General features: G+C 53.1%; 1 protein-coding gene and 1 long non-coding RNA gene across 9 annotated transcripts in view; both read left to right on the top strand.

The window, feature by feature from the left end:
- The first annotated feature begins 51,653 nt into the window (after window positions 1–51,653).
- On the top strand, window positions 51,654–211,580 carry ARHGEF10L (Rho guanine nucleotide exchange factor 10 like). 8 transcript variants are annotated; one of them, XM_055260735.2, is made up of 29 exons: window positions 51,654–51,861; window positions 93,257–93,336; window positions 100,202–100,387; window positions 101,186–101,219; window positions 114,427–114,518; window positions 115,810–115,893; window positions 120,137–120,306; window positions 125,390–125,506; window positions 128,426–128,534; window positions 131,666–131,772; window positions 134,632–134,709; window positions 135,773–135,952; window positions 137,179–137,295; window positions 138,742–138,834; window positions 140,136–140,309; window positions 144,959–145,104; window positions 147,187–147,201; window positions 147,458–147,639; window positions 150,529–150,644; window positions 151,204–151,331; window positions 152,836–152,936; window positions 161,336–161,457; window positions 167,395–167,481; window positions 168,621–168,844; window positions 171,351–171,505; window positions 179,234–179,382; window positions 201,412–201,586; window positions 208,851–208,973; window positions 210,551–211,580. In XM_055260735.2, exons 2-29 carry the CDS (start codon window positions 93,300–93,302, stop codon window positions 211,081–211,083), a joined length of 3,834 nt encoding a protein of 1,277 aa, XP_055116710.1. In that variant the 5' UTR covers window positions 51,654–51,861; window positions 93,257–93,299; the 3' UTR covers window positions 211,084–211,580. The 8 variants fall into 8 exon arrangements, with proteins under 8 accessions (XP_055116710.1, XP_055116709.1, XP_055116711.1 ...); XM_055260734.2 differs by having other exon boundaries at window positions 120,134–120,306; XM_055260736.2 differs by lacking the exon at window positions 147,187–147,201 and having other exon boundaries at window positions 120,134–120,306.
- A 20,513-nt stretch (window positions 211,581–232,093) lies between these two features.
- LOC129472599 (uncharacterized) overlaps window positions 232,094–234,806 on the top strand; it is a 3,631-nt gene continuing 918 nt past the window's right edge. Inside the window, exons 1-2 of the long non-coding RNA XR_008653990.2 lie at window positions 232,094–232,459; window positions 232,569–232,627. This is a non-coding gene — a long non-coding RNA (uncharacterized lncRNA). The remainder of the gene's footprint in view (window positions 232,460–232,568; window positions 232,628–234,806) is intronic.

The following is a 234,806-nucleotide window of genomic DNA, read 5'->3' as shown; positions in this document are numbered from 1 at the left end:
CAGTTTAATGGTTGCTTAAGATGAGAGGGCTTGTGGGGTACCAGTTACAGCATGGCTGTAAGTGAAGGTCACCCTCCTCACTAAGATGATGTTTCTTTTTTTTTTCTTTTTTGACAGAGTCTTGCTCTTGTTGCCCAAGCTGTAGTGCAGTGGTGTGATCTCGGCTCACTGCAACCTCCAGCTCATGGGTTCAAGCGATTCTCCTGTCTCAGCCTCCTGAGTATCTGAGATTACAGGCACACACCACCATGCCTGGCTAATTTTTTGGATTATTGTAGAGACGAAGTTTCACCATGTTGTCCAGGTTGGTCTCAAATTCCTGACCTCAGGTGATCCGCCCGCCGTGGCCTCCCAAAGTGCTGGGATTATAGGTGTGAGCCACCGTGCCTGGCAAATGATATTTCTTGAAAGTCTGTTGTAAACTTTTTTTTTTTTGAGACTCCCTCAGGCTGGAGTGCAGTGGCACAATCTCGGCTCACTGCAACCTCCGCTTCCCCTTTCCCCGTTCAAGCAATTCTCCTGCCTCAGCATCCTGAGTAGCTGGGACCAGAGGTGGACTCCACCACGCCTGGATAATTTTTGTAGTTTTAGTAGTGATGGGGTTTCACCATGTTGGCCAGGCTGGTCTCAAACTCCTGACCTCAAATCATCTGCCCGCTTCAGCCACCCAAAGTGCTGGGATTGCAGGTGTGAGATATCACGCCCTGCTGTCTCTTGTAAATATTAAAATAATACAGAGGATCACTGAAGGGAAAGTAGAAAAATACAGAAAAGGTTGGCTGGGCACGGTGGCTCACACCTGTAATCCCAGCACTTTGGGAGGCTGAGGCAGGTGGATCATGAGGTCAAGATATTGAGACCATCCTGGCCAACATGGTGAAACCCGGTCGCTACTAAAAAATGCAAAAACTAGCTGGGTGTGGTGGCGCGTGCCTGTAGTCCCAGCTACTCGGGAGGCTGAGGCAGGAGAATCGCTTGAATTCAGGAGGTGAAGGTTGTAGTGAGCCCAGATCGCCCTACTGCACTCCAGCCTGGGTGACAGAGCGAGACTCTGTCTCAAAAAAAAAAAAAAAAAAAAAAAAAAAAATTACAGGAAAGGAGGTTGAGGGAGAAGAAAGTTTGTCCATTGACACTTCACTTTGTAAATTATTTTTTCCATTTATAGCAGCACTTTCTAGGAGCCTTCAAACCTAAGTGTTGTATTTCACCACAAGGGGCTCTAGTGAGCTGAAGCTGATAAAAGATCCTGAAGTTGGAATGGCCAGGACCTCAGCAGATACTAATGGAAGAAGTTTTCCTGATCAATGAGCAGTAGGACCAACTGTGTTCAGACCTGTGGACCCATTCGTTCCTCTCCTGGGCACTGTTTTTCCAGGCCTCATTCGCAGAGTGCAACTGACTCCCTTTTCAGCCTTGAAACCTTCTGACTCTGCCCTCAGGAACCGCAGTTGTGTTTCTCTGCTGCTCTGCATTTCCTTGCAGGGCCTGAGCATGGACTCAGCGTGGGCATGTTTTGCTTTGGTGGCCTTAATTTTTCTTGTTTTTTTTAGGACAGGGTCTTGCTCTGTCGCCCAGGCTGGAATGCAGTGGTGTGATCTTGGCTCACTGCAACCTCCATGTCCTGGGTTCAAGTGATTCTCCTGCTTCTGTCTCCCGAGTAGCTGGGATAACAGGTGCACACCAACACACCGGGCTAATTTTTGTATTTTTTAGTAGAGACAGGGTTTCTTTTTCTTTCTTTTTTCTTTTCTTTTCTTTTTTTTTTTTTTTTTTTTGAGACAGAGTTTTGCTCCTGTTGCCCAGGCTGGAGTGCAGTGGCGTGATCTTAGCTCACTCCAACTTTCACCTCCTGGGTTCAAGCGATTCGATTCTCCTGCCTCAGCCTCCTGAGTAGCTGGGATTACAGGCATGCACCACCATGCCCAGCTAATCTTTGTATTTTTAGTAGAGACAGGGTTTCACCATGTTGGCCAGGTTGGTCTCAAACTCCTGACCTCATGTGATCAACCCGCCTTGGCCTCCCAAAGTGCTGGGATTACAGGCATGAGCCACTGTGCCTGGCCTTGTGCTTTTTCTTTTTCTTTCTTTTTTTTGCGGGGGAGGGGATGGAGTTTTGCTCTTGTTGCCCAGGCTTGAGTGCAGTGGCGGGATTTCAGCTCACTGCAACCTCCGCCTCCTGGGTTCAAGCAGTTTTCCTGCCTCAGCTCCCAAGTAGCTGGGACTATAGGCACGTGCCACCATGCCCGGCTAATTTCTGTATTTTTTAGTAGCGATGCGGTTTCACCATATTGGCCAGGCTGGTCTTGAACTCCTGACCTCGTGATCCGCCTGCCTCGGCCTCCCAAAATGCTGGGATTACAGGTGTGAGCCACTGCACCCGGCCAAAAACCCACTTTAACTACTGTGAATCAGACTGTGTATTCAGAGCAGCCTGAAATCTATGCTCCTGGGTGGCCATCCTGAAGCTCTGAGTTGGAATAAACTCTGTACTTAATCATAATTTCTGAATTTTGTTATATACGGTTGACAGCACTCTTTTCTTTTCTTTTTTGAGATGGAAGCCCAGGTTAGAGTGCAATGAGACTATCTTGGCTCACTGCAACCTCCGCCTCCCGGGTTTAGGCAGGTGGACACTTGAGGCCAGGAATTCGAGACCAGCCTGGCCAATATGGCAAAACCCTGTCTCTACTAAAAATACAGAAATTAGCCGGGCATGGTGGCAGGCACCTGTAATTCCAGCTACTTGGGAGGCAGAGGCAGGAGAATCGCTTGAACCCAGGAGGCAGAGGTTGCAGTGAGCCGAGATTGTGCCTCTGCGCTCCAGCCTGGGCAACAGAGCAAGACTCCATCTCAAAAACAAAAACCATAGCTGGGCGTGGTGGCACATGCCTGTAGTCCCAGCTACTAGGGAAGCTGAGGCAGGAGAATCGCTTGAACCTGGGAGGCAGAGGTTGCAGTGAGGCGAGATAGCGCCACTGCACCCCAGCCTGGGTGATAGAGCAAGACTCCATCTCAAAAAAAAAAAAAAAGAAACAAAAAACAAAACAAAACAAAAAACAACCATGATGACATGTGCTAGTAAAGGGAAAAAGTTGCATTGGAAACTTGTTAAAAATGGCAAGCAAGACTTTATTCAAGTTTATTACAGTGGTGGAGAGAGATTGAACTCAACTATGAATATAGCACAGACAGCTGGGGATTTATAGCCATAGGGGTGAAAATTTTTTTCTAACTAGCCATCGTAGGTTCTATGGCTGGGGTCTTGTAAATGGGGCTGACAAAAGACAGATTAACAGAGAAAAACAAACACATGGTTTTGTTAACATGTGCATTACACATACACATGGGAACACCCAGAGATAAGTAACTCAGGAGGGCGATTAGAACTGGGAGGCCAGGCGTGATGGCTCATACCTGTAATTCCAAAGCTTTGGGAGGCCAGAGAGCGTGGATCACTTCACCCCAGGAGTTTGAGATGAGCCTGGGGAACATGGTGAAATCCTGTCTCTACAAAAAATACAAAAATTAGCCAGGCATGGTGGCACCACTATGCCTGTAGTCCCAGCTACTCAGGGTGAGGTGGGAGGATCACTTGAGCCCAGGAGGTGAAGGTTGCAGTAAGCCAAGATCATGCTACTGCATCCAGCCTCGGTGACAGAGTGAGTCCCTGTCTGAGAAAAGAAAGAAAAAGAAAGAGAGAAAGAAAAAAGAACTGGGGCTTATATAGCAGCTTAACAAGAGAGTAATACTTTTTGTTTGTTTGTTTGTTTGAGACGGAGTTTCACTCTTATTGCCCAGGTTGGAGTGCAATGGTGCGGTCTCAGCTCACTGCAACCTCTGCCTCCCGGGCTCAAGTGATTCTCCTGCCTCAGCTTCCCCAGCAGTTGGGATTACAGGCAGCTGCCACCGTGTCCAGCTGATTTTTGTATTTTTAGTAAACATGGGTTTCACCATGTTGGCCAGGCTGGTCTTGAACTCTTGACCTTAGGGGATCTGCCCACCTCAACTTTCCAAAGTGCTGGGATTACAGGCATGAGCCACCACTCCTGGTCAAGAGTAATACATTTTTATTTTATTTATTTATTTTTTTGAGACGGAGTCTTGCTCTGTCACCCAGGCTGGAGTGCAGTGGCGCAATCTCGGCTCACTGCAACCTCTGCCTCCCAGGTTCAAGCGAGTCTTCTGCCTCAGCCTCCTGAGTGGCTGGGACTACAGGAGCGTGCCACCACGCCCGGCTAATCTTTGTACTTTTAGTAGAGATGGGGTTTCACCATATTGGCCAGGCTGGTCTTGAACTCCTGACCTTGTGATCTGCCTGCCTCAGCCTCCCAAAGTGCTGGGATTACAGGCATGAGCCACCGTGCCCGGCGAGTAATACATTTTTAAAGAAGTATTTTTAGACAAGATGAAGGGAAAGAACTTTGAGTTTCTAGTGCAGCAAATCATGAGAGGGTCATATATGGGGGAATGAATGGAAGGTGAGGGCTAGTTGGTCAAGTTGTTTATGTAGACTCCTCCAGTGCCATTCCAGGCAGATAAGAATCTACAGCTGTCTCTGGGATTAACTTCAGTCCTTTCTAGTGGTCTTGAGGTGGGTACCTTAGTAAATTTATTTATCTACTTATTTATTTCGAGATGGAGTCTTGCTCTGTCACCTAGCCTGGAATGCAGTGGTGCGATCTCAGCTCACTGCAACCTCTGTCCCTCAGGTTCAAGCGATTCTCCTGCTGCAGCCTTCTGAGTAGCTGGGACTATCGGCGCCCGCCACCATGCCTGGCAATTTTTTTTAGTTTTAGTAGAGATGGGGTTTCACCATGTTGGTCAGGCTGGTCTCGAACTCCTGACCTTAGGTGATCCACCCGGCTTGGCCTCCCAAAGTGCTAGGATTACGGGCGTGAGCCACCATGCCTGGCCACCTTTGTAAATTTACATCTTGCTTTTTTTTCAACTAGGGGAAGGGCAGAGAGCTTTTCTTGTATCTGCTTCTTCTTAATTGGCTTCAGCTCAACATGATCCTTATGCCAAAATTACATGTTTTGGCGTGACATATTTTGCCACTCTACCTAGCCAAGGGGCAGAGTGAGGGAGGTGAATAATTTTATTTTAACAGTGCCCCTTTCAGGAGGGGAAGCAAGGGCTCACCTGATTTATTCATGATGTTTATTCGCCCCCAGAGCCCAGATCTGGGAGATAGATCTGGCACTTTTTTTTTTTTTTTTGAGACAGAGTTTCGCTTTTGTTGTCCAGGCTGGGGTACAATGGCTGGATCTTGGCTCACCACAACCTCCGTCTCCTGGGTTCAAGTGATTCTCCTGCCTCAGCCTCCTGAGTAGCTGGGATTACAAGCATGGGCCACCGTGCCCGGCTAATTTTTTTGTATTTTTAGTAGAGATGGGGTTTCTCCATGTTGGTCAGGCTGGTCTCGAACTCCCGACCTCAGGTGATCTGCCCGCCTCGGCCTCCCAAAATGCTGGGATTACAGGCATGAGCCACCGGGCCCGGCCAGACCTGGCACATTTTTTTTCAAATTGGGGAAGGGGTGGTGATATGGTTTGGCTGTGTCCCCACTCAAATCTCATCTTGAATTGTAGTTCCCGTAATCCCTACATGTTGTGGGAGGGACCAGGTGGAGGTAATTGAATCATGGGGGTGATTTCCCCCATGCTGTTCTCGTGATAACGAGTGAGTCTCAGGAGGTCTGATGGTTTTATAAGTGTCTAGCATTTCTCCTGCTGGCATTCCTTCTCTCTCCTGCTGCCTCGTGTTTTTTTGAGACAGAGTCTAGGTCTGTCGCCCAGGCTGGAGTGCAATGGCATGATCTCCGCTCACTGCAACCTCCGCCTCCCGGGTTCAGGCAATTATCCTGCCTCAGCCTCCGGAGTAGCTGAAAGTACAGGCGCCCGCCACGACGCCCAGCTAATTTTTGTATTTTTAGTAGAGACGTGGTTTCACCATGTTGACCCCAGGCTGGTCTCTTGGCCAGGCTTGTCTGGAACTCCTGACTTCATGATCCGCCCGCCTCAGTCTCCCAAAGTGCTAGGATTACAGGTATGAGCCACTGCGCCCAGCCTTTTGTTTTGAGAGGGAGTCTTGCTCTGTCACTCAGGCTGGAGTGCAGTGGCTTGGTCTCAGCTCACTGCAACCTCTACCTCCCGAGTTCAAGCGATTCTCCTGCCTCAGCTCCCAAGTAGCTGGAATTACAGGCGCTCACCACCACTCCTGACTAATTTTTGTATTTTTTAGTAGAGACAGGGTTTCACCATATTGACCAGGCTGGTCTTGAACCCCTGACCTTGGGATCCGCCTGCCTCAGCCTCCCAAAATGCTGGGAGATCTGTATTTTTTTTTTGAGATGGAATTTCGCTCTTATTGCTCAGGTTGGAGTGCAAATAGCACGATCTCGGCTCACCTCAACTTCCGCCTCCCAGGTTCAAGCCATTCTCCTGCCTCAGCGTCCCGAGTAGCTGGGATTAGAGGCATGAGCCACCACACCTGGCTGATTTTGTATTTTTAGTAGAGACAGGGTTTCACTATGTTGCCCAGGCTGGTCTCAAACTCCTGAGCTCAGGCAATCTGCCCGTCTCAGCTTCCCAGAGTGCTAGGATTACAGGCATGAGCCGCTGCACCTGGCTTTTTTTTTTTTTTTTTTTTTGAGGTGGAGTCTCTCTCTGTTGCCCAGGTTGGAGTGCCGTGGCATGATCTCGGCTCACTGTAACCTCTGCCTCCCGAGTTCAAGTGATTCTCGCACCTCAGCCTCCCGAGTAGCTGGGATTAGAGGCGCCCGCCACCATGCCCAGCTAATTTTTTTAATTTTTATTTATTTATTTATTTATTTTTATTTATTTATTTTTTTGAGACGGAGTCTTGCTCTGTCCCCCAGGCTGGAGTGCAGTGGCGCGATCTCGGCTCACTGCAAGCTCTGCCTCCCAGGTTCACGCCATTCTCCTGCCTCAGCCTCCCGAGTAGCTGGGACTACAGGTGCCCACCAACACGCCCGGCTAATTTTTTGTATTTTTAGTAGAGACGGGGTTTCACCGTGTTAGCCAGGATGGTCTCGATCTCCTGGCCTCGTGATCCGCCCGCCTCGGCCTCCCAAAATGCTGGGATTACAGGCTTGAGCCACCACGCCTGGCTTATTTATTTTTTTGAGAAGAAGTCTCGCTCTTTCACCCAGGCTGGAGTGTAGTGGCGTGATCTCGGCTCACTGCAGGCTCCGCCCCCCGGGGTTCACGCCATTCTCCTGCCTCAGCCTCCGGCGTACCTGGGACTACAGGCACCCGCCACCTCGCCCAGCTAATTTTTTGTATTTTTAATAGAGACGGTGTTTCACCGTGTTAGCCTGGATGGTCTCGATCTCCTAACCTCGTGATCCGCCCGCCTCGGCCTCCCAAAGTGCTGGGATTACAGGCGTGAGCCACCACGCCCGGCTTATTTTTAAATTTTTTTTTATTTTTACTAGAGACAGGGTTTCACCATGTTGGCCAGGCTGATCTAGAACTCCTGAGCTCAAGCGATCCATCTGCCTCAGCCTCCCAAAGTGCTGGGATTACAGGCATGAGCTATCACACCTGGCCTTTTTTTTTTTTTTTTTTAATGAGACAGAGTTTCGCTGTCGTTGCTCCCAGGCTGGAGCGCAATGGTGCGACCTTGGCTAATGGCAACCTCCACCTCCCAGGTTCAAGCAATTCTCTTGCCTCAGCCTCCTGAGTAGCTGAGATTACAGGCATGCACCACGTCCGGCTAATTTTGTATTTTTCTTTAGTAGAGATGGGGTTTCTCCATGGTGGTCAGGCTGGTCTTGAACTCCTGATGTCAGCTGATCCACCCACCTCAGCCTCCCAAAGTGTTGGGATTACAGGCATGGGCCACGGTGCCCGGCCTCTTTTTTTTTTTTTTTTTGGGACGGAGTTTTGCTCTTGTTGCCCAGGCTGGAGTGCAATGGTGCAATCTCCGCTCGTTGCAACCTCCGCCTCCTGGGTTCAAGTGATTCTCCTGCCTCAGCCTCCCGAGTAGCTGGGACTACAGGCATCCATCATCATACTTGGCTAATTTTGTATTTCTAGTAGAGACGAAGTTTCACCATGTTGGCCAGGCTGGTGTCCAACTCCTGATCTCAGGTGATCCACCTGCCTCCACTTCCCAGTGTTGGGATTACAGGTGTGAGTCACTGTGCCCAGCCCATGCGAATATTCTTAATTCATGGCAATTGTTTTACTTGCTTGCTTTCCAGCTAGGTAAGGCCTGGGGACATGTGGAATTGGCAATGCCCTAGCTATGCTGAAAACAGTCAAATCTTATCAGAACATAACTTACCAGGTTTTACATTACAGTTAAAATTGCCAAAGAGTCACCATTATAACATGCAATCAAGACTACTGGAAATATGGCTGGGCATGGTGGCTCACGCCTCTAATCCCAGCACTTTGGGAGGCTGAGGCAGGTGGATCACCTGAGGTCAGGAGTTCGAAACCAGCCTGGCCAACATGGTGAAACCCCATCTCTGCTAAAAATACAAGGATTAGCTGGGCGTGTTGGTGCACCCCTATAATCCCAGCTACTGGGGAGGCTGAGGCAGGAGAACTGCTTGAACCCGGGAGGCGGAGGTTTCTGTGAGCTGATATCACACCACTGCACTCCAGCCTGGGTGACAGAGCGAGACTACTGGAAATAGATTTACACGTAAGGTGTATAAGAACAATAAAATGTGTGTTGTTTTTTTTTTGTAAAAGGTTATTTATTTTTTTTTGAGACAGAGTCTCGCTCTGTCGCCCAGGCTGGAGTGCAGTGGCGTGATCTCGGCTCACTGCAAGTTCCGCCTGCCGGGTTCACGCCATTCTCCTGCCTCAGTCTCCTGAGTAGCTGGGACTACAGGCGCCCGCCACCACGCCCGGCTGATTTTTTGTATTTTTAGTAGAGACGGGGTTTCACCATGTTAGCCAGGATGGTCTCGATCTCCTGACCTCGTGATCCGCCCATCTTAGCCTCCCAAAGTGCTGGGATTACAGGCGTGAGCCACCGCGCCCGGCCTGTAAAAGGTTATAAGAAGGCATGGAAATGTAAACTTTTGCCTAGGATTAAATGATCGTTTTGAGTTAGATAGAAAAAGCTGAAGGTTCAAAGAAGTGGTGGAAGAATTGTCGAAATTAATTTGCAGAAGAGGTTCTCTGTGTGAACATATTGACTAAATTCAAAAGGGTTATACACAGTTTTTGCTTCTTTAAAATTTCTGAGTCATCATTTTGGCAAAATAAAGAATTTATGGTAATCTGGAATTCCAAAATCAAACTTCAGTTTCAAAATTGTCTTTCCTAACACCTGGCTTTTTGGATGGATCAGAGGGCCCCTGAAAACATCCAGAAAGGAGGTAAACAGGATTATTCAACATGTTTAGTAGGTACATGAGATTGCCAAAATGATGCTCAATCTTCTTTTTTTTTAATCTTCCCCAATTTAAATCTTTTAATTTAAAAGTAAACTTTGCTGTCGAAAATGCAAACTTGGGGAGGGCAGAAAGATCGCACACAAGGCTGCCACTTCACACCTGGAGGGTTGCACGGCGACCAAGCAGAGGTGCTCCTCACTTCCCAGACAGTGCAGCGGCCAGGCAGTCAATCTTCTTTAGGTTATATTTTTGTGAATAGTACTAATATATGTTCCAAAATGGTATGGGATTTCTAAAATTGCAATGTCTAAGTATATCCTATCAATTATAATTATGGCTATTATGCTAAGTTATTGTAAACCATACAAGTAACCAAATTTGCCAGGCGCTGTGGCTCACGCCTATAATCCCAGCACTTTGGGAGGCTGAGGTGGGTGGATCAAGAGGTCAGGAGTTTGAGACCAGCCTGGCCAGCATAGTGAAACCCCATCTCTACTAAAAATACAAAAAATTAGCTGGGCATGGTGGTGCGTGCCTGTAATCCCAGTTACTTGGGAGGCTGAGGCAGGAGAATCACTTGAACCCGAGAGGCAGAGGTTGCAGTGAGCTGAGATTGCGCCATTGCACTCCAGCCTGGGCAATACAGCGAGACTGTCTCAAAAAAAAAAAAAAAACAAAAAAAACAATGAAAGGTAGATTGGGTGAATTAGGCAGCACACCCATACATAAAGCCATAATTTTTTTCTATTAGCTCCCTTCCCTAACTCTTTTCCTTCTCCTCTGCTCACTCTGTTCCAGCTGCACCTGTCCCCTTGCCGTTCCTTGGGCTGTCTCACCTTCTGTGTTCAGAGACTTTGCCCTCTCTGTTCTTTTTGCCTGGAAGGCACTTCCCCCTGAAATTCCTTGGCTCATCAGAGCCCTCATTTGCATTTCATTTCTGTGAGTTTTCTTTTTTGAGATGGGGTTTTGCTCTGTCACCCAGGCTGGTGTGCAGTGGCACCATCACAGCTCACTGCATCCTTGACATCCGGGGCTCAAGGGATTCTCCCACCTCAGCTTTTCAAGTAGCTGGCTAATTTTTTGTAGAGAGGGGGTCTTGCTATGTTGCTCAGTCTGGTTTCAAACTCCTTGGCTCAAGCGATCCTCCCTCCTTGGCCTCCCAAAGAGTTGGGATTACAGACATGAGCCACCATGTCTGGCTCTTGGGTTTTCTTGATATCATGGTCAGGGTGGCCTCTGACAAGTACCCTGGCCAATGAAGCCTAAATTGTTTTGGTCCCAGAGACTTGAACTGAATCAGGCTACCTTTCATTCAATGCAGATCACCTCCTCCAGGAAGCCCTCTTAGACTGCCCAGGCTAGGTCAGGTGTTTCTCCCCAGCCCTCTTCAGATAACCCTTTCAAAATGGTTCATTTCCTCTGAGGGGATAAGAGAGCGATGATGACTCATCCATTTCAGCATCCCCAGTGCCAGGCAAGGCCCAGAGGAGGGCTCAGGAACTTGCTCTAGACCAGAAGCAAAGGGAGGAAAGGAAGACTCCTCTTGCTAGTCTTTTCCCTGCTGCCAGCAGAGGGCGCCTCCGTACCACGATTCTGCCCAGGGGTGTCCAGCCTCCAGTGGGGCCGCAGCCAACCTCCTTGTCCTCAGGAGGCTTCAGGACAGAGGGGAGACCTCCTTCGTTCTTTGAGAACCAGGTCTCGAGTGGTTAAGTGCCCAGGCCTTGAGTGCAGACACTGCTAGATGTGTGATCTTGGAGTTTGTGACTTTCCCATCTGACCTTTGATTTCTCATGTATAAATTGGCTGTATTACCTTGGGGAGTTTGTGAGCTAATAAAATCATCAGTGCAGTGCTGAGCTTAGAGGCACCACTTGCTAGCTGGGTAACCATGGACTAGTGATTTTGCCTCTCTGTGCCTCAGTTTCCTTGCCTGCAAAATGGGGATAATTGTAACCACCTCATAGGGCTGTTGGGACAATTAAATGAGTTATTCTATAAAACATGAAGCAGAGCGTCAGGCACATGGCCAGGGCTGTGTTATCATTTCCCTTTATTATCATTGCTGGTTGATGAGAGAATGGTCCAGCTCCGACTTTCACCTGCCATGTTGCACCCATGATGACTCCAGGGTAGAGGCTGTGCCACCTTTTTTTTTTTTTTTCTTTAACAGAGTCTTGCTCTGTCGCCCAGGCTGGAGTACAGTGGTGCGATCTTGGCTCACTGCAACCTTTGCCTCCTGGATTTAAGCAATTCTCTTTTTTTTTTTTTTGAGACGGAGTCTCGCTCTGTCGCACAGGCTGGAGTGCAGTGGCGCAATCTCGGCTCACTGCAAGCTCCGCCTCCCGGGTTCACGCCATTCTCCTGCCTCAGCCTCTCCGAATAGCTGGGATTACAGGCGCCTGCCACCACGCCCGACTAATTTTTGTATTTTTAGTAGAGATGGGGTGTCACCATGTTGGTCAAGCTGGTTTTGAACTCCTGACCTCATGATCCGCCTGCCTCAGCCTCCCAAAGTACTGGGATTACAGGCGTGAGCCACCGTGCCTGGACTTTTTTTTTTTTTTTTTTTCATCCGAGATGGAGTCTCGCTGTCACCCAGGCTGGAGTGCAGTGGTGAGATCTCGGCTCACTGCAACCTCCAACTCCTGGGTTCAAGCGATTCTCCTGCTTCAGCCTCCCGAGTACTTGGGATTATAGGTGCCCGCCACCACACCTGGCTAATTTTTGTATTTTTAGTAGAGACAGGGTTTCACCATGCTGGACCAGGCTAGTCTTGAACTCCTTAGGTGATCCGCTCGCCTTGGCCTCCCAAAGTGCTGGGGTTACAGGCGTGAGCCACCGCGCCTAACCTTTTTTTTTTTTTAGATGGAGTCTCGCTCTGTTGCCTGGGATAGAGAGTACAGTGGTGCAATCTTGGCTCACTGCAACCTCTGCCTCCCAGGTTCAAGCAATTCTCCTGCCTCAGCCTCCTGAGTAGCTGGGTTACAGGCGCCTGCCACTACACCTGGCTAATTTTTGTATTTTTAGTAGAGATGGGGTTTTGCCATGTTGGCCAGGCTGGTTTCAAACTCCTGACCTCAGGTGATCCGCCTGCCTCAGCCTCCCAAAGTTCTGGGATTGCAGGTGTGAGTCACTGTGCCTGGCCTGATTTTTAAAATTTTTTGTAGAGACAGAGTCTTGCCATGTTGCCCAGGCTGGTCTCGGACTCCTGAACTCAAGCCATCCTCCTCCCTCAGCCTCCTAAAGCATTGGGATGACAGGCATGAGCCACTGCATCCACCCAGTCTTTTTTTTTTTTTTTTTTTTTCAGACAGAGTTTCGCTCTTGTTGCCCAGACTGGAGTGCAATGGTGCGATCTCGGCTCACCGCAACCTCCGCCTACTGGGTTCAATCAATTCTCCAGCCTCAGCCTCCTGAGTAGCTGGGATTACAGGCATGTGCCACCACGCTCGGCTAATTTTTGTATTTTGAGTAGAGACAGGATTTCTCCATGTTGGTCAGGCTGGTCTTGAACTCCTGACCTCAGGTAATCCACCTGCCTTGGCCTCCCAAAGTGCTGGGATTACAGGCATGAGCCACTGCACCCGGCCCATGGCATCTTAACATTGGAGAAAACACCAGAAGCGGGTGGGCAGTCTCTCACCTTTGCCTCTCCCTTCTTCCCTGATCAGACCATAAAGCTTTCACTGGGGAGGTGCCCTCTCTATTCCCAAAGGAAAGGCGCCAAAGACACAGAGATGCCAAGAAGAATCCGAACAATCGGGACTTGCTAAGTCCCATTTCCACCGTCCTGCCACCCCTCCCCGCCCCCATCTATCATCATTAGATCACACTCTTCTTCTCCAATTATAATCCTTCACAACTGCCTACTCTTCATCAGACCAAAGCAGAAAAGTACACAAATTTACCTGTTTCTTTCTTTCTTTTTTTTTTTTTTTTTCTGGAGACCGTGCCTCACTGTCACCCAGGCTGGAGTGCAGTGGTGCAATCTTGGCTCACTGCCACCTCCGCCTCCTGGGTTCAAGCAATTCTCATGTCTCAGCCTCGGGAGTTGCTGGGACTACAAGCGCGTGCCACCACACCTGCCTAATTTTTTATATTTTAGTAGAGCAGGGTTTCGCCATGTTGCCCAGATTGGTCTTGAACTCCTGGGCTCAAGCAATCCACCCGCCTCGGGCTCCCAAAGTGCTGGGTTTACAGTTGTGAGCCCCCGTGCCTGGCTACCTGTTTCTTTTCTTTTTTTTTTTTGAAACGGAGTGTTGCTCTGTCGCCCAGGCTGGAGTGCAGTGGCGCTATCTTGGCTCACTGCAATCTCTGTCTCCTGGGTTCAAGCAATTCTCCTGCCTCAGTCTCCCGAGTAGCTGGTACTACAGCTGCATGCCACCACGCCGGGCTAATTTTTTGTATTTTAGTAGAGACAGGGTTTCACCATGTTGCCCAAGCTGGTCTCGAACTCCTGAGCTCACGCAATCCATCCACCTCGGCCTCCTGAAGTGTTAGGATTACAGGTGTGAGCCGCCGCGCCCAGCTGTATTTCTTCTTTTTAAAAATCTTTTCTTGATAGCTTTTGGGGTACAAGTGTGTTTTGGTGACATGGATGAATTGTACAGTGATGAAGTCTGAGATTTTAGCACACCTGTCACCCAAGTAGTGTACATTGTACCCAATATGTACAATGAGACCCTCTTTTTTTTATCCCCTCTCATCCTCCCTCTTCTGAGTCTCCAAAGTCCATTATACCACTCTGTATGCCTTTACATACCCACAGCTTACCTCCCACTTATAAGTGAGTACATACAGTATTTGGTTTTCCATTCCTGAGTTACTTTGCTTAAAATAATGACCTTCAAATAATGGCCTCCAGCTCCATCCAAGTTGCTACAAAAGACATTGTTTCATTCTTTTTTATGCCCAAGTAATATTCCATGGTGTATACATACCACATTTTCTTTATCCACCTATTGGTCAATGGGCGCTGAAGTTGGTTCCATATCTTTGCAATTGTGAAGTGTGCTGCAATAAATATATGCATGTAGGTATCTTTTTTTTTTTTTTTTTGAGATAGAGTCTTGCTCCGTGTAGAGTGAAGTGGCACAATCTTGGCTCACTGCAACTTCTGCCACCTGGGCTCGAGCAATTCTGTCTCAACCTCCTGAGTAACTGGGATTACAGGCTTTTTTGTATTTGTAGTAGAGACAGGGTTTCACCACGTTGGCCAGGCTGGTCTTGAACTCCTGACCTTAGGTGATCCGCATGCCTTGGCTTCCCAAAATACTGGGATTACAGGTGTGAGCCACAGCACCCAGCCTAATGACTACTTTCCCTTTGGATAGATACCCAGTAGTGGGATTGCTGGATTGAATGGTAGATCTACTTTTAGTTGTGGGGGATAGGTCAGAGTGGTGGGAAAAACTATAGGGAAAGGACGCAAATCTTCTGAAAGGTCAGAAGGTTCTGCAGAGCCCCGGGGGAGAAAAGCTGAAGGCAACTGTTCTATAACCCTGAGGCAGACGGCAAGGAGTAGGTACAAGGGAGTGTAGAGGAATTTATCTTAAACAGGCTTGTTTACTTGTGTTGACCGGGAACTGAACTTTGATCATCCTCAAGCACGTGTGAGTCTGTTGAAAGGGGAACAATTAATGTTAATTACTTACTGGTTGTGTTGGCTCCAGGTTTTTGGCATCGTGCCTGCACTGAATAAAAGCAAGCAGCTCCAGCTTCTTGGGACTGCTCTCTGGCCACGAGAGCCAGGCAGCCACCTTGTTGCTCTTAACACTGCATACCTGTGTCTGAGTACTCATTTCATCCATCAGCCAGGGTCTGCAGGACAGACCCAGCGTTTAGTTCTTTTTTTTAATTATTATTATACTTTAGGTTTTAGGGTACATGTGCACAATGTGCAGGTTTGTTACATATGTATCCATGTGCCATGTTGATTTCCTGCACCCATTAACTCGTCATTTAGCATTAGGTATATCTTCTAATGCTGGCGTTTAGTTCTTTAAGAAATCTCCGCCGGGCGCAGTGGCTCACGCTTGTAATCCCAGCACTTTGGGAGGCCGAGGCGGGCGGATCACGAGGTCGGGAGATCGAGACCACGGTGAAACCCCGTCTCTACTAAAAATACAAAAAAATTAGCCGGGCGTGGTGGCGGGCGCCTGTAGTCCCAGCTACTCGGAGAGGCTGAGGCAGGAGAATGGTGTGAACCCAGGAGGCGGAGCTTGCAGTGAGCCGAGATCGCGCCACTGCACTCCATCCTGGGCAACACAGCGAGACTCCGTCTCAAAAAAAAAAAAAAGAAATCTCCATACGCTTTTCCACAGAGGTTGTACATTCTGTGGAATCTGTATAATCTGTACGACAGATTATACACTGTTGGTGAGAATCTACATCCTCACCAGCAGTGTATAAGTGTTCCCTTTTTACCATATCCATGCCAATATCTATTGTGTTTTGACTTTTTAGTAATGACCATTCTTGCAGGGGTGAGGTAGTATCTCACTGTGGTTTTAATTTGCATTTCCCTGATGATTAGTGATGTTGAGCATTTTTTCATTTGTTTCTTGGCCATTTGTATATTTTCTTTTGAGGAATATCTATTCATGTCCTTTGCCCATTTTTTGATGAGATTGTTTGTTTTTTTCTTGCTGATTTATTTGAGTTCCTTATAGATTCTGGATATTAGTCCTTTGTCGGGTGCATAGTTTGTAAATATTTTCTGCCATTCTGTGGGTTGTCTGTTTGATGATTATTTCTTTCACTGTACAGAAGCTTTTTAGTTTAATTAGGTCCCATTTTTAATATCTTTGTTTTTGTTGTATTTGCTTTTGGGTACTTAGTCATAAATTCTTTGCCTAAGCCAATGTCAAGAAGAGTTGTTCCAATGTTGTCTTCTAGAATTGTTATTGTTTCAGGCCTTAGATTTAAGTCTTTGATCCATCTTGAGTTGATTTTTGTATGAGGTGAGAGATAGATAGGAATCCAGTTTCATTCTTCTTCTTCTTTTTTTTTTTTTTGAGGTGAAGTCTTGCTTTGTCGCCCAGGCTGGAGTGCAGTGGTGCAATCTTGGCTCACTGCAACCTCCACCTCCTGGATTCAAGCAATTCTGCTGCCTCAGCCTCCCCAGTAGCTGGGATTACAGCGCCTGCCACCATGCCCGTCTAATTTTTGTATTTTTAGTAGAGACGAGGTTTCACCATATTGGCCAGGCTAATTTCAAACTCCTGACCTCAGGTGGTCCACTCACTTCGGCCTCCCAAAGTGCTAGGATTACAGGCATGAGCCACTGCACCTGGTCCAATTTCATTCTTCTACATGTGGCCAGTTTTCCTAGCACCATTTATTAAATAGGGTGTCCTTTCCCCAATTTATGTTTTTGTATACTTTGTTGAAGATCAGTTGATTATAAGTATTTGGCTTTATTTCTGGGTTCTCTATTCTGTTCTATTGGCCTATGTGTCTGCTTTTATACCAGTACCATGATGTTTTGATAACTATAGCCTTGTATAATTCAAAGTCAGGTAATGTGATGCCTCCAGATTTGCTTTTTGCTTAGGATTACTTTGGCTATTTGGAGTCTTTTTTGGTTCAATATGAATTTTAGGATTTTTTTTTTTTTTTTTGAGATGGAGTCTCGCTCTGTTGCCAGGCTGGAGTGCAGTGGCGTGATCTGAGCTCACTTCAACCTCTGCCTCCTGGGTTCAAGTGATTCTCCTGCCTCAGCCTCCTGAGTAGCTGGGACTACAGGCATGAGCCACTATGCCCAGCTAATTTTTGTGTTTTTTTTTTTTGTTTTTTTTTTGAGACAGAGTCTCATTCTGTCACCCAGGCTGGAGTGCAGTGGCGCGATCACCCCTCACTGCAAGCTCCGCCTCCCGGGTTCGTGCCATTCTCTTGCCTCAGCCTCCCGAGTAGCTGGGACTACAGGCGCCCGCCACCACGCCCGGCTAATTTTTTGTATTTTTAGTAGAGATGGGGTTTCACCATGTTGGCCAGGATGGTCTTGATCTCTTGACCTCGTGATCCACCCACCTCGGCCACCCAAAGTCTTAGGATTACAGGCGTGAGCCACCACACCCAGCCCCTTGTTTTTTCTAATTGTGTGAAAAATGATGTTGGTATTTTGATAGGAATTGCATTGAATCGGTGGATGACTTTGGGAAGTATGGTCATTTCCATGATATTGATTCTTCTAATCCATGAGCATGGGATGTGTTTTCATTTGTTTGTGTCATCTATGATTTATTTCAGCAGTGTTCTGTAGTTCTCCTTAGATCTTTCTTTCTTTCTTTTTTTTTTTTTTTTGAGACAGAGTCTTGCTGTGTTACCCAGGCTGTAGTGCAGTGGTGGCACGATCTCGGCTCACTGTAACCTCCACCTCTTGGGTTCAAATGATTCTTGTGCCTCAGCCTCCCGAGTAGCTGGGACTACAGGCATGTGCCACCACGCCTGGCTAATTTTTCAATTTTTTTAGCAGAGTCTTGCCATTTTGGCCAGGCTGGTCTTAAACTCCTGACCTCAAGTGATCCACTTGCCTTGGCCTCCCAAAGTGCTGGAATTACAGGTGTGAGCCACCATGCCCAGCCAGAAAGAGTTTTCACATCCTTGGTTAAGAATAATCCTAAGAGGCCGGGCATGGTGGCTCATGCCTGTAATCCCAGCACTTTCGGAGGCTGAGATGGGAGGATCACTTGAGGCCAGGAGTTCGAGACCAGCCTGGTCAACATAGTGAGACCCCCCCCCCCATCTTTATTTAAAAAAAAAAAAAAAGAATATTTTGTTAGGTATTTTACTTTATCTTTACAGCTATTGTAGAAGGGATAGAATTCTTGAGTTGATTCTCAGCTTGGTCGTTGTTGGTATGTAGTAGTGCTACTGATTTGTGTACATTGATTTTGTAACCTGAGACTTCACTGAATTCATTTACAAATCTAGAAGTCTTTTGGAGGAATCTTTAGGGTTTTCTAGGTGTGTGATTATATCATCGGCAAACAGAGCTAGACTTCTTCTTTTCCAATTTGGATGCTCTTTCTTTCTTTCTCTTGCCTGATTGCTCTGGCTGGGAAGTTTCCCTGTTTCTTTTGGTTTTCATTTTTGAAGCCTCCCGTGGCATGTAGGACTTATATTAAACACATCACTATGCTTTTCTCTTAATTTGTTTTTTGTTACAGGTGGCTCAGCCAAGAACCTAGTGACGAGTGAGGAAAAGAAATCTTTTCTCAGCTGGGCGCAGTGGCTCATGCCTGTAATCCCAGCACTTTGGGAGGCCGAGGCAGGTGGATCGAGGCTGAGGCAGGAGAATTGCTTGGACCTGAGAGGTGGAGGTTGCAGTGAGCTGAGATCGCACCACTGCACTCCAGCCTGGGTAGCCTGGGTGACAGAGGGACTCTGTCGCAAAAAAAAAAAGAAAAGAAAACAAAGAAATCTTTTATCTCCTGCAGGGTTTCTATGTGATTTTTACTTGAGCAATATTCAAGAGTATATTGTCCAGGTGAGCACCCTGAGACTAATGGCGAGGGCTGACCCTGAGTTCCACATTGGTCAGCATTCATATTTCTGTTTCTTTCTTCCTTTTTTTTTTTTTTTTGAGACACAGTCTTGCTCTGTTGCCCAGGCTGGAGTGCAGTGGCATGATCTCGGCTCACTGTAACCTCCACCTCCTGGGTTCAAGCGATTCTCCCACCTCGCCCTCTCAAGTAGCTGGGATTACAGGCTCCCACCACCATGCCCGGCTAATTTTTGTATTTTTAGTAGAGACAGAGTTTCACCATGTTGGTCAGGCTGGTCTCGAACTCCTGACCTCGTGATCCTCCTGCCTCAGCCTCCGAAAGTGCTGGGATTACAGGCGTGAGCCACCGCACCCGGCTATGTTTCTGTTTCTCAGTGGGGAGATGGAGCTACTGACCTCTGGATGGAGGAAAAGATACTCTGTGGTCACCACCAGGCACTAACCTTTTATTTCATTGATTCCTCAGATCCAGGATGAGAGGTGGCATCATAATCCTGATTAGTGGACAAGAAAACTGAGGCTCCAGAACACTGAGTGACTGGTTCAAGGTCCACACCTGCAAGCCCAGAGGCTGCCTCTGGGGCGGGGGAAGGGGCACAGGGTCATGCCCTTCATACAGTCCCTGCAGTCCTGGAGGTGCTGCTCAGTGCACGACGCCAGGGGGCGCCATGCGCATCGAAGAACCCTCTGTGGTTTCCCAGCCCTTGGGGCTGCAGCTGCTACCTCCTTCGACCTATTTCTGCGAACATGGTTTTGTGAAGACAGCATTATAAATGGGAATGACCCATGATACTCATGACTGGGCCCTTGGGGACTGGGCCCCTGCCAAGCCATGTGCTCTAAGGCCTGCTCCGATTTGCTTTCCTTTCTGTGATGTTTTGCTTGTGCCCCAGCTGCCTGTGCTGTGAATTTAATTCCTGCAATAGGAATCTCATAAATGCATCGGTGGCCAGGTAAATAGGTATAAATAAGTAAATAATTTGTGCCTCTGAAGCTGTCTGTGGGGTAACTCATCCTCAGAAGAATGTTTATGGGCCTGAGCTGGAAAGGGAAGAAGTGCAAGTTCCATCCTCAACAAGGTGCCTGTTGGCAATTTGAGCTGGAACTAGGGTCTGGATGACATGATAGTGAAATGACGGGTCTGTGTTCCAATCCTGACCCAACGACTGTGTGCACGTCAAAAATGGCCACCATGCTTCATTTCTCCCATCGTCGAGGCACATTTTTCCACTTCTTTTGGACCAATACAAAGTGATGGAAGTGAGGACTTGTGGCTTCCAAGCCAGGCCCTCAAGAGGTCTTGCCCACTTCCACATTCTCTCTCTCGGACCTTGGTGTGATATGAGCCTGGGTTAGAGTGCAGGGGGATGAGAGACTATGAGGGGGAGAGTGTCCCAAGCAAGGCCATCCTAGACCAGCCTGTCCCCAGCTGGCCTGCCAGCTGACAGCATATTCATGAGCAAGCCAAGTCCAGTTGAGATCAACCTAGCTCAACCCTGGCCAGCAAAACCACATGGCGAACCTGTAGATCCTGAACTGTAATAGAGGCTTATCACTCTATAACTCATTCCATTCAGATTAGTTTATTATGCAGCAACAATTAACTGATATGGCCAATTATAGTGAAATGGTCATGGTCCATTTGCATACTCCTGTGAGCCTCAATTTCTTTTCTTTTTTTTTTTTTTTTTGAGACAGAGTCTCACTTTGTCTCTCAGGCTGGAGTGCAGTGGCGCGATCTCTGCTCATTGCAAGCTCTGCCTCCCAGGTTCACGCCATTCTCCTGCCTCAGCCTCCCTAGTAGCTGGGACTACAGGTGCCTGCCACCACGCCTGGCTAATTTTTTTGCATTTTTAGTAGAGATGGGGTTTCACTGTGTTAGCCAGGATAGTCTTGATCTCCTGACCTCGTGATCCGCCCGCCTCGGCCTCCCAAAGTGCTGGGATTACAGGCGTGAGCCACCGCGCCCGGCCACCTCAATTTCTTTATCTGTGAAACAGGTAATGCTATATGATAGTAGTCTCTGTCCCAGAGAAGCAATATGAGGAATAAATTAAATGTTGATAAGATTCTTAGCACAGTGTCTGACATGGAGAATATCAGCTGGAATGGGCCTGGTGGTGCTGCCATAATTAGCAACCCCAGGCTGTGCGCAATGGCTCACGCCTGTAATCCCAGCACTTTGGGAGGCTGACGCAGGTGGATCACCTGAGGTCGGGAGTTTGAGACCAGCCTGGCCAACATGGTGAAACCCCGTCTGTACTAAAAATACAAAAATTAGCCGTGAGTAGTGATGCGTGCCTGTAGTCCCAGCTACCCAGGGAGCTGAGGCAGGAGAATCGCTGAAACTCAGGAGGCGGTGGCTTCAGTGAGCCAAGATCATGCCACTGCACTCCAGCCTGTGTGACAGAGCAAGACTCCATCTCAAAAAAAAAAAAAAAAAAAACAATTAGCAATCCCAAATCTTAGTGACTTTAAAGAGCAAAGGTTGGCCGGGTCCGGTGGCTCACACCTGTAATCCCAGCACTTTGGGAGGTGGAGGCAGGCAAATCACGAGGTCAGGAGTTCGAGACCAGCCTGGCCAATATGGTAAAACCCCATCTCTAATAAAAATACAAAAATTAGCTGGGCGCAGTGGCTCACGCCTATAATCCCAGCATTTTGGGAGGCAGAGGTGGGCAGATCACGAGGTCAGCAGTTTGAGGCCAGCCTGGCCAACATGGTTAAACTCCGTCTCTACTAAAAATACAAAAATGAGCCAGGTATGGTGGCAGGCGCCTGTAATCCCAGCTGCTCGGGAGGCTGAGGCAGGAGAATTGCTTGAACCTGGGAGGCAGAGGTTGCAGTGAGCCGAGATCACACCACTGCACTCAAGCCTGGGTGACAGAGCAAGACTCCATCTCGGAAGAAAATAAAATAAAAATACAAAAATTATCTGGGCGTGGTGGCACACGCCTGTAATCCTAGCTACGCGGGAGGCTGAGGCAGGAGAATCGCTTGAACCCAGGAGGCGAAGGTTGCAGTGAGCCGAGATCATGCCACTGCACTCCAGCCTGGGCGACAGAGCAAGACTCCGTTTCAAAAAAAAAAGTGCGGGTGGGGTGGCTCACACCTGTAATCTCAGCATTTGAGGCCAAGGTGGGCAGATCACAAGGTCAGGAGATCAAGACCATCCTGGCTAACACGGTGAAACCCCAACTCTACTAAAAATACACACATGCACAAAAAAATTAGCCAGGCATGTTGGCAGGCGCCTGTAGTTCCAGCTACTCGGGAGGTTGAGGCAGGAGAATTCCTTGAATCCAGGAGGCAGAGGTTGCAGTGAGCCGAGTTTGTGCCACTGCATTCCAGCTTGGGCAACAGAGTGAGACTCCATCTCAAACAACAACAACAACAAAAAAACAGCAAAGGTCTATTTCTTGCCCTTGTTACATGTCCACAGTAGGTGGACCAGGAGCTGTGAGCATTATGGTCATGTAGAGTCCTGAGCTGGTGATGTTCTTCATCTCGGCACTTTGCTGGCCACTGCACCAGAGAGAAAAGAGAAGCTCAGGAGGGAGTTCAGAACTCATTGGCCCCACCCACCCAAAGGGCCCATCCTCCTTTCTAGAAGGGGAGAGAGGGAAGTATTTGGTGAACAGCATTTACAACTTCACATGAGCAGTGGATGAGTGTTAGGTATTGCTTTCTGCTTGAGTCCTCAAATTGGGAGAGTAGTAAAGTGAAAATAAAAAGAAGCAATATTGTTTTGTTTTGTTTTTTTGAGACAGGGTCTCACTTTGTCACCCAGCCTGGAGTGCAGTGGTGTGATCTCGGCTCACTGAAGCCTCCGCCTCCCGGGTTCCAATAATTCTCCTGCCTCAGCCTCCCGGGTAGCTGGGATTACAGGTGCCCTCCACCATGCCCAGCTAATTTTTGTGTTTTTGGTAGAGACGGGTTTCACCGTGTTGCCCAGGGTGATCTGGAACTCCTGAGCTCCAGCAAAACACCCACCTCGGCCTCCTAAAGTGCTGGGATTTCAGGCATGAGCCACTGCACCTGGCTGAAAGCAATGGTAATAGAACTCACAATAGTGTAATAGTGGCTCCACGTCTTGAATACCTACTGTATGCCAGCACAAGGACAGGCCTTTTATCTGTGTCATTGAATCCTTACAAGAACCCTGTTAGATCAATCTTATTATCCACCTTTTGAAGCAGGATGAGGCTCAGAGGGTGTAAGGGACCTGCCTGGCATTGCCAGGTTTGTGGCAGAGCCAGGATTTGGATCCAGGATTCTATTTTTTTGAGACAGAGTTTTGCTCTTGTTGCCCAGGCTGGAGTGCAATGGCGTGATCTCATCTTACCACACCTTCCGCCTCCCGGATTCAAGCGATTCTCCTGCCTAAGCCTCCCGAGTAGCTGGGATTACAGGCATGTGCTTGGCTAATTTTGTATTTTTAGAGATGGGGTTTCTCCATGTTGGTCAGGCTGGTCTTGAACTCCCAACCTCAGGTGATTTGCCTGCCTCGGCCTCCCAAAGTGCTGGGATCACAGGCGTGAACCACCGCACCCGGCCATGATCCCTTTTTAATGCTCCCCAAAGGCTGACCAAGGTGTCCCAGAGATTAGGCAAGGAGCCAGACCAGGCTGTCCATCAACTGGACCTGATCATAACTCCTGTCAGTTATGATCAGGAATCAGCAAAGAATAGGTCAAGTATAGTGGCTCATGCCGGTAATCCCAGCACTTTGGGAGGCTAAGGCGGGAGAATCCCCTGAGGCCAGGAGTTCAAGACCAGCTTGGGCAAAATAGTGAGACCCCCATCTCTGAAAATGAAAGAAATCAGCCAAGAACTGTCTGGTTTTGCACCTTCACTCCCCTGCTCCTTCCAATTTTGTGCTATAAATTCCTTTGAGGAATTCCAGTGTAGGCTGAGGTAGCCGAGAGGCACAGGGCCTCCTTAGCCCCATCAGACTGATGGTGGCTCCTCACCTCGCACAGCCGTTCAACAATAGCCTGTGTTGACTGCACCAGCACCGTCTACCCACGCTGTGCTAAGGGCTTTGTGAGCATTTTCTTATTGAAAGCTCCCCAAACCCTCTGTTATTATCCCCATTTTATACAAGTGGGAACACATGCACAGAGAGGTACATGTCCTGTCCAAGGTCCTACAGCTGGTAAGGAACCAGAAATGGAACTCAGGCAGCCCCACCCTACGTCTTCACCTCTAACCTTAAGCTAGAGATGAAGCTCATCTGATCTCCCCTAGGCACCTTCCACCACATGCACACACACGCACTCACATAAGAGATGACCAAAGCAGTTATTATGACTCCAACTCTACAAACATGGTATCCAAGGCTCTGGGACATGTTCAAGGTCACAGACTGGTCACCTGGTTCAAATCTAGTGTCCTGGCTGGGTGCCGTGGCTCACACCTGTAATCTCAGAACTTTGGGAGGCCGAGGCAGCGGATCACTTGAGGTCAGGAGTTTGAGACCAGCCTGGCCAACATGTTGAAACTCTGTCTCTACTAAAAATGCAAAAATTAGCCGGGTGTGGTGGTGGGCACCTGTAGTCACTACCACCTGCTCTTTCTGGGCTGAAGCCATCTTCTCCTGTCAATCTCCCCATTAGCTGGGACTACAGGCACACACCACCATGCCAGGCTAATTTTTGAATTTTTAGTAGAGACAGTGTTTCACCATGTTGGCCAGGCTAGTCTGGAACTCCTGACCTCAAGTGATCCTCTTGCCTCGGCCTCCTAAAGGGCTGGGATTACAGGTGTGAGCCACTGTGCCCAGCCAGATCACATCTTTTTGACTCTGGCAAGGCACTGTCCCACTGTGGGCCTCAGCATCCTCATCTGGAAAATGGGTGTGCCAATGGCACCCACCTCAGGAGCTTCTTGGGAGGTAGAGAGGCTTATGAAAGCACCTGGCACTTGGTAGGTGGTTAACGACAGCTTCTTGCCTTCCTGCTTTGCTGCGGGTGCCCCCTGAACCCAGGGCAGTAAGTTTATGAGCCACTGGTCCTCATGGATCTGCTGGGAGGTTGGGGAGAGAGCGTGGATGGTTGCCTTGTCCATCACAGCTCCTGGGTGCAGTTCCAGGAGCAGCCTCCAGTGGTTACATAGGCAAGTGGAGACAGGTCTCTGGAGATGCTTCCATCTGTACAGAATGGACTGATCTCAGGGCCTCTGCCCTGGGCCTCCTGCTGTCCTGTGGGACGCCATGCTGGGTTGCAGGTGGGCGTCATGGCCTGGCGCACAGGAGACACTGCCCTCTGGGAAAAAGGAAGGTGACTGGTGACATGCCACAGGAACAACAGCAGCAGCCCCTTCTAGGCACAGGCAGCTACTGGGCACCAAGCACTCCATCCTCTGCTCCTTGTGGCCTTTGTTCACGGTGACCCTTTCCCACCTATTTTGGGATGCAGAGGTTGAGGCTGCACAGCCTTTCTAGATGACTTGCTGCTCCTCCCTGCCCTCCTCCACGTGAGTTCTGAGACACAGCTCATCTTAACATGGGCCCCTGAGCACCTGTCCTGACCTCGGTTTTTTTTTTTTTTTTTTGAGATGGAGTCTTGCTCTGTCACCCAGGCTGGAGTGCAGTGGTGTGATCTCGGCTCACTGCAACCTCCACCTCCTGGGTTCAAACAATTCTCCTGTCTCAGCCTCCTGAGTAGCTGAGACCACAGGTGCGCGCCACCATGCCTGGCTAGTTTTTGTATTTTTAGTAGAGACAGGGTTTCACCATATTGGCCAGGCTGGTCTTGAACTCCTGACCTCAAGTGATCTGCCTGCCTCAGCCTCCAAAAGTGCTGGGATTATAGGTGTGAGCCACTGTGCCCAGGCCTGTCCTGCCCTCTTTCCTGCCCCTTTGCCTCCCAGCGCCAAGCCCCATGGCTGCCCATCCACCCCAGCTCTCACCCCATCCTTCTCCTCTCCCATGCCTTCCTCCCCCTACCTCTGCATGCCCTCCTCCCCCTAGTCATGGGTGGTGCCAGCCCCAATGAGCAATGACTTCCACAGTTGTCCTTGGTTGGCTGACACTTGTCTGGAAAGTGGGGGTGGGGTCTCATCAGGGGCCCCACTGAGGAGCTTTATTGGCAATAGAGATCACTTAATTTTTTTTCATCATTATTATTATTTTTTGAGACAGAGTCGCTCTGTCACCCAGGCTGGAGTGCAGTGGCACAATCTCAGCTTACTGCAACCTCCGCCTCTCGGGTTCAAGCAATTCTCCTTTCTCAGCCTCCTGAGTAGCTGGGATTACAAGTGCCTGGCATCATGCCCAGCTAATTTTTGTATTTTTAGTAGAGACAAGGTTTCGGCATGTTGGCCAGGCTGGTCTCAAACTCCTGACCTCAGATGATCCATCTGCCTCGGTCTCCCAAAGTGCTGGGATTACAGGTGTGAGCCACTGTGCCCGGCCAGAAATCACTTAACTTTAAAAAGTTCCTTCCTCCCTGGTTTCATCGGTGATCCTGAGGCCTAATGACTTCCAAACAGGAAGTCTTTGAGGAAGCTGCATTCAATGTTGAAAGCCCGGGAACTCACTGGCTTCAGAGGGGCAAGGGAGGGGGAAAGTGAAGCCTCTCCTGAGGCTTGTGGGGACTCTGGAAGGGAGCGATTTTCAGTGAATCAGCCTTTACATTTCTCAGGACTCGGAGCAGCCTTGCCTTTGGTGCAGTCCAGGTGCCTGATGTCAGCGTGGAGCACTGCATGACTCGGGGGCGCCGTCCCCAGGCTGTGAAGGCACCTCTCGAGTTGTACGATGTGGTAGGACTAAGGCTCTGTCACCTCCAACTGCCAGTGCTGGCCTGGCCTGTGTGGGCTTTGCCTACCAACAAGGAGGAGAAAGGGCCCTCCATGGCCTACCTTGCCCTACCTGTGCCATGCACCCGACTGCCTGCCTTGGTTTCCCTGGGCTGGGCCCTATACTCTGCCCATCTCTTGCAGTAGGAGGGGCCTCCCTGGTCAAGGCAGCTGGAGGGATTGCTCCACATTGCGGTGGCATCAGCCCCTGACACTGAGGAACGCGGCTGCCTGGATGCTGCTCGCAGGACTCCAACTTGGGACAGCCGCTGACGGGCTGACATTTGCCCAAACTGGGCCCAAATTAGAAGAAGAAGGAAAAAGAAGCTCCACATCCCAACTCTGCCTCTTTCTCTCTTTGTGATGACTGGACAAGACTCTTAAATCTCTTTGAATCTCAATGTTCTCATCTACTAAATGGGGATAATGGCCAGGCACGGTGGTTCACACCAGTAATCCTAGCTCTTTGCTAGGCAGAGGCAGGAGAATCACTTGAGCCCAGGATTTCGAGACCAGCCTGGGCAACACAGTGAGACCCCACCTCTAAAAAAATGGGAATAATAATAAACCTATTACAAATAGGTGGGGTGAATCTTGGCAGAACCAGGTAAAGGTGGCTCAGTGGTGGGGATGTAGCAGGCACCCAGAAAATGCCAGCTGTCAAGTTCTTTTTTTTTTTTTTTTTTGAGACATAGTCTCGCTCTGTTGCCCAGGCTGGAATGCAGTGGCACGATCTCGGTTCACTGCATCGTCCAGCTCCTGGGTTCAAGTGATTCTCCTGCCTCAGCCTCGCCAAGTAGCTGGGATGACAGGTGTGAGCCGCCGTGCCTGTCCTTAGCTGCCAAATTCTCTTCCCCTCAGAGCCCTAGCCGTTTAGGTAAGGCTTTCCCACTTCTGTTCCACCTAGACCTTACCTACTCCTGCCCTTCAACTCAGGACAGTCCAGCATCAATGGGGCAGCTGAGATCCTGAGCACCAAGGCGAGAGTTTAATCTCTCCTCTGCATTTTTGATGAATTGATTTGGTGCAGTGGAGGTTTTCAGTAGATCTGTTTAAATGACAATTAAGAAGCATTTGCTGTTATCCTGGCCATTGTGAGTGTACATGGGGCTTCCATGGTGTTCACTTTTGCTTTCTTAAATTTATTCATTTCTTCAATACATGCTTATCAGCCCCCTACTATGCGCTCAGCACTGGGTTAGGCAGTAGGTACTCCGGTGAATCAGGCTGGCAGACTCTGATTTCCATGGACTTTATGACCCAGTTGAGGGCATAGATAAAATCTAAGCCAACAGATATATCACCTCATTGTTATTAGTGATTGCAATAAATGCTTTGGAAGAAACAAACTAATTTGCTTATTAAAACTTAAATGATACAAAGGTAAGTTTCAGCCCCATGAAGTCTGAAGGCATTTTTAGGATAATAGAATAAAAAATGATAATAAGCGCCCCTGTGGTCCCTGCATAATGAACGGCCTGCTAAGCCTACAGTCTAAGTGCTTTGTACAAATGAGCTCGTTTACTCCTTACACCAGCCTTTATAGTTGAGTGTCTTTATCCCCATTTTACAGATGGGCATACGTAAGTCAAGGGGTCAAGTGGCTTGCCCAAAGTCACAGGGCTTGCTAATGAAGCTGGATTCAAACTTTGGTTTGTTTGATCCCTCCCTGTCGCAATTACAGGCCTACAGTATTTGTTGCTGTGTCTCCATCTCAGCTGGGACCTTTTGAGGCTGTGTGGCTGGAGGCTTGGGAGACAGCAACTCAGGAAGGGGCAAGTAGGTCACATCCCCTCACCTGGGGTGAGGCCCTCCCATCTGAGCTAGAAGTTGCTAAAGTCAAGGCCCAACCCAGCAATTTGTCCCACAGCGAAAGGGAGCAAATGGCATCTGTCTCCAAGAGGTTGACTCTGAAAATGGCCCTCTGGCCTCAACCTTGTTTGCAAAAGTGGGATGAGGATGAGGGGTGGGGATAAGAGTTCCCGTTCTGCATTCATGCAGCATGCGAGGCCCACTTTGTCACATGGCCTTGACTTCTTACACTGTCAAGGCTGCGGGCAGGTGGCTTAGGAGATTGGGAGCCAATTAGAGAAACTTGAGCCCAGAATCTGGCAGTTTCTGGTACCATCTGCCATTTGCTGCCTCAATCAATTTCTCCCCTTGGTTAAGAGCCTGGGCCCGGGAAATTAAAGAACCTAGATTTAAATACCAGTACTCCCACTTAATAGCTGTATGACTTACTAAATTATTTAACCTCTGTTAGCCTCAGTTTCCTCGTCTTTTTCATTTTTAAATTAAAATTTTTTTTTTTTTTTTTTTTTTTTTTTTGAGACGGAGTCTTGCTGTTACCCAGGCTGGAGTGCAGTGCTGTGATTTTGGCTCATTGCAACCTCTGCCTCCCGGGTTCAAGTGATTATCCTGCATCAGCCTCCTGAGTAGCTAGGATTACAGGTGCCTGCCACCATGCCTGGCTAATTTTTAAATATTTTTAGTAGAGACAGGGTTACACCATGTTGGCTAGGATGGTCTCAAACTCCTGACTTCAAGTGATACACCTGCTTCGGCCTCCCAAAGTGCTGATATTACAGGCCTGAGCCATCGTGCCCAGACTACATTTAATTTTTTTGAGACAAGGTCTTGCTGTCTTGCTCATGCTGGAGTTCAGTGGCATGATCTCAGCTTACTGCAGCCTCGACCTCCTGGGCTCAAGTGATCCCCCCGCCTCAGCCTCCCGAGTAGCTGGGACTACAGGCATACACTATGATGCCTGGCTAATTTTTTTATTTTCGTAGAGATGGGGTCCTGGCTATGTCACCCTGGTTGGTCTTGAACTCCAGGCTTCAAGGAATCCTTCCACCTTGGCCTCCCAAAGTCCTGGGATTACAGGTGTGAGCCACAGTGCCCAGCCCCTCATTTTTCAAATGGGCATAATAAGATCTGCAGGCCAGGCTCAGTGGCTCATGCCTGTAATCCCAGTACTTTGGGAGGCCAAGGCAGGCGGATCACTTGAGGCCAGGAGTTGGAGACCAGCCTGGCCAACATGGCAAAATCCTGTCTCTACTAAAAATATGAAAATTAGCTGGGTATGGTGGCGGGTGCCTGTAATCCCAGCTGCTTGGGAGGCTGAGGCAGGAGAATTGTTTGAACCCGGGAGGTGGAGGTTGCAGTAAGCTGAGATCGTGCCACTGTACTCCAGCCTGGGTGACAGAGCAAGACTCTGTCTCCAGAAAGAAATAATTAATTAATTAAAAAAATAAAAAAGATCTGCCGCTCAGGCTATTTGGGAGTAAACCAGATGGCTTATGTAAATGACTTTGCCCGGTCTCTGGATGATCATACTGCCTAGGTCGAGTCAAATCCGATTCTTCCAGGAACGTGGGGTATTGGCAGCATTTCCCCAGCTGCCATGGAAAAAGAGGGTGTGACCCATAAACATTTTTTCTGTGATTTTGTTCTAACCACAGGAGTACTTATCCATGTAAGAGACTATTGTCCCTTTATTGCAGTTACAGTTAGAAGGCTCTGCTTCCTCCAGCGACACACCTGAACCCTGACACTCCTGGGAACTTTGCTCTTGGAAATGTCTTCAGAGCACACGAGAAGGGCAGAGCAAGTGTGTGTGGTTAAATGACTTGTTCCTGATGTCTAGATACTTGTGCTCTTAATGATCCCAGAGGATGTTGGCTAAGATCTGGGGGTAATCAAAACTGACAATAAGAACTCAGTGAGGCCGGGTGCAGTGGCTCAAGCCTGTAATCCCAGCACTTTGGGAGGTTGAGGCGGGCAGATCACCTGAGGTCAGGAGTTTGAGACCAGCCTAGCCAACATGGTGAAACCCCGTCTCTATTAAAAATGCAAAAATTAGCTGGGCATGGTGGTGCACACCTGTAGTACCAGTTACTTGGGAGGCTGAGGCAGGAGAATCACTTGAACCTGGGAGGCGGAGGTTGCGGTGAGCCAAGATTGTGCCACTGCATTCCAGCCTGGGTAATAGAGTGAGATTCCGTCTCAAAATAAAAAAAAAAAAAAAGAAAAAAGAAAGGAAAAAGAAGAAGAACTCAGTGTGCTGGTCCCTCTGCCCTTAAGCAGCATCAGCGCCAGGTGCAGTGGCTCACACTGGTAATCCCAGCACTTCGGGAGGCCGAGGCGGGTGGATCACCTGAGGCGAGGAGTTCGAGACCAGCCTGACCAACATGGAGAAACCTTATCTCTACTAAAAATGCAAAATTAGCTGGGTGGGGTGGCACATGCCTGTAATCTCAGCTACTCGGGAGGCTGAGGCAGGAGAATCGCTTGAACCCGGGAGGCAGAGGTTGCAGTGAGCTGAGATCGCACCATTGCACTCCAGCCTGGGCAACAAGAGTGAAACTCCATCTTGAAAAAAAAGGCATCAGCATAATCAGAGCCACCATTAGTGCCAATTCTCTCGGCACCAGGAGCCCTTTCCCTACACAGTCTCATTTAATTCTCACAAAAACCCCGTCAGGTAGGGACTATTATAATCACCCCAGGTTAAGAAGGAGGAAACTGAATGGGCACAGTGGCTCACAGCTATAATCCCAGCACTTTGGGAGGCCTAGGCAGGAGGATCACTTGAGCCTAGGAGTTCGAGGCCAGCCTGGGCAATATCGTGAAACCCTGTCTTTACAAAAAATACAAAAATTAACCAGGAGTGGTGGCGTGCACCTGTGGTCCCAGCTACTTGGGAGGCTGAGGTGGGAGGATCACCTGAGCCTGGGAGTTTGAGGCTGTAGTGAGCCGTGATCTGATCGTCCCGCCACTGTGTGACAGAGAGAGCCCTTGCCTCAAAAAAAGAAAATGCAAAAAAGGAGGAAACTCCAGCATGGCCAACCTGTGAAACCCCGTCTCTACTAAAAATACAAAAATTAGCTGGGCATGGTGGTGGGCGCCTGTAATCCCAGCTACTTGGGAGTCTGAGGCAGGAGAATCACTTGAACCTGGGAGGCGGAGGTTGCAGCGATGCAGTGAGCCAAGATCGCGCCATTTTACTCCAGCCTGGGCGATAACCAGAGACTCCGTCTCAAAAAAAAAAAGGAGGAAACTGAGGCTCAGAGAGACAAGGTCGGTCGCATGATGTCACACGGCTGGAGAGGGCAGGGATTGGCACTTGGATCTTTCTGACTTCAAAGCATATTCCTTTCCACCTTCTCTGGCTAAAAGGGGTACAGCCCACGGGTGACCCTCCAACCCTGCCCTGTACTGGGGCCCTGTGTGCCTTCCCAGGCCAGCGGGCAGTGGTCACTGAGCTCAGCCCTACTGCTTGGCACCCCCCTCTGGAGGCCCCATCTTGGTTCTCGCCCCTCCCTTCCTCACCCAGGCCAGCTTCCTGGTCCTCCCAGGCTGGTTGTTGGATGGCTCAGCCCCGGCTGGCTTGACTCTGTCTAGCTTTTCCTCGTGGACTGCCAGGGCTGCCTCCTGTCCTCCTGCTCACCGCCCTTGCCCGCCCAGCAGGTCGGGCAAGTGAGTGACTCACACACCTGGGCCCTGTGTGGGCCCAGCCCGGGGAGCCAGCGTACTCACCCTCTGGGCTCCTGCCTGCTACTTCAACCAACAGACGGACCCTTCCCAGTAGAAGGGGGCTGCCCCTGTCACTTGCGCTCCCTTCCCGGAGGACTGCGATTGGACTGCACAGGATTGAGGTCAGTTTCCTTTCTGTTTTCAACCATCTCTGCCCCTCGCTGAGTTGGAGGAGAATCTTTTGGAGGTCGTGGGGGAGGGGTCCCGCTGTTATTGACACCCTTGTGCGTCAGGCCCAGGGACACCCGGCTCCCTCCCAGCAGGGGCTGGAGCTTGGGGACACCTTGGGATGGACTCTGTGAGGAGAACCATGCTGGGTGCCTCTATGGGTATGACCCTGATCCTGCAGCCACCTAGCAGGGCAGGTCACGGCAACCTGGAGTGAGAACGGCAGAGGTGGACTGCAAGGGCATGTGTAGGGGGGACTTTCCTCACTTCCTTCTTAGGGTCACAGAGTGAGGGACGCAGCTTGAGATGGCTTCAGTTCAATGGCATCATTTTACAGCTGGGAGAACTGAGGCTTGGAGGAGAGGGAGTAACTGAGATGGATTGATGCATTGGTGGTAGAACTGGGGCTGGAAGCCGGACTGGCCGACTCCCCACCCAGGGCTCCTTCCTTGGTCCTCCGTGCCTGTTCCTGGCAGTTTCCCCCTGCTTTTCCACCCTGTTAGCTCTCTCCCATGCCATCCGGGCATCAGCAGGGAGGAGGAATGCAGCTGGTGGGAGCCATTTCACAGGGGGATTTTATGGGCTCACATTTGGAAGGCATTTTGAAGGTCATCCAGGCCATGAACCTCCGACAGGTGGCTGTTTAGCCACAGCTTGACTATCTCCGGGAATGGAGAGCTCACTGTTTTGTTTTTTTTTTTTTTTTTTTTTTTCTGAGACGGAGTTTCACTCTTGTTGCCCAGGCTAGAGTGTAATGGCACGATCTCAGCTTACCATAACCTTCACCTCCCAGGTTCAAGCAATTCTCCTGCTTCAGCCTCCCAAGTAGCTGGGATTACAGGCATGTGCCACCACACCTGGCTAATTTTGTATTTTTAGTAGAGACGGGATTTCTCCATGTTGGTCAGGCTGGTCTCAAGCTCCCGACCTCAGTTGATCTGCCCGCCTCAGCCTCCAGAGTGCTGGGATTGCAGGCGTAGAGCTCAGTGTTTTTGGAGGCAGCCTCTTTCATTTGCATGACCAGTGTCTGGCAAATTACTGGGCACTTACTTTATGGTGAGTACCTTGCTAACAAAGCACAGTAGGTATGTAAATGCCTTTCATTCCCGACACCCCAATGAGGTAAGTGTTATTGTTATCACTCTTATCTTATAGCAGAGGAAACAGGCACAGAGAGGTTAAGTAACTTACTCAAGATTTCACAGCTTGAGAAGGAGGAGCCGAGCTTTGAACCTAGGGAGTGTGGTTCTAGTGCTCAGCCAAGCTCTTCGCTGCTGTACTTGGCTGCTACCATAGGAGAACAGGGCTTCCTAGGGAGGGGGTCCTGCCCGTCATGGTGAAGCTGAGGTTGGAAGGGGGACTGTGTGACGCTCTGGCTGGTTGGCCTCCTGGGGCTGAAATGTCACTATCCAAGCTCTTCTCCTGTCACCTGCTTTGCCTCCTTGGCAAATTACCCTATCCTCATGTAGCCCCCAGCTACCAGAGTCCAGGACCAATGGCTGATGACTCCCAGGACGGTTGTGTGCAACAACAGAGGGAGGGTTGAAAGCAGTGGCTCAGGATCTCTGATACCACTGTCAGTGTTTCCTTGGAGTGTCCCGGGCAAAGGAGGCAGGAGGTGAGAGTGGGCGTGGCAGAGGGGCGGGAGGGGCCTGGGCCCTGCGTCTGTTTCCTTATTAACATTTTGGCCTCCTGGAGTGGCACCTCACGTGCTGCCTGTCCACCCCACCTTGCCCGTCTATTTAGGAGAGCTTGGTGGTTAATGAGGGCAGCGCCTCATCCTAAGGTGCTGGACAGTTTACAAAGCCAGCCAACGCCGTCATGAAAGGTGCTCACAACAGCCTGGGGAGCTGGGAAGGGCAGGAATTGTGATGACGCTCATGGTTGAGGGATGGAGGCTCAGAGACGTCAGGTGAGCTGCCTGGGGCCACACAGCTAAGGGATGGAACAGAGTCAGACCCTGCCTCCCCAACCCGCCGACCCCTGGCTTCTAACAGAGCATGCTCCACACCAAGGCTGGCTCCTCCTCTACATGGTTTTTCCTCCAGAGAAATCCTCGTCGGGGGCAGAAGTGTCAGGGCTGCTGAGGCAGGGCTGCCTCCCTGGCTTTTGGCCCCTAAATTAGAGTCTCCTGAGGTGGCTGGGGGCTACCCCTCTCTTCTGTCCCCGCAAAGGCTTGCTCTGAGTGTAATGCTAGCAGTCCTTCTGGCTGGATCTCTTCAGTTAATGAGACTCTGGGACTTTCACGGGGGTGACTGGCCTGGCTCCATTCACATCCCTACCCCCTGGAAGGTGGAAGAAGGGTCCCCGATATCTTCTTCCAGGACTTCCTCTCCAGGGCAGTCATGGGAACAAGAGATTCTTCAGTTGATCCCATCCTGTCTTCTCCCTCTCCTAATGATAATACTAATCACAGCAATATTGACTACTAATACTAGTCATGTTCCTGATGGAACACATCCGTGGTCCCAGCTACTCGGGAAGCTGAGATGGAAGGATCTCCTGAGCCCAGCAGTTTGAAGCTGCAGTGAACTGTGATTGCCATTGTTACATTTTCTTTTTCTTTTGTTTTCCTTTTTTTGTTGTTTTTTTTTTTGAGATGGAGTCTAGCTCTGTTGCCCAGACTGGAGTGTAGTGGTGTGATCTCGGCTCACTGCAATGTCTGCCTCCTGAGTTCAAGTGATTCTCCTGCCTCAGCCTCCCAAGTAGCTGGGACTACAGGCGCCCACCACCACCACGCCCAGCTAATTTTTATATTCTCAGTAGAGATGGGGTTTCACCATGTTGGCCAGGCTGATCTCAAGTAATCAGCCCGCCTTGGCCTCCTAAAGTGCTGGGATTACAGGCGTGAGCCACCGCGCCCGGCCCACTATTGCTACATTTTCATTTATTGGGCACCCACTTTATACCAAGCTCTGTGCCAGGCATCCTGCAGGCCATGGCTCACTGAGCCCTCCTGGCAACCCCATTTCACAGATGAGAAAGCTGAGGTCCAGAATGATGAAGTCATTTGCCCTGGGTCACATAGCTGGTCAATGACACTGAGATCATCAGTCAAAAAGTTGAAAGCGCACTTCACCCAAAGTCACCACCCAAGGTCACGCACTGTTCATGGCACAGCCAAGACTAGGGCCTGGATTGGCTGAATCCTGATTTCCTGCTCTTCCCACTCAGTGCCTCTGGGTTGGGCTACAGTGGGGCTTTTGAGCCATGGGTTCTAGAGTTGTTTCTGCCTTTACAGGACATAAAACAAGCCACTCAATCTCTTGTGGCCTGGGTCATACCATCTGAGTGCAGGGGCTGGTGATTTATTCCCTGTGAATAATAGTCATGGCTGGGAATGCCTTTCAAACATTGGCACATGCACACAGAGAATTAGTATGAAGGGAGATCATTACCCAAGCCATGTCTCCAGTCTCTTCTGTGATCGTGAAAGCTTTGAAATTTGATCCTTAGAATGAACTTGGACCTCCAGATATGGTGGCTTATGCCTATCATCCCAGCACTTTGGGAGGCTGAGACAGGTGGATCACATGAGGTCAGGAGTTCGAGACCAGCCTGGTGAACATGGCAAAACCTCATCTCTACTAAAATACAAAAATTAGGTGGTCATGGTGTTGTGCACCTGTAGTCCCAGCTACTCAAGAGGCTGAGGCAGGACAATTGCTTGACCTGGGAGGCGGAGGTTGCAGTGAGCTGAGATTGTAGTGAGCTGAGATGGTGTCACTGCACTCCGGCTTGGGTGACAGAGCGAGACTCTGTCTCAAGAAAAAAAAAAAAAAAGAATGACCTTGGACCAGCCTGGGCAACATAGTAAAACCCCATCTCACCAAAAAAAAAAAAAAAAAAAAAATTAGCCCGGTGTGGTGGCTTGCCTGTAGTCCCAGCTACTCAGGAGGCTGAGGTAGGAGGATCACTTGAGCCCAGGAGGTCGAGGCTGCAGTAAGCCAAGATGGCACCACTGCACTCCACCCTGGGCAGCAGAGTGAGACCCTGTCTCAAAGAAAATTTTATATATATGTATGTATAAAATGACCTTGGGATGCAGGAACACAACCATGTTCTATTGTGGGGAAGCTGAGACTCAGGGACATGTACTCACTCACTCAAGGTCAGAGGACCAGGAGATGGGGAACCAAGGATTTGAACTTGGTCTGGTCTTCATGTCTCCAGAAGTCAGCACCTGCCATCATGTTGAGAGGCAGCTCCCCGGGCAATGGGAGTCTCCCAGGATACTCAGGCGAGAAGCAGTGAACAAGTTTGGAGCATGGACTCCTTGGATTCCAGGCAGCCAGTCTTATAGGAGCAAGGTTTAGGAGCTTAGCAGGTAAGTCTGAGGCCGGTGGCCTGGAGCTGCCACCAAGTAAGTCTTCTTCTCCCCTGCTCAGGCCTGCTCCCATTTTTTCCTTCAGCAGAATGACAGAGACCCCCTTCCCCCATCCTTCCTTGTCTCAGAAACAGAGGCAGCCTTTGTTTCAAGGGGAACCAAGAAAACAGGGAGCTCTCCGGACCACACTGTGACCTGCTCTGCAGGTAACCCTGGTCCTTCCTCCTGGTTCAGCCAAGCCCAGCTCAGCTACTGTAGAGACATCTGATACCCCAGCATGGGGAGGGAGGAGAGGGAGGGAGCCAGTGGGGTTAAGCAGTGCCCCTGCCCACCTTCTCCCTCCCCATCTTAGTTTACCCTGTCTCTCCCGCTGAGCAATGTTATAATTAAATCTGATAAGCATCCATTCTATCTGATAAAAAGGGTCCCAATGTCATGATTGGTTTGAGCCAGCTGGGGTGGGGGATGGGACCCTAGGCTGGGAGCCAGAAGGCTGCCTCTGCTCCCCATGCCATTCTTCACACCCTGCATGACCTTGAGCAAACGCTTGCCCTCTTGGGGCCTCAGTTTCTCTCTCTAGGAAAGGAGGATGTTGGCTCGAGCATGGGTTCTAGTCGTGTTCCTGGTGGCACACGCCTGTGGTCCCAGCTACTCGGGAGGCTGAGATGGAAGGATCGCCTGAGCCCAGAAGTTCGAGGCTGCAGTGAGCTGTGATGACACCACTGCACTCCAGCCTGGGCAACAGAGCGAGACTCCTTTCCAAATAAATAAATAAATAAAATCATTCTCTTAATAATTTTTTTTTTTTAAAGTAAAGAGGCTGGGTGTTGTGGCTCATGCCTGTAATCCCAGCACTTTGGGAGGCCGAGATGAGCAGATCACTTGAGATTGGGAGTCTGAAACCAGCCTGGCCAACATGGTGAAACCTCATCTCTGCTAAAAATACAAAAATTAGCCAGGTGTGGTGGCGTACGCCTGTGTCCCAGCCACTTGGGAAGCCGAGGCAGGAGAATCGCTTGAACCCTGGAGGTGGAGGTTGCAGTGAGCTGAGATCCCGCCACTGCACTCTAGCCTGGGTGATAAAGTAAGACTCTGTCTCAAAAAAAAGAAAAAAAAAAAAAAGTAAAGAAAACCAAGAGGAAAATAACTAGAGGGCAATAACTCCCCCACACCCCATCTCCCACCCCCTATTCCTCAGGGCCCTTCCAGCTGTGAAAGTCTCTGAATTGCTTGAATGGCTTGATGGCTCCCCAGTGCCCTCTCTGGGTTCCCTGCCAGTGCTCCCTCTCCTTCCTCCCTGTGTGGCTGCAAAGCCCAGGGAGCACAGGAATGCTGGGGAGGTTCTTATTGCTTCCAATATTCGGGGGACTGGCCAAGACTGGAGGGATCTCTGTAAAAACCTGCCCCTAGTCTGTGTGGACAATTTTTGGAATAAACATGGGATGCCAACGTTTGCGGGAGAAGAGGCCTCCTAAGTCCTTCCACCTTATTAGTGGAAAAATTTGGACTTTTTGGTCAGACTTGGGTTCAGATCTCAGCTCTGTCCCTTCCGATGGTGTGAACTTGGATGAGTCACTTGGTCTCACTGAGGTGTTGAGAGGGTTATGAGTTATCCCAGGCAGATCACTAAACCTGGTGCCCAGCAAATGCTCAATGAAAGGAAGGCCATGTCTTGGCACCAGGGTTGCCCCAACTCCCTGTTTCTGACAAATAGACGAGGCTGGCTGGGCACAGTCACTCACACCTGTAATCCCAGCACTTGGGGAGGCTGAGGTGGATGGATTGCTTGAGCCAAGGAGTTTGAGACCAGCCTGGGCAACATGGCGAAACCCCGTCTCTACTGAAAATATGAAAATTAGTCAGACATGGTGGTGTATGCCTGTAGTCTCAGCTACTTAGAGGCTAAAGCATGAGAATCGCTTGAGCCTGTGAGGCAGAGTTTGCAGTGAGCCAAGATCACACCACTGCACCCCAGCCTGGACAGGAGAGTGAGACCCTGTCTCCAAAAGAAAAAAAAAAAAGACAAGGGTCAGGGATGGCAGGATGCCTCGTTGTGCTGTCTTGGATGGCAATGACTTGCTCCATTCAGGCGGGCAGATGTCTCTAAGTGGGGCAGGGATCCCACTCTGCTTTCTAGCCTTTTTCTCTTCTTCATTTTCTTGAAAAGTTGTTCTGGAAACTATGAAACCGGCCCACGGGCCTCCATGACTGCTCTTCTGGGACTACTGGGTTGTTTCATCTCTGAGTCTTGTTTCTCCTAAAGGAAACTGGAAACCTTGGGCTCTGATCAGGGAATGCAGGGGTGGGGGAGGGGGGCAACTGCTTCACATTGATCTCACCCCAGAACCGGGTGGCTGGCTGACGCCGCTGATCAGAACTCATGTGGTCAGAGGATTTGTGGGTCAGCATGAGATCTTTTAATACACCAGAGAATAATCTCCCTAAAGCTCTAGGCTCCTGGCAGGTGCTCCACACACAATTCTGAGACAGCACCCAGGGAATGGGTTGGGATTGACTCCGACCAGAACTTGAGAGGCTGGCACGGCTCTGTTCCCAGGCCCCACCCTGGAGCCACAGGGCAGGGAGCTCACTACATTGGAGACATTTTATGGCACCACCCGTACCCCCCACCTGGAGCCGATCCAGAGACCTGTAGTTTGGGATTGAGAAGGTTAAATTCCCTGGTGGCTTCTGGGAAAATGCTTGATCAGACTCTGTGCTCTGCTGTCTTTACTGAGCACTCTCAAAGTTCATCACCCCCAGGACACTCCTTTTTTTTTTTCCTACCCCTAAAACATCAACATACTCCTCTCTGCTTTGCCTGGAATCCTTGCCAGGGGATTTTCCAGTTAGCAGAAAAACTGCATCCAGTTTCCGACCTATTCACTGAGGGAGTGGGTGACTGGGAGGGGAGGGTTATTGCCCTCTAGTACTTTTCTTGCTTTTCTTGCTTTTTTTCTTTTTTTCTTTCTTTTTGAGATAGAGTCTCACTCCGTCACCCAGGCTGGAATGCAGTGGCACGATCTCGGCTCACTGCAACCTCTGCCTCCTGGGGTCAAGCAATTCTCCTGCATCAGTCTCCTGAGTGGCTGGGACCACAGGCATGAGCCACCATACCTGGCTAATTTTTGTATTTTTAGTAGAGATGGGGCTTTGCCATGTTGGTGTCAAACTCCTGGACTCAAGTGATCCACCTGCCTTGGTCTCCCAAAGTGCTAGGATTGTAGGTGTGAGCCACTGTGCCCGTCCCTTTTCCTGTTGGTTTTCTTTACTTTAAAAAAATTCATTAAGATAATTATTTTCTTTCTTTACTTGCTTATTTATTTATTTGAAATAGAGTCTTGCTCTGTCGCCCAGGCTGGAGTACAGTGGCATAATCACAACTCATTGAACTCCTGGGCTCAATGATCCTCCCACCATAGCCTCTCAAGTAGCTGGGACCACAGGCGTACACCACCATGCCTGTATAATTTATTTTTACTTTTTGTAGAGACAGGGTCTCACTATGTTGCCCAGGCTGGTCTTGAACTCCTGGGCCCAAGTGATCCTCCCACCTCGACCTCTTAAAATGTTATAGGTATGAACCACTGTGCTTGGCCTCCTTTTGGTTTTCAATTGTATTCATCCATCCATCCATCCATCCATCCGTCCATCCATCCAGCCATCCATCCTCCATCCATCCATTTGTCTACCACCCATAATTTTCATCTGTCCATCCATCCTCCATCCATTCATTCATCCAAAGACTGTTTATTGAATTCCTCTTCTGTGCCAGACACTGCATTCTGGAGACACAACTCTGTGCACTGGATACATGATCCTGCCCTCAGGGGGATTATAGTATAGCAGGGGTAACAGACAATTTAACAAGCACTATAGTACTTGGTGCTAGGCTTAACATCTCTGCTTATCAGTGTGCTCATCTGTTTCATGGGATGGTTCCATGCGTGGGATGGGATTATTTTGTTTCCATGGGATAATTCAGTAAAGGGGTGGCTCAGGTCTTGTGGTGTAGCAAGTGCTCAGTAAATGTTAGCTATGTTGATCGTGATGGTTGTGATGATGGTGATATAGATGATGATGATTAAGATCATTTTGTTTTGTTTTGTGAGACGGAGTCTCGCTCTGTTGCCCAGGCTGGAGTACAGTGGTGTGATCTTGGCTCACTGCAACCTCTATCTCTTGGGTTCAAGCGATCTCCTGCCTCAGCCTCCCAAGTAGCTAGGACTGCAGGCATGCACCACTACACCTAGCTAACTTTTTGTATTTTTAGTAGAAACAGGGTTTCACCATGTTGGCCAGGCTAGTCTTGAACTCCTGACCTCAAGTGATCCACCTTCCTCGGCCTCCCAATATACTGGGTTTACAGGCATGAGCCACCACACCTGGCCAATTAAGATCATTTAACACAGTGTCTGGCATTGACTAGTTAACCAGATGTATCCATGAGTTGTTCTGGGCAGTTGGCTTGTCCTTGGTAGCCACAGACAGTAAAGGGGATGGTGATATAGGGCAGACCCCAAGCCAGTTTCTCAGGGTGGGGAAGCCCATGAGCAAATTACCTCCACAAAGGTGCTGTGGATGCTAGCTGTGCCTTCTGGGCTGGGTCTAAGGGGTTCTTCAGGGAAGCCTGGACCACCACAGCTGCCTATCTGGTTTGCCCAGTTAGGAGCTGGTTGAGAAGCATCTGAGGGCAAAATGACCCATGAGATGACGAGCTGTGGACTGCCTTCGCAGGGGCTGGGGCAGGCTATCTGGGAAGTTCCTGGGAGCTCAGAGGAGGTGGGTGGCACTGGAGGATGACAGGAGGCAGCTATAGGTGGAGCTCTAAGCAGAGCAGCCAGGAACGATCAGGGGGTCCCTGGTAACCTCCCGTGGGGCTTAGGGGGCCATGGGGCCAGGAACACATCAGACTTTTTTTTTTGAGACGCAATCTTGCTCTTGTTGCCTAGGCCAGAGTGCAGTGGGACGATCTCGGCTCACTGTGACCTCCGCCTCCCAGGTTCAAGCAATTCTCCTGCCTCAGGCTCCCGAGTAGCTGGGATTACAGGCACCTGCCACCATGCCCGGCCAATTTTTGTATTTTTAGTAGAGATGGGGTTTCACCATGTTGGCCAGACTGGTCTTGAACTCCTGACCTCAGGTGATCCACTCGCCTCAGCCTTCCAAAGTGCTGGGATTACAGACATGAGCCACCGCACCTGGCCATACAGCAGTCTTGTTTCTTTTACTGGCAGCTCCTGGAATGGTGCTGGGCACACCCTAGGCACCTGGGATGTTTGTTGAATGCATGCCGAGTCTCTGTTGGGATGGTTTGGTCTAACTATCATGCTGGCTTACCTGGAAGGAACAGTGGTTCTGGAACCAGAGAGAAGAGGGTTCAAACCCTGGCACCCCCACTTATCAGCTCTGCAGGACAATGGGTAAGACATTTCCCCTTTCAGGGCCTCAGTTTCCTCATCTGCAGAATAGGAATTGCAATATCAACACTGAGGGTTGTTGTGTAGATAGGAGATGGTGCAAGGGGTGAGGTTAGCACTCAGAAGGTACCCACGAAGGAGCAGCTGTTATTGTCATTATCCATGCATCTGTGGTGACACCCAGGGTTGTGAGCCAGTACTGTGGGATTGAGAAGGTGGGGATAGAGTGTCTGCTGGACATTGTGAAATTTTGGGGCAGTGTGGTGGGGGAGAGTCACATAGACCTGGGATCTATTGTTTACTTGCTGTGTGACCTCAAGGAGGCTACTTACCTTTCTGGACCTCAGTTTCTTGTATGATAAAGGGGATCTTGAAAGCAGCCATTCTGGTTGGGCGTGGTGGCTCACGCCTGTAATCCCAGCAATTGGGAAGGCTGAGGTGGGTGGATCACTTGAGGTTAGGAGTTCGAAACCAGCCTGGCCAACATGGTGAAAACCCCGAATATAAAAATTAGCCGGGCATGGTGGCGGGCTCCTATAATCCCAGCTACTTGGGAGGCTGAGGCAAGAGAATTGCTTGAACCCAGGAGGCAGAGGTTGCAATGAGCCGAGATCGTGCCACTGCACTCCAGCCTGGGTGACAGAGCAAGACTCCATCTCAAAAAAAAAAAAAAAAAAAAAAAAAAGAAAAGAAAAAAAGAAGGCAGCCATTCTACAGAGTTCTTGCAAGAGTCAGTGGGATCATGCAAGAAGACTGCAGAGCCTGGTGTATGGTAAATGTAGACAGATGCACAGTAACAGTGGGGCATCATCAGCACAGGTGGCCTTCAGAGGAGGAGTGGGGTGAAAGGTCTTTGGAGGGGTGAATGTGGGATACAGAGGGCACTCAGCGTTTCGGCAGAGGGAAGGGGCTCAGGGCCTCTTTCATGTCATGTCCCTGACGTGCTGAGTCTCCCTTCCAAACTGACCCACCCCTGTGCCTCTGCTGACCCACTAGGTGGGTCAACATGACCATCCTGGTGAAGGCTTTGGAATCTCAGAAGATGTCATATCTGGGAGCTTAACCTCTTGAGTTCTTGGGGGAAGACTTGGGCAATCTTATCCGAAGGTCACATGGTCTGGGGGAAGGAGCATGGACTCTGGATTTAAATCCCAGCTCTTTCACTCTCCCACTGTGTGACCTTGGACAAGTCACTTAACCTCTCTGGGCCTATTTATTCATAAAGCAGGATAGAGCCACCTTCCTTGCAGGGCTGCCTGGAGGCTTAGCACACCGTGGGCCTCTGTAAACGGGAGAGATGGGTGTGATTCCATGCGGCCTCCACACAGCCTCCGCAGAGGGCAAGGGAGTAGATGTTGATGAGCTCTGGGGCTGGTCCAAAAAGCCAGTCTATAAAATCCCTGCCTGCAGCTTCTGGTGTGTTGCTCATGCGAGTTTATGTGAAGGACACAGCCGGATAAGAGCCCATTGTTCTGAGTGGGGATGGTTTTATGACTCTTAGAAAGCGTCTTTCATCTGGGAGACCGGGGAGCTTATGGAACCTCCCCGCCCTGGGCAGTGAAACTGTGGGATGATGAAGGTTTCTGGGGCTGGTGCCAGGCTGCAGCCATGGCCAGGCCCTCCTGCCACAGCCCAGGCCAGCCAGTGGGAGCTGAGCACACCCCCTACCACCCACCAGCCAAGTGTCACTGAAGTCTGTCTCTAGGCCCAGGCCCAGGCCCTGCCCTCCTGAGGACCTCTTGCCCAGGCCCGCAGTCTCCAGCCAGGTCTGCCTGGCAAGGCTGGAGGCTCGCTGTGTCCCCGGGCTCTCTCCCTGCTCCCTCTCCTCAGCAGCCAGCGACACATCCCCTCTATCTTTGTGGTAACTTCTAGAACAGGCCCTCAGCCCTGTCTGCCGTCAGCTGACCAGCAACTCTTGTGCCTGGGAGCCTGGCCTGGTGCTCTGAGCCCTGGGTTGGAGCAGTAATCTGATGCCAGGAAGCAAAGACCTTGTCTCCTTGTCCTTTCTGGCTCCTTGGCCAGGCCCCAAGCTGAGAAATCCAACCTCCCCTTGGCTCAGCAGTCAGCCCCAAGTGCTCTGCCTGTTATCCCTAGAGAAGGCTGCAGATACCCCCGAGGAGTAGGTGGCCCCTGGGGCCTGTGGGATTTGGCCTGCTGGGTAGAGGAGCTATATGTGTTTGCAGCTGCCTCTGATACCCCAGCCCACATTTACCCTGTGCTAAGGCTTTGTCCTTTGTCCCTTCCCCCTTGACCTTTTCTTTTTTTTTTCCTTTTCTTTCTTTTTTTTTTTTTTTTTTGAGATGGAGTCTCGCTCTGTTGCCCAGGCTGGAGTGAAGTGGCATGATCTCGGCTCACTGCAACCGCCGTCCGCCAGGTTCTAGCTATTCTCCTGCCTCAGCCTCCCGAGTAGCTGGGACTACAGGCGCAGACCACCACGCCCGGCTAATTTTTGTGTTTCTAGTAGAGACGGGGTTTCCCTATATTGGCCAGGCTGGTCTCGAACTCCTGACCTCAGGTGATCCGTCTGCCTCGGCCTCCCAAAGTGTTAGGATTACAAGTGTGAGCCACTGCACCCGCCACCCCCGCTTGACCTTTTCTGTTTTAGGAGATACAGGAAGGCTAAAGCACGGTGCTGGGGATACCTTATGCCTTAATTGGTCCCTCTCCTTGCGAAGGACTCAGGAATGCCCCCTTCATCCTGCACCAAGACAGTAGCCAGGGACAGACAGTACCACCTGAATATTCATCTCTCCTCTCATCACAGGCTTCTTTGCTTTCAAGGAATAAAAATCATCCACTCAAGTGGCTCAAGTGAAGGGGGTGCTGAGTAAGAACAGGTCATCTTGACGAACATTCAAGGCTAGGACAGAGTGTCTTTGTGACTCAGTTTCCCCATCGGTAAAATGGGGATACAAGTATCCACTTTATAGGGTTACTGTGAGGATTAAATGAGCTAATACATGTGAAGTGTTTAAACAGAACCTGGTATATAGAGAATGTTATTAAGCGTTTGCTATTATTATCTTATCATTATTTTTGTAGAGATGGGGTCTTGCTATGTTGCCCAGGCTGGTCTTGAACTCTTGGCCTCAAGCAATCCTCCCACCTTGGCCTCCCAAAATGCTGAGATTATAAGCGTGAGCCACTGTGCTGGCTTGCCGTGGTTATTTTGACACTACATCCCCAGGAGAATGGGCTATTCAGACTAGTCTCTCCTGACACTAAGTCCCATAATGGAGCAGCTCAGGGAAGTGAGGCGTCCTTCAACCTGATCCCCCGGGATACCTGTGGCTGTCTTTGACCTTAGCTTGCTTTCCCCCAAATGCAGGTCTTGGGTTATGAAGAACCTAGAAGGCTTGAGGGGTTGCTCCGTGCATCCCAGCCCCCCTCAAAATGCCTGTCCTATTGAACAGGGGCAGGAATGTTATGGAAAGAGGGTTTCATCTTGATGAGACCGACTCTATCATCCTTATTTGTAGGCAAAACGTGACCCAGTCTCTCTTTGATACTAGCCTGTTCATGATTGGCTTGATGATGTAGTACATAACAAAGACTGGCTGCTGGCTGGGCACTCTCCATTCATACTGCCTGGGCGAGGCGGGTATCCAGACTTGGGAAGTCCACATTCCCATCCGCCCACTTTCTTCTTTTTTTTTTTTTCTTGAGATGGAGTCTTGCTCTGTCTCTCAGGCTGGAGTGCAGTGGTGTGATCTCGGCTCACTGCAACCTCCGCCTCCTGGGTTTAAGAGACTCTCCTGCCTCAGCTTCCTGAGTAGCTGGGATTACAAGCAGCTTCCACCACACCTCGCTAATTTTTTTTTTTTTTTTTTTGAGACAGAGTCTCGTTCTGTCACACAGGCTGGAGTGCAGTGGCTTGATTTCGGCTCACTGCAAGCTCTGCCTCCTGGGTTCACGCCATTCTCCTGCCTCGGCCTCCTGAGTAGCTCGGACTACAGGTGCCCGCCACCACGCCTGGCTACTTTTTTGTATTTTTAGTAGAGACGGGGTTTCACCATGTTAGCCAGGATGGTCTCAATCTCCTGACCTCGTGATCTGCCCTGCCTGGGCCTCCCAAAGTGCTGGGATTACAGGTGTGAACCACTGCGCTCGGCCGCTAATTTTTGTATTTTTAGTAGAGACGGGGTTTTGGCATGTTGGCCAGGCTGGTCTCGAACTCCTGACCTCAAGTGATCCACCCACCTCGGACTCCCAAAGTGCTGGGATTACAGGCATGAGTCATCGTGCCTGGCCAGCCACCATGCCTGGCCCACCCATTTTCTGTTTTTTTTTTTTTTTTTTTTTTTTTTTGAGAAGGAGTCTTGCTCTGTCACTCAGGCTGGAGTGCAGTGGCACAGTCTCGGCTCACTGCAACCTCTGCCTCCTGGGTTCAAGTGATTCTCCTGCCTCAGCCTCCCTAGTAGCTGGGATTGCAGGCATGTGCCACCACGCCTGGCTAATTTTGTATTGTTAGTGGAGACAGGGTTTCGCCATGTTGGTCAGGCTGGTCTCAAACTCCTGACCTCGGGTGATCCATCTGCCTTGGCATCCCAAAGTGCTGAGATTACAGGTGTGAGCCACCATGCCCGGCCACTTTCTGTTTGATCTACTATGGCAGAGGCCCTCAAACTTTTTGGCATCAGGAACTGGTTTCATGGATGTGAAAGACAATTTTTCCATGGATGGGTTGGGGGGATGGTTTTGGGATGATTCAAACGCATTACATTTATTGTGCACTTTATTTCTATTATTACATTGTAATATATAATGAAATAATTATACAACTCACCATAATGTAGAATCAGCGGAAGCCCTGAGCTTGTTTTCCTGTAACCAGATGGTCCCATCTGGGGGTGATGGGAGACAGTGACAGATCATCAGGCATTAGATTCTCATAATGAGCACGCAGTCTAGATCCCTCACATGCACAGTTCACCACAGGGCTTGTGGTCCTCTGAGAATCTAATGCCACCATTGCTGATCTGATAGGAAGCAGAGCTCAGGTGGTAATGTGAGTGATGGGCGTGGCTATAAATACAGATGAAGCTTGCTTGCCTGCCACTCACCTCCTGCTGTGTGGCCTGGTTCCTAACAGGCCACACACTGGTTCTGATCCATGGCCTGGGGGTTGGGGACCCCTGCACTATGGAGCTGACTGGTGGGAGTGGGGCCAGACTGGGAGGCAGCGGCGGGGACCCTGGGTCCCCATCTTGGCTTTGCCACCAGATTGCTAAGCAACCTTGGACAAGTCACCTAACCTCTCTGACCGGGGAAATACCACCCCTGTACGCCCTCATCCTCTCTTTCCCAGGTCAGCAGTGGAGACAAGGAGGACAGACTCTTGAGTCCCATCCAGATGTAATGTATCATTGATGATTTTGCTTACACAATAAATCCTGCCCTCACCAGAGTGCTCAGTGAGTGGGTAATTCTGGTTAATTGAATGTTCTGGGACATGGAAATGTTCCCAGAAATCCTTTTTGTTCCTTTTGTGGCTATTGAAACCCATCCACTCATCTATTCAGCACATATTTGTCTCGTGTCTATGCTGCACCAGGGTCTGGAGCAGGTGCTGGGGATACCACCCGGAATGAGACAACAGAGTCCAGCCTCCGTGGACTCACAGTCCGGGGGGGGAGACATGGGGCAAACATGCCACCACGTATGGTAGGTTGGGCACACTGACCAGGGAATGCAGGCTGTAGGTAGGGTCCTGGGACCCAGTGTGGGAGTCCTTGGACAGAGCTCCCTGAGAAGGTGCTATTTATGTTGACAGCACTAACAAGCAGTTAACCATAGTGTCCGGGGGATGGAGTAGTCAGGGGCATTCCAGCCGAGGGCAAAGGCTCAGAGAAACACCTGTGCATTCATTTGTGCTGTGGAGCTTAGAATGTGCAGCTGGGGCAGGGCACAATGGCTCACACCTGTAATAATCCCGGCACTTTGGGAGGCCAGAGCAGGAGAATCACTTGAGCCCAGGAGTTCAAGTCCAGCCTAGGCAACATGGTGAAACCCCATCTCTACAAAAAAATACAAAAATTAGCAGGGTATGATGGTGCGCACCTGTAGTCTCAGTTAGGAGGCTGTGGTAGGGGGGTCACTTAAGCCTGGGAGGCAGAGGTTGCAGTGGGCCGAGATCACATCATTGCACTCTGGCCTCAGTGACAGAGCAAGACTCTATCTCCAAAAAAGAAAAAAAAGAATGTGCTTCTGGGGAAGTGAGAGTGAAGAGGCGGGTGCATGACAAGAGGGCAAGATTACGTGAGGATGTGGCCTGCTGAGGGCTGGCCTGGACTGTGAGGGCTGCAGGTTTGTTTTCCAGTATATGTTTTGTGATGTGACTCTTTCTCACCAAAGTGGAGAGTAGAGGGAAAATGAAATCAAAACACTAAATCACAGAGCAGGGGCCTTAAATCAGAAGAGTGACAGAGGGCTGGGAGTGACATTGACAAGTGGAGAGCACAGTTGTGTCTAAAGGGCCACAACTCCTGTGGCCCTGCAGAGTGTGGCCCTGGGGGAATGTGGACCTGGCATTATCAGATCTTCAGATTTGTTAAGAGGAGCTAGAAATCTGGCTTTTAACTTTTTTTTTTTTTTTCAGAGACAGGGTCATGCTGTTGCCTAGGCTGGGGTGCAGTGGTGGGATCATGGCTCACTGCAGCCTCAGACTCCTGGGCTCAAGTGATCCTCCCACCTCAGCCACCTGAGTAGCTGGGACTACAGGCATGCACTACCGCATCTGGCTAGATTTTTATTTTATTTTATTTTATTTTATTTTATTTTATTTTATTTTATTTTTGTAGAGACAGGGGTCTCCCTATGTTGCCCAGGCTGGTCTAAAATGCCTGGCCTCAAGCGATCCTCTTGCCTTTGCCTCCTAAAGCGCTGGGATTACAGGCATGAGCCACTGCTCCTGGCTGCAATCTGACTTTTTATGGGAAATCTCCCAATGATTAAATGATGGCAACTAACAACAACAAAACCACTGTGGGCAAAACAAAATGCTTTGCAGACTCAATTTGTTTTATGAGCAGGTGGTTTGGAACCCTAGACCCAGAGGGTTCTATTGATAAGGGTTCTAGGGTGTCCTTTAGAATCCATTAAGATCCTCCTAAAGAGTGTGCCCCTAACCTGTGCTGGGCTCTGGGAGCACAACGGGGGTCTGGGGCATGGCCCCTGCCCTCAAAGCTGTATTATAGCTGCCCTCAAGCTAGATGGGTCAAATCAGTTATGCACCCAGAGCCAACTTATAACAAAAGGACTAAGTGCTATAGAGCTCAGAGGAGGGGGAGGTCAGGGAATGGAGGAGGCCACGTGAAAAGGCCTCCTGGAGATTCTGGGCCTTGTGTTGGTTCTCGGAGGGGAGGGTAAGACTTAGTACAACCAAAGAAGGTAGGGGCATCCTGAGCTGGAGGAGTCAGACATTTCGGGATCAGATGGGAAGTAAGATAATAAAGGAGGCCGGGCACGGTGACTCATACCGGTAATCCCAGCACTTTGGGAGGCCAAGATGGGATGATCTCTTGAGCCCAGGAGTTCAAGACCAGCCTGGACAACATAGTAAGACCACCATCTCTACCAAAAAAAAAAAAAAAAAAAAAAAAGAAAAGAAAAGAAAAAAAAATTAGCCAGGCATGGGTACCTGGCAATATAGGCACTACAGGCACCACCATGCCCGCACCTGTAGTGCCAGCTACTCACAGACTGAGGCAGGAGGATTGCTTGAACCCAGGAGTTTGAGGTTACAGTGAGCTGATTGTGCCAGCCTGAGCCACAGGGCAAGACCCAGTCTCTTAAAAAAAAAAAAAAAAAAAAGAAAAAAAACAGCCAAGGAAGGGGTTGGAGTACATTGTGAAAGACTGCCATGCCAGTCTGGGACATGTACTTGGCTCTGGCTATGACAGCAGGACCCAAAAGTCCATGTTCTGGTCCAAAGCTTAATGCCATGAGCCTGAGGTCACTCAATGGACATCTATCTGAAGTCTTCTTCCTGCTTTGCTAGCATCCCCAAACCTCTCCTGTCTGCTGTCCTGCCATCATTTATTCACATCAGGGCAGGGGCCACGCCTGTTGTGTTCACTGATGTCTCCTGCATGCCTAGAACGATGTCTGGAACAGAGCAAAAATGCTCAAAGAATATCTACTGCCTACTTAAACTATGAGCCAGTGTCGCCCTAGCCTGGGGCTCAGGACAACTCTGTGGTGCTTATGTTCTTGTGTCGAGAGGGACAATAAACAAACCAACGAGTCGGTGAATAAGATGATTTCAGAGCGTGGCCTGTGTGGCTTGTCTCACTGCACTGTAGCCGTCTGTTTATCTGTGTCTTCTCCTAAGCCTATGAGCTCCAAGGGGGCGGGGCTGGGGTCTGTCTGGTTCCTTGTCTCACTGGTAGCCCCTGAGGCTGGTGCCTGACAAATAGGGAGTAGTAAAAACAAACAAACAAAAAAATGTTTTTGCCGGCTGTAGGCTGTAAGGAACACAAGCTGAAAATGATTTCAACCTACGTGCACCTGTACCCTTTGGAGGCTGCAGAACTTATCATTATCAACCCGGGAGTAATTGCTGATAAGCCCGCGTGTGAATTTCCTTGCAAATAGAGAGGTAGCGGGGGAGTGTTTAACAACAACGCGGATAATCTTAATTAATGACCTGATAACTGTAATTAATTGCATCATATCCAGAGGCCCTCTTTGGAATTTCAGGAGGGAGTACCTAGTGTTTGGCAGCTTTGTAGCTGCAAAGGCAGGGGAGTGCTAGGATCTCAGTCTCAGCACTTTGCTGCTCAGTGAGCTTTGCCAAGTTACTCTCAGTTCTGAGCCTCAGTTTTCTCCTGGGGAAAATGGGGCTACATCACTGGGGTGTTGCTGGTCTCAAAGCCGCCAATGCCTAAACCCGCCAGGGTCGTTCTTGGAGGTTAGGGTGCATAGCTGCAAGGTTCCCCATGTTGCCATGGCGGGGGTGATGGGCAGTAGGGGGCCGCCGAGACTGGTTGAGGGGCAGGTCATAAGTCTAGGGTTTCCCCTGGGGCCGGCCCAGGAATCTCTCACCCCTTTGGGGGAACCTCAGGGCAAAATATTGAAGCGGGGGAGGAGAAGCCGGCATCCTGCGCGCCTGCGGGATCTCCCCGCGGGAGAACCGGGGAAGGAGAACCGGGAGGCGGGAAGCGGGGACCCTGGGGTGGGTGAAGGGGCGAGGAAGTCGCCATGTGGCCGGGGCCCGGCCCCATCCCCGCGGGCCTCAGTTTCCCCCTGTACTGTGGGGGGCCGGTGGGCTGCCGGGACCGCTGGGGGGGTCGCAGCGGGTGGGGGGAGGCCCCGTCTCCCTCGCGGCGCGCTCGGAGCAGGGAGGGGGCGCGGCGGCCGCGGCCCCGGCCACCAGGGGTTAAGCGGTGACCTCAGCCGCGGCGCCCCGGGACCGGGCGGGCGGGGGCGGCGCCGCGTCGCGCACGGCGGCGGCGGCGGCGGCGGCGGGACCAGGCCTCGGAGCGCGGCGGGCGCGGGCGCAGTTCCGGCGGGCCCGGACCTGGCCGGCGGGCGGGCGGCGCGGCCATTGGCTCGGGCGGCGGCGGCGGCGGCGGCGGCGGCGGCGGCGGCGGCGGGGGCGCCGTCCCGGCCATGGGCGCCTGCGACGGCCTGCGGAGCTGGAGGCGCGGCGCCGGCCGCCGGGCGCCTTTGTGAGCGGCGCGGACGACAAAGGCGCGGGCCCGGGCAGCCGAGGCGGGTGAGTGAGCGCGGGGGCCCTGCCTCCGCGGGATCCTCGCGTGTCCCCGAGTCTGCGAGTGCGCGGGAGGCGCTCCAGGCGCCAGGGTCCTCTGGGTGTCCCGGGCGTGTCGCCGTGGGCCGGCGGGGGCCGTGTCCGCCGCTGTGTCCCTGTGTCTGGGTGTGAGAGCCCCGAGCCCGCGTCTTCCCTCTCTGTGGGTCTCTCCTTGTGTCACTGGAGTTCTGGTGTTACTAGGGCGAGTGGCCTTTGTGCTTCAGCTTGTGTGTGTGTGTGCGTGTGTGTGGCCTCCAGCCGGTTGGGGTCAGGACAGTTTGGGAACCCCCACCCCCACACTGTGCCTCACTTTCCCCTGTGGTCCACCTCCTCCTGCGCTGACCTTGGGGGTCCCTGGGATCGGGTGAAGTCAGGGAGTGCCCCTGTCGCCTCTGTGGTGAGTCAGCCTCTCCCACCCTGGACCCCCGCCCAGAGGCGGAACGGGACGGCCTCCTGCAGGAGGAGAATGTGGGAGGAGAGGATGTCGGGTCAGCCGGAGGCCGTGGCTGCGGAGCTGCCAGTCCTGGATCCTCCCTGGGACAGGGATATGTGTCAGGGAGGGCCTTAGATGAAGACCAGCCTCCCTGGAGTCCCTGCGATGGCCTCTGAGAGGGAGCGCAGGCCTGACTGTAGGGGGCATGGGGACAATTCTTCCTCTCTTTCCCAAAGCGGGGCCCTGGGGCGGGGGTCTCGAATCTTCCTTTGGCCCTGAAAGCCAGGAGGCCCTGCGTTGCATCAGTGCCAAGCAGAGAGGTGGTGGCTGGTGGGCTGCACTTTCCCACTGGCTTTGGAGCTCAGTAGCTGCCCCAGACTCCTTGGCCTCCCTTACGGATGCTACTGGGAAGCCACGTCCCACCTGCCGGGAGTCCCATCTGCTCCTCCTCGGATTCTGGGGAGAGAGGGCAGGTTGTGCGGGCTCATTAAAATGCATAGCTCTTCCCAGCATCCGCCGAACACTGTGCCCCCCACGGTGTTCAGGCCCTGGACACACAGACTAGAAAGCGGGTCAGCCTCCGGAAATCTCCAAGCTCCCTGTGACTGTGGGCTGGGGACTGCCGTTCCCCTTCCTCGGGCCCTCAGGCTGAAGCTCAGAACCCTCCTGTAAGGAAGGCTTCCTGGGGTGCCCGAATCTGATGCTCGCTCTGTCCCCAGGCGCTTGCCTTCCTGAGGCCCCCTGTCCCTTCCCCTTCCGCCAAAGAGCCTCTGTGGGCTATTCTCTCTATCCAGGAAGTGGGTCCCAACCTTCACCTCTTTGATTTCTCACTCGGGAGCTACTTCCTTTCCAGCGAGCCAGGCTAGCCCCAGTGCTCTGAGGGTTCCTGCCCCAGTCGTGGGGGTGAGGGGCTTTTTTACGGACTTCCAGTGGAGCAGGGACCATGTCTGTCCTTGATCACAGCTCAGAACAGTGCCTGGTGCATAGTGGGTGCATACACATAGTTGCTGAATAAATGAATGTCCACTAACTAATGGTTCCCAAATTCTGTTTCAAGTTTTAACTCTGGAGGAGTCTGGGGAGGAGGGAAAGCTGGTGGACTGCTCTGGGGCCCAGGTACCAGGTTAGTATAAGAGGAGGTTGGGTGTGGTGGCTCACCCTTGTAATCCCAGCACTTTGGGAGGCCAAATTGGGGGGATCACTTGAGGTCAAGGGTTCAAGATCAGCCTGGCCAACATGGTGAAACCCTGTCTTTACTAAAAATGCAAAAATTATGGCCAGGCTCAGTAGCTCATGCCTGTAATCCCAGCACTTTGGGAGGCTGAGGTGGGCGGATTACCTGAGGTCAGGAGTTCAAGACTAGCCTGGCCAACATGGTGAAACCCCATCTCTACTAAAAATATAAAATTAGCTGGGCATCGTGGCGCATGCCTGTAGTCCCAGCTACTCGGGAGGCTGAGGCAGGAGAATTGCTTGAACCCGGGAAATGCAGGTTGCAGTGTGTGGAGATCACACCATTACACTCCAGCTTGGGTGACAAGAGCGAAACTCCATTTCAAAACAAAAACAAAAACAGAAATTAGCCGGGTGTGGTGGTGCACGTCTGTAATCCCAGCTATTTGGGAGGCTGAGGTGGGAGGGTCTCTTGAACTCCAGAGGCGGAGGTTACAGTGAACCAAGATTATGCCACTGCACTCCAGCCTGGGTAACAGAATGAGACTATCTCAAAAGAAAAAAAAAAAAAAAAAAGAAGATTGAGCATGGTGGCTCACGCTTGTAATCCCAGCACTTTGGGAGCCTCAGGTGGGAGGATCACTTGAGCCCAGGTGTTTGGGACCAGCCTGGGCAACACAGGAGACCATGTCTCTCCAAAAAATTTTAAAAATTAGTTGGATGTGCTGGTGCACGCCTGTAGTCCCAGCTACTCAGGAGGCTGAGATGGGAGGATCACTTGAGGCTGCAGTGAGCTATGATTGTGCCACCGTACTACAGCTTAAGTGACAGAGGGAGACCCTGTCTTAAAATATATATATATGAGGAAAGTGTACTGTTACTTGGGGAAATACTATATTAATTAACAGACATTTATAATATATGCTGAGTGCCAGGTGCTGGGCTAGATGCTTTAAGCATATACCTCTTATACACTGAGAAGGAACAGAGTGGAAAGAATACATGTAATCTTCTTAGATTAATTTTGAAAAGATAAAGTAAGTGATATATATGCCATGATAAGATAACAACGTGTATTTATATTGCACTTTCATATCTGCTATCTCTTTGTTTTGACAACACCCTAGTAATTAGGCAGGGAGATGGGTTCATACCCATTTTACATATGAGGAAGATGAGCATACAGCATTTAAGTGACTGCCAAAGGTCACTGCTGAAGCAAATCAGCGAAGGAGCCAGCACTCAGCCTGGGACTCCCTGGCCACTCAGTCCTTGCTTTCTCTGCACAACTGTCTCTAGTGCCTTTTGTATTCTTGTCAACCGGCTGGACAATGGTGAATGAGCCACTGTTCTTGCCCTCAAGGGGTCTAAAGTCCAGGAGAGAATCAGGCTCTTTAACAACTGAGTGTGCCAAAGTTGTTCCACCCCACGGTGCCACCTTGGGCCCAGCTCAGCCCCTTCCTTGCAGTGTCCCAGAGAGTTCTTCTTCTCTCTACCTCAGTGGAGGGCATCAGAGCCATTTTCTTTCAGGACCCTGGTCTGATGACATTCCTTACAGAGCCTCTGCTGGGTCCTGGGCAGTGGTGAGTTGGGAGCCAGCTCATACCTACACATAAGAGCTGATTGCTAAATTTTAGGAATTTTATGACCCGGTTGCTAAACAGCCATTATAAAAAATTTTGAGGCCAGGCGCGGTGGCTCATGCCTGTAATCCCAGCACTTTGGGAGGCCGAGGCAGGCAGATCACCTGAGGTCGGGAGTTCGAGACCAGCCTGGCCAACATGGTGAAACCCCATCTCTACTAAAAATACAAAAATTAGCTGGGTGTGGTGGCTCATGCCTGTAATCCCAGCTACTCGGGAGTCTGAGGCAGGAGAATTGCTAGAACCCAGGAGGCGGAGGTTGCGGTGAGCCAAGGTTGTGCCATTGTACTTCAGCCTGGGGGACAAGAGTAAAACTCTGTCTCAAAAAAAAATTTTTTTTTTGAGTATATACATTCATCATTAAGTAAATTATATATATATACAGACATACATATGTGTGTGTGTGTGTGTGTGTGTATATATATATATATTTTTTTTTGAGACAGAGTCTCGCTCTTTTGCCCAGGCTGGAGTGAAGTGGTACAATCTCAGCTCACTGCAACCCCTGCCCCCCGGTTTCAAGTGATTCTCCTGCCTCAGTCTCCTGAGTAGCTGGAATTACAGGTGCCCGCCACCACGCCCAGCTAATTTTTGTATTTTTAGTAGAGACGGGGTTTTACCATGTTGGCCAGGCTGGTCTCAAACTCCTGACCTCAGGTGATCCACCCGCCTCAGCCTCCCAAAGTGCTGGGATTACAGGCATGAGCCACCGTGCCTGGCTATTATTATATATTTTTGAGATGGAGTTTCACTCTTGTTGCTCAGGCTGGAATGCAATGGCATGATCTTTGCTCACTGCAGCCTCCACCTCCTGGGTTCAAGTGATTCTCCTGCCTCAGCCTCTGGGATTACAGTAGCTGGGATTACAGGCACCCACCACCACAGCTGGCTAATTTTTTGTATTTTAGTAGAGATGGGGTTTCACTATGTTGGCCAGGTTGGTCTTGAACTCCTGACCTCAGGTGGTCCACCTACCTTGGCCTCTCAAAGTGCTGGAATTACAGTCATGAGCCATTGTGCCTGGCCATAAATTTTATACATATATATATATAATAATAACAATAATTTTTTTTTGAGATGGAATTTTGGCTCTTGTTGCTCAGGCTGGAGTGCAATGGCATGATCTCGGCTCACTGCAACCTCTGCCTCCCACATTCAAGCGATTCTCATGCCTCAGCCTCCTGAGCAGCTGGGATTACAGGAGCCCACCACCATGCCCGGCTAATTTTTGTGTTTTTAGTAGAGACTGGGTTTCACCATGTTGCCCAGGCTGGTCTCAAACTCCTGACCTCAGGTGATCTGCCCACCTCAGCCTCCCAAAGTGCTGGGATTACAGGTGTGAGCCACCGTGCCCAGCCTGTAAATTATGTTTTATAAAGTAATAAATACTCAAATTTTTTTCCTAATTATTTTATCCTATTATTACCTGTGCTTTTGTGGTTATTTGCTGCTGCTGTGTGTGTGTGTGTGTGTGTGTGTGTGTGTGTGTTGGGGGGTGTATTAGTTCTTTTTCATAATGCTAATTTCATACTGCTGTGAAGAAATGCCCGAGACTAGGTAATTTGTAAAGAAAAAGAGGTTTAATAAACTCACAGTTCCACATGGCTGGGGAGGCCTCACAATCATGGTAGAAGGTGAAGGAGGAGCAAAGACACGTCTTACATGGTGGCAGGCAAGAGAGCCTGTGCAGGGGAACTGTCCTTTAGAAAACCATCAGGTCTTGGGAGACTTATTCACTATCATGAGAACAGCATGGGGAAAACCTGCTCCAGTGATTCAATTACCTCCCACCATGTCCCTCCTACGACACGTGGGGATTATGGGAGCTACAATTCAAGATGAGATTTTGGTGGAGACACAGCCAAACCACATCAGGGGTGTGAGTGTGGGTGTGGGTGTGTGTGTAATGTACGTAGTGGTGTGCTACTGCATATCTCAACTCCATTCAGTGATGTCATGTTGGCAGCTTGAAATTGGCCACAGTGAGAGTATTTATATCACAGAAATTGGCAAACACTGCAAATCAGAATCTTTTCCCCTGAAGAGCCTGTTTACCAGCACACCACGGGGAATCCAGCAATGAGCAACTCAGTCCCTCCCTTTGAACTTACATTCTAGTGTGATGCTGCTCCAGGACTGATCTTAGTGTCCTCATGGCTGAGGCGCAGCTGCTGGGCAGGGCCTGCTGTGGTGACAGAGGTTGTAAATTGCCCTCAAATCACAGGAGCTCTCCACTCCAGCACGTGAGTTGTTACCATGCATCAGGAAGAGGGGAAATAGGACGAGGAGGAGATTCAGTTAATTGAGAGCCAACTTTGCCATTGAGTAACCCTATTTAGGATGACTCAGGCATCTGGGAGGAAAAGCAGCAGTTGGCATCTGAGGACAGACGGTGGACAAGTTAAGTAGCTTGGGGCTTGTGGAGTTGTGACGTCCAGGACATGGGTGGCTAGAGCTGGCATAGGCAACAGTGGGCATGACCTGTCCATATGGATTCAGGGCCTGCATGAGAGAGTAGAGGCAGATGGTTGCTCTTGTACAGCCTGTGATCTCTGGTTGGGAGATGGACATGTGCACAGTTACATACAGTGGAGGGATGTGCAGAGTGTAGTAGGGTAATAGGGTAGGGAGAGGGAAACGGTTCACGCCTCTGAGCCTTTGCACATGCTGCTCCTTCTACCCAGGGGAGTTAATGTGTGTTTTTTCTACCCAGAAGGAACGGCATGTGCAAAAGCTCAGAGGCATGAATTATTGAGAGTTCAGTCTGGCTCTAGTGTCAGGTGAATCAAAAGTCTGCAGGGCTTGAAACAGAGCAGGGGAAGCATTGAACCTTCCTCAAGTCAGAAGGCACAGCATCATCTGGGAGCCAGCAAAGGAAATCTGCCAAACCTCACCTGTCAGGGGCCTTGTGCTGTGTGGATCACCCTGCTTCCCTGAAAATCTTTAAGGTTTCTTGGTAGTTTCCTGCTGTCCCTAAAGCTTGCTGCTCTTCCAGCCCCTGCATCTGTGGCTGGTGGATTCTCAAAAAAAAAAAAAAATCTATGTTAATATCAAGCACAAAACTTAATTGGGAAGAGGGGTCTCATATTCTCCCCCCATTGCTAATTGATACCAGAAAAGCTCACGCTTGTAATCCCAGCACTTTGGGAGGCCAAGGTGGGCGGATCCCGAGGTCAGGAGATCGAGACCATGGTGAAACCCCGTCTCTACTAAAAATACAAAAAATTAGCCAGGCGTGGTGGTGGGCGCCTGTAGTCCCAGCTACTCGGAGAGGCTGAGGCAGGAGAATGGCGTGAACCCGGGAGGCAGAGCTTGCAGTGAGCCGAGATTGTGCCACTGCACTCCAGTCTGGGCGACAGAGTGAGACTCCGTCTCAAAAAAAAAAAAAAAAAAGAAAAGCTGCCTCTGTCCTTCATTTAGGCAGATAATTGAGAACTTGTTTGCTTAAAGGCAACTTTTTGACTTTGTGCCTATATTGCCAGATATTTTTCATGCATCAATTCGTTTAATTTCCATGCCGATCCTCCAAGTAGGTCCTATTTTCCCATCTTATCGATGAGGAAATTGAGTCTCAGAGACTTATCCAAGGGCATTGTGTTTGTAAGTGGCAGGATTCGAACCTGGCAGGCCTTGAGATCTTTCTGCAGTCCCATGCTCCCCTCCTTTATGCGGTTTTCCTTTTCCCTTTGAGGAGAGGAGGGAGAGATTCATCACATGCCTGGAATCTCAGCACACTTTGCCTTTCTTAATTTGGAGTTAATGTGTGTTTTTTTAATTCAGTGTTGGCAAGGCCCAGTCTGGTCATAGCTGGGTTTGTTACCCTGTGGCTCAGGGGCAAGGATGAGAATAGAATCCTGGTACCCACATGGGCCCCCTAGGCCTGGTGTCAGAAAAGAGCTAACACTAATGGCTCATAATTGCAGAGTGGCAGGCACCTTGGTAGTGCATGGCTCATGGGAGCTTGCTCAATTCTCAGCTGCTCCGAGAGGTGGGGTGCATCATTATCTCTGTTTTGCCTCCGTTGAACTTGCCCAGGGTCGTGCAACCAAGAGGTAGAAGCACCACATTCTGCTCGCCCCAGAGTCCTGCCTCTCCACTCTGTGTCTTTCCTTGAGCAGCGCCAACCCTCCCAGGGCCTGGCCCGGCTGTGCCTTTGACAGCCCCTAGCAGCAGTGCCCATATGCTATGGAAAATGGGAAAGGATAGTTGACCACTTGGCCACAGGCCCAGGGTCTGCCCACCTCTTTGTTAGAGCCAGCACTGAGCTCCCTGCCATGGGGTTCATCTTCCCACCGGCCTGTTGGTTGAGAGGGTGGTCTCAGACCAGGCCCCAACACCACCTTCTTGCAGCTACATCCCCAGTCCAGGGCAGTGCAGGTGGTTTGTGATGGTGCCAGCCCATGTTGGCATGTTGGGCCCAAGATGAGGTGGCATTTCTGGGTTTTGGAACCCCTCTTTCTTCTTGAGAGCCTGGCCGCAGAGTGCCCTCCTCTCCTCAAAAGTCCTGGTTCTAGTCGCTGGCTGCTTGGTATGCATCCCAGAATCCCAGCCATTAGCATACAAGGCGGGAGCCAGCTCTCATTACTCCCCTCTCTTCATTGTTTGAAGTGGGCAGACTTGGAGTGAGCTTTGGAAATGTGGGCTTTTTATTCAATTTCCCTAGAAAAACAATGGTTAAATTAAGTAGGAAAATAACAGTCTCCCGAAATTGAAGAAAAATATTCCTGAACCTAGACATTACCCACAACCTTTGAATTTCTTTTGAAATAGGCATTTGTTTTACTTTAAGTTATACATGCATCGCATGACCACTGAAGAAAACACAGAGAAAATACAGAGAGAAGAAAATGGAAATCATTTTGCCACCTAAAGACAGCCTCTCTCAATATTGTGGTGCATATCATTCATGTATTCAGTGATTCATTTGCTCATTTGGCAAGTATCTATTTAGGGCCCACAAAGGGAGAGGCTGTGTTGGGTTCTGGGAGTAGACGCTGAGAGTAGAGGGGTACCCTGCTCCCTGCTGGAGCTCTTTCTATGTTGGACCTTGGGCAGCTCACTTGACCCTTCTCTTATCTGTTTTCTCATCTGTAGATGGGATAACACCAGTAGTTGTGTCATAAGGCATGGGGATTTAACAAGAAAGTGCAAGTAGGATGCTCATGGTAGTGCATGGCCCAGGTCAAAGCTTAGTAATGTTGGCTTTTGTCATGTAGGGGAGGAATATCTTTTCTTCTACCCTGTTAGGTTCTGTGATAGAGCCTATGAATTAAACTGACAAAAGACAGGTTAATAGGAGAAAAGGCATATAGATTTTATTTAATGTTACTATATATATGTATTTTTTACTGTAAGGGGTCTCCATAGAAAAGAAATGAAAATCCAAAAAGGCAGTTAGACCTGGGAGCTTACATAACATTTTAACAAAGGGCGATAAATTGTGGAGAAGCAAGGAGACAAAAGAAAAAGATTGGACTCTTAGGGGGGCAGTAAATTTCAGGAAAGTGACTAGGAAATGTATGGTAGATAAGGGTGGTTTAGTAAGGTTTGTTATGCAGATAAAGTAAGGTAGAGGGGTACACCTTTGCAAATGGAAATTTATGTCACCTTTACAAAGGGAAACGTGTGCCCTGCTTTTAGGCAGAAAAGGGGAGGCAAAGAGCTCTTCCTGCATCTGCTGCTGCTCAAGTACCTTGAGCTCAAAATAATTTTTTTTTTTTTTTTTGAGACAGCGTCTTGCTCTGTTGCCCAGGCTGGAGTGCAATGGTCTAGGCTCACTGCATCTTCTGCCTCCTGGGTTCAAGCGATTCTCAAGCCTCAGCCTCCTGAGTAGATGGGATTACAGGTGCGCACCACCACACTCAGCTAATTTTTGTATTTTTAGTAGAGACAGGGTTTCACCATGTTGGCCAGGCTGGTCTCAAACTCCTGACCTCAAATGATTCTCCTGCCTCAGCCTCCCAAAGTGCTGGGACTACAGGTGTGAACCATCACTTCTGGCCCTGGGATAGCATATTCTGATCCTTTTCAGTTACAACAGTGAGCAAGCTGACATTAACCTTGCCCTGGTGGGTTTTTTTTGTTTGTTTGTTTGTTTTGAGATGGAGTGTTGCTCTGTCACCCAGGCTGGAGTGTAATGGCATGATCTTGGCTCACTGCATCCTCTGCATCCTGGGTTCAAGTGATTCTCCAGCCTCAGCCTCATGAGTAGGTGGGATTACAGGTACCTGCCACCACACCCGGCTAAGTTTTGTATTTTTAGTAGAGATGGGGTTTCACTATGTTGGCCAGGCTGGTCTCGAACTCCTGACCTCAAGTGATTCTCTCACCTCAGCCTCCCAAGGTGCTGGGATTACAGGTGTGAGCCATGGTGCCCAGCCTCGTGAGTCTTATATGGTGGTGGAGGAGACAAAAACCAAACACATCAAATTTATAAGGTAACCACATGTTATGCATTAAGTCCTGTGAAGGAAACAGACTGGTGTGATGGTGATAACTGGGGATGAGGGGTAGAGAGGGTGTATGTGGCGGTGGGGGTACAGGATTTGTTAGCTGCAGATGGTCAGAGAGGCCTCTCTGAAGAGAGACGTTTAAGCCAGACCTGAATAAGAAGCAGGAGCGTCCCCTGCAAGGATCTGAGGGAAAAGTATTTGGGGTAGGGGCTACAGCAAATGCAAAAGCCCTGAGGCCAGATGAACTTGGCCTGTTTGAGCCAGAACGGCCTGGGCCTGCATGGCAGGGAGAGGAGGATGTAGAAGAGGCCGTGTTAGTTAGGATTGTTACTCTAGGTGCAAAAGGAAACCATCGGAGGTTTGTTTTCTACTTCCCATAAATACCTTTACTAATGAAATATAGTTCCAAGATTCCAGCTAGTAATAACTCTGTTAAGAAATTCACCTTTTCCCAATAATTTATTCAAAAATAATTTACCGAGTGCCTATGATGTGGAAGCACTTGACTCAGTGCTGTGGGGTGATGGATGGATATAAAGATAAGGTGAGGTTTGACACTCCAATAACCCACGGTCCAGCAAACAAGACTACAAACATTCGCAGTGTCAAGGGCAGGGAGTGACTGATTTACCTTTGCAAAAGATCCCATGTTTGCTGGGAGGAGAATTGGCTGTAGAGAGCCAGGGTGGAGGGGTGGAGCTGGGAACCAGAGGAAAGGCAAGGAAAGGTTCCCATTTGGCAGTAGAATAGGAGAAAAGTGTTGGGTTTGGGTTATATATCAGCTGGAATCAACTGGCATTTCTGGTGGATTGTACACAGGGGTGAGGGAAAGAGAAGAATGGAACATGACTTCTAGATTCTTCTTTTGAGTATCTGAGTGAGTGGTGGTGTCATGAAAGGAGATGGTTAAGAGGGAGTGAGGAGCATGGCTTTTGGAGAAACCAAGGGTTAGGTTTGGGGCAGGTTCACATTGAGAGGCTGGTTAGAAGTCCAAGAGGGTAGGCCGGGCACAGTGGCTCACGCCTGTAATCCCAGCACTTTGGGAGGCCAAGGCGGGAGGATCACTTGAGGTCGGGAGTTCGAGACCAGCCTGGCCAACATGGTGAAACCCCATCTCTACTAACAATACAAAAATTAGCCAGGTGTGATCGTGGGTGCCTATAATCCCAGCTACTCAGGAGGCTGAGGCAGGAGAATTGCTCGAACCCAGGAGGGTGGACGTTGCAGTGAGCTGAGACTGTGCCATTGCAGTCTAGGGTGGGCAACGAGAGCGAAACTCCATTTCAAAAAAGAAAAAAAAAAAACGCAAAAGACCCCAAAGAAGTCCAAGGGGGCAGTGAGGGCTTCTGGGCTGGAGATGCAAACTTGGGCATCCTTGACATATAAATGGGACAGGTGTGACCACCCAGAGGGACAATTCGGAGGAGAGATCCCTCCACAGGGAGGTGAGCTCTGGGACCTCTTATATTTATAGTCTGGTGGAGGAGGAGGAGCGGCGGGGGCAGGGAGCAGCCTGGGAGCTAGGGGAAGATGGGTGCAAGGAACTTACCTTTAGTGCCGGGCGCTGAACTAAGCACTTGGGGAGGATTGAACCCTGGTCCTCACAATAAGTCTGTGAGGTGCAGGTGCTGTTATGCTTCTCACCTTATGGAAGCGGAAAGAGGCCCAGAGGTGACCCAGTGTACCTGCCAGCAGGTGCACGACTGCGTGGGGAGTGAGGATTCACACCAAAGGGGGCAGTCCAGCTCCTTCGCCCACGGCATTCCCGTGTTGCAGAGGAGGATACCAAAGCTTGTGGTTTCGTTAATTTGTTTTCATTTGTCTGTCCTTGCATTCCTTTCCTTCCAACACATATTTACTAAACACCTACTGAATGCTGTGCACTGGGCAAGGAACTGGAGATTCCAAGATGAGTAAGGTGTGTCACCCCTTAATCTGGTGAGGGAGGCGGCTGGGCAACAGCTGAAGGGTGGGCGGTGCCTGATGCAGGTGGAGGGGCTCCGAGGAGGCTTCCCAGGGGAGTGTCCAAGCCAAGCAGTGGAAAAGGCAGAGTTAGGTCAGGAAGCAGGAGGCATCCAGGCATGTGCCGAGGCTCGGAGGAGGGGATAGCAGGACCATGTCAGGGAGGGTACAGTGGGTGCTGCTTAGGAGCTCTGTCCATTGCACTAGGGGCTTGTACTTTATCTTGTGGGCCCTGCGAGCCGGTCAACTGTTTCAAGCCAGGGGATAATGGGATTAGAACCTTTTGTTCCGGGTAGAGATTGGGCTGTAAGTGACAGGAGAGTTACCAGGGAGAGCTTTCAAGGCTGTTAAAAGCTCTCTGATTCCTAGGTCATTCTCTGAACCCTGCTGCTTCCTTACTCCTTCCCAAATTCTGCTCATTTTTCTTTTCCAAAAAGATTCCCGAGTCAGAGAGGTTAAGCAACTTGCCTGAGGTCGCACAGCATGCCAGGGCATCCAGGCTAGGACTGGTCTCCTAACTAAAACAACCACAGTCCCGGGGTGGAAGCGGATGGTGAGTAACCCCAGGGAGGGGCTCACTGGAGGCTTGAGTTGAAGGTCACCGTCCACAGGTCCCCGTGTGGCCTTAAACATTGCCTTTTTGCAGTCTCAGAGAACAGTTGTTGCTTCTGGGCAGGAGGAGCTGGGCTGCTGCTGGGAGCCAGGGCTGGGGCTTTCCCAGAGCTGCATGGGTTATTTAAGCAGTTTGCTGGGCATCTGCTTCCTCCCCAGTGAGTGATGGGAAAACTCGACGGGGCTGGTGCAGGATTCGATTAACAGGTCACATGAGGCCAGTGAGGGAGGCAGTCCCCGCTGGGGAGGGCAGATGCCAGGCAGAGGGCGGGGGGAGGGGGAGACGGGGAGCACTTCACAGAGCCCTGCGCTATGAGCTCTGTCACTTTGGGCAGGTGTCTCACCTCTCTGGAGTCTTGGTTCCCTCGCCTATAAAGTAAAGATAATGTGAAACGTGACCAATAGGATTGAAATAATAACCAGTGTCCACTGTAGGCCTGAAGTGTGCCAGGTACCACACATGATCTTGTTTCAATCTATCTCTTTTTTTCTTTTGAGATAGAATCTCACTCTGTCACCCAGGCTGCAGTGCAGTGGCATGATTTTAGTTCACTGCAACCTCTGCTTCCCGGGTTCAAGTGATTCTCCTGCCTCAGCCTCCCAAGTAGCTGGGACTACAGGTGCGTGCCACCACACCTGGCTAATTTTTTTTTTTTTTAGTAGATACAGGGTTTCACCATATCAGCCAGGCTGGTCTCAAACTCCTGACCTCCAGTGATCTGCTCCCCTCAGCCTCCCAAAGTGCTGGGGTTACAGGCGTGAGCCACCGTGTCCAGCCTCTTGTTTCAATCCCTTGTCATCTTGTGAGGTATGGATGGTCATTATCTTCATTTTATAGATGACACAGCTAAGGAACAGAAAGGGTAGGTTTTTTGTCCCAAGTCACAAAGCTAGTAAATGGCAGAATTTGAACCTCACCCTCTGACTCTGGAGCCCTCCCCTGAAATCCCTGTGGTCCCCGTCAAACTTTATTCAGCTGAGCATGAGCCCCTTTCTTGGCAAATCACTTGATAGGATCCTGTGGGGCACTAGCATTCTGCCCACTTGACTTTGGGACACCCCAATCCCTACAACCCCTTAAGTTTTATCACGAAGCCTTGGAGCTCTAGTGGGCCTCAGCCCCTGGCTCATCATCTTTCAGCCAATTTGGGCAGACCCTGGACCAGAACCCCAGCATCCCAGACTCCTGGCCTTCTGCTCTTTTCACTCCTCCAGGGCCTCAGAGGGGGACTGGACTGGAAGCCAGTTGCCTGGGTTATAATCCCACTTCTTCCTTGGACCAGCCAGAAGAGCTTGGGCAACATTTCACTTTGCCCCCTGCCTTTACCCTAAGCCTCAGTTTCCTCTTCTGTGAGATGGGTAGATTGAGAATCTAGAGTCTCTACCAATTCTAATAATTCATAAGTGTAAGATTTCAGGTTTCTGGGAATCTGTAACAGTCAAACATTTGCCACCTTTTTCTACTTCCTGTCCTCTATTGCCTGTGGGACTTGGGGAGATTGAGATGAGAAAACAGTTCAGTGAACCCTCTATAGTTTGATACACTGTAGTTTGAGGGTGGTGGCTCATGCCTGTAATCCCAGCACTTTGAGAGGCTGAGGTGGGAGCATCGCTTGAGCCCTGGAGTTCAAGACCAGCCTGGGCAACATAATGAGACCCCATCTTTACAAAAAAACAAAACAAAACAAAAAATTAGCCAGGTGTGGTGGTGTGCACCCGTAGTCCCAGCTACTCAGGAGGCTGAGGCGGAAAGATGGCTTGAGCCCAGGAGGTTGAGGCTGCAGTGAGCTATGATGGCACCACTGCACTTCAGCCTGGGCAGCAGAGCAAGACCCTGTCTCTAAAAAATAAAAAATACATAGCTTAATAGCAGCGTATGATGACAACTATCACTTGAGTACCACTGGGTGCCAGGCACTGTGCTGGCTGCATTGTGTATTATTTTATTGCCTACTCAACAGGGAGGCGAGTATGATTAGCTCCATGTTAGATGTGAGAACTGAGACACAAAACGTTTAGCTAACTTTCCCAAGGGTCAAGTGATGGCATTCCCTGTATATGAAAGCTGGACTTCAAAGACCAGAGGAAGTGCAGAGGATACATTTGCTAGGTGCTTCCTTGTGGGGGTGGGTATGGCCTCTCTACCTCATGTCCCATCACTTGGAGCTCTCTGCAAAACCTGTTCTCCTGGGCCCCAGATGCAAAAATCCACCCAGTTCATCCGCCCTTGAGAAATGATGTTGAGTCAGATCTGGAAACACTAAGTGGGTGAGTCACAGTGAGGATGGTGAGGGGCTGGGCAGGGAGGAACAGTGCTTAGCCCACCATTGGCCAGAGCTCAGCCTTGCCAAGGAGCCCAGCCCAGGGGGCAGGCCTCAGCTATTTACAGAGAAGGGGACTTGGGAGCAGGGAGAGGATGCGGCTGGCAAGGAGGGAGACAGAGAAGCTGAGGGTCAGACAGCAGAGCTAGAAGAGTTTTCAGGGATCATCCAGTCCACATATAGGACATCTCAGTCCCAGAGAGGGGTTGGGACTTACCCTAGGTCACACAGCCCATGGTGCCGGACCCAGCAATAGAAGGGAATTTTGGGAGGCTGAATCCTCAGCCTCTCTCCCTTCCTCCCTTCCTTCCTTCCTTTTTTTTTTTTTTTTTTTTTTTTGACAAGGTCTTGCTCTGTCACCCAGGCTGGAACATAGTGGCATGATCACAGCTCACTGCAGCCTGGATTTCCTGGGCTCAGGTGATCCTCCCACCTCAGCCTACCGAGTAGCTGGGGCTACAGGCACATGCCAGCATGCTAGGCTAGTGTTTGCATTTTTTTGTAGAGATGGGGTTTCGCCACGTTGCCCAGGCTGGTCTCAAACTCCTGCGCTCAAGCGATCTTCCTGCCTTTGCCTCCCAAAGTGCTGGGATTAGAGGCGTGAGCCACTGTGCCCGACCCTGGCCACTTTCATGGGCGTGACTTTCTGACCAGGCACTATGCTGTTTGCTTTCTCTTTCTCCAATCAGGAGAACAAGAACAAACAGCAACAATAATAAAGGAATCATCTTGCTAAATCCTAAGCATGTTGGTTGCCAATATGGGTAGACTGTACCTAAGTCCCACCTCCTCCTCTTCCTAGGTGGATGACTCTGGGCAAGGCATGTAACTCCTCTTAGCCTCCAAGTTCCTTTAGCTGTGTCATGGTTTAAGCACATTCTGAAATTGCAGCACTTCTCAGTGACTTTAGCACATGGAGTATTGTTATTCTCCAGCAGGGAGACTTCTGCTGTGGTTTTCCATTGTTCTTTGAGTATTGAATGCTTTTTTTTTCTCCCAATGAGCACCTATTGACATATTTCAGGACACAAATGTTTCCCCAAATATACAGATTGACAACACTGGTGTCAGTGGTTTCTCAGGACTGTTTAAACTACTTTTTTTTTTTTTTTTTTTTTTTGAGATAGTCTTGCTCTGTCTCCTAGGTTGGAGTGTAATGGCATGATCTCAGCTCATTGCAACCTCTGCCTCCCGGGTTAAGTGCTTTCTTAGTCTCTCAAGCTGCTGGGATTACAGGCACATGCCACCATGCCCAGATAATTTTGTATTTTTAGTAGAGACGGGGTTTCTCCATGTTGGTCAGGCTGGTCTTGAACTCCTGACCTCAGGTGATCTACCCGCCTCAGCCTCCCAAAGTGCTGGGATTACAGGTGTGAGCCACCACGCCTGGCCTGTTTAGACTTTTAAACTCAGACACTGTGGACTGATTATGGAGTTTTGGGGGATACATCTACTGAGCTGTGACAGTCAACCCCCCTCTGGGGTCAGCAGCACCATAACCACGCCCCATCCCCATCTGTTTTTGCTTCTTTCTCTCGTGTCCTTTGTACCCTGGAGCACCCATTGCTTTATCAGCAGGAGCCTTCCTGGGAGGAAGGTCAGGCTCCTGTAATTGGAGCCACCCTGCCTATGTGGGGCAGGAAGACTGGCTGAGATGTCTTGGGCAGCAGCAGCTGCCCTACAAAGGCTCTTCCCAGGGACCCTGGCTCACCTGGGAGCATATTTGGAGGCAAGGAGGATGGTGAGGGAGGAGCAGAGACTCCCAATTAGGTCAGGGCAGCCTGGGAGCATGGGGGTGAGCCTGGGAGCACAGAGGTGGGCCTGGGAGCATGGGGGGGGGGGCTGGGAGCATATGGGGAGCCTGGGAGCACGGAGAGGGGCCCGGGAGCATAGGGGGAGGCTGGGAGTGTGGGGGTGAGCCTGGGAGCACGGGGGTGAGCCTGGGAGCACGGGGGGCCCTGGGAGCATGGGGGGAGCCTGGGAGCACAGGGGGGGCCCGGGGGCACGGGGGTGGGCCTGGGAGCACGGGGGGGCCTGGGAGCACGGGGGGAGCCTGGGAGCACGGGGGTGGGCCTGGGAGCACGGGAGGAGCCTGGGAGCACAGGGCGGGCCTGGGAACATGGGGGGTGCCTGGGAGCATGGGGGTGGGCCTGGGAGCATAGGGGTAAGCTTGGCTCTGTCATTCACCCTTTTATGACCTTGGGCAAGGCACAGTCCTCTCTGGGCCTCAGTTTCCTCATCTGTGAAATGAAGGCCTGGGCTTAGTGATTTGTTGGTTTCCTTCAGGGCTGACATTCTGTGAACTGTGTAATGGAGGAGTAGATACATTTTGTACCTTTTGGCCATACCCTTGTTTGCTGGGTTTCTTGGGGTCCACCAAGGCTTCCCCCATCAGGAACTTTTCTCTCTCAGAAGACGCAGTGTGTGTGAAGATGTTGGAGACTGGCAGGTGGCCTAAGCACCCTGGGAACTGAGAGCCAGTAATTCTCATATGTTACTGTGAGCCAGGGTCACCCAGACAAGCCTGCTAAGAAGGCAAATTCTTGGGCCTCATCCCAGGAGACTGTAGTATTATAGGTTGGTATCAGGAGCATCTGCATTTAAAAGAAGCCTCCCCTTCACTCAGGTGCCTCTGAAGTCAGTAGTTCAAGGACCACTTTTTGAAAAAGGCCATTAGACTCTGAGCCTTAGGAAAGGCTGGGCACAGCGGCACTTGCCTGTAGTCCCAGCTAATCAGGAGGCTGATGCAGGAGGATCACTTGAGTCCAGCAGTAAGAGGTGCAATATGCTGTGATTGTGCCTGTGAATAGCTACTGCCCTCCAGTTGGGACAACATAGCAAGACCCCATCTCTTAAAAAAAAAAAAAAAAAAGAAAGAAAAGAAAATGTGGCCGAGTGCAGTGGCTCAGGCCTGTAATCCCAGCACTTTGGGAGGCTGAGGTGGATGGATCACTTGAGATCAGGAGTTTGAGACCAGCCTGGGCAACATGGTGAAACCTTGCCTCTACTAAAAATACGAAAATTAGCTGGGTGTGGTGGCATGCACCTGTAATCCCAGCTACTCAGGAGGCTGAGGCAGGAGAATTGCTTGAACCCAGGAAGGGGAGGTTGCAGTGAGCCAAGATTGTGCCATTGCACTCCAGCCTGGGTGACACAGCCAGACTCCATCTCAAAAAAAAAAAAAGGAAAATGCGTAGGAACATGTTAACCTTTTGGGGTTGGTGACGGGCTCTGTGTGGGATGCCCTCACCTGCAGCATCAGCCTTCGAGAGCTGGTGACTCCTCTTCCCACACACTGGTGTGTCCCAAACCTGGCTGACTGTCAGAATTGCCAGGAAGCTTTTGAACAAAATAGGAATTCCTGAGCCTCATCCTTAGAGATTCTGAAGCAGCAGATCTTGGCTGGGACCGCGGAATCCCCATGTTTGAAAAGCTCCTCGGGTCTTTTGTTAATTTGTTTATCATTGGTTCGACAAGTATGTCTCGAGGCCTGTGATGGAATGGCCTAGGCCCAGGGGAAGATGGCCTAGGCCCAAGGGAAGATGGTCTAGGCCCAGGGGAAGATGGTCTAGGCCCAGGGGAAGATGGTCTAGGCCCAGGGGAACGACTCATGTAATTGTAAGGCCAGACACAGTCTCGGACATTATGTCACCTGCTCTATGGCTTAGTGAAGGAGACAGACGGTGATTACATAGGGATGCTTGGCCAGGCTGGGGAAACATGTAGCAAGAAAATGGTTGGGTCAGACTAAATATCTGGGGCAAAGCTAGGATTCCTGGGTTGCTGAGCTCCAGTAAATTCCACATTGAAATAGAGCCCTGGACACAGTGTCCTCTGGCCACTACTTACATTCTCCTGTCATCCATCCACTCTCCCTCCCCCCACATCCACCCACTCGCCCATTCATTCATCTCTCCATTCATTTACCCACCCATCCATGCATCCATCCATCCATCTATCCGTCTGTCTACCCGTTTGTCCATCCATCCATCCATCCATCCATCCATTCATCCATCCATCCATCCGCCCATCTGCCTGCCCATCCATTCATCCATTTATCTACCCATCCACCTACTCATTCATTCATCTATCGATCCACCCACGCACCCATTTATTCACCCACTCATCCACCCATCATCTCTTGAATCTCTTTGGCATGCTAAGGACTGCCCTGGGTATTGGAGAGACAGAAATGAAAGGCATTATTCTTGCCTTCAAGGAACTCACAGTCTAGTGGGCTGTCAGAAAACTAAGCAAATGATTCCAGTCCAGAGTGTTCGGTGCCCAGAGGGACAAGTGGCCAGCCGTCTGTCCCAGTGGTCATCATGGGAGACTGCTCTGATGCCCGCTGCATATGCTAAGCAACGTGTATTTGGGAGTGGCCCAGGCAGATGAGGTGGGGAATGGCTTTCAGGCCCAGGAAGGGTCTTGCCTTTGGGAAGGCAGGTCGTCATGGCTGGGGCAGGTGGGGACCTTTTCCTCTCTTGACACTCAGGTTCTCTTTGTTTTGCAAGTGGCCCCATGAGGTCTGGGCCTCAGTAGATGCTTAGCCAACATGAGTTGTCAGTGAATGGGGAGATGAGTCAGAAAGGATGCCCTGTGAACCTCACTGAGGAGCTGTGGCTCTGTGGGGCCACAGATAGGGTCCAGGCAGGGGACAACGCTGTGCCACAGGCTCCCTGGGCTGGGCAGGGAGAATGGTGGGGAGGGCTGAGGGGCCCTTCCCCAGCTTCCTCAGCTTTCAGCTCTTTTCTTGTGCAGATTGGAGCCTTTGCATTCATGAAAGCTGATGACACCTTTCCACCAGGGAATTTCTTGCAACCCACAGGACCAGGCCTCAGTTGGGGTGTGCGGGGAGCAGAATGATGTGGGGAGAGTGGTAGATGCAGTGGCAGCTAAGAGCCTTGGCCTCTGGAATCAGACTGCCTGATGTGGAGTCTCACTCTGCCACTTGCCAGCTGTGTGTCCTGGGGCAAGTGTCTCAACCTTTCTGTTTCAGTTCAGTTATTCAGTTGGGGATAATATCAGCCCCTATCTCATACGGTTGTTGGGACGATTAGGAGTTATTTCTGGTAAAGCACTTAGCGCAATCCTGGTACGTGGTAAGCATCGACACAAGGCAGCTTCGGTGTGGAGCTTTGGAGGCAGCCCTGTCACAGGGCGGGACACTAGAAGGGGCTGGGTATTTATTAGCCGTGGAGCCAGAAGACCTGCTTGGAATCCCACCCCTACCTCTGACTGATTGTAGAGACCTTGGCAGGCTGATTCAATGCTCTGAGCTCAGATTTGTCATCTGTGAAAAGGGGACCGACACCCCCCAGGGCTGCTGGAAGGAGTCACTGGGTCTGATGGCTCATTCTCTGCATTGGGCTTATCATTGAGGTAGGAAAACTCTAAACAGGAGGAGTGAAATCTTCATTTGCTAGGGTGGCCTGGATGGCCATGCCTGGGGGTCAGTCTGTGGGGTCTGTAGGGCCACCTCTCTTGGCCCTGGCCTTCTCCTTCAATTGCCCTCACTGTTGCAGGTTCCTAAGGAAAGGGATCATCATGTGACTGGGGCTCAGGTTCTTCAGAACAAGGTGCTACAGGGGCAGAGGGTCAGGCTGGTGCCATTTCATTTGCAGGAGTGCTGGGGAAGGTGACTGTCCTCCTCCAGCCACACTGGGTCTGGGTCCCTGGGAGAGACTGGGGTTTCTGGTGCCTGCCCTGGGTTCAGCACTCCTGTCCCTCCACACCTCATGTTCCTGCTTGATTTGAATTCTCAGGGTTGGGTGACTCAGGCATGCCTGATGCCCTGCAAGATTTGGTTCACAAGCAGGTAAATATTAACCCACACGCAAAGCTCCAAATGCAAACCTGTTTGGGCTGGCTGCTTGGAGGACGGCTAGGTTCCGAGTGTCCCCCTCTCCCCTCAGCTGATGGCCAAGGTAAGCAGGTGCCCTCCAGGGGAATGAGGTCACCTGCTTTGTGCCAGGCGATTGTACTGAATTTGCACCACTGTCCGGGGGCAGGGGCTGCTGTATCTATTTTACAGCAGAGGAGGAAACCAAGGCATCAGGAGGAGGCCAGCTCGGTTTACACAGTTAATGAGAAATGGGCCTATGGCTAGAACCCAGGAGTGCCTCCCTGCAAAGTCCACACTTTCCCCACCTGGATCTCCAGCTGTCTCCTTGCTGTTAGGGTCACACGGCAATGCTGTGTGTATCAGAGGCACCTGAGGTTTGTTTTCTGGCTCCACTTTGCTTGGGCCTCAAATGCCCCTTTTGTGAAGTGGGGCCAGGCTGGTTTGGGGTCCCTGACAGGCAGGAACCAGCCCAGGACACTTGAGTACAGCAATGGGGCCTGGGCTGGGATTTGGGAGTAACCACCTGGCCAGCCAAACAAGCATCTTTTTCTTTTTCTTTTTTTTTTTTTTTTGAGACGGAGTTTCACTCTTGTTGCCCAGGCTGGAGTACAATGGTGCGATCTCGGCTCACCACAACCTCCGCCTCCTGGGTTCAATAGATTTTCCTGCCTCAGCCTCCTGAATAGCTGGGATTACAGGCATGCGCCACCACACCCGGCTAATTTTGTATTTTTAGTAGAGGTGGGGTTTCTCCATGTTGGTCAGGCTGGTCTCGAACTCCCGATCTCAGGTGATCTGCCCACCTCGGCCTCCCAAAGTGCTGGGATTACAGGCGTGAGCCGCTGCGCCCGGCCCTCAAGCATCTCTTGAAGACCTCCCAGGAGGCACTGTGGGGACACCCAGGGAGGAGCCACAGTTTCTGTCCTCTGGGAGCTGGCACGTGAGCAAGAGTGAGAACACAGGTTTAGGGGCTTCAGGACTGGGTTTGAATCCTGGGTCTTAGTAGCTGTGTGGTCTTGGGCAGGTGCCTTTGCCTTGCTCAGCCTTTGGGGCTCCCTCCAAAGATGGGAATAACAAGCCTTACTTCAGAGTGCATTGTGAAGCTAAAGTGAGATGGTGTCTGCAAAGCTCCCAGCACATAGTAGGCACTCAGTAAGGTGGTTTCCCCTGCCCAGAACCTCAGATGACTGTCTTCTAAGTCTGAGAGCAACCAGTGGGCCTCAAAGGCGATTGAGGGCTGCTTACCCTGCCCTGTGCCCACCCCCATCATGCTGGCAGCCCAGGAGCAGTCTCTGACGGTTCTGTGGGCAGCTGGAGATGGGGCAGAAGCGGGCATCAGCTCCACAGTGGGGGCACTGGGAGGTGGGGCCAGGCTTGACTGAGAGGAGAGGGAGATGCTGGCTTTTCCTTGGTTCTGGCCCTGCAGGCTTGCAGTCAGAGGCAGCCCTGATGAGCCCTCCACAGTTCTGAGTGCCTTCCTCTCCTGTCTCACAGAGGCGGAAACTCACAACCCGTGACAGCAGAAGTGACTTGCCCAGCGTCGATGGGTGCTGGTGGCCGAGCCAGGCTGACCCCCAGCCTGAGGCCCACTCGATCCCGATGCTGCGCTCCTAGCTCCTTGGCGTAGGTCCCTGGGGCTGTCAGGTGCCCTGGCCTCCCTGGCCTGCCCTGGAGCCAGCTATGAAGGAATATTCTGGGGCACATGACTCACAAGGCTGGCCCTTCCACTTTTTGTTTTCCTTTCTTTTACTTTTCCCTAATACGGTCTCCTGTGGCCCTTGCTTCTCCTTTCTTGGGGCTCTGAGATGGCAGTGCCTTTTGCCCTGGAAAGCCTGTCCTGGCAGAGCTCCTGTTAGCTGTCGACCACAGCTGCTCAATCGGGAAGGTTCCAAGGGAGGCCGAGCAAAGGCATCAGAGCTGCACAGACCTGGGCCATAGCTCGGCTGACCCACTCCCTAGCTGTGTGACTTTGGACAAGTCGCTTTGACTCTCTCAGCCTCAGTTTTCAGATTCACTTCAATCCAAGCAACATTTATTGAAGACTTGTTAGTGCCCGGTGTGATATTAGCCATTGAAGGTGGAGAAGCTCCCCTAGGAGCCTCAAGATTGAGTCAGGGTTGGGCGCAGTGGCTCACACCTGTAATCCCAGCACTTTGGGAGGCTGAAGTGGGTGGATCACCTGAGCCTAGGAGTTGGAGACCAGCCTGGGCAGCATGATGAGACCCCATCTCTAGAAAAAATTAGCTGGGCATGGTGGTGTACACCTGTAGTCCTAGCTACTCAGGAAGCTGAAGTGGGAGGATCATTTGAGCCTGGGTAGTAGAGGCTGCAGTGATCCATAATAGTGCCACTGCACTCCAGCCTGTGCAGCAGAGTGAGACCTTGTCTCAAACAAACAAACAAAAAGAGAGTGGGGAGTCAAGTGGGGCCCTGGATATCCACCTCCCAGTGTTGTGAGGATCACATGAAATAACACATAAAGCACTGCATATGGTTCCTGGTTTTAGTAGAGTCTCAGAAATGACAATGAGCTTTCATTTATTCCCGGCTAGTGAGAGCAGTGCTGAGATTTCAGGTGAATCATTGTCACTTTGATTTCATACTTGTTAGCAGGAAAGTGCGGCGGCTGCTTCTGCTGGTACTGTGTTGATTTTTTGTATACATTGGCGAGGTAAGCTAGTCCCTGGTTGTGAGCTGAGGCTGCCATGTTCCCCCATGTGTGCCCAGACCCTTGAAGGAGGAAGCGCAGCCCATGTGGTGCCCTGTCCTAGGGCAGTCCACTCCTGGCCCATGCTGGGCACCCAAGAGGTGTTTGTTGAACTAATAGGAGAGGCAGTGGCAAGCTGGGGCACATCCTGGCAGTGTGATTGACGTGGGAGCCGGGGGTCTGGGAGCCAGAGCAGGTGGCCATGGGACCATCTGACCAGGGCAAGAGGGGTCCTGGGATAGGAGGGGAAGTTGAGAACTGGCCTGTGCAGGAGGAGAGGCCTCATTCTGAGAAACTCGAGGATGAGGGGAGGGCTGGATGAGGGGAGGAGGCAGATTTAGACTCTTCTCCTGGGGGGCAATGAATCTTCTGCCAAAGGAAGAATTTCAATATGGGGGTATGATGTGGGTCAGTGATTCGGGCTTAGGGTGGGGGGCATTTATGGAATACCCACACTGTGCCAGGCACAGGGCTAGGATCAGTAAGCTTTGTCAGAGAGCCTTTTTCTTTTCTTTTCTTTTCGAGACAGGGTCTCGTTCCATTGCCCAGGGTAGAGCGCAGTGGTGCCATCTTGGCTCACTGCACCCTCGACCTCCCAGGCTCAAGTGATCCTCCCACTTTAGCCTCCTGAGTAGCTGGGACTACAGGCGTGTACCACCATGCCCGGCTAATTTTTGTATTTTTTGTAGACATGGGGTTTCCCCATGTTGCCTGGGATGGTCTTGAACTCCTGAGCTCAAGCAATCTGCTTGTCTCGGCCTCCCAAAGTGCTGGAATTACAGGCATGAGCCACCGTGCCCAGCCCCTTTTTCTTTTCTGTTTGTTCACTGATGTGTCCCAAGTACCCAGAACAGGACTTGGCTCATGGAGATGCTTAATAAATGTGGGTTGAATGAATGAATGATTGGATGAATGAATGAATATTACCTAATTGGGTCTCAGGAGTGTCATGACACCCAGTTTGCAGATGAATAAACTGAGGCTTAGGGAGGTTGAGTTGCACATTTGCTAGGTTGTGGAGCCGGGCTTTGGAGTCCCCACTGTCTGACTCCAGAGCCGGTGCACAGACCCACCCATCTATTAGGATCCTCAAGGAGGAATTCTTTCTGTGGCTGACAGGTTGGATTTAAGGCTCTCAAAGACCCCTCTGTCATCTGAGAGTGTCTGATTGTGGGAAGAAACAAAATGATTGACCCAGACAACAGCTGGGTCAGTGCTGCGAGTGACAGCAGATAGCTCCTGCCACTAACTCCTGTTCTGATCAGTGGGTGCCCTTTCAAGGAGCCAGGTTGGGAGAGAGATGGATGCTGCCAGCCCCAAGGAGGCCCTTCCAGGCTTGGTCTGACATCATCGTTATCCTCAGCCACAGAGCGGGAGGGCGCTGGCTGTGGCACAGCTGGCACATAGTGCTTGCTCTGGCCTGCACAGTGGGGCCCGTGTCTCAGGTTACCCCTGCCTGGGTGCATCTCCAGGGTGGTGGCTGGATGGCCTGGGTGAATCCCAGGTGTTCACGGGGACATGTGCCTGCCCTCAGCCCCCAGGTGTTTCTGGACCAGAATGCCCAGGAGCCTAGGGCTGGGACCCAGAGAGACTTGGAGGGGGGCTGCTTTGAGAGGCTCTGTTAGGGGCAGTGCTGCTGCAACACTTCAGGGGGGCCACTGGTCTGGGGCACTTGGTCTGTGAGTCCCCCAAGTTCTCCTCCTGATGTGCTGTCCCACTGGGGCCCTGTCCTACTTGCTCCCATGGGTGGAGGCTTCATGGTCCCACCTGAGTATACCCTGGCAGCACAGGAGCCCAGCTGGCTCATGGCTGAAGTTTTAACATGCAAATACTGTAGGGTTTCAAGGCACAGGCTCTGCAGCCATGTGGCCTGGGTCCAAAGCCCAGCTGTCTCATTTATTGACTGTGTGACCTCAAGCAATTTTCTGAACCTCTCTATGCCTCTATTTCCTAATCTGTAAAATGGGGATGAGAGTGGCCCCTGTCTTAGAGGGTTTTTAGGAGGAAATTATAGCAGCTGTAGGAGTAAAGGGCTTGGATTAGCACTGGGCCCTTAGCACGCAGTTAACATGTGTTCGGTGTCTGATGTTGATTTTGGCACTGACATTGGGCAACCCAAGGAGCCACTGCATTTCTCCTGTGCCCTGTGGCTGGGCTCTTGTGCCCTGTGGCTGGGATCTTGTGCCCTGTGGCTGGGACCTGGATTCCACTTCCTCAGTAATGCTTGTCATGAATGGATGAGTCCCTGGGCCAGGTCAGCGGGGACAAGAGGAGCAAAGGCAGCAACCCGGCACTTCACTCCCACCCAAGGCCCCATTCGGGCAGCTATAGTGAAATGCCATGACTGTTACCAGCAACAGGCAGTTATTTCTCAAAGTTCTGAAGGTTGGAAGCCCATGATCAAGGCAACAGCAGATTCGGTGTCTGGTGAGGGCCTATTCCTTATAGATGGCACCTTCTCACTGTTTCCCTGTGTGGTGAGAGGGCCTAGCTGGGGCCTTGTTTACAAGGACCCTAATCCCATTCACTAGGGCTCCACCCTCATGACCTGATTACCTCCCACAAAGCCCTGCTGCCTAATCCATCACCTTGGGGGTGAGGTTTCCGCATAGGAATTTTAGGGGGATACGAACATGCAAATACTGTGGGGCTCAAGGCACAGGTCCTGGAAGCCCTCATTTCTACCTTCTTCCCTTCTCCCTCCTGCATAGCATTTGCTCCTTGCTGCTGTGTCCCAGGCATTGCAGACGAACTGTCCATGCTTTTGGTCACCCTTTCAAGGAGCACTAACTGATGGACGGCCCCCCTCCAACTCCTCATTGCCTGAATCTAGGCTGAAGTCTGCTTTCAGGAGTTCCTGTAGCCCCCAGGTCTCCCGAAGGGAAGCCCAGTTGCTATTGTCAACACTGTTCAGTTCTCCTTCCCCTTCTGGACCGCCAGCGGCTGTGTCTTTCTCACCACAGCAGGGGATACTTGATGAATATGCATAGAGGGTTGAGCCATGCTCTAGGCTCGGGGACCCAGGGCAGGAGGGTGCAGCTCCTGGCCTCGGAGAGCTCGCAGTCTGGTTGTTTATCTACTAACTTGGGTGCCAGGACCGTGGCTGGGCACTGAGGACGTGGAGAGGCAAAAGATGCAGTCCCACCTTAAAGAGGCGGCCGTACATATTCCCCCTCCCTCCCTGGCTGCCTCGTCTCCCCACCTCCTGTATTCCGGATGCTGGGCCAGGTGCTGCAGACGCAGACACAAGTAGGTCGTGGTCTCTGCCCCCACAGTCTAGCGGGGAGAGGCACAAAAACAAGTACTGTAGCAGAATGCAGTTTCTTTAGACACTTGTAGCCTGGTGTTTGTCTGCCGTGGAAACCAGTGGCAATGGCTTTGGTCTTTGTATTCCTGTGACTAGTAACAGTGACACAACCCTGCATTGACAGGCTAGCGTCTGCTATGTTAACAGGACTTCACCAATGCCCTCTGATCCGGGTTTCCCAACCTCCATCCATTGACATTTGGGCTGGATCATTCTTTGCGTTGGTGCTGTCCTGTGCCCTAAAGGATGTTTAGCAGCTTCCCTGGCCTCCACTCACCAGATGCCAGTAGTGTCCCCCCTCTCCACCTAGTGTGGCAACAAAAGTGTCTCCTGCCATTGCCAAATGTCCCTTGGGGGACACAATAGCCCTTGGTTGAGAACCATAGCCTCCCATAGATCTGTAAAGCTGTAACTATAAATCAAAGTGGGATAGAAATTTTGAAATCCAATACTGTCTCCCTCCCCAACATCCCATGTACCTTGGGAGCATCAGTGATCTGGTTTGGCATAAAATGCAAACATCTTCTGGGATGTGGAGGGGCCCTTGGAGGCCAGAGCAGCTGTGCACCTTGCCCAGGCCACAGAGAAGCAGGGCCCCTGGTGGAATGAACTGGATCATTGCCAGGTCTTTTTGCACCCTGTTCTGTGTGGATGCAGTGTTGGGCCGGTCATCACATGGCCAGGATCAGACCTGGGAGAGTTGAGTCCAGATGTTCAACTGTCTCTTGAATCTCAGTTCAGCCCCGGTATTCTCCCTCACCTCACAGCACCTATGACCAGGGAACCAAGTGCTCATCAGCAAATCCCAGAACCTCGAGTGCTTCCCGGGGCACAATAAGGATTTGCTGAGTGAGCAAGGGGGGATTGTTGGATGGCAGAGGGATCCCAAGGGATGAAGAATGGCTTTTCTGTCACCTTCTTGAATGCCATTGAACTTAAAAGTCCCCAGAGTGAGGGAGCGGGGTCTAGAGACCTTGGCTCTGACAGAGCACGTGTGGAAGATGTGACCTCCATCACTCTCTTCCTGCTTTGCACCCTGTTCTGGAAGCAGATGGTGTCCCCGTGTCCGCATCCTCTGACAAAGAACCAGGCCACAGGATGACCTTGGATAGACCTGGCAAAGGCTCAGTGTTGGCAGGCAGTGTTCAGGTGGCCATCCGTGCATCTGCCCCTCCAGCTAGCATTTTTGGGCATCTGTTATGCTTGCTGGCAGTCTGCAAGAAGCGAGCCCTTGATCCCACCTTCCCAGGCCACTGGCCTCTTTCTGCTGGTTACTTGGGATGCTCCTGTGTCAAGTGACACTGGGGACATGCTGGTGGATCATTGAAGGTTTGCTGCCTGGAGGGGTTTGCTGTCCCTAAATTAAGCAGAATTTTTTTTTTTTTCTTTTTTGAGATGTAGTCTCACTCTGTCGCCCAGGCTGCAGTGCAATAGCGCAATCTCGGCTCACTGCAATCTTCGCCTCCTAGGTTCAAGCGATTCTCCTGCCTCAGCCTCTTGAGTAGCTGGGATTACAGGCATGTGCCACCATGCCCAGCTCCTTTTTTGTATTTTTAGTAGAGACAGAGTTTTACCATGTTGGTCAGACTGGTCTCAAACTCCTGATCTCAAGTGATCCACCTGTCTTGGCCTCCCAAAGTGCTGGGATTACAGGCGTGAACCGCTGTGACCAGTCTAGCAGAATATTTTTTGAGGTCCAGTCAGGAAGTGGAACCTGAGTTCCTGGGGCTGATTCTCTAGCTGGAGTGCTTTGCTTGAAGGGGCTATGTCTGCAGACGGCTCCAAGCTGGCCCTGTGCTGACCGTGCAGATGCAGGGAATTGGAATGTCTCTTTGGCACCATGCACAGAGCTTGGTCATTGCTGCATTTCGCACCAACTAAGGCAACTCTGGCCTTGCTGTCTCATTTTTGGATCCTCCCCCTTCCTGACCTTGACCCTCTTCCCTGGAATCTTGACTTTAAAAGAGGAAGGGGCTGGGTGCAGGCTTTTGGGTGCTCAGCGTTGGGCCAAGCTGATGGCTTCCTATAGCACTTCAGTGGCCACCCCTTCCCCAGTGAGGGCAGGTACTGCATGGTCAGATGCTGCTAGAGGGGCTGCCCCCTAAGCCTTGCCTTCACCATCCAGGCAGGCAGTGCCTTCCTGGAGGGCAGTGACGGGGAGCTCTAGGACCCTTCAGCTCTAGCCTGGGACACCACCCCTTCTTGTAGGCCGGTGCTGCTGTTCATTTAGCAGGAGGCAGTCATTTATTCATTCAACAAACATTTATTGAACACTTACTGTGTTCCAGGCTCTCAGTGAAGCACTTTCTGAGAATTATTATCTCATTTAATCATTAGAACAGCCCTGTGCATGGTGATTCTTATAGTTGTCATTGTATGGAAGAGGAAACCAGGGATTGGAGCAGTGGATGGCATCTGTGTCACAGCTGGCCTCAGCTGGGATTGAGCACAGAGCTCAATCTCCTAAAAATCCATACCCAGGGCATGATGGTGACATGGCAAAAAGGGGAACCTGGGGGGCACACTGGCAGGACCAGAGATTGCTTCAGAGCAGAAATGACCTGGAGTAGAGTGGTCTCGTTTTTCACTGGGCAAGCAGTGGTTTCTCTGTCCGCAGGATGTCGGGGGGTGCTTGAAGCTCATTACACCCAGTGTGGCTTCCATGCCAAGGCAGAAGGAATATTAGGGGGAGTTTAGGACCAGGCTGTGGGCAGCATCCGCGATGGCTGGTTCCTTGTAAGTCATACCACAGGGTTGGTCAGTAGCAGTTCAGCTCTTGTTAAAGCTGATAGGGAAAGAGGATGGGTGTTTGGGAACAGTTCTCTTGGGGGATCTTGGTCCCGGATTTGACCAACTCAGGACAACAGGACTCAGGGCAAATCCTTTTCATGATTGAAGCCATCCCTCCCTGCTCTCCCTCCCCCAACACCTCCAGCCCTGTCTCCCCTGTCCCCTTCCTACAGCCCCAGGCCTCATCTTCTCAGATTGTGAAGTTAATTGCAAGGGAGTGGGATGGACCCATTGGCCTGATCCCGATGGATCTTTCCAGTCACAGCTGAAAGACCTTGGGTGTAATCATGGATCCACCTTTGATCAGATTCTTGGCTTTGGACAAATCTATCTCTCTGAGCCTCAGTTTCCTCCTCTGTAAAACGAGGTCAGGTGCCTGCCATTCGTGGATTGGCCCTGCCCCTGGAGGAACTGGTGGGAGGATTAGGGGAGGCACCAGATATATCCCCTGGCCTGGAGCAGTGCTCAGAGCCAACTCCCTCCAGAGGTGCCCCAGAACAGCTGGAACTGCACCCACACCCTTCTCTGGGGAGGACAGCACATCACTGAGGGGCGTGGTTTGAATCATAAGTGCTGGCTGCTCTGAATTCAGCCAGAGCTATCCTGGGCTGTGTGGCTGAGGGCCCCCCGGGGGTCCTGGGGCTCCGTGCTGGGCTTGCATTTCGGGAGAACTCAGATGCTGCTGGCCTGCTTGCCCTGCCCTTGGTGGGTGGGTTGAGCTGTTTTTAGCTCTGAGCTTTGCAAAGGCTATTTCTTTCCTGCCCAGAGCTCCCTTGTGGGACAGAGTGAACAGCTCCCTCCCTGCCAGGCAGAGTTTGGGCCTGAAGAAAGAGCTTGGAGCCAGATGGGACCCTGTGAGCTTTGAAAGGGAGGTCTGGTTTGCTGTCTGTGGCCTGCCAACCTGGGACACCGGTGCCCAGCTGTGCTCCTTCCCTGGAAAGCTGAATAGATGCCAGGGTCTCACACCTGCCCCGTGGGAAAGGCTGGGGTATGTGCCTGCCTGGATCCTGTCCTGTCCTGGATCCTGGCTCACAGATCCTGTCCCCTTTGCCTGGCCACATGCTTCTGACTCACCAGAGGAAGAATGTGGTCTTTTTGGGAAAGAGTTTTTAAAAATAGTCCAAGTCCTTCTCCGGCCATGTCCCACTCCTCCTCCCCTTCTGATCATTTCCTGGCATCAGCCCCAGACCTCTTTCCAGTCTGGTTTTGGGGAACTGCCTCTTTGCAACTTGGCCGTGAATCTGTTTGTGAAGCTTACTGGAGGGGAGCTGTCCTGGGTGCAGGCTGGTTTCAGAAGGGAGGGGCCCAGCTGTGGCCGCCTCCTCTCCAGGGGCCCGACTTGGGACCAGGGATTTCTGCATTCCTTCGGCAACTGTGCCTTGCGTCGCCTGTGTGTCAGGCCTGTGCCATGGGTGCAGATAAGAGCAGTGAACAGTGGTCACAGTCCTGCCTTCATGGAGTCCACATTCTCATAGGAGGAAACTGATAAATAACTAAAATTTGTAGTTGCCAGAGGTGTTAAATCCTGTGAGGATGGGGACACTGGGTCAGGGGATGTGCGTGGGCTGTCAGGAGAAGGTCCCTGATACAGTGACCTTGGAGCAGAGCCCTGAAGGTGAGGGCAGCAGTGCGTGGGTATCTGGGGGAACAGCATTTCAGGCAGAGGGAACAGCAAGTGCAAAGGCCCTGAGGCAGAAACATGCTTGGGGCATTCAGGGAGCTGAAAGGTGGTAGTGACTAGAGTGAGCTGTGTGGAGAGAGGTAGGACATGAAGTCAGGGAGGTTGTGGGGGCTGTGACACGTGGGGCCTCGGAGACCAAGATGAGGACTTGGGTCTTCCTTAAATGAGATAGGAAAGCATTCCAGGGCTCTGAGTGGAGGATGAACTTGGCTGCTGTGTTGAGAACAACATATCAGGGCAGGGGTAGAGGTGAGAGCAGAGGTACTGCTCAGGAGGCATTTTGAATAGCCCAGGTGAGAGACGATGGTGGTTTGGGCCACGGTGGTACTGTGGAGGGGGTGAGATGCGCTCGGATTCTGGGCGTATGTTGAAGGTAGAGCCAGCAGGTTTGCTGAAGTGTGGGCCCTGGGTGTGAGACAGAAGTGTCAAGGATGACTCCAAGGTTTTGGGCTTAGCAGCTGGTGGGATGGAGCTAGCAAGCAGGATGGGAAGACTGGGAGGAGCAGGGTTCTTTGTTCGTGGCAGCGTGGTGATCAGGAGGTGGGTATGGGTACGTTAAGGCTGAGATGCCCGATTGATCACTGAGTGAAGACACAGAGCAGGCAGAGGGGCGGAGCCTGGAGTTCAAGAGCAGGACAGGCTGGAGGCATCACTGTGGCCACGGCTTAGGACCCACGAAGTGAGCCAGGTGGCCCAGGGTGGCCTGGGGAGGAGCTGAGGTGAAGCCTGAACCTGGGAGCTGCCAACCTGGAGGGAGGAAGGAGGAGCGGAGGAACGGGAGCCGGAGCGAGAGGTGAAAGAAAGGAGCAGCTGGCAGGTCAGGCAGAATGGGGACTGAGATGTGTCCATCAGAATCGGTGTAGTGGAGGCCGCAGGTGACCTTGTGAGCTGGCTGGCAAAGCTGTGGGCACACACTTGGTTGGGGATACGTAGCTCAGCACAGAATGGGAGATAGGGACAGGAGACGGAGCATGGGCACTCCTCCGGGAAGTCTTGTAAAGGGGAGCAGAGAAATGGGGTAGTGAGGGGAAATGGTATGGGATCAGATGAGCAGTAATGCAGCGTATTTATTCATTTATTTATTATGATTTTTTTGAGATGGAGTCTTGTTCTGTCGTCCCAAGTGGAGTGCAGTGGTGCGATCTTGGCTTACTGCAACCTCTGCCTCCTGGGTTCAAGTGATTCTGCTGCCTCAGCCTACTGAGTAACTGGGATTACAGGTGCACACCACCACGCCCGGCTAATTTTTGTATTTTTAGTAGAGATAGGGTTTCACCACCTTGGCCAGGCTGGTCTTGGACCCCTGAGCTCAAGTGATCCACCAGCCTTGGCCTCCCAAAGTGCTGGGATTACAGGCATGAACCACTGTGTCTGGCCACGTATTTCTATTTGCTGGGAATGATCCAGCAGAGAGGAGTTGTGTCTCTTGGTGGCCTCGGCTTCTACCCCAGAAAGACGTCCTTGTACCATGCAAAACACTCCTCCCTGCCCTCCTTACCCCATCTCATTTCTGGCATCAGCTCAGAGGCCAGTTTGGGGGGCTCCTCCAGTTGCCCATCTGCAGACCTGTGGACCAGTGATGGGATGGGCAGGGGACCCCTGCAAGTAATTCTGCTCAGAAAGGCAGGGGCCACGGATGGGCAGCAATTCTGAGATCCAGCTGTGCGTAACCATCTCCCAGACCCAGCCCGAATTCTTTGCTTGCAGGGGTCAATCCACCCGATGCAGGAGGGTGCGGCCTGGGAGAGACCACCAGGGCACCGGCAGAGGATAATGCCTTGTGCTGGGTCCATTTTGGGAGCCTGGGATGCCCTCCTCAGCCCCCTGCTCCATGGGGCCTTGTGGGAATATCAGGGTAGAAAACTCTGCAGGAGTGGAGAGTTGAGCTGTGGGTTAGCTCCCACCTGTGACCGATGGAGAGCGCGGTGTGGGCCCCTTCCTGCTGTCCCTGTGTTGTGCTTTGGGTGAGTTCCTGCCCAGGGCTGGGCCAAGTTCATTACCTTACTTGTTCCTCATCTGAATCAGAGAGAGCCTCACCTCCTTGCACACTCCCCCCTTTTACTTACACAGCTCAGTGAGTCTAAGAAGCCTAAGCCAGTGGTAGAGCCAGGATTGGAACACACTTGATCCCCGAGCCCCTGCCCTGGCTCTGATCTGGAAGTGGGGCACTGTGCCCGCCCCTGCCTTGGGTATGTACCCGTTGGCCTCCTGTGGCTGCTGCCTGAGGACAGGAACCCGGAACTCTCTTTTGTTTCTTTGTTCCCAGTGCCAAGCTGGGGCCTGGCAGGCAGTAGGTGCGCAGTGAGAAGTTGGCTGAGTGGGGAAGGGAGTGATGGGATGAGCAGCTTACTCTGGGAAAGCTGGAGGAGGTGAGCCTGACCCCTAGAGGTGAGGAGGGTGAACTGGGGTCACAGATTCCCCAAAGGTTGCACTTCAGCTTGGCCCCCTGGAGGCTTTAGTTCAGCTCTGAGGTGTAGCAGGAGCAACCCTGCCCCTCCCTTTGGCTCCACCCTGATGCCTGGGGAGCGGTAGACACCCCTGTGTGTGCCCCCAAATCCTACTGTCTCCCTTGGCAGTGCCCCTCCCTGAGCTCCAGCTCTTTCCTGCCATTCTTCTGTCTGTGTACACCTGCTGGGTTGCAGGGACGCACACAGACCTCCCTTTCCCGGCCTGCCTCATCCTCCTGGGGGGCTTTGAGTAGGTCCGTTCCCCATCTGAGCCTCAGCTTCCCTGTGTTTAAAAAGGAGGTGAGGAAACCCGCCTCTCAGGCTGCCTGCAGCCTAAACACACTCTCATGCTGAGTGGCGAGGGCCCAGCAGCAAGGACGCCCAGCAGCTGGGAGGTGGGCATCCCTGTTGTAGATGAGGAAGCTGAGGCTCGGATGGGTGAGGTGATGGCACACAGTCTGTGTCATGCCAGCTGCTGTCCCCTCTCTGGCTTCCAGGTGGGAGCCACGGTGCCCCATCTCAGGGACACCCCTGATGTGAGGCCGAGGGTCTGGGGTTCTCCGGAGAAGAGGGGGGTCAGTTCAGCTGATGGCAGGCGGCTTCCTCCAGCACTTCAGCTTCTTCACTCCTTCTGCTGGGCTGGATCACCGGGGACAAAGGGGTTAATGTGTCTGGGGGCTGGGAGGGAAGGAGGAAGAGCAGGAGGAGGAGGTGGAGGAGGGGGCTGGAGACAGAGTCTGGGGCCGCCCCCCTCCCACGCTGTCCAGCCGCTTCTCCAGGCTGGCTCTGGTTTCCTAGGCAACAGCCCCCAGGGGTCCCCTCTGGCCTGGCCTCAGGGTTGGCTCCTTCCCACAGAGACCTACTCCCAGGGCCCCCTCCCCGGTGCTCCCCACTCTTCCTGCCTGCGGATCCTCACCAGGGGCTCCCTAGGAGGTCAGTGCGGGAGGGTGGGTGCCACCAACTCTGGGCTCAGGACACAATCTCCATTGTCTGAGGCTCCAGCCATTGACCAAACTTGGCCCCTGCCCCAGTGAGGCAGGCCCCCCCTTCTCAGAGCCCCCCTCCCCTCCCTGGTGAAGAGGAAAGGAAGTTGGAGTCGCCCCCACCTCGGGAAGCCCTTTGAGTGTCCATCAGGTGGGTGAGGGAGGAGCTGGGGTGTGTGGTCCCTTGCCAGATTCTGCAGCTCTGGCACCTGCAGGGTTGAGGAGGGTCTGGGAGGACGCTCCCTGACCCACCCACTCCCCTACTCCCCCTTCCACCCTGGGCCTGGGACCAGGCTGAGGGTCCTGCCCTCTTGCTCCCAGGGGCTCAGTAGCTGTGTGGCCTTGGGGATGCCCCTCAGTCTCTGTCAGCCTCGTTTTCCTCATCTGCTATGGGAATCAAATGAGATACAAACTAAAATGTTCAGTATGGGGCCCGGTGCACACAGTGCTCGGAGGTGTCAGCTATTGTCGTTTCAAATTTGGTGATCTCAGGCCTGGTGTTCTGGTGGAATACATTTGTCTTGGACTTAGTTTAGCAGTCTGTAAAATGAGAAAATGCTGTTGGTCCTCAAGGGACCGGCAGGAATCCTGGGAAGGAAACTGACATTCATTACAAACCTACCAGCGTTGTGCAATGTCATCTTATTTACACCTGCACCTGACAGGTAAGCACAGGAGGCGCAGAGGGCTGCCTGCTCTGGAGTGGGGCTGCTGGAGAGCAGAGGATGAGCGTTGTCTGCGCTGGCTTCATACTGAGGCCGGGTATCTGTCCATGCACCTCATCCCTCTCTTCTGCCCGCGCCCCTCCTGCTATAGCTCTGCCTGTGTTTTCTTGAAGGCAGCTCCTCTCTCCCCATCCTGGACTCTCCACCAGGTGGCCCTTTGTGCTGAGAAGAGCTGTGGGCATCTTGCTGCCCTGCGTGGGGGAGCCCTGGGCCCTCTTCTTGGTCAGGAGACCCCGCCCCACTTCCTGTTCCAGCTCCATTGTGCAGTTTGCATCCACTTCTCTTCCTTCCGGGCCTTGGGCTTTCAGGACAGGCAGAGGACACCAGGAGGGCTTGTACCTCACCTTCCATCTGTTCTCCCCTCCTCTGGGCCGAAGCCCCACACAAGCAGCTCCCCAGGTCCAGGGATGTCCCAGCCTCATGGGTTCCTGGTCTGTGCCCTTTGGTTCCATGCTGGGTGGGTCCCAAGCAGGGGAAGTTCACAGCTGTTATCTAGTGTGTACCCCGGGCCAGACCCAGTGCTATCCATGCTGAGATGGAAAGAAGCCCAGTGCCCCCAGAGAGGTCACAGGCTCTTGGGGAGGGCAACAGTTATAATGGGGCTGTGTCCGCAGGCATGTACGTGTCCCAGCACCACCCATGCTCTTTGAAAATAGCCTGTTGGCCCCCTATCAGCTGCACCTCTGAGCCACTGAATCAGAATCTCCGGGTGTGGGCCTGGGACATAAGTATTTTTAAAAAGCTTCGGTCGGGCGCGGTGGCTCACGCTTATAATCCCAGCACTTTGGGAGGCCGAGGCGGGCGGATCACGAGGTCAGGAGATCGAGACCATCCTGGTTAACACGGTGAAACCCCGTCTCTACTAAAAATACAAAAAATTAGCCGGGCGCAGTGGCGGGCGCCTGTAGTCCCAGCTCCTCGGGGGGCTGAGGCAGGAGAATGGCGTGAACCCGGGAGGCGGAGCTTGCAGTGAGCCGAGATTGCGCCACTGCACTCCGGGCTGGGTGACAGAGCGAGACCCCGTCTCAAAAAAAAAAAAAAAAAAAAAGGCTTCACAACTGGAAATGACTGTGTGAAATGGGTCTAAGGAAGCTTTGTAGGGGAGAAACGGGGTCTGGGTTTTGACGACTGAACAGGAATTTGCTTGCTGGTTGGGAGAGAGAATTCCATGTGGAGGGAACAGACAGCTTAAGCAAAGGCCTGGAGATGTGAAACAGGTCGGGTGGCACGGTCATGGGGCTGAAAGCCATTCGTGAGACCCAGAGCAGAGTTCCAGGCCAGGCCTGGAGCTGCTGAGATCCGGGAGGTCGGTGGAGGGGGCGAATCTTGGAGGGCCTTGCTTAGGACCCAGGCTCCATTCCGACAGTGATGGGGAAGAGTTTGAAGCAACAAGGTGATGTGGCAGGTGTGTTTGTGGAGTGTCTCTGTGGCAGCGGAGGTGGCAGGCGGGTTGACCTAGCGCTTGTCTAATGAGAGCTGAAAGCCAGAGAGACCTCTCAGAGAACACAGGTACGTGGAGGAGCTCTGGTCCTGACCAGCCCAAGCACCTGGTCTTTTCCCCCATTCCCCACCTTCTTTCTGTTTCAGGAGGTGGACCCTGCAGAGGGCCTCTGTGGCCAGAGCTTGACAAGGGTGCTTGGGCCAGAACCGATATCCTTGTTTCTCTCTGGGCAGGGCTGGGTGGCCGCTGCCCAGCTCAGCCCAGCTCAGCCCAGCAGCCCAGCTGCTGCTTCCCCCACTTCTGCCTGGACCTTTTTGGAGAAAGAGGACAGCCTTCCCTGTCCTCAAAGCATGACTTGCACAGCCTTCCAGACTATCAGGGCCCCGAGGTGTTTTTTTCCTCCAGGCCTCATTCAGGTGGAAGAGGGATGGGGCAGCTTGATGTGTGAGGGGTGGGAGATGGTCTTGGGGGGCCCGGCGTGGGACAGGGGCAGGCAGGAGGAGGGTTTCCTAGGAGGGCCTCTGGGCAGATGAACTTTGAACCCTAGCGGGAGGGGAACTAATAAGCACTTTGACTAAATTAGCCAAGCCAGGAAGACACCTGCTGTGATGAACTGGGCGGCTGAGGGCAGAGGGAGGTGCCAATGCCGGGCAGCTCTGGGTGGTCCCGTCACTGAGCCTAACCTGCTCCGGGCCTCTGGTGGGCACACCCCATAGCCGGGAGCTGGGGCCTCCCTTCTTCCTCCCTTGTCTGAACGCTGCCTCCTCCTCAGCCATTCCACACAGTAGCAGGAAGGGGAACTGTTCAGTGTCCGCCTGTCCCTTGGGTTTGGCGGTCATTGTTAAAAAGGTGACCTCCAAGAGAAGACAATCTCCTATAATCCCACCACCCAAGCATAGCCTGGATATGGTCCCCATGGTAACAGAGGCCCCTGTCTACCCAGAGCTTACTCCGTGCAGGGCACGGAGTGTAGAATTTGTCACACCCACCGCTGGGTCCTCATTTCATCAGCACAGGACGCTCAGGAGGCAGGTGCGGGTCTTACTCCCACTGCCCCAGTGATAAAGGAATTAACTGCAGCTGCAGCAAGTGGCAGAGCTGGGATTTGAACCTGAATCATCCTGGCACCAAATCCTATCCTCTAACCACGGCTTTTGCTGTCACCGCCTGGAGAGTCACAGTGCTGTGGGCAGTGCCCTCCTCCTTTGGACTCAGTTTCCACATCTGTAAAGCAAGAGCAACACTGCCATCTTGGAGCTACTTTCTGGTTCTGACACGCCATGCTTTTGTATTAGTTCTTTTTTTAAAGATGAGAATGGTTATTGTTTATTTATTTATTTTTTTGAGACAGTCTTGCTCTGTCACCCAGGCTGGAGTGGCAGTGGTGTGATCTCGGCTCACTGCAACCTCCACCTCCCAGGTTCAAGTGATTCTCCTGCTTCAGCTTCTCAAGTAGCTCGGACTACAGGCATGCGCCACCACACCCGGCTAATTTTTTGTATTTTTAGTAGAGATGGGGTTTCACCATGTTGGCCAGGCTGGTTTCGAACTCCTGACCTCAAGTGATCTGCCTGCCCCGGCCTCCCAAAGTGCTGGGATTACAGGCATGAGCCACCATGACTGGCCTGAAGTGGGTACTTTTTAATCCCTATTTTGCAGGTGAGTAAACTGAGGCCCAGAGATAGGATTAACTCATCCAAGGTCTCATAGCTGCTGAGTGGAACCCAGGTGGTATCGGGGAACCTGAACTCTTATCTAACCCCATGAGGATCTGTAGTGGTGGCAGGGGGCTGCTGTGAGCCATCCCCACTCCCTTGTCCACATCCTTCTGAGACTAGCGGCCTGTGTGTGCAAAATGGTGGCCGTAGGCCTATGGGTATGGCAGGGCTTGCTGGCCTGTGTCCTCGTCCCGACACTTAAGAGCCCCACATTAGCCTGTAGGGAACACCTTCCAGATTCCAGCCCCAAAGGCTAGGGAGGCAGCGTGATCAGAGGACTGAGATTAGGCTTTAGGGTCAGTGCTCACTGGCTGGAATCCTAGTGTGGTCACCTTGTCCTCTTGCTTCTGTGACCTGGGGCAAATATTTGCTTCTCTGAGCCTCTGTTTCCTCATCCGTAAGCTGGGGTGTTATGAGAATTAGATGGAATAATGCTAATAAAGCGTCAGGCTCCATACATGTTGGTGTCTCTCTTCCTTTCTAGGGAAAGCCTTGGGCTTTGGAGGGGAGGGCAGGAATCAGCTCTGAAGGGTGAAGAAAAGGGAGGACATTGAACTTTCTGCCCTGGGAGGGAAAGATCCTGGGTTTTGGCCCCAGGGCAAAGTAACAGCCTCTTTCTGTATCATCATCAAATTGTATTTAAGGAGCAATTTGGACAGGAGGCTGGGCAAAGTGCCTCCCTTTTTCCTTCTGTAAAATGGGTATAGGTCTCTGCCGCTTCCCTCCTGGAACTCTTGGGGCACCAGAGCCCTCAGAGAAAGGCTGAGCAGACCTCAGGGGTTTTGAATGAGCCCACTGGGAGGGGGCCCTGTAGCAGGACTGCTGTGCAGCTGCAGGTTTGTTTTCCAAAACCCTTTGCTGAAGTAACACTTCAGTCCTGAGAGTTTTCAGTGTGGGTCTAAAAGGCACAGTCACTTGCTTAGCAGAGAGTAACTGGTATCATCAGTCACAGTGAGAAATGCAGGCAGGCGTCAGGGTTCACATCTGTGATCCCAGCACTTGGTGAGGTCAATGAGGGAGGATGACTTGAGCCCAGGAGTTTGGGACCAGCCTGGGCAACAGAGTAGGACCCTATCTCTAGAAAAAATTTTAAAAAATTAGCCAGGCATGGTGGTGTGCGCCTGTAGTCCCAGCTACTGGGGAGGCTGAGGCGAGAGGATCACTTGACCCAGGAGTTCCAGGCTGCAGTGAGCCATGATTGTGCCACTGCATTCCAACCTGGGAAACTGAGACCAAAGCAGCCTCAGTAGCTATCGATGGGGGTTATATAAATTATACCCCCACCCCACAAAAAACACCTACATCAAAACCAAACCAAACCTACTCTGCAGCTGTTAAAAAAACGGGGTTGATTTCTATGTATTAGTACTATTCTGAAATCATCACTGAGATTTAGGTTGAAAAGGCAGTTGCAGCACAGTGAGTGCTGTGTGCTCCTTCTGTATGAAACAAGGCATATCTGCAGATATGCAAGTTGGCCCATGCATGGGAGAGTTCTGGAAGGATTCTCGAGAAGTCAGTAACAGTCATCTCTTCTGGGGGACTGGGGGATTAGGACAACCAGGGTGGGAGGTTGACTAACTTTTTTTTTTTTTTAATTTTTTGAGACAGAGTCTTGCTCTGTCTCCCGGGCTGGAGTGTGGTGGCACGGTCTTGGCTCACTGCAACCTCCGCCTCCCACATTCAAGCAATTCTCCTGCCTCAGTCTACTGAATAGCTGGGATTGAAGGCGTGTGCCACCATGCCCAGCTAATTTTTGTATTTTTAGTAGAGATGGAGTTTCACCATGTTGGCCAGGCTGGTCTCGAACTCCTGACCTGAAGTGATCCGCCCACCTCGGCCTCCCAAAGTGCTGAGATACAGGCGTGAGACACCGTGCCCGGCTCGGAGACTAACTTTTCATTGTCTACCTGTTGTATCGTTTGAGTCTTGAAAGGTGCTAGAGTGTAGTGGCTGCTTCTGAGCACAGACTCCAGAGCGCCATGGCCTGGGTTCGAACCCTGGCTCTTCCTAGCTGTGTGATCTTGGGCAAGTTACTTAACCATTCTTGGTCTCATTTTCTCATTTATAATTTGGACTAATAGATGTTAATATTTGTAAAATGCTTAAAATTATGTCTGAGATATCGTTGGCAATGCAAGAATGTCTACTGTTACTAATATTGCCATTAACCTGCATTTCATTTTTGTTTAGTAAGCCCGTTTAATAAAAATAAAGCCCTTAGGAATGGAAAGGAAAACAGGAACACAGCCAGTGTGTGGCCTGGGCAGATTAGACCAGAGGGCTGGGTGCTTTCCGTGCGGGGCGCGTTCTCTCCTCCACAGCATGTCTAGGAGGACAGCCCCCAGCACACAATTGAAGGTGACAGTAGGGAGCAGAGGCAGAGTTGGCTCCAGGGCCCAGGAGGCCCACCGGAGGCGTCAGCCTCTTGCTTATGTGAGCTCCCACTGTGAGGGGAGGGGAGGGCGGTGCCACCTTGGGCCAGGAGGAACTGTGCCCCCACGCTGAGCATTTGGGATTCTGTCCGTCTTGTGCCATTGGCCTCTGGAGCCATTGCTTTCCTCACACCCGTGTGCCAAGGCCAGGTTACCTCCTGCCTGCTGGTCAACCCATGGGGCGGGACAGGAAGGGGCAGAGTGAGAGTGGCCTTCAGCAGGGCCACCGGAAGGGACTGGCAGCAGTGGGCAGACCTAAGGGAGCCCATGCTTCCTGGGCAGCCGGGAGGAGGAAGTATCCAGCCCCATTTATGACAGTCAGGTGTGATCCGATTCCTGGAAGGTGGGGGACTGAGCATGACCCTGGACTCTGGGGCCAGAGCTTCACCTGTAAGCCAGAGGGGATGAGGAGGGACACCCAGCAGGTCCCTGCAGGTCCCTTGGCACTGGCAACAGGAAGGTCTGTGGCTGCAGGGTTTTCTGGGAAGAGGGATTTGGGCTGCACAGCTGTGGGTGTTTCTATGGGTTAATGATTTATGAAGGCTGGAAGCTGGGGCCTTTCTGGGGCTGCCCTGCGCTCTGAGAGCCACTGGGCTGATGCACAGGTTGTGAGCCAGTGACTCGTCTCAGTGGCTGAAACTGCAGCCCTGACTCCAGCTAATGCGATTTCTGGTCTTCTTTCCACAGGTGTGTAGCTGGGACGGTGCTGGTCTGAGCTGGACCTTGTCTGATGGCTTCCTCCAACCCTCCTCCACAGCCTGCCATAGGTACCGTACCCAGGGCTTCCTGTCCCTGTCATCCCTTCTTAGAAGGGGGCCGCGGGGGGCCGGCGGAGGGCCTTGCTCTGGAGCAGCATGGCGCTGGGTGGGAGGTCTGCTTTGCTGGCTGCTGGCCCTGCCTGGGCCTCATCCTCTGTCTCACGTTCCTTGTCTACAAAATAGAAGTAACTTTCTGCTCACGGAGGAGGCTCTGGGCAAGGGTCAATCCTTTTCCTGTCTCCTTGAGATCCCCCGGAGAGGTGAACACATGGGGGTCTCAGGCTGAAGCTTATCAATCAGGGGTGAGGAACTGAGGTTGGGGGAGAGGGTTGCGCCATAGGGTCAGGCCATTGAACAGTGGTAGCATTGCCGCATTTAGTGAAAAAAAGAGAAAGTAAAAGAAAGATACAGCTAGGCATGGTGTCTCATGCCTGTAATCCCAGCACTTTGGGAGGCCGAGGTGGGCAGATCACTTGAGGTCACAAGTTTGGGACCAGCCTGGCCAACATGGTGAAATCCCATCTCTACAAAAATACAAAAATTAGCCGGGTATGGTGTGGCACTTGTAATCTCAGCTACTCGAGAGGCTGAGGCGGGAGAATTGCTTGAACCTGGGAGATGGAAGTTGCAGTGAGCCGAGATCATACCACTGCACTCCAGCCTGGGTGACAGAGCAAGACTGTCTCAAAAAAAAAAAAAAAAAAAAAAAGGAAAAGAAAAAAAGAAAAATACATACTTATACTAAGAAAATTATTTGTCGTTTATCTGAAATTCAAGTCTGTGTCCTGTATTTTATTTGGCAATCATGGCACTGGGGCCTCAGATGCTGCAGGTGGAATCCAGGCCCCACCTGGGAGGAACTGGGCCCAGGGCTGTTTCACCCACGGCGGCAGCTTCCTGTCCTCTTGTACCACTATGAGAGAGGCAGAATTGCAGATGGTAATGAGTGAGGGCTTTGTCATCAGCCCCATCTGAGTTTGAATCCCGACCCTGCCACTTAGACTGTGGGGTTGGTTAAGTGACATGTTGTCTCTGTGGCTTAGTTTCATCGTCAGTAAACATGGGGACAATGACACCCCCTCCCGGGCTGTTGCAAGGTTTAAATATATGTCAGGCATGGGCATGGGGTAATCAATTGCTCACTGACGGGAGTGCTTATCATCGTGGGTGTCAGCAGGACAGACAGCGTGTGCCATGCCCTGCACCCCTGGCAGAGCCAAATGATGCATCTCTTCCTCCCTGAGCCTTGGGGTTCTTCTGGGGTGGGGAGCAGCACAGCAGACCTGTCTTCTCTGTGGCGATGGGTGGCTTCCCAGGGTCTCCCGCCTCCTGGACTCGCTTCTATTGGTTCTCACAAGGACTGAGTGTGTCCAGGAACATCAGAGGCATGAGTGACCAGCTCTGGCTGTGCCACCTGTGCAGGCGGTTAGGAATGGCTTCCTTCAGCTCTCAGTTGTGCTGGGATGGGCCTCCTGAGTTTTCCTTCTGATAAGGAGCAATGCCTGATTGCCCGGGGGCAGGATAGAAGGCTGCCTTGGGGACAAGCACATCTCACCTCCCAATTCATGACTGGGATTTGGGTCCCAGCATGCATGGCCTTGCCCCATCCCGCCCCTGCTGCCATGGGCACCTGTTCCCTTTCCTCTCTCCACCAAGAGGCCTGAACCTGAACATGGGGAGTGAGAAAAAAAAATTTATGACTAAGTCAATTCTGTTCTGTTCAGCAAACATTTGACAAATATTTGTTGTTCCAGCTCTTTCTAATATTGCTGGCTAGCATCATCTGGGTGAACCCAGCTCTTTGCCATTTTCTCATTCTCTGAGAGCTTCCCATTACCTTCCCAAATTAAATTCAAATTCCTGAGTAGGGGATTCCCCATGAACCTTGTCAACCGTCTAATGACCTTCTTCATCCTTGCGTGTGTCTTCAGCACCCCTGGGGCACTTGGTGTTTGTTCTCTGTCTTTGCTGTGGCCTCTGCCTGGAATCCACACTTCAGTTGGAGCCTGTCAGGCCTTTTCTCATCCTTGAAGGCTCAGTGCAAGGGCAGCCTCATCTTCGAAGCCCTTCCTGAAGCCCCAGAGAGCCCCAGCCCCTTCCTCTTGGCACCGTCTCAGTCTCTGAGGTTTTAGGTTTTCTCCTGCTGGCTCTGCCCTGTCAGCCTCACAGTGAGCTCTGGAGGGGAGCTCACAGTTCCCCACCCTGAGCCCCAGGACTGTGTCTTACCTCTCCTTCCCCCTCCCTGCCCACTGGATGCTGGGAGCTGCTCACTGCGTGCATAGGTAACTGAAGCTATTTGTACTCTTAAAGGGAGGAGGTGTAGGCCAGGCACAGTGGCTCACGCCTGTAATCCTAGCACTTTGAGAAGGCTTGCTTGAGCTCAGGAGTTTGAGATCAGTCTGGACAACACAGTGGAACCCCGTCTCTACAAAAAATGCAAAAAAAAAAAAAATTAGCTGGGTGTGGTGGCGCATACCTGTAGTCCCAGCTACTTGGGAGGCTGAGATGGGAGGAGCACTTGAGCCCAGGAGGTCGAGGCTGCAGTGAGCCGTGATTGCACCACTGTCCTCCAGCCTGGGTGACAGAGTGAGCTTCATTTCAAAAAAAAAAAAAAAAAAAAAAAAGAAGGTGTAGAAGTGACCTGAGTCCCTGGACATGGCTGTGGGCAGGGCTGCCCGAGGCTGGATCTTGCCTGTGAGTTGGAGGGGACTGCCCTTCTCACCCAGCAGCAGCAGCAGCAGCAGCAGCAGGGACTGGGCTATGACAAGGCTATAATCATAATAATAACAGTGATAATGGTGGTAATAATATGACAGTGATGATGTAACGATGGTGATAATAATAAGCAGAATCATCATCGTAAGAAGAGCTAACATTTGGTGAGCACACACCCTGCACCAGGTGCTTTATTTATGTTCATTCATTCCATCCTCCCAACAACCCTGTGAGGTAGTTGCTGTTACTGTCCTCATTGTACAGATCTGGAAACTGGGAGGGGGTCAAATAACCTGACACTCATCCAGCTGGTACCTGGGTGAGCTGGAGTCTGAGCTGAACCCAGGTGGTCTGACTCTAAAACCTTAGTCACTGTAGTGACACCATCCATGTCTAAAGGGAGACCCCCACCCCCACTCCCTGCCCAGCAGATTCACTTGGGCAAGGACCAGTGGGCACTGAGAGGCTAAGAAAACCCTGTATAAGTCAGGATGGGCCTGTATCTGGTACCCCCAAAATAGCAGGTAGGGACTTTGTGGTCATTTATTCCAGTATTTTAATAAATTTTTTTTTGAGACAGGATTTTGCCCTGTTACCCAGGCTGGAGTACAATGATGTGATCATGGCTCACTGTAGCCTCAAACTCCTGGGCTCAAGCCATTCTCCAGCTTCAGCCTCCTGAGTAGCTGAGACTGCAGGCACATACCACCACACCCAGCTGATTTTAAAATTATCCAAAAATTTTTACTTTTGTTTTTTTTTTTTGAGACAGAGTCTCGCTTTGTCACCCAGGCTGGGGTGCAGTGGCACAATCATGGCTCAGTGTAGCCTTGAACTCCTGGGTTCAAGTGATCCCTCCACCTCAGCCTCCCAAGTAGCTGAGACTACAGGTGTATGCTACCACACCCGGCTAATTTTCTCATTTTTAGTAGAGACAAGGTCCCACCATGTTACCTGGGCTGGTCACAAGCTTTTGAGCTGAAGCCATCCTCCCGCCCCAGGCTCCCAAAGTGCTAGGATTACAGGTGTGAGCCACAGCACCCAACCTATGTTTTAAACTTTGAAAATTGCCACCCGTAGACATGACAGCAGGGGTACGTGTGTGTGTGTGTTTCACAAATGCTTATCATGTGCCTACTATATGCTGGACATTGCACTAGATGCTGAGGATGCAACAGCAACCAAAACAGACAAAAATACCTGCCCTCGTGAAGCTTATATTCGAGTAGAGGAGACAGACAGCAACACAAATAGCATATGGCAGCCATAGAGAAAGGTAAAGTAGGCAGGGCAAACTGGGAGTCTCAGCAGGTCTGTGTGGCAGTGTGCAGTAGAGATGCCACAGCATGCAGAGAGATGATGTGCAGTAAACACCTGAAAGAGGGGAGAGCAGGAGAAGATACTCGCGGGAAGAATGTGCTAGGCCCTGAGGCTGCAAGTGCAAAGGTCCTGAGGCAGGAGCATGCCTGGCACATTTGTGGTACAGGAAGGAGATCAATGTGGCTGGAGTGGAGGGAGCAAGGGATGAGCAGAAGATTCTACGCACATGTGCACGTGTGCGTGCACACACACACCCCCCTACCCAATGTGTATATGTAACTGAAACAGAAGTGTCAAAACCAATATCGAAATTATACCAAGGTGAATTCATTAGTATCACAATACATTATTTTTTAAACATCGGAAATAATTCAATACCAAATGTATTTTATTTGGTATTATAATATCAAAAAGAATACCCCATATGATTTTATTAATATTAGAATACAATGTTTAGAAACATCTGAAACAAAACAAGCTACCAATCCAAACACCGAATGAAATGCTGATTGGGAATCCCCTAATTGAACTTATGAGCTACCAGGGGTTGGGAACTGCATCTGAAAACCACAGATCCAGCTCCCACCCGAGCCCTTTATGTCAGCGCAGGGCAGAATGTCTGAGGGCTTAGTAGAAGAGTGTGGAGGGTGAATGGAGCTGGGTTCCAGTCCATCCCCATCCTCTTAGCTGCTGACTGTGGGCACATTGCTTTGCTTCTGTCTCTGGGGTCTTGGGTAAATGTAGGTGATCCCGAGGCTGGATCAGGAAGCTGCCCAGGGCACAGCTCAGGCTCTCTCAGGACTTGTTTCTTGACACCTGGGGAAGGAGTTTGCTCTACAGGCCACATCGCTGCCCAGAGTCCACCCCTGCTGACCTGGCCTGTGGGATCCCCAAAGCCCAGGAGGAGCGGCTGTGTCTCCTCCTCTGCGACCTCAGAGGAAGTTGGGTACTTCTCATTCTGGGGAGGGAGGGCGTGCTCTGGGCGTCCATTGCAGTCAAGCAGCTGAAGAAGGGGTTTCCTACATCTGCTCCCAAAATATTATGCTCTGGGAACCTCCAGGTCATTGTAGGGGAGTGATTGGATTTTTCTAGTCCAAGAGACTGTTGGAATCAGATATGTCCATCTGTCCATCTGTTCATCTGCTGGCCCATCTGTCCATCTCTCTGTGCCAGCCACCTCCTCACCCATCACTCATCCATCCGTCTAATGTTTATTGAACATTTGGTAGAGCTGGGTCCGCAGACCCATGGGCTAGAAAATCCTGTTTGTCCTCAAGGATCTGAGGCTGTTGTTGTCATAATCCTTACATATACAGGCACTGTGCCGAGGGCTACTCCTACCCACTGGTTCTCTGATAGTGGTGATTTTACCCTCCAGGGGGACATATGGCAATGTGTGGAGACATTTTTGGTTGTCACAGCTGGAGAGTCCCCTGGGCCTGTAGGGTGTAGAAGCCAGGGATGCTGCTAATCGTCCTACAGTGCACAGGACAGCCCCCCTCTCCACCCACAAAAAGAATCATCCAGTCCCAAGCACCAGTTTTACCAAGGTCGAGAAACCCTGAGCTGCAGCTCAGCTGATGGTCATGTCAGCCTTGTGGGGAATGTGCTGTTTTTATTCTCCAGTTTGCAGAGAAAAACAAGATTCAGAGAGGCAAAGTGACTTGCTCAGAACCACACAGCTAGCAGGGAGCTCAGACAGGGCCATGTGAGCACAGAGCTCATGCCTAAGCTGTGTGGCATGTGCCCACGAGAGGGCTGCTTAGGGTGGTCAGCTTGGCAGATGTTTAAAAACAGAACCAAACTGCCTGTTGGTTTTGCAGTGGGTTTGCATAAGGTAGGGGATGGAGTTATTGAACTCCTGAAGTTCCGTTCAGCCCAGAGTTTAGGAAGAAAGTCTTCTAGGAAGAGGACTGGGGAACCTCCATGTGGTGAAATGGCTGGAAATGGCTTCTCGTGCTGTCTACGATAGAGAATTCCTCCCTTCACTCATTTAACAAAAGTGGCTGAGCTCCTAGTCTGGGCCAGTCCAGGACCCGACAGTAGAGGGGACAGACAGGTGAGATGTCTGCTCCCAGGGATCCGAGCTTGGTGGGGGGTACAAACAAGGGGCAAGGGCAGAGAAGGAGAGGCCACGCCTCCTGTAGTAGGGTAGGCGGGGAGGGTCTCTCTGTTTGAGTTGAGCTTTAATGGGCGAGGAGGACAGGAGTTCATAGTCATGAAGGGGGACCCCCAGGAGGGGAACAGCAGGGAATGAGGCCTAGCAAGCTGACCTCCATGCTGGGAGCTTGGTGCCTTTCCCTGCCCCAGCCAGTCTGTGCCCTAGTACCTGCAAGCTGGCTGTCTCCAGGCCCAGGCATTCCCAGGCAGCTGTGTTTCACGCTGTTGCACATACCAAATAAAGTGCAGCTGGAAGGATGTGCCTGTTTGTGCTCATTTGCACACACAAAGCACACAGACACATGAACACAGAAACATATAATAAGCTTGTGCTCACGCATATACAAACATTTAAAAAGAACCCTTGCTCACAAAACAGGGAAACAGGAAATAAGAAGAGGAAAGATACACATTGAAGTACTGAGGTGCACAGGCTCACCCCGGGAGCACACTCCCTTCCCTCCCTCAACTGCCACTTGCTTAGAGACCTAACCCAACCCTCTCCCCCCGGCCTTACCAGCACTGTAGGGCCATGTGGCTTGAGTTTGATGGCTCTCATCCCCTGGCTCAGACCCGAGGTGCTCACCCAGTTCCAGCCCATGCCCACCTACCCCAGCCATCTCTCCATTGACCAAACCTCGGAGATCCTGCAGCCTGGCCAACTCCTCGTCTCTTCCAGGAGATCGGCTGGTTCCAGGAGCCCCAGGTCCCTCCTCCGAGGCAGAGGACGACCCAGGAGAGGCCTTTGAGTTTGACGACAGTGATGATGAAGAGGACACCAGCACAGCCCTGGGCGTCCCCAGCCTTGCTTCTGAGAGGGACACAGACTCCCCACTGATCCACTTGGACTCCATCCCTGTCACTGGTAAGATGTTTCTGGGAACTTCCGGTCCTGGGGCTAGAGGGAGCATAGAGAACTGGGCGGAAGCTCCAGGCTCTCAGGGATGCCTGGTGGCCCCTCCGCTGTCCCCAGAAAGCAGGAAGGGAAAAGCCAGTGGGAAGAAGCTGCAGTCTATGGCTTCCCTTGGGAACTGGAAATTCCTAGCATTCCTGCAACATCTGGCGCACTTTGGCACATTGTAAATGGAAGTGGTTGGCCTGAGTTTTGCTTTGGAGACAGTTGCTGCCCAGAGCTTGTGTCTCTGAAGTCCTCCCTGCAGCTTCTCCTAAAGAATCCACACCAGCCAGAAGAGCAGCCTCCCAGAGGTCCCCTCTCCTGTCGGCCTTGGGGAGCTGGCAACCCTGGGGGGCAGGAGGGCCCTGATAAGCTGGTGTTAAATGGCAGCTTCTGGGCTCTTAGAGTCTGTTATCTGAGAGAGAATCTGGGGACTGGACCAGCTGGAACTTCCTGCAGGCTTGGGGACAGCGGGCTCCTGGAGCAGCTGGGGGTGGAGGGCAGGCCCAGAGCAGGCGGGGTGGCTGCCGAGGGTTCTGGCTGGAGTTTGGAAGTGGGCCACGGGGTGGGTGGGGGTGGTGCAGGCCAGGTAGGGGAGCTGATGACTGAGCCAGGGCTGGGGGAGGGAGGCGGGGCTCAGCAGGCACCCAGACTGGCCAGGCCCTGTCTGCGGCGCCCCTGGGGAGGCTGGGAAAGGGGCGGGGAAGGCCCGAGTGCTTGGGGCCAGCCTCTGGCCTCACAGGCTCTCTGTCTGCTCTTCTTTTGCAGACCTAGACCCAGCAGCTGCCCCACCCGGCACAGAGTAAGTGAACCTTGCTCTTTTGCTTTGGCGGTTGGAAACGGGGAGACACCGGGCAGTGGGTGGGGATGGGGTGGAGCTGAGGCCCAGAGGACCCGACTGGTCTTTGGCTAAGGAGGAAAGCATTTCATTGAGGCCCTGTGCCCTGGGGGAAGAGGTCAGTTCCAGAAACTCATGGTACTTTTATTTTGCCCACAAACCTCTGAAACCGCAGGAGGCAGGCCTGGCTCCAAACCCTACCTCTGTCCCTTCCTAGCTGTGTAGCCTTGGAGGAGTCACAGAAACTCTCCAAGTGTCAGTCTGTTCAAGGCTGAAAGGGAAACAATGAGAGCACCCCCTCTGTTGGGTTTGTCTTGGAGAAGCGAATGGCTGGAGGGTCCCCAGTGTGTGTGTGTGTGTGTGTGTGTGTGTGTGTGTGTGTCTGTGTGTAGTGGGGGAGGTTGGGAGGGTTTGAGGGTTGGGGGGTGCAGCCCATTGTAATTATTTTTGCAGTTGCCATTTGTCTTGCTAATATCATTCCCATTCCTGTGACAGTTGCTGTTAGGGACCCTGCCCTCTGTGCCTGGGAGCCTGTCAGAGGCAGTGTAGCCTAGTGGTTAGGAGCCTGGATGTTGGGGTGAGGGCCTGCGTCTTGGCTGTGGCCCCCACACTGGCCACAGGTCCTCATGTCGGTCAAGTCCCCCTTTGGTTTTCTCATCTGTAAAATGGGCCATCGGGTAAGATGCCCAGCCTCGTGGTAGGTGCCTAATCGAGGCATTTGCTTTTTATCACAGTTCTTCTTTGTCTTCGGCAAGTTAGGCCTGGGTTGGAGGGTAATTGGGCGACTGGAGGTGGTGGGAGCTGCAGCCTTTCAGGACCAGGTGCTTACAGCCTCCTTGCCTAAGCCGTGGAGGGGTCTAGGCTCCGAATGAGTGGCCCAAGCATCTGGAACCCCGAGTTTAAATCCTCACTACCCTGGTGAGGGGAGGCATGTTTGAGCCCTGCTTTGTCTTCCTGGGGTGCCCCAAACTGAGCAAGAGGGGCTAATTCTCAGGGTGGTGTCACCCAACGGGAGGTTTCAGAGATGCAGGAGGTTGCAGGCCCAGGCCCCCGGAGGAGAAGTCCTTCATGTGCTCATTTGCTGTCCAGAGTGGGTGGACTTGGGGAGGGTTTCTGCTGAGCTTGCTACTATGTAATTAAGGTCAGAATTAGGGGCCAGCCTCTCCTCCCTGATGAGGGACCTGAAATGAATCAGCAGCCATTCGTCCTGCACCTGGGCTGGGAAGGGCCGTGATGGCTGCAATCTTCCAAGGGTTTATATCTCCAGGGTGGGCCAGGGGTGAAGCTGTGGAGAAACTCAGTCTGGTGGGAGATGCAGATGTGTCAGAGTGGGACAGAGACGGACGCCCAGGGAGCTGGGACACTGACTGGAGGGGAGCAAGGATGGGGCCATCAGGGAAGACTTCTGGGCCAGGTCCTGGCTCAGCAAGTGAGTGGAAATTCTCCATTCAGGATGGCAGAGGGGCAGGGGGAGTGCCCGCTGAGGAAGCCCTGAGCAGAGGTACAAGGCTGGCACACAGGGTGGTCAGCACACTCACTTCCTTCAAGCTACCCTCCTGGGGACCCCAGGAGTTAGGTGATGTGCTCAGGGTTCCATGTAGATAAGTAGATGCTCATTCAGAACAGAGACCAAGGCCCCTCTGACACAGAGGCCAGGCACTTGGCCACTGTGCTTCCCTGCCTCCAGGAGCTCATGCCCTGGTCCCTGATGAGACAGTGTGGCTGGCTTCATAGGAATGATCCGATTGTGTGTACATTTTTTGAGGAAAGACTTTTGCCCACTCAGAGATGATCTCTGAGCTCTTGGGAGAGTGGCGTCTAAGCAGTCGGTGGAATGTTCCATAGGTCCCTCCTGGGGAGCCTTGTGCGGCAGTGCCCAGTGCGTGATTCCTGGTGAGGTCCCTTCCCTTGACATGAGAGCAGAGCAAAAAGAGCCAGCTCTTTGCTCCCCCAACACGGAGATCCTGTGAGGGCGGAAGGGTGTGCAGGTGTGTCTCTCCACCAGCAGTTGCCTCTATGGGGACAGGGACTTTTTGATTTTTTGGAGGGGGATGTTTTGTTTGCTGCCAAACCTCATGGCTCAGCACAGTGGCAGGCACAGGGTGAGTGCCAAAGACGTCTTTGTTGAACGAATGATGGACAGAAGGACAAGGAGGGTCTGTGTCTCCATGGAAGCAAGGAGAAAACAAACAGCATGTCAGACCGGGTGAAGTGGCTCATGCCTGTAATCCCAGCACTTTGGGAGGTCAAGGTGGGTGGATCACTGAGGTCAGGAGTTCAAGAACCAGCCTGGCCAACATGAAACCCTGTCTCTACTAAAAATACAAAAATTAGCCGGGCCTGGTGGCCGGTGCCTGTAATTCCAGCTACTGGGGAGGCTGAGGCAGGAGAATCGCTTGAACCTGGGAGGTGGAGGTTGCAGTGAGGCGAGATTGTGCCATTTCACTCCAGCCTGTGTGACAGAGCGAGACTCTGTCTCAAAAACAAACAAACAAAACCAACCAAAGAATACTACCCCACCACCTTACCCCCAAACAAATGGCATATCAATAGGGTTTCTACTGGATTCTGACTCTGGCAGCTGTAGAGGCCAAGACAGAAGCCAGGGAAGGGAAGCGCAGAGTGGTTGTGTCGCCCAAGGCCACATGGCTAGAGTCACCTGACCTCACTGGTGCTGATGGTGCTGTGCTGAGCCATAGGCTGTGCTAAGTGCTCTGTGTACATTATCTCTTTTTGTTGTTGTTTGAGACAGGGTCTCACTCTGTTACCCAGGCTGGAGTGCAGTGGTGTGATCATGGCTCACTGCATCCTCGACCTTCCAGGCTTGAGCGATTCTCCTGCCTTAGCCTCCTGAGTAGCTGGGACTACAGGCATGTGCCACCACGCCTGGCTATTTTTTTTTTTTTTTCTGAGACAGTTTTGCTCTTGTTGCCCAGGCTGGAGTGCAGTGGCACCACCTCAGCTCACTGCAACCTTTGCCTCCTGGGTTCAAGTGATTCTCCTGCCCAGCCTCCTGAGTAGCTGGGATTACAGGCGTGTGCCATCACGCTGAGCTAATTTTTTGTGTTTTTAGTAGAGACGGGGTTTCATCATGTTGGCCAGGCTGGTCTTGAGCTCCTGACCTCAGGTGATCCACCCACCTCGGCCTCCCAAAGTGCAGGGATTATAGGTGTGAGCCACCGCGCCCGGCCTAACTTTATATTTTTTGTAGAGAGGGAGGTCTCACTCTGTTGCCCAGGCTGGTCTTGAACTCCTGGGCTCAAGCAATCCTCCTGCCTTGGTGTCCCAAAGTGCTGGGATTACAGGCATGAACCACTGCATCTGGCCCATATTATCTTATTACTTGTACCCCTAGGAGCCCTAGAAGACAGGGACTATTGAATATGCCCATTTTGCAGATGAGCAGCTGAGGCTTGGAGAACTGAAGTAATTTACCCAAATCTCATGGAGCTAGTAAATGGCAGGGCTGGGACTAGGCCTGTCTGCCCTCAAAGCTGTCACTGGGGCCCACAGGGTTTGCTTCTCCTGGTGGACTCTGAAGCACGTGCACTCATGTCCACCCTGAGCTCTCGCTGCGGGGGTCGTGGTTGAAAGAGCAGCCCTGGGTACCCAGCAGTGTCTGGGAAACCTGAGTGCCGCAGATCACTGGTTTCCTGTTTTTCCTGGACTCAGGCCTGCACCCCTCACCTCTGAGTGCAATAGCCCCATGGACTCCGGCCCCCTCTGGAGTTGTTTGCTTTTCCTGTTTAGTTTTGCCTTTATGCCCCTGTGGCCTCAGCACTTTTCTGTGGGTCAGGGTTTTGGTTCCTGGCCCGGGTCGCAGGGATTCTCATGGGCTCCCTGAAGGTACCTGGCCTACCCCTTCCTGGGCTTTTCTGGATAAGATGGTTGTACTGCCTGTTGGCTAGTGTCTCTCATTGGGGCCTGGAGCCAGGGGAAGGGATGGGGCAGTCAGATTCTGGGAGAGGACAAGGACACTCATCCTCCCTGGATGTATCAGGGACTGAGAGGATCAGGCCAAGAGGAGACCAGGCTCAGCGAAGCAGTATTGGCACAGGATGGAAACAGGGCGCTGGTGGCCTGTGGCTTCTGAGACTGCTGGGTGTGGGGGACATAGGGGTTCGTGAGAAGGGCAGGTCAGCAAGGCCGGAGTGGGTCCGCAGTGTCCGGAGGAAATCTTCAAGATTTTCCAGATTGCCGCAGACCTAGTCTGGAGTTGTTTGGAATCCGGGGCTTCTTATATGTGCTATTTCCCAAATCCAGAGCATTTGAGCCTCCTGTGTCTTGTCTCGCAGGGTCCATGCGGGACGTGAGGCCTGGTAGATACCGGCTCTCCGCCCGTGGAGTCCCTCATGGGAGGGTTATGGGGACCAGATCCTCCTTTCCATTAAAAATCTTTCTCTAAAGTTCCCTTGCCAAATCCCTAAATTGGAAAAGCTGGTTTTTGTGTTTTCTTTCCTTCTTTTCCTCCTCCAAGGGTAGAAACAAGGGCTCCCAGTTTCCATTCAGAGCCAGGACCTTTGGATCCCAGGCCCTTTGAGGACCCATACAGCCTCTTCATTGAAAAAGGCGCATCCAGGGTACCTGGTTGGCGCATCTCTTTATGGTATAAATATGCCTTCGAGGAATCCTGTGATGCTCCTCCCTGTATCCCTGCAGCGGCAGGACTCTGCCTCACTTGTTTTTTATCCCAGTGCCTGGCACAGAGATGGTGCAACAATACTAACAGCCTACACGTGCATGGACTTTACAGTTTACACCTCATTTTGATTCTCACAACTGTGGGAGGCAGAATCATGGCCCTTCCACCCCTTGGAGATTTCTGCATCCTCATCCCCAGCACCTGTGAATCTGTGATGTTGCGTGGCAAAGGGACTCGGCAGATGTGATTAAATGAGGGGTTTTGAGATGGGGAGATGACCCTGGGTTATCCGTGGGCCCAGTGGCACCACAAGGGTTGTGACAAGAGGGAGACAGGAGGGCCAGAGTCAGAGAGAGGTGGGAAGATGCCACGCTCCTGGCCTTAGAAATGGAGGACGGGATTGTGACCAAGGAATGCAGGTGGCTTCTCGAGGCTGGAAAAGGTGGGGTTTGGCTTCTCCCCTGGAGCTGCCCCTGCTGAAACCTTGCTTTTAGCGAGAGCACAGCCCTGCTGAAACCTCGCTTTTAGCCCTGCGAACCCCTTGATGGCCTTCTGACCTCCACACCTGTGAGGATAGATTTGTGTTGTAAGTCACTAAGTTCGTGGTCATCTGTTACAGCAGCCATAGGAAACTAACACGACAGCCCCGGAAAGAGGAGATTATTGTGGGCACCATTTTGCAGACCAGACCCGGGAGAAGGCGTGACTTGTCTGTGGGGCTGGGCTGGCAGGCGTGGTGCTTGGGCTCAAAGCCTCAGGCCAGGGGCTCTGTTTGCTCTTCCTCTCTGGCCCTCTCTATGCATCTAGGATGGTGCTCTGCCGACTGGCCGGTATTCCCCTGCCCTTCCCTTGCGTCTTCCTGTCCTTTCACCCAGCACCTCTTTACTGCGTGACTGCGATGGGGGCCGACATGCTCTGCCAGGCTGTGTTATTTTTACGTGCCTGTGTGTGTGCTTGGCTCTAGGGCCAGATCATAATGGCCTGAATGTACCCAGCACTTCTTACACGCTGGGCTCTGAGAGCTTTCCCTCCCCAATGCCATTCATCCCTGCAACACTCTCACAGGACAGGCGCTGATATAATCTGCATTCTAGAGATGCGGGAACTGGCACAGAGAGGACATGACATCAGCCCAAGGTCACAGAGAAAGATGGGCAGAGCCAGAGTTAACCCCAGCTGGCTTCCAGAACCTAAGTTCTAACCCCTCTGGTGCTGCCGTCTCCCACACAGAGCTGGTTTGGATCCTGCCTGCCCTACACATTAGCTGCATGACCCAGGAAGTGCTCATTGGCTTCTCTGCCTAACCCTCAGTTTCTTTTCTTTTCTTTCTTTTTCTTTTTTTGAGATGGAGTCTCTGTCGCCCAGGCTGGAGTGCAGTGGCGTGATCTCGGCTCACTCCAACCTCTGCTCTGCTCCCTGGGTTCAAGTGATTCTCCTGCCTCGGCCCCCCGAGTAGCTGGGATTGCAGGTACCCGCCACCATGCCTGGCTAATTTTTTTTGTATTTTTAGTAGAAACGGGGTCTCACCATGTTGGCCAGGCTGGTTTCAATCTCCTGACCTCAAGTGATCTGCCTGCCTTGGCCTCCCAAAGTGCTGGGATTACAGGTGTGAGCCACTGCGCCCGGCCCCCTCAGTTTCTAATCTCTGTAAAGTGGGGTGATGAGACTCACCGGATGGCACTGTTGGTGGGGATGAAATGAGATGGGAGAGATTGGGTGCTTACTCGGTGAGCTGCTCATTGTCACTGTCCCCAAAGGGTGCGGATCTGTCTGGGGCTGACTCCAGGCACAAGGGACCCCTCCCTGGCCAATGCATTGCTTAGCATTACCTGAGATGCTCATCAGTCCATCCCTCCTCCCTACCTCCCTCTCTCTCTTCCTTTTTTAAAAAAATACAGTTTGTTGTAGAAAAATTAGAAAGTACAGAAAATGATAGACTAAAAGCAACTTTTAATGCTACCATGGTGTGTTTCTGTCCAGCTTCTTTGCTAGGCACGTATACAAGTATGCATAATTTTTTTTGTAGAACTGTGGTTTATTGCACATGCTGTTTCGAGGCTCACCTTTTTTTTTTTTTTTTTTAAAGCTAATTACATATCATGAGCATTTCCCCAGGGGAACTTGTATTGTTTTGCAACAACCCACACGGCTCTCGATACATTCTTGCCGGGGGTACAGGGTCTCTCTGGGTCTGACCCAGCCCTGGGGCCCCTGAGATGTCAGGGAGGGAGGTGCATATGCCACAGAGCAGGAGGCCAGAGGCTGGGCTTTGGCCCAGCATGTGTGTGGGGGTCAGTTGTACAGAGATGCTTCTCCAGAGGCCTCGATGGGAGATGGTTCCCCAGAGGCCTCGATGCTCACTCCCTGCTGAGGTCTGTGATATGATGCCACCTGAGGGCTGCTCCGAGACTTCCCCTGGGGGGCTTCTCACTGCTGTCTACTCATCCAGTAAGGGGATCTGTGACCATGTGTGGGGTGGCACAGGACAGACACACTGGGTCCTGGAAGCCCTCTGTACGCAGGATGGGCGGCCACAGAGGGAAGAGGGAACACATGCAGGTGAGGCCCCCATGCCTCGAGGAGAGGCGGAGGGAAGGAGGGGGCAGGGAAGCAGCACACACGATGCCATACCACGTGCCAGCCCCTGTGCCAGGGGATTTACATGACTTCTTTATTTACTCCGTACCAGAACCCTTCGAGGGAGGTAGCATTGCCTCATTTTGTAGCTATGGAAACTGAGGCATAGAGAAATGCTAAGTGCTTTATCTGCATCATCTCACTGAATCCTCACAGCTGGAAGTAAGACTGATACTTCACTCTGGTCCACATTCAGTAACTTGTCCCGGTGCACACAGCCAAGTGGCTGAGCCACAGTCATATCCCAGGTTGTGGCCCCGGAGTGTTTGCTGCTTCCCCCCTCACGCCTCAGAGCCCTGGTTCTCAACCCTGGCTGCATGCTGGAGCCCGCAGGGAGCTTACCCCTGACCAACAGTCAGAGTCTCTGGGGCAGGGGCCCTGGCACCCACATCTTCTAGGGGTGCCCTGCTGACTCTAGTGGGCAGCCAAGCCAGATGTTCTCTAAGGTCCTCAGCTTTGACATGCTGTACAACCAGGTCAAGTGGCCAGGGCCAAAAAGAGACCCAGCAGCAGGCTGAACCTGGGCTGCGTGTTCTTCCCTTTCCTTTGTGTCTCTTGATCGGGCCATCATGCTGGGGTGAGTTTCCGAGGCGGGCGGTGACACTCTGTGGGGCTGTCCTACGCAAACTCTCCTGTCCTGTCCCTCCCTGTGCTGCAGCTTGGGTTTTCCTTGAGGCCTTATAAGGCAAATATCATTCCAGTCCTTTCTAGTCCCATCCCCAAAGGTGACATTCTTTCCTTTCTCATATTTGTTATGCCTTGTCCTGGCAAGGGCCTCAGAATGCCTGTGCGGGTGGACCCTGCTGGCCAGGAATCCTTAGCTTGTTCTGGTTTTGGGGGTCTCCTCCCTGACCACCCACATGGTGCAGCCTTTGGGAAGGGACACTTGGAGCTTCACGGAGAAACTGGGGCCTGTACCAGCCCCTGCAGGGGTGGCGGGTGCCATTCTCTGGAGTGGGGTTTCTTATCTTTAAAATAGGCTGGGGGCCCGGCGCGGGGCTCACGCCTGTAATCCCAGTACTTTGGGAGTACTAGGCGGATCCGAGGCAGGTGGGTCACCTGAGGTCAGGAGTTCAAGACCAGCCTGGCCAACAGGTGAAACCCTGTCTCAACTAAAAATACAAAAAAAAAGACAAGCGTGGTGGCACACGGGGACCTACCCCTCCCTGCCCTGCTGCTCTTTGGAGAAAGAAGAGGTGGGGCACAAAGGTGCTTGGAGCTCTGTGGACCAGAAACGCACCAGGTGGCCTTCTGGTGCACTTGAACTCCTCTGCCAGCAATGTAGGTTGCTGCTTTGGGGTGCTGGGAGGGGTCCTTTCCTCTCTTCCCTGCCTCTGCGTCTGTCTGCCTTTTCCTCCCCATCTCGCACCCCTCTCCATGGATTCAGCTTCTTTCCTTTGCATTCAGGTTGCTGGCCTTACTCTCATTTGCAAGCTGAGAGGCATTAGGAGAGCAGGAAGCTCAGATAAGGGTGAGATAATTGCCTCTTATTGGTTTTTATGGCTCTTTTATGACCCGGAGGCCCCTGAAGGAGTGTTTGTTCACAGGGAGAATTAGACACTGCAGCCCTGTGTGGCTTCCATGGACAGCGGCTGGGAGAGGCTGCTCCGGTTGGGTACAGGGTGGGTCCGGGGCCTTAGCAGGCAGCAGGGAGGGTCATGGGTACAGGAGGCGCCCCCAGCCTCATTTCTTGCTGTGCCCTCCTTGCATGCGTGTCTTGAGCTGGAACGTTGCTCGTGTCCCTGCTTCCCCAACTTTATTCCTCTTCCCCTGCCTGGGAAGCCCTTTCCCCATCTCATCGGCCGGAGGAACACCTGCTCCAGTCTAGGGAGGCAGCGGAGGTGGTCCTGAGAGCAAGGCTTTACAGACAGATCACCGGGGTTCAAACTGCTGCTGTGCCACTTGCTGGTCAGGTGACTTTGGTAGTGGGGGTGGACAGGAAGTGACCTCTGTATGCTGTGGGGACCCCCATTCCCCAGCCCAGGACACCAGAGCCAGTACCTGGGCCAGTTGCTCACTGGGTTTTGATAAGGTGCAGCCAGGAGGAGCCTCCCCCTGCCTATGAGTCGGCTCATAAGGTGTTTCCAAATCCCTCCTGAAGCTGCCTGACCTCACCCAGTGGTGCCTCTGCCCACCTCCACGTCACCTTTACAGTTTACATGGTGCTTTCTCTGGTGTTCTCTTGGTTAAACTGCATTCTTTCGGTGAAAGCGCACTGCAGCCTTGGAGCTGGGTGTTACGCTTTCTCTTGGACAGTGTCTGAGTTTGTTTGGGCTGCTGTAACACAATGCCATAGATTGGGTGGTTTATAAACAAGAGAAACTTTTTTTTTTTTTTTTTTTTTTTTTGAGACAGAGTCTTGCTGTGTCTCTCAAGCTGGAGTGCAGTGGGACGATCTCAGCTCACTGCAATCTCTGCCTCCCAGGTTCAAGTGATTCTCCCACCTCAGCCTCCTGAGTAGCTGGGATTACAGGCATGTACCACCATGTCTGGCTAATTTTTGTATTTTTGGTAGACACAGGGTTTCACCATACTGGCCAGGCTGGTCTCAAACTCCTGACCTCCAGTGATCCACTCACCTTAACCTTCCAAAGTTCTGGGATTAGAGGCATGAGCCACCACGCTCTGCCTAAGAGAAACTTATTTCTCACAGTTCTCAAGGCTGGGAGGTCCAAGATCAGGGTGCCAGCAGATTCAGTGTCTGATGAGGGCTCGTTTCCTGATCATAGATGGCACCTTCTCACTGTGTCCTTACATGGTGGAAAAGGCAGAGGAGCTCCCTAGGGCCTCTTTTATATGGGCACTAATCCCACCCATGGGGGCTCTGCTCTTATGACCTAATCACCTCTGCAAAGGCCCCACCGCCTAATACTATCACCTCGGGGGTGAGGATTTTAACACATGGACTTTTTTGTCAGGGGAACATAGACATTCATACCATAGCAGATGGAGACTTGAACTTGTGCCTCTGAGTGTGCCAAGGGCTACTGCTCTCTCTCTCTCTCTTTTTTTTTTTTTTTTTTTAATAAAATGGTGGCTAAACAGGTAAGAGTTGAGGTAACCATATGCCACAGCAAGCCTGTGATGTAGGTGAATCTACATGCAAGTTCCCGACTTCCAGGTGGTCTGGTTGAAACAATAGAAGCTTTGCAGGTAGAGGTAGTGTAAGATCCCAGCTCCCATTAATTAGCTGAGTGATTTTTGGGTAATTGAAACTTTGTGAGGCTCAGTTTCCCCACCTGTAGAATAGGGGTAACAACACCTGCCTCCGGTGTGTTCCTGCAAAATTAAATGTGCAGGCCGGGCTTGTGGGCTCACTCCCAGCACTTTGGGAGGCCAAGGTGGGCAGATCACCTGAGGTCAGGAGTTTGATACCAGCCTGGCCAACATGGCGAAACCCAGTCTCTACTAAAAATACAAAAATTAGGTGGGCATAGTGGCGTGTGCCTGTAGTCCCAGCTACTTGGAAGCCTGAGATGGGAGAATTGCCATCTCCATCTCAGAGCCCAGCTTGGGAGCCAGGCAAGCTGGCCTCATGGTCTGGCCCTGCCACTCCCTGGCAGGTGATCTTCGGCAGGTTCTTCTACTTGCCTGCAGAATGTAGAAGATGCCAGGATCCTGTGTGGTGCTGGGAAGGTGAGGCAGAGGGCCTGGCTCACAGGAGGTGCTCAACAGCAGAGATCCCTCCTCGCAGCCTCCTCCCCTCCCTCTTCCCCTGCACTGTCCTACTCTTCATCTGCTACAGGCTCGGGTGCCAGGAAGTTCAAGTTGATTCTTTGGCAATGGTGCTGTTCTCTTGACAGTCTAAGGCCTCTGCCCTCTAGGTTGGCATAAGTGGTCTTTGGTCTTTGTTTTGTTTTTTGAACCTGGACTTAAAAAAAATTCATGTTAGAATAGCTTTAGATTTTCTTTTTTTTTTTTTTTGAGATGGAGTCTCGCTCTGTCGCCCAGGCTGGAGGTGCAGTGGTGCGATCTCGGCTCATTACAAGCTCCACCTCCCGGGTTCACGCCATTCTCCTGCCTCAGCCTCCCGAGTAGCTGAGACTACAGGCGCCCACCACCACGCCCGGCTAATTTTTTGTATTTTTAGTGGAGACGGGGTTTCACCGTGTTAGCCAGGATGGTTTCGATCTCCTGACATTGTGATCTACCCGCCTCAGCCTCCCAAGGTGCTGGGATTACAGGCATGAGCCACCGCGCCCAGCTAGCTTTAGATTTTCAGAGATGTTCTGAAGATGGTACATAGAGCTCCACATACCCCTCATCCAGCTTCCCTGCTATGACCACCTCACACGGCCTGGGCACTGTGTGGTACTCAGTTGTCAAAGCTGAGACCTATGTTGGCACATTACCATTCACTAAACAGATTTTGTGTGGGTTTCATCAGTTTTCCTACTTATGTTCATTTTTTGACCCAGGATCCAATCTGGGATCCCACATCGCACTTAACTGTCATGTCTCTGTAGCCTGCTCCAGCCTGTGGCAGTTTCTCAGTCTTTCCTTGATTTCCATGACCTTGAGAATATTGAGGAGTGATGTTTAGGTGCGGTGGCTCACGCCTGTAATCCCAGCACTTTGGGAGGCTGAGGTGGGTGGATCACTTGAGGTCAGGAGTTTGAGACCAGCCTGGCCAACATGGTGAAATCCCATTTCTACCAAAAGTGCAAAAATTAGCTGGGTGTGGTGGTACATGCCTGTAATTCCAGCTACTCGGGAGACTGAGGTGGGAGGATTGCTTGAACCCGGGAGGCAGAGGTTGCAGTGAGCTGAGATCACACCACTGCCCTGAAGCCTGGGCGACAGAGTGAGACTCTATCTCAAAAAAAAAAAAAAAAAAAAAAACCAAAAAACAAAAAGAGTCTTGAGGAGTAATGCCAGGTATTCGGTACAATGTTTCCAACTCTGGTTTTGTCTGGTGTTTTCTCCATGATTAGACTTGGGTTATGGGTTTTGGATAAAAACACCACGGAGGTGAAGTACCCATTTCATGATGTCATATCAGGACACATGGCACCTGCGTGGCGTCTCTACACATGCTCACCTGGGTCTCTTGGTTCGGGATGTGTCTCCTGGCTTCTCTGCTGTTTCCCATTTGCATGTCTGCTCTGTGGAAGGGATTCACTGGGCCAGTCCATCCTCAAGTGTGCATGAGGGACTAAGCTCTACCTCCCACATATAGTCTTTTGCAGCTTTGCAAGTCTTGTTTCTTTTTCCTTTTTTTTTTTTTTTTTGACGGAGTGTCGTTTTGTCATCCAGGCTGGAGTGTAGTGGCATGATCTTGGGTCACTGCAACCTCCCTTTTCTGGGTTCAAGTGATTCTTGTTTACCAGCCTCCTGAGTAGCTGGGGCTACAGGCATGCACCACCACGGCTGGCTAATTTTTGTATTTTTAGTAGAGACGGAGTTTCACCATGTTGGCCAGGCTGGTCTCGAACTCCTGACCTCAAGTGATCCACCTGCCTCGGCCTCCCAAAGTGCTGTGATTACAGGCATGAGCCACTGTGCCCAGCCAAGTCCTTGTTTCTTGCAAGAGGCAGGGATCCCCCAGCCTGCCCCTTCTGTTTTATGTGGGAGAGTGGAGAGGTGGAGGTTCCCTTTGAGTCTGCACTGGGGAGAGACGAGACAGCTCCCTTGCGGAGAGTGCTAGGTGCTTATCACTGTGAACACGGTTGATCTTTATGCTCTCGTGAAGTGCCGGCCCAGCCTTGTGCATGCCTTCTAAAGATGAGGAGCCTGGGGGCTTGTCTGAGGCCAACTCCACCTCAGGTCTCCCCAGCAGCCTGGCCCTCAGCCCACTTTTGCCCATCATGTCCCACTGACCAGGTGAGGGGCTGCCAGAGGCTTCTGGGGGCCACCTCTGGACACCTCTGCAGTGCCGTCTCTTGCCCACAGGGTGCCAGCCTGGGTGAGCAATGGGGATGCAGCGGACACAGCCTTCTCCGGGGCCCGGCACTCCAGCTGGAAGCGGAAGAGTTCCCGTCGCAGTAAGTCTCCCCTCTGGCCCACCGCCCACCCCAGGTAGCAAGCTCCAGGATATCCTAGTCTGCCCTAACCCAAGAGAGCTGATGTGGGCTCCTGTGAGCCCAGGGTTCATCCTCACTGGGGGCTGCTGTGGCCCTGGAGGACCAACCACTGCCCCCAAGAGCCAAGATCCAGGATCAGTTGAGACACCCAGTTTTTCATCTGCTCCCCAAAACTTACGAAGTTCCCACAACAGGCCAGAGCGGCCCAGTGGTGGGAGTGCCCTGGGGACCAGAATGAGGTCCCTCTGTTAACAGAACCAGACTCCTTGCCATGGGAAGGTGCCTGCCCAGAAGAGCCCTGCAGAAAGAGAGGGAGGCAGCAGGGGTGGGGGAAAGAGGGTCCCAGACAGAGGAGCCAGCTTGTACAAGGGCCTGAGGGCAGGAGGACCCCTGACTCCCGGGAAGCAGCAAGGGCCTCATCTGTGGGGTGTGGGGGAGCGTTACGGGGTGAGGTGTGGCTGCGGGCCCTGCAGCTCCTCAGGGCTCCAGAGGCAGTGCTTAAGGTTCTCAAGGCAATAGGAAACCACAGAAGGAAGGCCAGTGATGTGGCTGCCTTTGCCTTTCAGTCCCGTTGCACTGGGGTGGGGGCAGTGTAGGAGACCAGGTGGGCAGGGGTGGAGCCTGCTGGGAGGCTATCGTGGTCTTGTAGGACAGGAAGTCTGAGGGTGGGAACTAGGGGCCTACAGAGAGGTGGGCAGGCCTGGGAGCTGGTGTGGGGAGGAAAAGGGGGCTCTGACAGGGCTCTAGGGGCCCCAGGACCTAGGGAAGCATCACAGGCCAATGGGTTTCGTGACTTCTTCCTGGAAGGCCTGTGGGTCGAGGACCGGCTCCCATCAGGGGTGGGGACTGGTTTTCCAAATCCTAGCACTGCTCAGTGACGAGAGGCTAGCCCTGGGGTCCTGGGTGACTGAGGATGCTAGGGCCAGAGCACAGGTGCTGGACTGCATCATGCTCCCTGCAGGGGCCGGGAGCAGCTGTCCATTAGCCAGATGGGCAGGCCTGCGGGCAGCAGGGAGCCAGGTGGGGTCTGTGCGGTCACTGGGAGGGCGCCTTGGAGGGGGTGGGGAGGCGGGGAGAAGTGAGGGAGCCGGCATCCCCTGAGAGCAGCTGGCGGGGCTGAGGGCTGGGCTGGGCTGGCAGAAAGGAGGGTGCTGCGTGCCACCAGCTGCTGCAGTCCTGATGTCATCTGCAGCACCTCTGGCCAGGCTGCCACAGCCGGCATTGGTGCTCTCTCTCCCCTCTTCCCTCCCAGTCGACCGGTTCACTTTCCCCGCCCTGGAAGAGGATGTGATTTATGACGACGTCCCCTGCGAGAGCCCAGATGCGCATCAGCCCGGTACGATGTCTGCAGTGCTTCCCTGTTTCTCTTGGGGACAGGGGAGGGAGGCTGGGACCAGGGAGGGTTGTCTCCTTCTGTTTCCTTCTGTCCCCACCTGGCCAAGTGCGCCTCCTTCTTGTCTTTAGAAACAACTGTAGTCATTGGGGAGAATCTGGAGATGGCTGAGGGTGTGGCCACTGGGGCCGGGCAGGGCTTGGGCATCATGGGCAGGGCCATGCTCTGGCTGTGGGTCCCCGGGCAGGTAATCACCTTTCCAAGCCTCGATTTCTCCCTCAGGAAAATGGGGCCATACTCCAGGCTTTCCGGGGCTGTTGGGGAAGATGACAGACTGTTACACTCAACGGGTGAAGCAGATAAAGCTTTGCAAAGCCCTGCGCCCTGCTCTGGGTTGAGGGCTGAGGTGGGCAGGCAGGCAGGCGATTGTGGCCGCAGAGGGGAGATGGGGTGGGGCTGGGGCGAGTCTTGCTGGAACTCACCTGATGGGAGAGAGGACTGTTCATTGCCAGTTAACAGGAAGAGCTGTCTTTGCTTGAACACGTTAGGCCAAGCATATTTTCAATCATGTAACGGCTTCAAGACTTTGATTTGGGATGTTACGTTCTCATTTTACAGACAAGGGAACGGCAGAGGCAGGGCTAGGATTTGAATGTGGGTCATTTTGACCCCAAGTTCAATGCTCTGTCCCTTACCCCAGGAGGATTTGAGTGGCATTTTATGACAGATGAGGCACATTTGATTCCCACTGATCCCACGACCCCGTGAGGTCAGCAGGGCCAGGCTTATTTATGGCTCCCGTGATGAAGAGGTTAAATCACCAGCCCCAGAGCACACAGCCAGGATTTGAACAGACGACTTCTTTTCCTACTATGCGATTCTTCCTGTTTTCAGGGGCTCTCCGTCCAATGGGGAAGCACAGCCCCTGCTTTTGAGGAGCTCCGAGTCTGATGGGGCAGCTCTAACCATCCTTGAGCAGCACAAAGCACAATAGGAGAGACACACAGACAACACGGCAAGGCCCGAGGGCCCCAGAGCCACACTCCTGACTCCTGTCTTAGGAACGGGGACACACGGGCCAAGGATATGCTTATCCTTTTAGCAAGCCTGGGATGTGCTTTGAGCACATTTTCCTGTTTGTAGCTCACTTGAGTCCAGGGAGCGATGGATTCCCACTGTATTAGGAGGCAAAGGAGTCTTAGGAAAGTCCCAGAGCTGGGAGGTCTAAGCAGCTGAGGGGCCTCAGTTGTTGTTTAACCCATTTGGCCTATTTCCCACCTGAATTCAATCAAGCTGCTAAGTCCCTGGCCCCGGTCTTCACTGTCCTCAGGGTCTGGGAGGATGTGGCATGTTCATGGCCTGGGTGTCACACAGCCTGTGTTTGCACCCTAGCTCTGAGCCTGCAAATGAGGACCACAATACCCACCCCAGGATCCCCATATGCTGGGCTGTGGGAGGATCAATTGCAACAAGGCTGCAAAGAGCTCAGTGCAGGGTGGGCTCTTGGAGACGCTCTTCACACAGGCCGCTGTTGCTGTTGTTGTTAGTGTTATGCCTGCCGAGGGTCCTAGCACTGGCCTGCCTGGGGCTGATGTGGGCTCAGCAGGAGCTTGGAGAGGAGCTCGGGCCAGCTCTGCCATTGATTTGGGCACAGGGCGTTGTGCCTTTGTGCCTTGGCTTCTTCATATAAAGCAGGAAAATCTCCAGCTCACAGGCCTTTGGGGAGGGTCATGCAGGGTCCTGGCCAATCTCTCTGGGCCTCAGTTGACCCATCTGTAGAACTGGGGCACTAATAGCCAGTCCTAGGGTGGTAGCGTGGATTCCATGAGGTAATTGATGAGGACACTGAGCAGGAAGCATGAGGGGACCCTTATGTGGTCCCTGAAAGCTGAAGTTGGCCCTCGGGCTGCACACAGGCACAAGAGTTCTGTGACTCTGTCTCCACTGGAGAGGATATTTCTATATGTGTAGATGGCGGGGACTTCAACGGAAGGTGGTGTGGAGCCCCGGCCCCACTCACTGTCTACTGTGGCCAGCCACGTCTCTCCCATCTGTCTAATGGGAGGAGTGATCATTCACACCCTGCTGTCTGCACAGGGCCGCTGGGAGCCATGGCACACCGAGGATGGAGGTGGTCGGGTGCACGGCTCAGCCCTGTGGAGGCGTGGACCTGCCATGTGCTGCCAGGGTTCCTCCTCAGGGCTACGCTGAGAACTCTGTCTCTTTGGTCACTAGTTGAGGGGCCTCCACTGCAGTAACAGGACAATCAGCCTGGCCTTCTGAAGCTCGCAGCTGCTCCACTCTCTAAAGACATTAGTTACCATTATCTTTTGCTTAAAAATAGCCTCATGTTCCCTCCTGCTCTGGGACCCATCTCCCACTAAGCTTTGGCACATCTGTTTTGTTCTTTGGCTGACACTTTTGCCCCCAACCCCTCGCACCCCACCTTTCCTGTGGGGTGAAGCTGGGGGGCCCTGGGTCTATGGACTGACACCCAAGCTCCCCCAGAGCCACCATGAGTGACGGCCTACTCCTCTCAGCTGCGTGTGTGCTATGTGCCAGGCACTTTGCCAAGAGCTCTGTGGCTGTTTTATTTACTCGACCTGTCCGCTTATTATTAGCCCCATTTTGCAGAGAGGTCTCTGATGACCAAAGCTCGCAGTTTTTCAGCATAGTCGTTTCTGAGCAGATTTCTTTTCTTCTTCTTCCTCCTCTTCTTCTTCTTCTTCTTCTTCTTCTTCTTCTTTTTTTTTTTTTCTTTTTTTTGGAGATGTTGTCTCTCTCTGTCACCCAGGCTGGAGTGCGGTGGCACGATCTCGGTTCACTGCAGCCTCCGCCTCCCAGGTTCAAGCAATTCTGCCTCAGCCTCCCGAGTAGCTGGGACTACAGGCGTGTGCCACCACACCTGGCTAGTTTTTGTATTTTTAGTAGAGACGGGGTTTCACCATGTTGGCCAGGCTGGTCTCGAACTCCTGACCTCAGGCAATCCACCTGTCTCAGCCTCCCAAAGTGGTGGGATTACAGGCGTGAGCCACCGCTACCGGTCAGATTCCTTTTTTTTAAAAACAAACAAACAAACAAAAACCTTCCCAATGCTATATTTCTTCTGTGATGACAAAAGCATTTTCATCTTCATGCACTTTTTGGCATCTGACTTCACTTTCGTGAGGTCTGCAGTTCTCCAGGTAACAGATGAAGAAATGAAACCCAGAGAGGCAAAGGGCCTTGCCCAAGATCTCCCAGTGACGGAGCTGGGGCTGGGACTCTGTGTTCCGGCCTTGGGACAGTGGCTTTCCCACCTCAGGCTTCAAGCGGCATCTCATAGCCCAGTTGAATGGGCCCCACGAGCGCCCTGGCCCTTCTGGGACCTGTCCCTCCAGACTCTTAGCTTTTTGTCCCCAAGTTTTCAGTCCAAGGCGTTTCCCACAGGCTTAGGAAGGAAAGGAGCTCCTGGACTCTGGGCCGGCTGCGCCCCCTACTGGAAGATCCCAGGCTGCACGTGAACTCAGATTGGGTGTGAGGGGCCCTGAGGCCCCAACAATCTCTGTTTCATTCCTGAGGATGCTGAGGGCCTGAGCCAGGACTTGGCTCCGGGTCTTCTCTTTTCCAGTAAGAAACAGGCCACATGTGGTAGCTCGGCTGGGTGTGGTGGCTCACGCCTGTAACCCTGGCACTTTGGGAGGCCGTGGCAGGAGGATCACTTGAGCCCAGGAACTCAAGACCAGCCTGGGCAACATAACAGGACTCCGTCTCTACAAAAAATTAAAAAATTAGCTGGGTATGATGGTGCACGCCTGTAGTCCCAGCTACCCGGGCGGCTGAGATGGGAGGATCACTTGAGCGCAGGAGTTTGAGGCCGCAGTGAGCTGTGATTGTACCACTGCACTCCAGCCTGGGTGAGACAATGAGACCCTGTCTCTAAAAAATATTTGCCAAGGAGGCTCAGAATGAGCGTTGAGACCATACAAAAGCAGTGCTGGGAGCGAAAGGACGTGAGCGGGCCCATGCGCGTCTGACCCATTTCTTGTGTTTCCCCATTTTCTCAGGCTCTGCTCGCCCTACAAGGGGGAAGATATATTATCATCTTCGTTTCATGGTTGAGGAAGTAAAGCAAGAGCCCCAGGGTCCCCACATTCTCCCCGACCCCCCCCTCGCCCCACCTGGGTTCAGAAATTGGGTCTGAGGCTAGAAGTCTGGCAGGCTTGGCCTCAGGGCCTGGGCTCACCAGCTGCCGCTTGGCCAGCAGGGGCAGAGAGGAACCTGCTCTACGAGGATGCGCACCGGGCTGGGGCCCCTCGGCAGGCGGAGGACGTAGGCTGGAGCTCCAGTGAGTTCGAGAGCTACAGCGAGGACTCGGGGGAGGAGGCCAAGCCGGAGGTCGAGCCCGCCAAGCACCGAGTGTCCTTCCAGCCCAAGGTGAGGGGACCTGGGGTGTTGCTCACCTCAGTCAGGGCGTGGAGACCCCTTCAGGGAGGGAGGGAGGGAGCAGGGTGGTGAGGGCCAGGTCCAGGACTCACGTCTGGGTCCCAGGGATTCCCGGGAATGTGTGGTGAGAGGGGAGCCAGAAGCCCAGGTCATCCCGAAACAGGAAGTGACCCGTAGACATTGCTGTTGGCAGACCTAAGCCCGGGATGGGCATGGCTGGTACCTGGCACAGGTGCTCCCCCCACCCCCTTGCTATGGCAGACCTGGTCGATTGATCCTGTTGCTCACGGGCTCAGACTGGGCTTCAGAGTCCTCTCAACGCCTCACTCCAGGTAGCCCAGCCACTTGCTTAGAGGTGGAGCCTGGATGAGATCCACGTGCTCTCCCCGCCTTCTGGGACCGATGCTCAGACCAGGCCTCAGCCCGCGCAGTCCTCTCTGCTCTGGGGCAGTGGAGAGTGGAGGCTGCTGTGGCTAAGCCAGAGTGGCCTGGAAGGCTTCTCTCCGGGGCCTCACACGGTGCCATCCATGCATTCGGCTTTCCTGGTGTTTCTGCCTGGAGCAGAGGCCATTCTGCTTATTTCCTGGAGGGGAGCCCCTGAGGCTGCGAGGAGGATAGGTCATCTGGTTCCTTCTTTGCCATGGCACCCATGCTCCTTCCCTGTTGTTCTGCAGAAGCCACCAAGAGGCAGTGTCTGTCCGTGCTGAGATTTGCAGTTTCATGGGGACAGCTTCTTACAGGCCCTGACTGAGCAGAGGGAACGGGGTCCCTCTCAGGCTACTTTTATTTTTATTTTTATTAATTATTCTTTTGAGATAGAGTCTCACTCTTTCGCCCAGGCTGGAGTACAGTGGCCCTACCTTGGCTCACTGTAACCTCTGTTTCCCGGGTTCAAGCAATTTTCTGCCTCAGCTTCCTGGGTAGCTGGGATTACAGGCATGCACCATCATGCCTGGCTAATTTTTGTATTTTTGTAGAGATGGGGTTTCGTCATGTTGCCCAGGCTGGTCTCAAACTCCTGGCCTCAAGTGATCCACCTGCCTCGGCTTCCTAAAGTGCTGGGATTATAGGTGTGAGCCACCATGCCCAGCCTCAAGCTCCTTTTAAAACATGTAGTGGGGCAGGAGAGTTCCACCTGGGGCCATTCCTGCATGGGCAGGGTGGGGACAAGAGAGGGGACTTTCCCGGTGCCTCCCACCTTTTCTGGGCTTGGGGGATCCACTCTGGGAGAGGCATGCTGGCCGGAGGAACACCCACACCCGAGTCATCAGGCAGCCATTCCTCAGACTAAGATGGGCTCCCTGAGTCCTGAGCAAGCCTGGGACTGAGCAGGTCTCTCTGAGCCTGCTCTTTCCAGGCATGGGCCTCCAAGGGTGGGCTGTGGAAAACAGCCTTAATGTCTTGCTAGCCAAAAAGCGAAGCATTTACAACACCTACTGTGTGCCTAGTCCATATCTTCAGTTGTGGGATGGGATACATTGGAACAGGGAGACCTAATCTGTGCTCAGCGAACCTTTACGGTCCACAGAAGACACTGAATGGGAAACAGTTTGTCAAAAATGAAGACAAAATGCTAGTCATCATGATCAGTGTGGTACAAATTTCAAAAATAAACTATCATGCCCTTCAAAACATAATGAAGACAAAAATGCCTTTATGTAAACATGAGCCTGTGTCCAGCCTGGCTGTGTGCCTGATAGGGGTAGAGACTGATGAGACCAATCGGAGGAGGCCTCTGAGAGCGGTGAGTTGGAGCTGGGCTTAGGAGCCAGAGGAGACAGGACAGGTGATCCAGGCTGGAGGAGCGGCCCAGGCAGAAGCCCAGGAACAGCTCGTTGCTGCTTCCTGCAGTTCAGAAGGGGCAGCATGCACTGCTTTAGGGAAGGGGGCTTTGGTTATGAAGCCCCTACTCCCCCCAGTAGCCTCTCCATATGGCAGGACCGGTGCGTCCCAGCCCTGCTCTAGGCAGTGCGACCAGATGGGGCTCTCGAGTCCTGGCCCAGCCTTTTAGCCTCAGCCTCTGGTATTCCTCCTCCTCTCCCATGTTGGCCCTGGCCCTCTTGCTGGGACTGGGAGGAAACCATGCGTGTCTCTCAGAGGGAAGGAGGGATGACGATGCTGAATTCAGGCTTTCCAGCGGTGGTCCCCATTCTTTGACGGGTATCAGAATCACATGGGTAACTGATTGAATCACAGATGCCAGGGCCTTACCAGGGACTCTGATTCAGGGGTTGGGTGGGGCCCGGTAATCTGCCTTTTAAGCAGCTGTCTCTCCCCAGGGGGTACAAGGGGCCCACGGAGCACTCCAAGAAATGCTGGGCCGCGCTCACCATGGCCTGGCCCTGGGAATGGGACCTCTGGGGGCTGGCTGTGAGCTTGTGTCCCTCACAGTCTCAGGCTGGGGGCTTTGGATCCTTCCTCAGCAGACAAACTACATGGCACAGTTGTTGGGATTTCTAACCACTTGGAGTTTTTCTCTGGCCGTGGCCGAGGCCCACCTGCTCCCTGACCAGCAAGCTCCTAGGGAGACAGGAGGTTATGGAGGGCTTTTCCTCTGGTACCCACTTCTGCCAGGGACTCTACTGAGCCTGCCTGTGGTGCTTCACCCTCCTGAGCTGCTTGGGGCGCACCTGCTCACCCGCTGGCATTGCAGCAGCTGCATGTTTTAGGGCCACTGCTGCTTGGCTATGTGCTGTGTGTGCTGCGGGCACAGGACAGCAGGAGTCTGGGGATGTGTTTTGTCCTGTTCTTGGAGTCTGACCATGGCCAGACACCCTATCCAGCTGCAAGAGAACTAATGGAACCCCTTCTTCAGAGATCCGAAGAGGCCGTCTCTAGGCAGGTGGACTCTTGCCAAAAAAAGTGACCATGGGGTCTGTAGAGGGGCATGGACCCAAGTGGAAGCAGCTGCCTCATCTTGTTATGTGAACAAGTGGTCCTGCTGGTGCAAATCCGGGATCTGTGGTTTTTATTTTTCCAGTTGTGGGATGGATTGCATTGAACTCTCCCACTCTCCAGTGGTGACCTCTTTGAAATCAAGGTCTCTGATCCAGCTGGATGGGGACTGGGCAGAACTCATGGATTCATTACAGAAATGCCAGCCCTGGCCCAGCCTGGTCCACCCCCTGCTCTGATCTGGCCAACTCAGCAAGTGGCCTCTGATCCTAACATTTCCTAGTTCTTCTGACCCTGAGAGAAGTGAGGGAGCACCAGAAGGCCCAGGGGCTTTATGGTTTTATTGTGTGAAACTATTTTATGGATGAACAGGACTCAGGTCAAACCGCAAACTCCCCAGTTTTTTGGGAGTCTGGGTAGCTCTCAGAGGGACCCCTGTCCTGCATGCATACTTCTTTGCATAACAATATTGAACGTTTGCCTAGAATGGTACACTTTACAAAGCAGTGTCATTTAATTTTCCCAGTACCCTAAGTGGTCAATATTATTGTCCTTAAGATTCTCATTTTGTTGATCAGAAAACCTGTGTAAAGCTCAGAGAGACTTAAATGATGTAGAATGCAATCTCACATGTGCCTCATCTGTCTGTGTATCCATCCATCCATCCATCCATCCATCCATCCATCCATCCATCCACTCATCCATTCACCCATCCAACAAATGTTGAGCACTTGCAATTTAAAAGATAATAATGGCTTCCATTTTTTGAATACTTAATAAGCTCTGGGCTTTGCATGTACATTTAATTTTCTCAACAACCCTATGCAGTAGCTATTATTATGGCCACTTTACCAGTGAAGAAGCTGCAACTCAGGTAAAGAGACTTTTCCAGCTAGTAAGCAGGGAGCCATGATTTGAGGTAGGCCTCCCTGCCTCCAGAACTCATACTCTTGATCCTTCTGTCTGCTTCTCTAGAAGTAGCACCTGTCTTGGTCTTTTGTGTACTTTACCAAATATCACTGTTGCTCATATGGTTCATGCATTTGAATATCTATCTGTTCTTCTGTCCATCCACCTGTTCTCCCGTCTGTTTGTCAATCCATCCTTCCATCCATCCATCCATCCATCCTCCAGATAGTCTGTAAGCTGAGCATCCATTCTTCCATCCAGTTGCCCATCCCCTCCCTCCCTTTTACCCTTCACCCATCCTCCCTCCGTTCATTCTCCAGCAGTGTGCCAGAGGCAGCTAGTGTCAGCTCACAAGAACTCAGGAACCAGTTATGAGCATCTCTTTACAAATTCCCATTCAGTGATGTCACTTTGGTAGTTTGAAATTGGTGGAAGTATTCACACCATGAAAATGCTTCAAAGCAGGGCCCTTTTTCCTGGAGAACTGATTGTTAAATATTTGCCAGCATAGCACTGCCTGAATCCATTCTCCTATCCATCCATCCATCCTCTTATTCCTTCATCTGACTGTCTCTTCATCCATCCATCTGTCCATTTGCCCAGCTATATAGTGACCTAACCAAATTTATCCATTTGCTCATCCATCTATTTATCTGTGCATCTATTCATCCATCCATTTATTTATTCATCCATCCACCCCTCTATGAGCCTGTTCGTCTACCCATCCACCTGCCTGTCTGTTGCCCATCCATCTACCAAACCCTTCTTCTACCCATCCATTCATCTTTCTGTGGATTTACCCACTTATCCATTTATCCCCCTGACCTGATTCCATCCATCCATCCACCTGCCATCTGTCTATCTCACAAACTTACAGAGAAGCTCCTAGGTTACAAGCCCTGTGCTGGGCCACAGAGCGGGGAAGAAGACACAGTCCTTGCCCTCAGAGCATTTTCCCTTTTCCCTAAGACAGGGGGCCTGGATTTACTCCCCTCCCGCCTCGCTGCCCCAGCAGCCCAGATTCCCTGCTGCAGAGACCTGGCCCCCAGCTGCCTGGCATGGTGGGGTTGGACACAGCCGGAGCAGATTCCAGGCAGGATCTGGCTGGACTGCTGCCTGGGACCTGGGGTGCCGCATCCCGCCTGCCCGAGCTGTCCATCCGCACTTTACCTGAGTCTCCTTTCTCCCCTGTTGTCTGTGTTTTGTCTCCTCCCTGTCCCACCTGCTCCTCTCACCTGCTCTCCTTCTGCCTGGCCGCTTGGGGCTCCAGCTTTCTCCAGACCTGACTAGGCTAAAGGAGAGATACGCCAGGACTAAGAGAGACATCTTGGCTTTGAGAGTTGGGGGGAGAGACATGCAGGAGCTGAAGCACAAGTACGATTGTAAGGTATTGTCTGTCTGTCCCCTCAAGCCCTGGATGGGGGGCTGTTTCCAGCTGCAGCTACCTCCAGGGGTTTTCCTGCTGCCCTGGTACCATGAAGCCTCCCAGGCCCACCCTTGAGTCCCAGGGCTGTCCTGAGACCTGGACCCTGGCCACCCTTGCATCTGTGCTGGAAGTGGCAGATGCCTTAAGCCACATGTTCCCTTCCATGTTCTCACCCCTATCTTTCTCCCCACCTGCAAGCAAAACCTCGATAGTCCACGAGAATTCCCAGGAGGGTTTTCAAACTTTAGGACCATTGCAATCACCTGGGGTGCTGTGTTAAAAATGCAGGTTCCTGAGTTCCAGCCCCAAGGGTGCCACTTCTGTAGGTCTGGGACGAGGCTCAGGAATCTGCACATTTAATAATCTGAACAGTTGGGGTTACACGTTGAAAAACTTAGTGTTGGTGACATTGGATGTTCCTATCTCTCCACACTATTCAGAGGAATCTAGGATAAGGAAGTCTGTAGGAGAAATCACAGTACTTGCTTAAACTTTTGGATGATGATATCGACAACAGTAGCTTCCATTAACTGAGCACCTGCTGTGTGTCTTGGCTGAAGGCATGGACTTTCGAGGTCTGTGGACCTGGTTTGAATCCCAATCTCACCACTTCCTCATGGTGTGATCCTGAGCAGGCCCCTTGGCCTCTCTGAGCCTCAGTTTCCTTGCCTTTGAAATGGGGGCATTCACAGTACCAGCCCCCAGGGTGGCTTTGAAGGTCGATGATCAGGCCTGTTGGGTGTACGGTGCTGTGCTGGGTCTAGGAGCTCAGTGGACAGTGGCTGTTGTTATCTACGTGCCTGGCCGCCCTGTCCTTGTGGCACTCTGGGCAATAGCTGCCTTTCTGCATCTTTTAGTGTTAAGTACCCGGCTAGTGGCCACAGCAGTGGTTCGTGAGAGAGCTAGGATTCCAACTTGGGTCTGCAGCGTGCCAGAGCCCAAACGTCCTCCATCCTGCAGTGCTGCCCACTTTATTAGAATGTGAAGCCTTCCAGGAGGAGGAGAGCAGACCCTTTACAGTTTATGAGACCTTTCACAGATACCCTCGAGAGGCCTGCAACCCAGGGTGGGGGCGGGGCTAACCTCTCAGGAAGCCAAGGCTTACAGAGGGGCCCGGAGCTAGTGAAGGGCAGAGTCTAAGACCGGGCCTTTCCCCCGCTGTGGCCACACACTGTGGGACGGGTGGATTCTGCAGGTTCACTTGGGGACACCTTCTAGGGTGTTGGCCTGTTCTTTTTTGCCCAGGAAAATGCCAAGAGAAGGGCCTCAGATGATCCCTTGAAAGACCACTTTGGGGGGCTCACAGGACAGCACCACTGATGGCTTTCTGCCAGGACAGGAACTGGATTCTGGAACAGAGGTTTCAGATCTCTGAGGGTGTAACCCCCTCCTCCCACCCCCCAACAAGAAGAAGATGAGTGTCTATGCCATCCCTTTCATTAGATTCTCAAAGGCCTCTATGACCACTCCCCCTGCCCAACCCCAGAAAAGGCCAAGCACAACTTCTCTAGGATTGTCCCGTAGAAATGCAGGGCAGGCAGGGAACTTCCTTTTTTTCCCTGCTGCTGGTTCCTTCCAGAAAGTCAGCCTCGTTCCTTAAAAGCCACCACCCCTGCTTCCCCATGCACAGCACCTGGTGGCTTTTCAGCAACCCTTCCTTGCCCAGACCCCCAAGAAGTGCTTGGATACTTAAGTGGGGACCAAGGGGTTATTGGAGGTGATAGAGCAGAGACCGGAGACAACCCCACCCCGCAGATTAGTGCTCCCCACCTTCAGCAGAGAGTTTTAGGAAGGAGAAGGTTTTCTTAGGACTGCACTGTCCATTGTGATAGCCATGTGGCTCTTTAAGTGGAAATTAACTAAAAGTAAATATAATTAGAAATGTGGATCCTTCCTCGCACCAGCACATTTCAAGTGCTCAACAGTCGCATGTGGCCCGTGGCTCCCACTTTGGACAGGGCAGATACAGAGTGTTTCTGTCATTGCAGAGCCTTCTCTTGGCTGGTGCTGCTGTATGCTAGAGAAGATGCGGGTGCTAGGTCTGGGGCTTGGGAGGACAAAGGACTGGCTGAGGGGACAGCAGCTCTGTCAGGCCTGGGCTCCCCCAGCACCTCGGATGCCCACTTCCCTCTCCTGGGCACGCGGTCTCCTTACGTCTCACGTTCTGCTTAGCTTGCTACGCTCGTGTCCATGGATCCCCTCCCCACTGCCAGAGGAAGCTGCCTCTTCTTTCTGGCAACTTCAGCCTTTTCTCCTTTTCCCGGATGGTGGCTCAGTAAGAAACCTGGCTGTTTTGGGGGAGGCAAGGGACGGGTCCCTCACCTGGGTTTGGCGGATGGGATGGGGGTGTGCACACACCTCCTTTAGTTGCTCCTAAGGTCATGTTCAACATTCGTGGAGCGCATTTTTCTGCTCAGGGAGCTTTCCCAGACCTGGAATGTTTGGTGCTCACAGACCCTGGCAAGGATAGGTATTGCTGTTCCTCAGTTTTGCCTGGGGAAATGGAGGCTCAGTGACGTTCAGTGACGTGCCCAGAGTCATGCCATTGGTGGGTGGCCCAGGGCTCCAGGTCTCCAGCACCCCTTGCCCCCCTCCTCGCCAGGTCACATCATCTCCTGGATTTGAAATCTGCTCACATAGTCTGTCCTGAAGGGAAAGAAATCAGTTACAGCCTCCTCTTGCCCATAAAGAGGGAGACCCCCGGGCATGAACGCACCTTCTCACCCCCACTGTCGTCCTTGGCCTCTGCTCACGGACCTGGGAGAGGAGGGTCTGGGTGGTTCTGACCTCTGCAGGCTGAGGCCTGGGGAGGCGGGTGGCCCTCAGTGGCAGGCATCCCAGGCCGTCCCTTCCCTGACGAGCCTCTGTACCTTTGCTCAGATGACCCAGCTCATGAAGGCCGCCAAGAGCGGGACCAAGGATGGGCTGGAGAAGACGCGGATGGCCGTCATGCGCAAAGTCTCCTTCCTGCACAGGAAGGACGTCATCGGTGAGGCACTGCCCAAGCGGGAGGGTCTGCTGCTCAGCTCTAGGCTGGGGGTTGGGGAGGGTGGGATTTTGCTTTACGCCCCAGAGGTCATGCTGGGTGGGTACCACTTGGCGTACGGTTCCTCTGGTGGTGGGGGTTGGGGGCTGAGTCCCAAATATCCTGGTAGGTCCCAGTGTGCCTCCCCCTCCTCTGGCAGGCATGGCCTGTCCCTTCCGGGAGAGCTGGGCCTCTTCCTTCAGCGTCCCTGCTCCTGCTTTTCTCACGGCCGTCTTGGCCTCCTGCCCCCTGTGCTGTCTGGCTTACCTGTCCTCACCTTTTTTGTTCCTGTTCCCTCCTTCCTTTATCCATCCACCCATCTCTCCAACCAGCTGACATTTACTGAATCCTACTAAGCGCCACAGCCTGTGCTGCATGCAGGGACCCACAATGTGTGTATCAGCAGTGCCTCCGGGGCCAGCTGGTGGCACAGTGCGGGAGACAGGCACAGACATGGGAAATGACAGGACAGGTTGACAAGTGGTCCACTGGGGTGCCCTGGGGGACATGGAGGAAATGAGGATGGACTTGGGGGATGAAAGGTCAGGGAAGGAGGAGGCACAGGTCACCAGGCAGAGCAGAGTGGATGCTCTGGGAAGAGGAGCGAGCGGGTGTGCAGAGCCCTGGATGAGAGAAAGTATGAGATGTTCTAGAGATGCTCTTAGTCAGCACTGATTGATTATTTGCTGTGTGCCAGGTGCTCTCCTATGAGCCTACAGTTCCTCACTTCATCCTTATCCTCACCACACAAGGTGCAGAGAACTCTCACATTCCCACACAGCAGATGAGGGAATAGGCACAGAGAGGTTATGACAGGGCTGAGGACACACAGGCCTGGAAGGGATAGAGGAGGCCTCAGGTGGCGGAAGTGAGGGCGGGCGTGATAGGCCAGGGTCCGGTCAGTACAGGCTCTGTCAGCCTTGCTGGGCATTTGCCTTTGGTCTTAAGGATGCTGGAAGGTCGAGGGTTTTACGCAGAAGTGTCCCATGGTCAGATTTGATCAATTGATCATTCATGTGACAAGTTTTATTAAGCATCTACTATGTGCTAGGAGCTGTCCTAAAGCCTTGGGACACAGCTGTGAACGTGAGTCCTGCCCCTGTTCCCCCGAACCCCCCTTCAGGTGCCTACACTTGCTCCTGGTCCCCACCAGGCTCTGGTTCGTTCCTCTGGAGAATGTCTAGGTCAGGGCCCCTGATGTGTTCCCAGGCATTGGTGGGGCAGGGTCAAGTGAGACTAGCCCCTGCTGCCCATCTCACATCTTTAGAGGCAACAGACAAGGAGACAAGGAATCCCAGTACAGTGGGCTCACAGCTGATGGAATTCTGGGGGTGCCCATTCTCTTTGGAAGGAAGGAGGCTTTGTCTGCTGCCCGCCCTCAGCACATGGCCTGGTGCAGCGGAAGGAACACAGGCCTCAAGCTGGGCAGGACTTTGAGAGCCTGTGTCATCCTGGAAAATTCTGTAGTTTAATCTCCCTGTGCCTCAGTTTCCTCATCCGTACAGTGGGGTGGCTGTCTGTCTTGTAGGGCTGTGGTGAGGATGTCTGAGGTAGTATGAGGATAGAGAGAGCCCCATGTAGCAGACGTTATTCTTGGTGGGCGGTCAGTCCCTAAGTGGAGGCGTTTGGTGCCAGGACGGCCTCGTGCTGGCCTGCTCAGACCCTGGCTCTGTGGCCTTCTGGCTGTGTCGCCTTGCACTTTTTCCCCTCTTGGCACGGCAGACTGTAAATGGGTTTTCATCTGTAAAATGGGTTAAGCCCCACCCGTGCACTTGGTGCGGTGCTAAACCAGGGTAGGTGTGCACAGGCCTGGCACAGGCTGGGTGCTCAGTGAATGTCCGTGTTCCCTCTGCATTTTGGGGAGCACTGACCCCTGATGATGGAGGGAGCAGGCCAAGTGGCCATTCAATACTCATTGAGATGGTCCGAAGACAGGACAACATGGCCAGGCCAGCTGGCTGGGAACTCTTCCTGGGTCACCCTCCCAACCCCAGGCTGGCCAGGGCTCTCCTCAGGCCTCCCCACCCCGCCCATGAGCCCAGCGCCTTCTGAAGTGACCCTCCCAGCAGAGGCGATATTAATAGCCGTGGCAGGCTCGAATCACAGGCCAAGAATGTTACCCAGCAGCTCGTGGGGGAAGAGGAAGCTGCGAGGCCGGCTGGGGTGGGTGCGGAGTGATGCCCGGGGCGTGATGTGGGCCCGGCAGGAGGGCCTGCACCACCCCCACCCCCACGCCGTCATCCGCTGTCCTTCCTCCTCCTCCTCCTCTGTCTCCTGCTCAGGTAAGGGCCTATTGGGGTGTCCCTGCCCCCTCCCACCCTTGGGGTTGCTGCTGTTTCTTCTTTCCTCCCCAGCTTCCCCACAGCTCCCATTTCCTGCTGCTCACAGCCGCCGCTGGAGTCAGAGCCACTCAGCAGCTGGGATCCCCTCTCCCGGCACCCGTACCTTGCTCTGGTAGGGGCTGGAACCCTCTCTGGAGCCTCTCTCACTGTCTGACCTCCCACTCTCAGAGGCCTGGGCCTCTGTTCATCTCATTCCATCCTCCGTCTGAGGTCCATCTCCACTCACGCCCAGGATTCCATGTCAGGCTCCCGTTGAACTTTTTCCCTTTAGCTCTGCATTTTTTATTTAAAAATCAAAGTGCCAAACCATGCTGCCCTGTTCTTCTCAGGGCTTATTTTCTTCCCCCTTTTAGACTTCCAGAAGAAAACTATTTTTAGTTCCTAGTGATGGGGACATGGGCGGCTAGCCTTCGCTAGGCCAGAGCGGGCAGGCCTGAGCAGGGACAGTGGCTTCTGGCAGCGTGGACGCCGAGAGCCCAGGCCCTACAGGACGTGGCTTTGATTTCTGCCTGTTCACCCTCTCGCTCACTCGCTCACAATTATTCACTGATGGACTGTTCCAGGCCCTGGGATGTAGCAGGGAACTCCTGAGAAGGAGCTACCGGGCGGCTCTAACCCCACGGGGCCCCAGGAGCTGCTTGCACCCTAGGACCCAGGTCCAAGGCTGGTCTAGCGGGGCTCTCAGCTCCTGAAGCCTGAGCAGGGTGTGCTGTCCCTGCCTTAGCTGTGTCATCAGCCCATCTGACTTTCCAGGTGACTCGGAGGAGGAGGACATGGGGCTCCTGGAGGTCAGCGTTTCGGACATCAAGCCCCCAGCCCCAGAGCTGGGCCCCATGCCAGAGGGCCTGAGCCCTCAGCAGGTCTGTGGGGGAGTGGGGCAGGTGGGGGTCTGCAGGGGAAGGGGTGGCTTGGGGGTTCCAGCCTGTTCTCTGGGGCCACGCTGGTCTGGATCTCATAGGGGATGTGATGACTGGGGGCTCTTGGCAGAGCCCAGCTGGACGGGGGCCTCCTGGGTTCTCTCCTCAGCCATTGCCCAGGTTTTCCACTTTCTACCCCGCGTGCTCTGTGCTGTTGGTTTTGGGGGGTGGGCTCCCGGCATCTAGAATGCTTGCCTCCCCCTACTCCCTGGCACGCAGAGCAGTCCTGTTGGCTGTTTCTGACTAAGGTGTCATTTGAAGAATGAGATGGGATCCAGACTCAGGGGAGGCTGCAGGTGTGTAAGTGCCCAGCCCCCACCATCTGTCCACGTGTCCTCACCCTGGGTCTCAGAGCTGCCACAAGCTCCTACCAGGAACTGAGGCTCTTTAAGAATGGCTTCCTTGGCCGGGTGCGGTGGCTCACACCTGTAACCCCAGCACTTTGGGAGGGTGAAGCGGGTGGATCAACTGAGGTCAGGAGTTCGAGACCATCCTGGCCAACATGGTGAAACTCCATCTCTACTAAAAATACAAAAAAAAAAAAAAAATTAGATGTGCATGGTGGTGCATGCTTGTAGTCTCAGCTATTCGGGAGGTTGAGGCAGGAGAATCACTTGAACCCAGGAGGCAGAGGTTGCAGTGAGCCGAGATCGTGCCATTGCATTCCAGCCTGGCAACACAGTGAGCGAGACTCCGTCTGAAAAAAAAAAGAAAAAAAAATGGCTTCCTTCTTGTAGAGCATCGTGCTGAGGTCGGGTGGCTTTGCCCTGGGATCTCAGCCCAGTCACGTTTTCCCTTCACTATCTGTGTTTTGCCAGCCGTGAAACAGGGTGCGAGATCCCTGGTTCCTCTGGCTGTGAGGCCACTGAGCAGGATGTGTCGGGGCAGCGAGCTTGATGGAAGGGATATCTCATTTTTTTGGTCAGCAGAAAATCCTGACGCTTGGCCCTTTTTGAAAATCAGGAAGATAGAGCCACCAGGCTCCTGCTGGCAGCAGCTGGCCAGAGCAGAGTTGGGGCAGGCAGCTCCCTTCTCGGGACACTTACTCTCCCATTCATGGCAGTCCACCTGCCTCCCTCATGGATGGTACCTGCCCAGCCCAGCACGGCATTTGAGATGGCGAAGCCCCAGCTATGACAGCCTGAGAAACCAGACCTGATGCTGCCCCTGGGCCTCTCCCCTGCAGCCCTGTGCAATTTCTGGATCAGGCAATGTCAGTCACTCTGGGCCAGCAGCTCTCAACCGAAGGTGATTTTTGCCCCCCAGGAGATATTTGGCAACATCTGGAGACAATTTTGGGTTGCTACTGGCATCTGGTGGGTAGAGACCAGGGAAGCTGCTGAACATCCTACGAGGCACAGGACAGCCCCACCACGGGGAGTTACGCAGCCCCAAATGTCCTAGTGCTCTGTTCTGGGTGCCACTTGAATACCTAGGGATTGTTGACAATGGATCAACAATGTGACAAGGGTCTTGCCATCTGCTGGGACTGTGTGGCCAGGCCATGGCCAGGCCTGGCTGCAGGCAGGGCAGTGGGAAGATGGGAGAAGAGCCTGCTGGAGGCAGGAGGAGGCAGCAGAGGGAGTAGGGCAGGGGGCCGGGGTTCTGGTGGTGGTGGGCTCCTGATGGACACTCAGGACAGCTGTGGCGGTAGAGTAGGGGGTCAGTCACCTCCCAACCCAAGATCGAGAGGGATGGGCTCCCCCTCGGACCCCTCTCACATGTGACACCTCCTGTGAGCACCATCCTAACTTTGCTGCACAATAGGGCCACCTGGGAAGATTTCAAAACCCCTGATAGCCAGGTTCCACCTTGTTCAGAGGACAGTAGAACTTCAGAAGGTCTGGGGTGGGAGCCAGGTGACTGTGTTGGAAAGATCCTCAGCTGAGGGAGGTGCAAGCCACACCATGCTCGACGGGATGCTGCAGGCTGCAGCTGAGGGCTTGTGATCCCCTCCGTGGGCCAGGCTTCTGGAGGGGTTAGGGTGATGGTGGAAGGGAAAGGAGAAGGGACTGGGGATGTTTAGCCAGAAGCAGAGACCACCCATGTGGGGGGACGGTACCCCAAGGCCTGTCTTGTGGAAGAGGGATAGCTCAAGGATTTCATTAGCAAGTGAAGGGAGCTGAGATTCAGTTCACGCTAATGCTAAGATAGAATTTTCTTTTCTTTTTTTTGAGATGGAGTCTTGCTCTGTTGCCCAGGTTGGAGTGCAGTGGCACAATCTTGGCTCATTGCAACCTCTGCCTCCCAGGTTCCAGCAATTCTCTTGCCTCAGCCTCCCAAGTAGCTGGGACTATAGGCATGCGCCACCACGTCCAGCTAATTTTTGTATTTTTACTGGAGACAGGGTTTCACCATGTTGGCCAGGCTGGTTTCGAACTCCTGACTTCAGGTGATTTGCCCATCTCTGCCTCCCAAAGTACTGGGATTACAGGCATGAGCCACCTTGCCTGGCCTAGGATTTTCTATTAGAGTTGTCCAAAGATGGAGGTGGTCACCTGCCACCATGGAGGAGCGTGGTAATTACCCCATCCCCAGATGTATGTGCATAGAGGGGCTTTCCCTGGGATGTGCCCTTCCACCTCTATTCTGCAGCCGGGCAGCAGGGCATTTCTTTAGGGTTGGCAGGGGCTCTGGAAGGAAGAGCAGCCACCAGGCCCAGTGGTCCCAGGTGGGACCTGGGAGGGATGGGTTTCTCTGTCCTGTAGTCATCAGCTCCCCTTCCTGTCACCTGGGTCACAGCAGGCACTGGCCCTGTGCAGCAGGTGTCATGTGCTCTGACCATGTTTTCGGCCCGAGCAGGTGGTCCGGAGGCATATCCTGGGCTCCATCGTGCAGAGCGAAGGCAGCTACGTGGAGTCTCTGAAGCGGATACTCCAGGTGCGACTTCAGGGAGTTCTCAAGGGTCTCTGGGAGAAGCAGGGAGGGCCCTGGAGGGTAACTTTATACTGAGTGTTTGGGGACTGTGGGCAGTTTTAAGGGGACAGGACCATAAGCCAGCACTGCTTTATGGGGACAGTAGAACCTCCAAATGTAGGCAGCAAGAATTCCTGATGCCCTGGTGTTCACGGGAGTGACTTTGTGAACAAAATGGGATTCTTTGAAATGACTCCTGGAGAGCTGAGGGCATATACCCCCATTTATGCCTGGAAGGGACTGTGTCCTCCTTGCCACTCTGGGAGCCCCTGGGGCTTGGGCCATGTCTTCCCATCCTCCTGGGATCCCTAGGTGGGAAGAAGTGTAGGATGGAGTCCTCCTTCTTGCATCGAGAGGAGCAGGATCGGATCCTCTTTTTTGCATCAGGAGGCCCAGGGATTGCTGAGCAGATGCTTGCATGAAGTGACTAGTATGTGCCGACCTGAGAATCCCTGAGACAGTGTTTGAATTCCTGAGACAGTGTTTGACTTTTCCGGGATGTTGTGGGCTACCAGAGTAAGGCCGCCAGGGCAGGAAATTGTTGCTAATGATGCCTTCTCTTCCCCTCTCGAGTTTGGATCCTCAGAGAGGGATCCTAGGCATCAGGCAGGTAGAGATGAACATATCACCTGTCTCTGACAAAGCTGATTGGAGAGTGACGCGGGGTGTGGGAGCCAAGGGAGCCTGTAGTGACCTTACTTACCGCTCACGGGCTCAGTGACAGGCAGAGCTTTGCCCTCAGGCTGGCCTCCAAGGAGCTCCTTGCAGGCAGATGGCGCTTAAAAGACCCTCTTCCTCCGACCAATTTAACACAGAAGCACGGGGGTGTTGTGTGTGGCCAGTGAGGCCAGGGGTATTATGTTGATGGAGATCCTTCTGGAAGGACGCATGAGGAGTGAGGGATGAGTGCCTCTCCCCCGTGCCACGGGAGGGAAGGCCCATTCATGGCTGGCCGAGTTCTGCATGAGGTCAGGTAGGGAGAGAGGCTGCGGCCTGGCCTGTGGCCTCACCCCGCCCTCCCCGGCAGGACTACCGCAACCCCCTGATGGAGATGGAGCCCAAGGCGCTGAGCGCCCGCAAGTGCCAGGTGGTGTTCTTCCGCGTGAAGGAGATCCTGCACTGCCACTCCATGTTCCAGATCGCCCTGTCCTCCCGCGTGGCTGAGTGGGATTCCACCGAGAAGATCGGGGACCTCTTCGTGGCCTCGGTAAGTGTCCCCATACTTTTTCCCCAGCCCACCAAGGTAAAACCACAACCAGTCTGACCCTGGGGCCATGCAGTCCAGCCTCCTGCCTCTGCCTGCTCGCCTTGTTCAAGTCAGTGGGATTAGAGGGTGGCAGGGTCTTCTGGGCCTGATCTAGGGGTGAGCGTGACACCTTGAAGTGGCCAGGATGTCCTTGGATATACCTGGCAGGCCATGGTGCTGCTGAAGCCAGGTGGCTGTCCTGGCTCCTCCCAGGTGGCAGCACCCCCTGGCCTGTCAGTCACTGTGAGCAGCCAGCTGGCCGGTCGCAAGCTCCCTTACCGAGCACTTGAGGGCTTTCAAGCCAGTGTGAAATGCTGTGAAAGACCACAACTTTGGCCCAGAGAGAATGTGCCGCAGTGCTGGGGAAGGGGCACTGGCTCACGATCCGGGGGACCTGGTTCTGGTCCCAGCTCAGTTCTGCAACCTAGGGCAGGTCCAGGGCCCACTCTGAGCCCAGGCTTCCCATCTGTGGAATGAGGGGTGCACTGGATTTCTGGCTTTTCTAGCTGAAGTCTGCAGACGCCAGAGGTTCATGGGGTGAGAGAAGGTCAAGTTGGTAGCACTCTACTTTGACGTGTTTTAGGTAATTAGGTTTTGCTAAAAGAAAAAAACTTTTCTTTGAAAGCCACAGCGCTCGATAGAGTCACTGGATAGGTCTGATGTTCTGGGTGTATGTCAAGGGGCTCTGGTGAGAGGGTTGGTTGACTCCAGGCCGACCATCCCTCCCTTGGCAACTCAACTCGGGGCACGCTGCCTGGTGAGAGGCCAGGAGCACTTTCCTTAAAGGTGGAGGGCAAGGGGCATTCGATTTCCTAAACGTGAATGCAGTAGAAGGGGTGTTCCCCCCACCCTCCCTGCCCCTCCCTTCTCCTCCCTCCACCTGTGGGCTTGGGCTGTTGCACTGGGGGTGGAGACCTGGGAGGCGAAGGCCCCCTGGGCTCTCCTGTGGCACCACCCCATCCCGCCTGTGACCTCAGGCCAGCCTCTCTACCTCTCTGAGCCCCACGTCCGCACCCCAGTGGGGGTGATGGATTTGCACAGCTCGAGGCCCCAAGGGAGTGTGGGGTGAGTGCAGGCTGCCCTTCCGCTCCCTGCATTGAGGCGGCCTCCCTGGTCCACACCTGCCTCGTTTCCTTCTGCTCCCTGCATTGAGGTGACCTCCCTGGCCCACACCTGCCTCGTTTCAGTTTTCCAAGTCCATGGTGCTAGACGTGTACAGTGACTACGTGAACAACTTCACCAGCGCCATGTCCATCATCAAGAAGGCCTGCCTCACCAAGCCTGCCTTCCTCGAGTTCCTCAAGGTGGGCCTCCACGGTGGTACTGTGCCTGGTCAGGGTGGGCAGGGAGATTGCTCAGGAGGAGGGAACATTTTGGCCCCAGCTTTGTGTATGACATCATAGCTTTGGCCTGGACACCTCCCCTCTTTCTTTTGGGGCAGCCCAGTCCCATGGGAAAAAAATTGTTCCCTCCTGTCCCTGGGAGAGGATAGCCAAGTGTCTGTAAGCAGCTGGGATCCTGGAGCTTTGGCAGGGTGGAGGGGAGACCTGTGTTGTCTTGCTGACCCTTTGCCTCCTGTGCCCTGGTGAGTGGGTGGGTCTGCCTGGCTGGCCCTGTGGTGGGCTGTGGCTCCAGGGTTGCTAAGCTGGTTCCTTTTCCTCATTTATAAAAGGGTAAGAAAATTCCTTAAAGGGGTATCTTGGGCATTGCGTGGGAGAGTAAAGGCTAAAGGCTTCGAAAAGCTTCTGAGTTCTCATGTGCCCAGGCTCCGCTGATTTCTTTGGGAGCGTAGTCTGGTGAGTCAGAACCCCTGCCTGCAGGGAGCCTGCCGGCTGGCAGAGGATGCAGCTGGGCTAGGTGCCAGGACATGCACACATGTGCCGGCAGCACAGGTTAGATGCCACGGCCTCGGTGGAGGAACCCACTGTCCCCATCGAAGAGAACAGGGGAGCAGGAGGAGCTGCCATCTGACATGGGCCCTGGTGGGGGATGGTTGGATTGTGCCAGGTAAAGACAGAGGAGAGGCTATATCAGGTGTAAGGATAGTGGAGCAAAGGTCAGAGGCAGGAGGAGGGGGCTGGGCAGGTCTCTTTGGATTCTGGGAGCACTAATCCCTGTTGGGAAGTCCCAGGAGAGAAGGCCTGAGTGTGCACACTGAGAGGCAGCTGAGTTCAGTTTGGGTGGTTCTAGACCTCCAGGCCCAGGACCTAGGATATAATATTTCAGGTAATGGGGAGCCATTGAAGGATTTTGAGCTGGGGCAGATGGAAGTGGAGGCAGGTGGAGAAACTGTGGGATTGCAGCATATGGGGGCCAGGACCAGGTAACGGGTGTGTGGATGGAGTCAGGGATGGATGCAAGAGACAGGACAGAAGGTCCCCCTGTGCCCCGCCCCTTATCCTAGCCCAAACCTGTCTGCGTTAAGTGGAGGGAATGGTTGCCTTGGCCACTTCTAGAAGTCTGACATCTTGAATAAATTGCTGAGTTTCCCAGTTATGCCTTTAGTTCAGAGACCTTAAGGTGACTGCTTTAGTCTCCTGAGGGTGTGCGGCCGTGCAGGGGCACTGGTGGTGAGAGGGATCCCTGGCTGCAGAACCAGGGACCTCTCTCAGCTCTTCTTGCAAGCCCAGGGATGGGCAGGGTCTTAGGGCCTGGGGAGAGGAGCCCAGAATGGGGACAGTGTCTGGACTCTGGGGCACTGGGCCCTCTCTGCAGGGGGTCAGCGAATGACAGAACCTTGTCTCCACCAGCGACGGCAGGTGTGCAGCCCAGACCGTGTCACCCTCTATGGGCTGATGGTCAAGCCCATCCAGAGGTTCCCACAGTTCATCCTCCTGCTTCAGGTACTGCTCGGGATTCCAGCAGCCTTGACCCATGGGGTTTGCCTGTGGGCTGGGAGGTGCCTCCTGGGGTGGGAGGGAGGAGGTCTGGGCTCTTGTCCGTGATCCATAACCCACCCAACCTGCTATGGGACTCTGGCCTCATCTTTCTCCACTTCTAGAGTGAAACTGATCGTAACCGACAGCTCAGTTTGCATGCCCCTCTGTGGGGGACACCGAGGGACTGCTGGTGGCCTGAGCCTGGGTTGCAGGAAGGGAGTGAAGGCACAGGGGATCCCAGGACCCGCAGGGCTCCTGGCATGGAGGAGATGCTCAGTAAATGTGCTGAGCTTGGCCATTTCAGATTCCAGCTTCAGAACAACAGATTCCTAAGGGACATTAGCCCCGCACAGGGTCCTGGAGAGATTGGGACACTGTCCCAACCGCTGAGGGTCCTCGGGCAGGGGCTATCCCTCGTCAGGGAGCTGAGAAGGTGGCTACCAGGCTGCGGGGTCCGGCGGCATATTGCTCTCCACTCTCAGTGCTGCTGGCCTGTGGGAGTGGGCTCTTATATAACCATACCATTTATCAGTTGATCAGTGATTGATCTATAAATTTATTTATTTACCATCATAACCATTTCTAAGTGTATAGTTCAGTGCATTCACATTGTTCTGCAACCATCACCACCACCCATCCCAGAACTTTCTCATCATCCCAAACCGAAACTCTGCCCATTTAACAACTCCCGATTCTCCCTCCCCACAGCCTCTGGCAACCACCATTCTACCCTGTGTCTCTATGACTCTGACTGCTCTAGGAAAGCACGTATACGTGGAATCATACAATGTTTTTCTTTTCGTGACTGGCTTGTTTTCCTTAACATGAGGTCTTCAAGATTCATCGTGTCCTAGTGTGTGTCTGAATTTCCTTCCTTTTCAAGGCTGAATAATACTCCATTGTATGGAGAGACCACATTTTGTTTACCCATTCGTCTGTCGATGGACATTTTTGCCTCCACATTTTGGCAACTGTGGCTAATGCTGCTATGAACATGGCTGGAGAAATATCTGTTTGAGACCCCACTTTCAGTTCATTTGGGTCTATTCCTAGAAAGATCCATGCTTTTGTTTTCTTTTTCATTCATTAGCTGTTTCTTGAGGTCTTGTTCTGCATTGGTGCCATCTGTCCTGGCCTTAGGCCGGGCCCTTTGCAGACCCAGTGTGTGTGGCGGGGTGTGCAGGGTGCACAGGGTGAGGCTTTGCCCCAGGCTGGGGTAGAGTTGGTCACGGGTGGGCTGCTCAGTCTTTGCTCTGGCCTGGCAGGACATGCTGAAGAACACCCCCAGGGGCCATCCGGACAGGCTGTCGCTGCAGCTGGCCCTCACGGAGCTGGAGACGCTGGCTGAGAAGCTGAACGAGCAGAAGCGGCTAGCTGACCAGGTGGCTGAGATCCAGCAGCTGACCAAGAGCGTCAGTGACCGCAGCAGCCTCAATAAGGTGAACCAGGCCTCTCACCTGCCTTCCCTCACCTGCCTGCCCTCACCTGCGCTCGTGCCCCACGCCACCCACTAGGTGGCAGTGTTCTCTGAGGGAGGGGAGGCCTTGCTCTTCCAGGCCCACAGATGTGACCTTGAGGATTGGATCCTCAGCGGGACCCCCACGTTCATTCCTATTCACGTTATTTTAGGATAAAAGTTCATTTTGCACATCAGTGTGATTTCCAGTAAAGACTCCAGAAATCAAAGCCTAGTTAAATGAGCAGGCTCTGGAGAGTCAGAATCTGGGTTTAGATCCAGATTTTGCCACAGGTGCTTGCTGTGTGCCCTCAAGGGAATCACCCACCCTCTCTGAACCTCACTTGTTCCCTTTGAAACAAGGAGCATTTAATAGCACCGGAGCCCCAGGGCTGCGCAGCAAAAGAGGGAGCTGGCAAAGCGGCTTCCCGATTGTCCTTAACACAAGAAGAAAGATGAAAAGTCCATGCCACGTTTTGGGGTTGCTGCTTAGGAGCATCTGTTAAAAAAAAAAAAATGGGCTGGGCGCGGTGGCTCACGCCTGTAATCCCAGCACTTTGGGAGGCCGACGCAGGCAGATCACCTGAGGTCAGGAGTTCGAGACCAGCCTGGCCAACATGGTGAAACCTTGTCTCTACTAAAAATATAAAAATTAGCCAGGCATGGTGGCACATGCCTGTAATCCCAGCTACTCGGGAGGCTGAGGCAGGAGAATCACTTGAACTCAAGAGGCAGAGGTTGCAGTGAGCCGATATCGTGCCACTGCACTCCAGCTTGGGTGACAGAGGGAGACTCTGTCTCCAAAGGAAAAAAAAAAAAGATCAAAAGACTTGCAAATGAGTCCATAGAAGAGCCCGTTTTTAAAGCACAAGGTCACCTCACAGAGTCACCTGTTGGTCACTGGAGTCCCTCTTCTTCCCTCTCAGCACATGACATGAACTGCCTGGCACTGTGCTGGGCTCTCTGGGAGGTCCCACACCCCAGCCCCCCCTGTTCACCTACTGGAGGGTGGGGGAAGGCTGAGATAGTTCAGGCTGGGGTGTCCAGGCCCTGGGCACATTGCAGGACTGTTCTTTGGGGAAGGGATACTGTGTGAGGTTATAGGGAGACGTTCAAATCTTCTGGGGAATAGACTGGGAGCCTCTTGGCTCTGTGGGGTCCTAGAAGCAGAACTAAGGCCTGTGGCTGGCCGTTCCCAGGAGGGAGGTTTCAGCAGCACAGGGAAGACCTTTCTAAGAGTCCAGGAAGGAGTGCCCAGAGGGATAGTGGCCCTTTCCATGTGCACTGCACTTTACAGTATAGAATGCTGTCTAACCTGCATCAGCATCTTTGCTTTCCACCCCATGCCTGTGAAGTGGGGTGGGGACAAGGCCTCCTGTAGGGTCCCCTGCAGTGCCAAGCTTCAGGAAACCCACATCTTAGGACTCTCCTGCTTCAGGCCAAATTCAGGTTGCAGGTTGTGTGGTGGCCCACACAGTATTTTATTCTATTTAATTTAATTTTAATTTTAATTTTATTTTATTTTGAGACAGGGCCTCATGCTGTTGCCCAGGCTGGAGTACAGTGGTACTACAAAAACGGCTCACTGCAGGCTTGAGCTCCTGTGCTCAAGTGAGCCTCCTGTCTCATCCTCTCGAGTAGCTGGGACTACAAGCACAGGCTACCACACCCAGTTAATTAATTTTTTTTTTGTAGAGATGGGGTCTCACTATGTTGCCCAGTCTAGTCTCAAACTCCTGCGATCAAGTGATCCTCCTGCCTCAGCCTCCCAAAGTGTTGGGATTACAGGCATGAGCCACTGCGCCTGGCCCACACGGTATTTTTAAGAACATGGCAGTAATTGCCAACATTTAAAAATTGAGAGAGGTCCTGTAAAATTCAGACTTGTGGGTCTCCTGGGAGCATAGGAAGAGCTGGCTCACTGGCCCACCTTTCCACATGGCAGCAGCCCCCTGAGTGGCAGCTGCCCACTTCCCCTTGGTCCCCACCCACCTTTCCCACTGATGTTACCTGCTGGCCCCCAAGGCATCTGAGTTCACTTTACCTGCTCCAGGAGGATTGGGCTGGGGAAGAAGAGATGGGCAGGGGACAGCGCCCTCTCCTGGGGATGTCCCCATCCACGTGGCTCAGGTTGGGCATAAGGGGCAGGGTCACTCTCCACCCCCTGGTTCCAGGAAGGACTAACTCAGCCATCCCCCACACAAGCCTTGGGTTTGGAATGTCTCGGGAGAAAAAGCCTTCAGCCCCGCCATGGCCACCCGTGCTGGCCTTTGTGGTCAGGAATCTTCTCCTCTCCCCACCTTCGGCTCCCTTTTCGGTGACCAAGAGGCTTTCTCTTGCTTTGCCTCATACACCTGTGCAGCCGCAGTGGGGAGAGGCCTCTTGGGAGGAGGAAATAAATTCTGTAGTGGTTGGGAAGAGCCATTCTGCCCTCTCCTGCTCTGTGAGGTGGGCCCTGGCTGGAGGTAAGGGAGACCTGTTTGATGTTGGGCAAAGGACTAGAGGCTCTAAGCTTCCGTTTCTCCATTTGCCAGGTGAGGGTGGGTTGGACCGTGTGAGATATTAGGAAGAGTGTGGTGGGGGCCACACCCTGGGCTTCCCCCTCCAGGGCCCTCCCTGGACAGTCCTGGCCAGTTCTGTGACCTGTTCAGTGATGTCCCTATCACCATCACCCAGGGAGAAGCAGAAATGAAACTGGGTGTAACCCAAAACGGAACCATGCCAGCTGTTTCAAAATAGCCTACGCAGGAGCCTCCAAAGGGACGTTTGTGCAATATCCTGGTTTTCTTTTTCTTCTTGTTGGTTTTCATCTGCCAAGGGGGCAGGGGTGACTGTCAGAGCCCACGGGACTTTCCTCTTCCAAGTTTTGGGTCATGGCACATTTGGCAGCCCTTGGGGCGGAGGGCCCTGCTGTCTTCAAGGTCCGAGTAGCGTTCTCTTGAGTTGGCGTTTGGTTTGCTTGTGGAAATAGTGAGGCGGAGCCTGGCCTTAGCAGCTGTGGGGGACCCCGAGTCCTTCTGCATGTTAGGAGCGGTGGGGCCTCCCCTGGCTCCTGTCACGCTCTGCACTAGCTGCTCCATGCAGGGAATGGTGAACGTGGCCTAGCTCTGTCCTGTGCTGTCAATCAACAGCGGGTGGGTCTCAGCAAGTCACTTTACCCCTGGAATCTCAGTTTCCTCACCTGGGCAATGGGGATGGCCTCAAGGACCGCTGAGCTGATTCAATGAGATGTGGAATATTAAGTGCCATCCCCAGTGCCTGGCACACACTGGGCATTTGGTCCTACTGGGACTTTTGGTTGTGTGCTGACTTGAGAGGTGATGCTTTGGAGAACAACAGCATTCTCTCCCGAGGAGGCTCTGGGGGTGATCTGTCCTTTTCTCTCCCGAGGAGGCTCGGGGTGATCTGTCCTTTTCTCTCTGGGGAGGCTCGGGGTGATCTGTCCTTTTCTGTCCCGGGGAGGCTCAGGGTGATCTGTCCTTTTCCCACACAGGATGGGGAAGGAAGGGGAGAGTAATGGTTGTCATCAGGGTCACGGGTTTTGGGAATGAATTTTGCTGAATATCCTCCCTCCCCCCGCAGAAAAAATCCCCGTTAGAAAAAAGACGTTTTCCCAGGGGGTCCCTGGATGGGTTGGTGGCCCTGACACTAGCAGGGGGGGTCTTGATATCCAGCCTGACGTTGGCAAACGCCTGCTTGGATGCCTGGGGTGTGAAAGTCTTTGTCCTCAGAGGGTGGTGGTATTGACTGGCAGGTCTGTTCCAACTCTGTCATGAGGCCACCTAAGAGGCGAGACAGGTCAAGGCTTTCAACAGATTGGGGTGCAGAATGGGGTCCCCTGCACAAGGCCACGCCTGCTCTACTGTGAAGACTATCACAGACAGTAGCTGTCTATGGAGCACACATACAGGGCCAGCCTCTCAGGCCATGACCCGTGTCATCACACGTGACCCGTGCCATCACACGTGACCTGTGCCATCACACATGACCCGTGCCATCACACATGGCTGGTGCCCAGAAGGGCCCCATGCTTGCTTTCATGTTCTGCCATGGCCATCTTGAAATTCATAGTCACTTTGAACAAGAGCCTGTGTTTTCATTTTGCACAGGACCCCAACAATCATGTAGCCAGACCCGGTCACATGTTCATTACCTTGTGTGATCTGAGTAGTAGAGATATCTGACCCCACTTGGTAGCTGAGTAAACTAAGGCTTGGACATGTGAAGTGACCTGCCCGAGGGCTTCACAGCAGGAGTGGGGACAGGGGCAGAGCCACCTCTGTAACTCCAGAGCTGTGTCCTTGGCAGTGGCAATCAGGCAGAATCCCTACAGAGAGGGGCTGGCGCTGGCTGGCTCACCTGAGAAGGGGGCACTGGCTGCTGGGCCCACGCGGATGCTGGTGAATGCTCAGGCTCCCCAAGGCCTCCCCAGAGAGGAGGCCCCGACGTGTGGTCCTCTGGTCTTCCTCCCCAGTGCATCTTGTCACCCAGGGATGGAGGGAGTGGCTCCACCTCCTCCACCTCTCCCAGCCTCAGTCTCCCTTTCTGCACCATGGGAGGATTCTGGGTCTCCGGCGCGGTAAAGCTGCCGGGCCGCGCTGCTGATGCTGACCTTCCCTGCCCCTCCTCCAGCTGTTGACCTCAGGCCAGCGGCAGCTGCTCCTGTGTGAGACGTTGACGGAGACCGTGTACGGTGACCGCGGGCAGCTAATTAAGTCCAAGGAGCGTCGGGTCTTCCTGCTCAACGACATGCTTGTCTGTGCCAACATCAACTTCAAGTAAGTGGCCCTGGGTTGGAGGGGGCAATCACCCCTCCCTGGAGACCGCATCCTGCCCTACTCCAGTCTCTCGGCCAGCCGCTCTACAGTGGGACCCCACGTGAGCTTGGTTTAGGCTTCCAATATTCCTCTCCCATCCCTCTGGGCCTGCTCTGCCGCTGGTCCCCAACGCTGGGAAGTACCTGGAGCAGTCATCGGGGGCAGCCCTCAGCCTCGGGCACACAGCTGTCCATGGTACAGAGTTGTTTGTTTTGGAACCCTGCAGTTGGTGACTAAACAGTGGTTTTGTCCACATTGAAATTCAAGAGATTCTTCCTTGTGTCTACCCCAGATCCCTGCGGCTTTAACTCAAATCTGTTTTGCTCTGGCCAGATAGCAGAATTTCTCAATGTGAGCCTTTGCCTTTCCCCCACAGACCGGAGCATCATCATTGGCCCAGAGGAGCCTGATTTGCTGGTTCTGGGCCAGGGGTTGTGGAAATGCCCGGAGCCCGGCTGCTGGGCTGTGCCTGGGAACCGGAGCCCTGGTGTGGGGTGAGGGTGAGGCTTTAGGCCAGAGCCTGAAGATACGGCCCATCAGTTGCTTTAGGCTCCTGGGTATCTTATGTTTTACTAACACAGGGAGCCCACACCGCGGGTGAGACATAGGAGAGATCCAACCTTCTGGTGCCTGGCTGCCCGAGGCCACGTGGGCCTGGCGCTGGGGCTTGGGCCCTGCCATTCTCCAGCCTTCCTGCCTTGCCCAGCTCACCGGCTCGCATCCCCTGCTTGGTCCTGCAGGGGACCCTGTATCAAATGCTCCCTGAGAACTTCAGCTGTGGTTTTTCTAGCCAGGCTCTTAGGAGAATCTCTGCTTGTCAATATTTGACAAGACTTTATTTTATTTTATTATTTTTTGAGACGGAATCTTGCTCTGTCTCTCAGGCTGGAGTGCAATGGCATGATCTCGGTTCATTGCAACCTCCGCCTCCCGGGTTTAATCAATTTTCGTGCCTCAGCCTCCCGAGTAGCTGGGATTGTAGGCATGTGCCACCACACCTAGCTAATTTTTTTTTTTTTTGTATTTTTATTAGAGACGGGGTTTCACCATGTTGGGCAAGCTGGTCTCAAACTCCTGACCTCAGGTGATCGGCCCGCCTCGGCCTCCCAAAGTGCTGGGATTACAGGCGTAAGCCACCGTGCCCCGCCTTGACACCACTTTAAAAAGCATCACAGAAGCAATAGTATGGCTACAATCACCGAAATCCAGAAGGGAAACAATCACCTCGGTGGAATGTGAATCCCAGCATAGCTCTCCTGCCTCCCAGCTGAATCAGTTCTAGGCTCTGTACCGAGTCAGCTTGGGCCTTCCCGGGTTTGGTCACAGACTAGGTTTGGGGATTTTCCGTGGTTACCGATCACGAGTCCTGGAAGGCGACAAGCAGGGCTGTTTCAGGACCTGCGCACTCATTCACCATCCACCCATTTGTCCACCCGTCTATGAATCCATTGAATGTAGACCAAGACCTGGCTCTGTGCTGGTTCACACCTAGAATAAGACCCAGCCCCTGCCTCCAGGAGCTCAGGGCCTGGTTGGGGACTCAGGCAAGGAAGCCTCTGTCACAGATGGGTCTGGGCAGGGCTTATGGCTGACCCATTCATTCATTTACTCACTCACTCAATCAAAGATGGTAATTCTTCAGTCCCATTTATATGCTGGGCACTGTGCGGTGCCGGCGGTATGATGAATACTCTCTCTGCCTTCCTGTTGCTCTAGCGCAAAATGCAAAGTGGGGTGCTAGTGGCCCGGTTTTGGGGAATCAGTTTGGGTGATTTGGGCTGAGTCACTTCACTTGGCTGAGGATCAGTGTCCTTGTCTGGGATCATCTAAGCTTCCTAGCGAGGCTGTTGTGAGACCCAGAGACGAAGGAAGGCCCGCTTCTGTCCACACCTGGCCTCTGATGCCCTCACTCCCCGCAGGAGGCTGTCTCTCCTTCTATATCCGATGCCCAGCCCCATGGCCGGCCCCCAGCGGGGTCACAGCCCCAGATTAGCCACTCCATTGTAATAACAACCTCCCTTTCCTTCTTGTCTTTTTTCCCAGGCCTGCCAACCACAGGTACGTGGTTCAGGGGGCTCCGGGGCTCTGGGGCGCTGGTGGCGTGTGATTCTGGATATGGGGCTGGGGCCTGGGCACCTGGTGCTTCTACCCTGGCGAGGGCTCCCTGCTCTGCCTGGCTTGGTTTTGGCCTGAGGTCTTGCGCTGGGGCTGCGTGAAGCCTGGCTGAGCTGGTGTGGAAGAGCAATGCCCTGGGCCAGCCCTGGGGCGGAGTAGCTGCGGCCTCTCCAGGGCCTTGTCCTCTCTGTCCCAACAGGGGCCAGCTGGAGATCAGCAGCCTGGTGCCCCTGGGGCCCAAGTACGTGGTGAAGTGGAACACGGCGCTGCCCCAGGTGCAGGTGGTGGAGGTGGGCCAGGATGGTGGCACCTATGACAAGGACAATGTGCTCATCCAGCACTCAGGCGCCAAGAAGGCCTCCGCCTCAGGGCAGGCTCAGAGTGAGTACCCCCTCTCTGTGCCCTGCGTTCGTCACCCTCGCTCTCACCAGCCACAGCCTGGGCTGCTCCTACCCAGGCTTGGCCCCATCTTGGGGACCCCTACACAGGCTGATGGGTGGCTTGGCCAGGAAGCTCTTGCTGGTTTTGCAGCCCCACCCTGGACCAAAACGCAGAGCCACGGCCTCACCTGGGTGTGCGCAGGTACATCTCCCAATCCACACACTTTGTTCCACCTCCACATTAGCTGCCACACACTCTTCTGCTGTGCCAGCTACCTGGCTGCTCTCCCTCCCTCCTCCTACCTGGGCCCCCTCCCTGTCCATCCTCTGCCCATCCCCAGGGCTGATTCTTCAAAACGCAGGTCAGATCAGTGTGTGTCATCCCGCCCCAGTGGCTTCCCATTGCCGGTCCTGAGGGTGCCCCACCTGCCTCACTCACCTCCCTCTGCCCCTTCTCTCTGCTGCAGCCATGCCGGCCTCTCTGGACTCCTGGGTGGGCCACGCTCCCTCCCACCACGCCCTCTCCAGCCCGTGCCTTTTGCCAAGTACTCTCCTGCCATCCTGTTTTTGTCTCATCTGCGCTTGGCTCAAATGGCACTTCCTCAGAGAAGCCTTTTCTTGTGCCCTCATGCTGGGCCAGGTTGCCCCTCCTGTGCTCTCGAGACCTCTGGTGCATTTTCCCCTTTACGGGTGATTGACCGGTTGATGTCTCTCCTCTCAGCCTGGCTGCAGCCCTGTCCGGGAGCCTAGGGTACGGTGGGCGTTAATAAGTGTTCCTTGAATGCATGCAGGATGCTAAATTGCAGGGCTAGCAGAAAGGAACCCTGTGCCAGGGGCATCTTCCATGGGTGAGAAAGGCACTGGGGTTTCACTTCCCCCTCTGTCCACTGTCTGACCCAGGAGGTTGCCTCATGGGCCACCCACAATTCTGGAAATTCTGAGGGAGTGATTGCACCACCTACTCTTGCCGTCTGGGTGCTGGTCCGGGACAGCTGTGCCCACTTCCAGATACCGTCTCTTTCTTCAGCTCTGCCGGGTAGGAAGAGTCCTCTGCCCCACGTGCCTTCCTCGGAGGCACCTTCTGCCCCGGCTCGACTGCACTCCCTCGCCGCTGCTTGGGGCACAGGGTTCCTTTCTGCCGACTGTGCAGTCTGGCATCTTTCATGCACTCCAGGGACGCTTAGGGTATCCCTCCTTTGGTGACGATGATGTGTCTGTGGCCACATTCCTCAAACCAGAGTCACGTACTGCCATACCCCTTCTAAAGGAGAAAGAAGTTCTTGTGGAACCCTTCATTATATTGTTATTCAAATATATACAAATGCAAAACTCCCCGTAATCAATTCCTTCTGCTTATAGCCCATGAAGAACCATAACACCAAAACCAAATCACAAATTGAATAAAAATAACGCTACAAAACCATAACATTCAAATTAACAGCATTAATGTAATGTGATGGATGATGTTGTTTTGCTGAAACCAACTTGCTCACAGTGTGGATGTGGCGCAGGCCCTGGTGGAGCAGGTTTCTCTGCATTTTCTTGCCTGTGCCACAGGATGCCCTGTGGGGATCTGCATTTCCCATGAGCTCCCCAGTTTGGGTCACTGCAGAACCCTCTGATGTGAGCGCATTGTCCACATCCCAAGCTTGCCATGCTCTTTGCTTGTTACCTGGTGATCATTCGGGTGCCATAGTCCATGGAAGCCTTGATACCAGGCAGCAGAGTGTGGCTTTAAACTCATTCCACACAGGTGACTCAGGATATGCACCTGTTTTTCAGATAATTATCTAAATGAAAACCCCAAATAAGGCTTCCCCTCCACTCCCCTGGGACTTCACAAGACCTCAGTGTGCAAAACCATGGCCCAGAGAATACATTCCAATTCCTAGCCCGGTGTTCAAGTCCTTCCCCATCTGGTCCTCCTGGACCCTCCTGCTCTATCTCTAGCTGCCGCCCCCTACCCCCATCTCACCCTTACTCCATCTGTATCATCAATGGTGATCTGGGCCCCTCACCCCATCACTGTCCCACCATGCTGATATCTTTCTCCCCACCACCTCCTACCACCCACCATCGTTAACTGACTGCTTCCTCCGCCACTCGTCCTGCCCAGGTCATAAGGTCCGGAAGAATGGGGACCCTGTCTGTCTTGCTTACTGCCGTCTCCAGTCTCTAGCATGGAACCTGGCACACGATAGGTCTTCAGGATGTCTTTGAACAACTTGCTGTTCATGGGCTGCCTCAAACCACAGTGCCTTTGCACACGCTCTTGTCTTTCTCTCCTGGCAGTGCCCACCACACTTCCAGCCCCATGCAGGCCCCTCCTCTCTCCCAGGCACAGCTTGCTCTTGGTCTTGTGGTCTCATACAGCCCTTTGTACAGACTGACTGTGGCCTGGATCTCAGGCGTTACACTTCACTCTTGAAAGGATCTGGCTTCCCAGCTAGTCTGGGCGCTCCGGTCAGGGTAGGGACCGGATAATGTTACTTTCTGGATCTCTTTTTTTTTTTTTTTTTGAGTTGGAGTCTTGCTCTGTCGCCCAGGCTGGAGTGCAGTGGCACCATCTCGGCTCACTGCAAGCTCCGCTTCCCGGGTTCATGCCATTCTCCTGCCTCAGCCTCCCGAGTAGCTGGGACTACAGGTGCCTGCCACCATGCCTGGCTAATTTTTTTCTTTGTATTTTTTAATAGAGATGGGGTTTCACCGTATTAGCCAGGATGGTCTCGATCTCCTGACCTTGTGATCCGCCTGCCTTGGCCTCCCAAAGTGCTGGGATTGCAGGCGTGAACCACCGTGCCCCGTCTCTGGATCTTTTTTGTTGTGAGCAGGTGCTTGGCTTCTTGTTAGTGGCTTCACCTGAGCCTGAATTGGTCTCTTCTCTGCCCAGATAAGGTGTACCTCGGCCCCCCACGCCTCTTCCAGGAGCTGCAGGACCTGCAGAAGGACCTGGCCGTGGTGGAGCAGATCACGCTTCTCATCAGCACGCTGCACGGCACCTACCAGGTACGTGGCCTGGCCTGGCCTTTTTGGCCTGAGCTCCCTGGTGTGGGCAGTGCTTGGATTCAGAAAGCTGAGTAGGGAGGGTCTCCTCTCCTTGCCCATGCCCCCAGTGTGCTCCTGGCTTCTGAGCTCCTGTAGGCAGCCGTCGCTGCTGAAGCTCAATGTCCCTGCCTGGAAGTCTCTTTTGCGGCCCCTGGTTCGGGTGCATCCTCTGGTTTGGGTTGAGCGGAGCCTGGCTGTGGGGCCTTTGTTTGTTCTCTGCACAGTGGCCATTCCATTATGTGGCCCCTCCTGGGCCTCTACCCAGTCTGGAGGGGAAGCTGGCTGTGATGGCATGTCCCTCTCAGAGGAGGGCTGCCAGGTGGGATCTGAGCACAGGGCTGGGAAGCCTGGGGCATGGCGAGCTGGTCTCCTGCGTGGGGCTAAATGTGCAGCCTCAGTGAGGCTCCAGGACTTCTTCAGTTCCTCTTCCTGTGGGGTGCTGTGATTCCTATAGGATCTGGTGTGGCTTTTGGGGAGCCAGTGGGCTGCGTGGTGACCTCATTGGCCTCCTGAACCCTAGAACCTGAACATGACTGTGGCTCAAGACTGGTGCCTGGCTCTGCAGAGGCTGATGCGGGTGAAGGAGGAAGAGATCCACTCAGCCAACAAGTGCCGTCTCAGGCTCCTGCTTCCTGGGAAACCCGACAAGTGAGAGGAGGGGGTCTTGGAGGGAGGGCTGCTGCCTCTGCTGGGCTTCCAGTGGAGCAGGGGATCCAGAGAGGGTACCTGGAGCCCTCTTATTTGTCAAGATGCCGTGGTGGGAGTGGATATGTAGGCATCGTGGGCCATGTCTGGGATAGCACCTGGTATGTAGTAGGTGCTCATGAAAAGACCGTGGAATGAATGAATGAATGAACACCCTGGTCATGTCCTGGATAAGCCTGGCCCACTGTTAGGATACTCAGACACTCTGCTATTGGTCAGTTCCATTTGCACTGTGTCCTTTTCAGTCACATCAGCCTATCTAGGCCCCCAGGCCAGGCCCTGGGTTTCCTCTCTCTGGACCCAGCCTCCCCCCAGCACCACCTTGCCCCCCAAATGCCCACCACAGGAGCTGTGCACAGTAGACCCCAACTGAGGTTTGTGGAACTGATGACAGACGTAGCTGTTCGGCCTGGCAGAGACAGGGAAAGGTATCTTTTTGGTCTTCCTGAGGCTTTGTAAGTTGGGTCTTTTTATTTCCATTTTACAGATGAGGAAGGTGAGGCTCAGAGAGTTACAGGAGAGGCCGAAGGCCACATCGTGAGAGGCAGAGCTGGGTCCTGATGAGGTCTGATTCTGAAGCCCAGGCCAGTGCAATGAGAGGGCTCAATGCCCAGGTTTTGGCCTCCAGGGTGGGGTGAAGGTGGGGATAGAGTGTCACAAGCACAGTGGCTGCAAGGAAGAGAAGATTGGAGCACTATCATTTGAGGTAGGACCGTGGGCTCAGTCCCCCAGGGGACCATGTGCGGGAGTAAGCAGCTTTGAATCTGCCGCCTCCCTGCCGAATGGCCTGCCTGTCTCCCTTCTTCCGTCTCCCTTCTCTCTGCCTCTCATTTTCCACGTGCACCTTAGAGGCTTGTGACACTGCCCTGCCCACCTCCCAAAGGGCTGGGAAGGCCCCCACTGCTCCGAGGTGAGAGGACAGCGTAGTGACAACAGCAACCTCTGGTTGCCCCAAGCTGGTGCTTAACCTGATTCATTCATTTCTTCATTCATTCCTGTGTCCACTCAGCAAACATTTACTGAGCAACTGCCCCATGCCAGGTGCTGGGAACAGACCCGAGTGAGACCCATTCCTCCCTCTAGAGGCACATGGTCAGACATGTAAGGTGTCTAAGGCCTGTGGACAGCTGACCGCTGACCAGGTGGAGTCGCAGCCTGCAGAGGCTCTGCCGGGCACAAAGCCAGAGGCTCCTGGAGCCAGGCTGGGGAGCGTGGCTCGGCCACTCTGGCCAGGTACCTCCCTCTGGGGGCCATTGTGGGTGGAGGGATTCCTCCCCCAGGGGACCGAGGCTTTGCCAAGCCACTGACCTCTTTGGCCATGTTTTGGGGATGCTCTGACCAGACCTCCTCAATCTCGCATGGGTTGGAGGAAGTACTACGTGGCAGCCGGGGGAGCCTGGCCTTTGTGCGGGTACTCACATATGCACTGTAACCCTTCTCACCACAGGTCCGGCCGCCCCATTAGCTTCATGGTGGTTTTCATCACCCCCAACCCCCTGAGCAAGATTTCCTGGGTCAACAGGTTACATTTGGCCAAAATTGGACTCCGTGAGTATAGCCCCAGGGAGAGTGCCTCAGGGGGCAGGGGTGCGGAAAGGGGAAGTTTGGGGTGTGTGAGGGTACAGGATGGGTGTTCAGGGTCAGTGGGGGGTGCAGGGAGGCTTCTGAGTGGGAGGCAGGCGGTGCGGTGGTGAAACAGCTGGGGCCAGAGCCGGAGGCTCTGCTTTGTGACCCTGGACAAGTCACTTTCCCTCTCTGAGCCTCAGCTTCCCAATCTAGGAATTGATGGAACTTGATAGAAAGTAAATTAGTGGTTGCCAGGGACCTGGGAGGAGAGGGTAATGGAGAATGACTGCTAAGGGTTTTTTGGTGGAGGTGATGAAAATGTTCCAAAATTAGATGGTGGCGATTGCTCAACTCTGTGACTACACCAAAAATCAGTGATGTGTGCACTTTAAAAGGGTGCATTTTATGGTAACTGGATTATATCTCAATAAAGCTGTTACCCAGAAAAATGATGCAGGTTGGACTATACTGATTCTCAAAGACCAAAGACCTCGTTACTATGTTTTTCTTCCTGTGCACCCCATGGTATGAATACAGACACATAAATGGATATTTACATGCACTTTTCTGAGTATTTTTTGTGCATCTTTTTCATTTCACACTCACGGTAGCCCTAAGAGTTAGGTCTGTTTAGAATCTCTTTTTCCGTTGAGGATTTTGAGGCCCAGAGAGGTGTGGGGACTTGCCTGAGGTCACACAGCAGGAAGGGGCAGATCTGGGCTGCAGACCCTGGGTGGCCTGACTCCAAAGCCCAGTCTTGATCCCCATCCATTCTGCTTCCTCGGCTTGGCAAGAGTCTGTCTGCAGACTGCATTCATTAAGTTATAATTACTTTACTTGTCCATTTTTTGAGTTGGTGAGAGGCTTATGTCCCCTCCAGATGGAGCTATTATTCCCTATGATGTACTACAGTTCCCATTTGCCGACACCAGCCAATAGCAGGAACATTTGTTGTTTTTGTTTCTGGTATGATCTTTCTATAGAGAAGCACACATTTTCAATAGGTTTTAAAACATTTATGGAAGGCCGGGCGCGGTGGCTCACGCCTGTAATCCCAGCACTTGGGGAGGCCGAGGCGGGTAGATCACGAGGTCAGGAGATCGAGACCATCCTGGCTAACATGGTGAAACCCTGTTTCTACTAAAAATACAAAAAATTAGCCTGGCACATGCCTGTAGTCCTAGCTACTCGGGAGGCCAAAGTAGGAGAATTGCTTGAATCTGGGAGTTCGAGTTTGCAGTGAGCCAAGATCACGCCACTGCACTCTAGCCTGGGCAACAGAGCCAGACTCCATCTCAAAAACAAAACAAAACAAACAAACAAAAAACATTTCTGGAAAGAAGTCAGGACCTTTGGCTGGGTGCGGTGGCTCACGCCTGTAATCCAGCACTTTGGGAGGCTGAGGTGGGCACATCACCTGAGGTCAGGAGTTCGAGACCATCCCAGCCAACATGGTGAAACCCCGTCTCTACTAAAAATACAAAAAAATTAGCTGGGCGTGGTGGCGCATGTCTGTAGTTCCAGCTACTTGGGAGGTTGAGGCAGGAGAATCACTTGAACCCAGGAGGGGGAGGTTGCAGTGAGCCAAGATGGTGCCACTGTACTCCAGCCTGAGTGACAGAGTGAGACTCCGTCTCAAAAAAAAAGAAGAAGAGAAAAAAAAAAGTTAGGACCTTTGCCACTGGTTTTCATTAATTGAAAAAACTATTGAGACTCTACATAATTTTGGGCATGGGGGAAGAATAATGACAAAAACAGAGAGATCTCTGCTCTCAAGGAACTTAGATTTATGAGGGGCAGGCAGGTGGACATTAAATAGGGAGCAAATCTGCAAGCAGGTGTTATGCTGTGCACAGCATAGAGCTGGGCCGGGGCTGCCATCTGGGGGACACCTGAGGCGGGGACCTCAGAAGCTGCACAAAGATCTGGTCAGAGTGATCCAGGCATGGGGACCCCAAGTGCAAAGGCCCTGAGGTAGGGACAAAAGGAAGCCCAGAGTGGCCAGCACTGGCAAATGAAGGGGAGGGAGGTAGGTGGGTGGGTGTGTTGCGGGCAGGTTTTCTGGGAAGCCGGGGAGAGCCATATGGGATTTGTTCTGGGCATGATGGGAAGCTGTGCATTATAGCATTGAGAGCTGGATAATGTCCCGATCTGATTTTCATTTAAGTGTGTCATTCTGGCTGCTGTGGGGAGAGAGTGTGGGACGGGCAGGTGTGGAGGTGGGGGCGGGAATGGGGAGGGGTTGCCTGTGGAGGAAGCTGGACCAGGCTTCTGCTCAGCCCATCCCTTCTTGGATCCAGGGCTGATATTGCTCTGGCCTCAGCTGCGTGTTTCTGGGTGACCAGAAGGCCTTTGGAGGGTGCAGAAAGGGTTTTAAGCGGAAGCTGCCCTGTCCCTGGCAGGAGACTTTGGGAATCCTGGCCCTCAGCAAGGCTAATGTGGCTTTCCTGCCCCTTGGGCCATGCACTCCCCTCTCCAGCCCATGCATCACTTCCATCCTGGGAAGTGCCCAAGCCCCATGTGTACACCTGCTTTAAAGGCAGATGAATGTACTGTTTGAACCGCATGTGCTTTGCTGCATGGGGCTTGGTGCTGGAGGGATGGGAGATGGCGATTCGGGCAGCCCCAGCTCTCGGCAGCCTGTGAAGATGCTGGGCTGCCTTATCTCCACACAGCTTCACTGCAGCAAAAGTTTTAATGGAAGAAGAGTCATTTGAAATCTTATTTGAATGCCTGGGTTCCCCTGGGGCTTGAATAATTTGTTTCTTTTATTTTGCCAGTATTTTTTTTTTTTTGTATCTGCAGTGCCTGGTTTGGGAGGGGACGATAATATGAGCCTGTTAGAAATAGAATATGTTAAAACATTTATTCACAAAGGCTGTTATTCCTTTATTTTATTTTCTATATCTTCCTCCCTCCCTGACTACAGTGTGTCAGGATCATAATCTGAAGATAGAGAAAGGAGAGGGATGTGGTGGGGGAGCCTGGGATCTGGGAGAGGGGATCAGCTCTGCCCTTCGGAGGGGCAGGGAACCCTGGGGAATCTGGGGACCCCGTTCAAACCCCAGCATGGCCACCACCATGCCGTGTGGTCCTGGGAAAGGCAGATTCCATCCCGAGACCCAGTTTTTCTATTTGTGGGTTGGACTAGATGTCCAAGGGCCCTGTTGCATTCTTTGGCACACAGGAAGGTTTGAGAGGCAGTCAGAAGTGGTCCTCAGCACCATGGGAAATGGAGCCAGACCATGTGGGTTCCATTCCCAGCTCTGCCACTGACCAGCTCTGTGATCCTGGCAAACTAACTCTGAGATGCCTTGGATTTTCCACCAGAAAATGGGGAAAATGCCAGTGCTGCCTGCATAGGGCTCTCATGAAAATGTGGGGAGATGGTGCATGGAAGATGCCTAGACAGCCAGCTCTTGGCACATAGGAGCTGTGAGAGGGGCTCCTAGGTCAAGGAGTGTCTGCATTTCAAATGGGAAATCGCCTTTCTGAGGTCACGCGCGATTTAGTACAGGGCCAGGATATCTTCCTACCTCTTCAACCGGTTAGGCTCTTGTTGGTAAAAGCTCCAGAACAGGGCTGCAGATGGAAGGTCCCAGAGAAGGAAGAGGTGAGGTGGGGGCTCCCTGATTTCCCTTCTTGTACCCTCCCCCGCCACCGCCTGCTCTGCTCACAAAGCTGCATTGCTGCCTCTTACCCTCCCTGGGCCCTTGGAGCTCCTCCCACCCATGGCCCTCCTCATTCCCACCTCTCAAGGGGACATGGGCCTGGCAGGCCATGGCTAATGCCAAACTCACAGGGACATAACCAGGTGGCCCAAGGCAGTGAGCCTGAGCGCAGGGCTGGGCCCTCCCTTGCCACCTCTCATTTGGTTTAGTTTTCCGGCCCATAGTCGTTACACTGATGCCAGTATTCCTTCCGGGATGACTCCAGCTGCCGGGTCCTGAGCACAGCCCTGGCAGAGCGTGAAGTGTGTTCTAGACCTCGTCATGTCCTTTAACCCTCGCTGCTGTCCCACAGGCTGGTGCTGGGATCTGCCCACGCCCTGCAGCTGGAAGGGATGGGTCTCCTCTCCAGGAGTAGGGCCGAGGGCATGGCCTTGGAGTCCGACCCTGGTTTTACCCCAGCTGGGAGACTGTGGCTACTTGCCTGGCCTCCCTGGACACCAGTGGCCCTCTCTGTAGGGGACAGGTGGTTGGATGAGATGCCTGCTGAGGTCCAGCCCAGCCTGACATCTGTGGCTGTGGCCAGCAGCATCTCCATGGTGCTGGGGAGGTGTGAGCGGTATCTTGAAGGTGGCTTTAAGTTTGGGAAGTTCGGGAAGAGCAGTAAAGGCACGATACTGGGACTGAGCCCAATAAGTCTGGGAGGCAGGTCCGGCTGGAGAAGCAGGGCAGGGCCCGCAGTGGGCTTAGCTGCCCTCAGTAATAGCAACGGTCAGACCATGAGCAGCAAGGACAGTGACCACCATGGCTGCTATTTCCGGAGTGCCTGGTGTCTGCTGGTCATGATATATATGATTTCCAGTGCTCACAACTCCAGATGGCTGGAGTTCTTTCCCCCATTTTCTAGATGAGGCCACAGGCTCAGAGAGGTAAGTACTTGGCTCCGTGTCACATAGTGAGTTGGAGACTGAGGTGGGATCTTCCCGGGCCCTTCTAGCAGATCAGAGGGGATTGTTCTGAGGGTGATGGGGGATCTGCAACCCTGGAGCTGCTCCCTGTGTCCCTTGGGGAACTCTCGTGCCCAGGGGGTGTTGGCAAACAAAGCCGGGTGCTAAATAAACCCCCACTTAGCGTCGACTGGAAATCACAGCTCTGCCGTCGGTGCCAGTTCTTAATGTCACTTATCCCAAGCGGGCTTTCAATTTTCAGCGACAGCAGCCTTCTAATTTGGTCTCCGCCACTCTGGTTTTGTGACGGGAACAATGGCAGTGGCAGATGGGGAGCAACGACTCCATTTTCTCGTAACGTCCCCAGTCACAGGCAGGGAAGGCACCATCTGGAAGGAGAAGGTCAGATCATTAAAAAAAATACGTATGAATAAATTGCCAGGACTTGATGGGCTGTGGGTGTTCGGGGAGGAAAGTGAGGAGCTGAGCTCTGGGCACCTTGGTGACGGGGGCTAGGGCAGGGAGATGCTCACTCACTCAGCTCCTACAGGTTGTGGGGTGAGGAATTGGGGGTCCAGACCAGAGCTCTCTTGGCTGGTAGAGGTGAGGGTCTGCCTGACTGTAAGTTCCTTGAGAGCAGGGACAAGCTCTCAAATCTGGCCTATCTTTATTTGCTGCCCAGGGGCTTGTCCAAGAGGCAGCATGGTGAGCCTTGGCACACTAGGAGAGGCTAGGAGAGCCGTGCTGCCCCGGGACGAGCTGCGTCACAGGCACCATGCAAGGCGCCCCCGTGGGTTAGTTCCTTGGCATCTAGATCTTCCCCTGCTTTCCCCTTTACTCTGCTGGCCAGTGTGGAGTGCGGATGGAAGCACCTGTCTCCCGTGATGGCTGTGAGGATGCAGTGAGGCAGTGTGGAAACTGTGAGGTGCGGGGCACTTAGAGGTGTCTGTTATGGCAATGCGCGTGCCCTGTGCGGTCGTGCCCTTTCCCTGAGGGTCTCTCATGTTGGCCTTTCCTCCCTGGTGTCAGGGATCAGGTCTTACATGACTCTGTTTCCAGGGCCCAGCAGGGTAGAGGACCAGACATGGAGGATGCCTCTGGGCCCATTTAGGAAACGAGTTCACCGCTCAGTGATTCAGGCCGGGGGGTGTGAGCCCGCCGGGTGCTGGCGCCTTCACATCATCGTGCCTGACATTTGGGAGTGTCTTTCACTTCTCAAATAGCATCCTCACCTGCCACCTCATTCCAGCTTCTCTTGCTGTGCCAGCATTCAGATGCCACCTCTCTCGGGCAGTGACGGCAGGAGGGCTGCTCTCACGGTGGTCCTTCCTCACTCATGTCCAGCCCTTCTCTCTGACCCGGCAGGATCTCTTTGATGAAAGCGAGTCAGATTAACGTTCGTGTCATGGGAACATCTGACAAACCTGGAAAATGAGGCTCTGAGAAAAGAGACTTTTTGTTCATGTCCCTAAATGTAGTGATGGTCTGTGGTGGGTCCAATCCTGCGTGAGTGGGTTGGGTGAGGTGTAGAAGGAAATAGGGTGGGAGGTTTCGACCTTCATAGAACACTGGCATGGTGGGGGAGCCCCTACCTCCATGTGCACACACACGCACGCATGCACACATGCACATGTGCACACACACAAAGGAAGAAGAGCCACACTGGTGTAGGAGCAGGGAGTAGCTGTGAGAGGTGTGATACCCTCCAATGGGCTGAGACGGCAGGTGGTGGAGGCCAGGGCATGGAGACATGGGCGGTGCAGGCCTCTCTGAGAAGGAGAGGAGCCAGCCCTGGGGAGCTGAGAGACAGCGTTCCGGACAGCGGGAATCTCCGGGCCCATCCTGGTGAGGTTGCTGAGCACAGTCTAGCGCGGTGGAGCCGGTGGCCGAGGGAGGAGGCTGGGGAGGGAAGGGGCCTTCGCGGCTCTTCCAGGAGAGTTTGGATCTTATTCTGGGTGGACTGGGACTCCACTGATGTTTCCAAGCAAGGGAACGGCGAGGCCAGGTGTGAGTTTTAGCAGGATGGGCCTGGCTGCTGAGCGAAGATGACTGTAGTGTCAGGGGGCCCCAGTGTGGCTGGCGGGCACTCTCAGGCTGACCTGGTCCCTCCTAGGGGAGGGGCAGGCTGGCTGTAGGTCCCAGCTTCCTCTCTGTCACAGAGGAGTGCGTGGGGTGGGGAGGCTGCATCACAACAGTTCAGTCTGTGACCTGCCCTTGTGGCTCCGGAGCTCTGGGTGCTCCTCAGCTTGGGGTCACTGCAGTAAGTGGCCTCTCTTCCTTGGGCCACCTGTCCACAGCTCTGGCTGCCTGCAACAGAGCTACTCCAGCATCACCGTGCCCACAGGCCTTTGCGATGGAGCATCAGTGGGCGCGGTTGCTGAAGGCTGCCTGGTTTAGTCCAGATAATTCAGTCTTGGGTGTCAGATCTAGGCCTGAATCTGGGTGCTGCCCCCTAGCCATGGCTGTGGCCTGGCCATGTTACTAAATCCCTGAGTGCCAGTGTCATCCTCTGTGGAGTGAAAATAATGATTCTGACTGTGCTCAGCAATTGTGAAGACTAAGCCAGGGCGTAGATGGTGGCACTCAGTGTGGTGCCTGATGTGTGGGTACATAGTAGGTGGTATCTTCATCATGCTCATCCCTGCTGTGGGCTTCCTGGAAGGGAGTCCTCACAGGGAGTGTAAAGAAGGAAGGGATCCTCCGCAGGGAGAACTCTTCAGGACAGACGGTGGTTCATTCCTCCCTCCTTCCTTTCATTCATTCTTTCCAGCCATGTTTTCCAAGCACTCACTATGTGCCTTGCAGTGTGCTGGGTGTCAGAGGACAGTGGTGAATGAGACAGTACAGACCACCACTGACTACAGCTTTGATATCAGAGACTTATGGAAATGGACCACGGATGATTTTAGATTGTTATGAAGGTTGTGAGGAAAGTAAGACAGGTCTTTAGAGTGATTCCTGAGAGAAGGGGCAGCTGTAGTCAAGGTGGTCAGGGAGGACTTCTTGGAGGAGGGGACGTGTGAGCAGAGCCCCGAGCCATGTAAAGGAGCCTCCACAGAGAACGAGGTTTAGCAGATGCTCTTTAGCACGGTGATCTCCCATGGTGAGTCCTGGATCTAGGATTGGGGTAGGCATCTGTACTTGTAACAGGCCCCTGGGAGTTTTGAGGCACAGCTAGGGTGGGTGAACCAGAGGCAGATGGCTTCCTAATTTCAGGGTTGTCTTGAAGGAAGCAGGAGTGTGATTCTTCTGCATTTCCATCACCACCATGGTCAAGTGTGAGTGCCACAATGGCGACCTCTTGTCCTCTGATCATTCATGGTCTATCTCCTACTCTGCAACAGAAATTCAAGGCAACAGGGGTCTGGACTCTGTTCAGCATCTTAACATTTTTTTAAAATCCTTTTACATCTATTATTTCATTTGATCCTCACAACAACCACAGGACGAAGGCATTTCTAGCATTCCTATTTTCTAGGCAAAGAAATCAAGGCTCAGAGAGTTGGGGTGACTTGCACAGGGTTGTTCAGCAGTAGGGTGGTCAAGCTGGGACCTTGTTTTTCAACTCCCTGCCTGAGACCCTGGCCACGGCATCACTCCTGAGGCTGGCTTTCATCTCAGTCTGGCAGGAGTAGGGTGGGGAGTGACTGGATGGGGCCAGGCCTCTGGGGCCTGCGGTGGCTCCCTGGGGCTTAGAGGGCTCCTCATGGCCCAGTTGGTCCTTGGACTCTGACCAGCTCTACCCACCTCCTTCCTCTTGCTGTAGGGGAGGAGAACCAGCCAGGCTGGCTATGCCCGGATGAGGACAAGAAGAGCAAAGCCCCGTTCTGGTGCCCGATCCTGGCCTGCCGCATCCCTGCCTTCTCCTCCCGGGCACTCAGCCTGCAGGTGAGTGGAGCAGATCTTGCTGAGCCGACCTCGAAGGTGGCTGCGGCTCCCCCTCGCCTGGGAGAACCAGAGTTTCCAGGGAGCGCCCACAGCAGGGAAGGCTCAGGTTCCAGCTGCGGCTTCTAAATTCTTACTGACAGACTTGGTCAAGCCTTTTTGTTGCTTTGGGAATCAGCTTTCCCACCAAAAAAATGGAGGTGAATGACCACTGTGGGTCAAGTGAATGGAAGATTCCATTATTTTGAGATAATAAACAGCAATGATCTCATCTGTTGATGGCATGGCTCCAGGTCATGCCGAAGTGGCTGTGCCAGCCACTGTGGGTTGGGTGCTTTGTGGTCTGCCAGGCGGGAGCCGGCTTTGGCGCAGGGATTGCCCTCATCATGGGATGCTCCAGCGCCATCAGGCCTCCCGTGTATTGAGCACCTGCTGTGCCCCCTGGTTCTTTCCTGCTATTCTCTTATTTTAATATCTATAAGAAGCTTGTGAGTAGTTGTTTCTCCATCCATTTCACAGATAAGGAAACTAAGGCTAAGACAGGTGCTATGATTTTCCAAAAAGGACATAGCTAGTAAGAATTTGAACCTTGCCCTGCCTGATCACAACACCCAGGGTCTTAACTGTGAAGATGTTCAGCCCCCATGGGTTACCTGCCCTTATACCCTGTCGTAGCTCGCCCTCCATCTGGAGCAATTACTGCCTCCCCTTTCCCAGGGAGATGAGGTCATCTCAGCTCCAGGGATGGGAACACCAGTTGGGGACCCAGGCCCAGATTGGTGAGCCTCAAGAAATGTGCTGACTGGGCTGTAGACTGGGGATCTAAACAGCTGAAAGAACAAATCCTTGAGATGTGAGTTCGTTTGTTCACTTGTCCATTCTGCATGTAATTTTTTGAGCACCTGTTGTGTGCTAGACCCTGGAAATACAGTGGTGACTAAGACATAGAAGGTCCCAACCCTTATGTAGCTTTGAATCCTAGCAGGGAGAGAGAGAGGCAAAAACCCAGCAAACCAAAGGAAATAGAAAAGAGTGAGGTGCGTAATAAAGACATCGGGGCCACAGTAGATACGTGGGTGGGTTGAGGTTCAGAGATGGCCTCTTGGAGGAGATGGCATTTAAACTGAGAACTGAATGGCAAGAAGGATTCAGCCCAGAGATGGGAACAATATTCCCGGTAGACAAACGCACACAGAGGGTGCAGCAGGAACAGTGGGGGAAGCCAGACGAGGCAGGAGGAGAGAGGGCGGGCCCCGAGGTCAGCTGGTGGGTGAGCTGGACCACGCCAGCCTTGCAGGCTGGGTCAGCTTCGGATTTCGTTGTCAGATCAGTGAAAAGCCTTGGAAACAGGTGTTTCCCAAGCTGGGGACTAGCACGATTTGATAATATAGTTTGCATTTTTTGGATCCTTCTGGCTGGTGTGTGAGAGTGAATTGCAGATAAGAATGGATACCAGGACTGAGCATGGTGGCTCATGCCTGTAATCCCAGCACTTTGAGAGGCTGAGGTGGGAGGGTCACTTGAGTCCAGGAGTTTGAGACCAGCCTGGGCAACATAGTAAGATCCCCATCTCTACAAAATAAAAGTAAAAAAAATTAGCCAGGTGTGGTGGTGCGAGCCTATAGTCCCAGCTACTTGGGAGGCTGAGGTGGGAGGATTGCTTGAGCCCAGGAGGTTGAGGCTGCAGTGAGCTGTGATTGCACCACTGTCCTCCAGCCTAGGCTACAGAGTGAGACCCTGTCTCAAATAAGTAAATAATACAAAAGGAATGGATGTCGGCTGGGTGGGGTGGCTCACGTCTGTAATCCCAGCATTTTGGAAGGCCAAGGCAGGTGGATCACTTGAGGTCAGGAGTTCGAGACCAGCCTGGCCAACATGGTGAAACCCTGTCTCTACCAAAAATACAAAAATTAGCTGAGCTTGGTGCACACCTGTAGTCCCAGCTACTGGAGAGGCTGAGGTGGAAAAATCACTTGGGAGGCGGAGCTTGCAGTGAGCTGAGATTGTGCCGCTGCACTTCAGCCTGGGTGACAGTGAGACCCTGTCTCAAAAAAAAACAAGAACAATGGACCTGGAGGGAGCAGCTCAGAGCTCGGCTCAGGGTCCTGCTGAGACGTGGCAAGACTTGATGTGGGCAGAGGCCAGGGCTGTGACTGGAGTAAGGCACCCTTGCCTCAGGCACAAAATTTCAGCAGATGTAAAAAATCTCAATAATTAAGATAAATACTATTTTAATGCAGCACTTAAATATAATCAAATCAGCAAATTTCTGCTTGTGGTTTGGCCGCTCTTTTTGTCTCTTGATACATAAAGGGCCAGGATTAGGGTGAGGCAAGTGAGCCAGGGTCGCGAAGTCAGGGTGAAGTTTTATCTGTATTTAAACTTTTAAATAATTATTCATCGTGGATTTTTTGCATTAATATTGATTTTTTTAAAGTTGCCTTACTCTCTCTCTCTCTCTATATATTTATGTGACTGAGTTTTTGGTACCCTTTTAAATTTTGTACCCAAGCTAGGTGCCCCAGTCTATCACCCTAGTCCCGGCCCTGGTGGAGGCTGTGGGCAAGGGAGGTGGACACATTGGGGATGTGTTGGGGTGGGACTGGCTTAACTGGTGATAGATGGTGTATGCCAGATCGGGGGTTACCTGTGGGCCCCGGGGCCTTGGGCTGGAGGCAGCGACCATGGAGTGGGGAGTATCAGGGCCCACTGTGCCTGCGGCCAGCTTGGCCTCAGCACATCCCTGCAGAAGGCTGGCCCCGCGTGACTTTATGGTGGGCACTCGATTCTCCTGTCTCCCCCGGGGCCTTGGGTCTCTTGAGAGCACAGGATGCAGGCCGAGCCCTGACAGATCAGACCTCAGTGGTGGAGTCACAGACTGGCCACCGCCTTCGAGGCCTCCCCAAAAGAAACCCCCATCCAGGTGGGGAGCCTCTGCCACCTCGAACCTGGGGAACCGGGGCCTACGAACCTCCTCAGTGCGAGCTCTCGGGGCCCGGGAATACGTAGGCCAGAAGCATCCTCAGTCCTGCTGGCCCCGGCTCACTGTCTCCTGCGGAGCGCCAGGGCTAGTGGAGGGAGGCGAGTGACTCTCTGTGGCAAGGGGCCTGTGGAGCTCCCAGAAGCAGGAGCAGAGCCTGCCTGGCCGCACTTGCTAGGCCTCAAATCACTGTCCCCCTCCGCCCATACCCTACCCCCCACACCTCCAATCCAGACAAATGTGCCCCATCAGCTGTATGCTGGCAGCCTGATGAATTAGGGCCTTGGAGTACCAAGGCCCTGTCCAATTACTGCAGAAACAGATATGACTGTGTGAACCTCTGCCCAGGCCCCTTTCCAGCTCACCACGTTTCCAGGTGGTCCTGGGGTAGGGGGTGAATCCAGCTCTGGCTGGCCTCATGGCAACCAGTGGCCCAGACTATTTGTCTAGGGAGGGCTTAGGCTGGGCAGAGGGAGTTGCTGGCCACAGTGTAGACAGGGTCAGCACTCTTGTACCAGTGGATGAGGGTGTGTGGGGTTCTTTCCTTCAAGGGATCAGGGGTGTTGGGGCAGGAGGCAGGAGTAGGTCTCTCGTCTGTGCTGACAGTGGCCCCTGCCCACGCTGGGCCACACCAAGGCCTTCTGACTCAAGGGAATCAGCTGGGAGTGTGAAGGAGCATCAGCAGGGGCCACCTGCTTTGGATTGAGTCCCAACAGTGTGACATCAGGAATGCTGCCTCAGCTCATGGTATCTTAAACTAGGGTGGTCACAGCACCTTCCTGACTGGGTCAAACATGAGGATTAAGGATATGATTTGGGTCAAGTGCTTAGCCAGTTACATGAGATGCGCTCAGTGGTCAAGAAATGGAAGCAAACATCTGAGGACACCCTTGTCCCCAGGAAGGTGAGGACACCGGAGTCTATTCTGTGGCATTTCTGAAGGCCTGACTATAAGGGTGTCGAAGGTTCTTCTTGGACCCCTGGCTCCATCCAAGGGGGAATGTTCTCGCTGGAGGGGCAGCAGGAGGGCAGGGAGGGTTCAGCACAAACCCATTTCCCTGATGGTCTGTCTCAGAGCCTACCTGGGGACAGGGCCTTGGGGATGGGGCTGGGGGTGCTGCCTGCTCTGAGATGCTTTAAAACTCGAGCACCTTGGGAGCCTAAGGGGTATAGCCCAGACCCACAGGGGGTCTGTGGCCAGGCTTGCTTAGGCCAAAGCTCACCAGCCCATTGGGCTGTGTCTTGACCTTCACCGACCTCAGCCAGAACTACTGTTGGTTGTGTACCCTGTCTCCTGCTCATCTGTGATAGCTCCGCCCTCATAGCCTTGCTCTGATGATGAAATGAGCTAAGGTGTGTGAAGTGCTAGAATATCCCATGGGAAGCCCTTGGTAAGCCTTAGCAGCTGCAGGGTACTGGGTACCTGGCCCTGGGCCGGGTGCTTTATACTTTCCCTCTCCAGTCCGCATGGCCATCCTGAGAGATTTCAGGGTCTCTGCTCTGCAGGTGAGGACCTGATTTGTTCATTACCACCCAGATGGTAAACACTGAGCTGGGGCTAGAGCCGGGTTGGCTGTACCTGAAGCTGCTTCCCTTCACAGCCTCGCGCTCCCCTCTCTTCTGCATAGGGTGACTTGACTTCCCAGTTTCCTGGCACAGGCAAGACATTTAGGGCCAGGGCCTTGCCCGTGAAGGAGCCATTTGAGTTTTTTCCACCATCTTTGACCCGGCTCTGTTGACTCAGCTGACATCGGGGCCCACTGGAGTTGCCATGGAAATGCCTGAGCAGGGGCTGCCGTGGCCTCCTCTCCACCAAGGGAGCAGAGAGAGTGTCAGCCCAGCAGGAAGGGCATGCACCCTCAGCTAAATGCAGCCACCGGAAAGCAGAGAAGACAGGGAGCCCGGGGGCCAGGCTTAGCGAAGCCCCCTGCTCTGAATGTGAGGACCCACTTTTTCAGCAGGCAGAACTGGGGCCCCAGGGTGCCAAGGCCTCTGGCATGCAGCCAGGCTTCTGGGGTAAAATTCAACCAGAATAGAAAGAGCCCTGAACCAGGTGTTGAAGGTTTGAATTCTAGCCCTCACTCTGCCACTAACATGCTGTGTGACATTGAGCCAGGCACGCCTCCCTCTGACCTTCAAGTTGGCATCTGCTAAATGAGGAGGCTGGATGAGGTGACCTCTTAGGGCCCTCGCCCATGGCCGTTAGAAATTTTGTTAGAATATTCTAACAATGGATCCGGGGACGGCTGGGGCCTTCAGCACCAGCAGAGGGCAGCAGCTGCCTGGAAAAGGGCCCAGTGGTCTGCTGCATCCTCCCTCCAGCCAAGAGCTGTCTCTACTCTGTCTTCTCCTTCAGTGTGGCCCATGAGTGGGCCAGGCCATTTCCTAGAATTGCTGCCCCGGCCAGAGAGAGGGACTGGCCAGGTCTAGCTCAGGAGACAGGCCTCAGAGAGAGGCCACCCAACACGGGGTCTGGGGCATCTGATTCAGGGGGGAGCAGGTGGAAGGTGGTTACTGGTGATAGCGGCGACAGGCTGAGCCCTGGTTTCTGTGCGTGGCCCTCACAAGCCGCCCAGCCCTGCCACTCACCTCCTCTGTGGTCTAGGGCAGTCACCTGCCCTCTGTGACCCTCATTTCCCTGTCTGTAAAATAAGGAGGGGTGGGCATTAGTGGCTTTCAAGAAACCTTATCTGGAAGCTGCTCACTTTCAGAGACCCTGGGCTGATACAGAGCCTCCTGTAGGCCTCTTCTAGCCGGAGGGTTCTAGGAAAGGAAGAACAAATGTGAGCGTGTAGGAACTGCCTGGAGAAGCAGGCGCTTGTGAAGCATGTTGCTTTCCTGGCCCCCACCCACAGGGATTCTAATCCAGGGAGAGTTGGATGGGGCCTAGGAATCTGCCAAATATTGGCATCTGGGCACCTTGAAGATTAACCTCACATGTACCGTCTCTGTCTCTGCAGCTTGGAGCCCTGGTCCACAGTCCTGTCAACTGTCCCCTGCTGGGTTTCTCAGCGGTCAGCACCTCCCTTCCACAGGGCTACCTCTGGGTGAGTCACCCCCTGCCCAGCTGGGCATTCTGGCCTCAGGACAGGAGTAGGGAGAGCGGCACCTGGGAGGGGGTGCTGGAGACAGCAGCTGCCTGCCTCATCTCATGCAGCTTCATCCAGCAGGGTCTTCCTGGGCGCCTCTGGTGCCAGGCACTGCATTTGGAGTTGGGAGGTGCAACCTCATCTGGGGGAACAGAAAACCAGGGAGCTAATAAGAGAGTGTGCCTTTTGCAAATGGTGACAGGGCTGAGAAGGAAGTGAAAGGGGGAGCTGTGCAGAGGGCCTGGGTCTCAGGATCTTCACCCCTGAAGTCAGGAGGCAGGGCTGGCTAGTGCCCTACTCATGCAGACATTCCAGGCCACCTTTCTATCCTTGGGCTTCCTGGCAAAGCCTCTGTTGATTCAAGTGAGGTACCCTCCACTATGTTCCTTGTGCTGCAAATTGTGCCCTGTCATTGCTGCTCCCCTTCTGAGAGTGATTTGTTCCTCATCATTTCCCATGATCTAGCACATGGTATATCCATCCATCCATCATCCATCCATCTATCCACCCACCTATCCATCTATCCATCCACCCACCCACCTACCTATCCATTTATCCATCCAACAAGAATATATATTTGATCCATCCATTTATTTATCTGTCCCTCCATCCACCCACCCACCTACCCATTCATTCACGTATACATCCTTCCATCTATCTGTCTGTCATCTGTCTACCCATCCATCCAGCCATCCATCCATCTATCCATCCATCCAACAAGAATATATTGAGTATGTATCTATCATATGCTAGACACAGAGGTAAAACAATGGCCAACACAGAGAAGGGCATTTTAAAGGGAGGGAGTAGATGTTTACTTTATATTGTTTGAAATGCACCCTGCAGAGGAGGAAATAGAAAACTGACTGAGTATTTAGTCCACCTTAGCTCCTTACCTGATTTCCTGTGGGCCCTGAAGCTTATTTGTTGCCATGGCAGCTGGGGATAAATGACCTTTGTGACGGCAGGATGTGTGTGGGCAGGAGAAGGGATGCTTCTCTCAAGGGATGGGGTCCTTGGGAAAGCAGGGGCTGAGGTCCTCCTCTGCTCCCTCCTGTGGTTCCCACCTGATGGGCTCTCTGGGTCTCTGCTCCCAGGTTGGGGGCGGACAGGAAGGCGCAGGGGGCCAGGTGGAAATCTTTTCCTTGAACCGGCCCTCACCCCGCACCGTCAAGTCCTTCCCACTGGCAGCCCCTGTGCTGTGCATGGAATATATCCCGGAGCTGGAGGAGGAGGCGGAGAGCAGAGACGAGAGCCCGACAGCTGCTGACCCCTCGGCCACAGTGCATCCAACCATCTGCCTCGGGCTCCAGGATGGCAGGTGAGGGGCCCGGAAGGAGGAGTGAGAGCAGCCTCTGCAGGGCTGGGCAGTGGGTGGGGGCTGTCCCTGTAGCCTTCCGGATCTGCCTGTTGCCCACCAACATTCTCTGCCCCGGTCTCCAGGAAGGTGGGCACCAGAGCTGCCCAGTGTGGGAGCCAAAGTGTCGGGAGCTGCCTGCAGTGTAGTTGCCTGGCTCCTCCCAGGCAGAATGGCTGGTGGAGGTGGATGCTGGCTCTGCTGTCAGCCAGACCTGGGTTTGAATTTCAGCTTCCCCACTTCCTTGCTCTGGGTCCTGGGCTCATTTAACCTCTCTGAACCTCAGTTTCTCATCTGTAAAGTGGGGACCAGAATCCCCCATGCAGGGCTGCTGTGAGAGCCCACCGAGACACAGCCACGTGAGGCCTTCAGTCCACTTAGCTGTCATTGAATGTTCACCATATGTGGCCCCCATTCCCCTTGCTGAGCAGGGTGAGGGTTCCAGGGTGTTTCCAAGTCAAGAAGTTACTACTGGCAGAGGGGGCTGCCTTCTGTAAGACATCTGGGGCTTTGTGAGTCAGCAAAACCCTGACTCAAAGCAAGGAGGCTCAGGGCAAGCTGTGGCCTGTGCAGGATGGGTAGACCACCTCCCGTAGCAGAAGGCGAGAGGGAATGTTCATCCTGTGCACTGGGAGGTGAAAGTGAGGATCAGTGAAGATCTGAGGTGGGCTGTGCCCCGAGGAGTCCAGGGCCTGGCACTGCTGTGTCCTGTCCTCCCTGCGTCTCTGTGCACTCCACCCCCTCCTAGAGAGCAGGAGACGAGATGAGAGCATGTTTCCTGAGCACCTACTGTGTGCTGCTCAGAAGTGAGCCTCATAGCCACTCCTCTGTAATGCGGAGGTCGTTCCCTCCCCTTTCCCACACAAGGAAACGAGCCAGGAGCAAAAGCTAAGGTTACTGAGGCCAACTGGGAGCCACTCTAAGCTCCGCACAGTCCAGGACTGGCCTACAGCCAAGTGCCCAGCCAGGGCCTGGACCTAGGAGGGGCCTTCCAGAACTTGCTTTTTACCCCCCAAAGAAACCACATGCCCATTAAATCTCCCTCCATTCTCCTGCTCCCCACCCCCACCCAGGAAACCACTAATCTACTTTCTGTCTCTATGGATTTGTCTCCTCAGGACATTGTATAAATGGACTCACACACTATGTATGTTCCATGTAAATAGGCTCATACTCCATGTATATTTCATGTAAATAGACTCACGCTATGTACATTTCATGTGAATGACTCACACGCTCTGTACGTTTCATGTGAATGACTCACACACTATGTACATTTCATGTGAATGGACCCACACTGTGCACGTTTCATGTGAGTGACACACTGTACATTTCATGTGAATGACTCAACACGCTATGTACATTTTATGTGAATGACTCACTAGGTACATTTCATATGAATGGACTCACACTATGTATGTTTCACGTGATTGCCACACACTATGTACATTTCATGTGAATGACTCACATGCTATGTACATTTCATGTGAATGACTCACTTTGTACATTTCATGTGAATGACTCACACGCTATGTACGTTTTATGTGAATGACTCACTAGGTACATTTCATGTGAATGGACTCACACTATGTATGTTTCATGTGATTGCCACACACTATGTACATTTCATGTGAATGACTTAGACGCTATGTACATTTCATGTGAATGACTCACTGTGTACATTTCATGTGAATGACTCACACGCTATGTACATTTCATGTGAATGACTCACTAGGTATGTTTCATGTGAATGGACTCACACTATGTATGTTTCATGTGATTGCCACACTATGTAAATTTCATGTGAATGACTCACACGCTATGTACATTTCATGTGAATGACACACACTGTACGTTTCATGTGAATGACTCACATGCTATGTACATTTCATGTGAATGACTTGCACACTAGTACATTTCATGTGAGTAGACTCACACTATGTATGTTTCATGTGAATGACTCACACACTATGCATGTTTCATGTAAATGGACTCAGACGCTATGTGGCCTTTCCTGTCTGCTTCTCTTAGCATCATGCCTGCAAGATCCATCTGTGCAGCATGTGTCAGTACTTTGTTCCTTTTATCGTGTTGAAGTAGGCATCATTGCCCCATTTTACAGAGAGAACTGAGGCTTAGCAGTCCCCGGTCTGTCAGACTGGAAAGTGGCACGTCTGGATTCGAACTCAGGTCCATGTGACTCTGAAAATAGCTCTCTCAGCACCTTTACTCTGCTGCCTCTGGAGCCTCCCTGAGTCCTCTTCGTGACAGAGGTCAGGGAGGATACCATCCTAGAAAACCATGGAAAAGTAAGCTCCCGCGTGGTGGAGCTATGGCCTGGCCACACAGCAGAAAGGCGTGGCTGAGAGGCAGCAGCTCCCTGGGGCCCTCTCCCTAGGAGGGCATGGGGGCAGTGAGTGGGTGGGAGTGCTCAGTGTGTCATGACCGCTTCTCCAACCTCTCCCCGCAGCATCCTCCTCTACGGCAGTGTGGACACTGGCACCCAGTGCCTGGCGAGCTGCAGGAGCCCAGGTCTGCAGCCTGTGCTCTGCCTGCGACATAGCCCCTTCCACCTGCTTGCTGGCCTGCAGGATGGGACCCTTGCTGCTTACCCTCGGACCAGCGGTAAGGACTGGGGGGAATGGGGGAAGGAGGGCAGTCCTGGATGCCAGCTGGGTGCCAGATTCTCTACCAAGAGAGGATACAGGAGGCTAGGCAGGAATGAATTGGGAAATCTCAGTGCTGAGGGCATTTGGAGATCCCTGAGCCCCACTGGGGTTCAATGGGTGGTCCCCCATACATGAATACCTGCTGGAATAGGGTGCTCACTACCATGTGGGCAGTGGACGCTGTTGGCAGGAGACTCTAGTGGATGAGAGGTACTCGCAGGTTGGAGAGACCGGCTTCCTGTTCAGGCTTTGCTCGATGACAGCTGTATCCCTTGCTGCGTGGCCTCCCTTCTTTGGTGCCTGGAACTCTTCATGACAATAAGGGCAGTGCCCACCACTCATGGGTCCTGGAGGGTTAGACAACTCCATGAGGGCAAAGCACAGGGCCAGGCCCAGGGCTCAGTGGAGTCAAGTATTTCCATCTGGGTTGTTTTATTGAGCTATCCCTAGCACAGGTTATGATGTCAGGAGGGCAGGAGGGCAGGGCTAACCGTGTTTGGGCTGCTGTGCTCCAGGGTAGGGGTAAAGTGCTCAACGCATGTGCATTATCTTAATTCTCATGCACCCCTTGAGAGTTTCCTTTGCTTTACTGAGATGATGCTGACTGGAGACCAGACGCACCTTCTCCCCAGCCATGTGGAGTGCTGTGGTCCCCATCCTATGGGCTTGTTCAGCCCCAATTTGATGAAGGGGGCTGAGCGGAGAGTGTAGCCAGCCCCCAGTCCCCTAGAAGGGGCAGAGGAGCCTGAAGGGCCCGCAGCGTCTCTTCTCCCCTGCCTTTTCCGCCAGCCAGGCTGTGATTGCTGCGTCATCACAGCCTGTTGCAGGGTTATAAACGGATATTTGTACTGAGCTAATTTTTTTTTTCTTTGCCACTTGGCACTGTGTTGGTATTTTTAATTAGCTTTTGATAAGGCATTTATAGTTTTTAATTAAAGGGGGAAGAGGGAGGGAAAAAACCCTTCTCACCGTCAGACAGAGCGTGCGTGTGAATGTAAATATGGGCTCAGATCTGCGGAGACTCACGGGGAGTTCTAGAGGGACCACTCCCGACCGGCTCCCACGGAACACTGTGAGCCCGGCCTGTGCCGCCCTGGCGCTCTGGTCCCCAGCTTGGGTCGCCTTTGGCCCGTTCCCTCTTACTGCTCGATTCACCAGTTTGGGCACCTGGGTTGGAAGGAGGTGAGGCTGCCCTGACAAGGACCACGTACGGCAGATATGTAGAGTCGCATATCCTAGAGGCTGGAAGCCTGGGGTCCGTGTTTGGACGGGTCATGTGCCCTCAGAAGGCACTAGGGAAGGGCCTTACTCCCAGCTGCTTCAGGTGTTCCCTTGCCTGTGGCAGCAGAACTCCAGCCTCCGCCTGGTGTTCTCCCTGGCTGTGTGTCTGTGTGCAAATTTCACTTTTTTATGAGGACACAATTCATATTGGATTAGGGACCTGTCCCTCTCCAGTATGAACTCATCTTAACCAATTACATCTGCAATGACCTTACTTCCCAAGGAGGTCATATTCTGAGGTACTGGGGGCTGGGACCTCAACATACAGATGAGGGGGCACAGTTCACCCCAAAACATGGAGTTTGGGGTCTACCCATTGACTTCTAGCCTGGGGTTGGAGCCTGTTAGGACCAAAAGAGCCACTGGGACCATTGAACCCCACGCCCTCATTTTCTGGATGGGAGCAGACTGTCCAGAGCCCCCTGACTGAGCTGAACCTGCACCCAGTACCCTGCCTCCCAGGCTAGAGCTCTCTGCAGACATGAGGGGGCTTTGGCTTGTCCAGGTAGAGTGGAGGCCATGGGGCCTGAAGGCTGAGATGTTCTAGCAGCTTTCCTGCCTTGCAAACATGTGTACACCAAATGCTTACTGAGCACGTACTATATGCGATGGACACAGTGGTGAGCAAAATAGACAGGCCGCCTGCTCTCATGGAGCTTATAGTCTATAGAGGGAGAGGGAATCGGTTAGTAAACAAGCAGAAGTAGAAGATTATACATGATGCTGAGGGCTCCTGTGGGAAGGAATGAGTGTTGTGTGAGAGCCTCACTACCCGAGTGTGGGGTGGGGTGTGCCACAAAGGCCTCCCTGAGGAGGGGGATCCTGAGGCTGAGATCTTAAGAAGCCAGGCAAGTGGAGAGTTGGGGGAATGGTGTTCTCGGCAGAGGGAACAGTACATGCAAAGGCCTGGAGGCAGGAGAATGCTTGATTTGGTGGGGGAACCTGGAGAGGAAGCCGTTTTGCTGGACAGCTGGAAGAGGAAGTGGCACTAGGCATGACCCGGGGGCAGACAGAGCTGTTTGCAAGGGCCGCCAACTTGTCTCAGGTGTCAGGGAGTAGAGAGGCATGTTAGAGGTGGCCGAGCACTGGGCTCCCTCTGGCTGGTAGACAGGAGGGGAGGCAGGTTGGCTGGATGGGAGGCTGAGGCAGCCACCTGGGCAGGTGAATTTGGTGGTCACGCTCTCCCAGTGAACCTACTCTCTGGGTGTCCAGTTTGGCTGTGGCCAAGGAGGCCCTTGAGAAGGGGCTTGCCTTACCTGGTATCCCCACCCGTACCCGGTGGTATCTTTCAGAGGTGGCCCAGGCAGGCAGCTGTGTTCTCAGGACCTGCTACACAGTATGGGGTGGGTGGGATTCACCCCCATCACCTTCCACCTGGATTACATGCGGCCGAGTCTTGAATCATCCACCTGGTCCGTGACCAGCTGTGGGACTGGCATCAGCTTGGCCCTCACCCAGATTCACTGAGGCCTTGGATACCCCTCAGATACCCCCACCCATCCCAGCAGCAGATCCAGGGCTTGGAACTGCACCTACATCAACCTTGCAGGCTCTGTATCAACCTCAGAACCCACCGTGGTGGCCCTGGTGGTGTGGAGGGTCCAGGGATTGTGAAAATGTAGACCCCTCATCTTCATCTAGAAGCAGGTACTCCATGAAATATTTGCTGGTGTTTGGAGTGACATGTTCACTGTCCTGCTGGGTTAGGCTGAGACCAAGACTGGCATTCCTGCTAAAACTAGCATTCCTGGCCATGCTTTGGCTTATTGGAGAAGGACAGGACCAGACACATACAGGTCTGTAGGACAGAACCTACAGAACCAGCAGCTGAGAGTTGACTGTCCAGACTCCAGGGTGACCAGGCCACGTGGAGGAATGGACTGGCAGAGCTGGAGCGGCCTCAGAGTCCCACCTGCAGCTGAGAGACGGGGAAACGGAGGTCAAGAGCAATGTGGCTATGGAAGTCACTCTGCTGCCCTCAGGAGCATCTGCTTGTTCTCATTCATTCATTCACTCCTTCATTTGCTCAAGAAGCCAGTGCCCCTGAGGTGTCAGGCATGCAGCAGAGTGCTGGGGCCCGGAGCTGAGCCAGCTGGCCACTGTCCTTGCTTGCGTGCTACCCAGGTTCTCCCCTGCCTCTGAGAAGGCACAGGGGCATTGCCAGGCCTTGGGTGGGGATGTGGGAGTATCCCTGGGTGGGTGCTGGGGCTGTGGTTCGGGGTCCCCCATTGAGGAGGCAGATGGCGTAATGGGTAAGGGATGGGTTGGGCATCAGGCTGCCGGGATTGAGTCCCCACTGTGAGAGCTTGGGCCTTTGCTTTGCCCCTCTAATCCTCAGTTTCCTCACCCGTGAAATGGGGGTGTGGACAGCCCCACTTCATAGAATGGTTGTGAAGGGTAGACACGGCAATTCCCACGAGTGCCATGACACAGCCTGGAGGATTGGCACCTCCCACGTGTCCCTTTATCACAGTCATCATCACAGTTGCTATTTACTGTCACCAGGCGGGGGCTGCCCTTTGGGCCTCTCTCAGCTGTGATGACTTTCACTCTGGGACCTGCTTTCTGGCTCCAGCCCAATCTCGAACCCTGAGGGAGACCCAGGGGCTTTCTCCGCTGCAGGCTAGGGGAGGAGGTATGCCAGCCTCCTGAAGGTGCCTTTGCTGAGACAGGGCCTTCGTCTCCCTTGCGCTGGCCACAAGAGCTGGTGCCGGGCCCAGATGAATGGGCTGTCACACAGGGGCAGGCTTGTGCGTGTGGGTCTGTTTTCCAGAACACGTGCGTGCTTACCCACAGCCACTGGAGGGTAAGGTGAGGAGCGGGTGGAAATGGCGGGGCTTCCATCAGGCGGGGGCGGCTCTCACCAGAGCTCACAGCAATTGGGTTTATGATCTCAGAATCATGGTGTGTGAGAGGTGGAAATAATCTCAGAGGACAAAGTTTTGTCCTCATGGTGCAGATAGGAAAACTGAGTCAGCAAGGGGAAGTCCCTGGTTCAGGATCCCACCACGGGCCCTCTACTCAGGGACTCCTGTCCAGTGTCCTTTATGAGCTTTTTTTTGAGACAGAGTCTCACTCTGTCACCCAGGCTGGAGTGCAGTGGCACTCCACTGCAACCTTGGCCTCCCGGGTTCAAGTGATTCTCCTGCCTCAGCCTCCCGAGTAGCTGAGATTACAGGCGCACACCACCACACTCAGCTAATGTTTGTATTTTTAGTAGAGAAGGGGTTTCACCATGTTGGCCAGGCTAGTCTCGAACTCCCAACCTCAGGTGATCCACCCGCCCCGGCCTCCCAAAGTGTTGGGATTACATGCGTGAGCCACCGCACCCGGCCTTTATGAGTTTTTTGATCTAACAGCATTAGCATTATTAAATGTGATCACAGTTCATCATTCTGCCCTGGAGTCGACTTCTCAGAGGATTTCTGGAGGCTCCCAGCAAATGCAGGAATGGCATTCATGCAGTCCTTAGGGTTTTAGACCCTAGCTCCTACCCTAGGCTGCCACAGCGAGGTTCTGTTCCAGGGGAGTGGATGCAAGGGCCCCGGTGGCTATCACTGCTGGATAGAGCCCCACTTTCCAGTTTTGGAGGGGTGTTTTCTCAGCATCCCTAGCTGCTTTTTCCCTGGGAGGGGTCCCAGCCCCCATCTCAGCCATAGCAGCCTAATTAGACTCCAGCTTCCAGCCACAAACACTACTCACCTCTGGCCACTGGGGGGCGCTCAAAGCCTTGCATTTTCTTGGCTCCAGCGTCCTGCTGTGGGCCAGCATTCCTGGCGGAGGCCTGGCCACCTTCGGGTCACTCGCCCCTCCTGGACACCAGGCCCAGCTGCAGAGGCCTTCAGAAACCTGAGAGGGCAGTGGGGTTGGAGAAGCAGGCCAGGCCCAGAGTCAGACAGAGCCGAGTTCAAAACCCGTCTGGCCTGTCACCCCTTGGGTGTCTTTGTGCAAGGTCTTAGCTCCATGGATCGCTGTTGTCATGTTGGTTAAGTGAAGTCAACACTTGCTTCCACACACTGTTGTGTTGTGGCAAATGGCATCAAACAGTAAGAGCCACAGACACAGACTCCTTTGTAGCTGAGTGAATTGGGGTAGTTATTTAAACTCGCTGTGTCTCGGTTGTCTCCATTATAAACAGGGATAATAATAGTATCTACCGCACAGCCTTGTTGCGAGTTAAGGAAGTAATTCGGAAGGAGGGCCTGGTGTGCGGACACAGAACACTACGTAACAACCGCTGTCAAGGCCCCTGACTGTGTGCCCAGATAAATATTCTTGCATATGGTATTGACTCCCTGCAACATCCAGAGAAGGGCAGGCGTGGTTATCATGCCCAGTGTGCAGATAAGGGAAACTGAGGTCCAGAGAGGCGAAGCCCCCTGTCCAAGTTCACACAGAAGTTCTGAGGCCGAGGACTACCCTGCTCTGCCTGCTTCCCTTGTGCTCACGCTGGCTGGCTGGGCAGAGCGCTCTGTGTGCCTGGAGGTCGAGGGGAAGCCCTGTTCCCCTGCTTCTTAGCAGAGCTTGGAGTCTGCCCATTTTAAGTAGGGCATAAGGGCAGAAGTGGAACCTGTTTTATAGATGGGAAAGAGGTGGGGAGGGAGGGAAAATTGGGCCAGGCAGAGCGTGGGATAGGCCAGGGTACAGTAGGGAAGGACGGGGAGGGGGCCGCAGTCTAGTTTGGCTCTTGTGACCACACCCCAGCAGTGGCTTCCATCGTGTACCCTGGGGCCCTTCCAGCTTTGGAGACAGCTGTGCCCCATCGTGCCACCAAGCAGCTGGCTCAGAGGGGAAGGGTCTGCCTGTGATGGGTGGGCTGCTCTGTACTCTTATGAGGGACCCAGTGGAGGGCAGGTGGGGTAGCAGGGCACTGGCAAGCTCACAGCTAGCTGTGTCCTGCCTCCCAGTCCCCCGCTACTGCTGCCTGTCTCTCCAGAGTGTGCCATGGCCCAGGCTGCTCCAGGCTGGGCTGGGGCCCAGCTTCCTCTTCAACCCCCCTTTCCCACCTGGCACCCTGACAAGACAGGGCAGTCACTGGGGTTCTGTGTGGCATCAGGTGTGACTTCTGAGAAGAAACAATCTTGGCGCACGTCACTTGGATGCCGGAGAAAATGGTTCTTGGGTGCGCTGAGCATCCCGGGGGAGGGCAGGACCTTGCTTGGGCCAGGCTCCTAGGTCTGTTTGGTTTTCAGGGATGGCAGACTGGGGATTCATTGCCTCTCAGAACATCCTCTGGAACAGGCACGGTGGCTCACGCCTGTAATCTCAGAACTTTGGGAGGCTGAGGCAGGTGGATCACTTGAGGTCAGGAGTTCGAGACCAGCCTGGCCAACATGGCAAAACCCCGGTCTCTACTAAAAATACAAAAAATTAACCGGGTGTGGTGGCGGGAGCCTATAATCTCAGCTACTTCAGAGGCTGAGGCAAGATAATTGCTGGAACCTGGGGAGGCAGAGGTTGCAGTGAGCCAAGATTGTGCCACTGCAATCCAGCCTGGGAGACAGAGTGAGACTCTGTCTCAAAGAAAAAAACCAAATCACCCTCCACCTCACCTGGCAGCAGTGGTGTTTCTGGAGGAGAAAGAGATCTTGGTAAATTTGACAGAAGTGCCTTGGAGTCGGCCAGAAGATTCATAAGAAATCAAGATTCAGTCTAGATAAGCTACAGCATCAGAAAAGTCCTCAGAGACAATCTTGTCAGCTCCCCACCCCATTTTACAGATGGGGAAACTGAGGCCTCGTGAAGGGTAGAGATGTGCTCAAGGTCCTTAGCAAGTTAGTAGTAGCAGAACCAGGGCCAGACCCCAAGTCTCCCGATTCTGGGTCCAGGACACTTTCTACCGTATCATGCTGCCTCTTCTGAGAAGCCTCCCTGGATTTCCCCCGGTGCAGAGTTAGTTCCTTCCATCTCAGCAGTTCTCAAGGCCCTTGTGCATGCCTGCTCATTTGTGCTTGGTGTGTCATGTGATAACTGTTGATTAACCTGTTGGTTGCTCTGACCAGTGGGGCTTCCTTGAGAGCGGGGCCTGTGTCTGATTTCTTTCTGTCTTCCCAGCACCCAGTGCATGGCATGGCATGGAGTAGGTGCTTACTACATGTGCGCAGAATGAATGAATGGGAGAGAGGGAAAGAGAGAGAGAGGCAAGGAAGGGAAGGGGGAAAGAGAATGGAGGGAGGAAGGAAGTGACGAATCTGAGAGTAGGGGTGGCTGGGTGTGGGACATGAATGGTGGGAGTCGGAGGCAGATGGGGACAGCCACCACCCAGCTGATGGAGAGAGAAAGGCCCTGGAGAGTGGGGAGAGGGTGTGGGCGGCCCCGCTGAGCCCCCTGCTGCTGGCCTGCGTTCCCAGGGGACCTGCTTGCCGCTCCTGGCCCCTGACCTACCTCCCCTCTCTCCCTGCAGGAGGTGTCCTGTGGGACCTGGAGAGCCCTCCTGTGTGCCTGACTGTGGGGCCCGGGCCTGTCCGCACCCTGTTGAGCCTGGAGGATGCCGTGTGGGCCAGCTGTGGGCCCCGGGTCACTGTCCTGGAAGCCACCACCCTGCAGCCTCAGGTACTGCCCTATCCTTTGGCTTGTGGCCCTGGAGGCCTGCCTCCCTTTTGCTGACCCTTTCTTATGTCCACCCCAGCACCACTTTCAGCTCCCAGTGGTGTCCCAGGGATCGATTGGGCAGAGTTTGTCCGGAAGCAGAGGGGGCCCAAGGTCCCTATTGGGCCCGACCTCTTCCTCTGCCACACATCGCCAAGGCTACTAAGAGCAGAAAGCGCCCAGCCGCACTGCGCTGTGGCCTGGATCCTGAGTTGTGTCAGTTGCTGCCTGTGGAAGTGGGACTGGGGTCCCTGTCCTTGGATTGGTACCCAGGACTTGTACCCACGGAGCTCGGGCCGTGCTGAGGGTGTGGCCAGGGTGGATGCAGCCATCCGCTGGGCTCTTCAAACCACATGGAGGGAGAGGCTGCCTGGGTCCTGCCTTGCCCTGGTTCCAGCACTGTCCATGCCTTGGCCCCCAGGATGAGGGACTGGTCTGGGGGGCTCGTCCCTGGCTCAGCCTAGGCCTGTGCCTGTCTCTGACCAATAGCACTGCCCGCTCACCTTACCATACCTGCAGTCCATCCTGGGCGGGAGACTCAGCTTGGTTCCCCAAGAGGTTATTTTGGTGATGTTTGATTTGTTTGGATTATCGATTGCGATGAGTTGCCACCTGGCCTGGAATGGAGCCCTCCCAGGGCGCTTCCTCATGAGAGGTGGTCTTCATTTGCCTACCTAGTTCTCTCTCATGCAGCTGTAAATCAGCTACTCAACAGCCTGGCAGAAACACTAAGTGGAGTCTTGGGATCTTAAGAGCACAGATGATCAGGGCTGGGCTCCAGATGACACAACTCTCATTTGACAAAGGGGGAAACTGAGGCACGGGGCCTTATGGATGAGCTCTGAGACTGGGGGCTGAGTCTGGGGGATGTGGCCCGCCCCTTTCCCTGGCTTGCTTTTCTGGTGTTGTAGCAGCACAGGGGTGCTGTCGTTGGAGCCAGACCAACCAGACTGTCTTTCAGTTCTGCCACTTACATCTGGGTGCCTCTGTGTTGGCCCCCGTGGGAGCACAAGGCTTCCAGTCTGTAATGGGAATAAGTGTCCTGTTCCTGGAATCCTTTTCCTTACTGTATCAGTCAGGGTTGTCCAGAGGAACAGAACCAATGGGACGTATGTGAGTATGTGTATGTGCATGTATATGTATACACACGTCTATAGGAAGAGGTTTATTATACAGAGTCGGGTCATGGGGTGGTGGAGGCTGTGAAGCCGCAGCATCTGTGGACAGCAAGCTGGAGACCCAGGCGAGCTGCCGGCATAGTTCAGTGTGAACACAGAGGCCTGGGAACCTGTGAGCTGGTGGTGTGCCTTCCAGTTCAAAAGCTGGCAGACCTGAGACCCCAAAAGAGCTGATGCTTCCGTGGGATTCTGAAGGCAGGAAAGAACCAGTGGAAGGTAGTCAGGCAGGGAGCGAATTCTCCCATCCCAGCCTTTTCCATTCAGGCTGCAGCAGATTGGGTGAGGCCCACCTACACTGGGAGGGCCATGTGCATGACTAAGCTTACCATTCAGATGCTAATCTCATCCGGAGACACCCTCACAGACACACCCAGAGCCACGTTTAACCAAATATCTGGACTCCCTGTGGCCCAGTCAAGTTGACACATAAAATGAACCATCTCTCATGGAGTGAGATGATGCTTGGAAGCCATGGTACCTGGCCAGTGCCAGCCCGGGAGAAAACTGATCAGCAGCTCTTCCTGGGTGCTGGGAAGGGGAGGTGGAGTTACCCAGCCCAGCTCCTTAGACAGGAGGGAGAGGCAGTGCCATGTGCAGGACCAGTGGGTGAGCTTTTGCTCTTTTGAGGAGCAGGGGCCTGGGGGCTGATGGTAACTCTTGGGCTGGGCACCCTTCATGGGCGGCATGAGCTCCAACCTCTCCTCTCCACTCATGTCCAGGACCTGGCACTGAGGACCTTTGAGCTCACTGGTGCTACTGGCTGGGCCAAGGGCCAGTGAGACACCAACAGGAAGGAAACTCCAGCCTTAGCATTCCTGGTTCCTCGGTTCCCTTTCTTCCCCGAGAACAGCTGGAGCAACTGCAGCTGCAGACTCCCTTCCCAGCCCCTGGTTCATGCTGGGGGCTTCCCTGCTATCCCCCCAGCCCAGCCCACCACATCCCTTCCCAGCCCCTGTTTCATGCTGGGGGCTTCCCTGCTATCCCCCCAGCCCAGCCCACCACATCCCTTCCCAGCCCCTGGTTCACACTGGAGACTTCCCTGCTATCACCCCAGCCCACCCCACCCCATCTCTTTCCTCCAAGGGCCTTGCATTTCCTCAGCCTTCTGAGAGGAAGGTGAGCGAGGAGTACTAGCTTTCCGAGGCCCTTTCGGGTCCCCTGACCCATCTGCGTCTCAAGCCAGGAAGAAGGACATGTCTGACCCCTTGGCCTGCCCCTCCCAGCAGCCCCCAGGTGGCTCAGCACTGTCCTCACAGCAGGTCTGACTGCTCCACAAGCGGTCTCCTGCGGAACCCCTGGCACAGAGTCTGACTCAGCCCAGGAGAATACGGGTGGACAGGTGCTTGGCCTGTAGGCCTAGTGTGCTGGGCGCCCATTCAGGGCAGTGGAGTGAGGAAAGGAGGCCCAGCCTGCTCTGGGGGCCTCCAATCTGCTGGGGGAGACCCAGCGCTTGGGGCAACCTTCAGTCTGATGTGGAAGACACAGCCTGCCCTTGGAGGGCCTCTATTCTGATGAGGGAGACCCAGCCCCTGTTCTCAATATGGGGGGAGTGGGGCCTGAGACAGGAAGAAGCCGAGAGCAGTGAGAGAATGGGATGGGAGGGTGCAGGCCCTCAGCCCCCTTTTGGCCAGAGGACATTCTCAGTGCTGCCAGTAGGAGAATTGGGACACACCAGGTAGGAGGCAGCTCAGGAAACAGGAGGCAGGGTGAACTGAGAGGGGTTTCCAAGGAAGAATCTTTTAATGAAGGGGTCTGGAGGGAGGGGAAGCCAGAAACTACAGGCAGGGGCCTGCGAGTGCAGAGAAGTAGCTGCTGGCTGCTGGCGGGGGAGGCGTGAGTGGCAGGGCCCCAGGGCACAGAGCTGGGCCTGTGGGGCTCCTCCCAGGCTCTCCTGGCAGCTCAGGAGCACTGGAGACTTCAGGAGAGGGGGGACTGGGGAGGCATCATTGAAGACAGCAGCCCTTGCCCATGTCCCGGCCACTCCAACTCCGGGCGGCTGGCACCCTACCCCCTTGGAGGTGTGCAGTTGGAGAGCAGGCTGCTTCAGACAGGACCGTAGCTGTGCCCCCGCCAAGCTATGCAACCTTGGATAAGTCATGGAGCCTTCCTGGGCCTCAGTTACTTCATCTGTAAAATGGAATGATAACAGTACCAGTGGGGAGTTAGCAGGAGGACAAACCGGGAACATTCAAGTGAAAGGGCTGTTTCACATGGTCTTGGCACGTGGCGAGGGCTGGATGAACATTATTTGCTGTCATTGTAATAATTTACCTATCTTAAATCCGCATTGCTGTATATGTCATTTATTTGGAAAATCAAGCTGCTCCCTGGGTCGGTGTTGTCAGTGGGTGTGGGGCATCGAGCCCACACTGCAGGTCTGCCATCCTCTCGCCTCACTGGAAGACAGCCTTCCTCCTGCCGACAGCCGTCCAGGGGCATGGGACGGGTGGCGAAGGGAAGGACAGGGGCCCGGGTCAGGCCCTGCCTGGCTGTCACCTGTTTTTGCCCCTTGCCAGCCGTAGCGCAGTCAACTCCCAGCCCACAGAGCTCAGCTCTGGCGCGACCATCCCTGGGGCCCCAGTGGCCACCAGGCTACAGCACGAGGCTGTGATGATTTAAGATTAGTTCTGGACCAGCTGCTGTAAAGAAGGGGATCAATATGGCCTTTCACCTGCTTTGCACACCTCAGGGGGCATCAGGAGGGCTGCTGGCTGGAGGGAGGTGAGATGGAGGAAGGGGTGGCCAGGGAACCTCTGCAGCAGGGGCCAGAGGGAGCACGTGAGCCCGTGTGCAGCCAGGGAAATGGAAAAGTTTCTGTTCGCTGTGTGGTGCGGGCAGCTTGCCTTCAGTACATACAACCATTCGGCACAGTAACAAGGTGATCGCCATGCATATTTAATAAAGCCATGCTCCTGCTGCTTGGAATACAGGGAAAGCCGTCTCCACCTTGGTGCTGGAGATCTGGAAATGGCTCCATCTGGTTGCTGCGAACAACTGCTTGACCTGCTCCTGGGATGCCCGGCTCCACGCTCACCACAGTGGCCACTGCATGGCCAGCCAGGCCTGGGGGAGCCGCCTGGAGCCGGGGCTGCTGCTGCTCTCTCACTGGCTGTGGTCTCGTATGTGTGCCTGGGGCTCAGCACCTGTGGGCTGTGCCTCACGTGCGATGTCTGCAGCAGAACGCCTGCCTTCAGAGGAAGGGCATTTCTTGCTGGCAGCCATCCGGCAGAATCTGCCCCAGGCTTGAGAAAACCCCCTATGGCGTTTGAGGTTCTTAGAGCTGTTCATTGCTCCAAGCCAGGAGACCCAGGCATGTGTTTTGGCTGAGGGTGTGGCTAGCATGGCCCAGGACCAAATGTGAAAACACAGGGGCTTAATCTAGGACTGTGTTACCTCTAAGGGGCTTTTTCTCATTCCTCCCACCCTCAGGAAGTAATCCGAACTAATGTATATTGAGTGATTCCTTTGGACCAGAAATGAGTTTTGCACTTTACCTGTAGGATCTCATTTAATCCTCAAGTCACGCTTTGAGATAAATACGATTATTCCCACTTTACAGATGAGGAAACAGGCACAGAGAGGTTAAGTAACTTGCCCAAGTCACACAGCTCGAACAGGCAGGATTGGGATTTGAACACAGGCATTCTGAGTCTCAACCCCTGTGCTTAACCCACCCACCTTGGTAGGCAGAAGGCTCAGTTTCCTTTGGGCTGCCTGGGCCCCCGAAGCTTTCTGTCTGCATCAGATGTAACTCCCGGGAGCTCCTCTTGTTTCCATGAGCACACCTTCCGGGCTGAGGACTGTGTTGTGTTCATCTTTGTTTCCACAGTGCCTGGATCACTGGCACCTAGCAGGGGCTCCCAATTCCAGGCTCTCTGTGTGAGGTGCTGGAGGCACAGAAATGAGCAAGGTGGGCTCAGCAGTCCAGGAGCTCGGAGTCCAGTATGCAGAGCCAGAGCTGGGACTGTCAGCTTCCACCCAGTGTTATAAGACCAGGGACAGGGAAAGCCCAGGGGAGGCGGGATCCCAGGGGAGGCAAGAGGGGTGCCAGACCCAGCTGGAGGCAGGACAGGAGCAGGAGACAGTTGTCTGGAAGTCAGGATCCCCAAGCTCGGCTATGCAGGTGAGTTGGTGTGTGACTATGAAGGAAGAGGGGAAGTGATGTTCTGGCCAGAGGCAGCCCGTGAGTGGCCAGAAGGCCTCCAGGGGTGGGGGCGCCTGAGCTGAAGACTGCCTTCCTGAGGCCCATGTGGCCTGGACTCTGCGCCTTGTCCAGCTGGTCCCTGCTGGGTCGCCTTGACCTGTTTCATGCCACCATCCCCTGCAGAGCTGGCACCGGCGGTCTGTCTCTGGGTTTTACGCTTGCCCACCAACTGATTGTTCAGCTCCTTGATCCCAGCAGAGGCAGAAGCGAGGCCTGTTAAATAATAATGTCGCTCACCAGGGCCCGTGTCAACACCGCGTCCTCCGTGTTCATGATCTAGATCGCACCGCCTTCAAAGTCTAATCCAGTCGTCTGGAGTTCATTTTAACCGATCGCTGGAGGGGGAAGCCGGCTGTGGGATGATTATTGCATCTTAATTTAAAAAAACTTCTTGGGAACAGGCTGATAGCAGGCCTGCGGCACACGGGGTGTGCTCTGCCGCATGGAGGGCCAGTGCCCTGCAAGGCTGCTCCCTGACAAGGTGTGGGCTGGGGTCTCTGCCACCCTAGCTTGTGGGAGGACAACAGTAGTGACAGCGTGGGGGCGTTGGGGACCCGGCTGGGCTGTGAATACACATTATGCTATTGGATCTCTGCAATGCTGAGGAGTGACCCGCTGGGCCCATTTTACAGATGGGGGTGTGGACTAGAAGCCAGGCCCTTTGGCTTGCAGTCTGCAGCCATGCTGGCCCCTTCCCACCACCAGGCCAAGCTCCTTCCCACCACCAGGACTTCACCTCTGTTGTTCACTCTGCCTGGAGCACCGTTCCCCTCCTGTGTGGCTCTTCTTTAGCTTGGGTCTTGGCTTAACTGCCGCCTCCTCAGTGAAGCCACCCTGACTGCTCCAGCCGAGTCATCCCTACCCCTTCATGGTCTCAGCACATCACCCAGCTTTATTGCCTTCAGAGTGTTGGTCACTTTCTGCAATTATGTCCTTGAGTGCAGTTGTCCATCTGCACCACTGGGATGCAAGCACCATGGAAACGCCGCCTCACTGCCTTGTTAACCAGTGAGTCCCAGGGCTGGCACGGCACAGCCTCTCAGCCAGTTGGGGGTGAGTGTGCTGGCACCTTCCTCCTCCACGGCAGAGCCGCCTGTGCAGGGCAGTTGCAGGGCCCTCACAGGACTCTGCAGGAAGGTGAGATTCAGGGGGTTAGGCATTCTTTCTGCGCTGGGGCAGTTAGGGAAGTGTCCTGGGAAGAACTGTGCCTTCAAGGAAGTAGGTCAGGGAGGCCCCTCCCAAGAGAGGGGAGGGAGGAATCCACAGAAGGGGCTTGTCCAGAGGGTCTGTGGCCAGTGGGGATAGTCCCTGCCTGAATGGCAGCTGGGGACAGATGGACAACAGTGTCATTCAAGGGTGAGAACCCTGCCTGGACCTGCCACCGCACCAGCCTTGTGGTGTTTCTATGGCAACTTCCTTCCCCCAAGCAGATTCTCAGCCTGCCTGGTGCAGTTGCAAGAAGCACAGGCCTGGGTCCTGCCTGGAAAGTGCTGAAACTCAGGGCGAGTGGCATCAGCATTTGGACCCCAGGCCCGGTTCCTGCCTTGCGGGGCTGTGGTGGGGTTAACTGGGGCATCCCCTCCCCCATTAGACCTGGGCTTCCCATCCTTGGAGAAGCCTGTCTGGACCATTTCACCTCCTACACACACCACAGCTACATGCTGACATCCTGGGGCCAGTTATGGGATTAACCAGACTGAAGCTGAGCAGGGTGGGACTGGGCCTGGCTGGCTCCCATTGTTACCATCCTATCCCCATGGCCCAAGGCCAGGCCTGATGCAGAGCAGGTGCTCAGTAAAGGGTGGTTAAGGCCAGAAGCCCCTTAGGGAGATGGGCTCTGTCTGTGATGTTTCCCCGAGTGTGGTGGGGGCATTGCAGAGCAGCTGACTGAGGCTTGGTTTTAACCAGCTTTGGAGCACGAAGGTGCTTCGTGAAGCGCGTGCTGTCAGCAATCTGCTCTGCGTCTGACGCCTCCTGCCGGTACCTCTGCACTGGCCTCTCATACTGGCACTCATGCTTTTTTTCCCTAAGCAGGACAGAGAAGAAACTTCTCTGGGCTCCTGGACACCAACAGCCCCTTGATTTTCCCTGCCCACCCCCTGCCCCAGCCGCCTTCCCCACCCTTAATTTTCATGTTTAGTGCCTAAACTTAGTTTGCATGTATTAGCTGTTGTAAATCTATCATACGAATGTGACGCAGCATGAATAATGCATCACTGGGCTGTATTAGTTTTCTGTCTCCTATCTTATTTATGACACGAAACGGGTGGGAATTTGCAAAAGAGAAATTCAGGCGCAGGGCTTCTTGGGTAATGGTATGCAAATTGGCGTGAGGGTGAAAAGATGCACCAGGCCCTCCCAGCACCCAGGAGCTGCCGAGGAGGAGCGCCCGGTGTCTGGGCCACTGTCAGAGTGTGCAGGGTCTCGCGTCCTGTCACTGCATGGAGTCGGCTCTGCTCGGCAGTTTGTCTTAATTTTTTTTGTTAATGTGTGTGTCATTGTGGTTGTCACCCTGTTATGTTTTTTAAATTAAAAATTGGCAAGCAAAGCTTGAGAAATGGATTTTCTAAAGATTGTGGAGACTTCCCAGGAGGCTTCGACAAGAACAAGTTTAGGAAGACGAGCGTTTTCCAGCATCAGGAAGGCTTGAAGTCAGATGTTCAGAAGGACTCCCTTTCAGGAAGTTTGTGAGGCATGGGAGGTAGGGGTGGGTTTGGGACCCCATAGGGCCTTCTTCCGTGGAGGGTCAGAAATAAGTTGGCAGGTTGCAAACTCGGGCCTGGAGCGGGTGAAGAGCATCTCAAGGCATGTCTTGTGGGGCAGTAGATGGCTGAGGGTCAGGCCTCCAGGCCCCTCTCTCCTCATCTGGAGGAGCTCAGACCTATCCTGTGTCTAGCACTTGGTTTCCCTCCAACCAGAAGATTTAGGTGATGAAAAGATTTCATGATTTTAAAAATAAGTTGGGAGCTGATGGCTCAGGGAACAGGCTTGGTGAAGCCTGACCTGGAGCAGGACAGAACCTGGAGGAGAAAGGGAACTGGTACAGGGAAGGCAGACGAACAGACATCGTTGGGAGGACATATGGGACAGGAGGTGAGGAAGGGGCGCTGGCACGGCAGGGGCAGTCTTGTCCTTGTGAGCCACCCCCCATCTTAGCTGGCAGCAGCCAGCCTCCGATCCTCGCCTCCCCTCCACTCTGTGTGTCTCTTCCACATCCCCCTCCCCTCTGAGCCCGGCAGCAGGGAGAGGGGAAGGACAGATGCCCAAGGGGCAGCTGCCCAGTCCTTTTGGAACTTGGCAAGGAACAAATAGAGCCATGGACATGGATCCGCTGAATGTCAGCCACTAGGCTGAGGGCTTAATGCAGTGGAGGTCAGGCCCTCGGTGTAATTAGGGAGGCTCCCTCCCTGGGTGGTTGGGAAGAATGAATGAGGTTACATGTGCAGAGGGTGTAGGCTAGTGCCTAATGCACACTCAGGCAGAGTGGCTGCTATGCAATGGTCCTCTGTGAGCCTGGCAGCCAGCCAGCAGGGAAGGTCCACAGGAGGCAACCTCTGCAGGAGGCATTCCCGGCTGCCCCTGCATGCCTTGTCTGAGTAGGCTTGGATGGTGGTCACTGTGGGCTCAGGGGCTGGGTTGGCTGGCCTTCCCACTGATGGCCTCAGTTTCCTTCCTGTAAAATGGGGGATAATTATAGAACCTGCCCCAGGACTAAGCAGCTCCATGTACATGCAGGTCCCAGGGCTGTGCCTGGTGGGAGGAAGCACCACGTGTCAGTTGTTGTGTCATTGTGGTCACAGGACTTGCTCAGGGTGCCCGGGACCACACACTCGGTGGTGGAGCCAGGATCTCAGGGTGCCTCTGATTCTGAAGCCCCCACCTGGTCTGCCGTCCTCTGCCCCATCAGCCCCGTGTTCCGTTGGGTCTTGTGGGTGTGTATACCCACACCATCCTCCCTCCAGATGGCAAAATGTCTGTGAGCAGGGCCAGTGTCTTATTCTCTCCGTATTGTCCTGCAGTGCAAGTGCAGGCATTGACTTGGCTTCTCTCTCTCCTTTGCTTTCTTTCTCCCCCGAATCTCCCCTTTTTTCCCATGCCAGCTCTTCCCTTCTGCCTGACTGAGCCTTCCAGGGCTCCAGCTACCCCTGGGACCCTCGGCCCATGGTGTTCACATGACTAGTGGGCCCTGATGGGGGCTGCTGACCACAGGTGAAGACTGGGCTCTTGGCTCCTCCCAGGTACCTGGGGAGAGAAGGGAGCTTCATAGAGTTGGTGGTGACACCAGCCCAGTGACAGCACAGTTCCTGCAGAGCAGGTGCCCCAATGAGGGAGTCTCACCCACAGGAGAGGATGCGGGTCAGCCCCATACACGTGCCCAGCCACGGGGCTGACACACCTGCCACTGATCCAAGGAGCCCAGGAAGGAACCCAGGAGGGGAGTGAGAGCAGGGTGGGCCAGGCTCTCTGGAGGGCATTTAGCGGGAGGGCCCCTGAGAAGCGTGAGCTGATGCCTGTGCATGCGTGTGAGAGGGAGGGAAACTGGTCAGTTATATTAACATAGTCACGTGCTGCGTAGTGACTTTCAGTCAACAACAGACCACACATATTATGATGGTCTCATATGATTACAATACCATATTTTACTGTACCTTTTCTATGTTTAGATATGTTCAGATTCGCAAATACCATTGTGTTACAGCTGCCTGCAGTGTTCAGTACAGTCTCATGCTGTACGGGAGTGAGGCCTAGGAGCAACAGGCTGTACAGCATAGCTTAGGCGTGCAGTAGGCTTTACCACCTAGATTTGTGTAAGTTCACTCTATGATCACATGACAAAATTGCCTAATGATGCCTTTCTCAGAACGGCATTATTCCTGTCATTAAGCAACACATGGCTGTATCATGTAAGTTCTTGACTGTGGCTTGAGTCTTTTGGGCAGTGTCCAGTTGGGAGCTGGGGGTCTGATCAAGCCTGGAAACCCCAACTCTCCCACTGCCCCTCCCCAGCCCTACCTGTCCTAGGCTGGTCCCAGCTTTGTCTTGGTCACATCAATTCTGACCTTTCATGCAGCCACCACCGCCCAGCAGTCTTGGATGTGGATTTACATGTGGAAACTGAGAACCACCCTTCCCTGCAGTTCTCACAGCCTATGTGGGAAGTGGGGCAACCGCCTTGGCTGAGCCGTCCCTCCCTGTGGCCTCCCCACCCCTCCACACTGTCACCAAGGGGAACCTAGAGTCTCAGCCTCAAGATGTTGGTGATGCCCCCTCTGGCTAAGCACGGGCAAACGGGTGCTGAGCAGATACTGTGCAGGTGTGGGTGTAGGTGTGGGTGCAGGTGTGTGTGTGCAGGTGTGTGCGTACAGGTTTGTGTGCATGTGTGGGTGCAGGTGTGTGTGCAGGTGTGTGTGCAGGTGTGGATGCAGGGATGTGTGCAGATGTGGGTACAGGTTTGTGTGCAAGTGTGGGTATAGGTTTGTGTGTAGGTGTGGGTGCAGGTGTGGGTGCAGGTGTGGGTGCAGGTGTGTTTAGGTGTAGGTGCAGGCATGGGTGCACGTGTGGGTACAGGTGTGTTCTGGTGTAGGTGCAGGCATGGGTGCAGGTGTGGGTGCAGGTGTGTGTTCAGGTGTGTGTTCAGGTGTGGGTGCAGGCGTGGGTGCAGGTGTGGGTGCAGGTTTGTGTGCAGGTGTGGGTGCAGGTTTGTGTGCAGGTGTGGGTGCAGGTGTGGGTGCAGGTGTGGGTACAGGTGTGTTTTCAGGTGTGGGTGCAGGCGTGGGTGCAGGTGTGGGTGCAGGTTTGTGTGCAGGTATAGGTGCAGGTGTGGGTGCAGGTGTGGGGTGGTGGAGGGCCAGGTGAGATGTCTGGATTTCACCATTCAATATCATGCAGGTGAGGCATGCAGGCTCCACGTGGCTCCCCTATGCAGAGCTCAGAGCAGAGCAGGGCAGCCACAGCCGTTGCCTGGGGACACTTTCTGGGCTTCATGCTGAGGCTTGACTGCTGGAGGATCTTTCTAGAACAAAGCTCCTATCACATCTGACCCTGCATCAGAACCATCCAGGCTGCCTGTGGCCCAAAGTCAAGGCCCCCAAGGCTGTACTTGGTTGCTATCCCTTGGGGTCCCCTTCTCCAGCCACTGGATAGATTCCAGTCCCCCAAAGGCTCTGCCTGGGCACTCCATTCCCCCGGGCCTTTGCACCCACTGCTCTCCCTGCTGGGACCCTCAGGTGCTCTTCTGATTGGGCAGAATCTTAGTTGTCACTCTGACTTCCCGCCCCTTTCTCCATGGAGCCCAACTGCCTCCACTGGGCTCCGGGCTCCCTTAGTCCTCACTCCCTCCTCGATTGCACTCTCTGCATCGGGCTGTAAACAGGACTCTGGGTATCTCCCTGGCCATGCTGTGTCCTCAGGGCCTGGCAGGCATGGACGCTCCATGAGGTTTGCTGAGTGAGCGAGCAGGACCAAGGAAAGGAGACAGGCAGGGGCAGTCGCTTGCCTGCGATCAGCAGGGCTTAGGAAATCCCTTTATGTCAGGCAAGGAGATAGTGACGAAACTCCTACTGTGTGCCAGGGGCTCAGCCAGGGACCTGATTTTGCCTTCAGTGCTTCACTTTCTAGATGTTAAATGAATCCAGAGAAACAACCCTGACCGCACCTGCTCACCTGCACCCTCGTGCATGCACAGGCGTTCTTTCTTCTGCCTTACCTCTGTCTGTCTGTCTCTCTTTCAGCACTCACTCGTCTCTTCCTCCCTGGTGGTCTGGTTTGCACGCTCACTCTCTGCTGATCTCAGCTTCTATCTCTGTGTCTCCTTCGATTGGTGCCGTCCCGGCTCTTCCAGGCCCTCTGGCCCAGAGTGGGCACTGGCTGGAGGCCTAGTCCCTGTGCTTGGCACTGGATCCCAGCAGCAGCCCCTGCCCTCGTGGACCTGCCTCTCTGATATGGGCATGGTAGGGGAGGGGGATCATGGGGGGAGAGACCACCACCACCCACTTAATCCGTATTGAGACTCATGGCTCCCAGAGGCTGCTTTGAGCTCTCCATTAGCAGCAACTTAGGTCATCTTATGGCAGCTTTGTGCAGTAGGTACTATTAATATTATCACACCCACTTTAAAATGGAAGAAACCAAGGCAGGAAGTGGCGGGGTCAGGAGCTAAACCCTGCAGGTCTGCCCCTGGGCCTGTGAGTTTACTGCTTCTTGCAAATAGCAAACAGCTAACAAGACAGTCCCAGGCCACAGTGAATGTCTTGCAGACCCAGGCTGGGCGCCATCACTGCCTGCACTGGTCGCTCCTCTGCTGGGCCTCCGTGTCCTCTTTGACTAGAGGCTTCGTGGTCCCTCCTTCCTCATGGGGGCTGCAGGTGAGCTGAGCTGAGCTGAGGGCAGCCCGGCACGTGCAGGAGCCAGAAGATGCCTGGCCCCCTCTCTATGGCTCAGTCTTCACTGGGTCCCCAGGGTGGTGGGCAGGCGCAAGCACTAGGTCAGCCCTGGCACCTGCTTGTACAGGGCAAGGTTGGAGCAGCTGCCAAGGGTATGACTCGCAGCAAAGGTGGTTGCTGGCCCCAGGTGGCCCAGATGGCCCAAGTGACTGGCTGCCCAGCCCTCCGTCCTAAAGTGTTGATGCTGGAGAAGAAACACTAGGCTGGCTGTCATAATTGAAGAAAACAAAAGGAAATTAAACAAGACTAATGAGGAGAATATCAATAGCCCATACTTCAAGATGCTTTTTCTATTCCACTTTCTCCAGAATAGCCAGGTGCACTGATAGATTTCAGTTTTGTTTTTTTTTTTTTTTTTTTTTTGAGATGGAGTTTTGTTCTTGTTGCCCAGGCTAGAGTGCAATGGCGTGATCTTGGCTCACTGCAACCTCCGCCTCCCAGGTTCAAGCGATTCTCCTGTCTCAGCCTCCCAAGTAACTGGGATTACAGGCATGCGCCACCACACCTGGCTAATTTTGTACTTTTAGTAGAGATGAGGTTTCACCATGTTGGCCAGGCTAGTTTCGAACTCCTGACCTCAGGTGATCTGCCCGCCTCGGCTTTCCAAAGTGCTGGGATTACAGGCGTGAGCCACCGCACCCGGCTGGATTTTAGTTTAGTTTAGTTTTTAAAGGCAAAATTTTGGCACAGCCAGGTCAGGACAGCGTTCTCTGCAGTGGCACTTTCTGTGTGCCTTGGTCAGGGTTGTTGGGTTGACCCCAACATCTGTGTCCACCTTCTTGTGTGCTTAGTAACAAGTAGGCCTTACTGTAGGAATTGTTAACTTTTTTGGAGGTAGGCAAGGGTGGTTTATAGACCTCTTTGAAATGCTGGTAAAAATAGTTAACTATCTTTTAGAAAGACACACCAAAAATACCAAAGTTTGTACACATTTGGGGTCTGGCCACCAGTCTTGGAGCTGGCAGGGACGTCCATCCCTCCATGCCTCGCAGGCTCCCGTGATGGCCCTGAGCTAGGAGAGTCCAGCGTCCAGTGAAGTCTCTGCCCCACAGGATGACCTCACGTCCACCTTACAGATGAATGAATGGAGACCCAGAGACCTTAACCAGTTTGCTGGGAAGAGGTGGACTGGTCGTTGCACCCGGAGCCTCCCTGAGAAATGCGTCAGGCAGAGCAGATCTGCTCCTGGTGCACAACCTCTTGGCCTCAACCAGGTCAGACTCTGAGGGCAGGAGTGTTGTGGAATCAGAGCCCACAGAGAGGGATCCATCCACGGCTTGGAGGCCGAGTATCGGCACTGGAGTCCCATTAGGGTGACCAAGTGTCTTGGTTTGCCCAGGATTGAGGAATTTCCTGGTGTTTGGGGCTTCCAGTGCCGCAGCCTGGACAGTCCTGGGCAAACCGGGTAGGACTGGTCACCCTAGGTTTGGATTTGGCTTTCTTCCCATTTCCTAAGCAGCGCGACTTTGCACATCATTTAGCCTCTCAGTTTGTTTCCTCAGCTGTAAAGTGTTGATAAGAATGAGATAAAGACAGGGAAGGGAGTTGTGCTAATTGCCTGCAGAAACGGCCTCTCCGCATGCTCAGTGCAGCCATGCAGAGCGGACGTGACCCTGGGTCTGAATTCCCAGCCCTGCCCCTTGCTGGTGGGGTGGCCCTGCACAGGTCACTTCTTGTGCCCTAGCTGTGCGATGAGGATGGAATGGTGGCGCCCACCTCCCAGGTGGCTGTGGAGATTAAAGGGAGGCCGAGTTGGTGAGGTGCTGGCAGGTGATGGTGGGTGATCTCTGGGCCCACGACTGTGTCTCCCAGGGCCAGCTCGGTGGTGACTGGGCTGGGAGTGGGTGGCACAGCCCCTTCATGCTCACACTCAGCTCTGGTGCTCAGCATTGAGAGTCCCCTGTGAGACCCTCGGAGGAGAGCATGTGAGCTTGGAGAGAGGTGCACGCCCCCTGCCCCGCCCCGGCCCCGCCCCGGCCCGCCCCTACCCCTCCCCGGCCCCGCCCCGGCCCGCCCCTACCCCTCCCCGGCCCCGCCCTTCCCCGCCCCTACCCCTCCCCGGCCCCGCCCTGCCCCTGCCCACTTAGGCCATCGGGGTTGGTTCACTCTCTTTTCATACAGTCTCTGTGAGGTGAGACACTGTGCGCACAGTGCCCAGTCAGGCATTGGAAAGTCCTGACACACGGTGGGTACCTGGAAAGTAGAAGCCCCGCCAGCCTCCTGCCGTTTCCTCAGGAGCTTGCAGTCCCTGAGAGTCCCTGTGCCCAGCGAGCCTTCCGGCCCCTTGGCGACATCTCAGCTCTAATGACTTTGAGTGCTGAGCTGCTCACCCTGGGAATTTATGGAAACCGTGCACAGAAGCGTCACCTGGAGGCACATAAATATTGTAGGACTGGAGGTTGGGCTGTGTCAGCACTATTTGGAGGAGTATCACTCACCTGAAACTGACTGTGTGGGTGCCTGCAGCGGGTGGATGGGGAGCTGCAGGGAGGGGCGCCGTGGGTGGGGGCAGGACACATGGGTTCAGTCTCAGCTCACCTGGGTTCATTCCAGGTCACAGTGCGCCAGTGCTCTCCCTGGAATCCTCACCGTGCCCCAGAGGGGTGTTCTCTTTTTGTCCCCGTGTTCAGATGACAGAGGATACTGAGTCACTGGGTAGTGGGGATCTGGGAGCTGGAGGAGGCAGGCCCGACCCCTCCCCTCCGCCTGCCAACATTTTTTTTTTTTTTAATTACTTTGCCTTTTCTCCCATAACTTTTTTTTTTTTTTTTGGAGACGGAGTTTCACTCTGTTGCTCAGGCTGAATTGCAGTGGCGTGATCTTGGCTCACTGCAATTTCTGCCTCCCGGGTTCAAGCGATTCTCCTGCCTCAGCCTCCCAAGTAACTGGGATTACAAGTGCCCACCACCATGCCCAGATAAGTTTTGTAATTTTAGTAGACATGTTGGCCAGGCTGGTCTTGAACTGCTGACCTCAAGTGATCCACCCATCTCAGCCTCCCAAAGTGCTGGGATTACAGGCATGAGCCACTACACCTGGTCCCCCATAACTTTTTACTTTGAAAAATTTCAAACTACAGGAAAGGTGAGAGAATAATACAATACACAAATATTCTTCACCCACGTAACTGTTAACATGTTGCTACAATCTTCCCCCATATTATACACGCAGAGAGACATACACGCACTTTTAAAAAAGTCAGTTGCAGACATCATTACCCTTTACCCCTACATACTTTGGCATGTCTCTCCCACGTAACTGCATGGCATATCACACCCAGGAATTTAGGTCAATGCACGGATGCTACCTAAATACTGTCCAGGTGCAGATTTTCCCAGTTGTCCCCAAAGTATCTTTCAGAGCTACTCCCCCAAATGCCATCCAGGATCCAGCCTGAAATCATAGGCAGCCTTTGGTTTTCATGTCTCTTAATTCTCCTTTTAATCTAGAATAATCCCTTTGCTTTTTTGTTTTCTTCATGATATTGACTTTGTTGAGAAGTCCAAGCCAGCATCTCATAGAAGTTCCACAGTCTGGAATTGCCTGATTATTTCCTCTCAATGAGGTGCCAGCGTTTGGCCAGGTGCTGCGGGGCTGGGGGTCAGGGGAGCCCTGCACCTCCCACTACAGTCCTTGGGGAGGAAGAAGAGCAGCTGGCCCCGTCCTGATCACTTGGTTAGGGTAGCGTCGGCCGGATCTCTCCGTCTAAAGGTGCTAGTTTCCCTTTGTGATTACTCAGTCACCTTTGGGTGATTCTTGGAGACTGTATGAATATTCTGTTCCTCCACAAACTTTTCCCCTGGGGCTTTGTCATCCATGGGTGAACCTTGGTGATTGCCAATTCACCATTGTCTAATTCTGCCTCGCCTTCTGCATTGACTAGTTGTCACTAGTTAAGAGATTCACCTGACCCCACTCCACACCCGGCCCTTACTATCACTACAAACTACAAATTCCTAGATTTAAAAAAAAGAAATCCAGCGTGCTCTAATCAGGACCATCATTATTATTTTTGACGGTCACATTGTCTCGAATTTGGCCAGTGGGGACCCCTTCGTGCTGGCTCCTAGGTCCTTTGGACACATCCCCATCATTCTTTGAGCCCTTCCTTGCTTGTCACCTGTGAGAAGTTCTAGGCATTTCTACAGGGCACCCCGGCTAGAGTCATTGCCTTCAGGCTCTTTCAGTGGACAGGGCCAGGGAAGAACTCTCGAGTTGGGGTTCGTTTTGATACCTCTAATTTAGATTTGAGATCCTGGAGGCTACCCTTATCTCTCCCATTCCACACCGGACTCTCTTCTCTCTGTGCAAACCCTGGTTCCCAATAACATCAGTGTATCTCAGTCCCACTGCATAGGTTCGGGATCACTGTGCCTGCCCTACCACCTCCAAGCCTGCCAAGGAAGTTGTTTCCCTTGCAGATCATTTTGTCCTTCAGCAGGGACCAGGGGTGTACAGTTGGAATGCCGTGATCTTGGGCTACTTGAATGGGTTCTTTTCTACACGGGTGTGACTGTGTTCCAATAAAGCTTCATTTACCGAAACTGGTACAGGCTGGTTGTAGCCTGAGGGGCATTGTTTGCAGACGGCTGCTCTAGTATATAATCCTAACAGCACGGTTTCTGGTGCAGGATGAGCACTCACCCAGTAAATAGCTGTGCCTGGATCATGGAGGCTGAGGGGGCAGGAAGCACTGGGCATTCCTGGTGGTGGGTGGGCAGGTGGCCTTTTTCAGTGATAAGAGGGATAGAGGCCTCTTAGAGAGCAGGACAGCCCCTGACCTCACCAACCCCACACTTCTGGGCCTCCCAGACCAGCCAAGGATGAGGGTACAGGTCTGGAGGTGCGTGGCCTGGGATTGGGGTGCTGGGTGAGCTGGGTTTCACCCTTTCCTGGTTGGGAGGAGAGCAGAGTTTGATGAACTGACAGCCTCCCCTGGCAGTGAATTCTGAGCTCTCTTAGGGTATATGGACACCTTGTATTTGGAAAATGAAATGAGCTGCATGGCCTGGCGGCTGCATAGACCAGTGGGCAGCGAGGGCTCCCCCCATGCTCTCACCGGGGTGCTCACTGCCCCCTGCTGTCACCCGGGTGCCAGGCTCAGTCCCTCAGCCCCCTCTGGGACCCATGATGCTGGCATGTCTCTCTGGCTCCACCTACTCCCTGCCCTGTAGGCCCAGGAGGCTCAGGCAGGACTCCAGGCTCATGGCGTGAGAAGGGGACCCAGGAGCCCAGAGATAACTGAGACATGCCGGGCTGGGGCTGGGGCTGGAGCTGGAGGTGCTGTGCCGTTCTTCCTATTCATTCCTGTCCTTTCCCCCGCCCGCCTCCCCGCTTTGGGCTCAGCAGGTTTGCACAAGCCTTCTGCAAAGCCCTCTGGGCCTGGAGACAGACTTGTTATGCCACTGGAGAAATGAGCCTGGATTTCCACCACTGACTTCTCTTTTAATTAGATTCTGACGGCAGCACACAGGGTTGGCTGGCTGCAGATTCAGGTGCAGCTTTCCTTGGTCCCAGGCCTCTGGGTTTCAGTGAGCTTGGCTTTTTCAGAGGCTGGAAATACTTCTGACCTTTCTTCGGGAGTCGAGCGGGAGGCTGGCTGCATGCGTGTGAGCATGCAGATACCTCTCTCAGTGTGTGCATGTTTGTGAGCTCCGTGAGCAAGGAGCTGCGTGCTGTGTTTTAGAAAAGCCTGCACACAAAGCATGTTGGGTCTCACTGTCCTGCTTCCCCATCCATTCGCCCCACTGCTCGCTGACAGCAGGTGCTGAAGGGGTCCCCTTGGCCTCACTGTCCTCATCTGTGATTGGGGCTGATGCTGCCTCAGCTGGCTTTTCCCAGCAAGGGTTCGTGGGAGGTTTCCTTCCTCCTGGATTCCTCCTACAGGCTGTTTTGGCAAAACAAAATCATTCTGCATGTTTCCTTGAAGGAACATACATCTCAGGAAGAGAGAACTGAAAGCCAGGACTGCCCGGGCTGTGGGCAGCAGATATGGGCGGAGGGCTAGAGAGATGGGGTCATGGTCTCTCCCCAACACTGCATGGACTACTAAACCTGACTTTGTGCAGGCTGTGAGGAGACGTGGCCTCCTCCCCAAAATCAGAGGCTCTGAGCCTCCTGCACCTGGGCCTTCTCTGAGGGCTGGGAGTGGGTGGCTAAGAAAAGAGGAAGAGACCCCCGATACCTCTGGAGCCCTTAGCCTGAGCCCCCAGTCTGAGAGAGGAGACAGTTCGCTTCCTCTGAGCATGCCCAGCTTGATACAAGATTCTGTCCTTGCTCCTGGTGGGCCCCCACCCAATGGAGACACTGCACCCCTGCCTTTGGTGAACTTTCGGTCTGAGGAAATGACAGTTTCTGCTCTGGGGGTGTCCCCCTGGTCAGGGGTGGGCTGTGCAGTAGAACCCCTGTTCCAAGAGCAGCCTGACCCTGGGGAGAGGAACCACGCTGCTGTCTCTTCTCCCCTCCCCTCCCCTCCTCTGGGGAGCCTGGCCTTTCCTGCTACCCCTGCCTCCCTTGCTACTCGCAACTTAGCCATCAGGGACTGGCTCAGAAAAAGCAATTTCCTTGGACAGCTCACAGTCTTGCCCTCCTGGTCCCCACACTCTGATCAGGAGTGAGCCCGGAGCTCACTGGCTCAGCTCCCCATGGAGACCCCTGCCCCTCACAAGCTTCCTTAACTCAGTGGGAAACCGCTTAGTGATTTCAGCTGGGAAGGAGCTGGGGCCATCCTCCATGGCAAAAGAAGCTGAGTCGTGTTCCTCCCTCTCCACTGGCTAAGCCCACTCGAGGTCTTCGGGGGCTGGACCAAGAAGCCAGCCTTCCCCACACTGTTGTCAGACTGAACTTCTTTAAAAGTAAAACTGACTCTGTCACTTACCAGCTCAACCCCTTCCAGTGGGCAAATAAAATCTAAACTTTTCTCCATGGATTCCAAGGTGGCCTGGTGCAATCTGGCCCTACTTGCTCTGGCCTGTCCCATTGCTGTGTCCCCCACCACGGGTCCCTCTGCTTCTCATTCCTGCCTCCGGGCCTTTGCACTGCTGTAACCTCTGCCTAGAATGCTCTTCCCCCTCCTCCCAATCATCGAGGAGCTGTTTCCTCCCCATTGTTCAGGTCTCTCACTAAATGTCACCTCCTAGAGACACCTTCCCTGACCCCAGTCTTAATGGCTCTCAGTATTTTTTCTGTGCAGTGCTTCTCACTATCTGATGTAATCTTTCTTTGTTTTAATTGCTTCCTGCCCTGGGAACGTTTGCCCCACAAGAGTGGGTCTTGCAGTCATCACGACATTTCCAGCACTTAGACCCACACCAGGCACATAGTAGGGACTCAAGAACATCTGCTGAATAAATGAGACCCTACTAGGCACTGGGCCTGTGCCAAGCTCTCTTCACCCAGGTCCCTGTAATCCTCATAGCAGCCTCTACTTACAATTGAGGAAACAGGCCTGGGCCTGCGAAGCTGCCAAGGAAGTCAGATTTAATAGCAGGTTGGATCTCAAATAAATGCCCCATCCAGGATCCTCCTGCAGTCTTGGGCTTCCTCCCAGGACAAATTCTTTATGGAAAAAGGAGAAAAGCCGGAAAACTGGGAGAGAAGAAAATCACCCTGTCCTGTTCCTGGAGTAGGCCTCAGGGTGCAGCTCTCCCTCCCCTGCCCCTCTTCTTCCCCCAGCTTTTGGTGTGTTTGTTTTGTTTTGTTTTGCATTTTCTGTAGCATTCACATTTTTCTGTGTCTGTCATGCAGTGTCTGCAAGCGTGAGTTTAAATGCAGGGAAGACAGTACAGAGCTGGATACACAGTTACCTGACTGTCCCCAAGGCTTGGGGATTTAGGTTGTTTCTAGTCTGATGTGCCTGAGTTAGTGACATCTGAGTGTTGTAGATAGAATTCAACTGTCCATCCATTCTTTTTTTTTTTTTTTTTTTACCAAATTTTACTGTGCTGGGCCCTGTGCCAAGCAGGGGATGAGCACTAAAGGGCATGAGGTTCAGGCTCTGTCCTTGGAGTCCGCAGTCTTATGTGGGAAGTGGCCAAGTAGAACCACAGAATGGTGTAGGTGTTCCAGGCTAGACAGCGGAGCACGCCATTCAGAAGGAAGTGGCTGGTCCGTGGCAGGGTGGGGCCTGCCTCCTGGACTGAGGATGCCACCCTGAAGTGGAGTCTTCAGATGAAGGAGGACAGGTGTGGGGGGAGGTGCGTGCTGTGTGCAAGTCATGGCGAGGGCAGGGGTGCGGCTGTGTGGTACGTCCTGAGCATTGGCTGGCCTGAAACGCAGGGAGCCCACAAGGAAGGGCAGGAGTGGGGGCAGCAGTGGGGCCCCGAATGCTAAGCTAAGGAACTTGGACTTTCTCCTGCAGTGGATGGGAAGCCTGATCATTTGTATCTCCTTTTTAAAAAAAGTTTTTATTTGTTTTAAGATCAAAATGGTACATACACTTGCAAGAAAAAAAAAAAAAAAGCATGGAGGGGTTTATCCTGAAAGGCTTGTCCCCACTCCCCATCTCAGTCCTGCTTTTTGGAGGAGAATGCTTTTCACCTGTTCTTTTTTTCATCCACCTGGCACTTTCCTCAGGACGCAAACTTGTTCACTCTGCTGCTTCTTGATGTATCAATTTTGGGACATTACCTGTTGTCTCCTTGCTGTGAAAGATGAGGATTTGGCCCGTATTTTACCCCCGTTCCTTCCTCGGTCATTCTCTCGGTTGCCTTTGTCACTTTAAACCATTTACATAAACCACAACTTCTTTCATGTTTTTCGGCTCCATCTTTCCCTTCAGTAAAGGTAAAGCTCTGAGGGGTCACTGGGACCATGCCTGGTCCTGTCTGCTCGCGAGTGAGTGTGTGCACGTCTTTCCTGCTCCTCACTCGGTGATATCATGCTGGTAGTTTGCAACTGGCCACGTTAGAATGTTTACACCATGGAAATTGGCAAACCGTGTAAACCAGGATTCCCTGCCAGTTGTTAAACTTTGGCCAACACAGCACAGCTGGGCTTCTAAGATTCCAGTTGTTAAACTTTGGCCAACCTCATAGCTGGGCTTCTAAGGTTCCCTGAGTAGCTTGTGCTTTTGAAGAATGTGAGAATGGCTGGCCCAGGGGTGGGGGCTTGTAGGGAGGCTCAGCTGGCAGGCCCAGCCAGCATCAACACTCCTCCCTTTGTGCCACAGCAAAGCTTCGAGGCGCACCAGGACGAGGCGGTGAGCGTTACGCACATGGTGAAGGCGGGCAGTGGCGTCTGGATGGCCTTCTCCTCCGGCACCTCCATCCGCCTCTTCCACACTGAAACCCTGGAGCATCTGCAAGAGATCAACATTGCCACCAGGACCACCTTCCTCCTGCCAGGTGAGGCTGCTGTGGGAAGGGGGGGAGCTGACAGTCACAGGGCACCTTCCACAGCCAGGTAGTGGTGTGACCTGGGCAGCCCATCCCATTTTCCCTCATCAGCCCTGAAGACTGGGGCTTTAAGGCGGGGCACTACCCAGGAAGTGGTGGGGTTGGGATTCACACCTAGGACTGTCATCTCAAAGCCCCTGCCTGTCACTGTGCCCAGCCACCGCATCACAGCAGCCTGGGGCGCTCAGGAAATGGCCCCCAACTCAGTGGACCCTCCAAAGTCAGGCAGCTGCTAAGGAAAGGCCAAGCTGGGCAGGCCTTTCGTTCTGCCCCACTCCCCAGGTTGACCAAACACCCAATTCTGCCTCAAATCCCCTGCAGGATGAGGTGATGGGAAAGTGAGAAAGCCAACGGATGGTCTCTGTCCTTGGAGGTTTTTCTGAGAAAGGCAAATGCCCCTCTTGGGCCTTCTGGTCCGTGGGTTTGGATGGCATCTGCTGTGGCTGGGGCCCCTCCTGCATAGCTGTGTGTAGACGAAGTGGACAGGGTTGATGGTGGAGGGGAATCGCGGCGAAGGATTAAGGCCAGAGCTCGCCAAATGCCCCCCAAGGCCTCCATGGAATTGGCTCTCAGCCTTTCCTTACCATCTGCTGCCCAAGATGCAGGCGCCATGCCCATCCTCACCCCAGCTGGCTTCAGAGCAGACCACGGGGCCGGCAGGCATCAGCTAACCTTGCTTCCCTCCTTGGCCTAGCTTCCCCCAGAAAGACTGACCTGCAGCCAGTGTGGGAGGGTGCAGTGGCTCTGTCTTGGCCCAGTGCCCCAGGCAGGGCTGGGTTCAGCAGCTGGGAGAGCCAAAGGGCCCTCGGGCCAGGGAAACACAGCCTGTGTGGCAGGCGGGGGCCTGGAGCTGATTGTCACAGGACCTGGCAAATGGGCCATGGCAGAGGCTGGGAGCGGCTGTATGCCCAGCAGGGTTGAGCGTCCTGTCTTCTGAGGCCGTACCGAGGGCAGGCATGTTAGCCAGCATTGCAGGAGCCTTGGGGACTTCTGCCTACCCCAGGGGCCTGGTCCCTAACTCCCTTCTGAGGCTCCGGAAATCACCCTGGCTTCTGCTTCCCTCTAGCCAGTCACGATGGTCCTTGAGTCTGAACTGATCACACGGGGATGGTGGTTACTAACAGCACAGTCCACGGCAGTCACAACGGTGTAATAACTGCCACCCTGCCCAGGCCTGAGGTAATGAGGCCCCAAGTGCTTATGTACAGGATCTCATTTCACCCTAACCCTGCGAGCTGGGGATCGCCCCCACTTTACAGATGCAGACACTGAGATTGGTTCAGCAGGCCAGGCGTCTCGCTCATGGTCATGCAGTGGACCAGAGGCAGGACTACAAGTCACATCAGGCCGGACTCAGTCCAGCATCCTACTGTGTGTAATGGAGAAAGAGTTGGCTTGAGGCCTGGCTTGGCCAACACATAGTATCAGACAAGTCCCTTAATCTCAGAGCCCCTCACCCCTCTGTACGAGGGGATGTAGGTCCCAGCTCAGGGACTGTTATGAGGATAGATGCTGCCCGGGCTGGGAAGGTGGCTGTCCTGGGCCGGCAGGGTGGCAGGTGCCCGATGAGACTGAACCCTTTACTCACATTCTCTTGGGGAGTGTGAGAGGCTTGGTGGGACCTGTGTCTGGGTTGCCTCCTTTTCCCTCCCTCCCTCCTTCTCTTCTTCCCTCCCTCCCTCCTTCTTCCCTCCCTCCTTCCTCCCTTTCTTGTTTCATAGTATTTAGCCATTATACAAGTTCAATCCATTTTAACTATGATAAAAATGTCTCTGTATCACAAAACTATCTCCACATTTCCTCTGATAGCTAAATTATTTCAAGTTAGTGGAACAATGAAGAAATAGATAATCTTATGGGCTTTTAAAAATCTTTGGAATCTCATCTTGTCAGCGCAGAGGAGAGTGAGAGAGAGTCAAGCTGATCAAGTGGTGGGAGGCAGAATGTGTGGACAGACCCGGCTGTAGTTAGAACAGCCGCTCCTGCCTGTACAACCCTGACTTTACTGTGTTTCACACGCACCTTCATGTCCATTGTCTTACTTACACTTTGCAGTTACCCTTTAAGGAAGGAAGGGCATTATGTTATGTGTTATGATGATGATTTGAGGGCCAGGTAAACTGGGGCTCGGGAGGTGAAATGACTGGTCTGCCATTGCAGTGCTGATATGGACAGAGCCAGGATCAGCCCCATGGGCTCTCGTTAGAGCTTCCTCACACTTACTGTGTAGCCTTGGGCAGTTGTGTCCCTGTCCTGGGCCTCAGTTTCCCCATTATAACAACAAAGGGCTGAGATTTGAGTCAGCTTGGCCATGCTGGGTGGGGTACACCAGAGCCTGGAGCCAGAATTCCTCCTGGAATCCCTGCTCCCCTGCCTTCCAGCTCTGACTGGGAGCACTCGGAGCACCCGCTTCCCATCCTCGGTCCCTTCCCTGCAGGGCAGGTGTAGGTGTTGCATGGGACAGTGTGAGGACAGTGCCCACAGTCCCCGTCTCAAGCCAGCAGTGGTCCATGATGGTGACATTTGCCGTCATCGTCTTTACGGCATCCCTGCCCTGCATCTCCTACAAGGGCTCCTTGCCCCTCCTAAGACCTTCCAGGTCAGCGTGCCATTCCTGTCGCATCAGCTGCGTCAGTGCAGACAGAGGTGACCCCTCTCATGGCAGACCTCCCTGAGGCTGAACCCTGGAGAGGGCTGGATGTAGGCCGAGGTTCCAGAGTGTGGAGTTTCCCAAAGGTTCCCTCTTCCCTCAGGCCTGAACTTTCCCAATCAGTAACCCAGGGCAGCCTGGAGCCCTGCCAGATCAGTTCCTCCTGACCCCTCATATCTGAGAGTGGCTCCCTGAGCTCCAAGCTGAGCCAGAGCCAGCCCCAGCCACCATGCTGGGGACCAGAGTGTGGGGGGCAGCTTCAGATCCACCCCACGTTGTGTCTTTGCAGAAGCACAACACAGCAGGATTCTTAAATTCTTTATTAGAGATATTTTGAAAAGGCTTTTAAGTATTTTTTTCTTCCCCCACACCACCAAATGAAATAATTGCATAATTAGTAATAAATTTGTTCCTCCACTAAGTGTGGATTTTTTTAGGATGTGTTAAAAATTTATCACGCTTCCTTCCCCTGACCCCTTTCTTCCACTCGAGTACTCGACTGGTATTAATGCATTTTTTAACCTAAACTCCCTCCTCCTTTTAACCAGACAGGTCATTAATAAAATGTTCTCCGAGAGCCTGAGCTTTTTAAAGTTGTATATCTCCAGATAGATGGCTTGGGTGAGTTGAACACTGCTGCATTAAGTCTCTGTGATAAAATATTTATTCACCTTTAGAATTTTTTTTTCTTTCGGACTGTTTGTGAAGCGTCTTGCTCTTTTCCTTGAGGCAGAGGGGGAGGGGGAAGGCCCCAGAATGAGGTCTGCAGATGAAGTCATTTCTCAATTCCGGCATCTCTTTCGGTTTCTTGCTTGCCTTCCTCCCATTTGTCGGTTTTGCCGTCCAGTGGGGGCCGGGAGGATGCAGGGGCATCGGGAAATGGTCTCCTGCTGGTCTCCATGCCCTGGGGGTCTTGGAGAGGGAGGCGATGAGGCTTGTGGAATGAAAAATTCACCACTGTCCCCTCTCTTGGCTTTATTGTTCTTGTGGGTTTATGGCTCTGGTGGAGCTGATCTTAAGACATTAGCGCCCAGATCCTTTTAATAATCATAAACATTATCCTAATAGCCTCTATTTATTGATTGTATACTATGGGCTAAGAGCTGTGCTCAATTGTGTATATATATTATATGTGTATATATGTGTGTATATATTTAATATTTCTAATAATTATAAAATTGAGCAAGGCAGGTTTGTAGTACTCATTGATGGATGAGAGAAGTGATTTGTCCAAGTTTTCTCCTTTCCTTCATCATCCATCTGTCCATCCATCCATCCATTTACTCATTCACTCACAGATGCTTCTTGAGAGTCTACCATGAGCCAAGGTACTTGGCCAGGAGTTGGGGAGTTAACCATGAGTACACAGATAAGTCACTGCCCATCACAAAGCTTGTCATAAGTAAACAAACAGCAAAATAAGGTCATCACAGACCTTGACTAGGGCTAAGAAGAGAAGTCAGGTGTTGAAAGGAGCTCGTGGCCTGAGCCCCCCATGTTGGCCAACTCCAGGAGGGCTGGGGGCCTGACCCTGGACCCGAGACTGCCATCATAGTTCTGAGCCTTCACTTTTGGAATGGATTTAGTTGTGGCAAATAGTCCCAGCTCCACAGACACCCAGGTACTGTTTGTGAAATAGCCCCTGTTGCCAAGCCTGTAAGTCACTAGCGGGCTTCTTTTTCAGCCTGGTTTGCGTTTCCACATTGCATGGACACTATGAATGTGATTTTCTGAGTTTGCATCGTGTTGCCAGACTCGAATCCCACTGCCTGCTTGATAGCTCCACTCGAGTGTCTAATTTGTGTCTCAGACCACACATCCAATCAGGAGCTCTGGGCTCAACCCCCAAACCTGCTCCTTTGCCATCCCAGGCCATGGCACTGCTGTGTACCCAGCTGCTGCAGGCAGGGGAGCCTTAGTGCCATCCTGGGTTCCTTCCTCCGCTCCACCCCTGCTCCCCTCTCCCAGCAGCTCTGTCCTTCTGCTCCAAACAGATCTCGAACAGGTTGGGCTCTCCTCACCTCACTGCTGCCACCCTTCCCACTTGGGTAGCTGTGGGAGCCCCTCCTGGGCTCCTTGCTTCTCCCACTCCCACCCTCCACAACTGCAGCTAGAACCTTCCACTCAAATCGGGTCATGCCACTCCCCTGCCTAGACCTTCTGGTATTTTTTCACTGCAGCCAGAATTAAGAGCCCCAGTCCTGGCCCTGACCCATCCCCTCTTCTGACCACCCAGAGTCCTTCTGTGCCCCAGCTGCACTGGCTTCACTCTGCTCCGCGGACTGGCTGAGCTCGTTCCTGTCACAGGGCCTTTGCATAACCTGTCTCCTGGGCCTTGGCTCAGGTCTTGGTATAGCCACCTCTGCCTTGTCGCCCGGAGTTTGCAGCCTCACGCCTGCCTCCCCATCCTTCCAAGAAGCAGAGGGAGGCCTGAAGACCCGGGAATCCTCCACTGGCTCTGCCCCATTGCCCTATTTCAATCCTCTGCCTGGCGTTTACATTCCTTGTTTCTGTTTTTGTTTCCTGTATCTCCTCTCTATGCCTCTGTGTCTAATACAGTAGCCATTATTACAATGAAGGAAAATAACACATTCAGCCCCTCAGTGCCACTAGCTATATTTCCGGTGCTTGGAAGCCACATGTGGCTGATGGCTGTCAAATTGGACAGCACAGTAGGGAACATGTCCGTCATCAAAGAAAGTTCTAGAGTGTCTGCTCCTTAAGACAGGACTCTGTGTACATGGCATCTAGTGTGGGGTCTGCCATGCAGTAGGCATCTAGGAGGTAAATGGATTGGTGATGGGATGGCACACTGTGATAGGCAATGCTGGGTGTACCCTGAGTCGGTAACCTGCCTTTTGGGGTGGGAGAGCCACACCAGTTCTCCCTGTGCCTGCACTGCACAGGAAGCACATACACCCACATATATGGAGTTGAAGTGTCACGCCCAAGGAGGGAGAGGTGATGGAAGCACTGGGCGGTGGTGAGCAGCAGACCTCAACTCCACCCCACCCTGCACTCACCAGCTGGGGGGCCTCTTTGAGCCTTAACATCCGTGCCTGGAAAATGGCTGGCATTTGTGTCTTGCATACTTCTTGGCCGTTGCAAGGCTTCTGTCAGATGAGAGCAGGTATACGAATGCTTTGGAAACTCCAAAGCTGTATTTTTTTAAGTGTGATCCATGGACCAGAAGCAGCAGAAAGTGGGAACCTTCTGGAATGCAGCCTAAGCCTCTCCCATAGGGCAGCAGGATTAGGGCAAGAAGGAGACAGCCCTTTAGAAAGGCAGGTGCCCAGTGAAGCCCAAGGAAGTGTGGCAGAGCCGTCCACCCTGTGTGTGACGTGGTGGGGGGTCTGTCCCTGGCTGGCAGGCTGTACCCCACGCCTCTCAGCCGTCTCAGAGAGCCTCCTGCCCCCTGCACTCCCAGCCTCTCCCTTGTGCCCATTCCCATTGCTCAGAATTGTTGGCAACAGTGCAGCAGCAGCAGCGATGACAGCAGGTAGCGCCCACTGTGCCATGTGCGGGCACGGGGTTGTTTTACGCTCATCATTTAACCCAGTGGAGAGTATCTGTGTTCCAAACATCAAAAAGGGACAGTAAAAATACAGTCCTATAGGACTGCCATTGTATACACGGTCTGTTGTTGACTGAAAGGTCATTATGCGACATGTGACTGTATTATCCTTGGCCCCTTTTACAAGTGAGGACACTATGGCCCAGAGGAGTTTAGGACGGGCCCCAGGTCAGGTAGCTGGAGAGTGGCAGAGCCAAGGTGTGAGTCCCGTGTCTGGCTCTGGAGCCCTGTTCTGGGCCACTGTGCTGGGCAGCCCACACCTGGCGTCCTCTCTGTCAGGAGCAGGGGACCGCCCCCACGCCCTCCCTGACATTGCTATTCTTGCTAAAATGAAGAGACAGTGCTGAGGGGAGAGCTAAAAAGAATGAATCTGGACTCGCATCAGAAACATGCTGCTTCCCACCAGTGAGTTTTCTGCTTCACTCTTGGGCCCAGGGCCTGCGGAGTGTGCTGTGACCTCATCTGAAGAAGCACCCACATGGGCAGGCCCTGAGGGGCTGCAGCAGACCCACCTCAATGCCTCTCGAGCCCTACCCGGCCCTTCTTATGCCTCCCATCTGCACCAACACGGATGAGAAGCTTGCACCTCCCCAGTCTTCCCTGGTTTTGCTCGTAGCTGGCCAGCTGGATCCCTGCATGGGTTGCCCTTGGACAACCCTTTGTGCCAGATGACCTGGCCGCTGTGTATTGAGAGCGCACAGAGACCAAGCGCTGTGCCTGTGGTGTTCCCCCAATGCATCCGCATGGCAGCCCCACTTTACACAGGAGGAAACTGAGGCTGGTTAGGGGAGTGCTCAGCTGGAGGACCCCATGGCCAGACCCCAGGCAGGTCAGCCTCCAAAGCCCCAGCTCTTACCCACCCCGCCGCCCAACTTCTTGCTGGTTTCAGGAGAGGAGCCCGCTGTGCCAGGCCCTCATCTCGTGGTGGCACCCAGAGCCCATGCCGTCTCCCCAGGAGGGCACTGCTCAGCTGCCCTCTCTCTCTGCAGGCCAGAAGCACTTGTGTGTCACCAGCCTCCTGATCTGCCAGGGTCTGCTCTGGGTGGGCACTGACCAGGGTGTCATCGTCCTGCTGCCCGTGCCTCGGCTGGAAGGCATCCCCAAGATCACAGGTGAGGCTTTGGGAGCTGGTGTTGGCAGGACCTGGGGGTCAGCTGCAGGTGGCCGGTGGGGCTGGGTGGGGAGGGTGTATTATGCCCTCATCGGTATAGGGATGGGGTTCCAGTCTCCAGCTTCCTCTCATCTCAGGTGGCATGGTAGCCAGTAGAACTGAATCGTCCCAGCCCCACAGTCTCCCACCTTTCTGAGTGTCAGTTTCCTAATCTGGCAGATGGACACAAGAGTGGCTTGGGGCCTGGCTGAGACACCTGCCTAATGGCAGGGGCTCCATTGGCCCTTTCTGCTCCTTCCCATAGCAGTTTTAAGATGTCCAGGCTCCAGAGAGAGAAATAACTGAGTGCTTCTGGGGCCAGGCCCAGCCTCCTCGTGGGGTCCATGTGCAAATGAATGTGTTCACATAGATCAGAGGAAGGTCTGCTCTGATCTGCACCACTGGGCCCAGGAGAACAAGGGCAGGATCAGAGAAGACCCCCACACTTGGATGCCTGGAGCCCCGTGGCCCCCTCTGCCTCTGCCCTGAGAATGATGACTGTGGTCTCTTCCAGCAAGGGAGCAGGGCTGATAGGAAGCCCTTGGTGTGGGCTGGCTCCCTGTGCAGACCTTGAGTCCTTCTGCTAAAGAAGAGTTGCTTTGGCTGGGCGCGGTGGCTCACACCTGTAATCCCAGCACTTTGGGAGGCCGAGGCAGGTGGATTGCCTGAGCTCAGGAGTTTGAGACCAGCCTGGGCAACACGGTGAAACCCCGTCTCTACTAAAAAATACAAAAAAAAAAAAAAAAAAAAAAAAAAAATTAGCTGGGTGTGGCGGCACGCGCCTGTAATCCCAGTTACTTGGGAAGCTGAGGTGAGAGAATTTCTTGAACCTGGGAGGTGGAGGTTGCAGTGAGCCGAGATTGCGCCATTGCACTCCAGCCTGGGAGTCAGAGTGAGATGCCATCTCAAAAAAAAAAAAAAATTGCTTCTAAATTCTGAGATTTTCTATTTTCAAGGTTTCATCAAATAGGGCATTTTGTCCATCCAGGGGGCATTTGTGGAGGGTCTATTTCCAGGTGGAATCCTGGGATGCGGGGATGAATTGGGCAGAGACCCTGCTCTCAACAAGCTGACGGTCTCCCGGGGGTCATCATAGCTTGGGTGACAGGTGCTGGGATGAGGCTGCTCTGGGGGCTGGGGACACAGAGACTGGGGCGAGCAGCTCCCCATGCATGAATTCAGGAGGGATCCACAGTGAGGAGCTTCAGCTGGGCCTTGCAGAAAGAGTTGCAGAATCAGGTAGACGGGAAAGGATGTCTACGTAGAGGCAGCTGCTTGGCAAAGGCTCAGGAAATTCTTGGAATTTCACACTGAGGCTCCCCCGTGTGGTGTATAAGGTTGTTCCTGTTCCGTTCCGCTGAGGAAGTTGTGCAGGAGCACGGGATAGCCAGACCCCGTGGCCTTCGGGGGAGGTGCCAACATAGACGGAAGTGACCCCCCAAATACCCACCCAGAAAATTCTCCAGGAGAGAGACTCAGGTGCTTCCCTTAATGCGCTGGGCCTTTGGGCCCCTTTCTCTCTCGCCCCATTTTCTGCAGGGAAAGGCATGGTCTCACTCAACGGGCACTGTGGGCCTGTGGCCTTCCTGGCTGTGGCTACCAGCATCCTGGCCCCCGACATCCTGCGGAGTGACCAGGAGGAGGCTGAGGGGCCCCGGGCTGAGGAGGACAAGCCAGACGGGCAGGCACACGAGCCCATGCCCGACAGCCACGTGGGCCGAGAGCTGACCCGCAAGAAGGGCATCCTCTTGCAGTACCGCCTGCGCTCCACCGCGCACCTCCCAGGCCCGCTGCTCTCCATGCGGGAGCCGGCGCCTGCTGACGGCGCAGCCCTGGAGCACAGCGAGGAGGACGGCTCCATTTACGAGATGGCCGACGACCCTGACGTCTGGGTGCGCAGCCGGCCCTGCGCCCGTGATGCCCACCGCAAGGAGATTTGCTCTGTGGCCATCATCTCCGGTGGGCAGGGCTACCGCAACTTTGGCAGTGCTCTGGGCAGCAGTGGGAGGCAGGCCCCGTGTGGGGAGACGGACAGCACCCTCCTCATCTGGCAGGTACCCTTGATGCTATAGCGCCTCCCCTCTCCCCTCAGAGGGCACAGCTGCAGGCCTGACCAAGGCCACCCCCGGCTCTCGTGCTCTAGGGACCTGCACGGGACGTGTGGATGGGCCCGGACTCTCCAGAAACTACTGGGGCAGAGCAAAGGAAAACCTCTTCTTTTTAAAAGAAATTTTTTCAGAGTGTTTTGGGGAGGAGTTTTAGGGCTTGGGGAGAGGGAGGACACATCTGGAGGAAATGGCCTTCTTTTTAAAAGCAAAAAACACAAAACCTCACAACTGCCTGGCAAGCCCAGTATCACTTGTTTGGGCCCTAGCGGGACTCCAAGGCAGCCACACGCCCCTCCTGGAAGGGTGTGTGCATGTGAGTGTGTGCGAGTGTGTGGGCTGGTGTGTGAATATCTATAAATACGTATATATGGTGTATATTATATGTGTATAAATAAAGTCTGTACATATTGGAGCTCTGGGAGATGCTGGAATAAAAGACAAGAGTTACATCCGGACTTGGATTGAGGTTTTGTTGTGGTTTTTTAAAGACATGATGGGAAAGAGAGAGAGCAGCTATTGGTAGAGAGGGGTTATTCGGGACCCAGGAGCCACTCTTAGGCTTGGCGGGAGGGTGGAGTTGCTATGGGAATCAGCTCTAGAACTTCACAGTCCACTCTGGTCACCATTAGCCACAGGTAGCTAATTAATTTTCAAATTAATGAAAATGAAATCAAACATTCAATTTCACAGTCACCATAGCCACATTTCAGATGTGGCTTGAGTGGTGAGTGGTGAAGATGAGATGGCACAGATATGACCATTTCTACCATAGAAGAAGGCTCACTTCTGCTCCAGAAGGGGCTCTGGGAGCTTCTTTTGTGAATATTTTTTGGAAAAAAGACTGGTTCACCCCAGCTCTGGAGTAGCAGCGGGGCAGAAGCCCTTGTTGTCTAATAGTGCAAGCCAGCAGTGAGGGGAAGATGAGGGGAAGATGAGGGGCTTCTCTGCAGGCTGGCAGCCATGTCCCAGGACTTGGAGTCAGAGGGAGGACAGGGTGGGCTTCAGATGAGATCCGTCAGCAGCAGGAGCAGAGCCCAGGCTGCAGGTGGGATGGGCGGGTGGGGCTGCTTCTGGCCCTGGCTCCTCTCTTCTGGCTCAGTTCATCCTTAGATTTCTAGAGCTGCTAGCAGGAAAGAAAATCAAAAACAAAAGCTGCCACCCAAAAGGGAAGTGTTTCCTCCATCTCTCCACACTCTAACTCTCTGTCATCTGTCTGCCCACTACCCACCGGTACTTGCATTGAGATCTTTCCACTGAAGTTCTGAAGTTTTCCCAGTGGAAAAGCCACCAAGGAGTGGACATTCCAGCCGAGTTCTAACCTCCTGATAGCTTCTCGCCCACTAGAGAAGTCATTCATTCACTCATTTTGCAAACCCCTTGAGTTCCTGCTATTTGTCGGGCACTGTGCTATGTGGACAAGACTGCAGCTGTCCATGCCCACAGGAAGTGCATGATGTAGCGGGGAGGGCAAGCATAAATACCAAGAGTGAAGGCTTGGGGAGATCGAGGGTGCTGTGGAGGAGGAAGGGGGATGGAGGAGCAGCCCGTGCTCAGGTGGAGGGTAGACAGAGGTTGGCTATTCCCAGAGGGAGGTAGCCAGTGTGGGTCCCCAGGAAGGGGAGAAAGGAAGCTGGTCCAGAGGAACCAGTACGCCTGAAGGTTCTGGCTTCCACACTGACTATGGCTCAGACGTGTCCACCTCCTTTGGGCCTCAGGATCCCATTTTGTATCAAAAGAACCATCACTGCCCTGTCCACCTCTGTTGGAAGACAATAAAATGCCCTGGTTCCATTTTTATTGCACAAGTGGGTTATTGAATAAATACTCTGTCTGGATGGGACTCCCGGGGGTGTGTTTATCCCGTCAATCAAATGTCAACCAAGACTTCCTGAGACAGAGACCAGTGAGTCAAGGCTGCCCGGGACAAGGAGTAAGCCTGGACTCTAGGGTCTGGCAGGCCTGCGCTCATGTCCGGCCCCACCAGCACGCATCTGTGTGGCTCCCAGCACGTCCCTCCGTGGCTCCCAGCACGTCCCTCCATTTCCTTATCTCTAGAATGGAGGGGATGATGTGTCACAGAGTTCGAGGTATCAGAACGACAGAAAGCATCTGGAACAGCCCTCCGGTGGCATTTTTGGTGATGGTTCCTTATATCCTCGCTCCAAACCATTTGAGGCCGGTGGTTCTTACTGAGGAGTCTCTTCTTTGGTGCTGAAGCTGGCATCTGGGATCTCCGTGGGCCTGTTAGATCCTAGACCTGTACAGATCGCTCAGCTAAAAGGGGTCTGGGAGATTGAATGGGGCCCGTTAAATCATGTCATGGAGAAAACGACTGACTTTGCTACTTCAGTGAAATTATCACATCAGTCACCAGCTCATCTCCTGTGCCTCCGACAACAGAGGGAGGGAGGGTCGGGGGCGCTGCGAACGGCTCCCGAGACCCGCTGAGGACGTGCATCACGTGAGCAGAGGCCTGGCCTTAGATATTGATAAGAGTAATGACAGCCAGAGCGCTCCGGGTGCCTGAGCTCCTTTTATCATTACAACTGCTCTCTGAGGCTGCTTTTGTTTGCCTCGTTTTGTAGGTGGGGTCTGAGGCTCAGGGATCTAAGCAACCTGCCTAGGAAGCCTCAGAGCCTAAAAGTCAGGCCCGGGACTGTGGTCTGTCTGCCACCAAGATGGTTCTTAACCACCAGACTACTCGCCCCCCCAGAGCAAAACACTGGAGACAAACAGAACAGAGTTGCTACTCTGTTCTCCTCACTTAGCAGCTGGTGGATGTCAGGCAAGTGCCTTAATCTGTGTCTCAGGGAGTCCCTGCCATGAGAACAGACCATCATTCATTCAGTATGCATTGAACGCCGATTACGTGCCCGGACCCATTTTCAAGTAGACACTGGATAGGGTGTAGTGAAAAAGACAAATCCCAGGCACACCTCGCTGTCGATTCTACTGGCAGGGGCAGGAGGGAACAGACCGGGAGAAAAATATGTCAGATGATATTTGTGCTCTGGAGAAGGGGGATGGGAAGTGCTGGGGAGGGGCTCATGATGTCAAAGAGGGTGGTCAGGAGGCCTCACTGAGGAGATGACGTCCGAGCTAAGACCTGAAGGCGGAGCAGACATCGGGTGGTAGAACATTTCGGGCTGAGGGCAAGTGCAGGAGCAAAGTGCAGAGGCAGGAGTGTGGCTGGAGCAGGTGTGGGTGGGGGAGGGGAGCCAGTTGGTAGTGGGAAATCACTGGAGGGTTTCGAGCAGAAGAGTGACACCATCTGTCTGATGTTTTCAAACAATCACGTTTGGCTGCTAAGTTAAGAATAATCCGTGGAGGTGGGGACAGCAGTGTAGGAGCCAGGAGCCCCCCTTGTTGAGAGCTGTTGCAGTCAGCCAGGTTCGCGAGGCGGGGGGCAGCAATGGAGAGCGGTCAGCTTCCGGGTGGATTCTGATGTCCCAGAGCCCACTGGGTTTGCAGATAGATGGGCTGGGAAGGAAAGAGAGGAGTCAAGCATGCCCCCGAGGTCTGGCCTGGCGACTGGAAGGTCAGAGCTGCCAGCTTCCCTGGCAGGGTGGCTGTGAGGGACAACTTTTCCACAGGAAGAGCAGGAATGGGGTTTGAGTCGGCTACATTTAAGTTGCCTTTGAGCATCCAAGCAGAGACATAGGGAGGACAGTTGACTGTGTGAATTTGCAGTCAGCAGAGAGGTCCATGCCAGGGGTGCCTGAGCCTGGATGCAGCCTCCAAGGGAGCGGAGTGGACGGAGGAGGTGTGAGGACAGAGTCCAGGGGAGGCCAGTGTTGGGAGGTCCAGGAGCTGATCAGGAAGCACGGGGGAGGCTGAGATGCCTGGATGAAGGTGGAAGACCGGGAGGGCAGGGTGAGGGTTGGAAGGGGAGGGGTGATCTATGCTGAATGCTGCTGAGGCTAAGGAGGATCCTGAGGCCTACCTCGGATTTAGCCACACGGAGGCCCTCTGTGCCCTTACAAGAGGTATGTGGGCAGAAGTGGTGGCGGGGAGCCTGAGGATGTGGAGGGAGGGTCTGGGAAGGAGCATGTGAGCAGTGGGGTCCTGGGTGGTTCTCGGGCCCCAGTGATTGGGTGGAGGGAAGGAGGGGCCGTGACAGATGCCCCAGCCATGCAAGCCACAGCTCAGAGGGCCCGGAGTTTATCAGTTCATGGACCTTCATCCCCTTGCCCTTGCCCAAGGGGGAGAACCACTTTCTCTCCCCCTGGTGAGCAGGCCCAGGCTGCAGACAAGCCCAGTTATCAGGAGGCAGCTGTGAGCCAGGCCGGTCTCCCAGCGGGAATCCTGCGCAGTGGCTGATTGAGAATCTCCAGCTGGTGACAGGTTGCCCCAACCCCACCCCAGGGGAACCCAGCCTGCCATGCTGGGTTACTGCCGAAGGCCTCTGTTCCTGTCCTGTGTTCAGGCCTGGGGAGGTCAAGGACTGACACCCCCACCCCTCAGAGGGAGGTGGGGGTTGTTCTCTGGGCACTTCTGGCCCCAAGCCATGGACTTCAAAGGTGGGAGGGAAGCAGAGGCTGTCCTCATCCAGCATCTGAGCAGTCCCCAGCCTTGGAGCCCGACTGACTGCGGTGGAGGGCACAGAAATGGCCCTCTCACTGTGTTCCGATAACTGACCTTACTGTAATTTGGACATCCCATAGCAGAAAACTCTTAATTTTTTTTTTTTTTTTTTGAGACAGAGTGTCACTCTTGCCCAGGCTGGAGTGCAGTGGTACCATCTCGGCTCACTGCAACCTCCTCCTCCCAAGTTCAAGCGATTCTCCTGCCTCAGCCTCCCAAGTAGCTGGGGTTACAGGCGCCAGCCACCACACCTGGCTAATTTTTGTATTTTTAGTGGAGACAGGGTTTTTCCATGTTGGCCAGGCTGATCTTGAACTCCTGACCTCAGGTGATCCATCCACCTCAGCCTCTCAAAGTGCTGGGATTATAGGCATGAGCCACCGTGCCTGGCCTCTAATTCTTAATTAAAGGTGACATAGTCATTTCTGGGGCTTAAGCCACTTCTTGGGGCTAATGCAGTCTATTTGGGGTGAACTGACAGTCTTTTAGGCCCATCTCCTTCCCCTTCCTTCCCTTCTGTCCCCCGCCTGGCATATGAACCCGGGGGACACTAATAGGATGCAGCGGTGGTAACCAGGGTGCAGGTGTCTGCACAGTGGCAGAGGCGTTGGGGATGTCCCTACTCTCTGTTCTGGCTTCTTTTGGTCTCCATGCCCCTAGGCCCCCTGCCATGGTGGTCTGTCCCATCCTTGGTGTCAGGCTGGCATCATCAGTGCTGCCTGAATCTGGTCTTGGGCACCTCACCTTCTGTACCCCCCAACCCTATCTCAGTCCTCCATAGCCCTTCCACACTCCCACCAGCCTCCACCCCCAGGACACTCACAGACCTGTGTACCCCAGACCTCTCCTCTGCCCTGCTATCCCCACCCTGGGGGGCATGTCGGGGATCAGACCCCTGCTCGCGAGCTCTCGTGCTCCCTTCAACCTTTCTGATTGACTCCTAGAGGCCAGGTGAGTCCAACCTCAGGCAGGTCCCTCCAGTCCCTCCTGTTGCTGACTTGCAGCTAACAAAGGGATTTCCTAATGAGAAAGCTGCCCTTTGGCATATAGGAGCTGTGTGCTCAGGCGCTGAGCTCTGTTCTTGCTTCGTAAAAGGAAGCAGAGCCTGAGACAAGGATTTTGATTCAGGGAGTTTATTTGGGAGGGGAGACCAGGGAACCCTGATGGGGGCATAAAATGGGGAAGGGAAGGCAGCCAGTGCTGGGGGAGGTATTGAACATGTTACTAAGTGGGTACCTCGGGCCCAAGTCTGCTGAGGGGCTCTGGGAGACAGTGCAGAGCTTTCTCCTCCAACCCCCACCAGCTGGGTGCCTGGCTGAGCTGCCCCTGGAGGCTTGGGTCCCTGGCAGTTCTGTCTGCTTCCTTGTTAGCCAGAGAGGGGACTTAGGTGGAGAGAGTCAGCATGCTTGCCTGTGCGCTATAGCAAGTGCCTGTAGCAAGCTGTGGCTTTTATCATTTAAAATTTTTTCTACCTCAACAAAGCCAGACTTTCAAGAGGATAGTCTTTCTGTGGACACAAACATGTGGAATTTGGAACTCAAAGCCGGTTGTTTGTTCTAGGTTATATCCCCCTGTCTCAGCTCGCGCTGTTCTAACAAAATACCACTTGCCAGGCGTCTTAAACAACAAACATTTATTCTCACAGTTCGGCAGGCTGGAAGTGCAAGAGCAAGTAGCTGGCAGATTCAGTGTCCGGGAGGCTCCTCCCAGGTTGCAGGCAGCTGCTTTTTTGTAGTGTTCTCACGTGGCAGAGAGTGTAAGCGCTGGTCTCTCTTTCTCCTTTTTTTTTTTTTTTTGAGACGGAGTCTCGCTCTGTCACCCAGGCTGGAGTGCAGTGGTGCAATCTCGGCTCACTGCAACCTCTGCCTCTTGGGTTCAAGCAATTCTTCTGTCTCAGCCTCCTGAGTAGCTGGGATTACAGGTGCGCACCACCACACATGCCTAATTTTTGTATTTTTAGTAGAGACAGGGTTTCACCAGGCTGGTCTCAAACTCCTGACCTGAGGTGAGCCTCCCACCTCGGCCTCCCAAAGTGATAGTGCTGGGATTACAGGTGTGAGCCACCATACCCGGCCTCTTTCTTCTTTTTATAAAGGCATGAACCCCATTATGACATAATCACCTCCCAATGGCCCCACCTCCAAATATCATCACACTGGGGTTTAGAACATCAACACATGAACTTTGAGGGGACACAAACCTTAAGGCCATAACACTCTTCCTACCCCCCACCCCACAACATGTAATGAATGGCGCTGACTCAGTGAGGTGGAGGTGGGGAAACATCAACTCATCAAGATTTCTAAATGATATGGTTGGGCTTTGTGTCCTCACCCAGATCTTACCTTGAGTTGTAATCCCAGGAGTTTAGGGAGAGACCTGGTGGGAAGTGATTGGATTATGGGGGCAGTTGGACCCATGCTGTTCTCGTAATAGTGAGTTCTCATGAGATCTGATGGTTCTCGATGTCAGCTTTCCCTGCCCATTTTTTTTTTTTTTTTTTTTTTGAGAAGGAGTTTCTCTCTGTCGCCTAGGCTGGAGTGCAGTGGCACGATCTTGGCTCATTGCAAGCTCTGCCTCCGGGATTCATGCCATTCTCCTGCCTCAGCCTCCTGAGTAGCTGGGACCACAGGCGCCCACCACCATGCCGGGCTAATTTTTTTGTATTTTTAGTAGAGACGGGGTTTCACCGTGTTAGCCAGGATGGTCTTGATCTCCTGGCCTTGTGATCTACATGCCTCGGCCTCCCAAAGTGCTAGGATTACAGGCATGAGCCACCGCACCTGGCCTCCCTGCTCTCAGATGCTCTCCTGCTGCGTTGGAAGAAGGTGACTGCTTCCCCTTCCACCATGATTGTAAGTTTCCTGAGGCCTCCCCAGCCATGGGGAACTGTAAGTCAATCAAACCTCCTTTATTTATAAATTACCCAGCCTCAGGTATTTCTTTATAGCACTGTGAGAAAGGACTCATACAATAAGGGATAAAAATAAACCTCAGGCTATGTCTCCAACAAATTGCCCCCACTACACAACTAAGCACCTTTGCTGTACCTGACATTAGGCTAGAGTTACTGAGGATGTAAGAATGTCCCTGTCCTCTCTGAACATGTAGTCCAATAGGCAGGATGCTGGCGCCAAGGAGAGTCAACCAAGGAAGGCTTCCTGGAGGCAGGGAGGTGTGGCACAGCAGAGGTAGGCGTTGGAGCAGATTTGAGTTTGGATCTTGGCTCTGTTACATATTGACTGTGTGGCCTTAGACGAGTGCTACTTCCTGGGCTTCTATGTCCTCAGCTGAACAAATGAGCTTTTGAGAGCTTCCTTAAGGGGTAGCTGTGAGCACCTAGGGGGCCTCAGGTGTGAGTGGTTTCTAGTGCGTCTCCAGGCCCTGCTGCTGCTTCTACAAGCATTATCTCTGGGAATCCTCAAAATTAACCAGAAAGGGAGACAGATGAAATGAAGCCTTGGTGGATGCAGTGGCCTGCTGGAGTGCTCACAGGCTTGGGGGTGAGGGAAGGAGGACTGAGGGAGGCCCTGGGGAGGGGCCATGAGGGGCCACTCTAAACTCCTCATGGCTGGGGCTGGGCCACGGGCTGGGGTTGGGGCTGAGGCTGGGCCATGAGCTGGGGGAGGGAGGACTGAAGACGTCCTGGGGAGATCTGGTCCTGGGAGGGCTGAGGCTGGGGCTTGAGGCTGTGTTTCAGTCCAAGCTTGTGTGATCTGTTTCTAAACCTGAGCTCAGGGGGAGACCCCAGCAATTACTCCCTGGGGCCAGAGCCATATCAGGCTCCTGGCCACAGGTCTGTTGCCCTTTCAGAGAGTAACTGGCCCTCCTGCCACCAATTTGTTCTGTGTGGCCCCCCCAGCTGGCTCCAGCCCTGTGAAAGCCCAGGATACACATACAGCCCAGCAGCTTCCCTGCTGTTCCCTAGGGGTAATGGAGCCTCTGAAGCATGCCTTCTAGAGGGCCCAGTGCCTGCATTTTTTTTTTTTTTTGAGACAGGGTCTTGCTGTGTTGCTCAAGCCTAAAAGATCCTCCTGCCTCAGCCGCCTGAGTAGCTGGGACTGCGGGCACACGCCACCATACCTGGCTAGTTTTTCCAATCTTTTGTTGAGACAGGGTCTCGCCATGTTGGTCAGGCTGGCCTTGAACTCCTGGGCTCAAGCAATCTGCCACCTCAGCCTCCCACCATGCTGGGATTACATGAGCCACCGCTCCCAGCCTCGATGCCTGCTTTCTTTAGACTCCAAAGCACGAGGCTGTGTGTTCATGCAGGAGGCCATGGGGTGGTAGGGTGGTAACAGGAGGATGAGGTCTGAGCCTTAGTCTTCACAGTCCTATCGCTCTGATGGGTGATATTGAGCCACTGACCTGGGATGTTCCCCACCTGCTGGGGGAGACGGCCTTGTTCTCAGGGAGCTCCCAGGCTGCTGGAGGGCGCACAGCTCCTATCACCGGATTTGATGGGGAAGCTACAAGTCTGCTAGGGAGCCCTGAGTCTGCTGTCCCATGGGGGAAGATCTAATTTCTGCCCAGGGGGAGACTCGAAGCTGCTGGGGGAGATATTTCCCTGTCCTCAGAGGATTCTCCAATCTGATCCCCGGGCTGAAGTGGAAGATAAACCCCGTGCCCTTGGTGAGCTCCCAGTCTGAATGGGAAACAGGTCGCCCAACCGTGAAAGAGACCCAATAATAAGACACGCAACAGAAACTTTTTAACAATGCAGACCTAATTACGGCATTGCCAACCACTCTAAACTCCTCATTTACACATTCCTGGGGAAGTGGCAAGTAGCAAGAATGTGTAAATTGAGGAAAATTAATATAATTACCCGAGCTATTTCTTGTCAACTCTTCATCTCCACAGAAACCACAAAACCTTTCCTGGTGAGTGACGGTCATTCTGGGCTTTCCACCTGAGGCAGGAAACTGAGGCTCCTTCTCTGCATCGTGGGCCCTTCCAGGTGCCGGGCGTGTGGGTTCCAGAGGGTCCTGGAGTCGGGAGACCTGGGTTCGAGTTCTGGCTCTGTCACCGGTTCGCTGAGTGACCCTCTGTGAGCCCAATCCTGTCCAGATGTGCTGCACTCACTGGGTTGCCGCACTGGGATGCGTGCATTCCACCTTCCATCACAGGAGTCATCACAACCACGCCCATGGGGAGGTGCTATTATTGTCCCCACCTTACGAGGAAATGGAGGTCAGGGAGGTGAAGTCACTTGCCCGGGGTCACACGGCACAGAAGCGGACCCAGAGCTGTGGACTCAATACCATACCTTTAACCGTGCCCCGACTGCTGCCCCATCCTCAGTCAGAAAACAAAGCCTGTTTCCCAGCACCCCCCAACCCTCCAACACTTTGCTGCCTGAGGACCCTGTGTGAGAACAGGTGACTTGTCAATACAAGCTGCAGAATGCTTGCGAACCCTGGGCCTCAGTTTCCTCTTCCAGAGCATGGGGCTATTCACAGCATTCACTGCAGGGGCTGTTTCAAGGATGGAATGAACTGATTCACGTAAAATACTCAGCTCCCGGCCTCTAGTGGGCCCTCGTTAACTTGATTATCACCGTCTCGCGCAGGGTCTGCCAGGTGTCTACCTGTATTCCGAGAGGCCCCTCTTTGGAGGGTCACGCACCCAGGCATAGGCATCTTGTTGAGTCCTCAGCACCTTCTTTTTTTTTTTTTTTTTTTTTTTTCCTGACAGTCTCACTCTGTCGCCCAGGCTGGAGTGTAGTGGTGTGATCTTGGCTCACTGAAACCTCTGCCTCCTGGGTTCAAGCAATTCTCCTGCCTCAGCCTCATGAGTAGCTGGGATTACAGGCACCCGCCACCATACCTGGCTAATTTTTGTATTTTTAATAGAGTCACGGTTTCACCATATTGGCCAGGCTGGTCTCAAACTCCTGATCTCAAGTGATCCTCCTGCCTCGACCTCCCAAAGTGCTGGGATTACAGGCATGAGCCACCGCACCCAGCCACCCTTAGCACCTTCTTAAGAGTGGCACAGCCCCCCTTAAGCTTGCTGGAGAGCCCCGCTGTTTGTGTAGAAACTTCTTTCCATTCTGCTGGCTTAGGGCATACAAACACTGATGCCACTCACCAAGCATTTTTAGAAAACAAGGACAAACTGTAGTAGGCAGTATACTGTCAAATACACATCCCATCGTGGCCCATACAGTGGTCTAGAGAGTGGGTGGTGCAAATTTGCAGAAAACCCAGTTGGGTTTGGGCAAGTGCTACCTACTCATTCAGCAAATGTCCACTGCTGGCCACTGTGTGCCGGGCTCTGGGCTTGGGCTCTGGCACCTGGGCGGTGGAGGACAGACACAGCCCTACCCTCCTGGATCTGAGCCTCTAGCTTCACAGGTGAGACAGGCTTGAAAAGAGAAAGTTTGGTTGGGCACAGTGGCTCACACTTGTAATCCCAGCACTTTGGGAGGCCGAGGTGGGAGGATCGCTTGAGCCCAGGAGTTTGAGACCAGCCTGGCCAACATAGGGAGACCGTTGTCTCTATACGAAATTAAAAAGTTAGCTGGGGGTGGTGGCACATGCCTGTGGTGCAGCTACTCGGGACGCTGAGATTGGAGGATCGCCTGGGCCCAGGAGGTTAAGATTGCAGTGAGTTGTGATTGTGCCACGGCACTCCAGTCTGGGCAACAGAGTGAAATCCTGTCTCAAAACAAACAAACAAAAAAACAAAAAACGAAAGAAAAAAATTGAAAAAAAAAAAGTTCAGGGAAGAGAATGCTGGTGGCTTTGGGGCCTCACAGATGTGGAGTCTCCCACTTGGCTCCACTCCCGGGGCTCTATCCTTTACTGGCCTCAGTTTCCCCCTCTGTAAGATGGTGGTAACAGGACTTATCCTGGGCTGCTACTGGGATTAGAGGAGATGACGTGTACACAGTGCTTAGCACAGGGCCTGGTGAAGGGAGGTGTGCCATCAACGGCAACTATTTATTTATTTTTATTTATTTATTTATTTTTTTGAGACGGAGTCTCGCTCTGTCCCCCAGGCTGGAGTGCAGTGGCGCGATCTCCACTCACTGCAAGCTCTGCCTCCCGGGTTCACGCCATTCTCCTGCCTCAGTCTCCCGAGTAGCTGGGACTACAGGCACCCACCACCACGCCCAGCTAATTTTTTGTATTTTTAGTAGAGACGGGGTTTCACCGTGTTAGCCAGGATGGTCTCGATCTCCTGACCTCGTGATCTGTCCTTCTCGGCCTCCCAAAGAACAGCAACTATTTTTAATGGTAATAACATTAATGGTGGGCCTGACCTGTTGCGAGTGTATGGTTGTGTGTGGGTGGGGCTGGTATGATGGGACTGAGCCTGGGGCTGGGGCCATCGTCTGCGAGGACCCCGTCTGGAAGGTGGAGAGATACAGGTGCTCAGCTGCAGGGGAATTGGGCACCATTGTGAGGCTGGACTCTGTTCTCAAACCCAGGGCTGGGGGCTTGTGGCTTCAGGAACTGGGCTGTCAGGGGAGTACTGTGACCCAGGGTGGCCAGGGATCCCTCAGCTCCCTTCCAGAAGGTGTTGTGAGTTCCTTCTGGTCTGAACCTAACTCTAAGGAGGAGATACAATCTTCTTCTCCTGTTATTTATGCTAAATTGGATGACCAGGCATTTTTTCTTTGGCAAATCCAGGGCCGTGCATTTTTTTCATTTATTTATCTTTTCTTGTTTTGCTTCGTTTTTCCTTTCTGAGGGCCATGCATTTATAGACTGTTTTGCATACACCAGAGGGTATATTTACATCCTATTTGCATGTTTCTCTGGGTGTGAGGTTCAAGAGGCCCAAACTCAAAGTGTGTAAAACAAAATAAGTGTGTTGAGTCTACCCTTCTTAGCTGGCCTGAACCCCACAGGCAGGGATGGAGGAGCTCATCCTTTGGGGTGGTCCCCAAAGGATGGTTAGAGCAGGGAGGGACCCTGGGGTCAGCTCTTTCCTGTGTAACTCTGGACCAGGGGGAAAAGGGAGCTTTGGGCAGCTGGGTGCAAAGGAGCTAAAGAAGCTGAGATGAAACCACAGCACAGGGCATCCTCAGCTGCCCAGCACAGACCTCAGAACTGCGGACAGGTGTAGACGGGGTATGGCGGCACCTGTTCTAATAGGCCCTGGTTGTTTAGCACCTACCATGTGCCAGGCACTGCACCAGACTCTTCAGGAATGTTAGTGTAACAGTTAAGGAAAGAGGAAAGAAACACAAAAAGCAGCTCAACAGTCAAAGACAGCTTTATTTTGGAAAGTAAATCTGAGAGGGGCTTCTGGCCAATTTTGGTCAGGAGCATTCTCTCTTACAGACTAAGGATATTTAAGGCTTTAGGAAGGGGAGAGCTTAGTGCAGGCTCGGAATGTTTCTATGTGAGGGAAAGTTGATTGAGATGTTGGAATGTCTCTGGTCGGAGCAGAGGCTATCTTGGGGTTGGTGTGTTTCTCGTTGGGGGGGGGTTTATCTTAGGATTGGAATGTTTCTGGTTATGCTGACATTAGCTATTAGGCTGATGTTTTGGGGCTGGATTTGGGCAGTTTTTAAATCAAGGTGGACTTAAAATAGTGGTGTTTGTCAAACATGGTGATGCGCCTGCTCTGTCAGTTACCCCATTGTCTCCTCAGAGACTTAGATGTGTGCTGCTTTCAAATCCATTTTAGAGATCAGCAAACTGAGGTTCAGAGACCCAAAGTGACCTATCCAAGGCCATGTGACTGGTCTTTGGAGGCCCTAGACTCAAACACAGGTTGATTTGGTTCCAGAACTTTTCTGTCTTGATTTAGGAGAGTAAGAAACCCAACCTCTGGCAGTCCCAGGAACTGTGGGTGCAGTTGCCTCCACGCCCTCCTCGGAACCTCCTGAACCTCCCTTCTCTCCCAGGGAAAGGACTTCTCTTCTTCTGTTTCACTGGATTGCCTCAGGTACGAGCAAGGCAGGAACAGTAGGAACCCCTGAGCCTCCAGGTTTCCATGGCAACGTGGCAGGGTGGTGGGGCAGCTCGTTATGAGAACATCCTGTGTCCTTTAAGAGATCCTGTGTCCTTTGAGGGAAGGAACTTCAGCCCCAGCCCCCAGCACAAGCCCTGGCCCCAAGCAGGACCTCCATAGGTGCTTCTTGATGTGCCCAACCCTCCCAGGGTGAGTTAAAGGTGATGGAAGGTTCTTTGCCACTTCTCCACATTGAGAAGTGGAGTTTATTTTCCTTCCCCTTGAATCTGAGTTGGTCTTTGCTTGAACTGTGGAATATGATGGAAGGAGTGCTGTGCCAGTTCTGGGCCTGGCAGCTTCCGCTTTCATGCTTTTGGGAACCCTGATCCCAAAAGAAGTCTAGGTACCCTGATGGAGAAATCATGTGGGCATACTCATGGAGACACAGAGGACCTGAGAGAGAGGCCTGGCACCCCCAGTTGGCCCCACCCAGGCAGCACACACTGGGGAGTCATCTCAGATGCTGCTGCCTGGTCAAGTGACCAGACACCATCTTGTCGAGCAGAAGAGCTGCCCAGCTGAGCACAGAATCATGAGATCATCACAAAGCTTGCTGTTTTAAGATGCTCAGTTTTGGGGTGGTTTGTTCTCTGTGACCTCATCTCTCCTGTTTTGGTAGTAAAAGCATCCTTTTGAAATCCCCCCTCACCTGCTCACCTGGTGGGGCTGCCAATAAAAAACATACCCTGTCCCTTCCCCTACAGGAATGGATGTGGGACCCAGGCCTGATCAGTAAAATGACTCGCCCCTGACAATAGTGATTGGTCCACAGATGGGCATGTGACCCAAGAGGAACCAATCAGGGCCCTTCTCTGGCTTTTACATGTTGATGCTGGGTGAGAGAAGCTCGCAGATTTTTCTGGGATTGCTAAATTGGGAAGATGTAAAGCCTGAATCGGTGTGGTCATGTCCCCCACCTCCATTCCCACCCCTGCTCAGTATGGAGCAGTCCCAGCCACATGAGAGGGAAGGGGGCCAAGACAGGGACAGAGCAGTGGTGGTAACCCCTTTGGGCTCTTTGCGTCTCTGGGCCAGTTCTCCCTCTGGACTTCCCAGTTTCATGAGCCAATAAATGTTCTTTTTTCCTTAAGTTAGTTTGAGTTCATTTCTGTCACTGCAACTGATGGGATCCATTTCATGCCAATTCTGTTCTTCTCCTTATCTAGCTAGAAATAGCATGGGCTGCGCTGTTCTCTGTCTCAGAAGCTCAGTTCTCATGGGGAAGGAAAGGAAATGTACACGTGCTCTGTTATAGGCCCCAGTGTTGGGTGCTTTCCTCTTTCCTCTCACCAAACGCTCACCGCTGCCTTTCAGGGAGGTGCCTCCTGACTGTTTTTCAGGGTAGGATGGCGGCAAGTCAGAGGCTGAGAGGCAGAGACCCACTGAGGTGGGATCTGCGGTTCAGGATGCCCCCGATTCCCTCTCAAGGTGCGGTGTCCCTGCTCTGGGACAGAATGAAGCAGAGACTGGGCAGGGGAGGAGGTGGGAGGAAAGGGAATCCCATTAATTTTTCCAGTCCTAAATCAGTTTAATGGGAGCCTCCAATGACTCTGATTTGATTTTTCATTTTCAGTATTACAATTATCTGCCCGATATTACTGGCAGCTCAAGCTTGAAATGGGACAACACGGCAGAGGCTGTCAGAAAGGGAATAGTACCAGATTACACCAATTATCGAATATTTTGCTAATTAGACACCCAATTCATCGCTTTCATTTACAGCAAGGGAAACAAATGCTTAGCACTATCATTGTTATTCTTCCTTGCTGAGCAGCAGTTGTCACCCCAGCTCTCCTTGGATTTTACATCCCAAGGAGAACTTCAGTTTCAGGATCCTTCATCCCTGCAATACTAGACTGTTTAGAATCAGGGAACCCCTGACGTCTACCCTTAGGTCTTCTGGCTGCTCTCTGAGGAGACGGAATGCAGATGGCTCTAGTGAGCTCAGCCGCATGGGATGACACCGTGCCAGGATGCAGGATGCGTGGTGACAAATTTCAGGTACCCTAAACCAAAGACCAGGTGGCTCAGAGGAGAATCTGTGGAAGGAATCAGGCTGGGAGGTGTTCAGGGTCAGAAACCTTCCTTCTCTTTTACAGATGGGGGAATCTGAGGCTCAGAGAGGGCTACAACTTGGTAAAGGTGCCACAGTTGGTTGTGACTGACCTATGCCTGAACCCCAGCTCTCCTGACCCCTAAGCTGACAGTCTTTCCACCCACTGTGTGTGGCCAATGTGACCTCAAGGTTGTTTAAATCTCCTCTGCAACTGACCATGTTGGTAAATCTGGATCAGAGAGGAAACAGGGCCGGGCGCGGTGGTTCACGCTTGTAATCCCAGCACTTTGGGAGGCCGAGGTGGGCGGATCACGAGGTCGGGAGATCGAGACCACGGTGAAACCCCGTCTCTACTAAAAATACAAAAAATTAGCCGGGCGTGGTGGCGGGCGCCTGTAGTCCCAGCTACTCGGAGAGGCTGAGGCAGGGGAATGGTGTGAACCCGGGAGGCGGAGCTTGCAGTGAGCCGAGATCGCGCCACTGCATTCCAGCCTGGGTGACAGAGCGAGACTCTGTCTCAAAAAAAAAAAAAGAGAGGAAACAGAATCATCCAACGTGTACAGGCGCTGGCTCTACCCGTTATCTGCAGGCCCACACATCCGCACGCTGCCCTTCTTAGCACATTCATGGGCCTTTCTGTGGGGTCGGAAGATCTGGGTTCAAATCCTACATCTGCTACTTACCAGCTGTGTGACCTTGGCCAAATTCGTCAACCCTTTGAACCCCAAAAGGAGCAGAGCAGCATGAGAGAGGCTTACAAAAACCAGGCTTGAATGGTTTAGCTAGAAGAGCCACTTTCCAAATGGACGCCCCAGGCTCAGAGAGGGGGGCTTCCATTGTTTCACTTTAGTGGCGAAAATAACTGCTCTGATGTATCGAGGGCCCACTATGTACTCCAGGCAGGTGCCAAATGCTTTATATGTGTTTTCTGTTTTTTTTTTTTTTTTATTTGTTTGTTTTGAGACAAAGTCTCACTCTTTTGCCCAGGCTGGAGTGCAGTAGCGCGATCTCAGCTCACTGCAACCTCCGCCCCCTAGGTTCAAGCAATTCACCTGCCTCAGCCTCCCAAGTAGCTAGGATTATGGGTGTTCGCCACCACGCCCGGCTACTTTTTGTATTTTTCGTAGAGACGGGGTTTCGCCATGTTGGCCAGGCTGGTCTCAAACTCCTGACCTCAGGTGATCCACCCGCCTCAGCCTCCCAAAGTGCTAGGATTACAGGCGTGAGCCACTGCACCCGGCCTATGTGTGTTTTCTTGCTTAACTAGTGCTGGGAGGCAGGACTGTTATGCTCATTTTACAGCTGAGAAAACTGAGGCTGTCAGAAACCAGGTGACTAGACGCCCGTGGCACATGGCAAAGCCAAGACTGAAGCCCAGCTTGCTTCCAGAAACCATTAGGACAAGATGGATTCCCTGGGTCCTTCAGCCTGCTGAGGATAAAACGCTTCTGGGCTTGGGGGACAGTGTGTCTCGGAGGCACTGCTGCCAAAGCCCATTCACCACTTCCTGGCTCCTGGTCCTCAGAGCTCAGCCCTCAGGACAGTTGCTCCTGGAAGCATGGTCAGCTCCGCTCTGATGAACTTCATTATCTTTATCAAATTAATTTACACAAGCCAGTGTGGCCACCTAATGAGGACATTTCCCAGGGCCCTGTGCAGGCTGCTTAACGAGGCAGGAGCTGCTGGACTCAGGTTCCAAGTGTCCTGGAGTGAAGAGGAGAGTGGAGCTATCAGCGTGACTGTGACTGCTGTGGGGTTCCCGCTCTGCCCCCATTCAGGGCTGTGAATGATCACCGCTGGTCATTTCCTCCTTCCCCCTGCCAAAATCCTCACTTCACCAGGTGCCAGTTTATCACTCCAGGACTTCTTGAGCAGGCGGATGTGTTGCCACCTGCAGTACCTGGGAGGCCTTCCTTTATTCTAGCACAGATAGATTCCTTGCTCCAAGCTCCTCCTTGTTAATTCTGTAAGTGACCGAGATACGACTTTCTTTTGTGCCTGCTAATGGTTCAGCCCTGCAGCAGAATGCCCCCACTTTGGTAAATGAACTTCTTTTCTTTCTGTAAATGAGATTTTTATGATGGGAGGAGAAGACAGGCGAGACTGAAAGTTGAGAGGCCAATACGGAGCTGTGGCGGCTCCAGGTGAGCGAGGGTGGCTGTCATCACAGGAAGGAAGACAGGGAGCTGCCGGGAGGCCTGCTCCTTAGGAGGGGTGGGGGATGGGGTGCAGGTAGCCTCATTTCCGGCTTGAGCAACTGGACAGAGAGTGGTCAGCCTTGCCAATTCATTCATTCATTCATTCACTCATTCACTCACTCACCAAATACACATGTGAATATACACACATATGCCCACCTATTGTATGCCAGGCCATGGGTGCCAGCCAAGTACCATTCATAAAGCCATGAACAAAACAGACCAAACCCCCGTCTTTACAGACCCAACATTCTAGTAAGAATTTAGGCTTAAACTTCTCACTTAGAATCTTAAAATTTTGAGTCTTGGGTTCACCCAATCTTAAAACCAGAGACTCTTCGCTGTGACTGTTACTAACTTGCATCCAGTGAGCACACACCTCATGCATCGTCTCCCTCAGTCCTTGCAACGACCCTGTGTGATGGATCCTAGGATTGTGCCCATTTTACAGATGATGCCATTGAGGCTTAAGGAAAGCAAGTTACTTTGGCCGAGTTCACACGGCCCTGCAGCCAGGATTTGGCCCAGGCCTATCAGACACCTCTGTCCCCCTCTGCTGCCTCCCTCATCTCACAAATTGGGGTAACTTTCAACAGGCACCCCAGAGTTGGAAGGGACTGTCCTCCCTGCCTGCAGAATCTGGTATCTCTTGAATGAGGCCATGCAGCCCCCACCCGGCTCCACGTTCATTCTTGTCCTGATCCTCAAGCACTCAGGGCCTTGCCTCTCTGCCCAAGCCCCTTCCTCACCATGCTAGCTACTTCCATCCCCACTCGACTGGGTGCTTCTCTTCCTCACTCAGCCAGACTCTTGCAGCCGGCACCCCTGAGTCCCCCACTCTTTGCCTTCACCTCTCCTCCCAGCCTGCTGGATCAGCTTATGTTGGCGGTACAGCCGTCCCTGGTCACAGGAAGGAGGGAATAATGACAGCAAAAACAATACTCACTAGCCTTGTGGCAGGCTGAGTACGCACCATGCCCTGCCTCACTGAATCCTCCCAGGTGAGTACCGTCATTACTTCCATTCGACAGTGCAGGGAATGGGGCTCAGGGAAGGGAAGTGTCTTGCCCAGGGGCACACAGATAGTAAATGGCAGAGGTGATAATGGAACCCTGGACCGTGGCTCCAGAGTCCACATGCATAACCAGTGATGATGTGGGGAGTCCGGAAGCTGGGCTGGCCACTTGTGTTCTCCCAGGAGAACTCCCGACTCAGCGATGCTCCATAAGATGGGCCCAGGTCAGACACAGTGGCTCATGACTATAAGCCCAGCACTTTGGGAGGCAGGAGGCAGAGGCAGAGGCAGAGGCAAGAGGATCACTTGAGCCCAGGAGTTTGAGACCGGCCTGGGCAACATATTGAGACCCTGTCTCTAGAAATAATTAAAAAAATTAGCTGGGCATGGTGGCATGTGCCTTTAGTCCCAGCTCCTCAGGAGGCTGAGGTGGGAGGATCGCTTGAGCCCAGGAAGTTTGAGGCTGCAGTGAGCTGTGATCATGCCACTGTACTATGGCCTGGGTGACTGAATGAGACACTGACGCTAGAGAAAAAAAAAGAAAGAAAAGATGGGCCTGATCTGTAAACAGCTGCCTGATTTGCAGTGAAGGGAGGCAGGGAAGAAGGCTGGAGTGGCCTGCTGATGGAACAGCTGGCCTCTGCTCAGCAGCAAAGAACTCTGTGGCCAACGCCTCCCTCCTGAGGACTCAGGAAGCCAGAAGTCCCACAAATGTTACTGGAGTCTCATTCCATTGTGATTCTCCCTTCTGAAGCAGGCTTCCCTCCCAATCCCATCTTTTCTTTTCTCTTTTCTTTCTTTTCTTTGTTTCCTTCCTTTGCTTCCTTTCCCTCTCTCTCTTTCCCTTCCTTTCCCTCCCTCCCTCCCTTCCTTCCTCTCTCTCTCTCTTTTCTTTTCTTTTCTTTTCTTTTCATTCTTGCTCTGTTGCCCAGGCTGGAGTGCAGTGGCACAATTTCGGCTCACTGCAACCTCCATGTCCCGGGTTCAAGTGATTCTCCTGACTCAGCCTCCCGAGTAGCTAGGATTACAGATATGCGCTACCACACCCAGCTAATTTTTGTATTTTTAGTAGAGACAGCATTTTGCCATGTTGCCCAGGCTGGTCTCTTTAATTCCTGGCCTCAAGTGATCTGCCTGCCTCAGCCTCCCAAAGTGCTGAGATTACAGGCATGAGCCACCATGCCTGGCCCCAATCTCATTTTTCCATCACTGATCAGTATTAAAATTATCATAACTCTCTTGGTTTACTTTTTTTTTTACTTGCGTGTTTTTGTTTTTGTTTTTTTCCTTCTTCTAGAATGTAAGCTCCAGGCGGGCAAGGACTTCATCTTGTTCACTTGACGCTGAAGCCCCAGCATGTATAATCCCGTGCTGGGTTGCTGGTTCATCTCCAGCATGTACAATTCCATGCTGGGTCGCTGGTTCACCAGCAGAGAGGAGCATTGATTCTCTTTGGAAAAGATGATCTATCTACACCCCTGGAACTGTGGCACAGTCTCACGGAGGGCCTGCTTCCCTTCGGGTCAACGGCGAAAAAACAAATAAACGTGAGCCGCCATCAGGTGGGGCCAGACGCCCCTTCTTTCTGTCCCAGCCTTAGTGCTGCCATGGCTGCCTCCTGCTCCTCCACGCAAGCCCCACCTCCGTCTGTGATGTCAGCGTGGCTGCCCATGGGATCCCAGCCTGGTTTGCCTTTAAATTTTACAACCTTGCTTATGCAGCTGGAGGCCCCTGCACTAAAGACACTCCATTGAACATTTATGGCTGCAAATGGCTCCTCCGTGCGGGCAAGGGAGGGGCTGCGCATGCTTAGAGCGAGGCGGCTGGAACGGGGAGGCCACCAGCTCTCAGCCTCCACTTCTTCCTCTTAGGATTCCTCCCTTGGCTGAGGCTGACTCCCTCAGTCTTATTCCTGATGACATTGCTCTGTTCACACTGTCCAGGGCCATGTCTGGGCACTGTTAGGCCTGGGATAGAAGTGAACAGATGTTAGTCACTGTCTTAGGTGGCTGCGAGGGGGCATGAAGATTTGGGTACAATCTGTGCTCCCAGGAGAAAGAGCAAGGGAGTGGGGGAAGTGGGGGAGGTGCCGGGGAAGTGGGGGAGGTGCCGGGGAGGTGGGAGCAGCCAAGCCAGGGTGTGGTTTCCAGAAAAGCCCCAGAGAGAGTGGCTTCAGCCTCATACCATAAGGCACTCTGGAGTTGGTCCTGACTCGGGGGCCTGTCAGTCATTGGCCGAGGGCCAGGCTTTGGGGTGTCGACTCCCACACAGCTCAGCTCCCTGAAGATGTGGGCACGGTGGTGGTGGGGGCTGCTGAAGAGTTGCAGATGCAGCCGCTGGAGGGGAGGCTGAGGTCAGCAGCCAGGCTCACAGGGACGGCAATGGGATGGGAAGCAACACCTGACAGGCTCAGCTACAGGTGCTGACAGATTCACAGGCAGGTGGCAGAAGGCAGTCAAATAAATGAGACGATACAGCGCCCTCCCCGCGACCACACACACACCGCTCACGCCTGTGAGTGCTCGGAATGCATTGGGTCTCATTCTGCGTGTTGTACATGTCCCGTAATGCCTCATGAGGATGCTCTCTGGCAGACACTGATATTGTTATTCTTATTTTACAGGTGAGGACATGGAAGCACAGGGAGGTTATGCCACTCGCCCAAAGACAAACAACTAATCGGTGAGAGCTGAGACTTGGATCTCAGAACCTACATTTTATAACTATTTTACAGTTCTGGGCGTCAGGGGATCTCGTGAGGAGCCCCTAACCCAGCCTGGGTGGAGGTCAGGGAGGTCTTCCTGGAGGAGGGGGTTCCTGGCAGCAACTTACTGGATTTGGTGTTCCCTGTTGGTTGGTCAGTCGCTAGACAGTTATTCACTGAGCTCTGAGAACAGGCTGGGCCCTGCTCTAGGCCCTGGTTGGACAGCAGGGAACAAGGCTGGGGGAAATGACTCCTGAGAAAGTGGACGTGTGTGACTCTGGGTTCTGGGAAGGCAGGGAGGGAAGACAAGTACCAGAGGCACAGCGAGGGTCTCTCTGGAGCCACAGAGAGAGGGGAGGGTTGCACAGGCCTGGGGTGCTGCAGGGCCTGAGCCTGTGGCTGCTTCTGGCCAGGAAAGACACCAGCATTACTTAAAGAACTTATTCATGTAACCAAATACCACCTGTTCCCCCAAAAACCTATGGAAATAAAAAATTAAAAAAAAAAAAGAGTAAGCAACAACAAAATAAACAAATAAATAAATAATTTTTAAAAATAATAAAAAAAGAAACCCACATTACCGAGTGTTTGCGAAGTGCCAGGAGCCACCCTAAAAACAGTCCTGTGGGGTGCAGCCATTGTCATCTTCAGTTTCAGACAAGGAGGCAGGGTTGCAGAGGTGAAGGTGCTGCTGGTGGTGCGGCTGGTTGGTGGCTGAGCTGGAAGGGATGTGAAGTTAAATTGCTTTTAGAGGCACTGGGTGTCTGCAGAGATGGTTCCCCCATCATCCCAAGGTGCTTGTAAATTGTCACCTCTGCCTCCGATAGCCTCCTCGGAGGAGAGAGAGTGTCTGGCTTCCCCAAGTTGGTGTTTCCGCATCCTGAGAAACTCACTGCCTGGAAGCTCCAGACCCTCCCCACCTTGTCAGACACAGGCTCTATTGGGAGGGGCCTCCAGCCTCCGACTTTGCAGCAGAAGCTCAGAGCTGCCCAGGGGGGACCAGAAGGTGGAAACAGACCTGGGATCTAACTTCTGTAGCGCCTCCTGCTGGCTGGGGAACAGGAACATGTCATGATCCTCTATGAGCCTCAGTTTCCTCATTTGTCCAGTGGGTATGCTAAGCCTCTCAGGCCTGCCCTGGCCTTGCAGAGGGGGTAGGAGACCAGGATTTCCCATCTGAGGCCTCAGAGACAAATGTGGGTGCCAAACACTGCCTGACTCAGTGCAGGCAGCCCTGGTCCCCGTTGGGTAGGGCCTTTGAGGGAGGGCGGGCGGAGGGGTGCCCAGCTGCCTATGTCCTCTGAGAAGGAGGCTCATCGTGCCAGGAAACAACATGGACTCTAAGTCTAATCGGCTTTCTCTGCCCAGCTGTGGGGCCTTGGGTGAGCCACACAATTCTCAGAGCCCCAGTTTCTGCAGTGGTCCTGCTGAGTCACCAGGAAGCCTGTTTTCCGGTGTCCCAGGTGAGGGAATCCCCCCCATATCTCTTTTTGGATCAATTTCTGGAATATTCTAGGTCTTTCTAGGCCTTTTTAGGTTCTTAGCCACTGCCCCCGCTGTGTGCTCACAGCCTGTGTGGGAGTCGGGAGGGGGCTCCTACTGGACCTAAAGGAACTGGCTCGAGGGGAGGATGTGAAGTCAGGGGCAGAGGCTCCTCACCCTCCTGTCCAGCTTCCCAGGAGCCAGAGGCCGGAGCCCTGGACTGAGAGGCCTCGACTCCTCAGCCTCTTCTCCCCCACCTACCTGCCTAGGCCTCCTCCTCACCAATCCTCTTGACCATTTACTCTTTATCAGCTCTACCATTTCTCTCTCTCAAGCTGCAGCAACCAGAACTGAGGTCTAACTGTACATCAATCACACCAACAATCACAATAATGAAGCTGATGTTTGCCCCTGAACCTGCAGTCCTGTCTGCTCGGGGGTTGCCTTTGTCACTTCTCCCGTTGGGTGAATCACCAGCTCACCGATGCCCCACACCGTCTTGAATGCCAGCTCAGACCTGTGTAGAGAGCCTGGACCCTGGTGTCAGACAGACTTGGGCTCCGACGTGGGTCCTGGCACCTGCCACGGTGGCCCTGGGGCCTTTGACCTCCCCATACCAGGCCTTAGTTTCTTCATTGGTCAAAACTGGAGCACAGTGATGGCATCCTGCTGGGT

The sequence above is a fragment of the Symphalangus syndactylus genome, chromosome 22 (assembly GCF_028878055.3).
Source record: "Symphalangus syndactylus isolate Jambi chromosome 22, NHGRI_mSymSyn1-v2.1_pri, whole genome shotgun sequence".
Classification (NCBI taxonomy): Eukaryota; Metazoa; Chordata; class Mammalia; order Primates; family Hylobatidae; genus Symphalangus; species Symphalangus syndactylus.
This window is presented reverse-complemented; position numbering and strand designations above follow the sequence as displayed.

Excerpts from the sequence above, each read along its gene's own strand:
- ARHGEF10L (XM_055260734.2), top strand. The coding sequence starts at position 93,300 with ATGGCTTCCTCCAACCCTCCTCCACAGCCTGCCATAG. Across the intron at positions 93,337-100,201 it reads TCCTCCACAGCCTGCCATAG|GAGATCGGCTGGTTCCAGGA; the intron begins GTACCGTACCCA and ends CGTCTCTTCCAG. Across the intron at positions 168,845-171,350 it reads CTCGGGCTCCAGGATGGCAG|CATCCTCCTCTACGGCAGTG; the intron begins GTGAGGGGCCCG and ends CTCTCCCCGCAG.